General features: G+C 43.2%; 1 protein-coding gene across 5 annotated transcripts; it reads right to left on the bottom strand.

Moving 5' to 3' along the window:
- Positions 1 to 134,003: 134,003 nt before the first annotated feature.
- On the bottom strand, positions 134,004 to 287,055 carry QKI (QKI, KH domain containing RNA binding). 5 transcript variants are annotated; one of them, XM_052645509.1, is made up of 8 exons: positions 286,804 to 287,055; positions 239,698 to 239,840; positions 218,840 to 218,956; positions 174,061 to 174,204; positions 144,759 to 144,846; positions 143,160 to 143,459; positions 140,284 to 140,358; positions 134,004 to 136,313 (listed from the first exon to the last, which is right to left on the bottom strand). In XM_052645509.1, exons 1-8 carry the CDS (start codon positions 286,943 to 286,945, stop codon positions 136,297 to 136,299), a joined length of 1,026 nt encoding a protein of 341 aa, XP_052501469.1. In that variant the 5' UTR covers positions 286,946 to 287,055; the 3' UTR covers positions 134,004 to 136,296. The 5 variants fall into 5 exon arrangements, with proteins under 5 accessions (XP_052501469.1, XP_052501470.1, XP_052501473.1 ...); XM_052645510.1 differs by having other exon boundaries at positions 143,160 to 143,435; XM_052645513.1 differs by lacking the exon at positions 134,004 to 136,313 and having other exon boundaries at positions 136,889 to 141,145.
- Between the last annotated feature and the right edge of the window lie 1,303 nt (positions 287,056 to 288,358).

Genomic DNA, 288,358 nt, shown 5'->3' with positions numbered 1-288,358 from the left:
AGTCCTTGGGGTCATAATGAGTCGGACACAACTGAGCACATGCGCGTGCGTGCACGCACACACACACACACACACAGGTATTTATTAAGTGATTATGGTGTGCCCAGCAGAACTAGACACCATGAGGGGGACATAATTGTGAGAAGTATAAAAATATTACTTATGTAATTTTACCATGGGTTAATCTGTGTGACTATCAGAGTCCAGATACAAAACATGTCATCACGAGGATCCCTTGTGATGCACTTTTATGGACCTAAATACACATATGCACATGCACACACACATCTGTGTGCTTGTAAAACTGAAAAATCTGAATAAGGTCAACTGATCACAGCAATCAGTTTTGTAGGTGGAATACAGTCATGCAAGACATAATAGCTATATAACACTGGGGGAAATGATTAAGGGGCATATGTACCTCTTAGTATTATATCTTACAATTGCATGAGAATCTACAATCATCTCAAAATGAAAGTTTTAGCATGGCCAAAATATAGGTCACTGACAACACCAGGTGTTGACAAGGATGCAAAGCAACAGGCACCCTCATTCATTGCTGGTGGGCACGCCAAGCAGTGTGGCCACTTGGGAGGCATCACACAAAACTAAACCCACTCTTCCCATATGACCCAGCAATCACGCTCCTTGATATTTACTCAAATGAGTTGAAAATTTATGTCACACAAAGCCCTGTACATGAATGTTTATAGCAGCTTCATTCATAATTGCCACAACTTGGAAGCAATAGAGATGTCCTTCAGCAGGTGAGTGAATAAAACAACTGTGTGCATGCAGAAACTGGAATCTTCTGTTCAGTTCAGTCGCTCAGTCGTGTCCGACTCTTTGTGACCCCATGGACTGCAGCATGCCAGGCTTCCCTGGAGTTCCATCACCAACTTCTGGAGCTTACTCAAACTCATGTCCATCAAGCTGGTGATGCCATCCAACCATCTTATCCTCTGTCGCCTCCTGCCTTCAATCTTTCCTAGCACCAAGGTCTTTTCCAATGAGTCAGTTCTTCACATCAGGTGGCCAAAGTTCTGGAGCTTCAGCTTCAGCATCAGTCCTTCCAATGGATATTCAGGACTGATTTCCTTTAGGATGGACTGGTTTGATCTCCTTGCAGTCCAGGGGACTCTCAAGAGTCTTCTCCAACACCACAGTTCAAGAGTATCAATTCTTTAGCACTCAGCTTTCTTTATAGTCCAACTCTCACATCCATACATGACTAATGGAAAAACCATACCTTTGATGCAGCTAGAAAAAGAGATGAGTTATCAAGCCATGAAAAGACATGAAGGAATCTAAAACGCATATCATTAAGGCTGCCCAGATAGCATTAGTGGTAAAGAATCCTCCTTCCAGTGCAAGAGATACAGATTCAATCCCTGGGTGGGAAAAATCTCCTGGAGGTGGGCTTAGCAATCCATTCCTGTATTCTTGCCTGGAGAATCCCATGGACAGAGGATCCTGGTGGGATCACAAAGAGTCGGACACGACTTAAGTGAATGTGAAAAGGTTACATATTACATGATTCCAATGACACGATATTCTGGAAAAGGCAAAACTATGGAGACAGTGATATAAACAGTGGTTTCCAGGGGCTTGGAGAGAGGGAAAGGGATGAACAGGTGGATCACAGAGGATTTTCAGAGCAGTGAAGCTACTCTGTGTGAAAACATGATGGTAAATACAGGTCACTGGACATGTATCAAAACCCACAGAATGTGCACCACCATGAGTGAACCCTAACGTCAACCGTGGGTGATGACGGGTCAGCGTGGGTTCAATACCTGTAATAAATGTTCCCTGCAGTGGAGGGTGTTGATGATGGGGGAGGCTGTGCATGTGTGGGGACCAGGGGTCATGCGAAACCTCTGTAGCTGCTTCTCAAATTTGCTGTGAATGCAAATCTGCTCTAAAAAAAATAGTCTTTTAAAGAGCATATGACTGAAGTATCAGGATTGTAGTGATCTGAAGTGATTTCGTATCGACCACCTCAATTTACTAGCTCCCACCATTGATTAGAGGGAGGGTGATTACTGTGAACCTCGGTCTGGGATGCATTCCGTGGACGATGGACAGACGCAGGGCGTGGACAGGTCAGCGGGGCCCTGCGGACAGGGCAGGAGATGCAGGGAGAGCCAGACTCCAAGGACAGGGCGGAAGAGGCCTGAGCGAGCATAGAGCAGAATGGAGCTGGGGGCTGGGCAACGACGGGGAGGCTTTTCCAGCTACAGTTTAGGAGCAGCTGGCAAGAAGCCTGGAGGAGAGATCGGGGAAAGAAGGATGAACACGAGGTTGTGAGTTTTAACTCAATTCTAACAGAAGTTAAAACAAGGAATCACTGAAGTGTGGTGCGATTGTTTTCCAACTGCTAAATGTAGAACCCTTATTTCACAGAAAATCCTCCAAGGAGACTGACTGCATGACACAAATGACAGACGGCTTCCTGGTTTAGCATGGGAGCATCTTCCCAACCCCACGCAGCCTCGAGTGTCCTCTGGCTCAGCATCCCGAGAGCGTGCAGGGCTCAGAGTCGGGTGGGGACGCCTCTGCCCAGTCCCCAGAGAAGTGACAGTGCAGAAGGTATTTAGATCTGCTGAGTCCCATCTCCATCTTTTCTAGAACAAGGGATAATAACCCCGTTCTCACAGGCCAGACTGGCCACGCGGCTAGACACGACTCTGGCTGAACTGGACGCAAGGACCGCAGGACGGAGGTTTCACCAGGGGCTGACGGTCAAGAGTCACCTACACGTACAAGAACATGAGGCCTCGGTCTGCAGCTTTCAAATGGAATGAAATAGAAGACGGTGTGGAGATCATTCCTTTCCACTGCTCCATTTCACAGATGAGAACACCAAGGTCACAACAAGGTCAGTGTAGGTGAAAGAAGGAGGAAAGAAAAGGGTCCATCTGGGTGGTTCTGGCCTTGTCAGTAAACAGGAGCTCAGCTCATTGTGTTCATTTAATAGTCTCTCACTGTAAACACATGCCAAGCAAGAGAAACATTTTCTCTGGGAGTGAAAGGAGAGCACGAGATTCTGCAAACATGCCCACTGGTGTTTCCTTCCTAACATCAGAGAATCTGCTCAACATGCAGGACAGAGAACTGATTCGTCTGTAGTGCTAGTGGTAAAGAACCCTTCTGCCAATGCAGGAGACACAAGAGGCAAGGATTTGATGGATCAGGAAGATCTCTGGAGGAAGAGATGGCTATCCACTCCAGTAATCTTGCCTGGAGAATTCCATGGACAGAGGGGCCTGGAGGGCTGCAGTCCATTGGGTTGCAAAGAGTCAGACATGACTGAGCGACAGCACACACCTACTGAACTCTATTCATATTGGATTCTTTCTATTGCAAAAGGTTTGAGGCAGCAATAAAAACTCAGACACTGAGCTGAAAGGACTGAAAACTAGGCACAGTCAGAAACAAAGGCTAAAAGAAGAGAATGGGTTGGCAGGACAACACACTGCCTGCTGAGGCATACCAACGTCAGCTACAGGACTTATTCCTGAGCTTCCTAGTAGGCCAGGCAAGTCAGGAAGCACAGCAGAATTCTGACTATTCAGTGCTGGTGACGGGAAGCCACCTGTTTTTCTGCCAACATAAATGAAGCCTCCAAAATTAATGCAGCAGGTGCCTGAAGGGAAAAAAGTCACTCAGTCATGTCCGATTCTTTGCAACCGCATGGACTGTACAGTCCATGGAATTCTCCAGGCCAGAATGCTGCAGTGGGTAGCTGTTCCCTTCTCCAGGGGATCTTCCCAACCCAGGGAACCGAACTCACATTGCGGGTGGATTCCTTACCATCTGAGCCACCAGGGAACAACTACCAAACTGAGCACCCACTTTGTGTTGGGCCCTGTATGGTGACACTATCCTCGCACGTCATTTAATTGCCTCATTGACAACAGCAACACCATGATATGAGAACCCTCAGGATGCGCGGCCAGGGGGGACCTCAAACTTGAAACCTGGCCTGTCTGCAGGAGGTATCACGGGATGCCCCACACTCGCTGTCTACTTCATGGGGAAGGGAGGGAACCAATTCACTCGGGCACCCTCATGCATAAACAATTAAATGCATAAATTCATAACACTAAAACCCGTGTTCTCTGGAGCCCACAGCGTTTGGTTTGACTTGGAAGGTGACGAGGGTCCTGGCTGAGAGGCCTGAGCAGAGAGGGACCTCGGGGCTCAGTCTCCCCACGCCCATATCTGACCGATAAGCGAGCCTGCGGATGTGTCTCCTGCATTTATTCACCTCTTCCTCTCCCGGTGCTGTCGGTGTCCTGGCTCAGCGCTTCTCAAGCTCCCGAGTGGCTTACGAGCCCCGGTCCTGCAGCGGCCTCAGGCTGGAGCTGAGCTGGTGGACCCACGCAGCCCTCCGGGGTCAGACTGTCTGCTCCAACCCGGGCCGTGTATGCAGACGTTACTAGCATTGACCTCGGGCCAAGGGCCTGACTCTCTGAGCCTGGGGATGGGGTGACAAGAACACGGGGAGCCCCTCTGGGGGGCTGCAGGCCCCTCCACACAGAGCACTTAGAGGCCCGCATGTGAGACACACTCTGCAAGCCAGCGGGGCTGCCCCAGGCCTCACACCTCCCCTGCTGGGGTCAAATATGAGTCAGGCAGCCTTGCCAGAGGCCCACGCTGCTCCCGAGATGGGGTCACATCCCTGGAGGGTCTTCTGGCCACCCGCACCTGCCTCCCCGGCCCCTCCTGGACCACCCTCCTCCCAGCCTGAGATCCCCCTAGCCAGCTGGCGCCCCCGGCTTCTCAGCCTTCCCCTGCAACCTGCTGGCTGAAACACTCCCATCAGGGACCCCAAACTCGTCCGGGAGATTCAGCCCACACCCTCCCACCCTCTCAGGCATTCCCACTAGCCCGGCCCTTGATCCAGGCTGCAGGGTCCCCCCAGCACTGAAGCTATTTACCCCGCAGCCCCCAGGGCACGTCCCCCTGCACGTCTGTCCACATACCCCCTTGGACAACGACTCCATTCCGGCCGCTCACCTGGCGAGACAGTTACCTGGTGAGACATGCACGCGGAGGACGGCAGCGTGGGGGCTCCCCGTGGCCGCTGTAACAGAACATCACAGTGTGTTCTGGGGGACAGAGGCTGATCACAGGGATCCCACAGCTAAATCCCAGGGGTGGGCAGGGCTGGCTCCTCTGGAGGCCCGCAGACAGTCTGCTTCCCCGCACCCAGCTCCCAGCTGCCCGCAGCTGGCACCCCCCGAAACTGTTCCTGCCCTCCAGTCCGCTTCCTGTCTCAGACCCTCTCCCCTCCCTCTTGCCAGGACCCTCGAGTGCACTGGGCGCCCGCATCACCTGGGACCACCACACTGTCTTTGACCCCTGCTCCGTCACACCCACCACATCCCCTGACCACATGAGGGGCTGCGGTCACAGGTTCCGGGGTCAGGATGAGCACAGTTCCCACCCTCCCCAAGCAGGGATGACGGAGTGGGAGGGGAAGTCACCGTGTCACTCTCCTCGTTGAGAAGGTGCCCCTTGAGGACGGCTCCACAGTGCAGGGGAGGGTGCCAGGCAGAACAGGGCAGGGTGGCACAGGCAACTGGGGAGCAGGTGGTCTGCAGTGAGGCCAGAGATGGCCCCACCAGAAGCGGGTGCAGGAGGCGGGACAGGCAGAGTGCTGGGCCTGGGGTTCCAGGGGGCCTGAAGGAGTGGGGAGCCCTGGAGGAACGGAACCCCAACCTGCATGTCCCGGGTCAGCCCTGACAATGGACCCGCAGGACCAGGGGTGACAGGAGCAGTGGTGTCAGGCAGGATGCCGCTGGGTCCCCAGGAACAAGCAGTTCACCTCCAGGCACAGCACCCCCACACCCCAGCCTGCACCTCAGGCGGTAACACACCCCCCGCCAGAATCCGGGCAGCCGACCCTGATCTGTAACAGGAGGACCCCACAGGTCTGCTGGACCCCCAGCCCCTGCAACCCCCCAGGGATCCCCCGCCGGCCACCAAGGCCCTGAGGATAATTAGTCCCGAACCCGGGAGCAGATTGATCTTACACTGGGGATACTCCATCACAGGCTTCTTCCAATAGAACTCATTTAAGAGAGGGCAGGAACACTCCCAAAGGACAATTAATAGGCTCTCCAACTTGGAGTAATTTCCAGCAGGTAGCAGGGTGGGGGGTGGGGGGCGCAGGTCACCCTTAGTGACTTGGTCTGAACAGGAAGGCTGCATCCTACAGCTTCCATGGGTTCAGAAAAACATGTTTCATCTTTCTAGCTCCGCTGAATTCTTCCTGTCCAAAGCCCGCATATGTCCTGGCATCTTCTCAGATACACCGCAATTATGCAAAAGAAGAGCTTATTGCAGGCATTGTAAACAGCAGGAGACAGGCGCCCAGGGATCCAGTCTGGCTCGCAGGAAAGGGACCGATGCCAACTGACCCACCACAGGCCTGTAACCCCAGTGGTCTGACGGGGTCCCCAATGCCCCTGTAAAAAAAAAAAAAATGGGCCAAAGAACTAAACAGACATTTCTCCAAAGAAGATATATAGATGGCTAACAAACACATGAAAAGATGCTCAACATCACTCATTATCAGTGACGATAATCAAAACCATAATGAGGTACCATCTCACACCAGTCAGAATGACTGTCTCAAAAAGTCTACGAACAATAAATTTTGGAGAGGGTGTAGAGAAAAGGGAACCCTGTTACACTGTTGGTGGGAATGCGAACTGGTACAGCCACTATGGAGAACAGCGTGGCGATTCCTTGAATAAGTGGGAACAGAACTGCCATACGACCCAGCAATCCCACAGCTGGGCATACACACCAAGGAAACCAGAATTGAAGAGACACATGTACCCCAGTGTTCATCGCAGCACTGTTTACAATAGCCAGGACTTGGAAGCAACCTACATGTCCACTGGCAGACAAATGGATAAGCAAGTTGAGGTATACATATACCCAATGGAATATTACTCAGCTATAAAAAAGAACACATTTGAGTCAGTTCTAATGAGGTGGATGAAACTGGAGCCTATTATACAGAGTGAAGTAAGTCAGAAAGAGAGACAACAATACAGTATATTAACACATATTTACGGAATTTAGAAGGTCAGTAATGACGACTCTATATGCAAAAGGCAGCAAAAGAGACACAGATGCAAAAACAGACTTCCGGACTCTGTGGGAGAAGGCGAGGGTGGGATGGTTTGAGTGAACAGCATTGAAACGTGTATAGTACCATATGTAAAACAGATGACCAGTGCAAGCTCAATGCAGGAAGCAGGGCACTCAAAGCTGGTGCTCTGGGACAACCCAGAGGGGTGGGGAGGGAGGTGGGAGTGGGGTTCGGAATGGGGACTCATGTGCACCCATGGGTGATTCATGTCGATTTATGGCAATAACCAGCACAATATTATAGAAAATTATCCTCCATTAAAATGAATTAATTAATTAAAAAAACCCTCTGATAGGCGAAATGAAAGGGGCAGGAAGACAGAGTTGGTAAAAAATAAAATAAAATAAAAAAGAACAATCTTTTTATTTATTTAGATGCTTCAGGAGCATTAGAAGCCCAAGCCCAGTCTCAGTCCAACCCCGACACTCAGCGGGGCCTGGCTTGGGTCCAGCATATCCTCCAGGCCTCCTGGAGGAGGCGTAGAGCAGAGTTCCTCCACGGCAGCTCTGCCAACACCTCGGGCCAGGTCATTCTCTGGTGGGGGCTGTCCTGGGCACGTGGAGGGCATTCAGAGGCCCCTTGGTGACCACACTCTGGAGACCAGCAGCACCCCCACCCCCAGTACGTGTGTGTGCTCAGCCGCTCAGTCATGTCTGACTCTTGTGAACCCACAGACTGTAGCCCACTAGGCTCCTCTGTCCGTGGGACTCTCCAGGCAAGAATACTGGAGTGGGTTGGCATTCTCCAGGGGATCTTCCTGACCCAGGGACCAAACACAGGTCTCCCACACTGTGGGCAGATTCTTTACCCTCTGAGCCACCTGAGAAGCAGTGGCAACCAAAACTGTCTCCAGGCATGGCCCATGTCTTCTGGGGGCAGAGCATCCCAGTTCAGAACCACTGATTTGGGGGAAAGAGCAGGGACACGGTGTCTGGTGGGACTGCAGACCCAGATGATGTGTCTAGAGCTCAAGGATGTCAGGGTGGGGATGTCCTTGGCCAGCATTCCTGATCTGGCTGCTTCTACAGATGCTGCGAGTCGTGAGGGAGGAGGGGGTAAGGGTGCCCCGGGAGAAGGACCCACGTGGAAGGGCTGGGTGATCCAGGAAGGCACCATCGGATCCCCACTTTCCAGCCCGCCATCTTGTCATCAGTGCACTCCCTGCAGAGACAAGGCCTTATCAGGACCAGAGACCAGGTCAATAGACACCCAGAGATACGTGCTGCTGCAGCCTTGTAGGTATCAGCAGACTGAGGACCAGGCAGTTGCCCGTCAACAGGGCACCAGCTGAAGAATCTACCCACAGTGACGTCCTGTGAAGACATTCCCAAATGCACCAGATCTGTAGATGCTGATGGGGGGTGGACCCTGAGACAGACTTGAGAAGAGCAAGACGCAGTCTTGACCACAGCCCGCCTCCACCCCTGAGACATGAAAACGTGAGTCAGAGTCCATGAATGAGCAGAGCCTCTCTCCTTTCACTGGAGTCACTTCTGGAAAGCTTTGAGAGTCTTCAGCAGGAAGGAAATGATTGCCAGTGTGTGTATCTGTTCCCACTCTGAATATTTTACAACGTACATGCAGAATTTTCAATAAAATATGTGTGATTCAAAAATACAGATTTTTTACATTGTTGTTGTTCAGTTACTCAGTTGTGTCCAACTCTTTGTAACCTCATGGACTGCAGCTCACCAGGCCTCCCTGTCCCTCACCATCTCCCAGAGTTTGCCCAAGTTCATGTCTATTGAATCAGTGATGCCATCCAACCATCTCATCCTCTGCTGCCCTCATCTCCTCCTGTCTTCAATCTTTCCAGGCATCAAGGTCTTTTGAGTCAGCTCTTCCCATTATGTGGTCAAAGTATTGGAGCTTCAGCTTCAGCATCAGTCCTTCAAATGAGTATTCAAGGTTGATTTCCTTTAGGACTGACTGGTTTGATCGCCTTTTTTTAACCTACAGATATGCAAACCACACTGGACATTACATATCTAAAAATAAATGTAATCTTGGTTGAAGAATAAAATGTTAAGGACCCTCTTACAATTTTTCTTCATTCTTATACCAATTTGAATCCTTCTGAGCAAAGAAGTTCACCCACAAGACAGGAAAGTGATTCAGATCTTTAAAAAGAAGGCACTTCAAGGTGACCCAGAAAAAGGCAATTTAGCTGAAAGTAGTTGGCAACTGAGCTCAGCTGGCAGAGCCCTGAGGTCTCTTGCCTTTAAATTTAATGTACTTTTTAAGTCCTTGGTGCATGCTAATTCTTGATAAACAAAGTTGAAACAGTTGGTGAGTTTTTATGTGACTATTATATTATCATGAATGCTTATTCAGGATTAATACACAATGACACAATAAACAGAAATCTGCTAACATTCTTTGACTAGAAGGGGAATTTCTACCAACGCCATGAACGTTCTTTGCTGGAGGTGAGTCTGACAAAGAAGGGGCAGGATCAGATGAGCATGCTGTGAAATTGATAAGTCCAAAGATTACAACTATCTATTTATTAGTTTTTATTTCAGGGAGTAATGTAACTGTGTAGTGTAATGTAACTAGTTGCCTGATTCAATCTCAATTTCTTCCAAAGTACTAAAATGGCAATCTCTCAATATATCAACTGTCATATTTTCTGAGCCTAAACACCATCCTTCAGGTGCTGCTAAATCACTTTAGTTGTGTCTGACTCTAAGACCATATGTCCTGTAGCCCACCAGGCTCCTCTGTCCATGGGATTCTCCAGGCACAAACACTGGAGTGCGTTGCCATTTCCTCCTCCAGGGGATCTTCCTGACCCAGGGATTGAACCCAGGGATCTTTTACGTCTCCTGCATTGGCAGGTGGATTCTTTACCACTAGCACCACCTGGGCAAACACCATCCTTCAGGCTGATGCCAAATCGATGGGTCAGAAGCTAAGCAGGTAAAGACTCATTCACAACAAAGAGTGAAAGGTGCAGGTTCAAGTACAGCTCTGTGACCATAGTGCTGTCTGCTCTCTCGAAGGTTTGGGTAACTTAAAATGTCACCAAACTTTCACAAGATGATTGACCCTGAACACTCAACTGTGTATTTTAAAGTGTGCTTGGAGGGCTGCATCCTAGAACATTGCTGTTTATTTTGAAATGGGGATCCCACTCTGGAGTTTTCTGCTAATTTAGGGCTTATGCCCCATGACCGCTGGATAATATGAGATGACGGTATCCGCTCTTAATACTCAGTTTCTCTGAGAAGCCCAGAATCCTGGTGGTGCAACTTAGCAGCTGATTAAAAAAAAAAAAAAAAGTGTCTGTTTCTACTTCTGTGCGTGGACATTTAATCGCATGACCTATTTACCAGGATGCAGTTCTAAGATGATTCTTCTATGTCAGCCTTTCGGCTCAGACCCAGAAAAGCACGAGCCCCGCTCCTCAAGCTCACCTCGCAGTCTGTTTCTTCCCCTACAGGTCAGGGCGGATCGTTCCTGGTTTTTCAGATGAGGAAACCGAGGTTCCAGATGGCTCACCTAAGACCACACCGAGTCAAGTGGCTGAGCTGGGCCTCCCGCTGGGAGAGGGGGTCCATGTGTGCCCCTCACCGAGTCCAGCTGACTCGGTATCCAGAGCAGATACCATCATCCCACATTATCCAACGGCCGTGGGGCATGAGCCTCTAAAGAAGCTGAAAACTCCAGAGCAGGATCCCATTTCAAAATAAGCAGCAGGGTTCTGGGATGAAGCCCTCCAAGCACACTCTAATGCTGTTCGTGAGGCCCCTTTGGAGAGACGGGGTGTCCCATCCTGTCCCGACAGCCTGGGGCTGAGGACCCTGGAGGCAAGGTGTCTAACCGTCCATTTGCTGGCGTTTCCCCACCCACCTCGCTGGCCACCCCTGGCAGCATCTGTTTTGCCAGAAAGAGGAAGAATGCTGAGGTCACTAGCCTGACTGCTGGCTTGATGCTCCATGGTCCCTTTAGAGCTTGGGGAGCAGATGTGAGGGCCGCCACCCTTCACGTCCTGGGGGTGAGAAGCCTCTGACTCTGCAGAGACACCGTCCTGTTTTCTCCCACTTTTACAGCCCACGTCATGGGAAGGGTGGCCCAGCACCGCACCCGGGGCCCTGCTTCTCCAGGCAGACCTGTGGGACGCTTGGGCCCTGTCAGACGATGACCCTGTTGCCTCCTTTCCTGTGTTGGGGGAAAATGAGGCCATTTAAAGAGTCCGTGTGGCATCAGCCCCACTGATGAACCCAATGAGCTGGAACCCCAAAACAGATCACAAGTTGGTTTTAAGTCTTCCCAGAGGAAAAGGCAGAAGAAATATGTTGAATGTGGGTTCTCTTGGTTTGGTCTGGAAGAAACTTTTATAAGGAAAAAGGAACTAAAGCTGGCCTCATCCCTTTTGCTTCCTGCTAGCCAGCGAGCCCCAGGCAGGACCCATCCATGAACTCGAGCACATCTGGAATCCTTCCAAGATGCCCAGCCCCATCTGCTCACAAAGTGCCGACCAGCCACTCTGCAGTGCTGCCCGTGGGCACAGGGGCTGAGGCATGGCACACTGCACTGCAGGCCCACATGTGTGTGCATGCTGAGTTGCTCAGTCGTGTCTGACTCTTTGCATCCCTATGGACTGTAGGCCACCGGCTCCTCTGTCCATGGGATTCTCCAGGCAAGAATACTAGAGCGGGTTGCCATGCCCTCCTCCAGGGGGATCTTCCCAACCCAGGGAAGATTTATAATGTATAATTAACATCTCCTACATTTGCAGGTGGGTTCTTTACCACAGTGCCCCCTGGGAAGCCCATTTCCCCAACTTGTGACTCAAGTTTGAGAAAGCTTCTTACCTGCTGTCTGGCCCTGCTCTTACAGGGGTTGCCGGGGCTCGCTGCCCACCCTGAATAACTGGTTTCCGTGGCTGCCACCTGGCCAGACTTCCACCCGTCACATCCATGCGGTTCAGGCTGTCACAGCAAGAAGCCAAACATCTCAGCCAGGACCCTTCCTGGGCCTGAGTGCCCTCCATTCTTGAACCGAGCCAAGGGGGTGCAGGAATTCTGAGGAGGCCACGAGCTGGTGAGGCCACCGTTACCAGGGTGTGGCCTGTGTCCTTCCTCTCCTCTCCGCTGGGCACACATGCACGCATGTGTGCACACGTACACATGTGCACATACGCATGTGCTTGAACGCAATACACACCACATAGACACATGCACATATGCACACATGTGTGAGAATACAACCACACAGCACACACTTGCAAACAGCACACACGCCACCGGCACCGCTTGCACACACGCACCTGTGTGGCAGATGCAAAAACACACATGCACACACGTGTCCATACATGTGCACACAATACACACCACACACACAGGCCCACACACACACGTTTGCTGCTCTCCATTCTAAGTCAGGCGTGGCAAGTCTACACAGTGTTCCAATTTGAAACCAACCCTGCACAAAGGCCCCCGAGCTGGCTGACATTGTCCAGGTAAGCCACTCTTCCCACAGGGACAGAAAAGTCTAGTATTTATTGTCCAGACATGACTGGGCTATTTTCCAAGCACTGAAGTTACTTGATTTTTTTCCCATGGGGTTTAGAATGTGTTGAATAAATGAATTGATCTAGTTGCACAAACTCTGGCAAGTCATTTAACCTCTCTGTACTTCTATTTCTTCCCTGTAAATAGGAGAGTGACACCCACTTCCCGGGATGCCTGTGGGCGACAGAAACAGGGCTGGCACTGCTCATCCACGTGTGAGGCTGAGCTCCCAGTGGCCTGCCGACACCTCACAATGGAGAAGTTCTCTTCGACAGCTCTGCATCAGGTGCTGGGGTCAGGGCGCCTTCACCTACGAAGCACCGGCCCTTGTACCGATGCGAAAGTGTGTGCAGCAAGCGGGCAACAGGGGCCCAGCTCCCCTTCGACCATAAATCCTAAAGGTCAAGGTGCCAGCGCCTCCCCTGGCACAGGCTTGTCCAGCCCCCGGGTCACTGCCTTTCCTATACTTACCGCCCAGTCCTGCCCTTAGGGACCTCATCTCTCCTGCAAAGTTGTGATCACGAGAGTGGGTGGGATGAACAAAGGGAAAAAAGCTGGTGAGTACAAGGAACTCAGTCCAGAGACACCAGCCGCCAACCACAGCAGAACTTCTAAGTTGGGGACAAGTCCAGCTCTGGTGGGGTCTGAATCTTACACCCTTTGGGAGATGCTCTTTAAGGAAACGGGCATAAATAATAAATATAAAATTAGGAGTCAATATGAAGATCTGCTGGAAAAGGGATAGGCTACCCACTCCAGTATTCTTGGGCTTCCCTTGTGGCTCAGCTGGTAAAGAATCTGCCTGCAATGCGGGAGACCTGGGTTCAATCCCTGGGTTGGGAAGATCCCCTGGAGAAGGGAAAGGCTACCCACTTCAGTATTCTGGCTTGGAGAATTCCATGGACAGAGGAGCCTGGCAGGCTACAGTCCATGGGGTCACAGAGTCGGTCACGACTGAGCGACTTTCACTTTCATGAAGATTTAGGAATATTTAGATTTTGAATACAGATTTAGAAAAGGCAGAGGAACCAGAGATCAAATTGCCAACATCCATCAGATCATACAAAAAGCAAGAGAGTTCCAGAAAAACATCTGCTTCATTGACTACGCTAAAACCTTTGGCTGTGTGGATCACAACAAACTGTGGCAAATTCTTCAAGAGATGGGAATACCAGACCACCTTACCTGCCTCTTGAGAAACCTGTATGCAGGACAAGAAGCTTAAGAAAATCTGTGATAAATGTAGATAGTGTATTAAAAAGCAGAGATATCATTTTGCCAACAAAGATGCATACAGTCAAAGCTATGGTTTTTCCAGTAGTCCTGTACAATTGTGAGAGCCTGATCACCGTAAAAAAGGCTGAGCACCGAAGAACTGATGCTTTCGAACTGTGGTGTTGGAGAAGACTCTTGAGATTCCCTTGGACTGCAAGGAGATCCACCCAGTCCATCCTAAAGGAAATCAATCCTGAATTTTCATTGGAAGGACTGATGCTGAAGCTGAAACTCCAATACTTTGGCCACCTGATGGAAAGAGATGACTCACTGGAAAAGACCCGGATGCTGGAAAAGATTGAAGGCAGGAGGCGACAGAGGATGAGATAGTTGGATGACATCACTGACTCAATGGACATGAGTTTGAGCAAACTCTGGGAGACACTGGAGGAGAGCCAAGTCTGGTGTGCTGCAGTTCATGGGGTCTCAATGAGTCAGACATGAAGATTAAAGTGTAGTTAAAAGAGAAACAACAAATCACTGGAGCGTGGAGTCCCTTTCTTCTGGGACATCCTGAACCAAGTGGTCCCTAAGGCTCACGGAAATGCCCCCTGACTGAGGCCAGACTTTACTCCATGCCTGTGACCTCAACTTGGCTCAGCTAGCGCTTACACGGCCACTCGGTGGTGTCTTCACAGTAAATCCCACTCTGCATGTCTTTCAGGGACTAGGCTGCCGCCCTGCCTGCATAGGTAAAGAATGATGTCAACTTAGGCAACAGCTGGGGTTATCCACGATTTTAAGGGTCCACCTGCTGGTTTGAGGGGAGGAAGTGAAGTCAAAAAAAAAACACCTACATTTTTATCAAGTGAACCAAATCAAAAATTTGAGTTCTAAGTTCTGAAAAGCAGGTGAAATCATAGCTGGATTAGTGCTTGATATTTATCCCAACTAGCCTGTGGGTCTTCGATAGCCTTTCGTTGCAGGGCAGTGGACTGGCCCCAGGGTGGACCCAGCTCACCTCTGCTCTGATGGCTCAGGCCCCTCCGCCAGCACCTTCCTCTCCCAGGCTGCCCGACGGTCCACGAGGACCACTCCCCTGTCCTGACTCTCCACCCACCTGCACTTATGATACTCATAGTGCCACTTGGATGGTCTGTCCACACGCGTCACTGCAGAATGCTCCAGGAATCTATGCCAGAGCGCTCATCTGCTCCCCCTAGACTACACCATAGTAGGTGAAATGCCCCCGCCCTCCCCACAGCCTCGCCGCCTGCAGCCCCTGGGACACACACCCCCCCTCCTCCTCACCTCTGACCCCTGCACCTGGGCAGACTCAGCGGGATGAGGGTCCCTCCTCTGCTGAGTCATGTGACGCTTACTTCCACCACCTCCTGGCGACTTAGACCACAACTACACAGATGCAGAGTTCACCGGACCTCCCGAGATGGCCAGTTTTCCAAACTCAAGTTTCCTGGAATACCTAGGATTCTGGCGTGGGGTAGGGGATGAGTGTAAAGAAGATAAACATGCTTTTGATACGAAAGAGCTATTGAAAACAGCAAATTCTGAAAATCATCTATGAAAACATGTGTTCTTTTGAAGAGTGGCATTGGGCATCTGGAGGTGCCCATGTGAAGGTTCTCCGGCAACGTGTTCATGCTTCTGGTATCGAGGTTCCCACAGCAGGAAAGCAAGGGGGATAGCAGCACAGCCCCTAAGCTTCGTCCAGAACTCACGGGAGTTCGGTCAGTTCAGTCGCTCAGTGGTGCTCAAACTCATGTCCATCAAGTCGATGATGCCATCCCCCCATCTCATCCTCTGTCATCCCCCTCTCCTCCTGCCTTCAATCTTTCCTAGCATCGGGGTCTTTTCCAAAGAGTCAGTTCTTTGCATCAGGTGGCCAAAGTATTGGAGTGACAGGGGTTAGGTGAGTTTAAACGGGCACATGGAGGCACTTGTAAAAAAATAATAAAAGTAAGTTAATTTGGGATTTTCCTGGCAGTCCAGGGGTTAAGACTTCTCACTTCCACTGCAGGGTTGGTGGATTTGATCCCTGGTCAGGGAACTAAGATCCTGCATGCTAAATGGCCAAAAATATAATTTAAATAAATAAGCAAAGTATTCTGGCCTGGATTACAGGGAATAAACACTCTCTATCTGCCCCCTCTTACCTACAGCAGTCGAGTCATATTTACCTTGGGGAATAAGGCCTGCTGAGAAGCCAAGCTTCTGGAAGGGGCAGCTCTCAGACACCCAGACACATCAGCTCTCCTCCACGTGGCTTCCACCTGGGGAGTCACGCTGCAGCTTCTTGGCTGTGAAAGGCCATCTTCACATGAATGCCCTCCTGCTTCCAGCTGTCTCCATTCCAGATTTGTCTGAGTAAGAACCGCTTGTGCTGGTGGCTCTTTGCGTTTTATCAGCACTCACTCTCAGGAGGTGCTTCTCTTCCTCTCCCTCCTCCCCCAGCCCACCAACTTCAAGTCCTGTCCATTTGCTTGAAATTTCCAACACTCGAATCTCCTCTAAATTAACAAACGTACTTGATCATGTAAGGGTGGGGCTTTATCCGGTCTTCACATACGCTCTAATCAAAACTGTCCACAGGGCAGCATCCTTTGTTCCTGCAACCTGAAAGGTTCCACCCGGGTGACTTGATCGAATGTATTTTTAAAGGTAGAACAAGAGATTCTTGGCTGGAAGGACCAGAGCAATAACTTGCTCACCTTGAAGCTACACAGAACAGGCCTATGGTGCCTTCAGTCTGCCTCGCACAGACGCACAGCACGTGGGAAGCACCCTGTGCTAGTCTCCGTTGGCATGCGTCACAGCCCCTTCACCCACCTCCCAACCTCCTGCAGGCACCATCTACCTGGCCTCCCAGCCCAATCTTGCCTCCTCTCCCCCATATCCATCCTTTCTATGTGTAGTTGTTTTTAAAACTCTTAGCTAATGTAGCTCAAACGATAAAGAATCTGTCTACAATGCAGGAGACCAGGGTTCGATCCCGGGGTTGGGAAGTTCCTCTGGAGAAGGGAATGGCAATCCACTTCAGTATTCTTGCCTAGAGAATTCATGGACAGAAAAGTCTGGTGGGCTGCAGTCTGTGGAGTCACAAAGAGTCGGATAAGACTGAGCCACTAACACACACACACACACACACACAGACACACACACACACACACGAGTTTAGAGAGAAAACAGTAGAGGTGACCTTCAATATCAAATGTCTTGGGACTTCCTTGGTGGCCCAATGGTTGAGAATCTGCCCTCTGATGCAGGGTTCAGTCCCTGGTCTGGGAATTATTATAAGGCTCCACACGCTATGGGGCAATTCAGCCCATGTGCCTAAACTAGAGAAGTCCAGTCACTGCAACAAAAAGCCCATGTATGCCGTGAAGACCCATTGCAGCCAAATATATATATACGGACTTTCCAGGTATGCAGCAGTAAAGAATCTGCCTGCCAATGCAGGAGACGCGAGTTTGATCCCTGGGTTGGGAAGATCCCCTGGAGTAGGAAATGGCAACACACTCCCATGGACAGGGGAGCCTGGATCAAATGCCTCACAGCTGAGAATGCCTACTTACTCATGTCATTCGGTTTGGTCATTAGTTTAAGGGTCTCCGGTCGTCTAAAGTGACTTAGAACCCCCAACCTGACAGTTCTGTGAAAAGAGTATCGATAAGTGAATGACAATTTGGAGCAAGCAAAGGATACCACATCTCACAGCTCTGAAGAGATTTCAGATCGTCTACACCGTTGTTGGTTTAAAACCTTCTGAGTCAGAGTGTTTCAAAATGAAGTATATGTATCAGTCTTGGAGGTGAGACTGTTAATCTGAGAATATTCTCCTATTTGCGGTCTTCCTTTTAAAAGTCTTCAGAAGCAACATATTGTCTGGGTCAGACTCTGCAGAGGGATGTCCCTTCTTGTTCCTTCTGTGCAGTTTCAAAGCTCAAGTTTGCGTCTGAGCTTATAAGCCCAGTGATCACTTAAAGGCACATAACCTGTTGTACCTTTGATACGCTGCCTTTAGGTTGTCCTGCCCTCAGGCCAAAACCCTGCAATCTTCCAGGTAAACTTATGTTGAGGGTCTTTGAACCAGTTTTAAAAACAAAATTCCTGTTCAGAAATAACAATTTACAATCAAGAAGCATTTTTTTCAAATCCTAAAGTTTTGATTTCTCAAATTATTTAACAGATTTAATTTAACATCATAAAATCCACCAGCACAATGGAGTGATGTGTAACATCTCAGCAAGAGACAAAGGGATAGTGGTTAAGAGTGACGCCGGCTGGCTTCAAATACCAACACTGCCGCATTTTAACTGTAGGGTCCTGGGTAAGGCACTTAACCTGTCTGGGCCTAAGTTTTCTTGACTGTTAAATGGGTATAATATACATGTCCCAAACATGACTTTCAACAAGATTTCTAATTCTCCTCTACCCCCGGTACATGTCCTCTTGAAGTTGACGCAGTCTGTGAAGTTTTGGTCAATGAAATATTAGTGAAAGTGATATGAGTGATTTGGGGGGAGAAATTAAGAGCTGATGGTCCAAGTTTTCCTCCCCCTAGAGAAATGATCATGCATGTTCAAACTGATTTGGAGGTGACATAAGATGGAAACTGAGTCTTCATAAATGACTTGTGCACAACAAAGAGATATCTGCTGAGCTAAGCCATGAGATCTTGGTGTTGCTTATTACCATAGCACAAGCCTGCCTGTTGATTAATACATTTCCCCATAGGGTGTTGTGAGATAAATGAAGTGTACAGAAACACTTTAAAAATGCCTAGCATGTAAAAGCTATATAAACATTTGCAAAATTACTCAATTGTACTTATTTTGACACATATAGTTTTTCACCTTTTTAAAATGATGGTATCTCCTATTTTAATTGGCAGCAGCATTTCTTTCTAAATGGTCCACAAGACACGGGTGCATTTTAGATCCAATGAGATAACGTGGTGTGATGACGGTGATGATGGTTTTAGAGACTAGGAAGGAAAGAACAGAGGCCAAATCTTAATATGTAAGCACCGCGTTCCCAACTCAAGGTACAGAAAGGGTTTTGCAATAGTTTGAGTAGAGACACCAGGGGCACATGCTGACTTTAGCACAATGATTGCATTTATATTTGGAGTAGATGCAATATTTGGATTTGATCTTTGTACAGACCAATAGCTCATTGAGTGAAATGTGTTCAGTTGTGTCCATCTCTTTGTGACCCCATGGACTAGGAGGTCATTAGTAGTGAGTATAACAGTAAATATGCAAGAAAGGACTTTGGTAACTGCTTTCTAAAAATTGCTCAGTACTATATTAATATTTAGGGCTTTCCTGGTGGCTCAGATGGTAAAGTGTCTGCTTGCAATATGGGAGACCCGGGTTCGATCCCTGGGTTGGGAAGATCTCCTGCAGAAAGAAATGGCAACCCACTCTAGTATTCTTGCCTGGAAAATGTAATCCAGTGAAGATGAGGGCATTAAGGTGAGTCCTGGTCCCGCATGACTGGTGTCTACAAGAGAAGAGGAGAACAGACTCCGAGACAGACACACAGAGGGAAGAGAATGTGGAGAGACACGTGTGAGAACAGAGGAGAAGCCAGGCAATGTGCCCACGAGCCCAGCAACACTGAGGATCGCTGACAACCACAGAAGCTGGAAGGGGCGGGAAGAACCTTCCCTGCAGATTTCAGAGGGAGCCACGGCCCTGCTGACACCTTGACCTTGGCTTTGGCCTCCAGAACTCTGAGGCAGTACGTGTCAGCCACACCACCGTGTTCCTTTCTTACAGCAGCCCTGGCAAACTAACAGAGGCGGTAAACAGCTTTCTTCACCAGCACAGTGCTCACTTGTGTAGTGGCGATTTTAAACTTTTGAACTCTTCAAGGGCACCGCCAAAAATTTCTGGTATTTGACAGTATCCTGCAAACATGAAATAATAGAGAACAGCCGCCCAGACGTTCTCTTTGCCCTCAGATGCCCGCATTCCTTCTTTTTTTTTAATTTTCATTTTGTGTTGGAGGACAGCCGATCAACAATGTCGTGACAGTTTCAGGTGAACAGTGAAGAGACTCAGCCACACACACACATGCATCCGTGCTAAGTGTGCTAAGTCACTGCAGCTGTGTCCAAATCTTTGCGACGCTATGGACTGTAGCCCCACCAGGCTCCTCTGTCCACGGGCTTCTCCAGGAAAGAACACTGGAGGGGTTGTCATTTCCTTCTCCAGGGGCTCTTCCCGACCCAGGCATAGCACTCAGGTCTCCTCTGTCTGCGGCACTGGCAGGCGGGTTCTTCACAACTAGCACCACCAGGGGAGCCCACACGTATCCCTTCTCCCCGCAAATGCCCTCCCGCTCAGGCTGCCACATAACACTGAGCAGAGTTCCCTGCACGATACAGTAGGTCCTTGTTGGTGGTCCATTTTAAATGCAGCAACACGAACACCACGTTCCTTCTCGTCACTAGCTGCACGCTCTCCCGACCCCTGCTCCTCCTCCAGTCTGGCTCCCTGCCCGCTTAGGAACAGGCAGAGGCAGGTGACAGCAACAGCCGACCGTGGCCTGATTCCACTGCCTGTTTATGCTCAGCCACACACACGTCACTCACTCAGCGATAATTCCTGAACACCTGCCACGTGGCAGGTGAGGCTAGAACATGCGGACACTGCAGTGAACCACGGAGCAAGCTTCTCCCGGGGAGCTTGAATCAAGAGAGTAGACTGATGGAGAAAGAGGCGAGAGGCAGCAAGACGAGACGGACGAACAGCTAGCTAGATAGACAGACGGTGATAGAGATTGCAAATGAGGAAAACGTCAGGGAGTGATAAGTGTCGGGCACAAATGAAATGACATCCACAACAAGGGCCTATTTCTAGCACAAGGGATTATCAATAGATTCAATACCACGTGATAACCTGGGCTTCCCTGCTGACTCAGTGTGTAAAGAATCAGCCTGCAATGCAGGAGGTGCAGGAGACGTAGATTTGATCCCTGGGTCGGGAAGATCCCCTGGAGAAGGAAATGGCGACCGACTCCAGCAGTCTTGCCTGAAAAAATCCCACAGTCAGAGGAGCCTAGTAGGCTACAATCCAAAGGGTCGGTGACGCCATCCAACCACCTCATCCCTTCCTTTGTGGAAACCTATAAGAATCTGAAAAATGTATATGTGTGTAACTGAATCACTCTACTGTATACCTGAAACTAACACAACATCGTAAATCAACTATACTTTGATTTTAAAAATTAAAAATAAAATGAAGTGATATGATGTGATATGGTCTTCCGGGTGCTTATTTTACTCTGTAGGGTCAGGAAGGTCACTGGGCCGGGCGGGGGGCAGGTGACTAGAGCTGAGGTCCAGATGAAAGAAACAGTCAGCTGTAGCCACGTGAAGGGTGGGGCCCTCACCCATGGCAGAGGGCCAAAGGTCACCATGTTCTTATTATTGAAGATTAGCTGTCCAGGGCCCTGTCAAAGCCAGAGCTGACCTCGAGGGGCTCATCATCAACGTCTGAGCTCTGCTCAACACATCTCAGAGGGCAGGAGCAGGAACGTGGAACAGACGTTTTGAAAAACCAGCGGTCAATTAGGAGAGACTGGGAAGCTGCTGGAGCTGCTGAGCAGGGGCTCAGTTCTGGGCATGATGGACGTGATGATGGGGACAGGCAGAGAGGACAGAGAAAAGCTTCAGTGAATTAGTTCAATGGGCCCTGGACCACGGTTTCTCACTCATCAGCTTTGATGAATGCAGACCTACAGTGGACAAAGTATAATTAGGAAGTTCATTAAACTGTGACTAAAAGAGATTAAAAAAATGAAGAGATGCCACCCCATAAAGGCTTTGGACATCATGCTCTCCTGAAGCACCAATGACCCAATTACTGCTGGGTCCACCTCTCCCAGGGGGACTTTAATTCCCAGAGGCTACAACCTGCACAGAAGGGACCCAGTTATGCGACCATGCAGAGGGTGCGGGAGAGGGTCAGCAAAAACAGTGATTTCCACATTAAAAAAAAGTTGATAAAGCACAGCTAGATGCCCCCATGTAAATATCACAGCATTTTTGGCTCTGGTCCCCTCCCCAAGCCCAGAGTGGCTGCCTGTGGTCAAGACACAGCAGCTCACAGATCAGAAAATGCTGCATTTTTATCTTTTCAAAACCCCGATGTTTAAGACTAAACAGCTGTAGGCCATCAAAGAAAGAGCACCCAGGAGGTCTGCCAGAGAAAACCACCCACTCAAGCTTCTGCCTCTGTCTTCCTAAATGAAGGCCAGAAGATCTTCTGTCTCCAGCCCAGTTCCTTCCACCCTGCTTGGTCCATTTCTCACAACCACTCTGATCCGCAGGTATCTTGGTGTGGGTGGGTGTCCTCCACGGAAGGGCAAGTCCCTGCACACAGAGTTTGGCCCGTTTTTGTCTGCTCCACAATGTTTGAACCCTTGCACCCGGTGGGTGCTCAAAGAGCTACTGAATTGCATCCAACAAACTGAATTGAATGTCCAGCCCCTTGGTCTGGCTTTCCTGCAGCTGGAAGGAGCAGTTGTTTGGCCCCTGCCAGCCTCCGTTTCCTTCAGGGAAAAACTCCCTCCATCCTTCCCCAAAACCCACCCCCAGGAGTGACCATCGCGCCCGAGGCCTTGACACTGAACCGGGAATCTCCCTATCTACCCAGGCGGGTCGCTCAGGGGTCTGAGCTCTCGGGTTTGATAACACCCTCCGAACAGCTGAACCGCGCAAAGGAGGCAGGGGCCCTGCTCCTTGGCTGGAGGTCGGCCGGAGCTGCCGAGGAGGACGTGGACATGCACCCAGCAGCTGTTTTGGCAGCTTCGCAACAACGCAGAGGTTTCCCAGCAGCCCTGCTGGAGTCCCTTTCGTTGCAAAACCGGCGATGCACGTTCACGGCTGGCTCATGAGAAATCCGCCCCTCAATGCGCGCTTACGCCAGTTCTACCAAGTACTTTTTAGTGACTTCTAAGTATCACTTCCCTTGCCAGATAAAGGGTGTTTGTTTCAAAATCTACTACAAAACTGAGAACTGGCCGGTGCAAATGGCTCTAAATTTAGCAAATATTGTTCACCCAGCCCACGCTGCAATATTTCTCTGCCCACCCTTCTCGAGCCTGCCGGCGGCCGGAAGCCACAGCTGAGCTGGATCGCAGTCCCCCACACCCAGGCAGGCCTGGCAGGTGTGGCTCCGAGCCCCCGCCCCCAGCGCAGCAGCATTGAGCTGTGGTCCCCATCCCGCCGACCTCGCCAAAGACCTCCACGCCATGGGTGGAGTTGCGGAGAACATTCGCGCATCTGCCGTTCACGTTTCAGCCTTCTCTGAACCCCTCCGGGGAGGACAGGGCGTCCTAACTGGCTGGAAACCCCGGCGGGTGCGGGCGGTGTAGACAGCTCATTCGTCTGGGGATGAGGGGTGTGGAGGACCCTGACAATTGGCCGCCAGTCCAGACCTTGCTCCTGACCTCTCCCTCGCATGCTGTTGTGACTGCGGATTGCTTTTACTCTTGGTATCATTTTGCTACAGCAAAATGCTGCCAAGTGCACCTGTTTTGTGCCCAACAGGTTGACTGTGTCTCAAAGTACACACAAGAGCACTTGATCAGGCTCAAGTAACGCCAAGAAGAAAAGAGTCAGGGGGGTCTTAGGCCTTACGGGCCTCTGGTCATCAGTGAAGGCTTTGAAGCTGGAGGGACTCTTGTTTCCTCCACCCCACGCTGCCCCTTTCAGATGACAGCTCCTCTCCTTTCTGTTCGTCCGATCATCACTTATTTTGGATGTCTTCCCAGATGCTCCAAGGGCAGCCCACGATAGCACACATCCCAAAGGGGCTGGGGCTCTGATCTCTAGGCCGCTGGACACAGGCAGAAAATTCCGTGTGAAGTTAGCCAAGGTCGGCAATTAGCCAAGAGCGGGGGCGTCTATTAGAACAAGCCAGGTCCTCCTAACTAGACGCCCCTTTGTTCAGATTCACACTCCAGCCATTTCTTTCAAGGAAGAAGAGAGAGGGCTTGCTTTTCTTGAGCTGATTGAAGTTTTAATTTTAGAAAACGTTCAAGTTAGGTTTTTATGGAAGCAGGAAACGACACAGGAAGTCCCTGAAGTAACCAGAGGAAGCGGGGTTGAGAGAGGAGGAAGGAAGTGAACGCCAGGAGCACCTGATTGGCCACATCCAGGGCCCAGGACTCCTCCCACGTCCGTCTCTCCCCTCCCTGAGCCTGAGCGGCCTCCCGTGAATTCTTTGCAGTGTTGTTAGACACAGATTTTGCTCATCTTTCTTGCTTGCGTGTGTTTGTTCATTTCCAGGTAATCTGGTTGCACAGCTCGGTTTAGACCCATCTTGTTGATTTTCCTTCCCTATTTATGAAATGTCGATGTTATTATTTTCTTAAGGGCTGGAAAACAATTATGTAATTCAAGGAGAAAAGGTCTGAGCTATTTAAATATATGGTTTACTTTGAGTATGACTTTGACGTTCGTTTTATGTGCCGTATCAATTTATGAACAGTCTATAAGGTTTTTCTGGTAGAGGAAATGTCAACCCACTCCAGTATTCCTGCCTGGAGAATTCCATGGACAGAGGAACCTGGTGGGCTACAGTGCAAGGGGTTACAAAGAGTTGGACACAACTGAGTGACTGACACATACTAAAGGTTTTTATATACATAGAGCATTTTATATTCACAATCCAGTCTCAAAAAGAGAGGGGCCCTATAGCTAATCTGTGTCAAAATCATTTCTATTAGTGGAAAAGGATGCTTAGGAGCCATTGGTTTAGACGAGCCTCCAAAGTGCTGCTAAATTTCAACCGCCTGTTGAAAGAATCTGTCTTTCTCTAACCCCCATATGTGTTTGTTTGTGTGGGGTGTTGAAGAGCCATAAAACACTGCTCTGGAGTCAGGAGGGCATTCAGGATGAGAGATCATGGGCAGCCCACTGTGCCTACACTTCGTGCACAATGTAAAGAATTCCCATACAGCTCTGCTGTTTCAGCAGGACAGGGCCCTGAGGACCAGGTGGCCCTGGACTCTGAGTTCCACCTTCAGCTGCTCCAACCGAGCCAAGGAAGAGCCCACGGTTGGCAGGGGAAGGGGAGGTTTGGAAGTGCTTTTGGCCGAGTCGATTATGTATTATCCCTCCTGCCTTTCGACCTGCCCAGGCACTGTCAGAGCCAGACCCGCCTGACCTTCCCTTAGGGGAGGGAGCCACCGCCCACTGGAGGCTGCAGCTCAGACTCCCTCTCCTACAGGCAGGCAGGCGCAGCAGGTAGACCGCAGCGGCTTGTGAACCTGTCTGTAACGAGACCTCCCCCTCTATTCCGGTGATGATGTGCCCCTGGGGTAGGTTTCCTGTGGCCCGAATCATCTAGACCATAGGTTTTCATTATTTCTGCACCTTATGCCAGCCTACATTTGCTCTTCGGTGGCCATCGGCAGTGATGCTGCCGCTGCCGGGGGAAGTTAGTATCTCAGACCATACTGCAGGGCCTTGTTCACACGAGTCCAGAGGCACCAACACCGCTGTTTCAGTTTCCCTACCAGAAGCCCTCTTGTTTGGAAAAGTGAGAACCTCCTAGAAATGAAAGAGGAAAAACTAAGGATAAGCACTGGGCCAGGGAAATTCTCACAAATGAAAATCATAGAGCGGAAGAGTTTTGCTTTGTTTCAAAATAGAATCACTTGATGCCTAGTTGACATCACAGCCCGGTGTTTGGCAAATACATGCAAACCTAACCATAACCAGCTCGTAAGCTGTGCTAACCTAAGCATAACCAGCCCTGACGCCAGGCTTGGTCCCAAGCTCTCTCCATGTCTCCCACCGATATGAGGATTTGGTTTCTCCCTCCCCGTCGTTGTGTGTGTCCGGAAGGGCTTGGAAGGAGATGCCACGTGCTCTTCTGTCTTTCCTGTCCTGTTGACAGAGAAGCCGTCCTGTTAGTCCCTCCCAGATGAGCCTCCACCGTCTGCATTCTGTCCTTCCTGAGACGTCTGTGCCTTTTGGCAGCAACAGGTGTGTTGACTTCAGCTCAAACACAAAAACCCACTTTGCCTGGAGACCACATTCGTCCCTGGTTGAGCCCACTATGTGGCCCTCGCCCAGAGATACCTGCCCTCTCTTGGCTCGCTCTGTCCTTCCCGGTCTCTGCAAATGCCTTCTACAATTTGCCTCCCGCATCACAAAAGGCTGCTTTCACTTCCCTCTCTGCGCACCCACCGCACCCCCCCACCCCTGAAGGGCTCCAGCTTAAATCCATCTCGTGGCCTCCCTGCGGGCTCGGGTGTATAACTCAGTCTCCGGTGATGCGGTTTACAGATGGCATCTTGAACTCTGAAGGGACGGGAGAGAGGAGCAAGTGAAGTAAAGGGTATGCCGAAACCAGCTGATGGGGGCGGGGGGGGGGGGGGTCATGCAACCCAGGCGGAAGAAGACAGCATCTCTTCCCGTTGAAAGTCAAGTGAATGTGAACCTCCTGCAAGCATTTCAGAATTTATATCTGTAACCACACATTTATATCCCAGTTACTCATCACCAGGGGAACCAGGATTCTTGACTGACATGTTTAATATAATAAAGACAACAAAGAAAAAGAATTGCCAAGATACAGATCTCCTCTGGGGGTAGGTTATTTTCTAGGTGATGATGTAATGAGGTGACGTTTTCCAGGGATGGTTGATATTCGCTGTATCCCCCGCCCGACCACCCGACCTTAGTTTGGCGGTCCTTCAATGGATGGGCTTCAGAAGGACCTGGAGGCCTGTGAGAACACAGATCCCTTGGACCTCCCCCAGCATTTCCATTTCAGTGGGTTTGGGGAGGGTCCAGGAACCTGCATTTCTCACAGAGCTACAGATGCAGCTGCCAGCGACCACACTTTGAGAACGGCTGCTTCACTCGCAAGGAGCAGGGCGCCGGGGAACTGAGATTCCCCACTTTGCCACCGCACTAAACTCCCTCTACAGCCTCTCCTGGGGAAGCCCTTACTTGGTTTCCTCTTCATGTGAGTGTTCGAAACTCTAGGACTTAACAAAATGACATTTCAGCCAAGGAAAACGTTGCTCTGACAACATTCTAAATGATCTCAAATAGACCCACCACGTATTTAATTTAGGTTTAACAGGGAAGTTTCACATGTTAATTAAATACCATCTGATTATGCAAGGCATACCCACTGAGGATTAACTATGTCACAGACACAGACTTCTGACATAACTGCTAAATCTAGGACTTAACGGGTAATAACAAGCTGTCTCGTTAGAAAGAAATCAAATGGCTATGGAAGAAACCATTCTTATGGGTATTTTTCACTGTTTGACTTGTTGATGCATAGCAACAAACAGACTTGATTTGGGATCAATTTTTTCCAAACTACTGTCCTGTTCCTGCCCTGTTGATTACGTTGTTCACACTGCAATGGGATGGCTCTTGCCCTTCCTTGCACTGACTTATACACACAGATCTTAAAATGAGGCATGCTCAAACCTAACCTTGACTTCTAGCCTCAGAGCACTGAAGAGTAACAATTAGAGCAGCACTGAGTCTATTGTCTACTGTGCTTCGTGTGCTACGTGAGATCGAGACTGTAACAGCCTTTTTCCAATTAATGGAATGAGGACTCCGATGGTTTAGGAAGTCGATCGAGACCACACAGGAAACGAAGGTAAACTTGATAGCCTGACTTCAGAGGTCTTCTGCTTAATCACTAAAGCTCTGTTGAACACTGAACGATTCGAATCTTATAAACTCTGTAACATATTTTGTTTCTGATTTTTATATGAAGTATAGCAGAACAACTTTATATGGTATATAACAGAATATGATTTACATTTGCAAATAAAAGAACTGTGGCTCCGTGAAGTGGAGGGATTTGCACAAGTGCACAGAGCAAGTTCACAGAAACCAAAAATCTAACTCTGCTATTAATGCAAAGGCCCCCTCTGTACTCTAGTATTTCCTCTGGGAAACAGATTAATTTGCTTCACTCAGTAATACGTTAAGAATATTTACTAAATGCCCACTATGCCACTACATGCTGATAGAACATATCTGCAGGTGATTTTTATGACTGATCAATTTGATTGGTGAGCTACTGTGAGTGAGTGAAGATGGCCACGTATTTTTGGATATTCCTCCCACTAAGAGAAGGGAACCATTTCTCCTCCCATAGGCTTGAGGCAAGTCTCTGACTGCTTCGACTAATAAGAGTACGGAGAAGATGACATGAGGTCAGGTCTGGGCATAGCTTTGCTTCAAAAGAACTGGCAACTAGCACTTTGGTTTCCTAGAGTCCTGAGCCACCATGTAAGGAGTCTGATAATCCTGCCTTAGAGGGTTTATGGGGAAGCCCTGAGATGCGAGGGGAGGAGGAGGGACCTGGTTGAGTCCAGCCTTCCCTCTATCCTTGCTAGGGTGCCAGAGCCCAAGGAGAGCTAGGGCCCTGGAGTTCTTTGCCAGGAGCTCCAAGCCCCAGGATCTTGTCTTAAACCCTCCCAAGCCAGTCTAACTGCCAGCTGAATAATAACAGGTAATCTCATTTGATGCAACATGGAACAGAAGAACCGTAAGGCTGAGCCCTGCTTAAATCCTTCACTTCCCAAATATGAAGTGTAATTTTAAAAAAATTTAATGTTTTAAGTCACTAACTTTTGGGTTAGTTTGTTATGCAGCCACAGGCTATTAGGTGGCGGAGGGAGGAGGGAAAACTTTTAACCTAGAAGCAGTCTGCTGCTATGACAAAAATTACAACATGCAGTGCAAGATTTGGGACCTGGTGGTGGGAGAAGGTCTGAAAGGCTTCAAAGGGCCTGTCAGTGAAAAGAAAGAACAGTGAGAACTTTTTACTGGAGACTGGGGAGAAGATGATGTCTGTTATGTAGGGGCAAGTTGTTTGACAAAACCATCCCTTGCAGTAACATGTAAAATGAAAGGTATCGTCTATAAATTCCTGGATTTGGCTGAGGAGCTTTGCTGGCAGCATACAGAACTCTTCCTCTGGCAGGCAATGATGACATTCAAGAAGAAAAAGATGAACCAAGGAGGGAACTATTCATTGTTTCAGCAGAAAGTAGAGGAAGTATAAAGGAATCATGGATGGTTAGGTTTGAAAATAAACTCTTATCCTTAGCCTCTCCCAGCAAAAGATTCTCAAAGGGGGAAAAAGATGGCTTCAGGGCAAAGATCAAAGATGTTAGTACAAGATTTTTATTAAGGCCTTAGGAGACCTAAGGTGGCGTTTCATAGATGGTTTCAGACAGACAAATGTCCTGGTAAGGATGTGCAGGGCAGATGTCCTCAAAGATCTCCTCTGTCAAAAAAAAAAGATGACTTCCAAGAGTCTTAGGGTTGTCTTTCCAGAGCTAAAGATAAAAAAAAGGCCGTTGTGACTTCAGGACATCCGTGAATGCTGAGGAGAGGGGCCCAGGAGACTCCACCCTTCCAGCTGACCCTTGCAGGTGTCATGCACAGGAGTCCCGCCATCTCACACCATCCAGAGCAGCCCACTTGCCACTTACAGCCAGTAAAGGAGTATGCGCGAAGCAGAACAACTGCTAAGCCAACATCTACCCAAATTTCTGATTCACAGAATTGTGAGATACAAGAAAACGGTTGCTGTTTTAAGCCACTAATTTTGAAGGTCACTTGTCACGCATCAAGTGATAATTATGATGACATGAACTTTCACAGAAAATGATAAGCCCTCCAAAAGCCAAACTGTCATTTTTATCTTCACCTTCTATGTGCTCATAACCATAGCTGGTTCCACCAAGCTGTGACCTGCTCCTAACCACCTAATAACCAGATTCAAAAGTTTCTTATACTTTCTGTAGTGACAGACACCACTGACTTCATCCTCCATGAAGCTCCTCTCTCCACTTCCACCACACGTGGAACTTATAATTCTCTCAACTCCACTTCTGTAAATAGCAATCTTTTGTCCCTTTCTATTTTCACTTCTACCACCCTAGCTTGAGCTGTCCTCTCTTTTACCTTGCTGGCTCCTCCTGAGGGGTGTAAAGATGGTGCGTGTAATAAGTGGGACCATGAGACTCTGACCACTGTTGGTTGTCCTTTCTCTGAGAGTCAGGGCTCAGAGCCAAAGAAAGCTGGTCATGGAGGGCCCTCCTCTGTTCTCCTGGCCATGCTTTGAGACCTACAGACCGTAGGGTCACCATAGCAGGCCTTCAACCTGCTGGGGCCCATAAACTCAGCCCGTAAGTTCAAATCATGAAAAAAAAGAGTAGGAAACTCATTTTGAACTCACATATAAGACCCAGTGGGCTTCCCTGGTAGCTCAGCTGGTAAAGAACCCGCCTGCAATGCAGGAGACTCCGGTTCAATTCCTGGGTTGGGAAGATCCCCTGGAAAAGGGATAGGTGACCCACCCCAGTATTCATGGGCTTCCCTGGTGGCTCAGACAGTAAAGAATCCACCCACAGTGCAGAAGACCTAAGTTCGATCCCTGGGTGGGGGAGATCCCCTGGAGGAGGGCAGGGCAACCCACTCCAGTATTCTTGCCTGGACAATCCCCATGGACAGAAGAGCCTGGTGGGCTACATTCCATGGGGTCACAAGGAGTTGGACACAACTGAGAGACTAAGCTCAACACAGCACAAGCCCCAGCCCATCCAGTTTTTCCAGCAAAGAACAAATTCAACCCTATCTAAATCCTGTGCATCTTTATTAATTCAGAATTTAGAGGGCAATTCAGAATGTCTGAACATTCCCCAACACTGTCATCCTGAAAGAAAGATCAACAAAAATGCACTTCGTGCAAAATATCAGCCCATTGGTCTCTGAGGACAGAACTTGCAGGGCGTGCCAACAGTCACTCCCGAGCGACCCCTTAACTTCCTGAGACCAGGACTGGGAGTGGAGACCCCCACCCAAAGTATGCAGTGCTCTGGGCTCGAGTTCACTGGATTTCTCCAGGTTCTGGGGACTCAGCTGTGTCCTCCTCCTCCTCCCTTTTCTTCATTCTTCTTTGTGCATGGGGCGAGGTGGGGGTGGGGGGGTGGCCTCCCTGGGGTGCACCTATGGCTGTCAGAGCTGACACCAGCCCCGGGAAGACGCTGACTGCTTCATCCATCGGGGCTTCGGAAACGAGCCACAAAGCCTTTGAGAAGGCACATGGTGGCCATATGTTTCCAAGGCTACCTGTAAAATCAAGAGAACAAAGAAACAGAGCCAAGCCCACAGAGAAGGAAAGAGCAGCCTCTGAGTGACCGCAGCGCACCGAGCTCCATCTGCCCTCTGCCTGAAGGCTGGCCAGCCTCGGGCAGACGGCTCCATCCACAGCCGCTGATCCCCCTCCTCCAGGTGCGCTCCTCAGCCCTGAGCCGGACCCCGAGACCCCTGCCCTCCCCCAGGCCTGGCTCCATGCAGCGTCACTCCGCACATCTGCCCTGTTGACTGGGTCCTCTCTGCAGCCTAGAAACCTGCCCTGGTGTCTCCCACCCAGGAAAAAGGACAGGGAAATGCCTGCCTCCTTCTACCTGCCTCCCCATCAAGCTGCCTCTGCCCCGCCAACGGGCTCAGGGCACTACCCACACCCCCCGATTCCTGCTTCCTGTCCATGCCATGCAATCTGCACTCGCCCACCCCCTCACTGAAATGATTCTGTCTCCAACCGTCTTTGAAAGGTGACCTGTAGTGGGTCGAACAATGTATGCTCAGTCCTGTCCGACTCACAACAACATGGACTGTAGCCTGCCAGGCTCCTCCATCCATAGGCTTTCCCAGGCAAGAATACTGGAGTGGGTTGCCATTTCCTCCTCCAGGGGATCTTCCCAACCCAGGCATGGAACTGGCATTTCCTGTGACTCCTGCATTGGCAGGCAGATTCTCTTACCTCTGAGTCACATGGGAAGCCCTGGGTTGAGCAGTGTTCCCTGAAAAACCTAGGTCCATCTGAAGGGTGTGAATGCGGCTAAATTTGGAAATAAGGTCTTTGCAGATGTCATGAAGTTAAGAGGAGGACATTATGGAAGGTTCTAATCCAGTGTAACTGTTGCTTCTTATAAGAGACAGAGAAACACAGGGAGAAGGTCACATGGCGACGGTGGCAGCGAGTGGACGGACGTGTCTACAAGCCAGGAAACAACACCGAGGACTGAAGGCACCACCAGAAGCTGGAAGAAGCAAGGAGGGGTTCTTCCCTGGGCCTTCAGAAGAAGCATGGCCCTGCTGACACCCTGATCTTGGACTTCTAGCCTCTGAACTGTGAGAGGACAGTCTCTGCTGTCTTCAGCCATCTAGTTTGTGGTGCTTTGTTACAGCAGCTCTGGGAAGGTAATAGATGACCTCTTTCCAGCCCTTATCCTGTTCATCTTTTTTGAAAACTGGCCCTTTTCACAACTTTATCCTTCCTGAAATTCTCTTCATCAGTGACTTTGCAAGGCAGCTCTCTGGTTCTCCTCCCAACTCTCTGATCATCCCTGGATGTTTTCAGTGTTGGCTTTCCCCCGAGCTCTGTCCTGACCCCTCTTTTCTTCTCATTTTCTTCTTTCCAGGCATGCGCATTTGGCTTCTGTGCACAATGACTGGTCTTTATAGCTTTCCTCTCTCCTGAGTTCCAGACCCATATTTCCAAACATTTCCAGGCATTTCTACCACATACACCTTATATACTACCCATCTGGAACTACACTCACTATTTGCAGATAAATTTATTTCTGAATCAAAATAATATGAAAATTCAGGGTTGATTTCCTTTGACTGGAAAATTCAGGGTTGATTGATTTGATCTTCTTGCTGTCCAAGAGACTCTCAAGAGTCTTCTCCAGCACCACAGTTTGAAAGCATCAATTCTTTGGTGCTCAGACTTCTTTATCGGAGATGGAAATAGCAACCCATCCTGGTATCCTTGCCTGGAAAATCTCATGGACAGAGGAGCTTGATGGGCTGCAGTCCATGGAGTCGCAAAGAGTCAGGCATGACTGAGTGACTAACACAGACACTTCTTTATGGCCCAACTCTCACATCCATACGTGACCACTGGAAAAACCATAGTTCCGACTACATGGACCTTAGTCGGCCAAGTGATGTCTCTGCTATTTAATATACTGTCTAGGTTTGTCATAGCTTTTCTTCCAAGGAGCAAGCATCTTTTAATGTCATAGATGCAGTCACCATCCACAGTGATTTTGGAGCCCAAGAAAACAAAATCTGCCACTGTTTCCACCGTTTCCCCATCTACTTGCCATGAAATGATGGGATTAGAGGCCATGATTTTAGTTTCCAAATATTGAGCTTTAAGCCAGCTTTTTCACTCTCCTCTTTCACCTCCAAGAGGCTCTTTAGTTCCTCTTCACTTTCTGCCATTAGGGTGGTGCCGTCTGCATGTCTGAGGTTGATATTTCTCCCAACAGCCTTGATTCCAGCTCGAGCTTCATCCAGCTGGGATTCTGCATGATGTACTCCGCATAGTAGCTGGCGTGCTGCAGTCCATGGGGACGCAGAGCTGGACACAGCTCAATGACTCAACAACAACATTTCTGCACATAATTTAAATAAGCAGGGAAGACTGGCCTGGCACCCTAACTCAAAGCAAGAAGCTACGAATGCAGGGTTTGGGGCTAAATCTGGAAGCCCCTGGAGGCCCAGCCCCCCTGGGATGGTGGTTGGGGCACAGTGGCTGCAAGTGTGTTGAACTGAAATGTATGCGGCCAGGGGGCCCATGAGTGGACACAGGAGTGGCCTTAACTGCTATGTGAGTGCGGGCCCCAAAGCCTTGAAGCCGGCCAGCTTCTTAACAGAGGGCGACCCCAGGTCCTTAGGGATTTTCGTGGACAGAAGGGAATGAAAGGCCTCAAAAGTGAGGTGGTGGAACTCTTGTTTTATAGACAGAAGGCACCTTCAGCAACCACCTGAAAAGTGAAAGAAACATGACTGCATTTTTTGAGTTGGTAAAGTGTGTCACTGGCTACAAATACGTAAATGTGCATCATATGAAATTCTACATCTAATGCGTGCCTCGCTTTGGCATCTCATGTCTACCTTTATGGAGGTTTAGTCTAAGCCTCAATTTTAAAGCTCAGTCATAAGATTTACAATGTTTGGCAAAATCTGAAGCTATTATTTTAGCACCACGTGTGTTTTTACGAGTTAAGCAAAATCTTCCCCTTTTTCCAGTTTTGAAAGTGTTGGCTGCTCAGTTGCGTCCTGCTCTTTGCAACCCCACGGGCTGTAGCCACCAGGCTCCTCTGTCCTTGGACTTCTCCAGGCAAGAATACTGGGGTGGGTAGCCATTTCCTTTCCAGGGGATCTACCCGACCCAGGGATCAAACTCTAGTTTCCTGCATTGCAGGCAGATTCTTTACCATCTGAGCCACCAGGGAAGTTTTACTCAGATAAAATTGACAAGTAAAAATGGTATATATTGAAGTTGTACAACATGATGTCTAGATATACATTATGAAATCATCACCAAAACCAAGCTAATTCACATATCCATCCCTCACATAGTTATATCTGTGTGTGTGTGCGTGGTGCATGAACACTTAAGGTCTATGATCACAGCAAATTCCAGGTATGCAATGTAACATTACTAACTATAGACACTGGTACACTAGACCTCCAGAACTTCTTCATCCTATGTAACTACTCTGTACCCTTGGACAATATCACTCCGTTTTCCCCTCCCCCTGCCCCTGGCAGCCACCATCCTGTTTACTATCTAAAGATTCCACATGTAAGTGATCCTTGCAGTAATTGTCTTTCTGGGTCTAATTCTTAGCATAATGTAGTTCAGGTCCATCCACGTTGTCGCAAATGGCAGAGTGTCTTTTTTTATGACTGGATAACATTTGCTTGTCTACACACACACACACTACTCACACTCACACTTTTCTTTACGCAGTCACTCTTCACCGTTCACTTGGTTCACGTCCATATCATGGCTGTGGTGAGTAATGCCCCAGTGAATGCGGGAGTACAGAGATCTCTTCAAGATGCTGATATTCCCTTCAGCCGTACACCCAGAGGTGGGATTGCTGGATCGTGTTAATTTTTTGAGGAAACTTTATACTGGTTTCCATAATGGCTGTGCCATTTTCATCCTTACATTCAAACGGTACACAAGACTTTCCTTTTCTCCACATCCTCGCCAAGACTTATTCTCTTTTGTCTTTTTGATGACAGCCATCCTAACGGGTGTCAAGTGACACCTCACTGTGGCTTTGATTTACATTTCCCTGATTAGTGATGGTGAACATCTTTTCATACACCTGGCTATTTGTATCTCTTCTTTTGAGAAATGTCTGTCTGGGTCCTTTAGCCATTTTTTAATTGGGTAGGTTTTTTGCTAATGAGTGTTTGAGTTTCTGATATTAATATACTCTGGATATTAGGTACTCAAACGACTCAGATATATGGTTCTTTCTCTCACCCCACAGGCTGTCTCCTCACTCTGCTGATTTTTTGCTCTGCTGTGCAGAGCTTTATAGTTTTACACAACCCCTCTTGTCTATTTTTACTTTAGGATCATCCAGAAATAAATCCACACATTTACAAGTCGACCAATCTTTGGTAACAATGACAAGAAAACACAAAGAAAAGGAGAGGTTCTTCAATAAAGGATCCTTTATTGAATGCTTCCAGTGTGAATAGCTGCATGCAGAAGAATGAAATCCAGCCCTTATCTCACACGATATACATGAATCAACTCAAAATGGATTAAAGACATAAATGGAAGACTGGAAACTATAAAACTGCTAGAAGAAAACATGGGAAAGCTTCTTGACAATCATGGACAATAATTCTGGGGGACATATCTATTTCAATGTATTTTCTATTTAGGTTTTTTATCTTAAAAAAAAAGACCAAAAAAAAAAAAAAATAGCCCAAGCAGAAACTGGTTGGCATGCATTGAGTGAGTCCTGGATGTCACTCTTAGCAGGGATCTTGCCAGTGCACAAAAGACCCGTGGTCTGAGAAATACACATGCATTTAAAAACCAGTGGGGCCCAAGAGAGGACCACAGCTCCATTCCTGAAACTCTAACATGTATGATCACAGCAAATATCATAACCAACCCAATTTATTGTTGGTGGTGGATCAGACACTAAGTCATGTCTGACTCTGCAACCCCATGGACCGTACCCTGCCACGTTTCTCTGTCCATGGGCTTTCCCAGGCAAGAATGCCATTTCCTTCTCCAGTCTACTTTATTAGGGGTCAGCAAACCAACACAGTAGTGGGGATTTGTAGTCTTAGTTTTTTCATTAAGAAACAGGTACCACAATTCATTGTTAGAGGATATATTTATTTAGAAGGGCCTGTGTACAAGATGTTTACACTGGTATAAAATGTTATTTGAGAGCACATGGGTGTATTTTGAATATACAAAACTAACACTATATACTAACACAAATACTATAGCAACACAAATACTAACACTTCAGCTTTTCAGTGAAAGTATCAAATTAAAAGAAAAAAAACTGTCCTAAGTATCAAATCAAACAAGTTAAATTTGTCTTTATTCTGCTTAGAAATATTACCATTACCTCCTGAAGGTTGAAGCTGAGGTCACACCAAACATTGCTTTAAGAGCCTTTGTTAACATTATATGTTTGGTTTTTCAGTAGATTTTCTTTTCTAAAGATTTCTCAATACAGAGAGGAGGGAAAAGAAAAAAGAAAATATAATCTGTGATTTGAAAACTGAAATGGGACCATGAAAGGAAAACTAGATGCTTGCCTCTTAGTGGTGAGAGGTAAGATGCAAAACTGTCTCCAGTTTTCTATTTGGCATGAGTCACTCTGTAAACCTCCGAATATAGCAGCCTGGCGTGCACTCAACCACTGCCTACACGTGAGGTGGGATGGCTCTGATTCCAGGCCGGTCTGGAGCCTGGGGTCACCACAAGTAGACCCTCTACTGGAGAACTGTTGAGAGAAGATCAGGATGAGCTCTTCTCACCCCTTCTCCCCAAGACCCGCCTGGACCTGGCGCCCACCCTCCATGATGCTCCCTGCAGAACCACTACCAGCCCACTGGGCACCTTTGTGAAAATTAGAAGGCATCCTTTCCTTCAAGTGAACACAGCCCAGGGCCCAGGTAGAGAGAGGGCAGACATCAGCCCAACCAGCTAACATAACCACCATCTGCACCCACTAAGAGGAGCCATGATCCCACTGCCCACGTGGGATTCCATCCACCACAGAAGTCCTTCCCACCTCCCTGCTCCACCACCAAATTCTCAGTCCACTTAGTTCAACTAACAATGCAACGCTGCAATTATTTGTTGGTGAGTCTGTTTCCCCGGATAAACTCTGAGCATTTTATGATACATTTAATAGGTAGAATAAATTATTTGATTGACATTTTATGGAACTGAATACAGCTTTTCATTTTAAAGGACAGATTACACCAGGTTCAACTGTTATTTTATTTCCAGGGAAACCCTTCGGGCTTTCTGAGCAATTTAACGTTTTCCCAGCAGACTTACCCAAATATGAAAACAGCCGCTGTCTAGAAGAGAGCACTCACCCCAGCGGTCAGGTATGTGGCCCTCATGTAGATGGGGCTCTAGTTCTCATGACAGATGGTAACATCTATTAAATGCCCGCTGCGTGTCAGGCTACAAAGACAACCAAACACCTGCCCCACACAGTGAGGACGGGAGGTGCGAGCGGCTAAGGCCTGCCCCCAGACCCCCACCCTTCCAGGCAACACAGAGCGGTGAGTGACCCCCCAAACTCTTCCACGACTCACTGAGGAAACCCTCCCTTCTGCTCCCCTCAGGCAAGACTGTAGACATCCTTCCAGAACCCTCTCTGGGTGCATTTTAGGCCTTCCTGTTGGAAATTCCGCTGTCTGGATGGATACCAGATTAACCCCGTTTACGAGCCGAGGACCTCTCGATTATTCCGGTTTGTTCCCTCCTGAGCTTCCATCACACTCAGAAGTGCTGCCCTTCCCGTGGCCTTTCATCTGGAGCGGTCTCAGTGCCTCATGAATTGGTGTGAACTTTCTTTCATAACAAGCCTGTCTGGGGGCAGCCGAGTCCCACCCTGTAACAATGGGATAAAAAAGGTGCATGATCTGTTTCCTCTTGGCTCCTGCCGCCAAGAACGCATTTCCCAGGCCCTGCGCTAGGTTCCCATCCAGAAACCACAGCAGACTTTGTGAAGGCTGGATGTGAGAACTCCACAAGCAACCTGTTGCCACAGGAAGAAAACCAGGCCTTTGATTCATTCATCAGGGCTGCTCCGCCCTCCCTGGGTTGGGGGGTGTGGGGGCGGGGCTGTGCACTTGGATGGGTCTCTTAAGCTCCTGAGGTCTCAGCTTCCCCACTCATGGCCTGGGGCATGTTCTGCCACAAAGAGAGAAGCATGTGGGGTTCCTCCAGCTTTCTTCAGTCCCCCTCTCTGTGCCACCAGTTCTGAAAAGGAAAATAAGGAACTTTCTTTCTCAAACAGTCGCCCTAAGAACACAAGCTTCAGTGCTTCTCGCGAGCCATCCCACCCTCTCCTTTTGCCAGTATGGCCGACTCACACTGCTCTATGACCAAAGCCATCACGATATTGTAATTATCCTTCAACTAAATACATAAATTGAAAAAAAAAAAAACACAAGTTTGATCTATCTCTGAAATACTAGCAGCCCTCAAAACAAATGGAAACATTTTTGTACACAATGATTTGAATAGAAAATTTTAAGAGTGAGCCCAAGTGTACAGAGAGCCTATTTATCAATTCCTTCCTCTGAGATCTCCTCTGCTTTTCAAACTTTTGAGAAAGTCATTTTGGAAGATCATTTCGGGCTTCCTCAGTGGCTCAGCGGGTAAAGAATCTGCCTGCAATCCTGGAGACACGGGTTCGATCTCTAGGTCAGGAAAATCCCCTGGAGGAGGAAATGGCCACCCACTCCAGGATTCTTGCCTGAAAAATCCCATGGACAGAGGAACCTGGCACGCTACAGTGCATGGGGTCACAAAAAGTCAGACCCACTGAGGACTGAGCATACACATCTCTCTAATGACTTTCAAGGCACAGGTTAGCCTTAGGAAAGTTTGAATTAGGCCTTAGAAATCACAAGGACTGAACTAAAAACTCCTCCCTTTGGCTGTTCAACTTATCCTATGTGAACGTATCTATGTGCAGGGTAAACAGAGACTAGGTGAGATTTGATTTCTTGTACTTTGTGAGAAAAGCCCTGAATTCAATTTAAAATAGAAGTTCCCCAACACCATCTTCTCCATCAAACTCCAATTAGTTTGCTTGGAAGTCCTCCCATGGGAGCACTTCCTGCAAGACGGTGGTTTCCAGAAGGACCACACGGGGAAGCCCCACGGTGAACACGCAGGTTGCGGTAAACGGCAGGCATCATGCCGGGACCAGACCCGACCTCCTCTGCTCCGAGGTGGAGGCTTAACACTCAGGTTCACAGCAAAGGCCCCGACAAAGCGGCCAAGTATACAGACACCTCCTCCCACCGCCCTGAGCCCAGGACACAGCCTCGCTCTGGAGCATGATCAAAGTAGAGTGCTCTCAACACTCCTCCTCCCCTGCCCGCCCGCCTTCTGAACACCGTCATGATGCCACCTGCTACTTCCCAGAACAGAACAACCAAGCTTGGTGCACATAAATAGGCTGAGTTTTACCCGAGTCACTTCCCGGAGGTCGCTTTTGCTTGTGTCTTTATTTGACAAAAGGGAAAAAGGAGAGAACCGAGAGAGGGCATTAGAACATTGCCCTGATGATATTTCACTTAACTGGGGGCCTGGGTGGTGTGAAGGAAACTTCCTCTGAGCCAGTTATTCCTGTAAACACACAATAATCCCTGGTAACTGTGGATGTGTATGAGTGCAAGTGTGAATTACTAATAAATGATTGCACCCAGTTAACACACACACATTCACCCATGCTCTCTGAAACTTGTAGATATGCAGCATATTTTAATTCAGGAGGAAACAATTCAACCATTGCACTTAAAGGGGAGAACTCTTTAATCGTTCGTGTGACCATCACCAGCTTGTTACTGTAATCCTAATGACTCGAGCCCTGTTGTCTCCCCTGTTTAAAAGCACTTATCAACACTCCAGGAAGGAAAGCAAATGTTCTGACCACCAAAGCACGAGGGTAATCCCTTTCAACTTGGCCCAAGAAAATGTTAATCCTTTGTATCCACTAATGGGTACTACTGGGCTGGTATCTCTCTCTACCGATGAGAGATATGAGGCTGGCCACTACCCTGCCACTGCTCCCCGCCCGCTGCCAGGAGGGGATGGAATTACCTACGATGCAAAGAAGCGTGTTCCAAGTGCTGGATGCCCTGGGCTGCAGCCCCGAAGAGGGAGCATTTGTTCCACCCTGCGTGGCCTCAGGGCCAGACCCAAGACGGGGGAGGGGGAGGAGTCTCACCACAGCCCCGAGGGAGGGCAGAGAGGATCTATGGGAGCAGGGGCTTCAGAGCGGGGAGCCTGAGGTGGCTGCAGGAGCACCAGGGAGGAGTCCTGGCGTGTCTCCGTCAGGGTCCAGCCAGGCGAGCACAACCAGCGCGAGACGCACACGAGCAGAGGCTAAGGGCAAGAAAGAGAAGACCATGGCAGGACGGGCTTCCTCGGCACAGACGGGCAGAACCTCCGCGCTCTCTCTGGGGAAGCCTCAGCCCTGTTTAGGGGAGGAGGAAATGGCAACCCACTGCAGTGTTCTCACCTGGAGAATCCCAGGGACAGAGGAGCCTGGAGGGCTGCTGTCCATAGGGTAGCACAGAGTCGGACACGACTGAAGCGACTTGGCATGCATGCATGCATTGGAGAAGGAAATGGCCACCCACTCCAGTGTTCTTGCCTGGAGAATTCCAGGGACAGAGGAGCCTGGTGGGCTGCTATCCATAGGGTAGCACAGAGTCGGACACGACTGAAGCAACTTAGCAGAGCAGCAACAGCCCTGTTTGTAAACCAGCTGATGAAGTCAGGCTCACAGATGACCCAAGATCATCTCCCCACTTCAAGCCAACTGAGTAAAGGCCTTAGTGGTGGTTGTTCAGTCTCAGAGTCACGTCCAACTCTTTGCAATCCCAAGGACTGTAGCTGGCCAGGCTGCCCTGTCCTTCACTGTCCTGGATTTCGCTCAGATTCACGTCCACTAGGTTGGTGACAGGACTGAAGCATCTCATGCTCCACCACCCCTTCAGTAACTCCTTCCCAGTCCCGTCACGGCCACACCCAGACGAGGGTTTGAGTGACCACAGCCTCACCAAGCTACCACGGCACCATGTGGGGTTACCACTGGTCATGTCATCCAGAGACCAAGGCAGAGCCTGCCTGGGTCTGAACCCTAGGACTCCATCCCTCACGGCTCCTGCTGTGTCCTCAGGCAGCTCACCCCATGGCTCAGTGCCTCGGTTTCCCCACTATAACATGATGATGGCGTGATTTATAGATGTGTTATAAGGATTAAATTAGTCAACACGTGTCAAGTGCTTAAAACAATTTCGAAACTAACAAGCATTCACTAAGTGCAATCTATTGTTATGATGTTATTACTATTATTTAAGGTGTATCTGTGTGAGAGTGCAGGTGGCTAACCTGCCGAAAGCTACTTTGGCAAGTTGGCTGCAGAACCAGGATTAGAATTTGAAGGTCCAAGGATCCAATCCTTTGGTAGCTATTTATTTAGCATCTGTTGTGCTTGGCAGTGCATGGGTTTAAAGAAATGTGAATAGAATTAATTCCTTGTTGAAATTACACTCTAGCTGAAAATCTGAGGCAGACAGACAGGGGCCAACAATACGTCCGCATGGAGGAGGAAGGGGACGGAAGATGGAACTTGGGAAGTCCGAGTGGAGAGAGAGCGCTTCCCCTCGGGGCAGTCTGGAGAGAGGCCCTGGGCGGGGGGGTTTCTGTCCTGGGGCTTAAAGAATGGGCTGGACCAGAGAGGCAGAGAGGAAAACAAAGGGAGGAAACGATAGCAGGGGCCAAGTGGGCAAAGAAGGCACCAAGGCCAGGGACTCGATGACGGCACTTGGCCAACAAGAAAGGACCCAGAACTCAAGCCTTTGACTCCAAGTGCCAGGTGGCGCTGGTGGTAGAGAACCCACTTGCCAACGCAGGAGACATAAGCGACGTGTGTTTGATTCCTGGGTTGGGACGGTCCCTTGGAGAACGAAATACTGGAGTGGCAACCCGCTCCAATATTCTTGCCTGGAGAATCCCAAGGACAGAAGAACATGGCGGCCTATAGTCCATGGGGTCACAAAGAGTCGGACACAACTGAAGCGACTTGGCACACTTCCACACTAGATAGCCGTTGCTTCACTTAGGAAAGAATTAAGTTACCATCTTCAGCATAGAAACCTCAAGGCATAGTCTCACGAGCTTGATACCACATCCAGAGATTAAAACACCTCTGCTCCTGACTTTTCCTTTCAGAAAGTTAGGTTTCTCCTGGTATTTCTCCAGTTCCAGGCTTTCACTGAAGCAACAGATACAGCAGCCCATGCCCTATATTAAAAAAAAAAAAAAAAAAAGCTTTGCCAGTCTGGCACAGATGAAGGGATCTTATTTTACAAAATCTATAATCAGAAAACACTGGTTTTGTCCTTTGTACTAGAGCTGTGATGGAATTAAAGGATTCAAGATTGCAAAACCTTCATGAATAATTTAGAGCCCTCAATCCTAGCGAACTTTCCATGTGCCAATATCGGGCGCTGACATTTGAAGAAGGTTTAATGGTGCTGAGCACACCTTAACTCAGGATCATTTCACCCACACACAGGCGACCACGCTCCTCCGGGTTGCCCTGTGTCACCTTATGCCTAAAATCTCAGGGTTAACTCATTTCTCAGTGCAATGGCATCCGTCCAATGTATTGTAACAAACACTTATTTGACATTTACTTAGCACACCCCAGATAATAACTCATCAAGGAAATGGCAACCCACTCCAGCACTCTTGCCTGGAAAATCCCGTTGACTCAGGAGCCTGGTGGGCTACAGTCGATGACGTCGCAAAGATCAGACACGATTTAGCGATTAAACAGCAACAGTCCTCATAACAAACCTCGGGCAGGAACAAGAATGATACTCGTGCTGCAAAGGAGGTAACAAAAGCCCTGGGAGGCAGAATCATTTCTCCAACTTACGCTTCCAGGAAAGGAGGAACTGGGGCTCGGATGCTGGCCCCCGAGTCTATACCCTTACCCATCACAGCCCCCGTCACACTGGTCATGAGAAGGGTAACAGAGGCATCCAGGGGTCCCCAAGCTTTTCCGCTACATGATCGGGAAGGGTCAAGACACTGGGTGAATCTCTGCCCAGTTTGGCAAGTCTGTTCGCAGCGTGAATTCCAACAGCAGTTATTCCTCCCATCAACCTGTGAATCAGAGAGTGTTCTCCATCACCCCAGCAAGGCAACAACAAGACAGAGAACACAACAAGCAGACACTCACAATATGCTGGATTAGCTCCGTAGCCCAGTGCAGAGAAAAGAGCATTCCCAAGGCTACAAGGAAGCAGTGGGACAATTTTGGCTTCCCTGGTGGCTCAGACAGTAAAGAATCCACCTGCTAATGCAGGAGACACAGGTTTGATCCCTGGATCTAGAAGATCCCCGGGAGAAGGAAATGGCAACCTACTCCAGCATTCTTGCACAGGAAAGCCCATGGACAGAGAGGAGCCTGGCAAGCTTCAGACCATGGGGTCACAAACAAGTCAGACATGACTTAGCGACTAAACAACAAGTAGAACGATTTACATCCCATCTTTAGAGGAACAACCTCAAGAATGCCAAGGGATGTTTAATACTCTGAATGAATGCTGAATATTTACCAACGCATACCGAAGAATTGATGCTTTTGAACTGTGGTTTTGGAGAAGACTCTTGAGAGTCCCTTGGACTGCAAGGAGATCCAACCAGTCCATTCTGAAGGAGATCAGCCCTGGGATTTCTTTGGAAGGAATGATGCTAAAGCTGAAGCTCCACTACTTTGGCCACCTCATGCGAAGAGTTGACTCATTGGAAAAGACTCTGATGCTGGGAGGGATTGGGGGCAGGAAGAGAAGGGGACGACAGAGGATGAGATGGCTGGATGGCATCACTGACTCGATGGATATGAGTCTGAATGAACTCTGGGAGTTGGTGATGGACAGGGAGGCCTACTGTGCTGCGATTCATGGGGTCACAAAGAGTGGGACATGACTGAACAACTGAACTGAACTGAACCCTGGTTTTTCCCTAAAAGATCATGAAGATTCTTGGATAAAAAGTAGCCAAGTGCAGACCTGCATGGAACACAGAGAAAAGGACCACCTTCATCTGAACCAGACCAGGAAAAGAAGAGGAACCAAGACCAGTGGACACGTCCCACTGTCCAGTCTAGCTATGGGCTTTCACCAGTTCCTTGGAATAAAGGATTTGGGAGTTTACATCAGACTTGCATTATGTATGATTTATTACAGGAAGTCCTGTTATCATTAAGGTGTTAGGAAGAAAATCTGGCACAGTGAATTCACATAAAACAGAAATCAGTATTTCATAGTGATAAAAACCAGTAGACTGGGGTTTATCTTGAATTGAAAACCATAAAAATGAATTTGTTTTATTTTAACATCATTTTAGGTTATTATTGAGCAAACAACACCCCAAGTCTTGACAGGGGGTGAGGTCACAACCTATCTTACATTCTATTGATATATTCAATTCCCTGGTGCAATGAAAAGGGCTCCGTTGTACAGAAAATCAGAGCACTTCATCACTGCTTCCGAGGGTCCCTCCGAATATTTTGAAATGTGTGCACATCACTGTCCTTGTTAACTGTCTACTCTTCACTCATTAGCTGAAATAGCTCTATCAGAGGCTCACTTTTCAAGGGCTATTAAAAGATTGGAACATCCACCAATGTCACTGTCATTGACTTTATATAATCCTGCCTCTATTGCAAGACCCCCAATTTCATTTTGCAGATGTTTTGTATGCAGAACAATGTCCCATGTAATAAAGACCATGATAAAATAAGGAAGGTAGTTTCCATGAGGACTGGTCTCTGGCCTCCAGAATTTCTTTTACAAAAGGCTCACCTGATTGGGTCAGGCCCACACAAAATAATCTCCCTTCTGATCAACTTAAAGTAGACTGATTAGGGATCTAAACTACAGCTGCAAAATCCCTTCACCTTTGCCAAATTCTGTGGCTGAAAACAAGCTAGATTTCCTCAAGAGGAGGGAATTATACAAGGGGGTGGGTCACTGGGCTTTGGATTCTGCCCACCTCACCCTTCATGTGGCAGAATAGCAAGGAAGCCGTCGTACATTTCCCACCCTGGGCCTATGGCTAACGTTGCATTGCAATGTGGAAACGAGCAGTCTGTCTCTCTGAGAATATTGCTTAGCGTTTCATCTTCTGCCCTTTCCAGTTATTCATTCAGAAAACATTTTCCTCCTGCCCACAGCGCCCTGCTGCTGCACTGAGGGCTGGTCTGCAAAAAGGAATAATAGTCCTTGCTCATGAGGACATCACAGCCATGACCCCTTGTCCCGTCAGCTTTATAAGAGCAGAGTGAAGTGGCTCTTTCGTTAGTCAGCCTCTTAGTCAACCACCATGCTACATTACTTGATGCTTTCCTGCTAAAACCTGCCTCTAGCAGGACTACAGAGGTGACTATTAAGCCTCGTTTTATAATGAGCATGAATGTTGGAACCTGAGGCCAATGCCCAAACCAGATGTTTCAGGAAACCACTCTGACCTGCTCTGTGTTTAGTGAGAATAATGATCTGTTTTGAACCAGCTACCCAAGCACAGACGCACAGATTTTCTGTTCTAAAAATCATCCAGGATAAGGGGAAACCTGTTTCAACAGCGAACCATTTGTGAGCACGTCAGGGCAAACACGAGCTTTCCTACCAGGCTGCAAGCAGAGCTGCAGGGCAAGGCTGGTAAGCCTGCACCCTGGGTTAGTTCCCCTACCCCTGGGCATCCCTGGAGCACGTGAAGCATTTCTCAGGTTAGGCGTCTGGGATTCAGAAGCTCAGGCTGATGACCGTTTGAGTAGGAATTCTCAATCAGTTTAAGCGAACCCAAATCTTAAGTCACCACACATATTATCCGGCAGGGCAGCATGAAAATGACCCTTGCGATCAAAAGCAGATCATTGTCCCTGGAGCCGGCTCTCCCATGAGACAGCCACGTCCTGCTTACTCACTCAGTCGTGTCCGACGCTTACGACCCCATGGGCTGTAGCCCGCCAGGCGCCTCTGTCCATGGAATTGTCCAGGCAAAAATACTGGAGTGGGTTGCCATGCCCTTCTGCAGTGGATCTTCCTGACCCAGGGATCAAACCCGGGTCTCCCGCACTCCAGGCAGATTCTTTACCGTCTGAGCCACCAACATGGAGAGGTTATAAGGGGAAGACACGTTCAAGGTATTTTCCAAAAATAACTAATTGCTTTGTTGCTGCTCAACTTTGCATGCATTATGAGTAAATAAAATAAATTGCTTGATAATAATTATTGCCCTAAAGGAAAGAGGCATGTCTATATTTTGTCTAAGTATTCTGATGCCCCAGGGAGGTGGTGAAGGAGCAGAGCTGTCAGCAGCTGCCAGACAGATGAATGGTTCGACGCTGCCATCACCTTCTATACCCAGCCTTATGACTACAATAAATAGTAGATAAGTAATACACTATATGCCATACACAAAGTTCTATATAAAAAGCATACATAATTATATATAAATAATATAAATATGTAATTATATAGATTATGCAATTTATAATGTATAGTGTAGATTCAAAGCTGCTTTAATAACAAATAAACTGGGAGAAGACAGCTAGAAGATAAATCCCTCTAGCCTATTTAAGTACCAAAATGCCTTGGTCTGTGGGTCACAATGCTCCCTTCACTTGCCCCGACTGACCACTCTGGACTCTGACCTGGTGTCTTCTAAGAACAGCATCTGACTGAGTACGGTAACTGATCGATTGAAGCAGCCACAGGGAAACATCTTAAGAAAGAAAGTGGGCTTCCCTGGTGGCTCCGTGGGAAAGACCCCACCTGCCAATGCAGGAGACACGGGTTCGATCCCTGGGCTGGGAAGACCCCACATGCCGCGGAGCCAGTAAGCCCAGGCAGCGCAACTAGCGAGCCTGTGCCCTAGGGCCCAGGGGCCGCAGCCGCTGAAGGCCACACTCTGGAGTCCATGCTCCTCAACGCGAGGAGCCACCACGATGAGAAGCCCGGACGCACCGACGCGAGAGTGGCCCCCGCTCATGGCAACGAGAGAAGAGCCCACACGGCAATGAGGACCCAGCATGGCCAAAGATAAACACATTAATGAAATTACAAAAAAGAAAAGAAACTGCTTGGCAAACACCCACGTCTGGATAATCACAGTTTAAAAAAAAAAAAAAAAAGAAAGAAAGATGGGGGAGGGAGTAGAAGAAAGAAGGAAGGGAAAGGAAGAGAGAAAGAAACAAAGAAAGAGGGAAGGAGGGAGAGAAAGAAAGAACGCTGTCTTAGGTACTCGGAATTACGCTGCCAGGCCGTGGCACTAAACTCATTCAAGGACGTCTCCTATTATTACTCTTCTCCTTTCCTGCAATTGAAGCCCACTTCCATTTTGGATGACATCAACGGAATGAGCCCTCCCCCCACGGAGCACAGAATGTTCTGTCGGTTCGGCATCCACTCCCGCCCCCTTCCACAATACAGTTGGGGCATCGGGATCTCTCACGGTGCCCGCAGCAACAGGCTTGCTCTTCGTGAAGGGGGAGATGCAGACCTTGGAGAGCAGATGCCTCTGCAGAAGCCCAGCCCTCTCCTCTAACTCCTTTCCCCCACTTCCTCTCCTTCACCCTCCCTGTGTAGCAGCCAGTCACACTCATGCACCAACACACACACACACACACTCGTGCGTGCACCCAGGCACACGTGCACGCATGCCACCTGCCTCCCCCGTTTCCAGGAGAACTTAGTGACTGCTGCGGGGGCTTGCTGTGCACACACCTGCCAGGCCCAGCAGCTAGAGGCTTAGCTGGAGATCAGGAGTGAAAATCACTATACTCAAGTGATAACAGGGGATTTTTGCAAGGCTACAGATACAATATTAATTATTTACCAAAAAAAAAAAAAAATGACTTGCACCTGCATTCAAATGTAACTATATCAAATAAAATTTATAACATGCAGGTAATTTTCACTTCTTTATCACACATTTGTTTCTTAAAGCAATTACATTCCAAGAGGCTCCCTCAGGCAATAAATCCTTGTGTTTAACTCAACTCCCACTTTCCATCCTAACCAGGCTCCTCTGTAATAAAACCAAAACTCATCTGACATGTTTGTGGAGCACTTTATTCAAAAAGTCCCAAAGGCTTTACAGATTTCACTCTATCCGAGGGAAGGGAGTAAATTATTCACTTTAGAGAGAGCTGTGAATAATGCTTCCTGGCTTCCTCGGTCAACCACCTCTAACAGTGATAAACTAAATCAGGCTCCTCCAGCCAGTCACGGGCCCACATCCATCTGGATGAAGCCAAAGAGGCCGGATCTGCCTCTCACGCCCTGCCTCCATCCATCTTTCCTGCCTTCAATCAAAAACCAGCTTCCCCTCTTCACTCTGATTTTTACTCCGCACGTCAAAATGTGGAGAAAGAAAATGAGAATATTTCAAACATTTAAGAATCCGTGCACTAAACGGCCCCCAGTTGCTCTGAAATCTTAATGTATTTCCAAGAATAAGGCTCCATTCCATCCTGAAAGCTTCCCCCTGCCATTTATCCCCCAGTGAACTTCAGTCTGCTCGCCTACATACTACCATTAGTCACCAAAACAGGAGCAAAATGGGAAGAAAGGAACAGCGATTGGCTAAAATAAGCTAACATCTAAAGACAGACACTATTTGCATATATAAATTGTAGTCGCCACCAGATTATTGATAAAACACTAAAGAAGACCATGAAGGAAATTTAAGAGGTCTCCATCAAGGAATGAGTAAGTCAGCCCAGAATCAATTCTTACAGGACTCCATGCTTTTTCTCCAAGAGGCAACAAGAATCATCCCATTTTTGCTCAAGGAAAATAAAGGGGGAGGATTTGGCTGTGTCCATTTCTGGAAGATTCAACAATAACCCCCACCCCGCCTTGGAATCACTCAGCCAATAAACAATCAGGTGCTGTTCTAGGCCTGATAAGGGTATAAACACACAGTGTCTGCCCAGAAGGTAATCCACTGGGCAAAGCTTTATGTTTTCTATCACTGACCTAGACTTATCTGAGTAGCATCTTTTTTGAATAAATTTTATTTATTTGACTGCATCAATGCAGTGCAGGCTCTCTAGTTGTGCCAGCAGGCTCAGCTGCCCCGATTTACGTGGGATCTTAGTTCCCTGCCCAGGGATTGAACCCACGCCCCCTGCATTGCAAGGCAGATTCTTAACCACAGGACCACCAGGGAAGGCCCTGGGCAACATCTGGAAAAAGATAACCATAGAATTTTTAATTGATCACTAGGAGTACACACACACACCAATATTCTTTTTAATGTTAACATTACTTACACCATGATAATAAATATATGCAGAACTGCAAATAAACAGCTTTATAGATGAAGAATCAATGCACTAAATGTTTCAGCTTCACTCTAGAATCTAATCAATCCAAGAGCAGCTTACTGCTGTGTATAGGCCAAATCAATAAAAAATACACCTTAAAAATACCTATAAAATAGAATGCTACAGAATAGATACTACGGGACTACAAGAAGCAATTACACCGTACAATTATAGAGCATAATACCAACGGCAAGTAGTTATCTTAGCTGCCCATGAAAAGTTATGGGATGTTTGAAGCTGACTTGCTTTCCCATTATATCTTTCTCAAACAAAATCCAATATCAAGGAGTCTCTTTTATAGGCCTTTATACACATATTCTGGCACTGTCACCAAAATTGAAATTTTTAGTGCTGAATAAGACTAAGGCAACGATTCAAAAATTGTATTCAAAGCCTGAGCTTCTTTTGGTCCCCGAGAGGACACTGCTTGAGGCTGCAGAAGACCATTCCTCAGTCTCACTGAAGTGGCCTGTGCTCCCTTGTCTAACCCTAAACCCTAGCTGAAACCCATTACTCCTCCTCGTCCCTGAGCACATGTGAGGAAGTATCTGGACACATTATCTTCAGGTGATCCTATGCTTTCTTTGTCTCTAGAACTTCTGCTTTTGGAGATTCCCAATGGAGCCTGACCCCCCAGCCCCAGACACATCCCCGAGGTCCCAAAATCAGCTTGTGTGGTCAACAGATTAAAATAGAAAAAGAGGGGAGAGAAGGGGAAGAGAAGAAATGAAAAGGAAGGAAATGGGAAAAAATTAGAGGCACCAAGAGAAATATAATTTTTAAAAATGAAAAGAAATATGACCCAAGAGTTTGAAAATCATTTTAATCTGTATTAGGAGTTCTGAACACCCATTTTTGAAGACACTACTTGACACTGATGAGACTCTAAATGGCATGGGCTCAAGTTCTGAGAGCTGGATCTTTAAAAGGGCAAGAGCCAAGTCACCCTTTGATGGAATGATGGAATGATTTACAAGACTAGGGATTCTATTGTATGAAGAATGAATGAAAAAGTGACTAAGTGTAGCCTGAAGAAAATAACTCATAGAAGAAAAGGAATAGTGTCTTCAATAGTGTCTTCATTATTTTAAAATAGTGCCTTCAAATATTTCAACAGGTGTCACATAGAAAAGGGTTAGATTCATACTCCAAGGACCCATGGTCAGAACAGTGGGAGCTACTGGGAGAAACTGTTTTCAATGTAAAGAAAGATTTCCTAAAAAGTGCACCACCACCACCCCCATACAGAAACTGGACATCTCAGGCCTCAGAGATCTCCTGCTGGTAGACCAGATGTCTACCAGCAGCATAGAAGAGAAGCCTGCCCCTTGGAGAAAGAGCTTGATGACAACCCATGGCTCCTCCACACTCTCTCTTGGGAGAGAACAGGATCATGTGACAGGACCGCTGCAGGCAATACTTCATCAGAGAGGGGAAAATATCCTGGCTGCTCTAGAAAGAGAACATTCCAGAATGCAACAGAGCTAACTGCCCTGAAAACCAAGAAGGAGTCACACAGGATAATCCAAGGAATTGTGCCCTTATTAAATAAAATGCATAACAAAATAACTGTCCACCTGGTGGTGTGGCATGCAACTACTGAAGATAACTGCTGAAAACAGCTGAGAATATTCCAAGAAGGAAATAGCCAAGCCAGAGTCACCATAGCGAAGAGGAAACTTTTTTTTTTTTTTTTAAGAAATCTTTTATATGCATTCTCTCTCTTTTGTTTGGGCTTTTTGTGTTTCATTTTTGCTCTATAAATTATCACAATATATTTGAAGCTAAAGGAGGTGTTTTACATTTTTCCATGACTAAATAACCATTTCATGGTAGTAGAGAGGTAGCATCTCACTGGCTTTGTGTGGGCTTCGTTTTCACAGGCTGGCTAAAGCACTCGCACTGTTGCGCGGCCCCTGAAAGTGGCTCTGGTGACTAGGAGTGAGGGAAGTCTGCAGGTGGAAATGAGAAGTCTCTCCAGATTAAGGCCCCACGCTCCCCTTGATGGGAGCTTTATGAGGGTGGTGGCAGGTGCACAGACCTCCCCGCAATGTCTTCAACGGTTCAGTAGTCTGCACTCACCTATTTCACTTTGCTCCAGCCTCACCATGAAGTCGAGGTCCCCCTCAGGAACCCACCCAGCTCTGCGAAACGTTGATTTAGGAAGGACAGGACGTCGAGGTTATGCTCAGCCCACAGAGGTCAGCTGCGGCCTGGCCACTCAGGAAGCCAGGCTGACGGGGTTAGAGCACCACCAGTTGCAGAGACAAAGCTAAGGAGAATAGGCGAGTCACTGAAGAGGCAAACCTCACTTCCTCTTATATGTCATTGGTCAGAGCAAGTCATGTGACCACATCCTTTGCATGGCATTGGTCAGAGCCAGTCATGTGACCACATCCTTTGCATGGCAAGGGTCAGAGCAAGTCATGTGGCCACAGCTGACTTCAAAGGGAGCCAAGATCCTGTGCTTCCTGCGGCCCTAAGTAAGGGGAAATAGTCTTTGTGAGCAGCCCTAAGGAGCGCCACGGAGAAGGAGTGATTCTAACCTAACTGGCCTGAAGTCTGTGTGAAGCTAAGTGCTTCACTAAGGGGAGACACAGACGGGCGGGAACGACCACCAAGAATGTAGACCCTACTGCTGACTACATTGCAGACCACCTAGATCAGGGCTTTTCAACAGAACCACTTGGAGCCCCTTAAAGAATATATTCGGGGGACCACCACCAAGGTCCCTGGGTGGAATCTTAGGTGGTTGCTTCTGGGGAGACCCACTGAACCCACAGCCTCCTAAGACCCTCTCCCACCTCACTTCCCCCAAATCATCCTTTCTAACTAGGATAGTCTGTTATCTAGATTTAGAAGGGAGTCTGTGGCCAAAATTTCCTTGTGCATTAACCCCCAGGCCTGAGTCCATAAGAGCATTATTACATCAATGCCTCCTGAGTTTTATATTCCACATTTAAACCTTATCTGAGTCAATGGGAGCTTTGAGAGGGTAGAGCTGTAAGAGGAAAGTTAGCATTCCCATTCAGCCTAGGCTTTTCAAGGCCTGCAACTTGTCGGGCGAGTAGCAGCTCATGAGCAAACGTCTTAAAGGTAATCAGCCAAATGAGACCACTTCCTCATCAGGATCTGTCATTAACTGAGAAAAGAAAGAAGCATGGAAAGCATCTTAATGTTTTGTCTCCTGAAGGTGGCTGGAATTTCAATCTTCTCCAACCAAATGTGGATCTATTGGGTTGTTATAGAAATGAATGGTTTGCTTTTACAGTTCTTGTCATGGCCAATTCTCCCCTCGTTTCTAACTCATGTTACTGGCGGACCCCTGGAGAAAGCAGTTTGGGGGAGCCCCATCCTTCTTAGCGGCAGATCAAGCAGGCCCTGCTCACTGGGTTTCAGCTGTTTTTTTCACGGCATCAGGGGCAGGATATTATTTGCAAGCAGCCAAGGTAATTACCATCCAGCAGGGTCCAATTGTTTTCAATTAAAAGCTTTACTGCAGTCTTTAGTTTTTAATACCATTGTGGCCATCTGCTTTCGCTGAAGATCTACCAGCCAAAAGCCCAGGCCACATCTTAATGCCATTAACTCCTAAGAATGACTTTTCTCCAAAATGAAAAAACTCAATAGCCCAGGGAAAAGATGTCAATAACCCTGTGGCTCTTCGGTAGCCTGGGGAATGCTATGGAACAGGATTCTAGAAGGTCACTCTCAGAAAGACAAGTACTTCCTCTTCTTGCCTGAACTGCTGGGTAATTGTCTTAATTCTCCATTTCAATGGGGGATGCTCGACTTCAACTGCTCTGCTTCCTAATCCCCACCCAGCTTCAGTATTCTAAAGCTCTGGCATTCAAAGTCTCTGAACTATAATTGCATCAGATATACTGTTTTAGTAGAGACGTTTTCCACTTTTCATATTCAGTATTACTCTAAGTAATATATTACTTACAGTAACAAGACGCTTGCTCCTTGGAAGAAAAGCTATGACCAACCTAGACAGCATATTAAAAAGCTGAGACATTATTTTGCCGACAAAGATCCATATAGTCAAAGCTATGGTTTTTCCAGTAGTCATGTATGGATGTGAGAGTTGGACTATAAAGAAAGCTGAGCACCGAAGAATTGATGCTTTTGAACTATGGTGTTGGAGAAGACTCTTGATGGTCCCTTGGACTGCAAGAAGATCCAACCGGTCAATCCTAAAGGAAATCAGTCCTGAATATTCATTGGAAGGACTGATGTTGAAGCTGAAACTCCAATACTTTGGCCACCTGATGCAAAGAGCTGATTTACTGTAAAAGACCCTGATGCTGGGAAAGATTGAAGGCAGGAGCAGAGGGGACAACAGAGGATGAGATGGTTGGATGCCACCAACTCAATGGACATGAGTTTGAGTAAGCTCCAGGAGTTGGTGATGGATAGGGAGGCCTGGCGTGCTGTCGTCCATGGGGTGAAAAAAGAGTCGGACATGACTGAGTGACTGAACTGAACTGAACTGATTACTCTAAGTTGGCTGCCCAGGTTTCTCAGTGGTGAAGAACCTGCCTGCCAGCGCAGGGGACTCAAGTTTGATCCCTGAGTGGGGAAGATCCCCTGGAAAAGGAAATGACAACGCGCTCCAGTATTCTTGCCTGGGAAATCCCATGGACAGAGGAGCCTGGCGAACTATATATAGTGCATGGGGTCACAAAAGAGGCCGACATGGCTTAGCAACTAAACGACAGCAACAGTTGCTCTGAGTAGCTCACCATGACCTGACCCAAAATCTAAGTGGAAGTCAGTTGTAAAGAGCCACCCAGGTTACCCAATAAAGGCTCACATTGTGATAGAAGGTATTTTAACTGTTTTTACAGCTTGGAGCCTAGACTCCATTTCTGAGGTCACAAAGTTATCAGAAATTAACTTGGGAGTTTTATGGACTTCTCAGGGGTGACAGCCCAAGGGCTAGACATGGAGATTCCAGCACAAATTTGGCTTACTGCTAGCGGTTTAAATGGCAGGCTGAGTCTGTCTCCTTGCCTTCCTCTATGACATAGGCTCTCGGGCAACTCCAGTTCTGGCCAATTAAGACAGACATAAAAGCCTCAGAGGGGGTCCCTTCCCAAATAAAAAGGCAAAGCCTTGCAAAGAGAAGCCATTGAGCCCTTCGGCGTCCTTTCCCCCGGCCTTTCCTCTGCACGTATCTTGGAGCAGGCGTCTGAAGTGGCAGCTGCCATCTGATAACACTGGGTCGGTAAACATGAAAACAAAGGCATAAATACTAAGGGTGGTTGAGCAAAAACCCAGAAAGAACCTAAGTCCCGAAGGGCTCAGAACCCGCCCTTGACTGCTGACACACAGACTTCTCATACATGAGACATAAAAATCACAGGCTGTTTCAGCCCATCAGGAGGATTTGCCATTATTTGGGGTAAAGATGCAACCCTAATAATAGAGTAATCAAACCAAGAATATAATCATAAAAGGATCTGATAAAAGCAGAGTACCCTCCCTCCTGGGGCCCAGCCAAGGAAGTATTTCCATTTTGAAGCAAATTTAATCTCTTAATTTCTCAAAATCATAAGGGAAAAAAAAGGCTTGACGGAATTAGCCAAACTGAAAGAATTCAGAATCCAAAATCAGAAATGCACGGGTCATAATTGTTGCTATTCTCCAAATATTTCTGGCTTTCCTTCTCTCAGGAACGTGGTATGATCGTGCTTCCTCGCCCCTTTGACAGAAGGCAAACCATACGATTTTCTTCGGCCATTGCAATGAGAATCCAAATAAAGGGTCATTCTCCAGCTGAAGATTTAAGAACTGGTGTGCATTTTGCCATGTTCTCTTCCTCTAATTAAGGTGATAGGGACACGTGGGTCAAAATGAAGCCTCTGGTCATTGGGTCCCCAAAAGTCTACCACAAGCAGCCCTCCTGCAGACCCTTGCCGGCCGTGCAGCCTAAGTGAGGATAAAACCTGCGTTGTTGATGTCAGATGATACTGTTTGTACAGCAACAGAACTTGGCCTATGGGACTGCCACATCATGATAATGAGCAAGCTCTAGAAAATTCAGGAATATCAAGTTGGAGAAAAGGATTTATGAAAAGATGGAAAATTTGCTAAAGGGTTTTTCAAGCCAATATGCTGGTAAATGTCAAGAAGAGTAAAAAGACCAGAGCAGTGCTTCCCAGACTGTGGTGTTCATCACAGTCACTTGGGGAGCTTTGAATAACCCTGACTCTCAGGTCAGCACCCACACAAATTCAATCAGGTGTCTGGGGGTAAAAGCCAAGCATCGGAATGTTATAAAGATCCCCAAGTAATTCTCAAGAGCAAGAAAGTTTGGGAACCGTTCCATCAAAATCTTTTATCTTAATTAAAAAAAGAAAACTTTTCTGATGAACTTCAAAATATTTATTTCAGGGAAGTCAAAGAGCAAAGGTGGCCATGCTGGAAAAGGAAGGTATGAAATCAGAGCTCTAACTGAGAGAGCAGACCACATCCCAGGGTAGAAGAGGAAGGAGCTCCTCCCCCAAGACACTCCTGCGATGCCCGCTCAGGGCACATGTAAGGGACACACTGTCTGCGGCTTCTGGCTTCCCCAGTGGCTCAGTGGTAAAGAATCCGCCTGCCAGTGCAGGAGATGCGAGAGACGAGGGTTCGATCCCTGGGCCGGGAAGATCCCCCGGAGAAGGAAATGGCAACCCCCTCTAGCATTCTTACCTGGAGAAGCCCATGGACAAAGAGGCCTGGTGGGCTACAGTCCAGGGGGTCGCAAAGCGTCAGACACGACTGAGCACAAAGGCACTGTCTGTGGCTTTGAAGTGAAAGAAGTGAAAGAAGCTCAGTCATGTCTGACGCTTTGCAACCCCGTGGACTGTAGTCCACCAGGCTCCCCAGTCCATGGGACTCTCCAGGCAAGAATACTGGAGTGGGTTGCCATTTCCTTCTCCAGGGGATCTTCCCGACCCAGGGATCAAACCCAGGTCTCCTGCAACCTGATATCATCCCCAGGATTCTTTTCAGCAAAATATGACAACATCTTTGGAATCGCTTTTATCAGAGACAGCTTTCCCAAACACGGGTATCCCGGGGTTCTCCGCAGGCCCTTTGGCCTTGGCTCATCAGCTGAGAGTTTTGGTGGCTTCCCCACTTTCAGATCTCAGTCTGGGCTTCAGAAAGGAGGGCAGGCGACACCGTGCACCCAGCAGTCAGGCCGGGAGACAAAGTCCTGCCTCCATCTGCCTTCACGCAGACAGACAGATGGGACATCTCGTCATGCTGAGTTGCTCTTTCTAGAAGTGAGCAAAGAAAAGAACCGGATATGTATAAGTTCATCAGGCACCATTTCCCACCCGTCCCCATATACCCCAAATTAGATTTACAAGGCTTATGACAAAGTTGAGTGAGCCCGGCCCAACCTGGAAACATCCCAGGAGCCCTTCGGCGGCCAGTCTGTGTGGAGCCCCAGTCCCTGGGGCTGATGTCGGGGACCCAACCTGGGGATGCTCATTCCCACACCCACCCAGCAGCCTTTCCTGTGAGGCCTTCGAGTGATTCAAGAAACCAAGCACGGAGCAGAACAATCAGATGCCTCCCCCTCAGATGGCTTGGCTAATGGCCACTTCCTGTGGTTGTCAAATGAAAAGAGAAAAACTAGCGCATCCCCCGATGACTTACTGTATCGCTTCCCGTATCTGACTCTCTGGCAGCCGGCGGAAAGTTCACATCGCTCGTAAATTAAGAGCCTTTCGGCGTGGGTGCCGCAGCTGAGCCCTCCGCCCCGTTTTGCTGATTACAAGGAAACCCTGCCAGGACTTCCATTATGAATAGTCATTTCCTAAAATGTGGCTCCAGCAGCCCTGACATCTAATCGTGCTTTAAATGAATGAGGAGCCGCCGTGTGCAGCCTGCAGACCACCAGCGCGCATCCTCAAGATGAAAAGGACCTCTTCAGGAGTCTTCCAACACACACCATGCTCACGAGGTTTGCTCTTCACCACGACCCCCAGGCCTTCTGCCTCGCAGCCCCCTAGACCTCTGGCCTCCGGGCCAACCCCCTGCACTCCCGCATTTCTGGGCTTGTCCAGTTCTTACCCTGCATCACTGCCTGGCCTGCGAGGAGAGTCAGCTTGAGGTCCAGAGATGCTGAGGCTGGACTGCTTCATCAGGGCCCCGACAGCCTCACCAAGCTTGGGCGCACAGCTGGGTGGGCTCCTCGGTGCCCATGTTCACAGAGATGTCTTTGCTAGCCTGACTGATGCTTGAGGGAAAAAGACTCTCCTAAAGAATCTGCCTGAAATGCAGGAGACCCAGGTTTGATTCCTGTGTTGGGAAGATCCCCTGGAGAAGAGAATGGCAACCCATTCCAGTATTCTTGCCTAGAGAATTCCATGGGCAGAGGAGCCTGGCAGGCTACAGTCCATGGGGTTGCAAAGAGTCAGACACGACTGAGCAACTAAAGAGAGAAAGTGAGAGTGCCTAGATGGTATGGTGTCTGTGTGTGTCTTGGTTTGCTCAGAGGTTTTCTTTCTCCAGTGTGAGACCATGAGTGGCACCAGATTTAAATTCAGATGACCCAGTTTTCAGGCTGGCTTTGCTTCACACTCCCCAGCAGCCCTCCTGGGAGGTGAGCTGAGTTTGGGAGGATCACAGTCCCTCTGATCCTCAAGTTCCACATCTGTAAAATGGGAACAACACCAAAATCTGTACTCTCAGAATTGTTGTGAGCCTCAGTAAGAGAGCACGTGTGAAAATACTTTACGAAATGAAAATACATTAGCTGTCATTATCACTCCAAATAATCAAAATGGGCCAGCCCACTCTGCTTTAATCATGACTCCACTATTTATGACCCATGTATCCTTAAAGCAAGAAACTTAATACTTTGGGGTCTTCACACAACTCATGGCTCATAAGTTTGTTGTGAAGATTAAGATGAGATGAAATGAAATACGCACCACAGTACTTGGCAAGAAGTAAGCGCTCAGTTAATGAAAACTGCTTTTATTTTTATTCTTCTTGTTATTGTTTGACTAGGATGTGCAGATAAAAGACTTGGCCAAGAAAAATAAATAAGGTGCCATTTTTTTTTCTATTTTATGAGTCCCAAAAATAAAAGATCAGGAAAGCAGGCTTTTTACATTTCCAAAATGATTTTGATTCCAAAATAAAGACCAACACTTGAAAGCTCTGGAATATTGTCTAGCAAATTTGGGAACTCTGAAAAAAAAATGAGAACAGCTGACACACTACAGCTTAAATATAATCAGTCACTGAAATTGCTCTCCAATTTGTTTCACTGTTTTTCTGTGGATTTCTTTTTTTAACCGTACATGTGTCCTAAATATATAATTATATGGCAGAATATAATAGCTCATTTAGAGTTATTGAGGTCTATTATATAATCCAATAGTATCATGGGGCGGGGTTTGGAGAGGAGTGATTGTTATTAGCTTGAGTGAATACTGAACACAAGCCCGGATAGATGTTAATAGATGGTCTTAGTACTTTTCTTCTTGTCTTTGCCAAAGTCAGATCATTCTCTTGCCCAAAACCAAATTGTTTTAAATTGATGTTACATGTTCCTTCAAAAGGTCAAGAAGGCGTCTATGTAAAATTTCTTAAGGGCAGAGTGTAAGTGTGGGTCTGTGTGTATATGCATCTATGTATGTGTGTGTTTCTCTGTATGTGTGTCTGAAATTTGCATTTCTGTGCGTCTGTATGGAGCGTGTTTCAAAAGTTAAAACCTGCGTCTCAGACATAACAGACAATTTTTCAAGGAGTAAATAAGTGATGTGAATTCCCCCTCCCCAGACACCTTCCCTTTGCACCAGCCTGAGAAATGTGAGTGACTTTTAGGCCAAACAGGAACACACATTCCTACTACCACACCCACTCAGATTGCAAAAAGAATCAGCTAATTATTTTGCCAATATATCCCTGTTAATTAACCGATGGATTCAACGCAGGCTTTTTGTCAATTTCCATTCCTACTGGACAGTTTCTCTCCCTTCAAGATAAATTAGTCAGGGAGTTGGAGACCATATACTCAAAAATCCACTAATTTATCTTTAATCCCAAGAAAAACCTAGGCTGATGAAAGCTTGGCTATGCTTTAAACAACCGACTCCTAAGGTTCAGGGGACAGAAATGCCTCATCACTTCACTGTGTGTACTAGTGCCCTCGGGGTTCTGGGCCACCTGGAGTCCAATATACTTATTTAAGCCAACTAAAACCTAGTTTGAATTGACCCAGTCAATCTTTTTCTCTTTAACAAAATTTAGATCTCGTTCACTTTTTGAATACTTACTTCACTTGTTTGTTTGGCTGCGTTGGGTCTTGGTTGCCACATGTCGGGTCTTTCCCTGGGGCACAGACTCTCTAGCTGTGGCTCTTGGGATTAGTTGCTCTGCAGCATGTGGGAGCTTAGTTCTCCTACCAGGGATCAAACCCACGTCCCCTGCATTGCAAAGTGGATTCTTAACCACTGAACCCCAAGGGTAGTCCCAACTCAGACAATGTTTACCTTTGTGCATTTAAAGTTTGTGAAGAACCACATTTCATCCCAGAATACCTTCATCTACCTGAGAGAAGATCAAACCAGCCCATCCTAAAGGAAATCAACGCTAAATATTCACTGGAAAGACTGATGCTGAAGTTGAAACTCCAACACTTTGACCACCTGATTCGAAGATCTGACTCATTGGAAAAGACCCTGATGCTGGGAAAGATTGAAGGCAGGAGGCGAAGGGGACGACGATGAGATGGCTGGATGGCATCACTGACTCAATGGACTTGACCTTGAATAAGCTCCGGGAGATGGTGAAGGACAAGGAAGCCTGGTGTGCTGCAGTCCATGGGTGGGGTGGGGGGTGCGGGGGTCACAAAGAGTCAGACATGACTGAGTGGCTGAACAACAACCTGAGAGGCAGTCTTTCAATAGAGAACACTCACCCGCGGGGGCCAACGGAGCATGTGAACGACCCGCGTGTGGGGGCCAGAGCGTTGTACAGGCTGCTGCAGAATGTCTGTGTCGCTGTCCCAGGGAAAGCTTTTTCACCAGGCCTCATTCTCACCTTCCAAAGATTCAGGCATCTCCAAGGATGCTCCATAAAGCGTTTGTCTCCTCCCTGGAACTCACAGCGGTCTTCAGGGCTCCCAGATCTCTGTGACTAATCAACACCTCGAGCCACCACCACGAGCTAACTCCGTGTTGCTTTTAGTCCTCAGTAATTTCAGCTGAAAATCAAACTCCGGGATCGAATTTTCAAGATCCTTGATTCTCAGAGGATCAAGCCAGGACCCCTCCTAGCCCGGCACTCCTGGCCACGATCCCTCAGGAAGCCGGGCAAACTCTACAGGGACTGAATTCTGGGGGTTCTGGCTTGAAAAGGAGGCGTCCTGCTCCTGGGGGGCTGCGGGGCTCGGTCTGTGGGAGGAGCCCAGAGACACTGAGGGCTGTAGGTTTTATGCGGAGGCCAGGCACGTGAGTGGTAACTCACCACCACAGGGATGACGTCTACAGCAGGAGAGAGAGGAGGTGTCTCCATCTGGTGCGGGGGCTCAGGATACCGTGGGGTTAAGATGGACTTGCGTGACAGCCCAGCATACAGGGAAAGCTGAAAGGAGGAATAAGGGACGGCGGAAGGAAGCATTTTGACGAGAGAGAGACCCTTGAGCCTGCAGGTCTTTCCGAGATGTCTCCTGTACCCAGCCTCTGCTTCTCACTCCTCAGGACCAGGAGGGCCAAGATGCTTCCTGGCCCCCCACCCACGTTCTGTCCGGCTGCCTCACTGCCGTCGCTGCGGCCCTGGGACTGCAATGGAGTCAGAGGTAGCCCCCAAGCCACGGCCCAGCCTCCCCTCTGGCCTGTTACTGTCATCATAGGGCATTAGGGATGGCTGGGGTCACCGAAGCCAGGGCTGGGACAGAGCTGGGAAAGCTGTGTGAACTTTCTAAAATAAGAACAAACACACCTAACAAAAATAATAAAGATGCAAGTCTTCATCTTGCTTTTCTCAACGCCAACACAAAGTCCCAACACATGATCAAGAGTGCACTCCTTTCGAATGTTGCAGTCAAAGTGCCTTCATCTTCCAGCTGCTTCCCATCACAGATCCATCTCTGATATCCTCAAAACAGGTCCATGCTGATCTGAGTCCAGTTGGTATTGAGCTCTCGTTCCAACCCAGTGATGGCACTTTAATAAAGTCCTCCTTCCCTTCCACCAGCCATTTCTTGCCTCAGTCTTGCTCTCAGAGTTTCTTGCATTTCTCCAAAATAAACCACCAGCTTCAGCCAGAGCTGGCCACTTCTCCCTGACAGATGACCCCAGCTCATGAGCCCAGGAGTCAGCAGGTTTTGATGATATACTGCTGCAGCCTTTTGTGATTCATTCTCAGGATCCATCCAGACCAGCTTCTCACCCAAGGAGTACTGACCATCAAGGGTGTGTCACGAAATAGGACCGGGTCCCACACCCCTGACCCCAAAGCAAGTCTCCTGGCCTGCGTTCTTGCAGTTTCCCTTGTTTCCTCTGCCAAAATCTTACTGTCTCCCGAGGCTCCACCTACATCCTTCCCCGTCTGGAAAGCCTTGCCTGTTGAACCCCACCAGACAGCACGGTTCATTCCCATGAATCCCTACAAGCTCCACTGATCAGGAAAAAGGCATGATCAACTGGCCCCATAAAACAAGGGCACACACTTCCTATAAGTGAGATGTTTCTCCAAGTGCTTTGGACATAGAACTAATTTAATCCTCCTTGTCTATTCTGCTAATCCATCCACATTAGAGGAAACCCAGGCACAAAGAGGACAGTTAACCTGCCCAGGTAGACACTGGTAACTCACCAAGTGGGATCAAACACAGCACAAGGGCCCACAAGTTTGCCTTCTGTACCCTCAACCCCAAACATCTCCCAAGATCCTGCTCCTGTTGATCTTTTCTGCTGGACACACGGCCTGGCAAAGCTTTGCATCTGCTTTTGACTTTGTGAGTTTATGTGCCGTGTTATCGCTCCAACCAGACTGCCAAGCAGGGGACCGCAAGGCAGACTTCTTAGAATGAAGCTGGCAGATGCAAGGGTCCCCATTCTCCTGCCTCAGAGCATCCAGAGGATCCTGGCTCAGCCAGCTCTCTGTTTTTTGTTTTTGAATCCACAACATAGACAATATTTCTGTTTAGGGGGTCCCTAAAATCTGTCATTCCTAAGGCCAGGAGTAAACAGTGAAACGGCACGAGAATCCAGCTCAAGGTCACGGAATCTGTCCGTCTGCAGCGGGGCTGCTCCTAGCAGTGGATTCCAATCATTTGCACACAAAGATGTGTGCCTTCTTAGCAGACAGGCTTTCCACAGGAGCAGAGGAGACTGCCTCTGGGGTTGGGAGATATTAAATGGCACCCCACTCCAGTATTCATGCCTGGAGACTCCCATGGACGGAGGAGTCTGGTGGGCTACAGTCTGTGGAGTCACGGAGTTGGACACGACTTAGCGACTGAACAACAGAAAAGTTTTGAGTAGAAAGTCAGTCTGCATAAGCATGAAGACCTGGCCAGATCCAAGCTGAAGCCCATCGGTCAGAGTTGAAGCTGGAAGTAAGCAAACAAAAGCACTGTGTTCCCACATCTCCAGAGGCCGCAGCTGCTAGTCATCTGTGCCGAGTCCTGACCCTTGGCAGAAATGAGCTCCGGTGGTCCCAGCCCGACGGCCAGGGACTCACAGGTCATGGGTGCGACAGGACACGAGTCCTAGGGCAGGAGACGCGGCCCCCTCTTTAGCAGGGGAGTTGATTCTGCAGATCCCTGCCATGCAGCCACCTCTGTTGACCGCATTTAATTTGATCCCGTCAGAAAGTTAGTGAGAGATCCTGGTTGCAGATCAAAGATCGTCCCCAGCTCAGGCCTGGCCTCTCCCTTGCCCTCCACTTGACATTTGCTTCATGATTTAATTTACCTTTTCCTGTCCCTCCCCCCCCCCCCCCCCCCGCCCCCACTCTGTTTACCTGGCTCCCAATTGGATTGCGCGGCTGAATTTTCATTACTCAAGTCAGAGGTCTGAGGAAAGTATATGAGCTTGGGGATTCTTGCCAGCAGGGCCATATCTGTTCTAGTTCATTCGCCGTAAAATCCTGAATCAGCCAGACCCACGCTGCCTCGCTCCAGTTACAACAGGCATAGCAACGGGAGGAGATTCAGAGATACGGAAAGAAGCTGATTTTCTGCTAAGCTTCCCTCACCCTCAAGGACAAAAGCAGGTCTGCACCTCGCCTCTCTTGGCCTGAGCCTGAGACCGGCAATCTGACTCTGGGCAGGAGTCAGAGGCTTCAGATTCAGCTGCCTCTCTGGGACTTTTCTTCATTGGATCCCAGTCTCTGGGGCATCAAATGTGATGCCATTAGGAGAGGGGAACCCCATGAGTCTCCTGCAACACTTGCAAATCCCCTCCAGTCAGCACGGCACCAAAACCAAAATACTGTACTCCCCACGTGAGACGGGACTTCCCTGGTGGTTCTGTTGGTAAAGAATCTGCCTGCAGTGCGGGAGACCCGAGGTCCTTCCCTGGGTCAGGAAGAGCCCCTGGAGGAGGGCACAGCAACCCACTCCAGTGTTCTTGCCTGGAGAAGCCCATGGACAGAGGAGCCTGGCGGCTGAGCAGCTGACACATTACTGTATGAGACAGTTTCAAAAAAGTGTCCTTGCTTCTTCCTGTTCCCCCTACCCCCACCCACCAAATGGGAATTTCTGGAGCTGCCGCAGGATGATGCTTCTTCCCTCCAGGCACTGCTGACTGCAGCCCCAGCAACACCCCACCCCACCCCCCCAAAGCAGAGCAGAAATCTGGCCTCAGGATCCCGTGACCCACTGAGATGTGGTGTCGCTCATTGCCCTTTTCAGCACAAGCTTTACAAGACGGAGCACAGGAACCAGGGGTGGGAGGGGAACAGTTCGCTCTGCGCTTGCAATCTTGTCTTTGCTAAGAGTCAGGTCATTTGCACCTTCGCAGGGGTCGGTCAAAGAGGCCAACTCAAGTTGTAAACAAGGATATCATTAAATCAGAACTTGGGGGGGTAGTCAAGTAGCAAAGAAGCAAAGAATAACTTCAACATTTATCTTGGGTTCCAAGTAAACTTCCTGCCTAAGAAGAGTTCATTTTCACAGTGTTGCTCTAGCCTCAAAGGCAATCAGTTCACCTTTTTAAAAATGGAATGAACACAGAAACATATTCAAACACATACTATTGGGAGTTAGTGGAATTTTAAATGCCGAGTGAGTGAATCAGGGAAATTATATCTTGGCCTCATTTCTATTTATTTCAGGGTTCCTTCGGGGGAATAAGAAAGATTTTTTTTTCCTGAAAATGAAAGAAAAGTATGTTACTGGTTAAGGTACTATGATCTTAAATAATACCATTAAATGTTAAAAATAGAATTGAGGAGAAGATTCCTTATTTATATCAGAAGGTGTGTGTGCTCAGCCACTCAGTCCTGTCTGACTCTTTGCGACCCCATGGACTGCAGCCCGCCAGGCTCCTCTGTCCATGGAATTCTCCAGGCAAGAAGAGCGGAGTAGGTTTCCATTTCCATCTGCAGGGGATCTTCCGGACCCAGGGATTGAACCTGCACCTTCTGCATTGGTGGGCAGACTGTCTACCGCTGTCCACCTGCGAAGTCATATTAAAAGGTAAAATTACCATCAATTCTATTCTTCAAAGTAGCATCTGTTTTGTAACAGTTCATTTTTATTTAAGAAACGTTGTGTATTTTTTTAAGTGTGGAAGCTAAGATTTTATTCTATTCTGCTATGGCAGAACCAGACTCTGATATAAGAAAGTCTAAGCTTTGAAGAGATAAACCTAAAATAAATAAGACAAAAGATTTCAGCATAAATTCTTTTCATCATTATGGATTTGTAGAGATGACAGCCAGTAAGTAACTCTTGAAATTATGTGTTTTCTTTTAAGAGTGAATAATTTCTCTTCAACTCTCCAGCACTCATATGTGATGATCACAAAGGGTTGTAACTCACGGCAGGTCAGTGGGGGTGTGTTATACCAGCAGGGGCAGGTGTGAGGACCACCAGGAACAAGGGAAGGGGAGCCAGTGATTGGGTGTCCTGGCTGTCAGTCACCACTGCAGAGAAGCACCAACGATACGAGGGGAAATAAAAAGAGCTTTTCAGTATGATCTATTGTAAGACTGAAGTAGTACATGTGTGTTCCAACACAAGTAGACCCAGAAGGACAAGACAGCTGCATGAGGTCACCCAGGGTCACCCACTACGGTCACACCAGGACCTGTTCCTCCAGCCATGCCTGAGCCCAGAGGAGGAACTTGGTTTACGGTTGAGTCAGCTAGGTGTGTGGATTCGTGACAACAATCGGGGTGTCTTTAAAAGCTATTGTTGAGGGAAAGCTCTCCTGATGGTCAGAGCCTTGGGCAATGCACCTGATTCTTTGGGGTCTCAAGAGAAGTTCTCTGAGATGAGATGATAAATGAATGAAAATGTTGTCGATCAGGCATGTCCAACTCTACGACCCCCTGGACTGTAGCCTGCCAGGCTCCTCTGTCCATGGGATTCTGCAGACAAGAATACTGGAGTGGGTTGCCATGCCCTCCTCCAGGGGATCTTCCCAACCTAGGGATGGAACCTGAGTCTCTTACGTCTCCTGCATTGGCAGGCGAGCCACCTGGGAAATGAAGTTGCAGGCAATTGTGGATGGCCTGGCTGGTTGGCCAGGGACCTGAAAGGGAAAAGATTGGAAGATGAGGGAAAGAAGTCTGAGGCAGAGACATATGGGTGCTCTTTGTCCCCTGAACCTTCTCTTCTCCTGCCTGTGAGGTCTGGGCCCCTTCCCCTCCTGCGCACGAAGCTTAGCCTGCCTCAGGATGACCTGGAGAGCTCATTACAAACCGGAGTGCTGGGCGTCAGGCTGGCGAGTCTGTCTAATTCTGGAGACTGGGGGTGCACTTGCGTTTCTAAGGCCCCCGGGGGACGCTCCTGCTGCAGCAGCTCTTTGCACCATCTTTCCCTTTCCTCGTGGTTTTTATTTTCCAAATTTAGACCACCTTGGTGACCTTCTTCTGACCTCCTGGTGGACTCTTCAATGAAAAGCCCTATTTGCAAAGCATGTTTTCCACAGACTGCCCGGCACAGCGCATAAAAGGAGGATTACTCTGCAGTTTTGCTGGGTCAGCCGCTTTGAGTCCCCCTCAGGGCAGCACCCTTGTGGCTTTGCTGGTGGTGCCTGCTCATCCTCCATCTACCATGACCCCCGGTCACGCAACGTGACCTCCTTTCCCACCCCGCACACGACACCCGAGAAGGACACGCACGAAGGACTCCGGAACGTTTTTCTGTCGCCAGAAGAATTTTTTTTTCATATTTTCCTGCTTAGTGACGTTTTATTCATAACCAGGGGGAATTTATGAAACACAGACTTTTTCCGAACCAGGGAGAACAATAAGTGACTACTGATCTCTTGAATGGAATTGAATTGAAATAAACGGCTTGGAATCCACTCGTCGACTCCCCGTATACCAATGTTTTCATCTTGTTTTCTGTTCGTGCATAGGGAGGGTCTTCATTTTCACAAAAACAAGCCTCTAGCTGTATTCGGAGTGGCAGGGACGGTTCTCCCAAAACCAGGGCCGTTCCACCTCCGCTCTGCTTTAAACATAACTGTTCTCGAGGATCCATTTCTCAAATTTTGTTCTCCTGCCTTTCAGGCTCTTAACTGCTTTGCAAGCTGTTTTCCCCTGTGGGGCCGCTGGAGTCAGTCCCGGATGGTGAGCTCTATGCTAGGGCTATTAACTCTTTCCGGGGAAACCCCTACTTCTAACACCCTTAGGCTGGAGGGTGTTGTGCTGCTTGTACGGCAGTGGTTCTCATGGTGCCCTAGGGATGACGGCACCCCTGCTTTCCAGGTGGCGCTAGTGGTAAAGAACCCTCCTGCCAATACGGGAGACTTAAGAGACGTGGGTTCGATCCCTGGGTCAGGAAGATCCCATGGAGGAGGGCATGGCAACCCACTCCAGTATTCTTGCCTGGAGAATCCCATGGACAGAGGAGCCTGGTGGACTACAGTCCATGGGGTATCACAGTCGGACATGACTGAAACAATTTAGCATGGCTCCACTGACCTCATTAGAAGAGCTGAGAATGTAGGATTTGAGTGTCCTTCCCTAAACATAGCAGGCATTTAGAATGTCAGTGATGACTCCTTGCTCTTTGGCCTAGCAGAAGCTGGAGAAAACCATGGGCCAGAGAGATAGATAGTAACGGGACTTCCAAGTGGGTTTCTCAGCTTTCCTAGGGTTGGGCGAGACAGTATTCTCTCAAAGGAGTTTAAGGCTCATAGGATGAGCTTAGGTCAACCAAGGACCCTGAACCCAAGGATCTAGACCCAGAGGGTGCCAAATAATCGGGGGTCTCCCCTTCAGTCTCCCCTGCAAAGCAGCATCTTTGCCTGTCGTTTTTGGCTGTTGCTGGGAGATGTTCAACTGTGGGTTTGTAATGCATTCTAATTGAGCTCAGTTCACTGAGACAGACACTACAGGTTGTGCTCTTTGTATTTTAACATAGGTTTTACTATATAAATTCTAAGCTACTGTGTTCATTACAAAATTATCCATGGGGGTCGTATGAGAGTTGAAAATTCAGATGCTCTTAGGGCCAGCAAGTAACCTAAATGGAGTGGTCCAGCTGTCAGATAGAGGCCCTGGGGTGGGTCTAAGGGAACCTGTGACCCAGCTCCAGCCAGTCATGGCCATGTGGGGATACTGGCTCACTAGTCCTCTGCCTTTTCTAGAAAAGTGGGAAAATAAAATTTTTGTGTAAAATTTCCTGGCTTTTAAGAGTTAGCAACTAATCCCAAAATGTTTTAAGACTTTGAGCAGCTGAATAACAATGAGCAGATACAATAATGCATCCTGCCCCTGAAAGTTCATGGCTTCTCTTCTTATTGACTCTTTGAACAGTCACTGTTCCATTTTATAAATTCTAAGCTACTGCATTCACAATAAAAGGATCCATATGGGTAATAACAAGAGTTGAAAATTCAGATGCTCGAAGGTCCAGCAAGTTGTCGTTCAGTCGCTCGGTTGTGTCCGAATCTTTGCAACCCCATGGACTGCAGCATGCCAGGCTTCCCTGTCCCTCACTATCTCCTGGAGTTTACTCAAACTCATCTCCATTGAGTCGGCCCTGCCATCCAACCATCTCATCCTCTGTCGTCCCCTTGTCCTCCTGCGCTCAATCTTTCCCAGCATCAGGGTCTTTTCCAGTGAGTCGGCTCTTCTCATCAAGTGGCCAGCAAGTAACCTAAATGAAATGGTCCTAAATGAAGGCAGAGAGCGTGTCTCCCTTCACAAAAGCATAAACATAATTCACAACAGCTAACGACTCACAGGGCCTCTCAGTTAATGGACCAGAGCCAGGACCCAGCCCGAGGAGGGTCCGCTCTTGTCTGGGACATTGCGTGGGCCATGCCTGGCTGCTGGCTCTCTGGAAGAAGCCCACAGCAGGCGGAAGGGCAGGCTTCCCCCAACCCCATCATGGCAAGTGATGCTTTAGTTTTGTTGTGAAAACCTTGTGACTGGCTCGCCCCTGTTGATTGGCGTTAGCTCTGCCATCCAACTCACAGCTTCAAAGTCACCCGGTCTAGCCCGCAGAGGCGGGGGGGATGAGCAAGCCTCTCTTGTGGGGATGTTTCAAGGGCAGGCCTGGAAGTGGCAAGAACTTGGCAGCGTGGCTACAGAGCCCAATCACCAGGGAAGCTGATAGCTGCAGTCCAGCATTGTGCCATGTAGCAAGAGGGGTGGACAGCTCTGGTGACCTCCTGCTCCTGAAAAATTACATGGAAATGATTCATGTTCTCTGATATTGTCCTTGTTGTGGTTGAAAATATATCTCCTGTGCAGTGAAGTTTCAAATTTTTGAAATATTAAGATTAAAACCAGAACATGGACTGACCTGATAAAACACCCGGCTTCTCCCTGACATTCGTTTTATTTCTCATACAGAGCTTTGCATGCAGTTAAGCCTCCAGTCACATTTCCTGAAAAGCATTTAAGTGGCCCTGGAGTTGATTATCGGGCTGAAGGGGTTGGGACCAGTGGCTGCATCCACTCACCAGGCAACTGGCCTCCCAGCCTGACTGTGTCTTCCATCTGGGGGTGATGGGAGGTGGGCAGGAGGAGAAGGGGTAACCCCCACCCCACCCCCACTGTGCTGTGAGCAAGTGACCCTTCTCCGAGGCCTCCGTTTCTCATTAGGAGAATGGAGATTCGTTCCCGTGGTGTTTTGCAGCATTGCTACAGAGTCACATGACTGATCTGCCAGACTGTGATGTCCAATAAACTGATGCTAAATCAAACTAGTTCAGTTCAGTTCAGTCGCTCAGTCGTGTTCGACTCTTTGCTAGCCCATAAATTGCAGCATGCCAGGCCTCCCTGTCCATCACCAACTCCCAGAGTCTACCCAAAGCCATGTTCATTGAGTCAGTGATGCCATCCAACCATCTCATTCTCTGTCATCCCCTTCTCCTCCTGCCTTCAATCTTTCCCAGCATCAGGGTCTTTTCCAGTGAGTCAGTTCTTCTCATCAAGTGGCCAAAGGATTGGAGTTTCAGCTTCAACATCAGTCCTTTCAATAAACACCCAGGTCTGATCTCCTTTAGGGTGGATTGGTTGGATCTCCTTGCAGTCCAAGGGACTCTCAAGAGTCTTCTCCAACACCACAGTTCAAAAGCAACTGAACTGAACTGAACTGAAATCAAACGAGATGCTGGAGAAGCATCTAGAGCATCTGGAGCAACCCAGAGCAATCCAGACCTGGCCACGTTATCAGGGAAATCCCCAAACACGTCTGGGTGAGTGCTAGGTCCTCACAAGCAAAAGACACACAGCTTCCCAGACGAGGAGTCTGTCAGCAGAATCAGAGAGCCCAGGGCTGGCCTCGGCCTGGGGGAGGGGACCACCTTTCCGAGTGGGGCTCGTGATCTCCCCCCGGACACACTGACCCCCGCCTCACAAGCGGCCCCTGCTGGGTGCCCTTGGGTCTCTGAGCAGCCGGTCAGGGGTCCGAGGCCCCCCAGCTGATCCCTCCACGCATCCACAGCTCGTTCTCCATGTGTCAGGGTGTGAGGAAAGCTGGGGAGTTCTCTCCTTTTGGCAGAACGAAACCTTTGTTTCCCCAGAAGCCGGGGCTCTCCTGGTTGAAGGACGAATAGGCACAGACCCCATGCAGAAGTAAGCATGCCAGCCGCAGCCACCCAGGCCCCTGGGGCCTCCCCACCAAGGCGCGGGCTGGGAGCTCTGGGGGTGTGTATATCCACCGTGACCTACCCATGAAATCAGGCTAAATTGAATATCAAGTACAGCTTCCACATGGGGAAAAAAAAAGAAAATCATTTGCAGCCAGAGAAGGAAATGGAGGAAACTGTGACCTTCACGTGAGTGAGGAGTCCAAGGCAATGCTTCTTGAACTTTGAAAGAATGGATGAACCACTCAGGGTCTGGGGGGGGTGTGTGGGGGGTGGGCAGGGAAAGGGCTGTGCGTGTCCAGGTCTGAGGTGGGTCCAGGCCCCTGCATTTTGATGGCACGCCAGGAAATCGGAGTGCGGACCACTGTTTCAGAAACATAGACTCAGGTGTCCTCCGGTGGGGAAGCCTTCAAGGGCTACCCTTTCGTGTGATGAGGTGCAGTGTGTGTGTGTGTGTGTGTGTGTGTGTGTGTCTGTGTGTTGTGAGCTGTACCATTGTTCTCAGACCGCAGCTTGCGTCAGAATCACCTGGAATGTTTGCTAAAACAGATCACTGGGCCCCGACTGGAGCGTCTGACGTGCAGACCCCCAAGTGTGCACGTCTGAGCAGACCTCACATTCCCAGGTGATGCTGCGGCTGTTGGCTTGGGGTCCCACTGAGAACCGCTGCCCTAGACCAGGATTCCAGCCTCAGCACCTCGGAGACTCAGGGGTGGATAATACGGGGCCTGTGCCTTGCTGGATGGTTAATAACGTCCTGCCTGCTACCTGCCAGATGCCAGCAGCGGTTCTTGACACAGTGGGTTAAATCCATTTCACCTGCCTTCACAGGGTTGTTTTAAGGCATGTCCTCCAAGCAGCACGTGGCCTGAACAATAAGCTGTTTGCCCGAGTTGTTTTCCAGGAACTTGAAATCAGCTGCTGAGCTGGTTAAGAGTGGATAGGACCACTGACCCTGGAATGGGTATCTGCGAGTGTCTGCTCTGTGACTTTTTGAGATTGCAGGGCAGAAAACTCCACCGTCAGATCTTACTGAGCACCTCCGTCTTTACACCTGCAGAGGGCTGGAGCCTAGTTACGCCTGCGCAGAACTAGTTACGCCTGCGCAGAACAGCGGGGACCCGCCTTTTTCCAATCACCTTTCCCCATGCATCAGACCACCTGCCTCTTTATTCTTCATCCCGCCAACACCCCAAGCCCCTGGCCTTTGGGGAGATAAATCTGTGACTAGTTACAAAGCCTCCTCACTTGACTTTCTTAGGAATAAACTCTCTTTGCTGCAAAGTGTCTCAGCCCTTTGGGCTGTTACGGGTCGGGGCAAAATGAACTTATTTGCGTAACACCCTGATGTGTGACAACCAAAAACGTCTCTAGACAGTGCTGAACGTCCCTGATGAATCAATAATCCTCTTGGGCCTGATGGACCAAGTCCCCACCCATTTGAGGGCAGTTGGTCTAGAGGAAACCAGAGGCCTTCTGGATATTAGCAGGTCAGTCTGAGGGTTCCTGGCAGCGACATTGCATTTCCCCATCACGTTTGTTATGAGCTCTCCTTGCCTGCTCACTTTTTACCCCTGCCTGCTCCTGTCCCATCCCTACCTCTGTTCACTCCAAGCAAGGACATATCTCTCCCTCATTCCCTTAAGTTGTCCTCCCCTGACTTTCTTCATCATAAGAACGAGCTCACCTTCATGCTGAACGCAGTTTCTCAGGCCTCTCTCTGGACACCCTGACTCAGGGGTGCGTGGGGCTCTGGAATCTGTATGTTAAATGTGTCCCAGGAGGTGCTGACATCATAAACTCGGGGCAGTTCTGCCTTGGGGTTTCTCAAACCTCCACATGCAATCACATGACTTGATGTGTGTGCTGAGTCGCTTCAGTCATGTCTGACTCTTTGCAACACTGTGGACCATAGCCTGCCACGCTCCTCTGTCCCTGGGATTCTCCAGGCAAGAATACAGGAGTGGGTTGCCATTCCCTTCCCAAGGGGATCTTCCTGACCCAGGGATCAAACCCACATCTCCTGTGTCTCCTGACTCGGCAGGTTCTTTCCCACTAGCACCACCTGGGAAGCCCTACATTGCCTGGGGATCTTGTTGAATTCCAGATTTTGATTCTGTCAGTCTGGGGTGGAGCCTGCAAGTCTGCATTGCTTTTTTCTTTGTTTTATTTTTTTGATTGTGCAAGGTCTTAGTTGTGGTACACAGGATCTTCTGTCTTCTTTGCAGGGTCTTTGGGGCATGCAGACTCTTGATTGCAGCATGCGGGATCTGGTTCCCTGACCAGGGATGGAAGCTGGGCCCCCTGGATTGGGAGTGTGGCATTTAAGTGGCTGGACCACCAGGGAAGCCCCCCAGCTGGGCATTTCTAAGCAGCTCTCAGGGACGCTAGCACGCCACAGGTCCACAGGCCACTGCCAACTGAACACCAGACTTCAGAACAGACTCCGGTGTTTCTGAGGATCATTGACCCTTCCCTATCAGGATATTCTTTTTGAGCCTTGTCTCTGCTCAGCCTGCCACCATGCCAGACTCTTTGCAACCCCATGGACTGTAGCCCACCAGACTCCTCTGTCCATGGAATTTTCCAGGCAAGAATACTGGAGTGAGTGGCCTGTCCCTTCTCCAGGGAATCTTACTGACCCAGGAAGCAAACCGGTATCTCCTGCATTGCAGGCAGATTCTTTACCAGCTGAGCTACCAGGGAAGCCACTATGTTACTCTAGACCGAATCCCCATTCTTTCATCCTTTCTCATCATCAGAGCCCTGAGTCTGCTCTCCGGCTGCCATTCACTGAAAAACCTGCTTTACACACACAGCAACTTCATTTTCCCTTTTCTTTACTCCTCTGTGCTAACTCCTTTTGAGTCAGAACTAGCTGAAATTGTCAACCAAACGGCTCCATCAAAGTGATTTCTTAAGGCAAAGTCCAGCTTTCCTTCCACGAGAAACCCTCTGTTTTTCTGGTGCACTGCTTCTAATCTACAGTGTGGTCAGCATCATTGGGACCTTGTCAGAAAGTCAGTGAATCAGGAACTGGGGAGTGGCCGCACCATCCGTGTTTTAATTCCCCAGGTGAGTCTCCTGCACCTTCGGGTCAGGAAACCACTGGTCTAGAGCACAGCTTTTCAGTGGATTCCCTCACCGTGTGCACGGTAAAGCTCGGCCTGTGTCACACCAGCCAACGAAGTCACAGCTTCTAGGTTGGTTGCCGAGCTCCAACAGCTAGTGAGGTTGAAGCCATCTGAATAGCCCTCCAGGTGACGCACCAGCTTACTAAGCTCAACATACATTTGCAAGCACCGGCAAATGTGGAAGCATAATGTGCCCTTTTGATTTATACCTGTGACAACACTCATGCCTCAATTATTTATGTGATAAGGCTCCATCCTCTGTAGGCGCTCTGAGGGGAGCCTGTCTACATAAACTGCTCTTCTTCCTGAAAATAAAATATGTCAAAACAGAATCATGTGGTATTTTCTTAAGAGCAAAACGATGATGTGATTTTCAAATGCCATGCTCTCGGGGCATGAGTAACATTCTCATTATTCATCCTCTACCACCCGACCTGGAATCTGGAAGCTGCTCTAAAGGCAAACCAGGTGAGAGTCTGTGTGTAAACATGCCAGCCACATCGGGTGTTGCTTTCTGAATTATTTAGACTTGATCACCCACACACGCTGATGGTTTCGTGTTGGCATTAATTACCTTGTTGAGTCACCTCCGTGCACAGAACGCTGGCTGCAGAAACACCGCAGAGGTTGATTTTAGTCGTGCTCTGAATGAGCAGAGTGCATCTGAGAACAAAGGAGAGGAGAGGATAACCTCCTTCTGGACACCTCGAGAGAATCTAGCACAATGCAAGCCCACTGACCCTTGGTTTCCCATTGATCATCAAGCTGGTTTCTCCACGAACCTGGGCTGGCATGGAAGATGGGCACGTGTCTGGTGAACACCATCTCTGTGAAAATGCTCCATGGAGGACAGACCTTTCCTGTCACTTAAAATCTGATTTCTAAATATGAGACACTGGTACATTATTTTTCCTGGTTCTCCTGATGTACTCCAGTTCTTCCCTTTCAACTTAATTGAATTAAAATATATTCTGGAAAACCCTGATAGCTCAGTTGGTAAAGAATCCAGCTGCCATGCAGGAGACCCTGGTTCAATTCCTGGGTCGGGAAGATCTGCTGGAGAAAAGATAGGCTACCCACTCCAGGATTCTTGGGCTTCCCTGGTGGCTCAGCTGGTCAAGAATCCACCTGCCATGCAGGAGACCTGGGTTCGATCCCTGGGTTGGGAAGATCCCCTGGAGAAGGGAAAGGCTACCCACTCCAGTATTCTGGCCTGGAGAATTCCAGGGACTGGATAGTCCATGGCGTGGCAAAGAGTCAGACACGACGGAGCGACTTTCACTTTCCCTGGAAAACCAAAGAAGAGAGGAAATCTTTCCTCTTTACCCTCATTTCTGTGGGGGAAGGTAGACGCAGACCCTCAGCCCTGCGGTCAGAGGAACAGAGAAGTTGGCTTTGCTGCATGTGCAAATCCAAGTCAAGTAGGGAGGTCCCCATCCAGGCAGGACAATTTGAGGAGAGGAGCACAGCCTGTGATAGGCCCTCCAGAGGCGGGAGGGAGTTGCTGAAAAACACAGATACTGTGGGGGCAGGGCTCTGAGACAGTCCCGACTCCACCCCCGGTGTGCACATCCTTTTGGTGTGCAGGGGCCTGTGGACGTACAGGGTATCGCTCTGCAGTGAGGTTACCAATCCCTGGTGTTTGGTGATCAAAAGATTGTTCCTTGTGTGCTTTTGAAAGAAGAAGACACCATAGGGACTCACTCCTGCTGCCGGGCCTGCAGAGAAGCAAACGCCCATGCTATCAACCACCCATGGGGGCCTCGGGAAGCTGAGGACAGCCCCCCAGCAGCAGCTGTGAGGAGTAAATTCTGCCAAGGACACGAGAGTTTAGAAGTGCCTTGGAAGAGACCCCAGCCCCAGCGGACACCTTGAGCGCAGCCTCTGGAGACTCTGAGCTAAGGATGCAGATGCCCCCGCCCTGACCTCCCGGGCACGGAAACGCCCGGCTGATGATCTCTTCTGTTGTTAGCTGCTCGAGCTGTGGTCATTTTTTTTTTTTAAATAACCAAAACTAATATAGTTGCATAAAGTTATTCAGAAGAATGTTAGTAAGTGGTTATTTACTTAATTGGAGCACCCTTTAAAAAAAAGTTAACTTGAAAGTACTTTGATCTGCTGAGTCAGCCAGAAAACCACACTGGAAATTCTCTCCCTGGAAGTTAACAGCCCTGCAGAGTCCCGTCTCCCATCCACTCACCATTCAGCTAAACACAGGGATACCCACGGAGAGCCTTCGCGTCCCTGGCTCTCCCGCACAGGCAAGCGTCTGAGCTCCCCGTTCTCACTAAAGCAGAGCTTAGAGCCACAGTCTCACTAGCAGGATGACGATTTTTTCCTGGCTCTTCTCCTTCCTTAAAAGTACAGATGATTTACAGCGTTGTGTTTTCTGGGATTCCCTGGGGGCTCGGAGGTTAAAGCGTCGTCTGCCTGCAATGCGGGAGTTTGATCCCTGGGTCGGGAAGATCCCCTGGAGAAGGAAACAGCAACCCACTCTAGTATTCTTGCCTGGAGAATCCCATGGACGGAGGAGCCTGGTGGGCTACTGTCCACAGGTCCGCAAAGAGTCAGACACGACTGAGCAAATAGTCTTGTCTAGCCTTTGAGGTGACTCATTGGAAAAGACTCTGACGCTGGGAGGGATTGGGGGCAGGAGGAGAAGGGGACGACAGAGGATGAGATGGCTGGATGGCATCACTGACTCAATGGATGTGAGTCTGAGTGAACTCCGGGAGTTGTTGATGGACAGGGAGGCTGGCGTGCTGCAATTCATGGGGTCGCAAAGAGTCAGACACACTGAGTGACTGAACTGAACTGAACTGAACTGAGTCTCTTGTTGGTTTCTGGTGTGTAGCAAAGTCACTCAGTTATATGTATCTATACATATACTTTTCCAGAGACTTTTCCATTATAGGTTATTGCAAGGTACTGAATATAGCTCCTTGGGCTGCACAGGAAGTCCTTGCTGTTTATCTGTTTTGCATATAGTAGTCCGTGTATGTTCATCCCAAACGCCCAGCTTCTCCCACCCCACCCCGCTATCCTCTCTGGTGACCACAAGTTTGTTTTCTGTGTCTGTGGCTCTGTTTTCTAAATAAGCTCATTTGTGTCATTTTTTTGGATTCCATGTACAAATGATGTCACACAATATTTGCCTTTCTCTGTCCAATTTACTCAGTATGATCATCTCTAGGTCCATCCATGTTGCCGCAAATGACATTGTTCCATTCTTTCTACGGCTGAGGACTATTCCGGGATGCGTATATACCACACCTTCTTGAGCCATTCGCCTGTCAGTGGGCGTTTACGTTGCTTTGTCTCGGCTATCATAAACAGTGCCTCTATGCCCACTGGGCTGCATATATCTTCTTGATACCGAGTTTTTGTCTTTTCTGGAAATACGCCCAAAGTGAGATGGCTGCATCATACAGTAGCTCTATTTTTAGGTTTTTAAGGAACCTCCATACTCTACATTGATCTCCGCAGTGGCTATACCAGTTTTCATTCCCACCAACAGTGTGGAAGGGTTCCCTTTCCTCCACACCGTCTGCAGCATTTATTATTTGTAGAGGTTTTAAGGAGGGCCATTCTCACTGGTGTGGGGTGATACCTCATTGTAGTTTTGATTTGCATTTCTCTAATAAGCAGCGACGTTGAGCATCTTTTCATGTTCCTGTTGATCATCTGTGTGTCTTCTTTGGAGAAATATCTGTTTATGTCTTCTGCCCATTTTTTGATTGCATCGTCTGTTTTTTGGTAGTGATCTGTATGAGCTATTCAGATATTTTGGAAATTAAGTTCTTGTTGGTTGTACTATTTGCAAATATTTTCTCCCAGGCCATAGGTTGTCTTTTCATCTTATAGTTTCCTTTCCTGTTCAAAAACTTACAAGTTTGATAAGGTCCCATTTGTTCATTTTTACTTTTATTTATTTCTATTGCCTTGGGAGACGGACCTGAGAAAGCACTTGTACAATTTCAGAGAATGTTTTGCCTACTTTCTCTTCCAGGACTGTTATGGTGCCATGTCTTACAGTCATCTTCAAGACATTTTAAATTTATTTTTTGTGTGTGGTGTGAGGATGTGTTTTAATTTTATTGATTTACCTGCAGCTGTCCGGCTTTCCCAAGACCACTTGCTAAAGAGACTATCTTTTCTCCGTTGTCTATTCTTGCCTCCTTTGTCACAGATTAATTGATCATAGGTGTGCAGGCTTCTTTCTGGGCTGTCTATTCTGTTCCATTCAGCATGTCTGTTTTTGTGTTAATGCCATGCTATTTTGACTACTGTAGCTTTATAGTATTGTCTTCCGTCTGGGAGGGTTATGCTTTCTGGTTTGTTCTTTTTCCTCAGGACTACTTTGGCAATTCTAGGTCTTTTATGGTTGCATATAAATTTTAGGATGATTTGTTCTAGTTCTGTGAAAAGTATCATGGGTAATTTGATAGGGATCACATTAACCCTGTGGATTGCTTTGGATAGCAGGGCCATTTTAACAATATCAGTTCTTCTAATCCAAGAGCATGGGATAGCTTTCATTGTTTTTAATCATCTGTAATTTCCCTCATCAGTGTTTCATAGTTTAAGTCTTTCACCTCCCTGGTCAGGTCCCCTAACCTTTTCTCGATAGCAGATCCCAGTTCCCCAGTGCGGTCCTCACCTCAGGTTAGTCCTGGTTTTCTCCAGATCACACAGGTTTGAACCAAGACACCCACGGGCTCGGAGTCCACCGGTTTCCTGGCTGGCTGCTCGGACCTCTTACTGAGACTGCTTAACATCCCTGGGGTGCCCAGAGAACCCACTTCCCCACCAGTGACCTCACCAACACCTACGGCATGTGAGACTCTCTCAGGTCCTCAGTATACTGAAGCTGCAGATAATCCAGACATCCCTGAGCCTTCAAGTAAAGGCTCCCGTGGGCTCTTGTGTGTAAAGCATGGAAGTGCATTGTCTGCAGCAAATCAACTGATGGCTCCAATCAGAGCCCCTCAGACATTTGTGCAAACACCCCCCACCGAAGTCATGCTCCAATACTTTGGCCACCTCGTGTGAAGAGCTGACTCACTGGAAAAGAGCCTGATTCTTGGAAAGACTGAAGGCGCGAGGAGAAGGGGATGACAGAGGATGAGATGGTTGGATGGCATCACGGACTCACTGGACATGAGTTTGGGTAAACTCTGGGAGATAGTGAAGGACAGGGAAGCCTGGCTGCAGTCCATGGGGTCGCAGAGCTGGACACGACTGAGCACCTGAACAACAGCAAAGCGGTGCTCGGCTCCAGCCTTCCCCACCTTCCCCCGAACCCCCAGGCCCCTGTGTGTGTCTCATGGACAGAAGTTATGTTACCTTCACATCCTGGTTCTCTCTTCCCCAGAGCAGCTCTCGAAGTCTCACCCATCCCCAGCACCACCCTACTTGCAAAGAATATTCTCTTCTTAGGGGAATTCCCTTGCCAGCTGCTAGGATAATAAATCCTTTGAGCACGTCGGAGGCACCTTGTGTTCCCCCAAAGAAGTGGAGGTAGACCCCAAAATATCTTACAGCATTTGTGAAAAGCAGCTTGACTGAGCATCTGCTGCCCAAGGAACGATCCCAGAACTCACGGACTCAAAACAACACTGGCTTATTATTTGTCACGTTTCTGAGAAATCTGACCAGGCTGCTTCCCCGTGCTTATTTGTGCATCTGCGTGGAGGGGACGGTTAGCCTGGGCAGGATGGCCTCGCCAGCACACCTGGAATCATGCAGCTGAGCCGACGCCCAGCCTTCCTGCAGCCCTGTCTCCCCAGGGCAGCTGGGGCGGGGTGCAGCCTCCTGAGAGGGAGCAGAGGCCCTGAGCCCCTGAAAGCCCAGGCAGAAGTCACCCGCCGTTCCCCGTGTCCGCTGCATCACAGCACATCACCATGAGGCTGCAGTGGCAGGGGAGCACCCAGGTCAGGGGAGCATCTGGGACAGGGGAGCACCCTGGAGACAGGGGAGCACCTGGGGGACAGGGGAGCACCCAGAGCAGGGGAGCACCCAGGGCAGGGGAGCACCCGGGTCAGGGGAGCACCTGGGGCAGGGGAGCACCTGGGGGACAGGGGAGCACCCGGGGCAGGGGAGCACCCGGGGCAGGGGAGCACCCGGGGGACAGGGAGTCACAGGTCCTGGAGGGGAGGAATAGGAACTCTCTTCCTGAAGAGGCAGCTCCACCTGGATGGGCTGACTGCCTCTTCCACCTTCTCCCTCCCTCCCCGCAGGCACTTCTGTCTTGATCTCTCCTTCTCCTTGACTCCGTCTCTCTCTCACACACAGAGACACAGACACACACACACACACACAGAGACAAACACAGACTCACACACACACATGCAGACACATACATACAGACACACACGTGACACAGACAGAGACATAGACACAGACACACAGACACACACACAGAGACAGACATGCAGGCACATACACAGAGACACATACACATATACACACACACACAGATACACACACACAGACATAGACACACACACACAGACACACACAGACATAGACACACACACACAGACACACACAGACTCACACACACACATGCAGACACATACATACAGACACACACGTGACACAGAGACAGAGACATAGACACAGACACACACAGGCACACACACAGAGACACACACAGACATGCAGACACATACACAGAGACACATACACATATACACACACAGATACACACACACACACATAGACACACACACACATAGACACATACACATAGACACACACACAGACACACTCACTCCCACACACACAGAGATACACACACACAGATACACATAGACACACACAGACACACCCACACACACACAGAGATACACACACACAGACACACACACACAGAGACACATACACACAGACACACACACAGACACACTCACACACACACACAGAGATACACACACACAGACACACACACAGAGACACATACACATAGACACACACACAGACACACTCACACACACACACATACACAGAGATACATACACAGAGAAACACGTACACCCAGACACACACACAGATACGCAGACACATAGAGAGACACACAGACACACATACTGAAAGACTCAGACCTCAATCCCGGGCCCTGGACTGGAGGCAGACCAGTGTCCGGAGCAGCTCGGCTCCCAAGACTCTGCCCTTGGTTCTCGGCCCACACCCGTCTTAAACACCTCAATTCCAAGGGCTCTCAGCTCCTAAAGCGGCCCTGCTTTCCTGGCACATCTAAATCCAAGAAGTGGGTCTCTTCTGTCTCAAAGTTGGGTCAGCCCTGGCCTTCCACATGGAGCTGCTTTTCAAGAGGTCCTGCCAAAAGGTCAGTGCACACCAAGGCTCTGTGACCCTCTCTGGGTGGAACCGAAGGTCTCCAGGCACTGGACGTGGTGCCCTTTTCTTCCTACACAGGGACATTTGGATTCCAGGGGCCAGCGAGAGTCGGGGACAAGTGGCCGGGTGGGCAGTAAACAGAACCAAGCAAAAAACCAGCCCTGGAGTAAGAGGGTGCACGCACAGGCATGGGGGCAGACGGCACGCCGAGCTATCGGCTAGATTCAAGAGGGGTCGGGGGGCTTCGAGGTGGATCCCAGAGCAAACGCGGAGAAATTGAGTCTGAGGGCACCACCAGGCCAGGGCCAAACCCAGATGGTGTCGTTCACAAAGAGAGGTCGTTCTGTCTACGCAGCCCTGGGAAGCCGCCACATCTTACCTGTGTGATGCAGGCTCCCATGAAGGGGCCAGGTATGAGGAACAAATCACAGCCTCCGGGGAAGCTCCACACACTTAACACTGTCACCCTGATGGAAAGGAGCTGTTAAAAGCGTAGACTGCGAGCCCAATTACTCGGCTGAAATACCTGAGTTCATTAACTTGATAAATTTCAAATTTCCTCCGTGTGGTGTAGACAGAGGCACATGGAGAAAATACCAGGTTACTTTTCCCCAAGGAGAAGCCGAGCCATAAAAAGCCTTCCACCTAGGTCCTTTCAACTCTTCCCCAGTGGCTCAGATGGTAAAGAATCACCTGGAATGCAGGAGACAGGGAGTTCAGTGCCCTGGAGAAGGAAATGGCAATCCACTCCCTTATTCTTGCCGGGAGAATTCCATGGACTGAGGAGCCTGGTGCGCTACAGTCCATGGTGTTGCAAAGAGTCAGACGTGACTGAGCGACTAACACTTTCACTTTCTTTAGGTCCTTTCAAAGTCTAAAACTTCCTGAAAAGGGAATAGCTTCCCTTTTCCATCCATGGGAATATTCTGGATATTCACAAGAGCCCAGCTGGCCCTCAGAACCATCATGGTCAAGAAAGGAAGCAAACAGACACAAAGGACTTCTTTGCCAATTTAAGAGGCAGGGGTGACAAAATTCTTTGCGATGAGGAAAGGAAAAAGACAGGCTCTTTCAAATGGGCAATTTAGCAATTATGCTTTTGGGGAAATTTTTTTACAAGCAGCTTGGTACATTTCTATTTTTAAAATAATGACATATACTTGATCAAAAATGCTAAAATGCTATTTCCAGCAAATTGCACAGATAATTAAGTCTAATTTCCATGATGTTTGAAATAATAGCCATAAATCTTTGCAGGTTCTTGTATTCAATCCGTTCTGAAAGTTCATTTAAATTTTATTGTAATACAAAGTTTTCTCATCTCGGTGACTTTCTGTGAGTTTAGTTAACTAAGGATAGGTCCACATAGGCAAAGTAGGAAAAAAGAAAATTATTTGGCCAACTCAAGTGTTGTAAAAAATAAAAGTATTCTAATTACATACAGTCCTGGTTCAACTCTCCAGTATTTTTCCTTCAATGGCTTCAGAATCTATATTGTAAATTCTCCTTCAGGTTTCAGAGTGAGTGGAGTATAATTTTCTCCCACAGATATAATGTAGGTTGCAAGTTATAATGAATATGTAATTTAACAAACTACTCCCAAAATCTACATGAGGATGGGCCAAGGAAGGGTGTAGCAAGGGGTTGGATTAAAACGACTCCTAGACACACTGTTTTTAAATGAAAACTATCATAGTTCAAGGGCTAAACAAAACTCTGAAACCAAACCTCCCACAAGATAGCACAGGGAAATTCACTTCTGTTATTTCTTCTGACCGTCTCAACTGCTTAGGTATTTTGGAGAGGAAAAGCAGCCTCCTAAAGGCACACATCTATGAGAAGACTCCTACTGGGACCCACTCTGTCTCTGGAACCCAGACTCCTCACTACACTATGCATGAGATGAAGTGGGTTTTAGTAGAAGTCTTTACTAATCCCCACGTCAGCGGTCCCCAACCTTTTCAGCACCAGGCACCAGTTTCATGGAAGATAATTTTTCCACAGACCGGGCAAGGGAGGGATGGTTTCAGGATGATTCAAACACATGACATTTATTATATATTTTATTACTATTATTATCACATCAGCTCCACCTCAAATCATCAGGCATTAGATCTTGGAGGTTGGGGACCCCTGCATGTGGTCACAGCACCCCCCAAAGTGCTCCCCTGTTATCTACATGCTGGTGGTTTAGTTGCTCACTTGCGTCCAACTCTTGCAACCCCAAATCAGGGATTAAGCCCAGGCCTCCTGCATTGCAGGAAGATTCTTTACCATCTGAGCTACCAGAAAAGCCCTACACGGGTCAGCTGAAGTGAAAATTGCTCAGTTGTGTCTGACTCTTGCGACCTCGTGGACTGAATTCTCCAGGCCAGAATACTGGAGTGGGTAGCCTTTCCCTTCTCCAAGGGATCTTCCCAACCCCAGGGATCGAACCCAGGTCTGCCGCATTGCAGGCAGATTCTTTACCAGCTGAGCCAGCAGGGAAGCCCAAGAATCCTGGAGTGGGTAGCCTATCCCTTCTCCAGCAGATCTTCCCAACCCAGGAATCGAACTGGGGTCTCCTGCATTGCAGGCGGATTCTTTACCAACTGAGCTATGAGGGTCAGCTGAAGCTAAACATGAATTTCTATAATATTATGTTATTTTGCATCTTATTTCAGGAGTCAGCAAACTTTTTTTTTTTTTAATAAAGGATCACATTGTAAATGTTTTGGGGATTTGGAGGTTGTCTATAAGGTTTCTGTCACAACTATTCAAATCTGTCATTTTAACACAAAAGCAGCCATAGACCCTAGAGAAACAAGATGTGTGTGGCTGTCTTTCGAGTTAAATTGCATTTATTAAACTATGAAGTGGGCCGGGTTGGGCCCACGTGCGGCGGTTGCCAGCGCCTGCTCTGTCGGATGCCTGTGGACACAGGATGTTGACGCTGCCACCTGGGCTGGCCTCATTACACACGGAGAGTGGGAGGAGGTCTGTGCACAGAGTGAAATATTTATGTGCTCACATTTATATTTCAACACCCACATACTTCCAAGGGGAGATTTGGAAAGGCTTACAGCAAATCCCCATTTGGAAATGAAATGATCTGAAGCGATTCAAAGAAAGTAGGCAATCCACACCCAGCCAGGTGGTTTTCCCACATGCGCAGCGGTTGTGTGTGAGTCAATTCCAAACTGAGGATGAATGAAGCATGGGGGTGGCCCCGAGCCTCCTCGTGGGCCCAGTGCAAACGTCAGGCTCCTCCTGACCCTGCATTTCTGAGAGTTCATCAGACACGTCCTGACATAAACGACATGTTGGACCTAGGCAGTGTCTTTGGTGGAGGGGAGTCATTTCATGGCAGAAGCAAGTTAACTGAGTGCATCGCTCTCTGTTCACGCCCCCAGGTCATGACCTAGATGCCTAGTTCATCCCACAGGCCCAGCTTTCCAGCCCCGTGGGGGAGGAGCTCCTCCCCCAGGAAGGAGGCTGAGTGACAGCGAGTGCGTGTTCCACAGAATTAACATGGAACTTCTCTCTGGAGCACTGGATCATGTCAAGATTTTGAAGTTAGTCAAACACACTTGTACTACTGAAAATGAGCACGTGTACTTCTAACACCAGAACTGTTGTTGTTGTTCACTTGCTAAGTGGCGTCCGACTCTCTGTGACCTCATGGACACACCAGGCTTCCCTGTCCCCCACTGTTTCCCGGAGTGTGCTCACGTAGATATCCGCTGAGTCTGGATGCAAATTCTGGCTTTCTCCTGAGCCTCGAGGAAGTTACCTAACCTCTGAGACTTAGTTCACTAATCTGTAAAATGGGCTGAAGAGTCAGGGGGAGGGTAAAATCGCCTGGGCCTGTGACAGGCCTCCCCACACGAGGTGCCGCCTATATCTCAGGTCTCCGGCCTCCACGAGGATGGCACTGCATCTCCCAAGTGCTCTCTGTTCCTGAGATGCTGAGGCCCCTGCTCTTACTCAATAAACCACTGGCTGGTGTTTCCGATGTCCAGATACTGAGCACAGTAAACTTCTCATCCCACCTCCATTTCATCTCTTAGATTCTCCGCAGAAACATTCCTTAGTTGACTTTGAAGGGGCATTAAGCCCCTGGGCCCGTCTAGAATGGACCGCCCAGGAAGTGATGCCAGGTTCCCACCAGCAGAGACGCTAAGAAAACGGTTCAGTGTCACACTTGACATTTTTAAAAGAGGCGATCAGATCTGAATTATTTTCCATGTTAAAGGAGAAATTAAATAATTCATAACACTAAACCACTCTTGTTGGAACAAACACTGCTTATCAGAAGTACAGTGCTGTCTGTGGTAGGTCATGAATTTACATTCCTAACAACTAAAACTTTTTTTTTTAACAAATATCAGGTTTTTCTAGAACCTATGCTTAAAAAAAAAAAAATCTTTCTGCCCCGACATAAAGCACTTGTTTTTAGACTTCATCACTCACATTACTCAATTCCTATATGTTTAATTATTCAATTTGAAAAAATTATCTATTGATCGTCTGCTGTATTCAGGTCCCTCCCCTCAGAAGTTTATATTCTGGAAAGGAAATATGGTGCGTGTGCAAATGGTCATTATTTAAAGCAGAGGGTCGCAAGAGAAGAGAAGTGGAAGCTCTGGAAGGAAAAAGCCAAGGCTTCAAATCCCAGCTCCCCACCTTCCCCCCAGGGAGGACCCGGCCAGGTTGCTTCCTCTGCCTCAGCTTTGGTTTCCTCATCTGCACACAGCTGATCAGAACACCTGCCACGTGGGGCTGACTGCGCGGGAAGTAGCTGACTACGGGAGATACTCTGACTGCGGAGGAGCGCTGACTGCGGGGGATACGCTGACTACACTGAGGCTGCGCTGACTGCGCTGAGGATACGCTGACTGCGGAGGATGTGCTGATTGCGGGGAATCGGCTGACCGTGCTGAGGATACGCTGACTGAGGAGGATGTGCTGACTGCAGGCGATGCGCTGACTGCGCTGAGGATGCACTCAGACACTGTACACCAGCACCCGACTTGGTCAAAGTCCACAGACGAACCAAATGATGACAACAGACGAAAAGCTGCCCGGTTTAAAGTAGGATAAAAGACCACACAGCAGGAAATCTAGGAACAGACTGAGATTTAGAAAAACAGAAAGGAATTAAGTTTTAGAAAAAGTAAATAGCATACTTTTCTCAGTCACCCGAGTCTAGAACCTAAAATTCAATGGCTCCTCGGTCACTGGCTCTCACGAGAGCCGCAGGAGCAGAACCTGGGCAGTAACTCGGCGCCAGTACCAGGCTCCGCCGGCAGGCGAGGACGGGGCCATGCCCAGGGCCTGGGAAAAGCCAGGGCAGAGGAGACTTGCTCTTTGAGACTCCCTGTTGTAAAGAACGTATTCAGGGTGTGGTCAACCTAAAGCTCAGCCCCGAACCCCAGAATCCCACAAAGACCCCACTCCTCCCTTCTTCGGCTTCCTTAACTAACAAAACATCCTTCTGCCCAAGGTGAGCTCATGGCCTCCAGTGGGCTGACATGGCCTCACTTCACGTACCTCTGCTTCAGCAACGTGAGTGGGCTGCGGTTTGGAGAAAGCTCTTGTGAACAGAAAACAGCAGGTGTGGGATGGCACGTCTGAGCTTAGGCTTTGAGGAGACTGTGACTTCTGTCTTCCAGCCCATGTCTTGCCCTCTCATGCTCTCTCTGAGGGATGCTGGTGGCCTTGTCACGTGCTGCTGTTAGGAGAGGCAGGCGAGGCTGAGGACAAGCTCCGGCCAGCGGCCCGTCAGGGCCTGCACCCTCCCAGCACCTGTGTCCTAGGCCTGGAAGTGGGCCCTCCCATGCCTCCTGAGCCGCCGGATGAGACAGCAGCCCCGGCTGACACCCTGTGGCCACCTCCGGGGCTCAGGGACAAGGCACCAAGCTGCGTTCAATTCCTAACCTTCAGAAGCCCTAAGGTAATAAAGGTTTCTTTAAATCCATTACCTTTGGGGTTGGAAAAGGAAATGGCAACCCACTCCAGTATTTTTGCCTGGAAAATCCCATGGACAGAGAAGCCTGGTGAGCTGCAGTCCATGGGGTCACAAAGAGTCGGACACAACTGAGCAAATTCACTGACTCACTCACCTTTGGGGTAATTTGTTACATAGCAATAGATAACCAAGACCTTGCCTATGTGCTATTTTCTTTAAAAATAATTTCAAATGTCCCCTAAGATGAAGAAGAATTACCTTCTCTTCATTCAGTTTTTCTCAGCAAGATAGTTTATGAGTCACTCATAAAAAAAAAAGCAAAATTTAGCCACTAGGATTTAAATCACCTTTTTCGTTCTCTACCCTGCTTATAACAGGACCTGAAGACACACCCCTACATTTTAAATTTTTATATTTTTAACTCTTAAAAATGAAAGAAAAAAAAGGAAAGCCAGATATTTCCTCCGAAAATAGTATTCATGCTCTTTAAACAGAAAACAACATTCTCCCTCAATCTCAATTTCTAGCCTCCTGCTTTATCAAGTGTTGCAAAATTACATTTTTCCCTACATTACCTGGAAAGATTGCTCCTTTTCGTATCTTATGCTCTCGCTGCTCTGACAGTGCAATCTGTGTGCAAAATATGAAGAACCCATTATTTGGTGAATGCCTGCTTTGGTTACTGTGGGCGTATTATGGGATCGTGGCATTCCGCTCATCCTGCCCCCTGGGGTGGTGGCATCGAACACCACCAGACATCTCAACTCAGTTCAGCCGAGTTAAGACTTCGCTCTAAAGCAGCATCTTTAATATTCGCCATCTGAGGTGGGTGCTTCAGCTAAGTCATCTGAAGCTAAAGTGCTTCAGAAGGTAAGTCATCAACAGTGTTCGTAAGAGAAGACCTGAGTCAGACTTGGTCTCCATCTACAAAATAACCTGGAAACAGAAGCAACTCCAGATAATTCAAGCACCTTCTCCAGCAAAATCTACCTTCGCAGCAAATAAATTGATAATTTATACAAGACTGTGCAGGGGCAGGGGGGATTTTCCATTAGCTGGGCATCGTGTGGTCCTAAGTCCCCTCGCCGGGCAGCCGGACCTTCTCTGTGGGAGCAGGGCATGGGCCCTATTGGGGGTACCCAGTGGCATCACCTTCCTCCCTGCGTGCTGAGTCCCTGCAGGGTCCAACACGCCTCTGCCCACGAAGCTCTCCGTTTGCGCAGAGAGGCCTCCCGACGCCTTATGTCTGCGGCTTCCCCTCCTGGTGCCTAGTGTCTCCATCCCCTTTGTCCTGACACGTTTCCCTCTGGGCACCTCTTCCTCCCTAAAATTACATGTTTGCTGACTCCTTCACACGTGATTTCTCCCCCCTTGGAATGTGAAAATGTCAACCACATAGTCATCAAGTCACAATAATGATTGAATACATGAACGGGTGAATGTAATCTGGTTGCTGAGGGGAAAAAAAATAAGATAGATGTCTGAAAAAAAAAAAAAGAGTGCATATATGGTGCACCAGCAGCCCAATTAACTCAATTCTGAGGCCGTCAAAGAAGGAAGCTTTGGAAAACTTGGAAACACAGGAAAGAAAATGCTTGGTCATCCTTCAACACAAGGCATTAGAGGAAATGTCCACGGATGGTATTCAGGAGCAGCAACGGGGGCAAGTGGGGTCTGTGGCTAAGCCACGGGGAGAGGGGCAGTTCAGTTCAGTTCCATTCAGTCGCTCAGTCATGGACACGACTCTTTACGACCCCATGGACTGCAGCACGCCAGGCCTCCCTGTCCATCAGCAACTCCTGGAGTCCACCCAAACACATGTCCATTGATGCCATCCAACCATCTCATCCTCTGTTGTCCCCTTCTCCTCCTGCCCTCAATCTTTCCCAGCATCAGGATCTTTTCAAATGAGTCAGTTCTTTGCGTCAGGTGGCCAAAGTATTGGAGTTTCAGCTTCAACATCAGTCCCTCCAATGAACATTCAGGACTGATTTCCTTTAGGATGGACTGGTTGAATTTCCCTGCAGTCCAAGGGACTCTCAAGAGTCTTCACCAACACCACAGTTCAAAAGCATCAATTCTTTGACGTTCAGCTTTCTTTATGGTCCAACTCTCACATCCATACATGACTACTGGAAAAACCATAGCCTTGACTAGACAGACCTTTGTTGACAAAGTAGTGTCTCTGCTTTTTAATACACTGTCTAGGTTGGTCATACGGAGAAGACAATGGCACCCCACTCCAGTACTCTTGCCTGGAAAATCCCATTGACAGAGGAGCCTGGTGGGCTGCAGTCCATGCGGTTGTGAAGAGTCAGACACGACTGAGCGACTTCACTTTCACTTTTCACTTTCATGCATTGGAGAAGGAAATGGCAACCCACTCCAGTGTTCTTGCCTGGAGAATCCCAGGGACGGGGGAGCCTGGTGGGCTGCCATCTGTGGGGTCGCACAGAGTTGGACACGACTGAAGTGACTTAGCAGCAGCAGCAGCAGCAGCAGCAGCAGGTTGGTCATAACTTTCCTTCCAAGGAGTAAGCGCCCTCACACACGTTGGAAGTATGAAGCCCTCCGCTGGGATGCACACCCACCAGCCAGCTCTGTGTCTGCCCCTCCCGTCTCGACCCTGAAAGGCACAGCCACAAGGAGCCAAGAAAAAGGCACCCTTTGCTGCGTATTCCTTGTCCTGCAAGGTGGTGACCACCTAATAACTGAGGGGTAATGAGAGCCGAGGCTGTACCTGAGCCCAAATGGCAATTGTGGTGAATTGGCTGGGAACCACGCCTCCTTCCGGGAGCTCAGCTCAGGCTCCAAGGCCCGCACATGGCAGCCAGGGATCCTTGAACAGTGATGTATTGATTTCGCTGTTTCCTGTCCCTGAAGAAGCCACCCGATCCACACAGATGGAGTGAACAGGCAGATGGCTTGACCTCGGGCTTGGCCTGGAAAGTGGCTGCAGCGCAGTAAAGGGAACCCTCGCCCTTCTCGGCCTTCAGGACAAAGTCCTTGCCAGCGGAACGGGAGCGCTCAGCGTCCCCGCTGCCGTCACCTCCACCCAGCGTGGCTCGAATTGGGAGCCAGTGGTTTCTGCCGCTTCTGCTTTGGGTTCTTAAGCAGGGCTTTGCCACTGACCTTCTGCTTGTCTCCTTTCCCCAAAGTCAGCATTTCCCGCTCAGCCTCTTGTCCTGATGCTAAGCTGCGCCTTCTGCCCCTCCTCCCATCAATGCCATGACGACAAAACCAAGGCCGAGCAATTTAGGGCCAGAGCATCCGTAACCGACAAGGAGGGGCTGTCCATCCTCCGACAGGTGACAAGCTCCCCAAGGCCAAGGGCACACCCGCCCTTCTGGAGGCAGTAATGTAATTTGCTGGAGTGGAAGAAGGGAGAATTGGGTGATTCCAAACAACCACTACTCTCATTGAGCTCAGCAGTTTTCCAGCCGCTCCCTCCCCACGGTTGAGGGGCTGTCACCATGTAGACAGGACTGGGCTGAGCAAGAAGATGTGGACCGTGGACCGAAACAGTCACCGCGCCATGGGCCGACCGCCTGCCCCCTCTCACCGGAGTGTGCCTGAGCCCACTGAGGCAGGGCCACATCGCTGCCACTCTTTATGCTCAGGGTCCAGCACGGGGCCCGGATCATGGAAGGTGGTGTATTAGTTCCTTACTGCTGCTGTAACAGATCATCACAAACACACTGGTCCACGGGCAGCTGGGCAGGTTGCAACTTCTTCCGCAAGAAGGAGAGAGCTTGCAGCCTCCCCATGGTTTCAAAGACCCCTCAGTTCTGTTCAGTCTCTCAGTCGTGTCTGACTCTTTGTGACCCCATGGATTGCAGCATGCCAGGCCTCCCTGTCCATCACCAACTCCCAGAGTTCACTCAAACTCATGCCCATTGAGTCAGTGATGCCATCCAACCATCTCATCATCTGTCATCCTCTTCTCCTCCCACCCTCAATCTTTCCCAGCATCAGGGTCTCTTCCAATGAGTCAGTTCTTCTCATCAGGTGGCCAAAGTATTGGAGTTTCAGCTTCAACATCAGTCCTTCCAAGAAAACACTCAGGACTGATCTCCTTTAGGATGGACTGGTTGGATCTCCTTGCAAAGACTCATACAACCTAATTATTTTCAACTTTTTGCATTCGGGCGGTGTAGACAAGCCCACTTATGACCTTCAAATTATAACTTAAAAATGCTTTATGAAGAGAAAGTAATATCAACTTGATAGAGGTACACAAAATATTTTAAGGCAGAAAATACAGATTCATTATTATTACAGTTGACGATGATTTAGCGGGTCTTTGCTATGTGTCAGGAAGTGTACCAGATGCTGTGAAACCACATTATCACATCCAATCATCATCACAACTTAAGAGAAGGATCTCTTGCAAATGAAAATGGTGAAATTCAGAAAAGCAATAAAGCTTTCCAGGTGGTTGCAAACCTGCTTTCAATATTCAGATATGTAGTGCTATTTCTAATTACTTAAATACCTATTTTCTTGTTGGCCTAATATGTTATTTTTAAAATGTGAATCATTTGCATTTTGAGATTTTCAAGAGACTTAGATGTTGCCTTAGAATTTCTGATCCAACCCAGGTGTGCACTTTCCGAAGTGTTACAGCCACGCCCTCCCTGTTAATCTCTCCTAACACAGCTTGATTTTTAGCTTTAATACACCAAATGTGGCCAACCCTCTTTCCTCTTGTTTGTTATCCACTTGCATTTACCCCAGAGCCATCCACTTCTAGAAGTCCTGTTTGAGGTGAGAGGACTGAGAAATGGGAATTTTAAGAAAAACTGGAGAAGAGTGGGACCACTCTGAATCTTTCCAGTTGCCAGTCCTGGAGCTGATCACCCCCATCCCTGGGCCGCTCATCCTCCCCGACTCATCCTCCTGTTCCTTCTTCCATGAGTCAAAATTCCTCCTCTCAGAGCCAGACCCCCCTACCCTGTTGCTGCTGTTGTTCAGCCACTAAGTCGTGTCTGACTCTTTGTGACCCCAAGGACTGCAGCACACCAGGCTTCCCTGTCTTCCACTGACGCCCCGAGTTTGCTCAGATTCATGTCCATTGAGTCGGTGATGCTATCTAACCATCTCATCCTCTGCCGTCCCCTTCTCCTTTTGCCTTCAATCTTTCCCAGCATCAAGGTCTTTTCCCCTTCCTGAGGTTCCATCATTTTTAACAAGACCTGCTGGACACTGAGAGGCTAAGCCAGAAAGAAGACCGTAGTTCTGGACCCTGGCCCAGAATAGAATCTCAGGACCATGTGATGAGGTATTACACAATGCCACATGAAATAAACACCTAAATACGAGTACTCTCAATCCCTCAGAGTTTCCATCACTGACCATCATGAGGTACGGCACCTGCCTCTACAGGGCCTGAGGCTCTGCTCTGGCGCCCCGTGGGACACAGAAAAGCAGTCCCGGGGTCCAGGGCCTGGCCTGGCTCTGTTATCTGCATGCCTGTGCTGCTCCAAGCCGGCTTGGCAGCCTTCAGCGCTCTCCCAGTGAGCACAGACCACTTCACAAAATGTCACATCAGACCGTGATGGACGAAGACAAGGGTAAGACCACTAGCAGTCATGCTTAAACAGAGACAAACCACCCACGGCGTCCAGGCCACACAATCCCAGACACCCCCATCCTGGCTGAATGAATGACTGTTCTTTACCAGAGGTAGCCTGGCCTTGACCTAGCTTTCCCCGTAGATAAATTTATTCCAAGACCCAGTCGTAGAATTACCACCACTTCCTGGCTGTGTCCAAGCCAGAGCAAAGCTTAACTCCTCCCCCAAATCACCCAACTAAAGCCCAAACCCATTACGTGCTCTTTAACACCATCTTACTGAAGCCCCGCGGTTCTCAGTGATGGACATTGCTATTCAGAACAGCAAGTCATCAACCCAACTTGTTCAAGCACAGGTGTGTGTCCCTGATGGCCTTTGGCTGGGGGGGAGTGGGGTGGGCATTGACACCATGAAATACTAGTCAGTAGGTCTAATTGACGGAGAAAGCAATGGCACCCCACTCCAGTACTCTTGCCTGGAGAATCCCATGGGTGGAGGAGCCTGGTAGGCTGTAGTCCATGTGGTCGCCAAGAGTCAGACACAACTGAGCACCTTCACTTTCACTTTTCACTTTCATGCATTGGAGAAGGAAATGGCAACCCACTCCAGTGTTCTTGCCTGGAGAGTCCCAGGGACGGGGGAGCCTGGTGGGCTGCCGTCTGTGGGGTCGCAGAGTTGGCCACGACTGCAACGCAGCAGCAGCAGCAGCAGATCTATTTGACGGTTGTGAACTCCTAGCGTGATGGAAATTTTTTAAAGAAAAATGGTAAGTATGTAAAGATGATGATTCTGTTTTGAAGGCTATGCATGTGCTGGTACTAAGTCGCTTCAGTCGTGTCCAACTCTTTACAGTGCTGTGGACTGCAGCCCACCAGGCTCCTCCATCCATGGGATTCTCCAGGCAAGAACACTGGAGTGGGGTGCCATGCCCTCCTCCAGAGGAACTTCCCGACCCAGGGATCAAACCCACATCTCCTGTGGCTCCTGCACTGCAGGCAGGTTCTTGGCCACTGAGCCACCAGGGAGCCCAAAACAGCGTTCCTCCTTAACAGTGACAGTGTGGAGACTTCCTGGTGGTCCAGTGGTGACGAAGCTGCTTTGCAATGAAGGGATGTGAGTTTGATCTTGGGGAAATAAGATCCCATGTGCCTTAGAGCAACTGAGGCCATGTGCCACAGCTCCTGAACCTGTGTAACAAAAGACCCCACATGATACAACAAAGACCCCATGTGATACAACAAAGACCCCACATGATACAACAAAGACCCCATGTGTTGCAACCAAGACTCGAATTCAGCCAAGTAAATAGAAGTTAATTAAATAAAAAAGAATTTGTAGTCATCTAAAAAAATAACAGCGTGCCCTAACAGAAAAATGGCAAGCGATATGAAAAGTCAGTTCGTTGGAAAGACACACAAATTACGCATTTAGGAAAACATGCTCACCCTTGCTCATAATAAGAGAATTCCTCATTAAAACTATACCGAGATGCCGTTTTCCATCAGTTAAATTAGCAAAAATCCAGAAGTTTACCACACACAGGGGCACTCTTATACGTTGCTGTGGGAATGAATACAATTCAGTCCCAGTAGAAAGAGATTTGGCAGGAGTTGATGAAATTACATATGCATCATCCTTTTGAACCATTAATTCCATATGCAGGTACCTGTACCAAAGGAAAAACTCAAAATGGCATATTCATATGGCTGTTTCCTTAGTGCTGTTCATAATAGCAAAGACGGCTGACAACATAACGGCCCATCGATAGGGAACGGACCTGATTAAACTTGAAGGTAACAGAAAACTGTGCAGCTGCCAAAGGAACAGGGACCCTCTCTTTGCAGTTATGCGGTGACCCTCATATAGGACAAACGGCCGAGGGAAAAAGTCTAGCTGCAACAGAGCACCGCTAGGATGCTGCTTTGTGTAACTAAAAAGGGAGCGAGGGGCCAAGGGGAAAAGGCAGATCTTACTGAACACTCCTGAGCCGATGGTTTAGCTTTTAAGTTGACATGATGTTTTATAAATTTTAGAAAGCAAAGTTAATTAAAAATAAAAATATCTCAAAAACATGAAAATAAGCCAAAAGAATATCCAAAATGGTACCTTATCCACACAGAAGAATTATTATAATAACCTTAAAGGACAACAGTTTGATTAGATCTTTAATAAGGTATATCCTAAGGTCAAAAACATCTGAAAGTCATCCTGAATAGTTATAATATTATTCTTATTCTGTAACACACATACATACTAAGGATAAATTTAATAATTGTTAACAACGTTAGGAACAAGGTTACAGTGTAAAAAGAGATACACATATTGAAAGTGCTACCTAAATCTTGTATTCATCCACAATTATTTCCTTAGAATAACTTCTTAGAAGTAAAATTATTATATAAGTAGCATTTATACTTAAAGAAAAATTGACAAAACAGCCTGTAGAAAGCTGGCAATAAATTTGAAAATCATTTAATATAACACATGCTCTTGAGTAAAACCAGAGACTCAAACCATTGATGACTGCAGAAAAGAAAATATTTCCATTTACTGTAGTAAAGATGGGTAGCCTGAATTATAGAAATTGAGGCTGTAGTTTTCCATTGAACCCAGAGTATATGGACCCTTGAAGCCCAGGCTAAGGGGTTTGGAATTGATTCTGTGTGGCCTACCGATAGACCTCGGATGGCTTTATGTGGAGGGGAAGTGCTACAATCAGAGGCGAAAGTTTTAAAGGACTAATCTAGCAGCCTGGGTAAAGGTTGAAAGGGGGGCATCTAGACGAGGGACACTGTTGTGAGGTTGATGAAATAACCCCACGTAAGAGGTGGTAAGGATTAGAATTGGGGTGCCAGGTCTAAGGAAAGGAAGCAAAGGAGCAAGAAGAGAATTATAGCTCTAGGACATGGCAAAGGCCAAGCTGGCAAAGTGGATTTGCAGAGGAGACGGCCAACGCTTTGATTAATGGTCAGAGTGGAGCCTGGGAGAGAAGAAAAGACCTCTTTTACTGAGGCGTGAAGGACAAGGTGAGTTTGAGAGAAGACGGAAAGAAAACAGAATGAGAAGCTGGGAAAACCCAAATGGCCACGAGTTTTCACAGGTGATTGAGTAAGGTGGAAGGGAAGACATTCTGTTCCCCAAAACGGACACTCAAGTGGGAGTTTGAGAAGGATGGTGGTTTTGTAGTTCGTTCTCTGGGACCTATGGGAAGAAGCCGTTCAAGATGGCCAGAAGCAGCTCCCAGCAGCACTGAGTCCTATCGCATGAATCTGAGTTGACGTTAGTCGTCCAAGATGAACAACTTTCTCTGCAAAGCGCAGCAGCCGACAGAGGGTGTTGTGAGACTGATTAATGGACTGATTGAAAGGAAACAGTGCATTCATCAGCTCCATACCTTCCAAACTTTTGGCCAAGGACGCCTGTGAATGGTAGCACCATCCTACCAGCTCCGGATGCCAGGCCGAGGACCCAGTGGCATATCAAACGCACATTCTCTGGGTGTGGCCCAGGAAAGGACCAGGAGGAAGAGGGATCCAAGGCAGCATGAGAGCTTATTTGGAAGGCTTACCAAGGGGTCTGGTGGTAGACAGACTAGTGAGGACCAGCACAACCTGGGGTGCTGAGAAGGGGGACAGTGAGGCAGCTAGCACTGGGGGTCCACATGACTCTGCCATTTCCTCACTGCACAGAAGTTCACCCAAAGGGGTGTCCACCCAAAGGGGGTGGAAACCCACGCTGGCATCTTGTTGAAGTACTGAGCCTGTGGTCTGTGACCAAGCAGAAGAGAACCATTTTCCAAAGTAGGATACCTTTTTTTTTAAATTTGCACTCCATCAGTTCAGTTCAGTTCAGTCGTGCCTGACTCTTTGCGACACCATGGACTGCAGCACGCCAGGCCTTCCTGTCCATCACCAACTCCTGGAGTTTACTCAAACTCATGTCCATTGAGTCGGTGATGCCACCCAACCATTTCATCCTCTGTCGTCCCTTTCTCCTCCTGCCTTCAGTCTTTCCCAGCATCAGGGTCTTTTCAAATGAGTCAGTTCTTCGTACCAGGGGGCCAAAGTATTGGAGTTTCAGCGTCAGCATCAGTCTTTTCAGTGAATATTCAGGACTGATTTCCTTTAGGATGGACTAGTTGGATCTCCTTGCAGTCCAAGGGGCCCTCAAGAATCTTCTCCAACCCCACAGTTGAAAAGCATCAATTCTTTGGCACTCAGCTCTCTTTATAGTCCAACTCTCACATCCGTACATGACCACTGGAAAAACCATAGCTTTGACTAGACGGACCTTTGTTGGCAAAGTAATGTCTCTGCTTTTTAATATGCTGTCTAGTTTGGTCATAGCTTTTCTTCCAAGGAGCAAGTGTCTTTGAATTTCATGGCTGCAGTCACCATCTGCAGTGATTTTGGAGCCCAGAAAAATAAAGTCTGACACTGTTTCCACCGTTAGCACTCCAGAGTTTGAGTTAAAGATCACAATACAGAGCTAGAGAGAGGAAATAAGGAGCTGTGATCAGAGGAAGCCAGGTTTCCAGTTTTGGGGGGTTAGAGCAAACACTCAGTGGAATTGGGTTGTATTTGAAGATCGAAACAAGGAAGTAAATAAAATTAGGAGCAAAGGAGTCGGAATAGGAACCAGAGGGATGGATTCGCAGATGAGAGAAATGGAAGAAGAGCAGAGTGGAGGCGGATACAGCCAAGGAGGCTGTGCCCTTCCCGACTTGGCGGCCACGGCTGCGTCTTCCGTCTTGTCACTCTGCACAATGACTCCTATTAGGAGAGTCGGTCTCTTCTGTGTGTTCTCCTTTCTGGCAGCCCTGGCTCTGACTGCAAAGGGTAAATCTTATTAAGCATTTGGCTCAGCTCACCCCAAACAGTAAAGCAAATAGCTTTCTTGTGTCGTTTCTTTCTTATTTGTGTGTGTCATTAACATTAAAGACATGATGTTGCAACAACAACGTAATTGATGACTTAATAGGCTGAATTTAAATTCAAGTAATATATCCATTCATCTAAAAGCTACCTCTTAAAAGTCTGTAAAATTAATTTATTGAAAAAATGTAGACATAACTCTACCAGAAAAATCTCCTCTGAATAATAATGCCATAGATTTTGTAGACTTTTTTTCCACTTTTGGACCAGCTCATACCTTCTTCTTATGAATGGGCTGCCAAAGATGCAACCAAAACCCTCAACCCGTCAAGTTTTAGAGTATGTGTCTCCAAAACCTCAAAGGGGCTTCCCAGGTGGTGCTAGCGGTGAAGAACCCGCCTACCAATGCAGGCGACATAAGAGAGGTGGGTTCGATCCCTGGGTCAGGAAGATGCCCTGGAGGAGGAAATGGCAACCCACTCCAGCATTCTTGCCTTGGGAAATCCCATGGACAGAGCAGCCTGGCGCGCTGCCATCCATGGATGGGGTCACGAAGAGTCAGATACGACTGAAGAGATTTGGCAAGCAAAGCCTCAAAATTCCACAGGGTTGTTTAGAGAAAGGCAGAGTATGAGAAGGGCTTCCCCGGGGGCTCAGTGCTAAAGAGTCCCCTGCAATGCAGGAGACCCAGCTTTCATCCCTGGGTCTGGAAGATCCCCTGGAGGAGGGCATGGCAATCCACTCCAGTATTCTTGCCTGGAGAATTCCTTGGACGGAGGAGCCTGGTGGGCTACAGTCCCAAAGAGTCAGACACAACTGAACGACTAACAATTTCACTTTTCACTTTCACTGGGTGTTCACAAAGGGTGTTGTTTCTCCTGACTCTGAATCTGGTCTTCAGACAGATGACAACCTCTCATTTCCTCTGAGGGGAAATAACTCTGAAATTTCCCGTGTGTCAGAGCCCAGATTTTCTATATGGCTCACCTGCCGAGCAGAGATGTTCTTATAGCTGGGGTGACTTTTCTGACTTTGCAGAAGAGGCGCAGTTAGGCATTTCTTCATCAGTTTCAGCTATAATACATACGTGTGAGGAGGCTCCCTGAACACCACTGTTTCCATGCCCCATGTCTATTTCACATGTATTCCATGCTCTCTCAGGCTTCCCTGATAGCTCAGTTGGTAAAGAACCCACCTGCAATGCAGGAGACCCTGGTTCGATTCCTGGGTCAGGAAGATCCCCTGGAGAAGGGAAAGGCTACCCGCCCCAGTATTCTGGCCTGGAGAATTCCATGGAGTGTATAGTCTACGGGGTCACAAAGAGTCAGACATGACTGAGGGACTTTCACTTTCGCTTTCATGTACAGGTCTGCATGGGGGCCAGGCTGGGCCAGACAGTGGAAGGGCGTTCTCCTGGAGGATCAGCTCAACACAAGGCAGGCTAATGCAATGGGTATAAGACTGGTTGCTTCACATCCGCTGAAGTCAAGAGGAGAGGTTGCAGGGCTGAGGTCCACTAAATGGTCAGAATTCTTTCCTGCAGCAGAAAGGGCTGGCAGAGAATATTCCGTGAACAATAGCCTATACCATCAAACTCACGCTGTCCTGTAGTTCCATTTAAAAAAATCAATCAGTTTAAGGGGAAATAAATCAAATTGGTCATTGCATAGTTCTAACTTTCTTAGCAGTCATTTTCTTGCTGCAGAAATCTCACTCGAGGTTGATGAGGTTGCTGAATGTAGGCTGATTTGATGTATTTCCACTCAGTTCACAGCGAGTAGTGAGCAAATTTGCTGAAGGAGACTGCTCTTCATCGATTTCAGTTTTACCATAATTAGGATACATGGGTTCTGGCTATAGGATACTAAAGCTGGGAATTATTTCCTACCAAAACATCTATGGTTTTAAAGAGAAAAACCTCAGCATCAGCTGGAAAGGAGTTAAATGGAATTATTTGTTTTGGATGGTTGGGTTTTTTTTTTTTTTTTCTTTCCATTTTTAACCCCTTTCAGGCTTTGGGTTCAGGATGTGGTCACGTGAACTGACATAGACCATGATTTGTCTGTGTCACGGGGGCAGGTTGGGGCCCAGGAGGGAATGACTGCTCAGCCCAGGCTCCACCCCTTCAGGCCAGAAGACCTCGACCAGACACCAGGAGGAGGCGGGTAGGGGCTGGAGTCTCTCTTGGTTTCGCGTGGCTCTGAGAAGTCTTCTCTGCTGGCTTGTGCCGCACCTGGGTTCTCTGTAGCTCCAGTTACTGAGCTCATGGTCTTCCTTGTTGTCTAAGCTAGGTCTGAGCTGTGATTTCTGTTACTTGCTATTCTGAAATAAATACCATTCAGTTATATCTGTGCAGGAGGTTGGAGGGTGGTCCTCCGAAAGATATGTCTGTTTTCTAATCCCCAGAACCTTTCAGTGTGATTTTATTTGGAAAAAGAGTTTCTGCAGATGTAATTAAGTTAAAGATCTTGAGATTATCCTATACAACTCAATAATAATAAGAAATCTGATTAAAAATGAGTAAAGAAACTGAACAGACATTTTCCCAAAGACATACTGATGGCCAACAGGTACGTGAAAAGGTGCTCAACATCCCCAGTTATTAGGAAAATGCAGATCAAAACCACAGTGAGGTATCACCTCACACCTATTACAGGGGCTATCATCCAAAAGACAAGCGATGACAAGCGTTGGCCAGGATACAGAGAAAAGCAAGTGCTTCTGCACTATTGGTGTGCATGTAAATTGGCACAGCTGCTATGGAAAACAGTATGGACATTTCTCAGAAAACTAAAATTGGAACTACGGGATTCAGCAGTCCTGCTTCTGGGCATGTAGCTGAAGGAAATGAAAACAGGATCTCCTTGAGATATCTGTATCTTCATGTTCACCGTAATATTATTCACAATAGCCAAGATATGGAAGCAACCTAAGTGTCTCTTGAATAGATGAAGATGTGAGAGATATACATGCAATAACGGGGCATCATTCAGTCATGAGAAAGGACAAAATTTTACCATTTGTGACAACACGGATGGGCTTTGAGGGCATTAGGCTGTGGAGTAAGTCAGAGAGACAAGGACAAATAGTGTATGATATCACTTAGATGTGGAATGTAAAAATCCTGAAGTCATCAAAACAGAGAATACAGTGGTGGTTACCAAGGGCTGAAGGGTGGAGGCAAAGAGGAGATGTTGGTCAAAGAGGACAAACTTTCAGCAAAAACATGAATAAGTTCTGGGCATCTAACCTATAGCATGGTGGTTATCGTTAACAATCCAGTATCTTAATACCATACAGTACAACAATTTAAGACAGTAGTATTAAATACTTGGAAGTTCCTAAGAGAGCAGATCTTAAATATTCTCCCCACAAAAAGAGAAACAGTAAGTATACGACATGATGGGGGTATTAGCTACCCCATGGTGGCCACTTTGAAATGCATGAGTGTATGCTATTGACACTTTCTTGTATGTGCCAGGGGTATGTGTCCATTACACCTCAGAAAGGTGGTAGAAGACAGATGAGCAGATCCTGCACTGTCCAGGTGGGGCCTCAGCTCACTTCTGTCATTCAGTCCTGCCCGACTCTTTGCAACCCCACGGACTGCAGCACACCAGGCCTGTCATCACCAACTTGCTCAAACATGTCTATTGAGCCGGTGATGCCATCCAACCATCTCATCCTCTGGCACCCCTTTCTCCTCTTGCCTTCAATCTTTCCCAGCATCAGGGTCTTTTCGAATCAGTCACTTCTTCACATCAGGTGGCCAAAGTATTGGAGCTTCAACTTCAGCATCAGTCCTTCCAATGAATATTCAGGACTGATTTTAGGTGGGGCCTAAAGATGACACCACCCTTATGGCAGAAAGTGAAGAGGAACTAAAAAGCCTCCTGATGAAAGTGAAAGTGGAGAGTGAAAAAGTTGGCTTAAAGCTCAACATTGAGAAAACGAAGATCATGGCATCCGGTCCCATCACTTCATGGGAAATAGATGGGGAAACAGTGGTAACAGTGTCAGACTTTATTTTGGGGGGCTCCAAAATCACTGCAGATGGTGACTGCAGCCATGAAATTAAAAGACACTTACTCCTTGGAAGAAAAGCTATGACCAACCTAGATAGCACAGACATTACTTTGTAAAGTAATGTTACAAAGTAAAGCAGAGACATTACTTTGCTGACTAAGGTCTGTCTAGTCAAGGCTATGGTTTTTCCAGTGGTCATGTATGGATGTGAGAGTTGGACTGTGAAGAAAGCTGAGCGCTGAAGAATTGATGCTTTTGAACTGTGGTGTTGGAGAAGACTCTTGAGAGTCCCTTGGACCGCAAGGAGATCCAACCAGTCCATCCTAAAGGAGATGAGTCCTGGGATTTCTTTGGAGGCAATGATGCTGAAGCTGAAACTCCAGTACTCTGGCCACCTCATGCAAAGAACTGACTCATTGGAAAAGACTCTGATGCTGGGAGGGATTGGGGGCAAGAGGAGAAGGGGACGACAGAGGATGAGATGGTTGGATGGCATCACAGACTCAATGGACGTGAGTCTGAGTGAACTCTGGGAGTTGGTGATGGACAGGGAGGCCTGGTGTGCTGCAATTCATGGGGTTGCAAAGAGTCAGATACGACTGAGCGACTGAACTGAACTGAAAGCCAATGATAAGGGAGACGGAGGTTTGAGTGAGGTGGCTGCCAGCTAAGGAACACTTGGAATCATTGGAAGCTATAAGAGGCAGAGATGATCTGCTTCTAGACTTTGGAGGGAGTGTGCCCTGCTTGCAACTCAATTTCAGACTTTCTGCCTCCAGAACTATGAGAGGATAAATTTCTACTTTGGGAAATAAACTCAACCTGGTGGGAGGTGGCTTCAAGGAGCATTTGAGATCTGTGATTTTGTTGTCCCACCTGGAAAACTCACACCAGCATCAACCCCCAGAGGGACATACCCTGCTTTTCCTTTTTGGCAATTCTTCCAATTAACATCTTGTGTATCGCATGTCTTTCTCATGCTCTGCTGTGGCTGCTTAGTCACTTCAGCCGTGTCCCACTCTGTTCGACCGCATGGACTGTGCCTGAGCCATGGGGAGCCCGTTTATGGGATCAGGGAGGAACTTTTTCATCTGTCTTGAGCGTTTGTTGCGTTTTTGTGACTCCATCGTGGCGTGTGTGTTTTTATGCTCCTCATTCTCACAATCCTTCTAGGGAAGCGCGGGGCCACTGGTCCCAGGAGGTGAGCTGCTGATGGACGCAGAGACCTAGCGGCTCGGCCCCCAGAAAGCATGATGTGGGTTCATCTGCCAGCTCCAGAGTGGACACTAGTCTCGTTCCAGCTCAGACATGGTTTTCCAATCGAGACAAAAAGAACAGCTTGCTGTCACCTCACTTGGCTCCATGTGTGACACTCCGGTCCTCTCCCCCCGCCCCACCTCCTTCCCCGAGGCAGAAGACATTGGACAGAAATTCGATAAAGTCTTCATCCCAGAAGGGAGTCTGACGCTGCAGGAGACACTCTCCCCAGATGGGGGTCAGGGTCCACAAAGTGAGTCTCCCCAGATGGGGGTCAGGGTCCACAAAGTGAGTCTTCAACCCACCCCCCACCCCCGCCATGTGTCTATAAAATGAGGAAAAGCAGCTTCCACTCTGTCCACTTTTTAATTTTATTTTTGTAGGAGTGACCCCTCCTCTGCCCATCCATCACCTCCAGCCCACAGTTGCCCTGGAAAGGCCACTGGGGCCCGCCTGCCCCCCCCTAAGCAGAAGAACCCCTGTAGACAGGCACCTCATGAAGCCCACAGCCACAGGCTCCCCCGAGTGAGCCCCCAGGTTCCCCAGCGCCGTGCAGAGCCGACAGCAAGCCACGGCGTCAGGACGCTGAAGTCCGGTTCTCAGAGGGGCTTTTTTTCTTGTTTTCACTAGTGCGTAACATCCTGATTATTAAAGATTTGCATATCGTGGTGCATGAGATGCAGTGAGAGAGGCCACAGTCCTGCCTGGCTGCCTCCCCCCAGGGAGGACTGGGGTGGATGCTCCTCCAGGGATCCACCCACAACCGCAGCCCTCCGCACCTGTAGGCCACCTGCCCCTCTGCCGCTGGCTCTTGGCTGAACACTGGAAGCAAGGATTCAAGTGGGAAGGACAACACGGGCTTCCTCAGGCAGTCAGTGCAGTAGCTCAGTCGTGTCCACCTCTCTGCAACCCCATGGACTGCAGCACGCCAGGCCTCCCTGTCCATCGCCAGCTCCCAGATCGTACTCAAACTCATGTCCATCGAGTTGGTGATGCCACCCAACCATCTCATCCTCTGGCATCCCCCTCCCCTCCCGCCTTCAATCTGTCCCAGCATCAGGGTCTTTTCTAGTGAGTCAGTTCTTCGCATTAGGTGGCCAAAGTATTGGAGTTTCAGCTTCAACATCAGTCCTTCCAGTGAATATTCAGGACTGATCTACTTTAGGATGGACTGGTTGGATGTCCTTGCAGTCCAAGGGACTCTCAAGAGTCTTCTCCAACACCACAGTTCACAAGCATCAATTCTTGGCACTCAGCTTTCTTTATGGTCCAGCTCTCCCATCCAGACATGACCACTGGAAAAACTATAGCCTTGACTAGACAGACCTTTGTTGGCAAAGTAATGTCTCTGCTTTTTAATATGTTTTCTAGGTTGGTCATAACTTTTCTACCAGGGAGCAAGCGTCTTTTGATTTCATGGCTGCAGTCACCATCTGTAGTGATGTTGGAGCCCAAGAAAATAAAGTCTGTTACTGTTTCCACTGTTTCCCCATCTATTTGCCATGAAGTGATGGGACCGGATGCCGTGCTCTTAGTTTTCTCACTTTAGATGGTGAGAGCACACTCCAGGAGGTGGTTGCAAAGAGCTGGACATGACTTAACGACTGAACAACAACAGCAACATAAGCAGAAACAACAAGAAGCTGTTTATAAAGGTGCAGACCAGCCTCACGCTCTCCTGGCGACTGGAAAGTTCAGAGCGGTCCCAGGAAGGCTGAGTTCCACGCAGGGTCCCAGGCGCATCCTCTCTAGTCACTGACCCTGAAATTCAGCGCCAGGCTGGCTGCCCCAGCAGGACAAAGGGGTCACCGTCCCACAGGGGCTGGGGAACATTCCGTGGCATAGCCCCCAGACAAGCCCCCCCGGGACACACTGCCCAGACTGGGCTAGCCCACCAGGCTTCCCCCAGCCCTCAGGGCACTGCCCTGGGCCTCCAGCTATGCCTGCAGATGTCCTGAGCCTGAGAGAGAGGAGAAAGAGGGAGGGAAGAAGATGGGGGTGAAGGGGTGGGGGGTGGGGGAAGATGGAAGGGACCCTCCTCCTCCTCCTCCTGCCTGCATCTCAGGGCACACCAGTGATGGTGAGAGTGAGGGGTCACGCTGGGGGCCAGGTTCCTGTCCGCCCGTCTCTAACACCAGTCGCCGTCTATGGCAGCCCCGCCCAAAGGGAGGACCAGCTACACTCCGGGAGAGGAGCAGAGACCCTCACAGAATTATGGTTCAGACAGAGGTGACCAGGGTTCCACCACTGTGTTGGCGTGAAAACCGGCCTGGGGAAATCAGCAGAGTCTCTGGGCGCTGAACACAAGCACTGCGGCCCCGGGCGTCACTGTCTCCATGGGGCAGGGAGAGTCTGGCCTCAGAAGCTTGCGGCCTCCCTTGGCCTTTACCCAAGAACCAAAGGGACAGAAGGAAATGAATGCTTAGCGGAGAACAAACAAGTCTGGAATTTAAGACGGTGGAACTTCCCATTTTTCTTTGACTAAACAGGCCTTTAAAAATATAAGTATAGCCCACACACGATATGGATGATTAAAAGGTCTCCGAAGGGTCTTATCTAATGTCAATATCAAGTAGGAAATACAAAGTCTCCCTCCCGCCTCCTGTTAACTAAATTACGGAAGCCTTTATACGAGCCAAGCAATAAAACAGGGAAAGGAGATGGAATCAGAGACAAACCTATAAAAATGATTAAGCTTGTTAAAATGAGAGCCATTAACGGAATCCATGGAGCTAGCACTAAGTGCAAATTGACAGCGTCTCTTTCAGATTCCCATATTTGCTGGAATGATAATCCCACTATTGATTGCGTTTAATTATTAAAGTCTTCTCGGCAAATGAAATGCAAACTAGTTTTCTGGATGGCAGACTGTTATTAACTTATGCAGCTAAATAATCTTAGTGACTATCATGCATGAAGACGGAAAAATTATTTGACTTTTGTAAGAAAACAACACAAATGAGACAAAACGACAAAAAGGTGATTCAAATCAAAACATGTTAAAACAGAAGATGCAGTTTCAAAGGGATGTTATCCCGTGGCTGAAGCTTCAGGGTGAAAGTTCAACAAAGTCTGGATGTGCAGACAAAGGCACGCGAGAGGCAGTCGGATGGGCCTGGCCACAGGCAACTTTGCAGCCACGCAGTTTTGAGCCAGGCTGGATCCCGCCTTGCCTTTCTGCAGCATTTCCCCACCTCAGCAGCCATCTGCCCCCTCTGCTAAAGTCTGTCATAGGAATGATCCACGGATATATGGTGAAGATAAGCCTCAAAACAATGGAAACAGTGACAGTCTTTATTTTCTGGGCTCCAAAATCACTGCAAATGGTGACTGCAGCCATGAAATTAAAAGATGCTTGCTCCTTGGAAGAAAAGCTATGACCAACCTACACAGCATATTAAAAAGCAGAGACATTACTTTGTCAACAAAGGTCCGTCTAGTCAAAGCTACGGTTCTTCTAGTAGTCATGTATGGATGTGAGAGTTGGACCATAAAGAAAGCTGAGCACTGAAGAATTGATGCTTTTGAACTGTGGTGTTGGAGAAGACTCTTGAGAGTCCCTTGGACTGCAAGGACATCCAACCAGTCCATCCTAAAGGAGATCAGTCCTAGATGTTGGAAGAACTGATACTGAAGCTGAAGCCCCAATACTTTAGACCCTGATGTGAAGAACCAACTCATTGGGAAAGACCCTGATGCTGGGAAAGATTGAAGGCAGGAGGAGAAGGGGATGACAGAGGATGAGATGGTTGGATGGCATCACCGACTCAATGGACATGAGTGTGAGCAAGTTCTGAGAGATGGTGAAGGACAGGGAAGCCTGGTGTGCTGCAGTCCATGGGGTCACAAAGAGTCAGACACGACTGAGTGACTGAACAACAGCAACAAATGCTCAAAATGTGTCCCCTCCTGGGGAATTTCCATCTTAATGAAAAACTAAACTTTACTCCCAGGTGGCTCAATGGTAAAGGACCTGCCTGATGAGTCAGGAGAGGAAGTTTCCATCCCTGCGTTGGGAAGAATCCCCTGGAGGAGGGCATGGCACCCCACTCCAGTACTCTTGCCTGGGAAATCCCACGGACAGAGAAGCCTGGTGGGCTACAGTCCCTGGGGTCGCAAAGAGTCAGACACGACTGAGCCGCTAAACAATGACAACAACAAAACTACTCCACAGCAGTGGGTGCTGCAGCAAGAGGATTTTAGGAGCCACAAAACTAAGACGTTAGCCGAGTGGATAGAGGGTTTCAGAGGAGGGGATCAGGCAGAGCCTTGATCCGTATGAACAATCCAGGACCCCTGGTTCCCTGAAGACATCCCAGCATCCACTGCCTCCCCTGCACCGGGGAAGGGAAAAGAGAAGGACAGACATAGATTAATTTTTACTTCAACAACACTTTCATCTGCTGGTTCCACTCACACACAAAATATTGTGCCTGCACTGATGTTAATAAATGTAAATTAATAGTAAAATTATTATGATATAAGCAAATAGGAGGGCAGAGACCTGGATTTAAAACAAACAAAAAAAAAACCTGAGGTTTTATTATTCTGTGATATACCAAAGAAAATGCATTTTTAAAGCATATCAGGGTATATTTTGGTCTGGAACTGCCACAGAACTACCAGACAGGCCCCTAGAACTTTCATTTATGTCTTTAAATGTTGAAGGAAATCCTTATAAATCATTTCCTTCAAAACAATGTCTTAGTGATTCCCGCAGGACCCACTAGTCACTGCAACCTTAGGATAAGATGCCAGTTTCTCAGTGTTTTACTCAATTAACTTTATAAGCTTTCATTTGGCTTCACAGCAGCAGACTTAATGAAATGGGCGCTTGTGCCCAGATAGCAATTGGCCGCTTCCTGCCCAGACACTGTGGTTTCACATCAGCCCTTCACTCTGCTAACACGAAATCCCCATTAATGTGATTGCTTTAAGTGATGCTGCAGGGAGCCAGGAGCCTGGGGTACCCCCAGCCCCCAGCCCCAGCTCACCACGTCCTTGCAGGCATAAGTGGACTGCTGGCCAGGAGATGGTGAATATAGCAACAGACAGTGGTTTTGGAACAAAGCTCTCAGTGTGGTTAGCTCCAGGCTCTGCTCACCGTCCATAAAGCATGTCCAAGCTCACTGCCCCCTGGATGCTGGCAGATTTGCAGTAGGTCATACCGGTCTTCCCACTTCCCCAGCTCTCAGCTCCCAATTTGGAGAATAAAGTCAGCATCCTCCTCGATACAATGCAACCTACTGACACCTGGCCCTCATGTCAGGTGGGGCCAGCCCGTGGCTGTGGCCTTTCCAGCAGCCTGGATAAGATGCCCACTGTGAGGAGCCATGTCCTTCCAGGTAATTCGGGAGGCACCTAAAGAAGAGCCCCATCTCCCACCTGTACACGTCTTCTAACACCTGCTCTGAGCAGTGCATGTCGTGTACAGGTGGGAGGACTCAGGTTCATAGCAGGGAAGCAGCCGTGAATGGAGGACACACAGATCCCAGCAGCTCACCTGCAGTTCCCAGACGGGAGCGCCCCAGGGTGCGGCTGAGCAAGGCCCTGCTCTACCGATGCTGATGTCCCAGTGGGAAGAGACCCAGGGAACGAGCAAGTCAGGAATAAGACAGAGGGGAGTGCCCTAAGGCCTCACTGGGTGGTGAGGCGGGGCTTGCTTCAAAGGCTGCCTTAGACACAGGAAGGAGGGCACAGGAGCTCTGAGGCTGAATGGCGAGGAGGGAGCCCCAAGAGAAGGTTCTGGTCCAAGTTTTGGTGGTGGAAGTCCCAGGGAAGGGGGTGTGGCCCCACAGAGGCACAGGGGAGCCAAGGGGTGTAGAGCTGGCTGGTGGAGAGGGGAGCGGGTCCAGGTGGGCCCAGGTGAGGTTCCAGGTGAGGGTCCAGAGGAGGTTCCAGGTGAGCCCAGGTGGATCCAGGTGAGGTTCCAGGTGGGGGCAGACAGGTCCAGGTGAGGGTGCAGGTGGGCCCAGGTGGGCCCAGGTGAGGTTCCATATGGAGTCTCAGCAAAGGCCTGCCCTTGCTCTTACTCCTGTTTTTCCAAGTGTTAAAAGAAACCACCAGAGAGTTAACAGAAACCTAACGGAAGCAGAAGATACTAAGAAGAGGTGGAAGGACACACAGAAGAGCTGTACAGAAAAGAGCTTCACGCCCCGGATAACCACGACGGGGTGATCACTCACACTCACTTACAGCCAGACATCCTGGAATGGGAAGTCAAGTGGGCCTTCGGAAGCATCACTACAAACAAAGCTAGTGGAAGTGATGGAATTCCAGTAGAGCTATTTCAAATCCTAAAAGATGATGCTGTGAAAGTGCTGCACTCAATGTGCCAACACATTTGGAAAACTCAGCAGTGGCCACAGGACTGGAAAAGGTCCGTTTTCATTCCAATCCCAAAGAAAGGCAATGCCAAAGAATGCTCAAACTACCACACAATTGCACTCATCTCACACACTAGCAAAGTAATGCTCAAAATTCTCCAAGTCAGGCTTTAATAATACGTGAACGGTGAACTTCCAGATGTTCAAGCTGGTTTTAGAAAAGGCAGAGGAACCAGAGATCAAATTGCCAACATCCACTGGATCATCAAACAAGCAAGAGAGTTCCAGAAAAACATCTATTTCTGCTTTATTGCATTGGAGAAGGAAATGGCAACCCACTCCAGTATTCTTGCCTAGAGAATCCGAGGGGCAGAGGAGCCTGGTGGGCTGCTGTCTATGGGATCACACAGGGTCAGACACAACTGAAGCGACTTAGCAGCAGCAGCTGCTGCTTTATTGACTATGCCAAAGCCTTTGACTGTGTGGATTACACAAACTGTGGAAAATTCTGAAAGAGATGAGAATACCAGATTACTTGACCTGCCTCTTGAGAAACCTCTTGAGAAACTCCACCTGCAGAAACGTTGGTGTCCGCGGACCGTCTGACTCGCTGCCCGCGGGCAGAGGCTGGCGCGGCGGGAAGGTGGGCAGCAGCGGGGTGGGGGGAACCTGGTCCTGTGGGGACTCAGGGCTCCTGGCGCTCGGGGGGCAGCGAGTCACCTTTTGTGAGGCTTTTCTGCAGCTCAGAGGTTTCCTGCATGACTCATAGAAAAGAAAAGAGACAACCGTTTGCCAGTGAGCAAGCAGAGCGTCCTTCCCTCTCTGAAGTCCAGGGGGCTCCCCTCAGACCCCCGCCTCCAGGACGCCCACCAGGCCACTGGAGCGAATCTCCCCAAAGGGAGGGCTGTTCCGGGAAGAGGACGTGGGCCTGGGGTGCAGGGGCCTCGAGCTCCAGACAGGATCCCTCAGGCCTCCCCAGTAACACAGGCGCTCTGCCTACGTCTCTCCTCTCCCCCTCTGTCCGTCTGTCTCTCTCTGTCCCTCTGTCCATCTATCTCTCTGTGTCCCTCTCTCTCTCCCTCCCTCTCTCTTGACAACAGGAACTCCCCCCAGGCTGCCCCAGCGAATCGGACCATGAACTGACATTGTCTCAACAGCCTTTGCTCCACCCTTGATTACAAACTATCTTTCACTGAAGCCCCACATCAGAACTATAAACCAGCTTCATCCTGGCTCCTAAGTGCTTCATGCAAAACATGAGCTCTGGAATCTTATTACACATTCGCAACCCCTGTGACCAACAGAAATGGTGGTTCAGCTCTAACACCTTCTGGAGCCAGCCACAGTTCTAAAGGCCTGTGGACAGTAGTCGCCGACGGTGGGGACTGCATCCATGTTGGATTCAGCTGTCTCTTTGCTTTCTGCAGAGTGAGGGCTGCAAGCGTAGTGGACGAAACCGATCATCACTGAGCCGCCCCTGCCAGCCCCAGTCTGGCTTCACCTGCACACCCACGTGGTCCTCCGGACGGACAGCAGGTGGGCGGGCATAGCGCCCGGGTTGAGAAGGAAAGGCAGGGTCTGAGTTGTGTTGCTTACTTGCTCTGGGAGGGTCTGCGTGTCGGGGTGGGATCTGGCCTTCTGGGGCATCACAGACTGGAGCTGTGCTGACATCTTGATCCGCATCTGACTCCCCGCATGCCCCTTGCTGTGCCCACTCCCCGGGCACTGCCCGTGCCCCACCCCTCCTTTTCTGGGATGCCCACGCGCTGCCGTCCGCTCCCTGGTGGCCTCCATGAGGATATATCCAGTATTAAGTGTGAGAGCAAGATAAGGAAGAAAAAGACATGGTTATTCCTAAAACTCCTTAGAAACAAAAGAAAGAAAGCTCACGGTGTAACTCTCACTCTTGGTTCCAAAAAGTGAATTTCAAGAGGATAAAAATAGGTATCACATCTAATTTCAGCTCATTCCTCTCCAAAGGATGCTCTCTCTAACAACTATATTTTAGGTGCTTTTTTCCCCTCAATACCTCTTTAACAGTTACCTGGCTTTCCCAAGGGTCTCCCCAGCATCTACCAACAGACAGGCACTGTATGAAGCCCGGCTTGGCTCTCAGATGGATGGACGGTCCCGTGAACACCAGTCCAGGAGAAAAAGGAAAAGGGATTGTGATTCTATAATGAAGAGAGAGTCGCAGGTTTCTGTCCTTAAAAGGCAGCACCTGGGGGCCGTTTTACAAATGAAAACCTCCATTCACGCCCTCATTTGCTTTTCTGGTCCCAACAAGGGAACGGAAACTCCTACGGCCAGAAGTAAAATCGAATTCTGAAATGATTTCTTAGGAAATACCTTTGCCTGCCCGGAGGCATGAATGGATACACCAGCTTAAACTGCACCTCGAAAACTGGTGTCTCCACTTTCTACTCCTACTCTCCGCCGCCTCTCTCTCTGCCCCTTCCTCCATGATTTTATTTCAAATATTGTTTCCTCTTTAAAGCTTGCTTGTTAAATCAACTGTATGCTAATAAATATTATTTTTAAATATTTTCTTAAAAATAATAAAAGTTGCTTGTTTATGCTCAACAAAACCCATAATTTTGCATAGTATGCCAGTGCTTGGTGCTTTGGCTTCTTTTTTTTGGCTTTTCCTTTCCTTTCTCTCTTTGCCCTCCTTGGTGACAGAATAATATTTCCCCCCCAAAGATGTTAATAATATTAACATAGGTATCACATGAATGATACCCTGAAACTCACGAGTATGTTACCTGACAAGAGGGACTTTACAGATGTTATTAATTAAGGGCCTTGGCATGGATGGGGAGATGCTCGTGGGTTAGCCAAGTGGGCCTAGTGTAATCACAGGGTCTTTATAAGAAAGGGGTGAGAGGGTCAGAGTCAGGGAGAAACATGACTAAGAAAGGAGAGGTCAGGGAGGAGAGTAAAACTGTGCCGACGACTTGTGGATGGGGGCGGCGGCCATGAGCCAGGACACGCGGGCCACCTGCACCCGTGGGGAAGTCAGGACACGGTCCTTTTCCTGGAGCGGCTGGCTGGGCAGGTGTGCGGTCTGCCTTCCCGGTGCTGCAGGGGTGAGGAAAACAAGTGACAGTCACTCAGTCATGTCCGACTCTTTGTGACCCCATGGACGGCAGCAGGCACGGCCTCCCTGTCCATCACCAACTCCCAGAGCTTACTCAAACTCAGGTCCATCACGTCAGTGACGCCATCCAACCATCTCATCCTCTGTCATCCCCTTCTCCTCCTGCCTTCAGTCTTTCCCAGCATCAGGGTCTTTTCAAATGAGTCAGTTCTTTGCACGAGGGGGCCAAAGTATTGGAGTTTTAGCTTCAGCATCAGTCCCTCCAATGAATACCCAGGACTGATCTCCTTTAGGATGGACTGGTTGGACCTCCTTGCAGTCCAAGGGACTCTCAAGAGTCTTCTCCAACACCACAGTTCAAAAGCATCAATTCTTTGGCGCTCAGCTTGCTTTATGGTCCAACTCTCACATCCATACATGACCACTGGAAAAACCATAGCATTGACTAGATGGACCTTTGTTGGCAAAGTAATGTCTCTGCTTTTTAATATGCTATCTAGGTTGGTCATAAGTTTTCTTCCAAGGAGTCTTTTAATTTCATGGCTGCAGTCACCATTTGCAGTGATTTTGGAGCCCAAAAAGATTAAATCTGTCACTGTTTCCATTGTTTCCCCATCTATTTGCCATGAAGTCCCATGATGGGACTGGATCCATGATATTAGTTTTCTGAATGTTGAGTTTTAAGCCAACTTTTTCACTTTCTTCTTTCACTTTCATCAAGAGGCTCTTCACTTTCTGCCATAAGGGTGGTGTCATCTGCATATCAGAGGTTACTGATATTTCTCCTGGAAATTTTGATTCCAGCTTGTGCTTCATCCAGCCTGGCATTTCACATGATGTACTCTGCATATAAGTTGAATAAGCAGGGTGACAATATACAGCCTTGACATACTCCTTTCCCGATTTGGAACAAGTCTGTTGTTCCATGTCCATTTCTAACTGTTGATTCCTGACCTCCATACAGATTTCTCAGAAGACAGGTCATATGGTCTGGTATTCCCATCTCTTTAAGAATTTTCCACAGTTTGTTGTGATCCACAGACTCAAAGGCTTTGGCGTAGTCAGTAAAGCAGAAGTAGATGTTTTTCTGGAACTCTCTTGCTTTTTTGATGATCCAGTGGATCTTGGCAATTTGATCTCTGGTTCCTCTGCCTGTTCTAAATCCAGCCTGAAGTTGGAAGTTCATGGTATACAGTCCATGGAATTCTCCAGGCCAGAATACTGGAGTGGGTAGCCTATCCCTTCTCCAGCGGATCTTCCCGACCCAGAAATCGAACCGGGGTCTCCTACATTGCAGGCAGCTTCTGTACCAACTGAGCTATCAGGGAAAAATCACCCACAGGTGTAGTTTTCCCAAATGTTTTGCTGTAGTATAACAAGTCACCAGCTCTCCAGTGACCTGTTTCCCCAAATTACCTCTTGAAGGAGAGCAATTAGTCAACCTTGAACACTTACCTAGAGCAGGAAATAAACGTCTACCTAATTTGAACTCTTAGATGCCTTGGTTTCTCATTTGTAGCAGCATGTGTTACCCCAGTGAACACAGAAGCTGTTGAGCTGAGATGTGCCAAAAGCTAAGATATGTGGTGTGAGTGTGATGGTCAAGTCACAGGCGGAGGAATATCCACGCAGCAAGCTGGGGGCCACAGAGGTCTCCACCATGATGTCAATGACATCACAGGCTTTTAAATACTTTCCTCAGTGTTCAGGTAATCATACTCACCCATACTTATGATATGCACGTACCTATACAGAGATCACAAAGGGGTCAGGTATTTTTCTAATGAAAGAGAGATCATAATATATAGCTTCTCTTTTCACATGCAATGATGTACGGTACAGTTCCCGCGATTCTGCATCATTCTAGTTATTATTTTGGGGACAGCTGCCTAATACTCTGATTGTGCTGTAGCTTATGTAACCGTTTCCCTGGCTCTGCGTCTACATTCGGTTTTGCCTCTGTGAGCAACATTGTGGTAAATGTCTGCTGAAAATATTCTTAAGGCCCAGTGCATTATTTCTTTTTTTTTTTTTTTAATTTTAAAATCTTTCATTCTTACATGTGTTCCCAAACATGAACCCCCCTTCCACCTCCCTCCCCATATGAGCTGAATTCTCGGGAGTGGGACTGCTGCATTAAAGGGTCAGTGTATTTTCCTGTTAAATATTCCCAGTTTGTTTTCCAAAGCAATTGTGAATTTCTACCTACTCTGCCATGCCCGATGGGCTTCCCTGGTGGCTCAGATGGTAGAAATGGTCTGCAATGCAGGAGACCTGGGTCGGGAAGCTCCCCTGGAGGAGGGCAGGGCAACCCACTCCAGTATTCTTGCCTGGAGAATCCCATGGACAGAGGAGCCTGGCGGGCTACAGTCCCTGGGGTCACAAAGAGTCAGACACGACTGAGTGCCTGACCCTTTCACTTTTCACTTTTACTTTCAACAATGCCTATATTTCTGTTCATTTTTAAGTATGCTTGCCTTTTCTTTTCCCATACAAAACTTTCTGGCTTCTAGATAGTGTCTCAGCCTATCATTATATTGTTTCCAGGTTGCCAAAAAGAATCTCTCACCCCAGACTGTAAATATAATTGTTTATTTTTCTTGAAGTGTTATACTTTTTTTTTAATTTTTAATTGAATATTTAATTAACATAGAGTATATTTTGATCAAACTGTAGTTCTAGAGAAGACTCTTGAGAGGCACTTGGACAGCAAGGAGATCAAACCAGTCAACCCTAAAGGAAGTATCAGTATCAGTTCGGTCACTCAGTCATGTATGACCCTTTGTGACCCCATGGACTGCAGCATGCCAGGCTTCCCTGTCCATCACCAACTCCCAGAGCTTGCTCAAACTCATGTCCATTGAGTTGGCGATGCCATCCAGCCATCTCATTCTCTGTCCATGCCTTTCTCCTTCTGCCTTCAATCTTACCCAGCATCAGGGTCTTTTCTAAGGAGTCAGTTCTTTGCATCAGGTGGCCAAAATATTGGCATTTCAGCTTCAGCATCAGTCCTTCCAATGAATATTCAGGACTGATTTCTTTTAGGATGGACTGCTTGGATGTCCTTGCAGTCCAAGGGACTCTCAAGGGTCTTCTCCAACACCACAGTTCAAAAGCATCAATTCTTCAGCACTCAGCTTTCTTTATAGTCCAACTTTCACATCCACGCATGACTACTGGGAAAACCAAGCTTTGACTAGACAGACCTTTGTTGGCAAAGTAATGTCTCTGCTTTTTAATATGCTTTCTGGGTTGGTCATAACTTTCCTTCCAAGGAGCAAGTGTCTTTTAATTTCATGGCTGCAGTCACCATCTGCTGTGATTTTGGAGCCCCCCAAAATAAAGTCTGTCACTGTTTCCATTGTTTCCCCATCCATTTGCCACGAAGTGATGGGACCAGATGTCATGATGTTAGTTTTTTGAATCCTAAAGGAAATGAACCCTGAATGTTCATTGAAAGAACTGGTGCTGAAGCTAAAGCTCCAATACTTTGGCCACCTGATGTGATGAGCCTACTCACTGGGCAAGATCCTGATGCTGGGAAAGATTGAGGGCAGGAAGAGAAGGGAGTGACAGAGGATGAGCTGGTTGGATGGCATCACCGACTCGATGGACATGAACTTGGGCAAACTCTAGGAGATGGTGAGGGACAGGGAAGCCTGGTGTGCTACAGTCCATGGGGTTGGGAAGAGTCAGACATGACTTGGCTACGAACGACAAGATAAGAGTCTCATGGATTTTTATTTTCTTACAAATTGGTGGCTGTCTATGCCAGAACAATGTGTATTAAGTAATCTATTCTTTGCCCACTGAATTGAAACCCCACCTTGTTGTGAATTAATTTCTCATATAATTGAAAGTTTATTCATGTCCCAGGGCCTGCTGTCCCTTCTGCTGACACACATTCCAAGCGGCTCTAAGACAGATCTGAGTACCCTGACTCCTAAACCCACTAGAAGGCGGCTCGCGTCCTGCCTCCCTATCTCCTTTGTCTTGCCTATTCTCAGGTATAGATCGCTCCTGTAGAAACACTAGGGGCACTTTACACCATGAAAAAAATCAGAGAAGTTTTCTTTAATGATAGTTTAAGAACATCTTTCCTATTTTATTGCTTTACATCCTGCGCATATCAATTGTACAAATACTGCGTCTCTTTGAAACCGAGAGTAATCATCAGATCGATTAGACCTATAACCTGTCTCACGCTCAATGTGGCTTCGATTGTTGATATAAAACACTGGCGAGTCCTCCAAGCATCTAGTAGCCTAAACAATAAGATATTCGCCAGGGCTGTGTTTCAGAAAGTTGAAATCAGCTGTATTCAGCTCTGAACTGACATGTCTGTTCAGAACGGTTGGGACAATCAAGCCTGTAACCAGGCCCGTGTGATTGTCCACTCAGGGACCTTCTGATGTCAGAGGGCCAAAAACGCCACCCTCAGAAAATACTAAGATGTGAGTCTCCTGAAGATCCCTGCAGCTAACAATCACCTCACCTTTCTTTGGTTTCCAATCCCCGTTCCCCATGCTCCCCACGCCTCAGCCTTCTCTGACCGATAGCCCGAGCTGCTGCCTTTAGGACGCGGATCTGGGATTCATTCCTGCCTCTCCTTGCCAGGCGGCCTCATGAGAAAGTCCCTTCTCTGCTGGCCTGTCAGCGTTTGGCCTGTGCTCCTGGCAAAGGAGCCTGGTTCCGTAACAACTTATGCTTGTGTTTAGTCGATTTGTTTTCTAGTTCCTTTAATCAATTTTCTTCCTTTTTCTTTGCTTCCCTTTTCTTATTTTTATTTCCATGATATTCATTCTCCCTTGTGTACCTTGCAATATGAAATGATTTGGCATTTTTTCCAAAATTTCCCCTGAGTCCCATCCATCTCTGAATTTTTAAACAATTGTGATCTGTAATGTTCGTTCAGAGTTGCAGTTGCTTTACAGGGATGTCTTTCAAAATCCATTTTGAAAGACTGTTAATTATCCTCTGCTTTGTGGGTTCTTTGCTTTTGTTGTTAATTTTTTCCTTCTGCTGAGAAGCTTTTGTTTTCTTTTTTTTTTACTGTATCTTTCTATGCATGTAGAAGTTTTTACTTCAGTAATTCATTTTTGTGTGAGTTGAATTTTATTCACTTTATCATTTTTTAAATGTTGAAAGTTTATTTGAGCAGAAGTTGATTTGAGTCAAGCAACACAGATTAGAAGGGGATAGCAGTGCTGCATTGACAGGAGGTAGGGCCAAGACCTCTACAAAGAGGCTTGAAGGCAAGGGAAGGAAATTATCTGGTGAACATTTAAGAAGCTGCCTTCTTTGGGAAAGTCGACGGTGGTGTGCAGCTGGCGTGCCTCAGGCCTCAGTGTTCTTACTTTGAGGCATTACGGGCTTTGGGTTTGCTTACATAGGCTGCCAAGCTACTAGAACCGCCTTGGTCTCATGGCCTTTTTTGTTTTTCTGCAAAGTATAGCAATGTTTTTATTTTATTTTATGTTTTAATTGGCGTATACTTGCTTTAAAATGTTGTGTGTGTTTCCACTGTGGAACAACACAGGTCAGCTCTCCATGTGCATATATCGCGTCTCTGCCGTGCCCTCACCCCACCACTCTGGGTCATCACAGAGCACCGAGCTGAGCTCCCTATTAAACTGTTACAGTCGTGGGAGGACTTTAGCTGGGTTCTGTTCGGAAACCCCAGGTCTGCTTATAAAAGGTGACAGTTATTTGAAACCATGTAGAATATGTGCACACACACGGTGCTCAGCACTCCCAGAGGGCCTGGGTGCCCAACTTTCCAGACTTTCATGCGGTAGGAAATGCCCCTCCCAGTGGCTCCAAATAGTTTAAATACATGTCTGCACATGGCACCAGGAAACACACAAAGCAAAAATGACATGTACTTGCTGAAAATATAGCAGCCCCAGGCCCTGTGCTCAGAAGCTTTGATTCATTAGCTCATTGAATCCTCTGAAGGGCCCCGTGAGGTGGGCACTGCTCGTCCATTTTATAGATAAGAAATCGGAGATGTGAGGTTTCAGTAACCTGTCCAAAATCACCAGATGTGGGAAGTTGCCACAGACCCAGATGGCCCATGTCATGCCAATGAATGGAACTGCTTTGACATAAGAAAGATATTTATATAAAACCTTACAGGCATCAGACTCTAATTGGAGATTCCAAGAGACTGACAAGTACATTCTAACTCCAAAAAAAAAAAAAGAAATCACATCTTTTTAAAAAGTAAGAGCTCAATCCTCTGCTATGGCATGCGAGAATGGGCTGCTCTTCAGCCACAGAAAACCCTCCTCCTTTCTCCACCTGGGCTGCGGTTCACATCACTCTCGGGCATGACTGTGAGTCTGTACAAACTGGGGAGGACGCTGGGGTGACCCTGCAGGTCAGCAAGGCAGGGTTTCCCCAGGTCTGTCCCCAGCCCCCTGGAGGTAGGTTGGTGACACACTCAGACCCTCTTCACCCTAAAATCCCTTTACAGCGATCACAAGGACAACAAGGGCCTCATTCCTTGAAAGAGGGATGGGGAAAGTCACATTACTGCTGCTGCTGGCTGCTGCTAAGTCACTTCAGTTGTGTCCAACTCTGTGTGACCCCAGAGACAGCAGCCCACCAGGCTCCCCCATCCCTGGGATTCTCCAGGCAAGAACACTTCTGTTAACATTTGAGAAAATACAAGTAGCTCAAAAGCACACCATGGGCCAGGGGGAAAAGAGGGGGGACTTTCCTGGTCACAGAGGTAAAGAATCCACCTGCAATGCAGGAGACTCAGGTTCGACCCCTGGGTCAGGAAGATTCCCCTGGAGGAGGAAATGGCAACCCACTCCAGTATCCTTGCCTGGGAAATGCCACGGACAGAGGAGCCTGGCGGGCTACAGTCCATAGGGTCATAAAGAGTCAGACATAACTTGGAGACTAAACAACAAACAGCCCCTATAGGGCAGGCCCCAGGTGAAGAGACTGGATCCGGGACTTGACAGACCCGGGTGCCTTTCCTCCCCGCTCTGTCCCAAGGAGAAATCAAGCATCACGTGGAGAAAGAGGTTTGCAAGTTCCCTCACACGCCTCCCAAAGGGATGCCTAAGAACGAGCCTTTCTCCAAAATCCTAGCTGCGGCCCCCAGGTTTCCTGAGTGCGGCCCCGCCGGTCAAAGAGCAGAGCCGCCCTCAGCCTCCTCTCAGCCTGCCTCGCCCCCTCACCGGGCACCCCGTGCGGACTGGAGCCCCTCAGTCTGCGCCGCGCCCTCCACAATGACTGACAAGTGGTTAACACTGGGTTATTTCCCTTCTCCGAGAGTCCTGATCTAAGTCTACACTTTCCAAGGATTCATCAATGAAAGTAAGTCAAGACCAATTGATTTCTGTGGTGAAAACACCCACAGAACTAACTCCCTTTAGAAGCCCAAGCACTCACATTTTAAGGCAACAATTGTCAGACACGTGTTTGGGTGAGTATTTTTAGTCTTCGGTGTATCATTTCAAATATTAGCAGTAGGTGGTTTTTTGTTTTTTTTTTTTTTTAGGTTTTGTTATAGAGGATGAGGCCTTTGTATTCACTAGTAATTACTGCTATAAATGAGGGATCCCCATTCTCTGGGATCTAACGCCTGATGATCTGAGGTGGAGCTGATGTAATCATAATAGAAATAAAGTACAAATAAATGTGATATGCTGGAAACATCACAAAACCATCTCTACCTCCCTCAAGCCTGGTCTGTGGAAAAATTATCTTCCACAAAACTGGCCCCTGGTTCCAAAAAGACTGGGGACTGCCGCTATCAACGCCTTTTAGGTTAAATAAACATGAGTTTATAGATGCGTGAGCGCTCAGACGTGTCCAACTCCTTGCAACTCCGTGGACGGTAGCCCACCAGGCTCCTATGTCCATGGGATTCTCCAGGCGAGAATACTGGAGTGGGTTACCATTTCCTCCTACAGGGGATCCTCCCAACCCAGGGATCGAACCCGTGTCTCCTGCACTGCAGGCAGATTCTTTACCCTGGGCCACCAGAAGCATCTAAGAGTTTGTAGATAGACTAGGGTTCAATCTAGATGTGGTGTGGTGTTCTAATGGTAGATATTTCAGTGGTGAACTCTACAGTTTGGAGAAACCCACGTCAGGTGTAAGAACTTTACAAATACACACCCCCCACCAGCTGACAGCTTTCTGATGAAGACATTAACGAGAACAGCTCCTTCGGAAGTAAAGCGCCAGCGTCTACAGAACGTTTTCTACAGTTAAGAACCACCCTGCCGGCCATGCTGTAGGATCACAAGATCCACAGGGAACTAAAATCTGTGGGAAACGAATCAAATTGTGCTCACTTCAAGGAAACTGAAATCCCACAAAATTAAATGGTAAATCTGACTCAGGTTACTCTGGGAGAGGAAAAAGGAGAAAAGGAAAAAACAACAACTTGATTTCAGAATCATCGAAACCAAGTGGAAATCTTCCATTAGTGATTCACATGTCTCTTCAAAAGGAGATTAGAAGAAGCTGAGGCTCAAACTGTTAGCAGATCCAGAGAACTCTCAGTTCCTGATAATGTGAACGTGACCGGCCCAGGTCAAGGCGAGGACGAAGCTAGTTTTTATCCCACTCAGCACGTTCCAAGTCTCAAGTCCTCTATGGCTTCTTCATCAGCATGGATGGCGGTGCAAAATAGCTTCCCAGAGGTCACAGCTTGGTACAATATTCTGCTCCGGCTCAGAAATAGGAGACCAGTGATGGAGGAAAAGAATTCAGGAAGACCAAAACCCATGTCTTGTAGATAATAGCTTACTTATGTTTTGATAGGAAAAATAAACAGACTAAAATGATATTTGGTAATAGAAAGTCAAGATAAATTTCAAATAGTGAAAGGTGACACGGCCATGCAGAAGACAACAGGTGAGCTGACAGCCCTAGTTTCCCAGCTGTTAAATTTTGTCTCTCTGAAGCTCATTCATTCGAGTGGGCTGCCACATTTGACATCATACTGCGACTTCCCCCAAAGTGAAAGCTTCTTACCCTATCCCCTACCCTTGGCATAAAGGGAGTGGATTTTATTTTAATTATTTTTAATTGGAGTATATTTGTTTTCCACTGCTGGGTCAGTTTCTGCTGTGCAGCAAAGTGGGATTCGAAATGCATCCAAGATATCATCCGCTCATCTGGGAACTCCCAAACCAGGGTCTGGTTCAGACTGTCAGCAGCTTCATCCATTGCTCCAGTCACCTATTCCATGGTTTTCTAAACGTGTCCTAATGGAAAAATTGTGGGAAGCCCCGTGCTGGGGAGCCAACCTGACCCCCATGGTCTTGGGCCCAAACCAGGCCTCCAGACACATCACTTTCTCTCCCTCCTCTCTCCTCTCCGCAGATGAAGGGGCATGGGGTGTCTCAAACGGGCCAGGGTGGGGACAGAGGGGGTTTCATCAGGTTTGGAAGCTTGGCGGAAAGGGTACTACCATCTGGAGGGCTGCACAGTTGGATGCGACTGAAGCCACTTAGCATGCACACACGTGTACAGTTGCATGGATTCTGGCATAAGCTGGAGGTGGGGATGATGGGAAGAGGCCATCTCAGGACTCCAGACCCTAGGGGCTGGGGGTTCCAAGCTTCAGGACTGCTTGTCCGGACACCACCGTCAAGCCCCTCACCTGCCAAGCCCACTGGGGACCCAGGAGAGCTGGTGGCCAGAATCGTCCACGTATGTATCTCCTCCCCTCTCCCCCTCAGCCCTGGGCCGGGCGCCAGGGTTGCCTGTCATGGTGGGATTCCGTCAGACGCAAGCAAGGAAAATGTTTTTCCTAGGTTATCAGTTTTGTTTTCAGCAAATGCCACCGGAAATGGTGAGAAGATTGAGGCTCTCTCACAGTACAGATGTTTATATCCTGTGAAGACCTGTGAGAAAACTATGCCTTTAGATTTGGATGGTTCTAGCTCTGAAAGCAGAGAAGGCAATGGCACCCACTCCAGTACTCTTGCCTGGAGAATCCCATGGACGGAGGAGCCTGGTGGGCTACAGTCCATGGTGTCGCTAAGAGTCAGACACGACTGAGCGACTTCATTTTCACTTCCACGCATTGGAGAAGGAAATGGCAACCCACCCCAGTGTTCTTGCCTGGAGAATCTCAGGGACAGGGGAGCCTGGTGGGCTGCCATCTATGGGGTCGCACAGAGTTGGACACGACTGAAGTGACTTAGCAGCAGCAGCAGCTCTGAAAGGGGCCACTCCTTCTTGGAATACTGCAGAGGTTCAAACCAACCAAGCGTCCCATTCCCAGTTCCATCACGTCAGTGTATGAGTTTAGGAATATCGTTTCCAGGTCTTTCTCTGGGTGTGTTTTCTCATCTGCAAGCAGTAGGGTGTGAGTCTGTGTGACCACAAAGTGGCTTTTGCTTCTAAGGGGCTTTGGTCCATTGTTTTTCTCTAATTCTTTTTATGTATGATGCTTATAAAAGGATGCTAGGCTATTTCTGAGTTAAAGTTTAGAAAGTTTAGTCGCTTAGTCGTGTCCAACTCTTTGCGACCCCATGGATTGTAGCCTACCAGGCTCCTCCGTCCTTGGGATTTTCCAGGCAAGAGTACTGGAGTGGGGTGCCTTTCCCTTCTCCAGAGGATCTTCCCAACCTGGGGATCGAACTCGGGTCTCCCACATTGTAGGCAGACACTTTACCGTCTGAGCCACCAGGGGAGGCCCTATAGGGAAACTTTAATAAACTGCTCTCCGGATCCTGTCTATGACTTAGGTGTTTGCTTAAAACCATGAGCAAGGGCAGCCCTGAAGACCAGAACGTGAGTGGAGAGCACCGTGTAAGTCCTGCAGATGGAGGAGACGGCACGGGATGGTCCTGGCCCGTTGGCACCACCATCCACGGGCGGGCCCAGCTTACTTTAGAACCAGTGATGGCCCACCTCCATGCCCCTGGCTTGGAGCCATCACGGGGGGTCCACCAGCGCGTCCACTGGCTCCCACACCAGTTTCAAGGCCTCAGCCGTCACCTTTGGAAACGGGGCATATGGTGGCGTTTATCCACTCTGCACATATTTATTAAGCACTTAGGTTCTAATCACAATTAAGTGCAAGGAGATATAAACTGACAGTACACCCTGCGTGGCGCTTCTATCTTCAAGATCACTCTAGGTATATTTCCACCCCTATCTGAGGCTGCTTTCATAAAACAGATTCAGCAAAAGGATCTTAAACAAAACAAAAGACTCTTATTCTGAAAGTCCAGACTGTCTTGAGATTAAAAGCTAGGCTGCCATGGTTACACAAAATGCCTCTTCTTAGACAAGGACCCTAGGAAAGGGATTCGAGGAGAGCTGTTTAATGCTGATGCTGCTGTTCACATATCCCATGGGAACAGGAGGGATTTCTGCGCTTGGTGCTGGAGTGAGGAGTACAGGGCCGTAAGCATCCTGCCTGGGGTGGGGTTACATCACATGAGGGCTTGCCTTCGGATCCAGAGGAGACCCCTGTTCCCTGGGACACGGAGGGTTAGGGCATGAGCTGCTGGGCGCTGGGGTCTAAGAAACGCCTTTCCCATCAAAGAGCCAGAGGAGGAGGACAAATAGCTTATTTCCCAGAAGACTGAACAGCCAAAATGAAGTGGCTTTTGAAGATGTTTTTTATTGAATAATAATTCAATAAGATGGGCTTTGAGGAAATGAGGTTACTTCAGATCTGGCTACACCAGGAAGCAAGACTTGCTACTCAAATCCAACCATCTTTAACCATAAACGTTTGCTTTGCTTCCCTCTTCACGAAAGAGAATCATATCTTTACTAGATGTTCCGCATAGAACTAGGGCTTGGAATGCCCGTGGACCTGTAGGCTGGATAATTAACATACTATTCTCACATTACATGATTTTGTCTTCCCCTGTCCTAGGCTGTGGGCTGCTTTAAAGCAAGGGCTGTGTCTTCTTGCCTTCAAGGAGGACAGGCAGAGTATTCGGCACAGTCGTTACCGCTTGTAAGTACTTTCTGAGTGAATAAAATGGCTTCGGAATTTTGGGAGCTCTTCTTTCACTTAGATTTGTGATTTTAATAAATCTGCATGGATTCCAAATTGGATTTGTCTATTGAAACAAAGTAACTGACCAGTTCACTCTCAAAATTCTTACATATCTATATATCTGTATCTATCTACCTATACGGGCTTCTTCCCTGATTGCTCAGTTGGTCAAGAATCTGCCTGCTATGCAGGAGACCCTGGTTCGGTTCCTGGGTTGGGAAGACCCCCTGGAGAAGAGAAAGGATACACACTCCAGTGTTCTGGCCTGGAGAAATCCATGGACAGTATAGTCCACGTGGTCACAAAGAGTCGGATATGACTGAGCGACTTTCACTTTCAGGCGTCCATATATTAACCTTCTTAATCAGCTTCCTCCAGTTAAATTCAGAATGCAAAAGGATACAGCTACTTTGGAAGACAGTTTGGAGTTTTATTACAAAACTCAGTGTCCTCTTACCACATGACCCAGGAATGGTGCTCTTTGGCAGTTACTCAAAGGAACTGGGGCCACACAAAAACCTGCGCACACATGCTGATAGCAGTGTCTTAATTGCCAAAGCATGGGAGTAACCAAGATGCCCTTCAGTAACGTAATGTATCAGCTATGGCCCATTCAGACAGTGGAATGGTACTCGGAACTAAAAAGAAACGAGCCATCAAGTCATGAGGACACGGAGGAACTAAATGCACGTAACTAAGGGAAAGCAGCCAGTCTGAAAAGACTACGTACTGCACGATTCCAACTACAAGACATTCTGGAAAGGGTAAAACTGTGGAGACATTAAACAATCAGGGGTTGGAGAAGGGATGAATAGATGGAGCACAGAAGTCTTATTAAGGCAGTGAAAACAAACACTCTGGTATTGTTTCGTCACTAAGTCGTGGGCGACCCTTTGTGACCACATGGACTCTGTCCGTGGGATTCTCCAGGCAAGAATAGTGGAGCGGGTTGCCATTTCCTTCTCCAGGGGGTCTTCCTGACCCAGGGATTGAACCCGAGTCTCCTCCAATGGCAGGCGTATTCTTTACCACTGAGCCACCTGGGAAGTCCTATGATACCTTGATGGTGTATACATTTGTCCAAACTCATTGAAAGTACAGTGTTGAGTAAACTGTAGCATCATCCATGGACTTGGGTGATTATGACATGTCATCGCAAGTTCGCCAGTTCTAACAAATGACAGGCAGGGGAATATATGGGAAGCCTCTGTACCATCTGCTCAATTTTGCTGTGAACCTAAAGCTGCTTTAAAAAATAAAGTCTATTGAAAACAAAATAAGACAAAACTATTTGCCACAGTCACCAGGGCATTAAATTGAGATGATAAAATGATGTCTATTTATTTGTGACATTTTCTGTGATGGAAGAAACATGGAAAAATAACTGATGAAGCAGCCTCAATAAAGCGAAGTATCTCTGAAAACACACACGTTCTAAAATAACTTGGCATAGTATACTGTACATGCAGAATCAAAATCCTTAATTTGGATAATGGACATACGGTTTTAAAATTCCTTTTGACAAACCACACGAACTCCCAAGGAGCAGGTTATATGTTTCGAATCTGCTTTGCAATACACCAGGTTTTTAGACAGTTGGATGCTTGTGGCCAAGTTCCACAGTGCACCTGTGGAGAGCTAGCAAATGCACTGACCAACCAAATTAAATGCACAACGACATACAGAGTATACACTTGTCCCTACGGTTTTGAATTTACGGCCTCACACATTTCTTAACAATTTCTTAGACCTGCTTTGTTTGAAGAGCATAACTAATGCGTGGTAGAAAATTTTGATAAATTTTATTGCAGAAAGAGGCTAAAAATAACCTGTGCAATAAACTGATGTTTTCTATTGAAACTTCCTATCTTTGCTGTCTACCCAGACCACATACTTGAGGCTTATGAGTAACAAGAATAATGATAGCAAAATCTCCCAAACTGGTCACCAAGGGGGCATTTTTGAAAGGACATGGGCAGTTGAAATGTGTTTGGTTTTAAACCACTAATCTATCCTATTACACGGCTTTACCATATATGGGCAACACAAGTTTGATGCATAGCTCTTTGGTTTTAATGCATTCCAATATACAGATAAATGGTTATTTTTGTTCACTGCATGTTCCTGAGTTTATTGAATCATGTACTGATTGATTGTTGCATCTGACATACACCATGTGTCCCATCCAGTTAAGGGCTCAGAAGTTGACTGTGGGGCTGATAATTCATCAATATGAGTAACACAGGGTGCCAGACAGACACGATTCCTGCTGGGACACTTCCCAGTGTCTTTTATCTGATAATAAAAGCCACTGGTATACAACTTGGTACTACAACAATCCCTTTCTAACATACAGCCCGATAACTTCTCTCCCCGCTATTTCTGAATTTTAATTTCATTACGGCAGTTCTACAGAGTTCCTACTCTTCAGAAACGTTCATAGGGGAGACAGGGGGTAACTCAGACTGAAAAGGAGTGGGCAGAGAGCCTCCTGGGCATCCAAACCCGAGGCATTCCTTGTCCCCAGGACAGCATTCTCCTAGAGGTGGCTCATTTCGACCCTCTTACTCAAATCCTTGGCTAGGAACTGCGAAGAGACAGAGCTCACAGCCTGCATTGTCTCATCACCACCTTTGGGTCTAGTGGGATCGCAGATGAACAAAAACACTTAAGAAATGGGAGTTGGTGTGGTAACCAGCTCCATCCTTCAAGTCTGCATTATTTTTAAATTTACATTTTGTTTTTCCACCAGCTCTGTCCAGTGGGGTCTTGAAGAAAGGAGAACCTCTCTTTGAATTTGGGGGAGACGGCGGTAAGGAAAAGATTGAGCTTCCCAATATTTCCCTTAATGACATGCTTTCCAGCCACAGCTTGCTGCACGTTTACTCAGATGTGTTCTGTAGATAAAAATATTACACGTGTATTTCACTAATTAAAACAAGCTGCACCTCCCGCCAATGACTTCTCATTAGTTTTAGTTCAGATACTAATCTATACTTTGATTCAACAGCTTTTCTTTGCTATAAATCCTCTAGCATGGTGGAGGTGGACAATCTTTAGCAGAAGAGGATAACAAGCAATTTAGAATTTGGGTTTACACCTCTGAAGGAGTTAAGGTATTTACAAGGCTTTCTTGGTGTTTATTAGTACAGGTAACTGAAAGAGTTCACATCAGTGGTCTTCCCTTTGCACAGAACAGAGTCTTTGTCACACAGACTCATGTAGAATTCAATGAAAATGCAATGTTCTTTGGAAGACACAGACATATAAACGGCATTTTTTTCCCTTTGTGTCTTGCTATGTCAGGTTGCTTTCATGACAAGCTCCAGGAGCTGAGAGAGATTTAATTCATCTTGAAACCAAGTGAGTGATGACAGAGTGCTTTCAGATGTGATAACATATGTTCCCAGTTTCTTAATTTTTTTCCTTTGACTTAAAAACCGATGTTCCTGCTAATAGCCCCACAAACTGGTGCTTAAAAAATATTCGAGTTTAGGGTGGGGCGTTTGACTTGTTGATGCAGTTTCTTCCCTGGCATACTGATTTAGACCTTAGCTTCTCAGAATTCTTAGCACTGGTGTTTTCACATGTACAGTGCTCCACCCACTAATATCAAGTTTTCCATTTTCTCACCATCTAGAAATTTAGAGTAAGTTTAACTTCTGAATAGTTTTTCCAATGTTCTTCCACCTAAGTGAAAAATCACTGGGCAAAAGCATCATTTATGTAATTTACTTGAAAGTGTTCAAGGCACCTTCTCACCTGCACTGTTAGTCTGTTCCAATTTTTAGGCTAAATCACTTAAAACAGTGACAAGAGGTTTTTAAAATTCAGGTTTCGAGCATAGGCAAGGCACTTCATTCCTCCCCTAGCACTGATAGGTGTTTGAAGTTAAATGAGTGATTATGGCATTTTTAGTATCAACTCGAATAGTTCTGTAAAATACTTCTGGATTAATTTGCGAGTATTTTCTTCGAATATTTTACTTGTAATCACTTCCCCTTAGTTCTCCTTGGTATTCAGCTAAGTAACCAGGGTATACACGAAGAAATCAGAACCACAGGAGTTAAAACTTTCCATCCTCACTTTGAGATGCTCCCTGGAACTGGAACCACTGCAGAGACCATAAAAACAGGCCCCCGTGTCGTGGGCTCTCCTCTCTCCCCGCTCCACAAAACAGTACATCACTGCAGACTCGGATTTTAATGTACTTCTGGAAAAACACGAACTTACTAACACTCATGTTTTCTTTTAGGTGTGGTATATTTTTTGAATGTTCGATTAGCTTAACTGCTTTCTAACAAGACCAAAAAGAGCTCCTACTAAGAGGCAGTAGATAATTATATATAAAAAAAGTGACATCCGGAAGGAAACCCAAATTCATCCTGTCCCTTCACGCAACAGGAATTGCTCCCTAACTATTAAGAAATAGATGAAATATGAAAGCCGTCTTTAAATAGAATCTGATCTTTTAGGAGGAAAACTTGAAAACTTGTTCTAAATTATACCCTTTGAGAAGCTAGTTTGGTGTGTGAAGGGTTGGAATTACCATTCTGAATCTGAAGGGGAAGCACTGGTGTCTACAGGCACCAGGGAGGTGAGAAGGCTAAACCAAGATGAAGTGTGGCCGCCAAGAGCCCAGGTGTGACCCTTATATATATATACACTCCGAGCCATACGGAGGCGGCGGCGGGACTAACCAGCAGGACCTGGGTTCAAAAGAGGTAGTGGAACTCTTGTTTCACCTGACAGCTATCTGAAGCACACGCAGGCCAAAGTTTTCTAGGTAATCTGGTCTCTGAAGGGTCGACTTTATGAAGAGGGTTTAAAAAAACGTCTATTACGGCTTTGAAGCTGGCAGGTGACTAAAGCAACAGCAACCCCGCGTCGGCCAGGCTAAACGCCCCCTGTGGGCAGCTGGTGTAGACCCTGGGCTCGGGTCCTACCTCTGACAGCTGCTCTCAGAAGCGTGTGAAGGGAAGCCTGCCCAGGAAGACAAGAGGCTCTAGTGAATGATCAGAAACGGGGAAAAGAATCCCGGTGAACACATTCATGAATAGCGAGGATTGGGAATTTAAGGTGCAGGGAGTCCTAAAACTTAGATGTCAAGGGAAGATCTCTGAGAAAAGGTTTCACGTCACTGATTTTTTTCTTTTTAACCAATTCTTCCGTGCTCAAGAAATTGGTAACGTTAATCCTTGACACATGGCCCACAGATCAAAATTTGGACAGCACTCTTCTCTTCTTACACCTAAAAACGATATATGAGGACGTCCCTGGGCAGTCTAGAGGCTGAGCCTCTGCACTTCCAGTGTGGGGCCCGAGGGTTCCATCCCTGGTCAGGGAAGTAAGGTGCCACAGGGCCACCAGAACAAAAGCAAAACTGCTTACAACCGCACCTGCATTTGAGTTAGAAATAAGCATTTGGATGCACACTGAACTGAGCAACACTGTAGCTAAATCAACTTAGTGACTTCCTTTATTCTAGTCACTGACATCAGGGGTAATGTTGCTCCAGAATGTCAGATTCTTCTATTTTCTCCTCAATAGGGTTAAATGCATCAGTGGAAGCTAAAACTGTAACGTGCACTCTTTACTTTCCTATTTACACACATGTGGGTTTTGGGAAGGGACATTAGCATATTTATACACGTGGGGTTTGGATTTACACACGTGCAGTTTAGGGACATGGGACATGAGCATATTTACACACGTGAGTGGGAAGGGGCATGGGACACGAGCATATTTACACACGTGAGTGGGAAGGGGCATGGGACACGAGCATATTTACACACGTGTGAGTCTGGGGAGGAGCATGGGACACGAACATATTTACACACGTATGAGTCTGGGGAGGGGCATGGGACACGAGCATATTTACACACGTGTGGGTCTGGGGAGGGACATGGGACACGAGCATATTTACACACGTGTGAGTCTGGGGAGGAGCATGGGACATGAGCATATTTACACACGTGTGCATCTGGGGAGGGGCCTGGGCAAGCAGCGTTTCAGCTGCAGTCGGCTTGAGAGGATGAAGCACATGCACTGGTTCCAGTTGGTTTATTGCACGTCATGTACAGTCATACGTGGTTCTCCATTCACATACGATTTGGAAAGACCTATTTCAACTTTTCTCTGTATATACAATTTCCACAAGTTCTAAATGTTTCATACACACCACTACAATTTAAGCCATAAACGATGTATTTGGTAATCAAAATTTCTCAATAATAGCACTTTCAAAAAGACATGTATTTTTTACTCTGGGAGCTGTGCTTTATCTGCAACGCGGTGTCTTTTGCCATGAAGGGACAGCAAAATTGCAAGCAGTGAGAGGTCCACGCTGTGCTCTTTGCTGCGCCTACCGACCACTTCTCCTGTGAACTGATTCCTCCTCCTTCTCTCCCAACCCCCTGCAATTAGTGCAGCAGAAACACAGAAAGGAGAGGACTACACTCAGGTGAACCAGTTTGATTCAGCATTGAGCACCAGGGAGGCATATAATTTTGTTATGTGTCTTCACAGCAAAGGCATTTCAACTTAGGTAATATGTTAAGAGAAACCACAGATAAAATTACATGTGTGTATCATATGAATATTTCTAAAATTATCTATAAAATGAATTATTTTTCCATTTTAAACAAAACAAACTTTTGACAATGTTTAAAAATTATATTTACTTAGAAACTTTATGAGTCTAAAAAGTTCTCTGGATAATTTTTGCTATTAAATAATGGATTATAATCCAGGAATACATTTCATTCTACTAAAAATCACTTGCTGGTAACCCTACAATTGCTAATTGTTACCAAGACATGACAGACATCTTATTTCAAACACACAAACCCCTCCCCCTCAAAATGGAGAAACTTTAGACTGTCATTTATAAAAGTTAGCTGGTAAAGAAGTGTTGATTTGGTAATGAGCAAATCAATGTAATTTAAATTACCCCTACTGTCTGCTTTTGGTATACTAAAAAACTTATAGCCCTTTATATTTATTCAGTATTTATTGAGAAACCTTAACCACCTCTTATCTTGTGTGAACATTCGCATATGTTGGCTTTATAGACAGGGTGCTTTGATCTCCCCTGGGGTGGGCTCTCCTACACAGAGTGTACTAGTGTGTTGGTGAATATCAACTTTCATGCTCTATTTTCCCAAAGAAAAAGAAGCTTGACTGCAAGTACGTAACTTTACCAACTTCTCGACTGAAAGCTTAACTTCCAATTGCTTTGTCAAACACTAGTAGTATAGAACAATAAGCTGACTCTGGCATTTTATCATTCTAACAATTTGGTGATTTCAAGTTTAATACTATTATAGCCTGTATAAAAATGGGTTTTGTCATTTTTGCATTTTAAAACTGGACTTTTCCAACATAAAAGGTGGCAATACAACATAATTATACATAAAAGTACTCTTAACTGAAAATGAGATGAGATTCACAGGCTTCAGAAAATGTAGAATACATAGAAATTCTTTATCAACTTCAGTGACATGGTACCATGATGACTTGTATACTAGCAGCTTGAAAGTTGTCTTCAAATTTTTACAAAATGATATATATTAATTGTATGACAATGTGAACTTTTAAAAGATAGTAGCGTATTAAAGCTGTCTACCTAACAATAATAGATTGCCCCCTCCCCATCAGAGAAACAATATATTTGTTTGATCGAAAGAACCATCTCAGTTGTGATTAAACCTGAGGCCCTCACTATTCTATTTCATGTATGTGTATCTACTATGGGACTGTGTTTTGACAGTCTGGTTAATACCATATTGGCGTGGTTATGTCTTCTGGAACAATGTGACTCATTTCAGACCCAAATTTTAGAACTTTAAAATAAATAAAAAGCAATTTACAAAAATAAGGCATTATTTGCAAATGCAAAAATTCGTCCTGAGGATTTTTATTATCCAGGAGGACCATTTCACAGAAAAGGAAATACCAGTATCTGTGAAACATAAATCCACCTCAAGAGTTAAAAGAAATTGGTAAGTAGAGGTCAGTTCACCTAGGCTGCAGCTAAGAAAAGCATGAAGGTAAGTTAATAAATCTCCTTAAATTACCTCCCATGCAAACCACAATAATATACTACTTTTCAAATGCACTGTTCCTCCCCCTCAGACTTCTTGTACTGAAGTACTCTGACTGTACTGTGGAACAGGGCGAGAGAGAAAGCTCAGCGATGCCGTCTGGCCTTGTGCTGAGGGGCCTGCGTCTGAGGTCGTCATGAACGGCGACGCTGGGCTGGCCTGAGACATGGAGCCACTCTACCTTTGGCTTTCCTTAACGGGAGCAGCTAGCCAAAACAGTTTGTAACTGTATACTGGAAAAACGCCCAATTAAAACACCAATTTGCAGAAAGGTAAAACGTCACCAGATGCTTTGCTTTATAATGTGACCGTCAGATTATCTACTTATAGAAATTTTAAAAATGGTTCAACAAAGAATCAAACTGGTTTCTTGGGTATATCATTATGATAAATCTCTTTACTCTTTACGCTGTGAGCAGACAGTGATTATTTTGGAGAAGGAAAAATAAGAAAGTGTGGAATTAGTAACGCAGAAGTTGAAAGGCAGGTGGCAAGACTAGAAGAACGCCTCAAACCAACACTACTTTGTTCCCGTCTCTACTGGCACCTCCCCCCAAGGTAAAAGGCCAGGATAACCAAAGCCGTTTTAACAGCAGTGTGCGGAATCGTCAGCTGACAAACAACACAAAAACAAGTCACGCCATGTTATCTGTGGTCACTTCCTTCAGGGTTAGTCCAGTAATTCAAGACTTTACATTCTTTTGTCTTTATTTGTTTATTTTAATTAAACATGTAAAGGTTAATAAACAGACATAGTCCAGAGTTAGTAGGTTGATATTATAACATTTATTAAAATAATGCTATGGGTTAATAGAAACAGCAAAGAACCAAAGAATTAAAATGCAAGCTATGTAAAATCCCAACTAAAACCCAAAAGTGTCTAATGTATTCATTCATTAGCTAACTAAAAGCCCAAGAAAGACAAGACACCCAATATAATAAAGTACTGCAAAACAATTGGCAATTTTCAGTTATCAAAATTGTGGATTTTGCATTTTGTATCCTTTTCTCAATCAAGAAAAAAATTTTTTGAATGTTATATAACATACATATAAAACAAGATAGAAAAATACATTATAAACTTGTAACAATGGCTGTAAATACATTATCTTACATGTTTCTCATAGGCAATAGGTTGGTTATGGTACATACATAGCATGAAACTACTGAGATAATAAAGAACAGACAAAAATACATGTCAGCTGTACGGTAACATACAAGCGACACTCCCATCTACCCGCGCTAAAAAATTACATAATACTGTCAGAAAAAAAAGTCTTAAAAACTACATATTTTAATAAGAAAGAAATTCAATAAAGAATGATAATACTGAGAACCAAGGCATTCAGAGATTTCAAAAGTCATGCTTTTTTTCAGTTGATCCAAAATTTTATCAACTAAGTTTTCAAACGTTTGTTCAGAGCCAACATTACTCATAAATGTCACGCATTTATTTCATACATTTACTTTCTTCCCCATAAAAGACCTTTGATAAACATCTAAAATGTCCAGGTATAACACAGTTGAGATGAAACTGGATCAAATACTGGTATCGTTTTTAAACTATCACCTCAAGTGTTTGAGTGTCGCAAATTTATTCAACCAACCAAACAAAATAAAAATCAAAATGGCACAGCACATATGGTAAAATAAATCAGAACAACTGGATGTGTAACAGAAAGACAAGCAGTGGCGCGCTAACCAAAGCTAGCTGGATACAGAACCACCAATGTCTATTGCATAGTAAATAAACTGAAAACGGTTTCCAAGTGAGACAAGCTGATGGAGGTCACCGCGAAGGTGCTTACTGAGCTTACCGCTGACCTCTGACTGTGAAGCTGTGAAGTATGTAGAGGGCAGGAGTTGATGAGCTGGGGACCTACGGCCACTTGCCATTTGCCACATCTGGTACTGGGCATTTAATGATCACTTACAGACCATTTAGATCTGCAAGTCAGAGTTCAGAAGCAGAGCCCTGTGCACAAAGCACTTCAGCTACAAACCTGACTGAGCGTCCGGAGGAGCTGCAAGTTCATGTCGCATGTAGTTGAGTGTAATGCGCACCATGATGCTGGTTTCTCACATTCCTTTAATGTTAGATGGGGGCTGGGGGCGTGTGTGTGTTCATGTGTGTGTGTGTGTGGGTGGGTGGGTGTGGTGGTGGCTTAGGCCACTAAAACCAGCAGAGATGGACTACACAAGTGATCTGGTTTGGTAGAAATGAGTCTGATTTAAATTTAGGTCATTCAGAAACACTGTTATCCAGAATGAAAATCACAGATTCATTTTTGCGAAAAAGACTGCTGTGTATACTATTACCACCGATTAATAAGAAAAAATCCAACAACACGCCCACCAAATAAAGTTCTAATTTTGTCTATGAAATGGTGTTCTGATCACACGTAAATTTTATTTCAGAATCCTCTGGGCTAACATTAAGTATACCAATTACCAAAAGCACTCAATTTTTATTTTAAAAGGAACTTACTTGTTAGGAATTAGAAAAGTTCTCAAATTTTTTCACAGTATCAGATTTGGCAAGTTGATATCAAGCTAATGTGGCAAAAATCATTTAATTCAAACCATCAACTCATGTGTCTCCCCTCACATCTTCTTTCACATACTGGGCGACTGAGTGACAGGCATTGACTTGTATTCTGAGGGAGGAGCTGATCTTACAAGACACTTGACTAAATGACCATGAAGGAAAATAAGGCACTTTCTTTTCTTTAGACTTATTCCAATACTTAAAAAATTAAAAAGAAAGACAAAAAGGCTCTTTTGGTCTTTTGTTTCTTGACAACCACCAGAAAAAATCATTTAATGAAATAAAGGGTTTCTTTGTTCTTTTTCTTTTTTTTATAACACTTGAAAGTATAAAATGCTACATTTCCAAAAATATATATATTTTTTCTGCACCAGCACCCTTGTATAGTAAAAGTATCTACTTTTTTTGTTCATTTGTTTCAATGCACTACACTTTATCTACAATTTCATTACATGTATACAGCAAATAGGCAAGCATGGCTTTTACATCCTTAATGATTTTTTTCTATACAGGGAGATTTAAAAAAAATATTTGAACAGTTTGCCCAGTAATGTGACACATAATGCATGTACCTTGTTCTCATATATTTTTTAAAGGAGGTGTAAAATAAAGGTTCAGTAATTTTAACTCAGATATTTATCTTTTTAAAAATAGTGTTGCAGTTTTGTTCTTTGCATTACTTTCCAAAATTCCTTGTTAAGTTTTCTCTCATGGCACACTTCTAATACTTCAAATTTTGGCAGGCAATATAAAAAAGGCTGCAACTTCTGCCCTTTGAGGGCACTGTAGTGACTAAAGAGCATATCAAATTTTGAATACTTTTTGAAATCGCTTCACCAATGACGTCCCTGACCACAGGTTCATGCATGATGCATCAGCACAGTACATTCAGAGCTTCGACTCGCTATGGAGAGAGGTTCCTAGTGTCTCTCACAGTAACTGCCTCTGTCACTGAGTAGTTAAGGGCCATCTGTCTCCCCTTCTGAAGTGAGGCCTTCTTACCGTTCGCTTGGGGTGGGACATTAAAAGATGATCAGTGCTGTGGGATGAATTGGGCCTTATTGCTTTACTACTATTCAGTGCAGGTTCTAGAACCACTTTCACCCAAACAGAAAAAGAAAAAACAAAACAAACAAAAGCTGAGTTGGAGGACAACGATTTCTTTTGTCTTTTGTTTGGTTAGATGGTAAGACGAACGGACAAGTGCCTCAGCTCGCTGCACTGACGACAGGCAAGCAAAGGCGATTACCAGTTAACTGATCAGCAGGCAGGCATGGTCAGGTCATCATTGGGTGAAGAGTTCAGAGGTCAGAAGGTCATAGGTTAGTTGCCGGTGGCGGCTGGGTGGTTAGAAACAAAAAACAAAAAAAAAAAAAAAAAAAGAAAAGAAAAGATAGAGAAGAGATTAGTTTCAGCTAGTGACGGCTTAATGACAACATGAAAAACTAATCACAACTAATAAAAAAAAAAAGCATGTTTAATTCTGACAAACTGATTGACATCATCTACAGAATACAATAAAAATCATGACAATTCCATATCATGATTTGAACAAATGAAGGAGAGCCCACTCCCACAAAAAAAAAGAAAAAAAAACACTGTTAACAGGAAAAATAGAAATAAAATACAACTAACAACTAATAGTTAGTAGCAGTCAATGAAGGAAACTGGAAAACAACATCAATGAATAGGTTTGGTATACAGATTTCTGAAACAGTCAGTGCAGCTATCAGTATCTGACTGCTATTAAGCATTAGTATTCTCTCAGATGCAAGCATTAAAGCAACTATTAATGATGGATGTGATTATTAATAATCAATGATTAACAGAAATGAATCTAAAGAAATTTAAATTTCTATGAATAATCTGGTTCAACATAAACTCTGGGCCAAACAAAGTTTCTTTTGTTCAATAAATGTTTATTGCTTTTTCAATTATTCTATTTACAAACAACATGGAATTTCTTGGCCTCATGATACAAAGCAACACTAAACTGTAGTCTAGCAGTGTGGGCAACATCATGGGAACCAGAAAAGGGCCAGGCCTTCTGCGCTGGCCAACACTTTCCAGTTGGAAATACTATTTTACACATATAGAACACTTATAAAATGCACTTGCATGTAAACACTGTAAAATCCTGCCATTTAAAATTCTATACTCAAAAAGCTCTAAGTACATCAAAAAATAGAAGAAATTTCTAATTGATACCAATAAGGCATTTTAAAACTACAAACAGCTTTCTTTATTCAATTTCAAAGCTAATACTCTGCAAATACAATAAAATCTGACATTTCATATACATTCCTGCTTTATATTTTATATTTTAAAAGAAGCCACCTGTAAATACTATTTTCTTTTGCAAAATAACAAACAGAACAAAAAAATTTTAAAAAAAATTACAGTAAAACATAAAGTAGTTCTCAAGTGGAAAAGTTATCGTTCCCAATGTCCTTGAGTTGCTCCTTCCTTAATCAACCTCTGTCACATTCTGCTTCACCAAACTTGGTCCACTTAACAGTAGTATGATTTTTAAGACTCATTCAACAGCTTTAATTATTTCTACTATATTCTGAGGTTTGAGAGAATTTTCTGTACTGTTGCCACTGTGACTAAGGCAGAGGAGATGTGAATGAAAAGATATTCAGTGCAAAGGCAGATTCTGTGCCACTTGATAAATCAAAACCTAGAAGGTGTAATGTTCACAGAGTTTAAAGAATCTATATAATGGACTGGTTTACCTTCATATTAAAAAAAATGCTTTCTAAAAGTCTATCACATAGGACAGCTTATAAATACTACAAAAATACTGTTATCTTCAGTGTGACCAAATCTTCCCTGAATTTGTTGAAAAAAATTGGAATTTTATTTAATTAAAATAAAAACTGCTACTCCAAAGTTAAAGAAGAAAATAAATATTTCACATGATGTAGTCATACCACTTCATAGGTACTCCAGAAATATAGAATCTTAAAGCATTTTTTAAATTACTTAAAATTTTGATTAAAATTGTATTAAGCTGTTTATACAAATTATGTAAATGATGGTTTTCACAAAATCATTATTTAGAAACCTTCTGATTATGCTTTTTTGAGTGTGGAATATAAACAAGCCAACTACTGTTTCTATATATACCAGTAAACCTAGAATATGTCCTCTGCCGAGTCCTGGCCTGCAGTACACACAGGCGTGTCAACCGTGCAAAATCACTTACGGTTCATTACAACTAAAAAGTCAGTTGGTCTTTTATAGGCTTCATATTCAGTTTTGAAATACGTGTACGGGGGGTTATTTTTAGTGAAGAACTAGATGTCTGTCAACCATGCGGTACCTAAATGCTCATAAAGAATTACATGGTTATATGTCTAAGGGCTGAGTTTCCATGCATAAATGAATACTTATAATCTTCCCTTCAAAAGATTAAAAAATAATCATTAAAAAAAACCTCAAAAATAGAGAAAACAGTAGTATCATAAAATAATTTAAGTGAAGGACTTCAGAGCTCTCCCTTAGACCCAGTGAGTGCATATACAGTGATAGTAACAGCAGTATACAAGTATCTGTTATTTAAAAAAAGAAAAAAAGAGCATTTCGGTTTGCTGACATTGCATTTTGAATAAAAACAGTGACAGGACTAACAAAAACACATAAACTACAAAAGAGCTTCTCATGGAATGTGCTGTCAATTTCAAATACAGTATAATCTTTCTAGTATTTTCAACTGTCTCAAGGCACTGGAGTGTGGAGCAGACCAGTAATTGTGTTAAAATAAAATTGTGAGAAATCTCTTTAAAAGGGCATGCAGGGAAAGGTTAAAAGAATAAAAACTACTTTAAAACAGTCTTTAAAACTGTTTTTTTAGACATTAACAATGTAAAAAACTTCCAATTCTTTGTGGAATTATTCAATTTCTTTAAATTGAAAAGTTAGTTAAAAGATTTTTTTAAAAAATTTCCTCCTTCACTAGGAGACTTTCTGACACAAAAAGGGTCATTTATTTCCTGTGGTGCATGACGTACTTATATTTATATTATCTTCATAGATAACCACTGACCTTGGCGGGGGGGGGGGGGGGGTCTGTTTATTCAATAATCTCTATGAGTAATATATGTGTTAGTTAAAAGTCTTAAAACTCTTTAATTATGTATGATGCTAAATAAATATCATCCATGTCTTTGGAAAGGTATTTTATTCTGATGTGGACAACATTTGCGTCCATCAGTATTTAAGATAACTCTGTGAAACTGACAGGTTAGGTCTTTCTCAAGTTCATAGAAAATGTAGGATTGGGGTGTAAATACATCACTTTCCACCACTAATATTAGAGACCTTTTGATCAAATTAATTAGTAGGTAAAGATGTGCCATAATAAAAGTTTGCGAAAAAAAAAAATCCTTTTTTAAAATCTTGTTTTGGATTGCTACCTTGTAACGACAAACTCAGAAAACAATGTCAATAAACCAAAATCGTCACTCCTCAATAAACATAAATAATTTTATAGAAGGGTCCAAGGGCATATATAGGACACAATTCATACATGTGGAAAAGGAGAAAAATGAAGACTTATTTTCCAGTCACGGGTTAGTCAAAAAAGGACTTTCAAACAGCTGGATTCACGTCACCACAAAATCTCAAGAGACAGTTTACCTTCAGATAATACCTTTAGCAGCAAATGACAGAAATCAAAGGATCCATTTTGGGACAAGAGTGGAAGAAAAAAAGGGAAACGATTTCCTCATTTATTAAAAAATCCAACTTCATCAAAGTCATCTTCACAGGCCCTTGTTGATTTCAGCTAGGGACCTGACACGTATATCCTTGTGTGTATACAGTGGGGTTCAAGTATCTTATTAAAAAGGAAAATGAAAACTAAATCTTCAGTTTTCTCCAAAAGGACACAGGAGGAATATATTCCTTTACTTCTCTCATTAAAGCACCATCTGCTTAGTTCTTTTTGCAAAACCAACCCAAAATTTCAGAACAACTAAAAGGTAAATTTGGGCAAAAATTATTCCTGAAAAATAAGGCAACATCAGAATTTAATAGCTCCCCAGATGGACTAATTTACATTTTAGTAGAAATAAATCATTGTACATACTAAAATAGAATTTAATAAATTAAAACATGAAGGGAGGAAAAGAAAACATCCAAAAAACCCAACCCTTAAATCTTTTAATTATTATGAATTAATTTAGAAAAGGAAAAGAAACGATGGCAGGCAAGCAGTGATGTTTTTCCATCAGGTGTGGTGTCGCAAACTTTATGAACACCCAACGCATTTCTCATAAACAAGAACTGCAGAACTAAACTAACCTCGGTCTGCGGTCACAATCCTTTGGTAAGGATGGACACGCATATCGTGCCTTCGAACTTTAGTAGCCACCGCACCTAGTTAAATTGCAATTACCAAGACAAAGTTAGAAAACATTCACAAGGGAAAAGAAAACAAACATTAACAGCAGGTTTATCACAATGGATTTCAAATGTTCATTTACTACAAAAGTTTTGTTTTAGGAAACACGTTAAGGCACAGTAGTCTTAAAATTAACCATTATATGTTGCGTATATATGCATCTATTAATATTGCATTCATTTCGATCATCTTGGCCTTAACCTATTTTATCCATTCATTTATAATCCCAAGTTACAGATTTCATGAACTCTACTAGATCCAAACACAGTTAGGCTTTACTAGTCACATATTCACTGAAGTGCCTTTCTTGCAGCAGGACTACTTATAATGCCACGTTTAATACTGACAATTATTTGCTAACCTTAAGACCACACTTCCAGAGTCTATCACTTAAGAAGGTTTAAATGCAATTCTTAAAGCCTACAGATTGTGGTTCTAAACTTCGAGTCAATAAGTATGAACTGCAATGAATTAGGTGATTAGTAAAGCAAACAGTATCGTACACTTAGCAGTCAGTATACTACTATGCACGCCTTTATAAATTACCGTTACTTTGTAAGATTACAGACTAAACCAATTAATAACATACTTTTATTTTCTATCAGTGTGCAAAAAGTGCAAGTAAGTCACTGACTGCTAGGCTAAGCTTCCCTCCCACCCCCCTGGAGGCTGCTGAGACTAAGCATTTGTTAAATTCAGATCTGATGAGGGTTCAGTTAAGACCGTTCTTGAATTCTTAGCCTTTCGTTGGGAAAGCCATACCTAAAGATAAAAGGAAGGGAATTAAAAATTAGTCATCAATGAAGATTTGAGGCTAATACCAATCTCCTCACTACCACCAACACATATGTCTGCATCTGTTTTGAAGGGCACTGCTTATTTTAAAATACTCATGTGAGACTTGATATATAGCATGCATGTTATCTGTGTGCAAGTTGATTATAACATAGCAACTTGAAACTCATTTTCTCAGTTCTCCAAGTGGTCAATATCATGTTTCACTGCTTAGGTGGCAAAGTGAGAAATAAAACTGATAATGGAATCTTGTCATTTAGCGCTCATTATTATTCACCTTATGCATGTCAATTAGGTATCTGTGTATTTTACTTTCAATTTTGTCAGTCTAATAATTAAGTATTATAAATAAAAATTTTCCAACACAACAAAAGCAGATTGCTTTAAAATGGGAAATTTTACTGCAGTGCCTCTTGCTGTTTCTAAGCAGTAAACTGGTCCATCACCCCTTTTTCCTTTTTGGAAAAACTAATCTTATATAAGCGTAATTCGCTGAGGCAAAATCAGTGAGATCTTGCATTGAGAGTGCTGGAACAGCAGCTGGTGGCTCAGAGTGCCAGCCCTGCGGGAAGCAACAGTCAAACTCCTCGAACAGACGCTGTGCGTGCAGCAGAGAGGAGCTCTGGGGAAAGGAGCAGCATGGGGCCACAGGGCAGAGCGTTAACAGAAAGGAAAACGTGAACAGGTTACAGGTTACATGTTATTTAAAAATGCTTCAAGAAATGTGCAACAGAAACAAGCCTCTCAGAAACAGTTCTATTGTATGATTCTGACCTATAATACTTTTTACAATGATTTAGAGATAAACGGAAAACATGTACAATAAAATGTATTTGCTCATGAAACAAAACGCACCTGAGTGCATGCACACACACAGATAACATACAGAGCACTGTGGCTTTTTTTAATTGAACAATGAATTCTCCAGTTTCAATCTTAGTGTCCAGGTTCATTAAAAACTTCCAAATTTTGATAAATCAATATTAATACTGGGGGAAAAAATAACTTTAAAAGATCAAAGTCCTAAAAGTCAACAGCATGCACGCAGCACCAAAGTCGGGTACAATTCCAGAAAAAAGAACTCAGATTCTGTCTGGCAAAACAAAGGGGCAGCGCAGAGACAGTGCGTCCACACTGCCCGGTCGTGTTAGAACAGCTGCTGCTCTAGTCCTTCATCCAGCAGTCAATGGGCTGAAATATCAGGCATGACTGGCATTTCAATCCACTCTATAAAAAAAAGGCGTCAGTAATGTCTTTTTCAAGCACACCACTTTTTGTTTATGTAAAACTGAGTGTTTACAGCATGATCTTAATTTTCGCCTCAATTGGGATTCTAATTCAGTGATTATTGAATCACTTATCAGTGATTATCACTTATAATCACTTATCACTTAAAATCACTTATCAATTCCATACTGTACTACTGAAACTAAGAACGTCTCTTATCTTTAATATTAACTAGGACTTCAAAATAAAAAAACTCAAGAAACCTGAAGAATGCAACTATTTATCTTGTCCCTTTCATATTTTAAGTGACCACAAATATCAGAAAACACACATCAGGTTTAAAATGTCTCAAAAGACTTTCACACAAAAATTGAAAATGTAGCAGACAAATAAATTTCCAACACAAAAGCCATCTATAAACTCTGGGTGGTGGAGTTGATGGAGGGATAGGCCTCTGGGTGGGATCTCACACTCAGAACGACCTTGGTGATGTCAAACGTGAAAAGCATTTTCTGTTTAAAATGTTCATTGCAAATTTACCCAACCAAAGTGACTGTCAGTCACCAGAGTGCATCTGAATAAATTTCAGGTACAATTATTTAAAGGGGGAACCCTTCTAAGAGGCTGAAATAATTCTCAGTCTTTCCAGTGGAAGCTTGTCTTGCCTCTCTAAAATGGATGTATCATTTCAAAGTCTGGGGCAGCAAAAGTGATGAAGAAAAATGCTGTTAACCATACAGGGAAAACAACTTACCTAATACACCACTAGGTTCAATAGGGTACTCAAGGATCGATGTAGCTGGCGCCAATGTGTAGGGGTACTCGTAGGGTGTGTAGATTAGCCCAGCCTCGGGCCCTGGGGGAACTATTGCAGCAGTAGGGTGAGGAGTTCCGTTTGGCATGACAGCGGTCTGTATCTGTCTGATCAAAGGCATTATGGTAGGGCCAGCCGGCGTCGGAGTGCGCAGGGCAGCTGGTGGGAGCACGGGCGCAGGCCCAGTGATAATCCTCGGAGCAGCCTGGGCCGTCGCTGCAAGAGAAAAGGCAAGGGCTGCTACAGTAAGCAAAGAAATTTAGAAGGAAGTACAGAGACAGCAGTGTAAAACACGGAAAATGAGAGGGAAGGAGGAAAAAGGAAAAAGCAGAAAAGAAGAAAAATAAAAGGAAATCATTAGTACATGCGCTGATCACACAAAAATGCCAAAGCACACCAATCAAATGCAAAACAGCTTCCCCTTTCCCAATGTGATTAAGAATAATGTGCAAAATTTAAAAAGCCACTGGGGAAAAAACAGAATGAGACCATTAAAATAGGTTATATTTTCTTCATGTATTTGGTATGTCTATATTTTTAAGATCTCATGAGACTAAAGGTTCATGCAGAAGCACAAGAAAACACTTGCATTAAAAGATGTTAAAAATACTCTGTAATTGGAGTCCACAGAAATACAGTTTTAGTATATTTCTAAAGAGTAAAGAATAATTTTCATTGTATTAACTTAGCCAAAACAACCAACAGTTATTAATTTTCTGTATTTGTAGTGATTAACTTCTTCATAGAAAATACAAAAAAAAAGTCACATTCCTAAACACATGACTATTAATGATATACTCATTTTCATGAGTAAATTAAAGCCAACCATTTATAAAAAGTACACTCTAAACACACTAGGGTGTCTATATTTTGGAAAGCTGGCTATGTCTTTAAAATTCTATACCTGTAATTTAAATATTATGTTCATATGAATGATGAATAAAACTTAAGATTGTTTCAAAATATAAATTTCACACTATTTCCTTTTAAATATAAAAAAGCAATCCTCTTACAGTTTATGAAAGCATGCACAATACACATTAAGGGGAAAATAGGATTAAAAATAGTATTATCTACTGCTCTCTGTGAACTCATGTATGAAATCAATAGAGAAAAAAAATACTGGAGGAAAACCATGCAAGCAAGGTGAAAGAACAGAATTCAACAGAAGAATCACTGCATTCATATATATTCCAAATTAGCTTTTAGTTTTTAGAAAAAACTTCTCCTTTGCATAAATGTAACAAAATAAACTAGAAGTCTTAAATCTGTAGTTAACAAAACTTTTTTTGAAACTCTTGAATTCAGAAGCTGAAATTTCATCGAAAGAATAAAATAAAAGCTTATAAACTAAAAACTTAGGCATGCTAGTGTAAAATAAAATCAAGGGAGTGCCCTCATTCTTGAAAACAGTAAAAATGGAACAGTGAGTCCCATATCAAGTGACAATTCACTTTAACTGTTCGTGTATTGTGCTGCCAAAAGGAGAGGGGGGTCTTCAGACAAAACAGCTAAGACAGCTGTACGCTCTGGTCTTACGTGATTTAATGTTGGCATCTCTGTAGGTGCCGTTGAGAATCGCAAGCTCCATCAGCTGCATCTTCTTCAGGCTGTCTTCTCCCTCTGCCTATACGTGGAGAAGACAAGAGCACTAAGCACCTGAAACGGCCCATACACATTACAGCCGTATCTGCAAAAACCTCAGAATAGGTGTCACATGACTACAGCCACTGGTCTCAACTAGGAAAAAAAGATCCAGGAAACAAAAGGTGAGTGAGTGCGTGCGTGCGTGCTCCGTCACTCAGTCATGTTCGACTCTTTTCGACCCCATGGACTGTAGCCCGCCAGGCTCCTCTGTCCATGGGATTCTGCAGGCAAGAACGCTGGAGTGGGTTGCCATTTCCTTCTCCAGGGGAGACAAAAGGCGCTACATGCTAAAGCCCATTCAGTAATGGGATATTAACACGCGATGCTCTCAACTGCCACCAGCTCCATTTCTATTTGGACACTTCTTACGTAAGGCTTCCCTGGTGGCTCAGAGGTTAAAGCACCTGCCTGCAATGCGGGAGACCAGGGTTCAATCCCTGGGTTGGGCAGATACCCTGGAGAAGGAAATGGCAACCCACTCCAGTACTCTTGCCTGGAGAATCCCATGGACAGAGGAGCCTGGTAGGCTAGAGGCCACGGCGTCACAAAGAGTCAGACACGACCCCACAGACGGCAGCCCACCAGGATCCCCCGTCCATGCGATTTTCCAGGCAAGAGTACTGGAGTGGGGTGCCATCGCCTTCTCCATACATAAGCTACACTGATGTATTAACAATCACTGAAAAAGCTTTACTTTTAAATGGGATCAATGAAAATGTTAGGTAAATTAAATATAGTATAGTCTCTACAGTATCTACCATTTTAGAGAGTCTAAATCTTCATTAAAATACAAAAAATAAAAAATAAACTGGGATTTTAAACATGTAAGATTCAACTGTGGTATTCAGGTAAGGAAATTTTAATTCTCCAAAAGAGGAAAATTTAACAAAATCACAAACCTAAGAATTTCTATAAATCTGGTCTACATACTAGTTTCTTATCACATCCCTTTCTCCCCTCAATTAGCAAACCTATCAATTCTAAAGCAAATCAGTCGTTAAGGTCATCTGATACATTGTCCAAGCCATGTTAACTTCACAGCAAAGAGCAGCACTACTAGTAAGTATGCACCAGGCAAAAACCAGGGATGTCTCTGACATCAAACTGTTAGGCCATTTCCTTAACCTTGGACTTGCCCCCACCCTCCTCATTTACTGCTATCACTCTTGCTCTTGGCATTATTGGTTTATTACCAAAACTACTATAATGTGTTAAGAGTATCTGTTCTCCAATCAATCTCTGCACAATGCCCAGTTAACTGCCCAAATCACAACTTTCATCTTAATGTTTCTTGACAGGTTCATGTCTTAAAACCCTTGTAGTCTCTTACTAGCTAAAAATAATAATACATTTAAGCTACTTATGGTCTGATCCCAAAAATCTTCTCAAGTTCAATCAATGAATCTCCTACCATCTATTATCTTACGGCATAAATCAAACCAAATCACTTCCTGTTATTCATCTCTATGCCTCCTCCTACTGCCTCCATCTTGACTGCTTCTCTGCACTCCACACTACCCCTCACCCCTCTTCTCAAATCCTACTTTACCTTGCAGACTTCAACCTAAATGCTACCTTCTCAGAGGGTCATCCCTAGAGCATACGTTTCTGCTTTGAGTTCAAGTTTGTCGTATACCACAACTACCAAGAAACGAGCACGCTCCCTGAGTGCAAAGCCTAGTTCTCATTTATCACTGCCTATCTTCCTGATCCACCTCATCTCCCCAAGTCATTTGCTAGGAGTTATTTTTAAATGATCTCTATGAGATATCTTTAACTTTATTTCAGTTCAGTTCAGTCGCTCAGTCGTGTCCGACTCTCTGTGACCCCATGAATCGCAGCACACCAGGCCTCCCTGTCCATCACCATCTCACGGAGTTCACTCAGACTCACGTCCATCGAGTCCGTCATGCCATCCAGCCATCTCATCCTCGGTCGTCCCCTTCTCCTGCCCCTAATCCCTCCCAGCATCAGAGTCTTTTCCAATGAGTCAGCTCTTTGTATGAGGTGGCCAAAGTACTGGAGTTTCAGCTTTAGCATCATTCCTTCCAAAGAAATCCCAGGGCTGATCTCCTTCAGAATGAACTGGTTGGATCTCCTTCCAGTCCCAGGGACTCTCAAGAGTCTTCTCCAACACCACAGTTCAAAAGCATCAATTCTTCGGCACTCAGCCTTCTTCACAGTCCAACTCTCACATCCATACATGACCACAGGAAAAACCATAGCCTTGACTAGACGGACCTTAGTCGGAAAAGTAATGTTTCTGCTTTTGAATATACTATCTAGGTTGGTCATAACTTTTCTTCCAAGGAGTAAGCATCTTTTAATTTCATGGCTGCAGTCACCATCTGCTGTGATTTTGGAGCCCCCCAAAATAAAGTCTGACATTGTTTCCACTGTTTCCCTATCTATTTCCCATGAAGTGATGGGACTGGATGCCATGATCTTCGTTTTCTCAATGTTGAGCTTTAAGCCAACTTTTTCACTCTCCTCTTTCACTTTCATCAAGAGGCTTTTTAGCTCCTCTTCACTTTCTGCCATAAGGGTGGTGTCATCTGCATATCCGAGGTTATTGATATTTCTCCCGGCAATCTTGATTCCAGCTTGTGTTTCTTCCAGTCCGGCGTTTCTCATGATGTACTCTGCGTATAAGTTAAACAAGCAGGGTGACAATATACAGCCTTGACGTACTCCTTTTCCTCTTTGCAACCAGTCTGTTGTTCCATGTCCAGTTCTAACTGTTGCTTCCTGACCTGCATACAGATTTCTCAAGAGGCAGGTTAGGTGGTCTGGTATTCCCATCTCTTTCAGAATTTTCTACAGTTTATTGTGATCCACATAGTCAAAGGCTTTAGAAATCTCAAATGTTTAAATCCTACAGAATAAACTTAAGCCACAGAACAATGCGGTTCACCCACGCAGAAGTGGTAGAAATGGAACTACGTGCTGCTCACACATTTCACATATGATACTCCCAGGACTTAACATTTTAAAAGGAAAGAAACCCAATGATACGTTTTTCTGATGTAACACTGGTCCTTCTTGATTCAAGAAACGAGCAGGTAACAAACTTCTCAGCCCTTTCTTATTATACAAAACTGTCCCTGGCACTGTAACAGCAAATTGAGTACCATAATTTGTAATAAAAAGAACTGCTAAGGGGGCTTTTAACAAACTACAAAAAGAGTTTAAGATAAGTGAAAACATCATGAACAATGTTTAGTGTGCCACTGATGACTTTTCAGAAACCTACTTGCAGTCATAGAAGGTGAAGAAGATACTTGCACTCTGTGGAACTACTCTTCCTGATTCCTATGAATGTGAACAGATAAATTTAAAAAAAAGTAGTAATGTGATTTACTTGAAAGCTGTAACAATTACCTGCTAAAGAAAAATAAGTTAGCACTATCACTGGAAGAGAAGAATTATAAATAAACTATGATAAAACTGCTTTAACTTGTCTACTGAAAGCTAACAATACTGAAAATTAAAATGTAAGTTGTTTCCAATTCAAACCTAATTAAAAGACACTCGCTCCTTGGAAGAAACCTATGATAAATCTAGACAGTGTATTCAAAAGCAGAGACTTCACTTTTCCAACAAAGGTCTATACAGCCAAAGCTATGATTTTTCCAGTAGGCATGTACAGATATGAGAGTTGGACCATAAAGAAGGGTGAGTGTCAAAGAATTGATGCTTTCAAACTATGGTGCTGGAGAAGACTGTTGAGAGTCCCCCGGAGAGCAAGGAGACCAAACCAGTCCATCCTAATGGAAATAAACCCTGAATAATCATTGGAAGGAGTGATGCTGAAGCTGAAGCTCCAATACTTTAGACCCTGATGTGAAGAGCCAACTCACTGGAGAAGACCCTGATGCTGGGAAAGATTGAGGGCAGGAGAAGGGGGTGACAGAGGACGAGATGGTTGGAGGGACATGACTCAATGGACATGAGAATGAGCAAGCTCCAGGAGTTGGTGATGGACAGGGAAGCCTGGCGTGCTGCAGTCCATGGGGTCACAAAGAGTGACTGAACAACAGCAACAGAATACTGCAAGTATATAAACTATACCTTATTTAAACAGAAAGACAGTAAGTACACCTTCAGTCGTCTTCCACAGTGAAAAAGTGCTACGTATTTGAAAATGTCTGAAAATTAGGCAGAAATAAAGATGAAAAAAATGAAGAGTCACAACGCCTCACAAGCAGTGCTGTACAAAGAAGAGGTGCTTGAACACATGTTTTCACTGAACAGTTTCTTTTGGGTAACAATTTAACCATACTCATTAGCTGGTGATGCAGTGTCAAACTTGGGAGAAAGACAAAGAAAAAGATGATGGAAGAAATACATGTGTGCATGTGTAGGGCATGTGTATACACGTGTGTGCATGCACGTTTGCAGAGTGTAGGAAACAAAAAAACCCATCTAGAGACATCAGCAGAGAATGAAAACCAGTGCAGCCTCGCGTTCACTAGGTGGTGTCAGCGCCGTGCACCATGGTGACACAGTCACTGGGGGCCGCCGACACAAGTGACGCATTACGGTACACACTGCATCGTGTCACGTGGGGCAGGCTGCCCCAACGTCTCCTGGCAGAACAGTCCAGAACCAGCCTCTCTTGCACCCTCAGCACTCCCACCCACTCTGCACTCACAGAACGTGATGCTCTGTGTCTCTAGACGTGACTATGGACATTTGGGTGCTCTAGTTTTGGGGGTACTGTGAATAAAGCTGCTATGAAAATTCCTGTACAAGGCTTTTGTGGGAAAACTTAAGTTTTCAATTCTCTTGGATAATTACCTAGAAGTGGAATTGCTGGGTCATGGAGTAAATGTATTTTACATGGAAAACATTATATAAAGATTACTTGAACTCAGTGGGATAAAAACAGATTATAGACATGCTTCTCTGAACTTTTTGGGTTCTGCAATTAAGGATGACAAACTATGGGTCTATACAAATATATATAACTTATGCATATATTACTTAACATACAGCTATGTTATCAGCTATATATAACAGCTATGTTAAAGTGCTCAAAATAGTTCATGGTTAACATTTGATCAGAGTAACATTTTAAAGTAGAACAATTTATACAATGTTCTACCTTATTAGAATTAGATATTAAATCCTCATCATCTAAGCATTTATGTTTCATAACAGATCTACAGCACTGGTACTTCATTATCCCCAAAGCTCAGAAAGGTTAGGTAGCTTACCAAATGTCACAATGGAAAACTGGCTTTCAACCAGAGTACCTGATCCAAAGTCCTCATTATACCTTTTGCAACGTAATTTATGGTGACTTCAAGTGGAAGTATCTTTTGAATTCATCAAAGAATTCACATAAGAAAAATGAATATAATGTAATTAATTACAACAGAGAGCTAAAACAAACATGTGAATACTTCCAACTAATTAAAATGTCAACTAGCACAATAATTTGAACTACTGCCTGTAATAAAAGCCCAAACTTTCCAGCTTAGCATTCAAGGTGCTGAGTAACTTCTAAAAGCAGCCCTTTTTCCAAATGTTTTGCACTGGTTGAAATCGTCTGTCCACTGTCTCCTGGAATATACTCCATGCTTTTCTGCCTCTAAGCGAGAGGAGGCCTGGTCCAGAAGCATGCTGTATGTGCCTCTTCTTGCAGCCCAGGCAGATCACTGGCTCTCCAGAGTTCAGCCTTTCCTAAACATATCTAAATTAATGCTACTCCTTTTGAGGTAATCAATCACATACGGCCACGAGGAAGAAGGTATCTCTTCTATTTTTTCATTTTTTTTTTTTAAGGAAATTTCATGATTTGTAGCTATGAATCAACACACAGCCAATAAACCAGTCTTCTAGCCTGCAATGCCTCACAAATATAAACCTTCTCAATACATTTTTAAAGACTGATTCTTACTTTTCTATAAATTTGAAATAATGAGTAGAAAAGGTTTTCCAAGCATTAAATAAAAAGTACATAACTTAATTCACTAGGAGAACAGGGCTGAACAAGTAATAAAGAGAACGAGTGACGAAGTTTATAAAGAATTAATACCAATCATTACCTGCATCTGCTTCTGTCAGCTAAAAAGTCTGACAAAGAACCTGACTAACTTAAATTTAAATAGAGGGCTTTACACAGGGCAGTGACGTCACAGTGCCTGTCTCAAAAGGCTTGCTTCGGTATTTTGTGAATGGACGGTTTGGGGCTCCAGTATGATTGGAGAAACCCAGCCATCAGCTTTAACCCAGTCCAGGAACAGAGGAACTGGGTGGTTGGGCGGGGCTGGGGGCAGGTGCCAACCCTGACAGAGGGTTGAACTGACAGGACTTGACGACTGCATAGAGTGGAGGAGGGAAAAGGGGACACTAAAGAACGATATTTAGCTTTAAAGGCGAAGGGAGATGGAGTCAAAAGTTCTGTTTGCAAATACGAAACTTGAAATGCTTCAACACCCCAGTGGAGACGTCAAGGAGATGGCTAATACAAACCTGAGGTCTACTTCCTAACTTAGTATATAAAGAGCTAGTAGAAAAATTACTTCCCACTTTTCATAGTATTTTTCTCCAAGATGATACAGAAACTATTAAATTTCAAGCTGACCTGTTATACGCTTCCAAAGGCCAGGTCTAGGGCTCTACATAGTTCTGTGTCTTCCAGGCCAGCTGGTGAGTTAGGCGCCCACAACTGAGACACCCCGAGCAGCACTGAAGGGAGGCTAAAGTGCTGGCTGAGGGCGGAAGGGGCGGCCCTCCTGTGCCAGCTGCTCTCAGCCCAGCACCTTGGCGGGGGCAGCTCCGCCCAGGCTCCAGAGTTCTTCCCCAGCACTTCTAGAACCAGCCTCATGGAGCAGCCCCACCCCTCAGGCACAACCAGTGTGCGCACTCTTGTGAGCTGCTGAGCTTCTCCGTCAGCCAAGGGGCGGCTCTGTCAGAAGTCCTGCCTCTGCACAAAATTCTCTCCACTTCTGTGATGGTGATATGGTGACACCACCGCCATTCTCTCTCTTTTATCTCCCAGTCCCGGGACAATAGTAAATTCCTAGAGCTTCTAAAACTGTATTACACTCTGTCTCCTTTCTCCTGTTTTAGTCTTCAACACCCATTTAACAGATTACTTTATTCTCTCTGTTGAAAGATCTAGTGTGGTTTGTTTTCCTGATTGAAGAGGAGGCTCTCCAGCACTACTTCAGAGAATCTGAATTTCCCCATCTGACACTTATGGTCACATCAGCTTCCTTTCCTTTTTATGTCACCAACTTTATTTTGTGTCAAAAATTTAAGCAGATGATCTGCTAACTATTTCTTTAGATTATTTTCAGTTTAGTTCAGTTCAGTCACTCAGTCGTATCCGACTCTCTGCGAGCCCATGAATCGCAGCACGCCAGGCCCCCCTGTCCATCACCATCTCACGGAGTTTATCAAACTCACGTCCATCGAGTCCGTGATGCCATCCAGCCATCTCATTCTCTGTCGTTCCCTTTTCCTCCTGCCCCCAATCCCTCCCAGCATCAGAGTCTTTTCCAATGAGTCAACTCTTCGCATGAGGTGGCCAAAGTACGGGAGCTTCAGCTTTAGCATCATTCCTTCCAAAGAAATCCCAGGGTTGATCTCCTTCAGAATGGACTGGTTGGATCTCCTTGCAGTCCAAGGGACTCTCAAGAGTCTTCTCCAACACCACAGTTCAAAAGCATCAGTTCTTCGGCACTCAGCTTTCTTCACAGTCCAACTCTCACATCCATACATGACCACTGGAAAAACCATAGCCTTGACTAGACGGACCTTTGTTGGCAAAGTAATGTCTCTGCTTTTCAATATGCTATCTAGGTTGGTCATAACTTTTCTTCCAAGGAGTAAGCATCTTTTAATTTCATGGCTGCAGTCACCATCTGCAGTGATTTTGGAGCCCCCAGAAAATAAAGTCTGACACTGTTTCCACTGTTTCCCCATCTATTTCCCATGAAGTGATGGGATCAGATGCCATGATCTTAGTTTTCTGAATGTGGAGTTTTAAGCCAACATTTTCACTCTCCTCTTTCACTTTCATCAAGAGGCTCTTTAGTTCTGCTTCACTTTCTGCCATAAGGGTGGTGTCATCTGCATATCTGAGGTGATTGATATTTCTCCCGGCAATCTACCTAATTCCATGTCCTTCCTTTTCCCAGTGTCCAGTTAACAGAGGCAACTGAGTACCTGCTAGGATGCAGATACTCTGCTAACCAGTCCAACACACCAAAAGAATGATGTTCACAAACTGAAGCACATCAGAGAAATTTCCAGAATCATAACAGAAACTCAATATCAAAAAGAGTTCACCTGGGTAATACAGACTGATTGTCTTTTACAAAGCAAGTCCTTAGTTCAAATAAGGGCAAAAAAGACTGTTCCTCTGAAAAATTTGTGGGTCAAAATGTTAGAGACACAGTTTAGGGGGGAAAAAATCCTACATATATTTTTCTAGTTCCCATTTATTACACATTCTCCCATTTAAGCACAATCCCTGGTTTAGCAGCAACAACTTAACACTGATAAAGCAAAGTAAGATACTGAGAGAGCATGAGGCATTTTATTTCATCAGAAAAGCTTAAAGCACTCAAACACTCACTGACAAAGACATATACACAAAGCTCCATAAACTATTATATAAGACTAACAAATACTTTTGTCTTGGGATAATGCATTGTCTTTTTTTTTTAACAAGCTACAGATTCATCTAAAAGTACTGACAGCCTCAGAAGAGCCATGTCTCATTAGAAAGCATTTATTCCTTTCTATATCAAATATTGTATAATTTGAAATATTACTTTTTATAGTAAGCTTAACATAAATGACAACCTTCTGAAAGATTTCTATGACCTGCAACTCAAGCAGCATACAAGTATCAGTAGAGCCACACCTTTATAGGAAAAAAAAAAAACCCAAACCCTAAGGTTGAATGTATTTTAGGTGGACTTTATCAAACCATATGGTTGGTGCTGTAGGATGGCTATAAACTGTGAACTTAAGAGAGCCGTACTCTATAGCAGAAGGCAAAGAGTGGGAACCTGAAAACAGTGGTCCGAAAATCTGTTTGTTGTGAGAGGTATACAGGAGAAGTAGGAAACACTATTCTGCGACAGAAGCTGACACGAGAGTGTAATGGAGACCAGGTGACCAGTGCGGGGAAGGATCACAAATCTCTGCAAGCACCCGACGATGACTACAGACTGCCTAGAATACACACGACGGTACAGTGACAAAATCTGCCACTCGGTTTTAATCATCTACAGGAATTCTTTCAAGTAACCTATTTTTTACGAGGAGATAGTCATCCTATTTCTGAGTCATCAAGCACAGTCTAATGACCTCAATGAGAGCAGATGCAGAAAGCCACATGGTCCTTAGAGCAACCTGAAGTCAGCACTACCAGTTTTCCTTATATTCAAAATACTGAATACTTCTGGATATAGTCATTACGGTGAGGTCCTTAATTTTGGTTGATTCCCACCTTAATGTTTTTTCTTTGTTGCTTCATAACGTACACCTTCATTACACACAGTTGACTAGAACTCTGAGCAAACTCAAGGCCAGGGGAGAGCAGAGCAGGACAGCAGCGAGACGGTGGGTGTCCTCAGATGCCACGCGGCCACCTGACCTCTTGGAGGCACGGCAGGAGCCAAGGCAGTGACGGCAGATCAGGGTGCCGCTGGCACTGTAGTTCTCTTTCAGATTACGGAGGCACTTAACAGTTTCCCTTGGTCAGAAAAAAATTATCAAGTTCATCAGTTCATTTTTTGAAGATTTGTTTCCCCTGAAATTTGAGTAACCTTTTCTATTTTAAGTGTTTACAGAGAATTTAACCTTTGTTATCTGGCTTAGTCCTCTTAATTACTCCGTGAGGTATATAAGACAGCTGTTATCTCTTTCACTGGCTGCACTTTAGGGTAAAATTAAACAAAAGATAGGAACTACCTAAATAAAGCACTCTTACTCTGAGTGTAAAATACTCTTACACTCAGCCATCCAACAAAAGTGAGGAAGCAGGGTTGGCTTCAGCCACAACTGAAGATTCAAATAATATAAAATAAAAACTTGGAAACAACACATTCCTCTGGGAATGAAAAATATTTCACTTCTGAAGTAATTTGCAAATACTCTACTTCCTAAGTGGAAACTTGTAAAGCAATCTAAAAACCTCATTTTAAAGTAGGCATGAGATAAATCAGGAAAAAGCAAGGGGATTCTAGAAAAACATCTACTTCAGCTTCACTGATTACGTGAAAGCCTTTGTGTGGATCACAACAAACTAAAAAATTCTTAAAGAGATGGTAATAGCAGACCACCTCACCTGTCTCCTGAGAAACCTGTATGCAGGTCAAAAAAGTAACAGTTAGGACAGGACATGGAACAACAAATTGGTTCAAAAGTCAGAAAGGAGCTTGTCAGGGCTGCATACTGTCACCCTGTTTATTCAACTTATATGCACAGTACATCATGTGAAATGCTGGGCTGGATGAAGCAAAAGCTAGAATCAAGATTGCCAGGAGATATCAACCACTTCAGATATGCAGCTGATACCATTCTAGCAGCAGAAAGCAAAGAGGCAAAATAGCCTCCTAATGAAGGTGAAACAGGAGAGTGAAAAAGCTGACTTAAAACTCAACATTCATAAAACTAAGATCATGGCATCTGGTCCCATTGCTTAAGGGCAAACAGATGGGGAAAAAGTGGAAACAGTGACAGATTTTATTCACTTGGGTTCCAAAATCACTGAGGATGGTGACTGAAGCCATGAAATTAAAAGGTGCTTGCTCCTTGGAAGAAAAGCTATGACAAACCTAGATAGCATGTTAAAAAGCACAGACATCACTTTGACAACAGTTCAGTTCAGTTCAGTTGCGTCCGACTCTTTGCGACCCCGTGAATCGCAACACGCCAGGCCTCCCTGTCCATCATCATCTCACGGAGTTCACTCAGACTCACGTCCATCGAGTCCATCATTGCCATCCAGCCATCTCATCCTCTGTCATCCCCTTCTCCTCCTGCCCCCAATCCCTCCCAGCATCAGAGTCTTTTCCAGTGAGTCAACTCTTCGCATGAGGTGGCCAAAGTACTGGAGCTTCAGCTTTAGCATCTTTCCTTCCAAAGAAATCCCAGGGCTGATCTCCTTCAGAATGAACTGGTTGGATCTCCTTGCAGTCCAAGGGACTCTCAAGAGTCTTCTCCAACACCACAGTTCAAAAGCATCAATTCTTCAGCACTCAGCCTTCTTCACAGTCCAACTCTCACATCCATACATGACCACAGGAAAAACCATAGCCTTGACTAGACAGACCTTAGTTGGCAAAGTAATGTTTCTGCTTTTGAATATACTATCTAGATTGAGCATAACTTTTCTTCCAAGGAGTAAGCGTTTTTTAATTTCATAGCTGCAGTCACCATCTGCAATGATTTTGGAGGCCCCCAAAATAAAGTCTGACACTGTTTCCACTGTTTCCCCATCTATTTCCCTTGAAGTGATGGGACCAGATGCCATGATCTTCATTTTCTGAATGTTGAGCTGTAAGCCAACTTTTTTGCTCTCCTCTTTCACTTTCATCAAGAGGCTTTTTAGCTCCTCTTCACTTTCTGCCATAAGGGTGGTGTCATCTGCATATCTGAGGTGATTGATATTTCTCCCAGCAATCTTGATTCCAGCTTGTGGTTCTTTCAGTCCAGTGTTTCTCATGATGTACTCTGCATATAAGTTAAATAAGCAGGGTGACAAAGGTCCATATAATAAAAGCTATGGTTTTGCCAGTAGTCATGTATAGTTCAGTTCAGTTGTGTCCAACTCTTTGTGACCCCATGGACTGCATGCAGCACATCAGGCTTCCCTGTCCATCACCAACTCCTGGAGCTTGCTCAAACTCATGTCCATCGCGTCAGCGATGCCATCCAACCATGTCATCCTCTGTTGTCCCCTTCTCCTCCTGCCTTCAATCTTTCCCAGCATCAGGGTCTTTTCCAATGAGTCAGTTCTTCACATTAGTGGAGCTGCAGTGTCAGCATCTGTCCTTCCAACAAATGTTCAGGACTGATTTCCTTTAAGATGGACTGGTTTTGATCTCCCTGCAGTCCAAGGGACTCTCAAGAGTCTTCCCCAACACCACAGTTCAAAATTAATTTTTCCACGCTCAGCTTTCTTAAGGGGTCCAACTCTCACATCCGTACATACTGGAAAAACCATAGCTTTGACTAGACAGACCTTTGTTGGCAAAGTAATGTCTCTGCTTTTTAATATGCTGTCTAGGTTGGTGATAGCTTTTCTTCCAAGGAGCAAGTGTCTTGATTTCATGGCTACAGTCACTGTCATGTACAGAGCTGGACCATAAATAAGGGCTACTGCTGAAGAACTGCAGTGTTGGAGAAGACTCTTCAGAGTCCCTTGGACAGCATGAGATTAAATCAGTCAACCCTAAAGGAAATGAACCCTTAATATTCATTGGAAAGACTGATGCTGAAGCTGAAGCTCCAACAGTTTGGCCACCTGATGAGAAGAGCCGACTTACTGGAAAAGACTCTGCTGCAAAAGACTGCAGGTAAAGGAGAAGAGGGTGACAGGATGAGATGGTTGGATGGCCATCATCGACACGACGGACATGAGTTGAACAAACTTTAGGAGATGGTGAAGGACAGGGAAGTCTAGCAAGCCGCGGTCCACGGGGCGGCAAACAGCTGGACACGACTTAGTGACTGAACAACAATAAATCCACTCTGCTTAAGCGAGCTGATTATGCAGTCGTTTTGAGTTTGGGCTCTTCCATTTTGGGCTTGGCTGCTATTCTAAGGTGTTTTATGAATAGTAAGAATCACACCATATCCAATAATGAACTGATAAATTAGTAACACAAAATTACTAACAGAAACAAAACTGAAAACTAGTGGAAAAAAATGATAAATGCTGAAAAGCATTGTAAGAACCCAGGAGTTATTTTCTTCAAAGAGCACACAGATTTTACCCTAAGTCGCAGAGGACAGCTGTGTGCTGTGACCTAATGCTGTCAGTCGTTCAGTCCTGTCCGACTCTTTGTGACCCCAGGAACTGTAGCCTGCCTGGCTCCTCTGTCCATGGAATTTTCCGGACTAGAATACTGGGAGTGGGCCAACATCTACTCCAGGGAATCTTCCCACTGCAGAGACTGAACCTGCATCTCCTGCACCTGCTGCACTGGCAGGAGGACTCTCCATCACTATCGGCGCCTGAGAAGCCACAAGGGCTTGGATGAATATTTAAACTGCACATACGGAGAAGACTCTTGAGAGGCCCGTGGACTGCAAGGAGATCAAACCAGTCAATCCTAAAGGAGATCAGTCCTGAATATTCACTGGAAGGACTGATACTGAAGCTGAAACTCTTAATACTTTGGCCACCTGATGCGAAGAACTGACTCATTGGAAAAGACCCTGATGCTGGGAAAGATTAAAGGCAGGAGAAAAAGGGGACGACAGAGGATGAGATGGTTGGATGGCATCAGTGACTCAATGGATGTGAGTTTGAGTAAGCTCCGGGAGTTGGTGATGGACAGGGAAACCTGGCGTGCTGCAGTCCATGGGGTCGCAGAGCGTAGGACATGACTGAGCGACTGAACTGTACTGTAGTATCAACAGGAGCACCTGGATGGGAACAGGTCTGCTCAGGTTGCCAAGGAATTCTCTATGACACCTGATGAGTTTATCAAGGAAGGGAGGCACCAAGTTCCCTCCCAGTCTGGTGGTTAGGACTCTGCTTCCATTACAGGGGGCACAGGTTCCCTTCCTGGTCGGGGCAAGAAGATCCTGCATGCCTCATGGAGCATACAAAAGCAAAATGAAACAAAAACAAAAAGGGAAGAAAGGCATCTGCCTCACCGACTGCTTTGCATACACACTAAACTGATTTATTTTGAAAAAAGTACCAATGATATTCCACCAAGGAAGGCAAAAACAGTAATATCTTAGCAGGATCATTACTCTATTTACTAGGATATGCCCAAGAACTGTATGCAGAAAACACTGAAATGACTGAGACTTACAAACAAATTGACTCGGGTATTATTGTCTCTTCAAATTTGGGCTTCCCTTGTGGCTCTGCAGTAAAGAATCTTCCTGCAATGCAGCAGCCCTGGGTTTGATCCCTGGGTCAGGAAGATCCCCTGGAGAAGGGAACAACAATCCACTCCAGTATTCCTGCCTGGAGAATTCCATGGACAAAGGAGCCTGGCAATGGGGTCGCAAAAAGTCAGACAAAATCTAGGTGCTTCTATATTGCTTTAAAATTGTAATTTAAAATTATCCATCAGTTCAGCTCAGTCATGTCCAACTCTTTGCGACCCCGTGAATCGCAGCACACCAGGCCTCCCTGTCTATCAACAACTCCCAAAGTTCACTCAAACTCACGGCCATCGAGTCAGTGATGCCATCCAGCCATCTCATCCTCTGTGGTCCCCTTCTCCTCCTGCCCCCAATCCCTCCCAGCATCAGAGTCTTTTCCAGTGAGTCAACTCTTCGCATGAGGTGGCCACAGTACTGGAGTTTCAGCTTCAGGATCAGTCCTTCCAAAGAACACCCAGGGCTGATCTCCTTTAGAATGGACTGGTTGGATCTCCTTGCAGTACAAGGGACTCTCAAGAGTCTTCTCCAACACCACAGTTCAAAAGCATTAATTCTTCGGCGCTCAGCTTTCTTCACAGTCCAACTCTCACATCCATACATGACTAATGGGAAAACCATAGCCTTGACTAGACGGACCTTTGTTGGCAAAGTAATGTCTCTGCTTTTCAATATGCTATCTAGGTTGGTCATAACTTTTCTTCCAAGGAGTAAGCGTATTTTCTACTACTATCAGTTCAGTTCAGTTCAGTTCAGTTCAGTCGCTCAGTCGTGTCCGACTCTTTGCAACCCCATGAATCACAGCATGCCAGGCCTCCCTGTCCATCACCATCTCACGGAGTTCACTCAGACTCACATCCATTGAGTCCGTCATGCCATCCAGCCAACTCATCCTCGGCCATTGCCTTCTCCTCTTGCCCCCAATCCCTCCCAGCATCAGAGTCTTTTCCAGTGAGTCAACTCTTCACATGAGGTGGCCAAAGTACTGGAGCTTCAGCTTTAGCATCTTTCCTTCCAAAGAAATCCCAGGGTTGATCTCCTTCAGAATGGACTGGCTGGATCTCCTTCCAGTCCAAGGGACTCTCAAGAGTCTTCTCCAACACCACAGTTCCAAAGCATCAATTCTTCGGCACTCAGCCTTCTTCACAGTCCAACTCTCACATCCATACATGACCACAGGAAAAACCATAGCCTTGACTAGACGGACCTTAGTCAGCAAAGTAATGTCTCTGCTTTTGAATATACTATCTAGGTTGAGCATAACTTTTCTTCCAAGGAGTAAGCATCTTTTAATTTCATGGCTGCAGTCACCATCTCCAGTGATTTTGGAGCCCCCCCAAATAAAGTCTGACACTGTTTCCCCATCTATTTCCCATGAAGTGATGGGACCAGATGCCATGATCTTCGTTTTCAGAATGTTGAGCTTTAAGCCAACTTTTTTGCTCTCCTCTTTCACTTTCATCAAGAGGCTTTTTAGCTCCTCTTCACCTTCTGCCATAAGGGTGGTGTCATCTGCATATCTGAGGTTATTGATACTTCTCCCGGCAATCTTGATTCCAGCTTGTGTTTCTTCCAGTCCGGCGTTTCTCATGATGTACTCTGCGTATAAGTTAAATAAGCAGGGTGACAATGTACATCCTTGACGTACTCCTTTTCCTATGTGGAACCAGTCTGTTGTTCCATGTCCAGTTCTAACTGTTGCTTCCTGAACTGCATACAGATTTCTCAAGAGACAGGTTAGGTGGTCTGGTATTCCCATCTCTTTTAGAATTTTCCACAGTTTATTGTGATCCACACAGTCAAAGGCTTTGGCATAGTCAATAAAGCAGAAACAGATGTTTTTCTGGGACTCTCTTGCTTTTTCCATGATCCACTGGATGTTGGCAATTTGATCTCTGGTTCCTCTGCCTTTTCCAAAACCAGCTTGAACATCAGGGAGTTCACGGTTCACGTATTGCTGAAGCCTGGCTTGGAGAATTTTGAGCATTACTTTACTAGCATGTGAGATGAGTACAATTGTGCGGTAGTCTGAGCATTCTTTGGCATTGCCTTTCTTTGGAATTGGAATGAAAACTGACCTTTTCCAGTCCTGTGGCCACTGCTGAGTTTTCCAAATTTGCTGGCATATTGAGTGCAGCACTTTGACAGCATCATCTCTCAGGATTTGAAAGAGCTCCACTGGAATTCCATCACCTCCACTAGCTTTGTTCCTAGTGATGCTTTCTAAGGCCCACTTGACTTCACATTCCAAGATGTCTGGCTCTAGGTGAGTGATCACACCATCGTGGTTATCTGGGTCGTGAAGATCCTTTTTGTACAGTTTTTCTGTGTATTCTTGTCACCTCTTCTTAATATCTTCTGCTTCTGTTAGGTCCATACCACTTCTGTCCTTTATCGAGCCCATCTTTGCATGGAATGTTCCCTTGGTGTCTCTAATTTTCTTGAAGAGATCTCTAGCGTTTCCTATTCTGTTGTTTTCCTCTATTTCTTTGCACTGATCGCAGAAGGCGGCTTTCTTATCTCTTCTTGCTATTCTTTGGAACTCTGCATTCAGATGCTTATAGCTTTCCTTTTCTCCTTTGCTTTTCGCTTCTCTTCTTTTCACAGCTATTTGTAAGGCCTCCCCAGACAGCCATTTTGCTTTTTTAGGAAAACATTATTATTCCTATGTAGGTTTCACTATGAATGGAATTTTTCCTTTCATATTTGCTATTCAATTTTATATCTTACTATTTTAATGAAATATTCCAGCAAATTTTTTTACATTATGGTTCTTGAAATTCTTAAATAAAATTATATTCATTACATAAATGTTTACTGAAACATTATCTCTTGGATAGTTTTTACCTAACAAATAGTTTGCCCTCGAGACAACTGGTGGTGGGGGTGGGGTTGGAGGAGTGGGGAAAGGAGCCGGAAACATAAAACTAAGCAATTAAAACAAAGTGACGATAAGGACTTTCCAGAAACACAGTGCTAGAGTGCTGAATTAAATCTGGGTTGGTGATGAACAGGGGAGGGTAGGCTTTAGGGTATCAATACACAATTTGAGACTCAAAGGATGAGAAAGAGTTAAAGAGAAGAAAGAATGAAGTTGGTTCTGAAAAAAAGAACATGTTCAAAAATTTAGAATCCAGAGTATGAAATAAATAATGAAGCTGGTAAGGATAATAACAGTTTGCAAGTCATGCTCAAGCAATTGGACCTACTCCTTGGAATAATTAGAAGTCATTCAAGTGTTTTAACCTAAGGAGAGTCATGATTAGGTTTCTATTTTAGAAGCATCACTTTAGCTTCAGTAAGGAGAATATTTGGAAAAATACAGCAAGATCATAAAGATTAAGAGGCAATTATAGGTTCCTAATCCAAGCAACACATAATGATGTCTGAATTGAGATAATTCCAGTGGGAATGGAGAGTTAAGAATAGAAGTGAGAGATGGTTAGAGAATAAAACCAACCGTATGTGTGTCAGGTGGTACTGAACGGTTCCCCACGGCTCAACATTAACCTTCTGTTTTATAAAGAACACTGCTATAAACTGCTCTCCTTATTGGGGATTATTTCTTTTGGATAAATACCATGAAGATGAACTGCATTTATTTACTCCCCACTTCATTCCAGAAGATGCACACATCTTCCTAAACAGTATCCTAAACAGGCTTTTCCAGTGTACACGGTCACACAGAGGTATGGGAAAGGGAAGTCAGCTGCAACTTGAGGGAGTAGCAGAGATCTAGCCCAGGAGAAAAAGCAGAGAAGATAAGAGTCAAGTGCTATTAAGAGGCAGGATCAGAATCTGGTGATAAAGCAGATGGGAAGGAGGGGGTCTGCAGGTAAACAGAGGGGAAATGAAGGACATCTGACTTCCAGGCAACTAATGCCATCCACAGAGAACACGATGGAGCAATCACTGTGTGAGGAGGACACGGAATGATGTGATTTTAGGTCTGGACACGTTATGTTTGAGATGCCAATACGTCATCCACAGGGAGGTGCTGAAAACACTGGTGATCCGGAGTTGAAGATCAAAAGCATAATAAAAAACGATCACCATGGCAGTGGTCCTCAGAGACACGGTTACTGATGAGACTGCCCAAGAAAAGCAAACTGGAGAGATCACTCTGAAAAAGTATTCACTTTTAGTGAGAGCATGACATTTCTGAGAACTATTGAGTGATCAAAAAGGTAATTAGGAAACTAATTAGTTCTGTCCTATTCTTATGAATATTACTAAATCTAAACCTTTCTGGTTTTGAGCCTGGTAAATAGCAGTTTCTCAATAAGTTTGTGAAATGAATTGCTTTTGACAGCCACTAAGTTTTTTAATATAAAAAAAATAACAAGTATGTTGTAATTCCACAGGTGCTAAATTTAATAATCAAGGAATTTCATTTAAACAGAGCATACTGTCATCACTCACAGAATTCATAAAACAGTATCACAATGTAAGTGAATTCATGAACCTGCTAACTTACTTGGAGATACTATGTTCAATAAAGATGTTTAATAAAAAAAAAAACAGATGCCATGTCAGTTTAATGGCATAACTTGTAAAAACAATTCAATTTATATTTGATTTTAATACACTTAAATGATTTTAATGTACACTAAAGATTATTTTTTCCACAAAGGCATTAAAAATTAAGAAAATAAAAAACAAAACACATCAACTTACATAATCCTGCAACATAAATATAGGCTTCAGAGAAATTCCCATAAAGGAGAAAGCTTGTTAAAAAGTATCACTTTTGAAATTAAATTTTCAAAATTCAGTTATCAAAAATATAGAAGGCAATTCAAGCCATGAGCTATAAAGTAAATTTATCTGAAACAATCTTAATACTAAAATGCTCATCTGAATCATTAATATACTTCTTAAATCTCTCAATGGTAGCTACCTGAATTTTACTTAGAAATACTGTAACACTAGAAACATTTGAAATGTTGTCAAGAAAAACTGAGTAGAAGGATCAAAAAAAATAAAGAGTAATTAAATAAAATACAGGGTGTTTGGTTTTCTTAACATTTTTGCCAATTCAATTTCAGTGTACACTGTACAGTGAATGGATTACAAACGCTTCACCTATAAAAGGAACATGATGCTACTTACCAGCCATCAGAAGTGCATGCAAACAAATTAAAGGGATATATGAAAATAACTGAACCAAAGACACACTGAGACATTACTCACCTATTTTTCTATTAAATAATTTAAATTCTTTAATAAAATATATTTTATATTAGTTTTAGAGATCAGTGTAGAATATCATACATTTAATAGGGAAACAGATAAAAAACTAAAATGCATTATCCCAGCCAGTGAGTGGCATATTTAATTATGGAATAAAAACATTAAAATTTAAAAATAAGTGGGTTCAAGCAAGTGTAAAATGTTACATAAGAGATTCAACAGGCAAATTCTGAGGGATGCATGGAACAAGAGATTAAAACGGAAGGACTTCCTATATAAACTGTAAAAATATTTCTTAGAGAGTAAACATACACTGCCCTATTACTCTAAGCCTAGAATCCCTTGTTTTAAAAGTTACAAGCTATCTAAACAGTCAACTCCCACAGAATCTATACTTAGAAAACCTATCCCTCAACAAATCCTTCTAAGAATAAAAAGGAGGGTGTTTCTTCAGTGTTTATTTATGAGACCTTGTACATAAGACACATTTTATTATCATCACCTAGAAGCTTCATTAAAAGTGAAGCTTCAAGTCTGAGGAAAAGCCCCTCTGTTTAAAAAGCCTGACCCCACTGCCAGACAACATTAAGGCTGGATGGGGAGTAAAGAGAGCTCAGTGACAGTGAGTGACAGTGACTGAAGTCTTAAAATCTACACTTTGTCATGCTTTCTTAATCTGTTTGTATAGACTGTATGACCTGCCTCCTGAGGAATCTGTATGCAGGTCAAGAAGCAACAGTTAGAACTGAATACGCAACAACGCATCGGTTCCAAATTGGGAAAGGAGTACGTCAAGGCTGTATCTTGTCACCCTGCTTATTTAACTTATATGCAGAGCACATCATGAGAAATGCTGTACTGGATGAAGCACAAGCTGGAATCAAGACTGCCAGGAAAAATATCAATAAGTTCAGTTACGCAGATGAACACCACACTTATGGCAGAAAGCGAAGAACTACTAAAGAGCCTCTTGATGAAAGTGAAAGAGGAGAGTGAAAAAGCTGGCTTAAAACTCAACATTCAGAAAAGTAACATCATGGCATCTGGTCCCATCACTTCATTCATGGCAAATAGATGTGGAAACAGTGGAAAACAGTGACAGACTTTATTTTCTTGGGCTCCAAAAATCACTGCAGATGGTAACTGCAGCCATGAAATTAAAGGACGCTTACTCCTTGGCAGAAAAGTTATGACCAACCTAGACAGCATATTAAAAAGCAGAGACAGTACTTTGTCAACAAAGGTCTGTCTAGTCCAAGCTATGGTTTCTCCGGCAGTCATGTATGGGTGTGACGGCTGGACTATAAAGAAAGTCAAGCACTCAAGAATTTATGCTTTTAAACTGTGGTGTTGGAGAAGATTTTTGAGAGTCCCTTGGACTGCAAGGAGATCCAACCAGTCAGTCCTAAAGGAAATCAGCCCTGAATATTCTTTGGAAGGACTGATGCTGAAGCTGAAACTCCAATACTTTGGCCACTTGATGAGAAGAAATGACTGCTTGGAAGAGACCAGGATGCTGGGAAAGACTGAAGGCAGGAGGAGAAGGGGACGACAGAGTTTGAGACGGTTGGATGGCATCACGGACTCAATGGACCTGAGTTTGAGCAAGCTCCGTGAGCTGCTGATGGACAGGGAGGCCTGGTGCGCTGCAGTCCATGGGGTTGCAAAGAGTTGGACACAACTGAGCAACTGAAACTGAGAGATTGCTATCTATCCAAAGATACAGTACTTTAATTATTTTTGAAAACTCTAGCTGGAACAATGTTCCTGTAGCTGGTCTAATGCAGAATAAACAAACAGCACAGCTAACAATGTCAGTGGGGCATACAGGGAAACTGATGTAAAATCCTAATTAAAATGTATTCAGTAGTTCCACTCTGCAAAAAAAAAAAAGAAAAAAAATCAGCACATTTCAATTCCTGAAAGAACTTTTCTCTCTCACCATGTTTATCAAGAAGTATACACTGACTCCCATCAGAGAGCCTTACACTCAGCCTGTATTATGTCACGCCATTGTGATTCCAGGATTTCTAGCACTTCCATGATGGTCTTTGTATTTCACATTTAAATGAGATTTTCAGAAAGTCTTACTTATAGTTGGGTCTAGTTTAATTAAGGTTTAACAACAATCCCAGAAACACAAAATCAGATTCAGATGACTACTTTGATATATTAATATATCTTTAGTAAAGATGAAACTATAAAATTCATTTATCATACTTTAAAAATATTTATTTTATACTTTCTCATCTGAATTAAACCATCATCATGTGTAACTTACATCTACAATTTCAGGCCACAAAGGTTATTTAGCAGCAACCAATTTTTCCCTTTCCTTACAAAACTATAATCTTGTGGCTTGAAGATGTTAACAGACTTCCCCCGATCATCCAGAGGATCTTATTCACTGCGTGAATAAGTCTCACATTTAAAAATTTTAAATACCTAAATTTCACTGAATGTTTTTTCTGGAGAGCAGATATAAAGCACCAAATGCAAGAACTATCACTATTACTGATACCTTGAGGACGAATGAGGTTATACAAGCTTAGAGTGATATTCATCACCTGACGTGTTTAAGGCAACATTTCCTCACTAAAAAGTCATTACACTAAAACCCAGATCTGTGGAGAGGCAGGGAAAGACAAAGCTCTCTCTGCAAGTTATTGACATGCAACCTAAATAATCCTATTTACAAGTATGAGTACCTCATCTGTTTTCCAAAAAGCTTTAAATGTTCATCTTTGTGTGACAAATATGAGAAGTGTAAAGATACCTCTTTATAATATGCCCTAAGCAATAATCTTATATTAATCTTATATTAATGTTTATTAAAACAAAACACTTAATAGCATTACTTGAAGATATATTTAACTTAGGAAGACAAACTTATGTTTACAATTTTCACTTTTTTCTCCAGAGATCTGGAACAAAATATCTTTCCTTATATTTGTTTACTGTACTGTACTTAGTGAAAATACAAGCCTTAATAACAGGATCATCCACATGGCAGCAGGGATCAGCTTATTCTCATGAAGAATGTAGCAAGCTCTCAGCCTTCAGTACAGTCTTGCCTATATAAGAGGAAGCAAGGACTGGTTCCTTTCAAACCTGTAATTTATGAGTTTATTCAAACCCGCCAAATTGTTTTATGTAAACGCCTCTCACATTTAAAAATTCCCATGGCAACTCATTTAGTTTGGCAGACAGGAAGACCCAAATTCAATCCTTTTATCCTGCAGCTAAACCATTACAATGGTAATTCTGCTCTGACACTCTGAAGAGACTGCTAATTACTGTACTCTGGGTCCCTAGACAGATTTCCCATTCAGATTAAAATGGTTGTGCAAGGCAGAAAACAGCAGCAACACCCTCCGTACACGAGAGACGGTCTCTCACATTACAGCTCTATCAAGGGGCGAGTGCACTACAGCTGGATCTTTTAATCCTTCTTTCCCAGTAACATGAAAAGGAGGCCAACGGTACCGCAGACCTCAATTACTGATCCTCTGGTCAAGAACTAGACTGACAGTCCAGCTTAGAACTTGCACTCTGAGAGCAGACTGTGCTGTCTCCAAGGCCATCGCCTCCCCAGAGTTGCACTTAAGTCTCATTCATCTTTGAGTGCTACACGCAAGCGTTTGGTTTTGTTGATTTTCTCTATTTGTTCCTTTTCTGTTTCACTGATTTCTGCTTTTTTGTCTTCTTTCTACTTGATTTAATTTTATTTTCACAGCTTCTTAAAGGTGGAGTATTAGTGACTTACTACCTTTCTTTTATACTTTTGAGACCTTTTACTTATGCTGAAAATATTTTCTCTGAATAATGCTTTAACTGCATCCAAAATATAATATTATGTGGTATTTTTACTACCATTCACGTCATAGTATTTCCTATTTTATTTCATGATTTCTTCTTTGACTTATGAGTTATTTCCAAATGTTTCCCAATATTTGGGACTTTTAAATTTATCTTATTGTGACTGACTGATAACTGAATTCTGTTTCCAAAAAATGCTTTCTGTTAAGATTTTATTCTCTTTGAATTAGAGTACATTTTTGTAATATTCCATCATATTGTCTGTTTTGGTGAATATCCCTTTTACACTTAAAAAGCACATGTATTCTGTGGTAGTTGTTCACCTGTTTTATAAACGTCATTTAGATGAAGTGAGTGAAAGTCACTTAGTCATGTCCGACTCTTTGCGACCCCATGGACTGTATAGTCCGTGGAATTCTCCAGGCCAGAATACTGGAGTGGGTAGGGCTCTCCCTCCTCCGGGGGATCTTCCCAACCCAGGGATCGAACCCAAGTCTCCCGCACTGTAGGCAAATTCTTTATCAGCTGAGCCACAAGGGAAGCCCAAGAATACTGGAGTGGGAAGCCTATCCCTTCTCCAGGGGATCTTCCTGACCCAGGAATGGAACTGGGGTCTCCTGCATTGCAGGCGGGTTCTTCACCAACTGAGCTCTCAGGGAAGCCCAAGAATCCTGGAGTGGGTAGCCTATTTCTTCTCCAGGGGATCTTCCTGACCCAGGAATGGAACTGGGGGTCTCCTACATTGCAGGCGGGTTCTTCATCAACTGAGCTCTCAGGGAGCCCCATTTAGATGAAGGTGGTAGATAATGTTCAGGTCTTGTTTTTCCCCTGAATTACTGAAAGACTGTAAAGACCTCCATTCGCTGTAATAATGTGTATGTATCCTAGCGTGTTCTCCTTGAAGGCACTGAAACGGCAGTTTTGACGTGCGCACGTGTGCATGTACAGCTCACGTGACCTACATGAACAGAGTAGACCTTAAAAAGACAGAGCCTTGTGACCAGCTTCATGGTGAGAGATTTACCAGCTCAGATGACAAAGACAGACTCCTTGAGAAATACAATAACAGGGAAATAAACTAAGTTCAATATTTGTTAATATGAATGAAATGGGATTTGTAATGGAAAGTCTTTCCACAAAACCAAAAGAAAAACACAAGTCACAGATTTGAATATTCGTCCAATAAAGGATTCATTTTCAACACATAAAGAATTGCTTTAACACTAAAAAATAAAAAAGACAAGCCAAGAAGAATGATAAAAAGATTTAAAGATACTTCATCAAAGAAAATATATGAATTCTCAAGAAGCATATTAAAAGATGCTCCATATCATTTGTATTCACAGAAATAAAAATTAAAACTACAAGTGAAAGGAGGAACAACCTGTGGCTTATGTATTCAATGGAATGCTAATTATCAATAAAAAGGGACAACCCACTGATACATGCAACAGTATGGATGAAACTCAAAAGAGCCAAGCTGCATGAAAGTACAAAGAAAGGAGATGAAGAAAAAGCAAACTGATTTAAAAGAGGCAAATTCACACAATCAGAGAGTAGAATGTTGGTTGCCAGGGGCTAGGGAAGAGATGATATCCATCAAATGGCACAAACTCTCAGTTATGAGATGAGTGAGTTCTGGGGATTTAAGGCACAGTATAGTGGTTACATTTAATTAACACCCTGTACACCTGAAATTTGCCAAAAGTGGATCATACACAAAAAACAAGGAGTATATGAGATGATGGGTGCTAACTTGACTGTGATGCTAATGTGTTAATCTGAATTGATGGCAAAAGGGCTAAGAGAAAACTTTTTGGGATAATGGAAACCTTGACTGTAATAGTGGTTGTAAATATATACAGTTGTCAAGGGTCAAACTGTACATTTAAAATTAATGAGTTTTTATTTGTGTAAAAAGAGAAAAAGTTCCTGAAGAGCCCTTTTTTCATGTTTTCAAAATGACTATGCTTCAGAGTTAGAAAGACTGCTCTTATGTATTTAAATCAGACTCATGAGTTTATAGATCATTCCTCAAACAAGTATCTCTGTAACACTAGATGGCGAATATACTCTCAGAAAAAAATTTTGATGGTCAATTAAATTTGGAAATGGTTTCTACCAGAGATTCACAATACTTATATTTAAAGCTTTCTTTTATCCAGAATACCTATGAAAAGTATCTTATGAAATACAGATAGGGAATTGCCACCGTCTTAACATTAAACATCTTGCTTTAAATAATTTTCTATACCCCTAATGCTCTAAAATACAGTCAACCTGGAATAAATATTTGTTAATCCAAATAGAATACTAGAAGAGCTACACTTGGATAGCTATTGGAATCTTAAATTTACCAGACTCAAAACTGAGTTCCAAGTAACCTCTTCAGAGTCTATTCCTAACAGACCCTTCATCACAGTAACATCAATTACATCCTTTCGGTTGTTCAGGCTAAAAATCTTGGTATCATGCCTGACGCCTTGCTTTCTAACATCCCATAGATGATCCATTAGCAAATCCTGCCAGTCTCACTTTAAAAACATGCTTAGAAATGAGACCATGACTCACTTCTGTGGCTACACCGACCCAACCCATCATCACCTCTCATCTGAATTAATGCCAAGAATCCAGGAACTGGCAAACTTTTCTGTAATAAACCAGACAGTAAATGGCTTTTCTGGGCATATGGTCTCTGTAGCAGTTACTCAACTCACCACTGGAGCTCAGATGCAGCCACAGACAATATGTAAACGAAGAAGCATAAGCATGGCTGTGCCTCAATAAAACCTGTTAGACAATGCAATTTGAATTTCATATAATTTTCACATTTCATGAAGTATTATTCTTCTTCAAATATTATTCTTCTGATTTTTTCTCCCTGGTCATTAAAAAATGTAGAAACCATGCTAAGCTCACGGGCTATTCAAACCCAGGTAGGGGGCTGGTTTTGGCCCATGGGCCTTAATTTGTGAACTCCTATGACAGCTTCCTCTCTTTCACCCTGTGTGATTTATTCTGTTTTAAACAGAGCAGACCAGTAACCCTTACTAAATATTAATCAGATCATGTCATCCCTTCTCCTTAAGCACTTCAATGGTTTTACCCATTCTAGGGCTTAGAGCGCTCAGTCCTGTCTCTTTGCGACCCCATGGACTGTAGCCCTCCAGGCTCCTCTGTCCATGGGATTCTCTAGGCAAGGAGACTGGAGTGGGTTGCCATGCCCTCCTCTCCAGGGGATCTTCCCAACCCAGGTTTCCCACATTGCAGGCAGATTCTTTACCATCTAAGCCACCAGGGAAGCCCACCCATTCTAGACCAAAAGCCAAAGTTCTTAAAATGGTTAACAAGGCCCTGTACAATTATTAATCAATTGTCATAATATATACATGAGGATACTAAGACCAAATATAATTAAAAGTAGGTTTAGATATTCTCTTTAAAAAGGCAAAAAGAAATGGAAATTTAGTCTACAGCCATACCACCCTAAACGTGCCCAATCTTGTCTGATCTCAGAGGCTAAGCAGGGTTGGGCCTGGTTGGTACTTGAATAGGAGAAATGGAAATTTATAGCACATTACAGTAATCAGTGCAGTGAGAATAAAGGAAATGAAAACATCTGATGATAGAAAATGAGTAAATTAATTTAATACACAAGCTCTCTGTAAGGATCAAATCTATGTTAAAGTGATTTGAACATATAAAGATAAGAGATCATAATTTCCCAAAATACTGTGTATTTGTAAGCACATTAGGTAAATGCTAAGCAAAAACTGTAAGTTCAGCCAAGAAATTTAGCAGCCTCGTTTATTTTGAAAGGCTCACAGAAAGTGTGAGAATTATTATCTGAATAAAAAAGCAAGCACTAAAATGTCATCTGTTTTCTAATTACAATAAACCAGTTCAGCACACATATCTAAAAGCCTAAGGTCTACGCACATAAAATTAGAGATTGATCTATTAAAACACCGTTTGTCTAATTACAAAATAGTATTTCATCGAAGGGTTAGATTAAATCAGGAACTTTCTCACAGACGCTTAAAGAGACAAGACTGTCAAGGAAAGCGTGCAGCAGCACACCGCACAGAGGCCGATCGGCAAACAGAGGTGGCCGGCGCGCCGCAGCCGCAACAGTGGGCTGGGACGAAGCCCGCGCTGGAAAGCTCCGCAAGAAGCATGCCGCCTGTAGTTCTGTTAGCCCAACTAACTTTGTAACTAGCAAGCTACATAAAAAACACAAACCACAAATAAGAATCGCAAGTGCCGAGCAATTTCAAGTTAACTAATTTTCTCACAGGAGCCAGTTAAAATAAAAAGGCTATCATTATATCTTCCTATAAAACCTCTGCTTAATGTTCTATCTATATGCTTAGTGAAATCCTAAAATTAATTATTTCACAAACATTTTCCTTCTCTAACGTTTCAAGTTTTCACAACTACCTATACTTGTTTACAATTAAGAGCCACTTCTTCAGCGCACAACAAGGAGTTTCAGAGAAGGTAACTCACTGGTTACCCTGCTTCCAGAGGAGTGATGTGTCCAATCACTGATTATCTTTATACAGTTTTTTCAAACAAACACAAAAAATCACTCTTACTGATTTCTGAAAATCAATTGAGTGGGTTAAGACTAAAAGTGAAAAGAGAGATTTATTTTAACTGGGTTGGCAAGAATTTGTCTTCAAGAAATACAGTGGAGGCAGATTTACATCAATAGTTCTTTTCTGCTAAGGATGACCTAAGTCCCCAAAGAGGAGCACAATCAGGGCCCTGATCAATAGTCCTTATCTGTCAATGAAGATGATTTGATTTCCACAAAATGTTACACTGTATTTATAAAAGTACATCGAAGATCTCAAGAATCTAAAGGAGGTATATAGTTCAGATTAATGGAAATGAGATTGAACAACTAATTAACTGTACCTATGATAAGAAGAACATCTTTAGTAGAAATTTCGTAGTAACACATTAAGACTTGCCAGGCTGGTTACACTGTATATAACTGAAGAAATGACTTTTCTCTAGTTATGTATGGCTTATTTTGTGATTGAAGAAACAAAACAGACTAAAACAAACTAATTATTCAAATCAAAGAAACATTTGAAATAAAAACAACAGTATTATCCAGGATAAACAGTTTTGTAAGGTAAAGTACTACAACTCTACAGATTAAGTGTGATCATCTCAAAACCCCTATTACAATACTTTTGCAGTGAAATTAAAAAATGCTAAAGCTTGTCTGAGTTCCTGTGCTTCCTGGGAGAAGGGGGTGGGGTGGGGGTGGGTATTGGGTGGTGGGAAGGTAAGGCTGTTTTGAAATCCCAATTTGAATTTAAAAGGTTTGAACTCTGAACAGTAAGTTATGTGTGGTGTTATGTAAACTGACGGAAACATATTCAAATTATCAAAATTAGAAAAATTACAATCAAGTCACAAGGAATATAGGTACAAGGATACTGGAATTTCCCAGGCAAGAACACTGGAGTAGGTTGCCATTCCCTACTCTAGGGGATATTCCTGATCGGACCCAGGGATGGAATCCGGGTCTCTCGTGTCTCCTGCATTGTTAAGTGAGTTCTTTACCACTGTGCCACCTGGGAAGCCCACGGAATCCATAGGCAACACAAACAATGCACTCCTACTAACACAGATCACCCAACAGAAGTATTAACTCGTACAGACTTCGTGTACACTCGCTTCTTGCTTGCAATGAGAAAACTGATCTAAAAGAGAGACAAAGCTTTCATCAGCCCTACCTGATGATGGACCTACATTTTTACCCTGTAACAGAGTGATGCAAAGGTAACCACACTTTTGAAAAACAGGCCACTGATTCGGTTTGCTCCATTCACATTTCCTTCACAAAAAAATTAACAGGGAGCAGACTTTCCCATTTAAGAAATGTAGCAGTGTCTGTCTCTTATTCTATAGCAAATGACTTATAAATTATTTTTATATTTTGTGCTTAAATAAAATTCTGAACAAATAATAACCTACTCTTTATTAACATAAACATTATAATAACTTAAAAATTCACTAAAAAAGATCTTGGGCCTAAATCTAAGATTTGGAAATTATTACTTACTGCAGGTACCAGTAATTTCTTCACTTCCTCAACGGCTCTCTTCAGTTTGATCTCTGCTCTGTTTTGAGCATCTTCCACAGTGATCAGTACATGTAAATCTTCATTGAGATGCTCCCAATTAGGCTTGCCTCGATTTTGCTCCTCCTAAAAAATTTACAAAGCACACGATTACAAAATTTTCTTTTCAAAGAGACAGCACATCTTTCCATCCATAATAATGACCTGCTGCAATCATTAAGCTACGCTTGCATTGTTTTGCTATGAGTAAATGAAAGGTCACTGAGGTAAATTTAGGCAAGTTCACCTGACAAGGCCATGTGGCTAGTAACTTGCCAAATTTAGGAACTGAATCAACATCTTCATTCTCAAATTCAGTGGTTTTCCCATTTTGTTGCAACTGCTTTTAGTAACACTGGCTGAATTTAAGAACAGGAAAAGTATTTTGCCAACAGACATTATTGTGTAGACAAATGCCATTTGTTTTAAGCATTTCAAGTAGTGATTATGGAACCATTTCATTATAAAATAATAACAAGGAATAAATGTGATGATACTTTTAACTGTAGTTCTATCAGACCTTACTTTAAAAACAGTGAGCTGTACAGTCACTCTTTTAACTATACCATCATAAACACTAGTTTTAGCAGAGAACATCTATATTTCATTTCCCCGGTGTCTTCAGATGACCAAGTGATCCCCAGGTGGAAAACACTGTCAAGCTACAGGAAAGATTGGCCATACTTCCCTTTCAGCTAAAATATAATCATTTCAGAATTGCTTCTTGCCTTAAGCTTTAGAGATAATATACAAATATATTTGTAAGTATTTCATAAATATAACTTTATTAATTAAAAACAATAACAATGTGAATATCAAAATGGTATAAATGAATGCATATGGTTCAGTGCAATGTACTACACACAGACAATGAACAATACCTTTTTTGAAGTTTCATCTTTAAGTATTCTATTTACTGAATTGTGAATACTATTAACTGAATTCTTCCAATCAAAGAAAAATAAACTGTTTATTAAAAACAAACAGTTTTCTACCATAACTCACATGTTTGCAGAGGCCATGCCAGGGAAAAGAAATATATGCAACTCAGACAATAAGGATAAAAATGAGTTCTTAAAAGTTTATGCTTCTCTTTGTTTTCTATTACTATTGTTGCGTGTGAAAACGCACCCAAATGTTGTGAGCGGAAATGGGAAACCAAGCAAAGCACACCAGCCTGTGGTCGGCCCCCTGTGTGTCCCCAAGGAGTGAATTCAAGGAGACAGTGCAGCTCGCTCACCAGGCACCGAAAGTACTCAGGGCTTCAAGGGGAATAGCAAGAGTTGATGTCTGTCAGACACCACGCAACCTTTGAGTTTACAATATTTGTCTTTATCAATATTAGACCATGCTACATTCCTTTTGATGATGTCTTGTCTTTGCAATGCTAAGTTTTTAGTGGTTGCTGTAATAAAAAGCCATGTCCATGCAAAATCAGTGTGGAACAGGAAGAGGGTGGTAGTGTCCAGTTTGAGAATCTGAACAGTATCCAAGAGATAAACAAATACAATAATAAATAATGTGGTTGTTTATAAACAGAATTTAAACAAAAATTTCAATTTAAGTTGTTTTGCTAAACTAAGCTATTTGGAAGTAACCATTTAAAAATGGGAAGAAAAACTCTTCAGCATTTCTTTTTGCCAAGGGGACACCATGAAAAACTGAGAGACTCAAGGAGTCAGTGAGTCAAGGAACTGGGCACCTCGCGGCTATCCGTGTGGGACTGGGCACCTCGCGGCTATCCGTGTGGGACTGGGCACCTCGCGGCTATCTGTGTGCCAAATACAAAGTGTGCAGACATACCTCTACTGTAACAATAAAAAGCAATTTTAAAATCCAGAGTTTAATTTTTATGTTGAAAAACACTGACAATATCGTCTCACTGAAACTTATATCTGATCAATTTTTTCTATAAAAAGTTAAATAAAACTTTTTATAGAAGTTTTTATAGAAGTGATCAAGTTCTGTGTGTTTATGTTTTAATGAACCTAAAAGCATCTCCACATCCATACAATAAGGAATGTCTGCTTTGGGCCAAGATAAAGTAACATCAACAAGATTCACTCTCATGTCAAAAAACCACCCAAGAGGAGGAGGATAGTGAGGTTGAGGATGGGAAGCCAAGGCAGGAAGGCCCACGATTGTCCAGGCTTCCTGGCCTGGGAAGCTCAAGGCTGCAGCCCTGGGAAGGGTGCCAGCCTGCCTCTCTGAGTGGAGAAGACTAACCTCCGAGACCCGGGAGGGCACAGCAGCTAGAGCTCACCTAAACCAGTACTGGAAAAAGGAGCTGCACAGAGAGCGGAGGGCCTCCCTAGTGGCACAGACAGTAAAGAGTCTGCCTGCAGTGCAGGAGACCTGGGTTCGATCCCTGGGTTGGGAAGATGCCCTGGAAAAGGGAACGGCTACCCACTCCAGGATTCTGGGCCTGGAAAGTTCCATAAACAGAGGAGCCTGGCAGGCTAAAGTCCATGGGGTCACAAACAGTTGGATCTGACTGAGCGACTTTCACTTCACTTTGAGAGTGGAGATCTGCACAAGTATTCAACTGAACACTGCTCGGCACATATGTGGGAGGAAATACCAGAGACCAGAGAAAGAACCAATCAAGGGATTCAAGGTAGAAAACTTTATGAAACACAAGACACTGGGACAAGTACACAGAGGTCTTGCCTCAGGAGTGGAAAATAATTAGTCAGCTGTCTGAGCAGTACCGTGCCAGCAGTGCCTAAATAAATACTCAAAGCAAGACCTAAAAGGATCCAACTGTCTCCAATTTAACTGTGTCCTAGAACAAAGTCCAAAAACAGGTATAGGAATATGAAATATCCACCCAACAAGGTAAAATCCACACTGTGTGAGCTTAGTCACTCAGTTGTGTCCAATTCTCTTGTGACTTCATTGACTACAGCCCGCCCGGCTCCTCTGTCCATGGGATTCTCCAGGCAAGAACACTGGGGTGGGTTGCTTTCCTTCTCCAGGGGACGTTCTTGACCCAGAGATTGAACCTGCATCTTCTATGGCTCCTGCATTGGCAGGCGAATTCTCCACCAATGAGCCACATGGGAAACCCTAAAATTCACACTATGTGGCATCTTATTGGAAATTAACAGGCAAAGGAAGAGAAAAAGGATACATATAAGAAAAAAAAAAAAACCCCACCTAGGACTGACATAATGTTATAATTAGTAGACAAAGACACTAAAAAAGCATATCTATGTGTGTATTATTAATGTATACAGATATGAATACAAGAACAACTGAGGAACACTTATAATCCAAAATATTTTAGAAAGGTCTAAGAATGAAAACTACATTTGGTAAATGATACTCTTAGTAAATTCAACAATTTAAGTACCAGTTAAAACTATAAAAATAAAAGAAAGTTATACTTATCCTAATGTTTCTTATGGTTTCTAAAACACTAAGAGACAAAAAACGTGAAACTAATGGAGTTGTGTACTTTCACTCCTAAAATTCTTCTGAAACACTGTAGAGTTTTAAATGCATGAACTAACTTATAAGAAAGAAGAAAATGGGAAAGGAAACAATTTGGAAACTATATTAGAAAGCAGATGGCTAAGTAGTCAGGGTCTTAGCGGACCCAGGCCAAGAAGAAATTCACTTAATACTCTTAGCGCCTCCATGAAGCCTCAGGAAATCGGCAGTGGTGGAAGTGGTGTAAGGGTGGAGCTGAGACTGGAAAACTGGCTAACTTCTCATTAAGGAACAGCTCAATCTCCACATCCCCATTCCTTAAATAGCTGGCAATCCAGCACTTCCTAATTTCTAGCTGCAGACTAGAAATGTATCCCTAAAGAGTTCCATATTCTGGAACTGGGTTTTGAGGGGCAGGTAACAGGACCCTTGAGAACACTGAAGGCTCAGGTGTCTAGCCCTCTCTCACTCTACCCCAGCCCGCACACTGAGGGCCAGAGACAGAAGGTTTCTCTGGGAAGCATGGCCAACCCAACTACAGAAGCTGCCTGGAGAAAGCCATCACTGGGCAAGGAGAAAAACTCAAAAGTCCTCGGAGTTAAGGAAAGACACTGCATCCTGGAAACAAGTAAAAAATGCTAATAAAGGAATTCAAAACATAAAAAGGAATTCTTGAAACTTAAATATGACAGTAGAAACTAACAAAAAAAACACATGACAGAGGTGCTTAAAGATAAAAGGTGAATTTTCTTTCCAAGTAAAGAGTAAAGACAGAGGTGGAAAATGGCTGGAAATAACAGAAAGATTAGGGAACTAACACGAGAGGTCACAATAATGAATGGCTGATGTCTCACCATGAAAAAAGAAAAAGGAAGCAGAAGGGAGAAAAATCATCAACATAATACATATTTTAAAACAGAACTGATAACAGTTTCCAAATGTAAAGGGCCCAATAACTTCTCATCACAATGAAAAAGTGAGATCAAAACAAAACAACAACAAAAAATCAACTCGGGGTAAGGTGAGCACAAAATGCAGCAGTAGAGAATGAATGCCGAAAGGATCTCTTTAAACAGCAGGAAGTGCCTGTGAGCAGTGGTGGCTGTTAGAAAGGAGAGAAGGTATTTTCTACATCAGGCTTTATAGAATCGCATACTTTTAATCCATGAACATATTAAACTCATTTTTAAAGAGGTTTTAAGATTATTCTATGCAGAAGCCACCTTTATACAATTGTAATCCATTCTAACTCAGGAAGAGTGAAGTAAATTCTGTCAACAGTGAATTTGAGCCAAGTCATTATTCAATACAAATATAATTTCTCTTTCTGTTTCTCAAACAGATAACAAAGGCAATCTGGGATTGGCAAGTCAATAAAAGATAACCATAAAGGTTCTCTTTCACTATAGCAAACAAGAGAGAAAGTAAAATTACAGTGTCTACTCCTATACCCTAGTGTACCTGTAGTTAAGAATCCACTCCCTAAATCTCTCACTTTCGTAATTTGGGACCAAAAAAAGGGATGCAATGAAGCAGAGAGGACTGATGGCAAAATGGAGATACACCAAAGGTGGTGTATCTCTTAGAAACTGTGGTTGAGGCATTAATTTCTTTTTCCAGTCATATTTTAATCGTATTTCAGGAATAAACAGCTGAGAAACTGATGTGGAAAAAATAGCTCATTGAAAATTATCATAACTGTTTTATACTCACCCAAAGAATTTCATATAACTTGCCACCAAATCTTCAGCAATTTACAACAACATGGCATTTTATGTATCCACATATTCCCAAATTTATACTTCCAGTACATTCCTTACTTCTAGACCTCCAAATTCAACTGCCCGCTGACAAGTGTATGTCAGTGTCTGTAAAGCACTCAACATGTCCAGCTCATTCTCTTCTCCAAACTAGTCCACAGTTACATCTCAGCTATTATTGATCCTGAATGAGCTTTCTGAGTTCAGTGTGAATTTTTACTACTTCAGAACAAAGACCAACTAACTGGTTTTGTGGGAAGTCTGAAACACAGTTACAAGCTTCCTTTGGTCCTGACAGAGAGCTGCTGTGCCTTCACCCGTGCACTCCAATCCACACTAACTTCAGGCACCATTTCCTGATTACATTTTCTCCAGGTTGTCAACAAGCCGGCCTATTCACAAACACGGATTCTCATACCCACAAACTTTATGCCATTGATCACCCATGTCCAGAATGTTTTAATACTCACTTTCATCCTTTTTTATAGTACTACTCTACTTGTGTAGTACTATACCTGATAGTTATCTGTGCACCGTCTTGAGCTATTAGATTTACTAAAGTAAACAACTGAGCTTTTATTGTTGGTGAGCATCACTAAAATCATATTGTTTGCTCACAGTGCTTTGCTGTATTCGTTACTGCTGTGTCTGCCCAAATAAGGCTCCAGTTTCCCTTGACCATTTGTCTGTCTCTGGGCCTGCTTCTATTTGACCTCCTACTTAAGTAGCAAGCTAACATTTGAAAATCCTTACACCCCTAACTTTTATTCTTGGTCTCTTACTTTTCTTCTAGTCAAGTCACTCAGATTTTCTAAGATAATGTTCATGAGGTATGATTTTCATATCCAAGACAGCGCTTTTCCTTTATTCTATCAGTTCAATATTACCTTGTTACAACATATCAGAAGAATACCAAAAAAAAGGTCAGTCTTTTTGAAACTGCAAGACTCAATTTATACATCTTAATATAATACAGCAAAATGACAGCAAAGGCAAGTTATTTATAAACAATTACAATGTGTACAAATAAGAACAAAGCTCAAACCACTGATCCTGGTTTTTTTATTTAAGGTAGTCTGAAATGACAAGACAGCATTCAAGGAAATGGAATGCATCTTAATTTATACTGTAAATTAAAGTTCAGTAATCTATAAAACGATTCTATAATACCATTCGCACCTGACTATGAAGCTGACTGACACAATTATCAATAATACTTTATTATGGTTTATATTCTTGGCAAGTCTACTATCAAAAAATACATTTCAAGTAGCTCTGAGTCTCTCATGTGATGACAAAGAAATTCAGGAATGAAAACGATGATGATACTACCTACCTTCCTGCTTGCCAAGTGCCACACTGAGCAAAACAAACATGTCCCCTCACTCAGTCTTCCCAGCAGTCCTGAGAGTGCGGTCCCAGTCCCCTCCCTCCCTCACAGGTCGGGAGGAAGTTAAGGTGGAAAGGCCTGCCCCAGCCACACACAGACACAGGCTCTACAGGGAGAGCTTCAGAGCCTGCTACACCTCCTAGAGTGTGATAGCACCTACACGAGAGCCCTAAAACTAGGTAAACGGCCTTAAAACAGCACCACAAATTAGGGAAAGAGTCATAAATTAGTGAAAGACACAGAACACTGAAGTCTTGACAGTTAAGAATCTTTCCTACTCTTACCATTTTACCTTTAAACATTTGGGTGGGGGGGCATGTATTTTAAGCACAACTTGTTCTCACAGAATTTTAGAGCTGGTAGAGAATTTGGATGCAGATAAAGAAACAGGTTAACAGAGATGACTTGGTAAATGTATTTCATGTTCTTCCCCCCTAATTCCAAGTCATATGCTCTTTCTCCATCAATGAATTCCTGATTGAGTCACACACAGTATCAATAGCAGAGAATACCTGGTAAAACAGATTTCTTACACCGAAACAAATACGCTTTTCTCCTAGAAGAGAGAAATGCCTACCAAATTTCAACGACACAAATACACAAAAATGATAAACCTGTGGCCACTTACACAGAATTCTTCTAATCATTACAGTTTTCAATAGAGGAAGATGAAAATTTGGTCTTAATATACAATGCACACATATACACCCAATGTCATTCCTAAGTAAGGGCTGATTAAATCACCGTCGTGAAATAAGCTTTAAGCATTTCACTTGCTGTATACAGTGATATAAAAATATTCAGTAAAAAAAATTCCTCCAAACCTGAGAAACTACTTTTGTTTTTGATTAAAAACAAAACCAAAAACAAAAACCTCAGAGTCACTGACCTCTGAAATTTAAAATTATGCTCTAACTACAATATCTGTTTGAACAACAAAGTAATCGTATATCATGAAGCATCAGAACACAATAATTGCCCCAACCCCTGCTGACAGACTCTTTTAATTATACATTCATAGTCAGGCAAATGAGCACAAGACTTCTCTCCCTACTGCGCTCTTAATATGGAAGTTCATACCCAAAATCTCCTAGAAAGGAACTCTGGAAAGTGCTTTGTATTTAAACAAATCAAGGTTTCAATAACCCATTTATGAATAATCCATTTTAAGCCAAGTGATAAAGCCTAACAGATAACTATCTCCAGTCGTACATAAAATCTTAAATCATTTAAGAGATGTACACTGAGGAACATTTATTGACGTATATTATATATAATTGCTCACTGACTCACTCCGGTTATAAAGTTGACTTCAAGAAAATTTTTAACTTGAGTCAAACAGGAATCATGTTCTCAAAGCAAGTTATTTTCTAATAATATATAGAGATTAGAATACTTTTATTCAGTTTGTTGAAATCATTATCTAGGAATGTCTTTATAGGCAGTAGGTATTCTAAAAAGGCTTTATTAAATTTAGCATAGTGAAACAACTTGCTAAATTCAAAAAAGTGTCAGGTTAAGTAAGTCCTCATTCCAATTCTCATATATTAATTCCTCTAATTTAACTGTAATTACCGTGTGTCAAGACCAAACTTAAGTATCACTAGTTATGGCCAAGTAATACCAGTCTGTCCCCATCATGACCAAAATCAGTAAACTTTCACTAGAGCTGAGCTGTTTATAGTATCCATGCCCATTTGGAAAGCTAAATATGATCTTGATGATGCCACAGGTCAGGCTGAAAAGACTGAACTAAACATATACAAACAGTTTCTTACAGAAGGACAAAAATGACCAGGTGATTTTTAATTTCATTTTCCCCAAGTTTAAATATCAGTGGCTGCCTAATGCTTAAAAAAAGAGACTCTGAGGAACTGGCTGGAAATCCTTTTGGAAACTTTGGGCTACGTTTCTGCTGCTAACGATCACTCACATACAAGTAGTTACTGTCCATGGAGGCATGAAATGCTTCCACACAGCATTAATAGAAGCCTTTCACTATTCACATGTGAAACCTTGTACTGGATTTATTCTTTCCCCCATCTAGCAGACATAAAGATTATTAAAGGCATAGAAAAACCACCATTTGTCTTAAAATGTGATGTTTTAAATTGAAGTATTTACTTATTGACAGCAAATCAAGGAAAGAAGATTAAAAGTTAAAGATTACCATTTCTACTCATATCCATTTTATTTCCAAAATCGGCAAAAACTCAATTTCAGAAATTGCCTTTGAATGAAAAATTTTCCAGGTCCTCTCAGACAAAATGGGAGTATAGGAAACATCTTATCATTTGTTCTTTTGACTGAAGTCTTACTATCAGTTCAGTCGCTCAGTCGTGTTTGACTCTTTGCGACCCCATGGACTGCAGCACGCCAGGCCTCCCTGTTCATCACCAACTCCCAGAGTTTACCCAAACGCATGTCCATGGAGTTGGTGATGCCATCCAACCACCTCATCCTCTGCCGTCCCCTTCTCCTCCCGCCTTCAACATGTCAAGTCTTATGTATATTACTATCTAAAAAGCTCCAAGAAATCTGGAATCAGACTCTACTCCTATCTCTGAGCGCTGACCATAATAAGTGCCGCATAACTACTCAATATCAAACCAAGCTCACGGAGCAAGCATGATACAAAAATGCAGTCATAGCTAATATTATTATGATGAAAAATAATATATATAGTGCTTTGTAGTGAGCATTTTATATCCATAAAGTTAAAAAACTTTTTAAACCTTAGTAGAGGTAGTAGATATTATTATAATACCTGTTTCTCACTTGAAAATGACATAAACTAAAGGGCAGAAATCTGACTTACTCAATGTCACTCGGCTAAACTTCTCATTATACACTTCTGCCCTAAAGATTTTACAACTAACAGTATATTAAGAAGACAAGAAAGGTTAACAACTGTAATATTTAAAGAACAATGAAAAAATATTAAAATTATTTCACACAAAACTGTAACAAGAAACAAGATGAACATTTTGATAAAACTACCCACAGGATAACTTGCTGCCCTAAGCAAAGATCATTCCCAGGTCTGTGCTGGACGATCGCTCTAAGGACACAGCGAGTGAGTGGCAACACCTGGTTCCCTATCACAAGGCTTCTGTTTCCTGAGGGAAAATATTCAGAAAGTAAATTCTACAGATATTCAAAACAAAACAATTATTTGTTTAGCAGTGATAGTATCAGTTGCTCAGCCGTGTCTGACTTTGCAACCCCATGAACTGTAGTCCACCAGGTTGCTCTGCCCACGGAACTATCAAGGTAAGAATACTGGAGTGGGTTGCCATTCCCTTTTCCAGGGCATCTTTCCGACCCAGGGATCAAATCCAGGTTTCGTGCATTGCAGGCAGAGTCTTTACCGTCCTAGCCACCAGGGAAGCCTCTTATTTGTTTAGAATATTACTTTAAAATATGATTTTTATATCCATTTGATGATATTCCTAGGAATTCATGATATTACCTTTAATCTTGGGCAAAATATTTGAACCTTGGTCTCCTCATCTATAAAACAGAGGTAAGTTTAACTGTGTTATGTTTGTACAGCACATAGAATAGTTGCCAGCTTTTCCTAAGTGATGTTACCATGGTATGAACAGGTTGCTATTTAAAATCAAAGAGTAAAATAAAAAGTGAAAAAAATAATAAAATCAAAGAGTAATAGAAAATTACAGGAAATGACCTAGGAATATGGAGTAGGGGTGACTGAACAATAGCAAATAAAATAGCATGACTAAAGTTATAATTAAAAAAAAAAAAACTGAAAAAAAACTTTTGGGGATAAAGAGTACTAGCTTAAGAAAATTAATTCTGTCAATAAAAATATATTAAACATATTAAATAAAACATGAGATTGTTTCAAAATACAGTTTTTAGGATAAAAAAGCTTAATAAAGGTCCAGCTGTAATCTCTGGGGTTGCAGACTGGAGAAGAGCTCAGCTGATCACAGGGCTGGACTGCCTTCTGTGTAAGCTTTAGATTTGAAACAACGTCTAAAGGAGGACGACCCAGTTTCCCCAGAAATAGGAATAAGCCATGATTTGTCCACCAGCTCTATACAAAGAGACTAATAGCAGTAAGTTAATTTTTTAACAAAAATTAAATAACTGGAAGAGTAAGTTCAAATACTACTTCTTTAGTAATATTTTCCTAAGTCACTCCCTCTATTAGAATTCATCTCCTGCACTTTGCTTCCTTCCATAGAACTTTATGGGTTTATATAATAATACTTAATGTTGTAATACAGTCCTCTGCATCCAATATAAAGTAATAAGCCTCAAGAGAGCAAGACAGGTGTCTTTTTAAAAAATTTATGCACAATGTATCGGTGATGTTTTCCAGTTGCTAAGTCATGTGCAACTCTTTCTGACCCCGTGGCCAGGCTTCCCTGTCCTTCACTATCTCCAGAGTTCGCTCAAATTCATATCCATTGAGTCAGGAATGCATCCAACCGTCTCATCCTCTGTCGTCCCCTTCTCCTGCCCAGTGCATTTTTAAATGCCTAAATAAGAGTCTGGTATTTAAGCAGTAGCTTAATATTTTTCTGTTCTTACACCTTTGCACAGATATGAATTTGTACCTCTTTTATGATAGTTTTAATCAGGTCTCTCAAATATTCAATGAACATGAATTTGAGCAAACTCTGGGAGATAGTGGAGGACAGAGGAGCCTGACATGCTGTAGTCTATGAGGTCACAAACAGTTGAATATGACTCAGCCACTGAACAGCAACTCCTCCTCAAATATTTATCTGCATTTGTCTTATTTTATATGTATATATATTCTATAAACTAAATGCTGTATCACATACAAACATACTACTAGTTTCTCAACATATATGCATGCTACCATAATAAACACAATACAAAGTCATTTAAAGTACATTATTAAATTCATACTAGGCTTGTTTACCATGATTGTGTCTTTTCTTTACTCAACACATGCTAAACTACTGTTCGTCTGTATTAGTAAGTCACTTCCCTAACATATCAGGCAAAAGGTTTTGTATATAGTAATACGCATTGAAGAAGCTTCCCTGGTGGCTCAGCGGTAAAAAGTCCACCTGCCAACGCAGGAGACATGGGTTCAATCCCTGGGTCGGGATTCCCTGGAGAAGGAAATGGCAATCACTCCAGTATTCTTACCTGGAAAATGGCACGGAGGGCCTGCAGGGCTACAGTCCATGGAGTTGTGTCCAACTAGTTAGACATAACTCGGCAACTAAACAACAACAAGAAGCACTGCAGAAATGTCTGGAATAAAACATTCTCTACCCACAGAAGTGAACAAGGCACATAATACAGTGAGGAGAGAACACAGCTTGAATGCAAGCCTTACTTCAGGACCGTATTTCAGTTATCTCAGTAATAACCTGGACTAACTCACTCATACATCCACTGATTTTTTCAATAAATACTTACTAAGTTTTTCTACTACACAGAAGATACTTTCCTAGTGCACAGGCAACTGGACAAACATGCTCACCCTTGAAAAGCTTAGAAGCTAGCAAAGAAGAAAGGCATGAAATAAGTAGTAACACAGTAACTACTTACCACCGAGACGAGTAACAGGCGTCACAGCGCACCATGCTACAGAAGTGGAAAGAAGCATGACTGAGCTAGGGTGTGCGATAACCATGTCAGGAAACTTTATTTCCTCATTTGTAAAGGTTACAGGGCTGCTAGGACTGAATGAGAAAACGATGGTGAAGGCAGTGACTAGCTCACAGCACCTCATACTTCTGCTGTACAACTCCCACTATCCCTATTCCTTCCCTAAGTCTTCTTAAAGATGGCTTTTCAGATAACAGGGATTTCCCTTAACTCCACTGCAGGACTTCCTTCCTGATATTATGTTAACATAAACAACCTTCAGGGAAGAAACAGTTCCTCAATTACAAAAGACTCTAAATTAAAGTCACAGTAAAAAAAAAAAAAAAGAAAGAAAGAAAGAAAAAAACAAGTAATAAATTAGGAATCAACAAACAATTCCTCCTATATTTTAGACAATTTAAAAAAATAGGTACCCACCCTCAAATACCTGGAATATCATAATTCTTTTCTGGGTAGTTACTGTCACCCTTGAAAAGTTCTGGAATTAAGATCAGAATTAGTAAATAAAACCCATGGTTATGAGTCTGTGTGTTTAACCAAAATGTGTGTAAATTTAACATTATTTAGTATATTTAAGTATCTTAAGGTTATCTTTCTTATTTCAACTAAAATAAACATAGACAGGAACCCACCACACATCTCAGAAATTATTGTAAGGATGTGCTGGAAACATCTACGTTTTTAAAAAGCTCTATAAACACTTCTAATACACAGCCAGGTATAATTACTGTGAAATGCATACTTCTGCACTTCTTGGCTAATAATTTGGATGATATAATGTCTGATGATGATGAAAAAAACAATACTGAATTGTCCAAATAGCTAAAGTATTATGAGCAGAGTTCTTTTTCTTTTCCTTGTATTTTCGAAGTGTATTCTTTCACACACCTATACTTCTCAGTGGATAAAAAGCAAGTTAACTTCACTTAATTGAAAGTGAAAGTTGCTCAGTCCTGTCTGACTCTGCGGCCGCATGGACTATAGCCCACCAGGCTCCTCTGTCCATGGAGGTCTCCAAGTCCAGAATACTGGAGGAGTGGGTAGTCGCTCCCTTCTCCAGGGGATCTTCCTAACCCAGGGATTGAACCCAGGTCTCCCACGTTGCAGGCGGATTCTTTATGTCTGAGTCACTAGAGAAGTCCGGGGTAGTCACTTAACTGAAAGAACCAGGTGAATCCAGGGTTTCATGTTCCTCCCACATTATATTGCCTATCACTCCAAATCTATAAAAATCCAAGACTCTTCTTATAATCTTTATTAAAATTTGGTTAACAAAATATAAGAAGTGACATCTTTCTTATAATCCTTTAGTATAACTTCATTAACAAGATATAACCATAAAAGTCATACAGCTCATTAGTACAGAACAAAATTTTCCTTTTAAAGATACTGAATAACTTTCACTTCCTGTGGGTACTTCTGAAATATAACCAACCCAGAGTAAGACTGTGACATGTCAAAGATGTTTAATAAATTAAAAACATCGTAACTATTCTTCAATGATGTTGTTAGCCTGATTTCAATGGGTTTCAATAGAGTATGAATATAAGTATGAACACAATTAACAGAACAGAACACCACTTCAAACATTTGCATCTAATAGGTGGTGAAAGTCAAAGTGTTAGTCACTCAGTCATGTCCGACTCTTTTGTGACTCAATGGGCTGCAGCCTAACAGGCTCCTCTGTCCATGGGATTCTCCAGGCAAGAATACTGCAGTGAGTAGCCATTGCCTTTTCCAGGGGATCTTCCCAACCCAGGGATCGAACCAGGGTCTCCCACATTGCAGGCAGATTATTTACTATCTGAGCTACAAGGGAAGCCCAAGGTGGTGGTCAAGCTAAAAGAGGGTCAGTTTTAAAACTGTCTCTTACCTTCTTTTTTCATTCAATAGGGATTTTACTAGGCAAAAATAATAACATGAATGCTTTCCTTCAATAATTACAATTATGCAGCCAACATTTTTAATTTCCCTAAAAACGTTCTTAAAAATCTCGAGCTTTTGCCAACTAAAACCTGGCCTGTTACACAGAAGATTTTTCAGCACTGCAAATCACTTTTCATATATTTCACACATTATCCAGTGTTATAATCAGTGCTCAATGATTTTATTGTTATTATTATAATTTGTGCTAATTACCTAATTCAATTTTATCACCCAAAAAAGGAATAATCTCTTAGTAGAACAAAAAATAAAAAAATAAATATAAGTTCAGATGCTTTGTTTTCTTATTTGAAATCATTTCAAACATGCTCAAGTTTCAGAGATATGGAACTAAGTGAAATTCTTATATTCCTCTCCCTGTTATCAATTGACATCTATATAAGTGTATAATCAAATACTATCTTCAAAAATCTTAACAGCTTTAAAATATGTTCCATCAGAATAAAAGCAAAAATAAACAAATGGGACTCAATTAAACCTACAATCTTTTGTTAAGCAAAGGAAACCATAAACAAAATGAAAAGACAACCTATGGAACGGAAGAAAATATTCAAAAATAATGTGACCAACCAGGGCTTAATTTCCAAAATATACAAACAGCTCATACAGCTTAATATAAAAAGAAAAAATCCAAACCAAACAACCGAATCACAAGATGGGCAGGAGCCCTATATTGACATTTCTCCAAAGAAGACAACGAGATGGCCAACAGGCACATGAAAAGACGCTCAGCATCAGTAATTATTAGAGAAACACAAATCAAAACTTTAAGGAGCTATCACCTCACACCGGTCAAAATAGCCATCACCAAAAAGACTACAAGTAATAAATGCTGGAGAGGATAGGATGAGCAGAAAAGACAGGCCTCCTAGTGTTGGTGGGAATGTAAACTGGAGCAGTCACCATGAGAATATGGAGGTTCCTCAAAAATCTAAAAATAGTTATTATGTATCAAGCAACCCCACTTCTGAGCTTGTATCTTGAAAAGATGAAAACTCTAATTTGAAAGGATACATGCACCCCAATGTTCATACCAGCACTATTTATAATACCCAAGACATGGAAGCAACTTAAATGTCCATCAACAGATGAATGGATAAAGATGTGGGATACACACACTCACAAATATTCAGTTTGGTCGCTCAGTCGTGTCCGACTCTTTGCGACCCCACAAATCACAGCACGCCAGGCCTCCCTGTCCATCACCAACTCCCGGAGTTCACCCAAACTCATATGCATTGAGTCGGTGATGCCATCCAGCCATCTCATCCTGTTATCTCCTTCTCCTGCCCTCAATCCCTCCCAGCATCAGAGTCTTCTCCAAAGAGTCAACTCTTCAGATGAGGTGGCCATAGTATTGGAGTTTCAGCCTCAGCATCAGTCCTTCCAGTGAATACCCAGGACTGATCTCCTTTAGGATGGACTGGTTGGATCTCCTTGCAGTCCAAGGGACTCTCAAGAGTCTTCTCCAGCACCACAGTTCAAAAGCAGCAATTCTTCAGCGCTCAGCTTTCTTCACAGTCCAACTCTCACATCCATACATGACCACAGGAAAAACCATACTGTTGACTAGATGGACCTTTGTTGGCAGCCATAGGAAAAGAATGCAGTGTTGCCATTTGCAGCAATATGGATGGATCCAAAAATCTCCATACTAAATGAAGTCAGACTGAGAAAGATAAATATTGTATGATATGACTTATACATGGAATTTTAAAAAAAAAGCTACAAGTGAACTTACTTACAAAACAAAAACAGACTCACAGACATAGAAAACACACTTATAGTTACCAAAGAAGAAAAGGGTGGGGAAGGAAAACATACCAACTACTATAAATAAAATAAGCAAGGACTGACTATGTAGCACAGGAGCTATATTCAACATCTTGCACTAAGCTATACTGGAAAAGAATCCGAAAAACAATCTGCTATAACTGAATCACTTTGCTGTACACCTGAAACTAACACAATATTGTAAATAAACAATACTTCAATTAAAATATACATATACATACATTTTTATATATATATATATGTTTCATTTGTGACCAAGGAAAGTATTTTCACTGAGCAAGGAAGAGTACACTACTTGTCCACTGATAATTAAACACAATAAAATGTGCTTGGACAAGACACCCAAGTCTACTCTCTTTCACAATATCCTTGGCTCCACTTCCTCTTAATTAAGGAATGGAGGTAATGGATGTTATGTATCATCTAAATGAAATATGAATGCAATGGAAAACATCTGCCCAGGCCTAAGACAGACTTTGTAACATCCATATGAAATCACTGCAATGCTTATGAATTAACAATTACTGCGGCTAAGTTTTGGAGAAGGCAACGGCAACCCACTCCAGTGTTCTTACCTGGAGAACCCCAGGGATGGAGGAGCCTGGCGGGCTGCCATCTATGGGGTCACACAGAGTTGGACACAACTGAAGCGACTTAGCAGCCGCAGCAGTGGCCAAGTTTGAGAACAAAGTTCAATTTAAATAATGTTAATAGCAATCATTATAATTGAGAAAACATCTTTTGGAAAGCGGTCACAGACTGAAGTAAAAGATCCAAAACTGTATGCAAACCTGACTCTGTCTCTTGTGTCCTCTCTCCACTAGGCCGCACCGGAAGCATCAAGGAGCCCTTTTTCTCTTCTTAGTGACAGTCGCTCAGTTGTGTCCCTCTGCGACCCCATGGACTGCACAGTCTGCGGATTCTCCAGGCTGGAATACTGGAGTGGGTTGCCATCCCTCCTGCAGGGGATCTTCCCAACACAGGGATCCAACCCAGGTCTCCCACACAGCAGGCAAATTCTTTCCCAGCTGAGCCACCAGGGGTGCCCAAGGTTCCGTCTGTGTGAAGCTGCGTCAGAAGCGCTTTCATTCTGAACCTCTCTCGCAGTCCTAGTCATCAGACTGTTACTACCAGCAGGGTTTGAGAAGGCAACTCTGCATGTCTATGTATTTCATCTTTTCATTTCTACTGTGGGTTAGGTTTCTACTCAGGATTAGGACTCTTGCCCGACAAATCTTAACAGTACGTTTCATACTCAAATGTTTAGCTAGTGAAAAGTCTGGTGGAAAATGGGAGAGAAAATGCTGTGTTCAATAACATCAACTCTATCCAACAAAGGGAGTTCAGTTCAGCTAAGTTTATCTGTAGAGTAGAATACAAACCAAAGTCTGACGACTACTTTCACGCTAAGAGGAAGAATAAGTACTAAATAAATAAATAAATAAATGCACACAGTCATTATAAATGCAAGCTTCTACAAACACCTACTGGGAGAGGGTGCATCTGGGAGAGTTGGAAACAGCTGAATTGTTGCCACCTTCCCAGGCTTACCTCACTGAGTCTTGACAAAATACAAAATTGACGTCCTATGAAAAAAATGTATTTACAAATTGATTTACCTTTACCTTCTCTGAAAAAGTGTTTTTTCCTAACTGTTCCATGCTACAAGAACAACTGATTTTCTTTTCTGCGGTTAATAGAAGCTATGATACAACAAATGGAACCCTAAACCTCAAAGTTAGCAGCTCATGAACTGCAAACAATTGATATTCATGTACAGATCTAACCTTACTGTTAACAGTTAACAACCTGAATTTATATCCCTTGCTCATATCCTTTAAGGGCGAGAGCAACAGTAATAAAGACCTTCCTGCCACTAAAGTATAAGATACTCTATTCAACTAGTTTGCAATCATTTTGAAAAATATACCCAGGAAACCTCACAACTTTATAGGTCTGTAGGTACTCTAGTTAAGCCAACCAGCAAAACATTATTTCTATGCAAAACAGTATTTTCCAACCTTGCTTCTCTGAGCCCCTTCTAAATAAAACCTATACCTGTTCATCCTGCCTATAAAAGGGCAGGCACTGTATCTTTGTATTTGACTGTATCTTTAGCACTTAGCATATAACCCACCACATACACATACACAACTATTAAGTCTGCTGAATAAAGGAATCAGTTCAGTTCAGTCGCTCAGTTGTGTCCGACTCTTTGCGACCCCATGAATCGCAGCACACCAGGCCTCCCTGTCCATCACCATCTCACGGAGTTCACTCAGACTCACGTCCATTGAGTCCATGATGCCATCCAACCATCTCATCCTCTGTCGTCCCCTTCTCCTCCTGCCCCCAATCCCTCCCAGCATCAGAGTCTTTTCCAATGAGTTAACTCTTCGCGTGAGGTGGCCAAAGTACTGGAGCTTCAGAATCAAGAAATGAATTAATTTTCAGTTGATGTGACCTGTTTTCCTGGAAATGGGATTCTCAAGTCAGTTTCTACTTCTTTTTCAATTTGAGGTAAGAATTAGACATCTCTCTAGATTACCTGAATTCTAATAAACTTGCTTAGATAAAAATCTTCTGAATTACCACTTTCCTTCACGTTAAGTGTTAAAAGGGGTTTGTACATTGAACATATAAAATCAATGCCAGGGAGAAAAAGAAAGAAAAAGTTACCAGAGGCAGGTAAACCTATCTATTATTAAGTATAAACTAAATACAGACCACAAATGGACCAGGTGACTCCTGACTGATCCTCAGTTCAGTTCAGCTGCTCAGTCGTGTCCGACTCTTTGCAACCCCATGAACCGCAGCACACCAGGCCTCCCTGTCCATCACCAACTCCCGGAGTCCACCCAAACCCACGTCCATCAAGTCAGTGATGCCATCCAACCATCTCATCCTCTGTCATCTCCTTCTCCCCTTGCCCTCAATCTTTCCCAGCATCAGGGTCTTCTCAAATGATTCAGCTCTTCGCATCAGGTGGCCAGGTATTGGAATTTCAGCTTCAACATCAGTCCTTCCAATGAATATTCAGGACTGATTTCCTTTAGGATAGACTGGTTAGATCTCCTTGCAGTCCAAGGGACTCTCAAGAGTCTTCTCCAAAACCACAGTTCAAAAGCATCAATTCTTCAGCACTCAGCCTTCTTTATAGTCCAACTCTCACATCCATACATGACCACAGGAAAAACTATAGCCTTGACTAGACGGACCTTTGTTGACAAAGTCATGTCTCTGCTTTTCAATATGCTGTCTAACTTGGTAATAACTTTCCTTCCAAGGAGTAAGCATCTTTTAATTTCATGGCTGCAGTCACCATCTCCAGTGATTTTGGAGCCCAGAAAAATAAAGTCAGCCACTGTTTCCCCATCTATTCGCCGTGAGGTGATGGGACCAGGAGCCGTGATCTTAGTTTTCTGACCCCAGCCCCCTAGAAATAGCTGTGTATCTTCTACATTTCTTCTAACATAAATTCATATTCCTTGCTCATCTAGGAAATTAATCTTTAATGTCAATAAAAGCAAAGCTACTATTTAAGAACAGTTAGTTGTCTGGGTTCTAGTGTGTTTCCAGTTAGAGTGAACAAAATACATTCCTTCCCAAGATCTTAGAGAACAAAAGGGAAGCAATGGCCATTTGGTGGCATATATACACCTTCTCTCCGCTATCCAACCAAGCAGGAATCTGTTCTGCCACGAGTCCAGTGTATGTAATTAAAGCCATTACCCAGTCAACTTTATTCAAAAGGGAGATTATCCTAGGCGGGCCTAAATTATTCACATGGAACTTTTGGGGATGAGGCCTTTTCTAAACTTAAGTTACTCCAAACACCAAATGGGTCTACAACTGCTCTCCCTTCCCCATAGACTGTCCTTCCTGACTATGGGCTCTGGACTCTGGACTAGCTAGGACTGCTGCTAAGTTGCTTCAGTCGAGTCCGACTCTGTGAGACCCCGTGGACTGCAGCCTACCCGGCTCCTCCGTCCATGGGATACTCCAGGCAAGAGTACTGGAACTAGGACTGCTCGGGTGTAAACATCAATTTCTCATCATAAGTCTGTGTGTGTCCTGCCACTTCTCTGGTTAACCCTTGACTTATACTGTTATTAAAGTTTCACCTTCACAAAAACTATACAATAAAATTTAAAGTAGCCCACCAAAACCATAATTTTGGTATGAATGTAAAGAGGCTAACCACTGGCAAACATGTGTTTCAAAGTAATCAAAATAGGTTTAAAGAGTATTTTTAAGCCGAAAAATATTAAAGCTTATTCCAGAATTTGGACCAAGCCTAAAATCTTACAGGACTCTAAAGGGTACTCAGAGGTACTAAAGTCTTTTCGTGGCCCCAGGTTTCTTGTTTGTAGGAAATACCAGCCTGTTTTATTCAGCCTCCTCGGCCTTCCCAGAGTTCCAAAGGGCAGGTTCAAACAGTTGCTAATGAGGGAGCAGAGGGGATGCAGAAACTAGGAAGAGCCCTCAGGGAACAACTGCAGTACAGCCTTGGGGCAGGGTCCTGGCTCTTCCTTAAGGGATGCAATACACAGAACAGTATCTGAGTTTCTCTTTGGAAACAGAGGCACCCCCTCCACGTGGGGGATGCAAATCTAAGCTGTCCATTAGATGGCTGGAAGGCCACCTTGTCACCTCACCACCAGCCAATCAGAAGAAAGTCACACACCCCCACACTGTGCCTAGAAGAACCTCTCCCAGAACCATCAGGGAGTACAGGGTTTTAAAGCCACTTATTCTTGCTTGGCTCTGCAATAAGCCTTTCTCTGCTCCAAACACTGACATTTTGGTTCATCTGGCCTCAATGCGATGGGTACATGAACCTGTGCTGGTAACAAACCCACAATGCTAAGAGAGAATTATTTTTGATGTGAAAAAACAATTTCTTTACTAAATCTGCTTGATTAATCTTTACTCAGTAAACATGATGGAAAGGAGTTAGGACAGGGAAAATGAAAAGACTTCTTAAATAAGTCATCAAGGCATTGGTGGTGGTTTAGTCGCTAAGTCGTGTCCGACTCTTTGCGACCCCATGGACTACAGCCTGCCAGGCTCCTCTGTCCATGGGACTCTCCAGGCAAGAATACTGGAGTGGGTTGCCATTTCCTCTCCAGGGGATCTTCCCAACCCAGGAATTGAACCTGGGTCTCCTGCACTGCAGGTAGATTCTTTACCAATTGAGCTATGAGGGAAGCCACATTTTAATCAAGGCATTAAAGTATATCAAAAGGGCCACAAGCCCCCCTCCTTCCCCTTAATTAAATATAACAATGCAAGATGAAATTTTAGAAATCCTCTGCTTTACCCAAAAAAGACCTTCAAGCAACAGAAACAGAGTAGAATGTATGTGTGTTGTGGGTATGCATACATATTTTTAACTTTCTACAAAGAGCCTGTAACATTAATAACCTACTGAAAGATTATTCTCATTTTTACCTTAACTTTCAGGAACATGATGAATTTAGTTTATTGGTATTTAATCCTAAGAGGATAGTCTTAGAAAACAATTTCCTACATAAATAAATAGATTAGGTTGCAGTGAGGTGACAGATTTGAGAAAGACTAAAAAGCAAAGTAAAAAACTTTGGTTACTTACTAAACATCAATTGCTAGACTAATTTTATATCTCAAACAGAAAACAGTACCTAATTACCGATCTCCCCCACTCCCCAAAATATTAAGTATTCAATAGTTAAAGTGTCTCTTAATAGTTTAGTAAGTGAGACAGAAAGCCTCTTGCAATCCCGTCTCACATAAGTGATAATGCCATCGCATCATCATGTGATACGGCTCCATTTTCAAATCGCCCAAAGCATAAAGAATACATCAATATGCTTCTCAACACTAAACCAGAAAAGTACCTAGAATAAGATTAAAAACTCTGCTCTTTTTTAAACATCATAATTTCAAGATTGAGTTTACGTGAAATCAAGCATGTTTGATCCTCTTCATTACCACATAATATTCTATTACATAGAGAAACCAGAACTTCCATCTCCCCATTAATGTTTTCCAATATTTTTATCACTATAAACAATGCTGCATAAACATACATCTTCCAGAATACATGTACTCCTTTCAGCGTTTCTTAAGGAACTGACAAATAACAAAATTTCAAACACAAGATCTTAAAAATAAATACCCACTGCCAGACAGACACTGCCAGACTGCTCTCCAGCGCAGCTGTCTCGATACACACTCCCCACCGCCCTGAGTCAGCCTGTGCTTCTCCACATTACACAGTCAGGCGGTGGTGGTGGTGGTATAGTTGCTAAGTCGTGTCCAGCTCTTGCAACCCTACGAACTGTAGCCTATCAGGCTCCTCTGTCCAAGTGGGTTGCCACTTTCTTCTCCACGAGAGTCATGTAGGAATTTTGATAACTTTCATAACTCAGTGGGCATCAAACGGTATAAATATCACTCTCACTATAACATGCATCCCTCTAAGTGTTAACGTAGCAAAGTATCTTCCCATGGGTTCACTGCTGTAGTTTCCTGCTCTGAGTTGTCATGTCACACATTTTACCCAGTTATCTACTGGATTTGTGGTCTTATTTTTGTTTTTGAATGAATTATTTATATATCCTAAATACAAATACTTTGGTGGCTTGTCCTTTAACAGTTCACTGTGTCTTTGGCATAACAAGATTTTTCCCCCAACGGATTCACATTTATTGGAGTTTTCTTCTCTGTGTTCCTTTCTTACTCTGAAGTCACAAATATATTCTCCTACAGTTTCTTCTGTTAACCGTTTTGCTCTTAATTTTTATGTGTTTAATTCTTCTGAATTTCTTTTTGCATATGCAAACGCAACTTTCCTAACATCACTGTTGAGCAGTTCTATCTCCACCTCTCAAGGGCCGCTCCCCTGTGTCTGCCCCTTCTTTTCACGATGTGCAGTGCTAAGGCGCTGTGTCTCCTGCATTGGCAGGCATGTTCTTCACCACTAGCTCCACCTGGGAAGCCCTCTTTCCAAAATGTACACACACATATTAAACTAAAACAGCTCTTACTCTAATTCCACTAGTCTACAGGCTCAGTAACATACACAATTAGTAAAATGACAGAAATTAAACGTACTCAAGGCACTTCTCCATTTTATTTTCCTTTTCGAACTGTCCCAGGTACCAAAGGTCAGTTTTGCTAGCCTCACAACTTTAAAACCAGTCAATTCAGTTCCACATACATACACACACACACACAACTTTCATTACTTTCTGGTAAGAAAAAAGAATTTATTAGACTTTACTATTAAAACTGTCTTAGAAAAAACTTATGAAATATAGAATTTTAGTTAGTACATTTTCAAATTTTAACTCTAAAGTTGTCCACTGAATTTTCCTCGATTTAAAAAATATCTCCAATATTTCTTATTTGACCCTCACTTCCACTCTTGACATTAATCTATAGTACATCATCCATTCTAACAATCTTTTTAAAAAATATTTTAACATCTTTGAAACCTGCAGTGTCTTACTAACACTGTAAGCTTGTCAGCAGGACACAGCTATCCCTGCGTGACCTCTCTTGGGGGAGAGAGGTTCCAAGCCTGGAATATCCCCACATATTCCCGTGCAAGGGTGCAAATCTCATCTATCTCCTCAAACCGAGCACAGGTAATAAGCAGGACAAGGAGATCCCATCTTGAATCCTGGCATAGAAGACTACTGTCTGCTGCTTGTTCACAAGTGCTGGGACCTTGGCCCCTCTTCAGCAAAGCAGCACTCTAACAGTACAGATGTTAGGCTGGGAACTGAGGCTCAGGGAATCTGTGCAAATATGCTGATAGTCTGCTGCTGCTTTCGCTGTGAATAATAAAGTGTGGCCTCTGATTCAGGAGTCTTGAGTCTTCCACCAGAATCCTCAAAAATATGCTGGCAAGTTAACTTGTCAGATTACAAGTAGGATAAAAACCTCAGACTTTGCTTTCCTTGACGAGAAAGTGTATTAAAACTCTCAGTACCTTGGGGAAAACTATAGGGAAGAATAATGAAGCACTCCTTAAAAATGCTACATCACTGGCATTCCTGGACTAGAGTTCCATACAGTATGACTGAGTGAAAAAGTGAGACAGAACTCTGAGAAGGTCTTAAAAATGCACTTAATAATTTCACTTATATTTCCCTTTTAACATATACCACAGAACAGAGTAAAAAAGACAGAACTAAGTCTACACACAACAACTTCTACATGAACAATAAGTTTTCAGCTTATTTGCTTGCTCTTTCTCCCTTGCTGATACAGAAAATAATAGTGCTACAACTAATGACATCAAATTTAGTTCTGTTTCTTTTTTCTTAATTACTTTTATACAAGTTTATCTACTCCGTGAATTTTCAAAGAAACACATTTTAGTTAAAGTTTTCTGTTCAGTATGTTTTCTATTTATTAAATTTTGCTTTGATAAGGGGCTTCCCTGGTAACTCAGGTGGTAAAGACTCCGCATGCAAGGCAGGAGACCCCGGTTTGATTCCTGGGTTGGGAAGATCCCCTGGAAAAGGGAAAGGCTACCCACTCCAGGATTCTGGGGCTTCCCTGGTGGCTCAGCTAGTAAAGAATCCACGTGCAATGTGGGAGATATGGGTTTGATCCCTGGGTTGGGAAGATCCCCTGGGAAGGGATAGGCTACCTACTCCAGTACTCTGGCCTGGAGAATTCCATGGACTGTATAGTCCATCTGGTGGCAAAGAGTCCAACAGGACTGAGCAACTTTCACTTTCATTTTGATCTATTTCACTGTTATTTTTAAATCCTTACAATATAATGTATTTACAATCAACACTTAGTTTTCAATTTCCAGCTGATTTCCACATCAATTCCATTGTGGTTAAACAGACTGTGAATAATGTCAGACCTCCAAACTTTGCTAAGGCTTTCTTTATTGGCAAAATGTTTCACAAGTACTTTAAAAGAATGAATTATGGCACTGCTGGGTGCAAAGCTCTTTTTTTGTTGTTGATTAGGTCAAGTCTGCTAGTTGTGTTGTTCAGATCCTCTATATTCCTGAGTTTGCATGCTTATTCCATCAGGTATTTAGAGTGATGCTAAAATTATAATTGTGGGTTAGTGTTTTTCTTTTAGTTCTGATCATTTTTACTTCATGTATTTTCAAGCTATGCTATCTGGTATATGCAAATTTAAGATCAAGATCTCATCTTGCTGGACTCAACCTTTAAAAACCTTAGAATTTTCTACATAAGCAATCAGGCAGTCTGGAAAAAGAGTTTCACATCTTTCCAGTCTGTATGCCTTTTAATTCCTTTTTCTTGACTTACTAAACTTGCTAAGACTATCGTTTGGTACAAACTGGAATGGAAATAATGAAAGCAAACATCTCTGACTTGTTCATAATCTTAGGAGAAATGCATTGCGTCTTCATGTTAAATATGATGTTGCTCTATTTTCATATTTGGTCTTTATCAAATTGAGGAAATTCCCTTCTAATTTTAGTTTGCTAGATGGTTTTATCATGGAAGTATACTGAATTTTGTTCAATGCAGCCATGAAATTAAAAGATGCTTACTCCTTGGAAGGAAAGTTATGACCAACCTACACAGCATATTAAAAAGCAGACACATTACTTGTCAACAAAGGTCCATCTAGTCAAGGCTGTGGTTTTTCCAGTGGTCATGTATGGATGTGAGAGTTGGACTATAAAGAAAACTGAGCGTCGAAGAATTGATGCTTTTGAACTGCGATGTTAGAGAAGACTCTTGACAGAGTCTCTTGGGCTGCGAGGAGATTCAACCAGTCCATCCTAAAGAAGATCACGTTGGAAGGACTGATGCTGAAGTTGAAACGCCAATACTCTGGCCACCTGATGTGAAGAGCTGACTCATTTGAGAAGACCCAGATGCTGGGAAAGACTGAAGGCAGGAGGAGCAGGGGACGACAAGAGGATGAGATGGCTGGATGACATCACCGACTCAGTGGACATGGGTTTGGGTAGCATCCAGCAGTTGGTGATGGATAGTGAGGCCTGGTGTGCTGTGGTTCATGGGGAGTCGGACACAACTGAGCAACTGAACTGAACTGACTGCAATAATCATATAACATTTTACCATATTAACACAATGAGTGACACTGATCAATTCACAGATGTTAAAGTTATAAACCTATATTCTTATTTTTTTGTGTGTGGTGGTATCATGCTAAAGCTAGTAATTATCAATTTATGGTAATTAAAGTTAAAATTAAGTATTCCTGTATCTTTTATGAAAAAACTCATATAGGATTCATGCTATTTCTTAAAAGTTTGACAAAAATCCTTTAGTGGAGTACCTGGGCTTTATATTTTCTTTTAGGGATATTTCCAATTATAAATTCAGTCTCTTTAATCAGTATCAGTCTCTTTAATGTATTCAAATTTCTGTTACTTCTTTGTAATAGTTTATGTTTTTCAAAGACTTTTCATCTAGGTTGTCATGTTTAATGGCTTAAAGTTGCCCATAATATTCCTTAAAAGTCTCTTAATATCTGTAGGATCTATAGTGATGTTCCCTATTTTATTATGTGCATGCATGGCACGCTAAGCTGCTTCAGTTGTGTCTGACTCTTTGCGACCCTACTGACCGTAGCCTACCAGGCTCCTATGTCCACGGGATTCTCCAGGCAAGAATACTGGAGTGAGGTGCCATGCCCTTCTCCAGGGGATGTTCCCAACCCAAGGATCAAACCCACATCTCTAGGTCTCCTCTGTTGGCAGGTGGGTTCTTTACCAGTAGCACCACATGGCAAGCCCCCTATTTTATTACAGATATTAGTGTCTTCACTCTTTTGTTTCAAATCCATCTAGCTAGAGCTCTATTTTACTAATCCTTTCTAAAAAGTTTTTTTCTATTGTCCATTTTCTATTTCAGTAATTTATTTTCTTTTATTTTCTTCTTTCTACCTACTGATTTTAGTTTGGTATATTTTTAAATTTTTAATGAGGTAGAAAACCAGGTAACTGAATTTTTAAAAACATAAACTTTTAGAGATATAAACTCCCTGTAAACACTGCTTCAGCTTCATACTTTAAATTTTATGTTGTATTTTCATTATCATTTAATTAAAAATATTTTCTATTTTCTCTTGGGGCATCTCTCTTGACCAATGGATTATACAGATGTGTATTCAATATAAAAATATTTGGGGTTTAATTTCATTTTGGGCAGAGCTCATCCTCTATATAATTTCAATCTTTATCACCTTATGGCCTACCATGTTTTTATCCAGGTGAGTGCACATGTGCACTTGAAAAAAATGTGAATTCCCCAGTTGTCATGTGTAAAGTTTCATAAACACCAATGGGGCCAAGTGAGAAAAAGTAAGGCTAAAGTGAAGCTGCTCAGTCATGTCCGACTCTTTGCGACCCCACGGAACGTAGCCCATCAGGCTCCTCCGTCCATGGGATTTTCCAGGTAAGAGTACTGGAGTGGGTTGCCACTGCCTTCTCCAGGGGATCTTCTCAACCCAGGGATCAAACCCAAGTCTCCCACATTGCAAGCAGACACTTGACCATCTGAGCCACCAGGGAAGCCAATGGGGCCAAGGTGGTTGACAATTCGTAACTGCAAACTTTCTAAGGTGCTCAGTCTGGCCCCAGTTCAGATCTTCAGCTGAGATCCTTTAAGTCTGTTTTGCACATATGTGATTCAGGGGTCAGCCAGAATCTGGGATTCCTTTTCAGAGCAGAGTAAAACCACACATAATGTAGAACATTCAACTGGCTGAGACTACTCTGATAAAATGTTATGCTCAATGAGAAGCATGCTATGTAAGCAAGCATGTGTTCCACTATACTAGCATTCACTGGCTGAAAGTATACAACAGCAGGCCAAGCCCAGGAAAACGTAACACACTGGAAGTTTACTGTGATCCATCTACAGTTTTTTAAATAGACAAAAAACATTAAAAGAAATGACACTGAGTAGAGCAGCCTCAAACCATCACAAAGGGTGTACATATGTGTGTACATCCTTCACACACATTACCTGCAATCTCCCCACAGCCATCCTTAGTAGTAATTCATTATCCAAATTACACTGATTAGAGACCCACGTTAGAAATGTCAATTGATGCCACACAAACTAACAGGGAATTTACTGATTTGACAATAAGGAAACTCTAAAAAAAAAAAGAGCTTTAAACTTGTCCTAGATTTAGAAGTTCAAACAAGTTAAAATATACAGAGAGCTTTAACTGATAATCAGTGGCTACCCCCAAATTACATTTAAGAATATCCCTCTTAATTTAATAATCAGCTTATGAGGCACTAATAAATAATGCTAGTCTATAAATGGATATAGGGTACATCCTGGAGTAAACAGTTTTCTATTCTATTTATTTTCCATTTACAAAAAACAAAGCTGCCAACAAGCAGCTGGGAAAAAGTCAAGTTAATTTTCTTTACCTCATGTCTTCCCAGTAGATAACCTAGGGCATTACAGCTGCTTTAATACCCATTTTAATTGAGTGCTGTCACTGGTAGGAAGAAAAGTGTGAAATCACTACTTTCTATATCAAACAAAGTAGGTAATTAACAACGATTCTGGCACAATCCTTTATCACCAAAATACACAAAGGGTGCTAAGTTCTCTCAAAGCCAAGGATCTGTTACCAAAAAAAAGAGCTCATGTTTCAGGGTCACATTCACTTCTTTATTACACAAGCATACATTTACTGCTCAGTCAGACACCTATAATTAGACACAAGAAGCCTTTAATGCTAATATTCAGGCTAGCCTGCATGTAAGCACCCCCTCCACACAGATGATTGCCTTTCATTTTAGAGTTTCAAGTAGCTACAGTTCACTTAGTTTTGATTACACAGCAATTAGATATGCAAATAAATAAGATCCAGGAAAATACTTTTCCAAACATCAGATTGTGAGCAATCAGGCCTATTCTTTTCTCTTGTATATACAAGCAACTCATTAAACAACTATTGTCTAAAAAAATCTCTGCCTCAAATGCCTTGAGTTTCTTTCTAATGTTAAAAACATTAACATCCTAGGGAATAAATCCCTCTACAATCTAGTTCATGAGCTGAGTGGGAAGGCATGCTAAGTGACCAAAAGAACACCCTACTTCACACTGTCCGTTTAGGGTTATTCAACGCTGGTCAACAAATTGTTTAAATGCACCATTTAAAACTCTGTTAAATGATACCTATTACTCCTCAATATTCCAAACACTTGACTGAGAAAACCACTTTCATTTCACTTAACAGGTTTACATTAAAGCTCTATGTAAGCGTTAGTACGGTAAAGAATCATGTATACTGGGGAGAAGGGAAGCATTTACACCTACAGATCAACAGCCGTTACCTATGTCTGGGTATGATTGGATAAAATGGCCACTTACGTTCTTGCAAACTATACTTACTTACTGTCTCTACCCGGGCAATTAATTTTACTTACAGGTTTTAAATTACAACTTTGCTTCTTAACCTTAAGTCCTATTCAACTAACTTATAAAGTGTTGTTGGCTTTCTCTTTTTTCCTCTTTTTTGTAAATTTAAGTCTTGACAGTTGTTTGTATTTAAGTAAATTTTTAAAGTGTTTCTTCTGCATTTTATATGTGATGCTCCTATGCTATGGCAATTTCAAGAAACTGGCTAACTGAAATTCTATGGTAAGACAACATAATTTTCTCATGGGCACTAATTTGCTCACACTTCACTGAGGAACTCAGACCTAAAACTGCAGGAGTTCACTCTCACATCCCCTGCTTCAACTCTTTCCATCTTCTCTACACATGTCCCTTTACAAACCCACTCTCAAGGCTCCAGGTCACAGCACCCAGCTTAAAGCATTCCATTGCCTTCCCACTGCTCTTGCAATAAAATCCGAATCCCTCCCCCTGCCCACACGGAAGGTGCGCTCCCACTTCCTTTCCCACGCCGCCCTTGCTGTTGCTGACTGTCTCCCAGTATTCTCCTCTGAGTGCCTTCACACTTGCTCTCATTTCACTGTCCCGTCACATGCTACATGTTTCTTCACACAGCCTTTTCTTGGCCACTCAAGTCACAAGCACTCCACACCCGTCACACCATCTCATGCCAGTCTCTTCACAGCGCTTATCACTATCTATGTTAGCTCATTCATTTCTTTACCATTTATTTTCTGTCTTTCTCTCTAGTTTTGTTACATGGGAACAACCCCTCCCCGCCCCCCACAGTTCTGGGTATGGCCCAAAGTAGAAAATCAAAAAATACTGATTAAATGTTAACAAATTTTGAAAAGAAGAAGAAATAATTTTCTAGATTAAAAAAAAGTGAATAAATGTGTGTGGGGCAGTTGGGAATGGTCTGACTTGTTGAGCAGATCAGAAAATGGAACTGAACACACTACTCTATGGAGGAGATAATCGACTTGGCTCTATTCCTTTGCCATTTAAGGCTAAATTTAACATGCCTTGTTGGTGATGGCACTGAGACAAGACTTTCTTTTTGAGCATGCTGATACCATTATCACTGCTTCTCAGACTTTTCATCAAGCCTGGCACTTACGTCACAATGGGTCCTGGTCTTCCTTGACAGCTTAATTAAGTGTTTTTTTCAACCAATCATTCCATCTAAGGAGAACTGCTCAAAAGTGATGTCAGGGACAGTATTCATTATCTTTATTGCCATAAAACTCATCACTTGCTATGTCCAGCCTAGGTTTTGCTTATCACTGGCTGATTCATATACTGTATATTGGCCCAAAATAAATCATGCATCTAGGGGATTATGGATACAAGTTAAGAGCTCAAACATCAGCATATTTCTGAATTATTTTAATACTTCTTATAACAAGTTAAAAGAGATTTTCAGAAAGGGAAAAAGCATGGAAATCAGTGACTCCCGAATGAACCTAATTAAACACAAATTATATCAATGGCAATGGAAAGAAAAACCTAAAAAAACAAAATGAGCATCCTTAGAATCTGGCTTATTTTCCAATAGAAAAATATACAAACTTGCCAAACATTCACAATCATCTCTTAAGTATTTTTAATAATAAAAACTTATTTCCCCAAAATAATCCAGGTCAGGAAAAGAGAAAGAATTATTCCAACTTAAAGGGGAAGGGAGAGAGAAAAAGAGGGAAGGGAAGTGAGGTACATGAACATCGAGGCCTGAGAGAACTGAACTGGTAAACATCAAAAACTGGTGAATGATGAAAAGTATATGGGGCGGGATCTTTGTATTCTTTTTGTAAAACTTAATATTATTTCAAAATACAAAGCTAAAAACAGGAATAATTTGTTCCCAAGTTTTTGTTTCTCTATATTTTGTATACACATTTCTGCCTAAAGCAGCATTAACCAAAAGAACTCCTGTAACAGTGATTTGTATCTGCTGTCCAAAAGGGCAGCCACTTGTCACAGGTCCATACTGAGCACTTCAACGTGACTGTGTGACATTGCAGCTCAGCTGTTCTCTCATTCAGCTTTCATTGTAATAACCATAGATGGCCAATGGCTACCCCCTTGAGAGCACAGGTCTAGGCACTTGACTTAAAAAGAAATACATAGACTAAAATTCTCCAGGCCATAATACTGAACTGGGTAGCCTATCCCTTCTCCAGGCGATCTTCCTGACCCAGGAATTGAACCGGGGTCTCCCGCATTGCAGGCAGATTCTTTACCAACTGAGCTATCAGGAAAGCCCCAAACTAAGACTAGTTTAATGAGAAAAGAAAGCGAAACTGTTAGTCACTCATTCATGTCTTTGTGACCCCATGGACTGCAGCCCACCAGGCTCCTCTGTCCAAGGAATTCTCCAGGCAAGAATACTGGAGTGGGTTGCCATTTTCTTCTCCAGGGGATCTTCCTGACCCAGGGATCAAACCCGACTTTCCTGCACTGCAGGCAGATTCTTTATCATCTGAGCCACCTGGGAAACCCTAATGGAAAATGATGATATGCTTTGGGGTATACCTTAAAGCAAGTTCTAGTTAAATGAGCCTTGAGGCAAGTGAGGGAGGTGAGCACCTTGAACTCAACTGCAGAAGTTCCCAGCAGGTATCCTCTAACCAGTGGTGACAGAGGACACAAAAGATCACTGTGGGGTACTTACGTGCCTCTAGACCCTGTCCACAGGAAAACCCTCCATGTGGAAAAAGCCTCTATGAGAGACACTGTATCAGGGTGATGTTTATTTCCTACCAACTGATTTCTGCCCTCATACCAAATAGATCATAATTATTTTTAATTTAGAATTCTTTCATCAGTTAGTTCTACAAATGTATAATGCTCTAAACAAATTTCATGTACTGGTTTCCATGGTGACTTTGTTGTTTTCTTCCGATCATTATCAACCAGCTGCGTCTCTCAGTCGTGTCTGACTCTGTGGCCCCGTGGAGCACAGCACACCAGGCTGGTGACTACCATAGCCTGCTGTGAAAAGTACATTAAAGCCCTAAGCCCTCGGCCACCACATGTGTGACGCAAGATGCTGCTCAACACTTGTGAGCACCTACTGATGGTTAAGTGAAAGACCTGAGCAAACAGGTAAGACAGCCTGAACACAAAAATCTCACTCTGTTTTGTATCAACAAGTAAAAAGAAAGTGCCCTACACATAATCAGAATTCTAAAAGTTGATAGGTAAAATTATTTTTATTGTATAAATTATCTATACAACTTAAATAATCAAATTTTAAAGTTTATAGTAACTAAAGGTAAATCAGGTAATGGACACAGTACACTGAACTGCTTGGCAGTGGGTAAGAACTTTTACTTTATTTCCTGACATAGAGTACTACAACCTTGCATATACCCAGACAGAAAGACACATACATATATAAGTATACAAGATATTAGCAATAACAGAAAAAGTGACTTCCCTGAAAGATTAGTAGACACTGTGCATATTACTTGAGGGGAGAAAAAACAATTAGCCGGTTACGCCATCTAACCATCTCATCCTCTGGCGTCCCCCTCTCCTCCTATCTTCAATCTTTCCCAGCATCAGGGTCTTTTCCAACCAGTCAGTTCTTCACATCAGGTGGCCAAAATATTGGAGTTTCAGCTTCAGCATCAGTACCTCCAATGAATATTCAGGACTGATTTCCTTTAGGATCGACTAGTTTGATCTCCTTGCAGTCCAAGGGACTCTCAAGAGTCTTCTCCAAAGCCACGGTTCAAAAGCATCAATTATTCAGTGCTCAGCTTTCTTTATGGTCCAACTCTCACATCCATACATGACTAATGGAAAAACCATAGCTTTGATTAGACGGACCTGTGTTGGTAAAGTAATGTCTCTGCTTTTTAATATGCCGTCCAGGTTTGTCACAGCTTTTCTTCCAAGGAGCAAGCATCTTTGAATTTCATGGCTGCAGCCACCATTGGCAATGATTTTGGAGCCCAAGAAAATAAAGTCTGACACTGTTGCCATTGTTTCCCATCTATTTGCCATGAAATGATGGGACCAGATGCTATGATCTTCGTTTTCTGAATGTTGAGTTTTAAGCCAACTTTTTCACTCTCCTCTTTCACTTTCATCAAGAGGCTCTTTAGTTCCTCTTTGCTTTCTGCCATAAGGGTGGTGTCATCTGCATATCTGAGATATTATGCATATCTGAGATATTTCTTCTAGCAATCTTGAATCCAGCTTGTGCTTCATCAAGCCCAGCATTTCCCATGATGTATTCTGCATATAAGTTAAATAAGCAGGATCCTTGATGTACTCCTTTCCCAATTTGGAACCAGTCCTTGTTCCATGTCCGGTTCTAACTGTTGTTTCTTGACCTGCATACAGATTTCTCAGGAGGCAGGTCAGGTGGTCTGGTATTCCCACCTCTTGAAGAATTTTCCAGTTTGTTGTGAGCCACACAGTTGGCACAGAGGCGGCAAAGAGAAAAGCAGCCTGGACAGCAGCAGGACTCATGACCAACCAGGGCATCGTCACCCACAGTGAAGACCTGACTCTCACCAAACACAGAAAAATATACTGCAGAATTACTTCTTAAAAATCACTCTGGTTGCCAGAGGGAGACAGAGAGGAAGAATGGAAATAAGGCGATCAAAAGATGGCAACGTAAGGATTAGACTCCTGCACTCAGCCTGGGTTCAAATTTTGACTAGGCAGCTCACTAGCCAGGTGAAGAGAACCTCTCCCGCACCTCCAGTTCCTCCCTGGTCTTACAAGTAGGACAACAGCAGCTACCTCACAGGGCTGTGTGACAGTTAATGAACAAATTCACAGGAACAATGAGAGCTGCACTCTCACCAGCAGCCCCCCACCAGCTAAGCACTGCTTTCACCAGCCACCCCGCCCATTCACCAAGTTCACATGTTGGGTAAGCTGTCTGGAATTCAGTGGACATCTAAGTCCACACAGGGACTGGGGAAACGTGCACACAGGGACTGGGGAAACGTGCGCACAGAGAAAGAGATCTGAACCTATCAGACATGACAGGCAGGCAGGATCTTTCTTACAATTCAATGTCAGCTAATAAATGTAAAGGGAATGACAGAAAAATAACAGTTTTGCAAACACTGCACTACAGTAATAAGGAATTTGGATAGGTCATTAACCAACACTAAAATGACTGGGCAAAATTTTCTTGGGAGCAGGATATTTACAAAGTATCAAAGTACTCCCCTAAAACCAGTTCATTTAAAAGAGGGAAGAGTATCTCTACAATGAAAAAATATGACTGACACCATTTTAACCAAATTATGAAAATTAATATCATCAATATGGGGTCAACTAATATAATGTGCTAGGGACACAATGGCATCACTGACTCGAAGGACATGAGTCTGAGCAAGCTCTGGGAGTTGATGATGGACAGGGAAGCCTGGCGTGCTGCAGTCCATGCGGTCACAAAGAGTCAGACACAACTGAGCAACTGAACTGAACTGAGGGACACAACATCTTTTTTTTTTAAATACCCTTGCCAAATATGCAAGAATGAAAAGGTAACTAGTCAGAAATTAATCTTATTAGTTACAAAGGTGAAATATTACAAAACTCCCTTCATATCAGAATGAAAATTTTTTTAGTATTTATGTAAAGTGATTAGTAATTTATATTTAGAATACTTTATAGGTATTTGGGGAGAAGGCAATGGCAACCCACTCCAGTGTTCTTGCCTGGAGAATCCTAGGGACAGGGGGAGCCTGGTGGGCTGCCATCTCTGGGGTCACACAGAGTCAGACAAGACGAAAGTAACTTAGCAGCAGCAGCAGCACAGATATTTGAATTAAGCAAAAACTTAAGATAAAAACTTATTAAGACCTTTTAAAAGCAGTCCTAACTACCTGCTGTAGTTTCTATTTTCTCTTTTCTAAGTAATAAATAATTTGCAAGATGAAGAATCATAAGTTTAAAATTTTCTGGACCCAAAAAACTATGATATCATACTGGTCCTATGACAACTTCTGAATTACAACTATACATGCCTTTAAAAGTCAAAGAGTTAACAAGTACACATGATTTAAAAAGAAAAACACTTTACAATTCAAAGAGCAACATTATAATTTATTTAAATTGTTATCTTTCATAACTGAAGAAGAAAAATAAAAGTAGTAGGATAGAGTAAGATAGCTCACTATGCTTATTAAACTGTCTAATAATCTGTCACTAGTATAACCGACAAAATTTTCCATTGAATTTCTTTGTTAAAGGGTTTTTTTGAAAAAGAAAATCAACTGATGTAGCATAATGGTAAGCAACATTCCACTACGAATTCTGTTCACAGAGAACTGAACTTTCTGAGGGAAAAAAAACTTCTTTATACACAATATACTATAAGATACTCAAAGATTCCTTAACTAAATTGACTACAATCCAATCAACACTTAATTTTAAAAGGCTCATTAACAGCATCCAGTGATAAAATAGACTCTCCCATTCACTGAAACTCATGTCTCATTTCATTAGACATGGACAATTAATTCATCGTGGTATTAGATCTATAGCAGAGTAATTAGCTTAAGTTTTACAGGTAACTTCAAGAGTTACTTTAGTAATGAAAACAGGTTTACTTTCACTGGATCCATCTTTTTATCCCTTAAAGAGTCTTACAAATTAAAAAGAAAAAAAAAACTGTACTTTAAAAAACAGTAGCAAAATTTTTATTTCAAATCTTCCTGATCTCTCAGCAATTAGTAAAGGCAAAGGAATGACTCTATTTTATAAAAATGTATTGAAATACTATCCAATCTGAAATAAATATTTAATTTGCATTGTACTGCTTTATACTACCTTAAAGCTAAGTTGCTTAAGTCCAAAATGAACATGTAACCAGAAACAGAACTAAACATTCCATATGAAATTTCATATTCCAAAATGAAATTTGTTTTAAAAAACACTCACAGTAAAAATGAGGGTATGAGAAGAAAGAAGAAAAGCAGAGGAGAGGACAGCAGAGGGCCCCTCCCCGGCCCTGAAGGCCCGCTAGAGCCATGAGCCGGAAAGCAACAGCTAAGCCAGTGCTGCCCCGAGTGCAGCCTCCCAGGGCAGAATCAAGTGTTCAGAAACTTCCATCGCACTCTGACTGGATACTTCTGCCCATCAGGGCTTCCCTGGTGGCTCAGTGGTGAAGAATCTGCCTGCAATGCAGGAGACACATGTGGAAGACTCATGTTCGGTCCTTGGGTCGGGAATATCCCCTGAAGGAAATGGCAACCAACTTCAGTATTCTTGCCTGGAAAATCCCACGGACAGAGGAGCCTTGTGCACTACAGTTCTTGGGGTATTTAGAAACTTTTAACAGCATTCTGACCAGATACTTTTCTCAGCTGACATAAAGTTTTAAACAGGATGAAAACTATCTTTTAAAATTGTTTCTCTGATAATTAATTTCACTGTATAATAATTTCACAAAAGATACGGTCTATGATAAATTACAATTTTGTTGTAATGGCCTTTTGTGACAGATAATTTGAAAAGTACTGATTTAAATTCTTCCAGAAATGCAGGCTTTCCTTTCTCTTTAAAAAGAAACCAATCAATCACTTTTGAGGCTGAATTCAGTGCCCTGTTCCATGACATTAACAAGAAAAAAAAAGTGGAGGAGGACTGAAGTTCCTAGGGTATTAGTTTATATAGCTAGCGTAGGACACCTCTGAGACACGGGACATTAAGTATGTCAAAGGCCCTAAGGTTAAGAGATTATTCTGTTTTGTATTCAGAGTAGAGTTAGGATCAGAGGCTCTTGAGTGTCAAAGCTTTCCCGCACACACAGGACTCTCTACGTCCTGCTGTCTGAGGCCTGGCTCTCTATCCGTGGCCTCTGATCTCTCCTTCCCACACCATCCTGTCTACAGCCACATTCTCTAAAAATCAATGTCTCATATAACTTCTTACTTTAAAAATTTGAGTGCCAATACACTGCTTTCCAAAGAAAAACACTTTAATATAGTATTCAAGGCCCTATATCCTCAGATCCAAGCCTGTCTCCAACACCACTTTTCCCACTAAACCTTGCAGCTTCCACAGCAACATGCCAAGCAGAACACCACCCCACTCATCTGCCCTGTCAATTCCTACTCCAGTCCAATCTTCTCCAGCTTTCCCTGAAGTCCTCAACCTGTAAAAGAACTCATCACTTCCTTGGCTTGCCACTGCACAATGCATAACAACTGTTGTTTACACCACACTGCGCATTAGTCTACCACCAACCTATCAGTCTCTCAGGGTAAAAGATCTTCAAGGACAAAATTCATAGGCATTCAAAACTACTTACTGCCTGAAAAGGTACTGACTATGGTGGGGGGTTGAGAAAACTGAGTGACAACCATGTGTACCACAGGAACTAAAATATCACAGAATTAAATATGCGTAAGTATTAGACTTCACAGCTTTAATAAGGTTCCTTCCAAATAGATACTTAATACTGTAATTTTCATAATTACTCTTAGCTAAATACTACTATTCAGCTGGAAGAGGGAATGGCAGCCCACTCCAGTGTTCTTGCCCTGTCTTGCCCAGTTCTTGCCCAGTGTCCCTTGGACAGAGCAGCCAGGCAGGCTATGGTCCATAGGGTCACAAAGAGTCAGACCTGACTGAACTAACTTAGCACACACACACTATTCAAATCAGATCATGAAAGTTTCTAAGCGTGCAGTTTATAAAAGTAACATTTTTAAGACAGAATCCAAAAAAATTCCTACTCTCAACACATTGAGTTGAAGGTACCAAGAGCAGGTCATAAGGCAGGAATATAAAATAGAGAATAAAAAACATTTCTCACAGGGTACAGTCTTTCTCAACTAAGGACTCCACAAGGTAATCAAGTACCCAGTGCCTGGCCCCAGGCATAAATTATATATAGTTCACTTCTCTCCTATCTAGAATGGTACTCATTATGAACCACTCTTAGTGAAACTGAAGAACTTCTAAGATGAGGAACCCTAGCCGAGAAAGGCTGTGTAAACTAATAGAAAATTATAGCACTTTTCTTCTTGAAAACATTTAAAACAATAATTCGTTTCTTGTGCCCAACCACAAGTTTACTACAATATAAACAATATAATGCAAAACTCAACATTCAAAAAACGAAGATCATGGCATCTGGTCCCATCACTTCATGGCTAGTAGATGGGGAAACAATGGCAACAGTGACAGACTTTATTTTCTTGGGCTCCAAAATCACTGTGGAGAGTGACTGCAGCCATGAGATTAAAAGACGCTTGCTCCCTGGAAGAAAAGCAATGACAAACCTAGACAGCATATTAAAAAGCAGAGACATTACTTTGCCAACAAAAGGTCTGTATAGTCAAAGCTGTGGTTTTTCCAGTAGTCATGTATGGATGTGAGAGCTGGACAATAAAAAAGGCTGAGCGCCGAAGAACTGATGCCTTCAAACCGTGGTGCAATGAACTGAAATAAATCAAAACTGTTTAAATGCATTTATAATGATATTCAAATAAAAACAAAACAAGAAAACAAATTCTACACCTCTGGAGGATTCCTAGGAACCAATTCACTATTTTAAACCTAGTAAATAAGGGACTGAGTCAAAAAAAAAAAAAACCTGAACATTTATCCAGCCTTTCCTATAAAAATTAAATGTAACTAATAATAGCAAAGAAACAGGGTAATAACTGTTTTGCAGTTCCTACCGAAGTGAAAGGTCTGCAAAACAATCAACAATGATTGCTAAAAATCAAAGGAAAACTAGATGTTCGGTACCACAACAACATTTACTTACAAAATTTTCTTTCAAAAGGAAGAAAGGAAATGAGGAAGGGAGGGCAGGAGAACTAACCCTTATTAAACCTTTCTCACTACCAAACTGCCAAAACTACAGGGGACAGAGATAGGTGTTAATAAACATGGCCATGAAAATACAGCCAGCAAAGGCCACGGGAACTCTTCGGTACAAGCAACTCAGACCCTTTACCAATAAACTACACAAGAGCAACGGGGGCCAGGGCGAGAATGGCTTAACAGATCTACCAATCAAATGCAATGTGTAAGGCCCTCACACGGACACCATTTAAGCTTCTCTTAAAAACACATTTATGAGACAAGAGGGGCACTAGGAACACTGACCAGACATTTAACAACACAAAGAAACTGTTCTGGTGATGAAAAAAAAAACACAAATATGATAGCGCTGAAGAGCCCTCCTATTTTATAAACACCTCATACAGTATCTCCAGCTTGGGATGATGTCCAGAACTTGCTCCCCAGACCGTCTGGCAGACAGAGGGGCAAGGAGGACCGGGGACCAGGCACACGTGGGAGGGCACGGGCAGCGTGGCACTAGGGGCTGAGTAAACACTGCGGACAATCTGCCGTGGTCAAAGCTGCTTTTCTGGCTGTTGTTGTTCTAATAAACTACACTTATGCTCCAGGTTGTCAGAAGTCTAGCATTCAACAAGATTAATAAAGTGGGCTGTCTAGACCATGTTTGTACCTGATGTTATGTCACTGGCTATCACAACCACTTTAGTATGTGAAACCAAAAACACTATCAATTTGATCATTTTTAAAGTGTTGAGAAAGCAATAACATCCTTCATAAAAACAAAAGTCTAAGTTTCCCCCATACAAGCAAATTAATTTTTGCATATACTGCAAATATTGCCTTAAGCTATCTTTTAAGTTTTCTTATCACACAGCACAAAGTCTCAGACACTATAAAGCTTAATTAGTTGTCAATTAAACTGACAGAACAGAATACAGAACTGCAGGAAATGCTAATTACAAAGCATCAAGAATAGGAAGACTCACTTTCTACACCATGTGAAAGTGTATATACTAACGCAGGAAGAATGCTCTACTAGACACATCACCAAGAGGAGTCTCTAAAGCAACAGGATCAGGTGCCTCGCTACACTTTTTCTCTGATCATATACACTTTTAAACTTTTCTAACAATATCACATATTAACTAGGTAAACCATCTATGAACCGTAAGAATAGGAGAAAAGTGTGTAAGCATATGAAAAGTGGCAAATAAAAAAGTTATGCAATTCTACCTATGTTTGCAATTGTATAGTATGTCCCTCTAATAATACTTCAGAGATCACGGTCCATGCAACACCGTAGTTCCGCAAGAAGTTAAGACATCTCTCAGAATGGACAGACTGTGGTCAAATATATTTGGGAAATATATTAAAATCTAAATTAAAACTTTATAACAGATTTATCTTATTTTAAATTCAAAGTTCATATTCTGAAGAGAATGAATTATAGAGCTGATCGTCAATGTCCAGCAAGATACATGTTTATACTGAGTGTAATTAACAGTTAGAAATAAGGGACTGGCTAAGTTACTTGACCTTTTTTAAGTCTTCATTCCTGTTAGAAGAGTAAAAATTATCTTTTGAGATTTTTGAAGGTCTGAATATGACACTGAACAGATCGTAAATGTGGTTAATACCATCTGGCCACTGCTATTAGCAGCCCTTGAATGGCCTTCTGATTCCCTGAGTGCACATCCCTTCATTTCAAGCAAAGAGCTCTAACCAGAACTGCTGAGTCCTACTGGACATTTTCAGAAGACCCAACACCCGACTGATCAACTGTAGACATCTCACCCCTTCCATGGATCACAGCTTTGTTGCGTCCAGTAGTCCTGTATGGATGTGACAGTTGGGCCATAAAGAAGGCTGAGCACCAAAGAACTGATGCTTTCGAACTGTGGTGGTGGAGAAAACTCTTGAGAGTCCCTTGGACTGCAAGGAGATCAAACCAGTCAATTCTAAAGGAAATCAATCCTGAATATTCATTGGAAGGATTAATGCTGAAGCTTCAGTACTTTGGCCACCTGATGAGAAGAGTCGACTCACTGGAAAAGACGCTGATGCTGAGAAAGACTGAGGGCAGGAGGAGGAGGCAGCAGAGGATGAGATGGTTGGACAGCATCACTGATGCCATGGACACGGATCTGAGCAAACTCCAGGAGAGAGTGGAGGACAGGAGCCTGGCGTGCTGCAGTCCATGGGGTCGCAGAGAGCTGGACAGGACTGAGCCGCGACAGCAGCAGACGCCTCACACACGAACATTTTCAGGGGGAGTGGGAGGCAGAGAGAGAAGCACAGCTCCCCAGTCAGTTACCAAGTGTGCGTGAAGCTCTGTCCTTAGGCTCCTGCAATTACTCAGTACCATTCCTCTGGGTATTTCTATACAATGACAATGCTGCTGGGCCCATCAATAATTCTGAAGTAACAGCAATCCAGAAAAATGAAAAATATAAACTAGCATTCATTCCCTTGCTTAAAACCAACAGCTTAGGATGATACAGCACTGCCTATCTTTCCCAAAGAACTGAAAACAAAAAGAATTTATCATTTTCTCTGTTCATAAAAACTTTGGGGAGGGTAAAGGAGAAGAGAACATCTATGTCTTTCATTTACTACCTACACATTCATCCCTTCTCAGATGGTTTTTTTCCAGTGTCTACTCTATGCCAAGTACTCATCAAAGAGCAGAGAAACACTCCATGAAACAGACATGGTATGTCATTACTGACAAATCAGCAAACAGCATTCCATCATTAATACCATGGACAGTCAACAAATTAAGATTTTCTAGCTTTGTTAGCTTTTACATAAACTGACAATTCTGCACGAAAAAGTTTAGTTTTCCTTTAAACACATGGAATATGCTTCAATCAGCCTTATTATTTACTTCAGTATTTTTTGGTCTCCATATATTTTTCATGTTTTTTTTTTTTTCAAAATAATAGCCAAGCAACAAGTGATAGCACCTTCCATTTTGACTTAACTTCTATTAACATTTTTAAGAACTCAATGAGCAGAGCAGAGTAAACCAAAATGACATGGTTGACAATTTAGCATGCATAGATTTAAATTAATATTACAGAAGACACCCTTGGCATTATAAATCTACACATAAATTCTTCACCGTAGTATCAAACATACAGTAGCCATTCAAATTAGCTGGATATTCCCAAAGTATATTCATCTACAGCACTTAACAGAGATAGAGAGTGCTATAGCACTCTCCATCTATAGCACTTAATGGACTTCCCTGGCGGCTCAGACGGTAAAGTGTCTGTCTACAATGCAAGAGACCTGGGTTCAATCCCTGGGTTGGGAAGATTCCCTGGAGAAGGAAATGGCAACCCACTTCAGTACTCTTGCCTTGAAAATCCCATGGACAGAGGAGCTTGGTGCAGGCTACTGTCCATGGGATCGCAAAGAGTCGGGCACGACTGAGCGACTTCACTTTTCACTTTCTATAGCACTTAACTAAAAATGCAATCTGCAGTCAAAATGTTGTTGGTGTCTTAATCTATCATTGTTTTCATGCATTATGTATAATCTGTAAACTTTTTTATTTCATTAGGCAACAATACACATTAAAAAAATACAATGTGTTAACCACTTCTGTTTGTGCTTAAGAACAAAGTAGACAAGACAGAATATGGACACACCAACCATCAGAGAACCAAAACAAAAAAGCTGTGAGGATATGGGATATTCAAAGGTCACAAAGCAACAACAAAGTATTGTCATTCCCAAAGCTTAAAAAATTGTAGTACTCCCCCATGATACAATGTAAGAGTTTAAACAGGAAATGTACTAACAATGTAAACAAAATTTATTAAAGAGCAATCATTAATAGTAATTGATTGATTACTGTGTCAAAGCACTATGCAAAGTGCTCACCAACTTCTGTAATCCTCACAGCCATCAGAGTGGCCTTACAACTCCCACTTCACATGGCACCAAGAGATGAAGTCATTTGCTAAAATCACAAAGCTGCTAAGTGATAGATGCAAGAGTCAAATGAAAGCAAGATAGTTATAGAGGTTACACTCTTAGCCACTCTAATGTATGCCAAAACGATGGCAGAAAACTGTTCTTCAGGCTCCAAGTTCAACTTGACTGAAAACAGAGCTCGCGATGTCTCATTACAGGGTTCCAAGCTCGACTCCTCAGTGTCTGTGAGTGAGGGGAGGGCTGGCACTACAGAATCGACAAGAGGCTGAGGAGAGGGCGAAACAGGCTTTGTCAGCTGACACAGCAGCTTGTTGACCTGATGAATCCACTAATGTTTTGGTGAATATTTGTCCTTCCGTTGGTGAGAGCTTGTCTTACTGCACCTAGGCTATTAAATCAGCATTGCTTAATGCAAAGCAACCACAAGCGCAAACATGGGAACCAAAACTGCATGGCAATACAAGACTGCCCCTCAGCTGAGTCACAAAGTGATTAAGTTACTTTAAGATTCTAGTAAAAAAGACAATTTTAAATACAACTGCAAAATATGCTCAGGGAGAACTCACATGCTTGCCTCAAAATATCTTTATACTCATCTGACAAGAATAGCTTAAAATAAAATTTACACATAATTGGTATTATTGAGGGCCTCTCTGCTCAGCTTAACTACTAAGTCATTATTTACCTGTAAGGAGAGAAAATGATTGAGACCCAGTCAGCTAATGGGAAAGTTTAAATGAAATGAGGCGAGAGCTCAGAAAGAAGTCAGCATGAAGTCAGAGCACCTTACAGGTCTGGCATTCACTGTGTAAGCTCCACAGAGGGATTCAATGCTCAACACGCTCTAGCAAAGCTTCCCACAACTCCATCACTTGATGTCTTTTTCAAGGCAATGTATTTAAAAACGAAACACGCAACAAACCCTTCCTAACAATACATTTAATATTTGGCAATCAAAACCTATGCTATTCTTAAAAAATCAAACGTTTTTCACACAGATAGAATTCTAAGTATTCTGCCTCATAGCATCACTGGATAAAAGGAAACCAGCAAATAAAACCTTCTGAAAAAACAGTATTTAAAGCAGGCAACTAGGTGTTCATCAATTAAACTAGAAAAATAAGAAGTGGCAAAAAGAAGAAAAGCAGAAAACAACAACAATAAACTTTAAACAGCTGGAAAACGAACTCAACGTGAAATGCTGGTGAAAATCAAAATGACTCCCATACGGCTAGTTATAAGCCTTCCTCCACGCTTACTCACTCTCCTGATGAGATGACACAAATCCACAGTAATTCATTTGATTCTTCTCATTTAAATCTCATCAAGAGAAACATTTTAGATTTTCCAAAGTTTCAGTTACATTTTTAATACATACAACACTGAATAGTTTAACTTTCAAACTGGCAGCTTCTCAAGTGAAAAAACCAACATGAATATGATGGATTAACTGATATTATGGCTAAATGAAAAGTAATGATAATCAAAAAGAGAAAATTATGACACCACCTTTAAAAAGTTAAAAATTTTCTGACATGAAATAACATATAGTGCTTTAAGATCTAGATATTTCGTTGTTAAAATTCAAAAGTATAAGTACATTATTCACATAAAGGATGGCCCCATTTTCAAGGACTTACCTTCTTTTTATCCCTCATTGAGCCTTTGCCTCGGACCATGATCTTACATCCTGTTTCTGCTTCAAGCTGTTTAGCAGTAAGTCCTCTAGGTCCAAGGATTCTCCCAACAAAATTAAACTGGGGGGAGAAAAAAAACCCAACATTGTGCATTATTCACATAAAGTTATTTTAAAGTATATACTTAACTTTCTCTAATTAAATTTTTAAAAATACTAAGTTGAAATAAAATCTTATCAATTTCTTGCCAAGTTTGGGGGTGTAATGACAGCAGTTTATGGTTTAGCTTGAAATTTTCATGTGCATTAATACAAATCATGGATTAGGAACAGCAGAATCTACTTAAAACAGGTGCTGTATTCAACTGCCCATCGACATGCACACTCTAAACAAGTCACATAAAAAGTTCAGCAAATCCCTCCTATGACAGGGTTCCAGGAGCTATTTACTATGTTAAACAGTGGCTGCCTTTTATACAGAAATCCCTGGGGGAAATTCCTATGTTACTGATCTAAGTTATACTTCAGCGACTGTTCAGAGAGCATTGTATTTTGGGGCTGGCTGCCAGAACACTGATGGCTAAAGCTGGATTTCACACTATACTATTTAAGACATAAGAGTCTACACTTTTTCCCACAATCCTTGCATAATTTTGTATCTGCATCCTTATTTTCCTATTTTCCATCTCTACCTTTAGTTCATACTACTACTTTGACAAAGAACCTTAACTCTTATCACAAAAAGGACAGTGATAAGAAATAACTGTATAAATAACTATCATCCTTCCACAGAAACTTCTAATATTCACACATAGAAGTTAATTTTAAAAGGCCAATGAGAGGAAAAGATTGACTGTGAACACTGGGAAGTAAATTTTCCTCATTAATATGTCATCTACATAAAAGACAAAAAAAATGAATATCATCAGTTCCACAAAACCATCCATGGGTGGTTTTTATCTACTTATTCAAGCAGGTTACTGATACCTACGCTTCCTACTTTCTCCTGCATTTTATCCCCACTGTTAGCTGTCACTCCGTAACACTAGTGTGCCAGCAGTCACTGCTCTCGGGGCTTAAGCAGCGAGGGCACTTCCTCTGTCTTCTGTGCTCCAGAGGCCGCCTGCTTCCTCAGCTGCTCACCAGCACGGCCACATCTTAGAGAAGTGATTCCCAAGTGAAAGATGTGCGTGTACACGTTTGAGGATGGAAGAAAGTCCTATTCCCTAGGGGATGATGACATCAGTTCTTCCACCCCAAGCAAAGACTCTCAGGTCCTTGACCCAGCTATACAAGATTCCAAATTCTGAAACCTGCCTGAACCATGTCTTTACATTCAAATAAAACCCTTCACCCTTGCCTAGTTTTTGGCATATAGGACTTGACCTACCTCTTCACCCAACTAAACTCTTGCAGTCATCCAGTCAAGAGCCCTCCTCCCATATTCCCAATCTAAATAAACTTAAGTACTGTACTGTACTTGAAGTACTGTACTATGATTACACGTTCACACTTGGAAAGCAAACAGACCCCAACTGGTATTCAAGCTCCAATACTAAGCAATAATTAAGAATTGGGAAGTCATATAAAACAAGCCTCAGTCATGTGATGGAGACAACGCTTTCTGGAACTGCTGTGAAGAGGAACTGCATGTGTGTACAGCACAATATATATGAAACGTCCAATACAAAGTCCGCCACACTACAAATTCACTTTAGGAAGCCTCAGGCCCTCAATCAACAAGTAAGCTCAGAATGTCCACGGAAGGGGATATGATCAAATGGCAAATCTGCCCTACAGAACTCCAGAGAGACCAGAAACTCACGCACTGAGTTCTGCAGAAAACCAGAAAGAACAGGTGGAAATGATACACAGAACAACTGACCAAAGCTTGCTCGAAGAGTAGCAACTGCCAGGCATCTTACTTGGAGGTATCAGGCTTGAGTTTTCATCTCTAGAAAAGATGCCCGAAGAAGACTCTCACACTGTAGCATTTGGCTCCGTTCTCAAAGGCTGACACAACTTCAGGTGATCAGCTCCCACTGAACCCTGCAATGAGCTAGCCCAGTCCAAGAATACAAGCTTCTAATTCACATGCTGTGCTTCATACTTACGGATGTATAGACAAAGTTCACCAAAGACTTGAGGAATGCTCCAACTTGAGGAAGGCTCTTGCATGCAAGAGTGTACAAACTAAAGAAGCAGGACCAAGGACTGTCCCATTAGGGAAAAGACTGCTGCTAAAGGAGACTGTCGTTCAGTGGCTTAGTCGTGTCCTACTCTGCCACCCCATGGACTGCAGCATGCCAGGCTTCCCTGTCCTTCACCATCTCCCAGAAAATTCCCCTCAAACTCCTTCAGCAGACAGCGCTAAACTACTTCCTAAATCGGTCACACACAGTTACATTCCAAGAGGAGAGGACTTTGCTCTGATACATTTCGATGCTTAGGCTGTTGGTCATCAGATGTGCATTTTTTGAAGCACATGTGAAGTTTTCAGACTATTCTATTGTGTTGTTTTGCTGTCTTATTGATTTCTACTTTGTGGTCACAGGCGTGGCAAATGACTTTTCCCTTCCTGTGGCTTACCATTTTCATCTTTAATGGTGTCTTAAGATGACTTAATTTAAGCAGACTGAATTGAATTAAATTATATATAATTTTAATGCAGCTCATGTCTTCCCTTAACAATATTTTCTGTGTCCTGCTTAAAGGAAGTCTTTCCCCATCCCAAGGTCATCAAGATATCCTCTGTATTAACTTGCAGAAGCTTTACTGTTATGACTTTATCTATGTCTACAGTGTGCCAGGAAGTGATGTCCATGATGCGAGAACAACCTCCTCTTCTTCTGTTCCCTCCGGTGGCCGCCACATGTTGCTGAAGAGACCGTCCTTTCCCCTGCTCTACAGCGCAGTGTCATTTCTTCTTGTAAGCAACACCTATACATGCTTATACATATGGGTCTACTTCTGGGTTCTCTATTAAGCTACTTGGCTTAGTACCTCACTGTCATTTAATGTAACTTTATTTTCAAAATCTTAATGCGCAAGATAGCATGTTAGTTCACCTTGCTCCTCTTTCAAAGATGTCTCAGTCTTTGTGCCTCTATACAGATTTCGGAAATAGCTGGTCAATTTCTAAAATGATACTAGCAACAGTTTTTACTGGGATGTTATAACAATCTTCAGGATCATGAATATAGTGTAATTTTGTCATTTTGATTTCTCTCAAGAATACAAAGCTTTCCTAGTGTGCCTTCCTTTGTTTTTGTTTGATTTATTCCAAGACATTTGGGGCTTCATTTTTGCTACTGTAAATCATATTTTTATTTCATATTTGTTTCTTTACATGTGAAATCATAATTCATCTTTTTGTATCATACAGTATACCCAGCAACCCTGTTTCTTCTTTCTTCATTCTAATTTTTCTGTGGGTTCTTTTGGATTCTTTTGGTAAAGATTCATATCACTTGCAAATAAGAGAAAAGAAAACATACGTAACTGTCAGTCCTATTTTTAACTTCTTTCTCTGGCCACCCTTACAGCACTGGCCAGCACATCATGGGCTCAAAGTCAAGTCAAGTGTATTGTCCTTGGTTCATTCCAAGGATAAGTTCTCAATGGTTCACTATGGAGTCTGAAGTAGTCTGTGTATGCTTCAGCATATTAAGAAAATTCCATTCTACTCCCTAATTCATTAAGAGTTTTTATTTTTAGTCATGAATGGATGTTTAAATGTATCACATTTTTTCACCATCGAGACAATCATAATATTTCTCCTTTATTCTGGTAATACAATGGATTACAATTCATTAACAAATGTTAAATCACGCTTATAGTTCTACAATAAACTTGACCATGATGCATTATCTTTTATTATAGACCACTAGGTTTAGTTTGTTAGCAATTTGGTGACAATTTTATTTTTTAAATTTACATTCACAAATGGAAGTGGCTTGTAATTTTCCTTTTTCATAATATGTTTCTTAGGGTTTGGGCATCAAGATTATTCTGGACTCAATGTGTTGGGATGTAGTCCCCCTTTTTCAGCTCTTTGGAATGGCTTATAGAAGCTAACTTGTACTATTTCTTCTTTAAATACTGAAGAGAAATCAGTGGTGAAGGCACCTGGGTCTAGAGCATTTTTTTCTCTGTTCAGGTTTTCAATTATGGATTCAGTTACTTTAGATTTCCTATTCCTTCATATGTCAATTTTGGTAGCTTGTATTTATCTAAAAATATGTCAGTATAGTTTAAACTTCCAATTTGTTGATATAAAGCTTTCATAGACTTTTCGTCTTAGTATGTACAGGATCTGTAACAATGGTCCCACTTCAATTCTGATTGGCTATCTATGTTGTCCTTTTTCTTGATTAGTATTCCAGTGTTTACAAAGAATGTACCTTTTCTATTGTTGACAGGGGTAGACTGATGAAAATAAATGTAAATTAAATTTGTAGACAGGTCATTCAAAAATGACCACAATTACCCGTGCATCCTTAACCTATGCCATCTGCAGTGTAACTCTACAGCTCCTCTCACCTCTTGAATCTGGGGTTAGCATGGTGATTGGCTTTCCAATACAATGTATGAAAAGAATAATATGTGTTTTAAAAGCCTAAGTCTCAGTCTTATGTGTACTTCCTCTCTTAGGCCCTATTATTCCCATGTAACAGTCTCAGACTAACCCACTTGAGAATGAGAGACAAGCCATCTAGTCACCATCCATGCCAGCCCACACCCAGGTAACTATTAAGAGCAGAGGGGCCTGTCTAACCCACAGCTGACTGCAGGTGCTGATCAGAAAAACTGCTGTGGTGAGCCCAGCCTAAACGAAAACGACCAGCATGCACAAGAGAAGCAGGAGCTAAATAAGTGGTAGTTGTTTTAACGTAAGTTTCTGGGGCAGTTCATTAAAATGCAGTAGTAGGCAGCCAATACATTGATTTTCTTCATTTTGTGATGGTTTTCTGGGGTCTTAAATTAATTTCTACTCTTACCTTTATTACTTCCTTCCTTCTACTTCTTTTACGTTTAATCTGCTGTACTTTTCCCGATATTATGAAACGAATGCTCAGCTTATTGCACCCTTTCTTCTTTTCTAATAAATATACATTTAAAGCTTTAAGTACTCCTCTAAGCTGAAATATCAATAACCTCAGATATGCAGATGACACCACCCTTACAGCTGAAAGTGAAGAGGAACTAAAAAGGCTCTTGATGACAGTGAAAGAGAAGAATGAAAAAGTTGGCTTCAAGCTCAACATTCAGAAAACGAAGATCATGACATCCGGTCCCATCACTTCATGGGAAATAGATGGGGAAACAGTGGAAACAGTGTCAGACTTTATTTTTTGGGGCTCCAAAATCACTGCAGATGGTGATTGCAGCCATGAAATTAAAAGACACTTACTCCTTGGAAGGAAAGTTATGACCAACCTAGATAGCGTATTAAAAAGCAGAGATATTACTTTGCCAACAAAGGTCTGTCTAGTCAAGGCTATGGTTTTTCCGGTTGTCATGTATGGATGTGAGAGTTGGACTATAAGGAAAGCTGAGCACCAAAGAATTGATGCTTTTGAACTGTGGTGTTGGAGAAGACTCTTGAGAGTCCCTTGGAGTGCAAGGAGATCCAGCCAGTCCATTCTAAAGGAGATCCATCCTGGGTGTTCACTGGAAGGACTGATGCTGAAGCTGAAAGTCCAATACTTTGGACACCTCATGCGAAGAGCTGACTCACTGGAAAAGACCCTGATGCTGGGAAAGATTGAGGGCAGGAGGAGAAGGGGACGACAGAGGATGAGATGGTTGGATGGCATCACTGACTCGCTGCACATGCTGCTGCTGCTAAATCACTTCAGTCATGTCCGACTCTGTGCGACCCCACAGACGGCAGCTCATCAGGCTGCCCCAGCCCTGGGATTCTCCAAGCAAGAACACTGGAGTGGGTTGCCTTTTCCTTCTCCAATGCATCAAAGGGAAAAGTGAAAGTGAAGTCGCTCAGTCGTGTCTGACTCTTCGAGACCCCATGGACTGCAGCGTACCAGGCTCCTCCATCCATGGGATTTTCCAGGCAAGAGTGGTGGAGTGGGGTGCCACTGCATGAGTTTGTGTAAACTCTTGGTGATGGACAGGGAGGCCTGGTTTGCTGCGGTTCATGGGGTTGCAGAGTCGGACACGACTGAGCAACTGAACTGAACTGAATACTTGTTCAGACTTTTAAGCATGGTACATCATCGATTTTTCTAAATAGTCCATGGGTGTTCATGAGACTTCTTGGCAGTCCAGTGGTTGGGACTTTGTCTTCCAATGCAGGGAGTGCAAGTCTGCTCCCTGTCTAGGGAGCTAGGATCCCACATGCCTTGGAGCCAAAAAGCCAGAATATAAAACAGAAGCAATGTTGTAACAAATTCACGAAAGACTTTAAAAATGATCCATATCAAAAAAATCTTAGGAAAAAAAAGCAGGCAAACTCCTCTGTGACTAACTTTTGTCTATTTCTTTCAGTTCTATTTGCTTTACACAATTAGAAACTGTGTTGTTGGTATATACAAAATTATATTCTTCTGTCATTATGAAGTGGTCTTTTCTCCAGCAGTACCTTTTGCCCTTAAGCTTACATATATTAAGATATAAAGATATTTATAAGATATTAAAATTTATTTTCTAAATTTAAATTTATTTTCATACTGAATTTTCAACTGAGGTAATTTTCAGTTCATTAATTTCCTCTTCAAAAGTTTTGAGTCTTCTGTTAAATCTATTAATCCCAGTTAAGGAATTTTTCAGTTTGATTTTTCTTTTATACTTTCTCTTTCTCTGACATATTCAGTTTGACTCTTCTTTCATAGCTCCCATAACTCTGCCATATTTCTCCAACTTGTCTTTTGTCTCCATACACACAATAAGCATAACTTTTATAAAGTCCGGGTCTAATAATTCTAATATCTAGAGTCTTGATGAATGTGCTTCTTTTGTCTTGTTTCTTCAGATTTTTCTGAACATCATCTTGTATTCTTTGTGTTTGCTTGTTTTCTAGTGTGTGCCAGACAATGTATTTACTAAACAGCTTACAGAAATAATATAAAGCCTAAGGTGATGTTATCTCTCTCCAGAGGGAATATATGTCAGCTTCTGCCAGGCACCTATTGTTAACTAGCAACCTAAGATCATCTCAATACAATTTTGCTTATTGAGGTTGACACAATTTTGATGCTGACATGCAAAGTCTGTAAAAGCCTAGGAAATTAGTTCCCTCTTACCCCTGAATGCACACCCATCAGATTCCTACCCAAAGTACAGACTGGAGATGGGAAGGAGCTTACATAGGTTAGACCTATTGTGCCCCAAAGCTTAGCTTCTCCACTGTCCTCTCCAGGTTCAGCAAACACACCTAGAGGAGAAGTAGTTTCACAAAGCCAGGCTTACATCCAACCTTGATTCTCTGTCCTCCCAAGAATCCTGAATTAGCAGTTCTTCACAATCTTGCTAGGTCTCTGATGCAATTCAAGCAGATGCCTGTTTTTTGTTTGTTTTTTTCCCTTCTATGTCCTATTTTACTGAAATTGTTCGGCTGGTCTGAATTACCCTTAGTACTTAACAGAGAAGTCCATGAAATTTTTAAAGAGGCTGCCTTTAAATCTAAGTAGATCTAGAAGTAACTAATTTCAGGCAGTACAGGGTAAAAATATACGTAACTTTTGAATTTGTGCCCTCTGTTAAAGTGGTTGGCTCCATTCCTGATACACAAACCCAAAAGAGGCCATCTTTGGCACATTCTTTCTTTTCATATATTAAATCTCTTTTGCTAAAACCACAGCTTACACAGAAAAGGTTTTCTGCTACAGCTAACTAATACTTCCAATTATTATTTACTAAATAAAAAATGTTTTAAAGCCAGTCAAACATTAAATCCGTAACAAAATTTTCCTAATCTTAAAATGAACCAATCTCTACTGCACCACAACCAGCAAAAAACAGCTCAAATGTGTTCAAGTGCATACCACTGCGACTCAAATATAATCGAAACCATCAAGGTCACCCTTCTCAAAATGGTGTAAGTAGAGAATGAAAAAAATTAATCACAGCAGCTGCTTTGTCTACTGCAACCAATTTCCAAGTTAATATTGTTTGCCTTGCATTAAAATTCATTCTGTGTTGATTTATCATGCTAGTTCTGCAGCTTCATTCAATTAAAACAATGTCACAACACATTCAAAGAAAATCATTTGAAACAGCCTAAGCTAACCACAAAATTTAAAGGCCAAAAGAAGGGAAAGAAAGAAGACAAGAGGGGGAAGAAAAAAGAAAGACATTCATTAACCCTACTGTTTAAGTACAGACTTCTCTGTGGCTTACCAATTATATCGCCCTCAAGTGGCATGTTAATTTCTAAAGAAGAGGTCAACATCATGTCTAATGCTATTTGATGCTGCTGACTTAATTTTAAATAGAAATTATTCTCTCAATGACAGAACATAAAGTATTATAGCAAATCTTTCCACTAACCTTTTAAGAAATATACAATCAAAAATAAAATCTTTTGTGGCACACTATTAAAGCATATTAAAAAATGATTTCCAAAAGCATTCATTTCAGTGAAATGCTTCTAAGACATGCTGAATTTCTGCTTAAATTTTTGGAAAAAGAATTTTAAAAAGAAGATGCACTTCTTTGGATTGCCTTTCGCACAATAAACTGATGCTCTGTTTTTAAATATTTTGTCTAGTATAGCTAAGGTGATTTTAAGTTCAGTTCAGTTGCTTAGTCACATCCTACTCTTTGTGACCCGAAGGACTGCAGCACACCAGGCCTCCCTGTCCCATCACCAACTCCTGGAGCTTGCTCAAACTCATGTCCATCGAGTTGGTGATACCATCCAAGCACCTTATTTTCTGTTGTCCCCTTCTCCTCCGCAGGGTCTTTTCCAATTTTAACTTAGATATTTATAGACGTTACATCGTATCATGTAAGCAACATAGTAAGTATCAAACACATACACACAAACGTGTATTTCTTGATAAAGCCTTCTGTTCTGCAGATAAAAATGGACCACTTCTAATGTAGTCAACACTAGTAAGCCATCTTATGCAAGTATGTAAGATGAGAGAAGAGTTATGACTACTTAGCAATATAACTGTTTTTAATTAAAAATACCAGAATATCTTTTGATTTTATAGTTTCATTGACTCGGCTGATGACGGTAAAGGAGAAAAGGTTAACAATGAGGGTTAAATTTAAAAGTTTGCTGCATCTAAAGTCCACTGTGAATAGCATAGCCTTCTTTCAATATCTGAAGTCATTATCCAATTTAGCAAATAAACTGCCTGGACATTTATGAACAATAAAGTTTCGACATACGTCTCGTGATTTTCACTTTCATCTACTCACTAACGTAAATGAAAACACCAATCAATATTCATGTCAGAACTATACCAACTGAAACCAGTATGGCCAGATAGAGTTTACGGGGAAAAAAAGAAAAAAAAAATCAACGAAAGTCTTCTGTTCAAAAAAAAAAGAATATATCAAAATGTCATGTACTTTTGGAAAGACAGATGTCTTATCCCTTCTCCATCTTCATGTTAATTCCAGATAAACAGCCAAATATATCTTCTTAAGGAACATAATTACTACAGGAACCATTCTGCAAACCATTCGTATCCTTCATACACGTCTTCTGTTGGTGGCACAGGACATATAAGAAGCAGCAATTACACCAACAGATGTAAAAGTGAAGAAAAGTAACCAATAACAACCAGAACATTAAATTTATAGCATATGAATCTGGATAACCTAAATCATGTCAAGTCTTTCTCTTTTGAGTATAAATATAATTTGCAAAAAGGAGGAAACCATTCAAAACAAACTCAGGTTAATAAGATGATGATTATTCAGGAAGCTAAATAACACGTACTTAGAAAAACAAGAAATTGTCAATTAAAATGAAAGATATGAAGGCAATGAAAGCCAACAAGGGCTGATGACACAAACAGAAGACAGTACCTTTGAAAGTGTAAGGCCCAAACACACACGAGGCCTTCTGAAAAATCCCTAGTTACTTTTCAAACCTTTATCTTTAGCCTTCTGTTCAGAAACATGTTGTTTTCTAAAACAGCGGGGACTTTGAATTTTTGTTCCCTGTAATACCTTTCTTTCTCTTTTCTTCTCACCAAACACGTCAAACTCTCATTTCACAGTATTAAGCTCAAGTAGTCCTTCAGTGACTTCCTTGGTTGCTAACTCCTAGAGAGGGCTGTTTTCCCCTAAGTGAGGGCCCACCTCTTAAAGCCCTCCTGTCTCACTGTCTGCAATAATCTGCACGTCTTTTACAGGGCATTCTTTGAAATCAGAAACCAGCACCGCACGTACGTGTGTGTATGTGAATCCACAGTGCCTTACACAACATACAGCACAGAGAAGAAACGAGCACAGGCAGCACAGGAACGCTCACACATCCCAAAACCTTATTAAATGGAAGCCTGACTGTTTTCAGAATAAAATTCAAATGAGAGTTAATGATGTCACAGAAACAACTGTTATTTCCCACCCACAAAAACAGGTGACCAGGCTCCACTGGTCTGACCATGGACTACTCCAGAGCCCATTTCATTCACCAGCTTTGGAGGGGAGAGGGCTAGGATTAAGAAGATTCTGTTACTGACGGCTTCACTCACTCCCAGGAGACACTGCTCTCCCAAAATAGGACAAAAAGCGATCAGCACCTTGACCTTTCCTGTAACATCTAACACCCAATAGCACTGAGAAACAGGTCTCTCTCTAACGATGCTTCAATATGGAAGCATCATAAGCGCAAGGACCATGTCATTCAACATTTCTTAGATGTTGAGTACTATGAAGTATGTTCTACTATGAGTGTTCCTTAAAAGTGAACTTTGATGCTTGGCACTTGAGCCACACTGAAAAGTGAAAGGAAGTGAAGGTGGCTCAGTCGTGCCCGACTCTTTGCGATCCCATGGACTGTATAGTCCACGGAATTCTCCAGGCCAGAATACTGGAATGGGTAGCCATTGGGGATCTTCCCAACCTGGGATCAAACCCAGGTCTCCCACATTGCAGGCAGATTCTTTACCAGCTGAGCCACAAAGGAAGCCCAAGAATACTGGAGTGGGTAGCTTATCCCTTCTCCAGTGGATCTTCCCAACCCAAGAATCAAACCGGGGTCTCCTGCATTGCAGGTGGATCCTTTATCAACTGAGCTATCAGGGAAGACTTACCTGCATTAAGTCACTTAATCCTCACAACAACACTAGAAGGTAGTTACCATTATCATCTCCATTTAATACATCTGAGGTTACAAAAGTAGTCCCCATCCTAGAACATCTAGAGTCCGGACACTTCAGCAGTATAGTGTAAAGCCTCTCTTCTAAAATACCCTGATTCTACGAGGTGTTCATGGGTAGCTCAAAACGTTTAGCACAAAGTCTAGAAAAAAACCTCTTCAGATTTAAGTTTACTTTCACGATGAGCCCAAATGTTAATTTATTTTCCACATACATCACAGAACATACCATTACCATACTCCTTTCAGATGACCATCCCTTTTCAATATCCTCATCTGTCTGTTACTGAATAGGATCAACATCCACATCCCGTGTACCGTAACCAACCTTTCACATGAATGAAAACTTGTACATGATCATTACTTCATCCACATGATTCAATGGCAAATATGCATAAACTTCAGCACAAGACACACACACACATAGCACAGTACACTTATTTGAATCAAGACTGAGCTTACAAGTGTTACCTCAGACCCAGAAGATAAGTCTGGGATATCAAATATTTAGTAATATTGACCATGTATTGATTATGAATACAGCCTAAGGCTCTTTGAAACTGGTTTCTTAAATTTTGCTGCATAAATATCACTCTCATAACTGCTCCAAAAGTACTAATTCAGCTCTTAAAGAAACCTGCTCTTCTGGGGCATAAATTTTAGTTACATTTGACTTACTGGCAACTTACATTACCCTTGCTTCAATGTTCCTAAATTGTTAAGAACAAACTCAGTTTACAGTGATTTTGAATTATTCTAAGTGATTTTCAATTATTAAATTCTATTAATACAGTATGTTTACCATCTCTTACTCTTGGTTTCTCTACAATATTATCCTCCACACGTAACAGACTACGAAATCTAAGATGTTAAATTTAATCTGTTCCCTTGTCTTTGTTCCAACTGTCACTGCCATCCTTCAGGCCCTTGCTACTGAATGATATCAAAATTTTACAGTTTTATACTCATATCTCTTCTGTAGCCTTCATGTTTCTACTCATTTCTCAAATTTTGCTTTTTTATTTTGTTTAATCTGTCCTTAAAACTGCAAATTTGTAATGCTCTTATATAATCTTACAAATAAAAAGGCAAAAAAGTAATAAATCACTGTTCTATAACCCCAAGCAATACAACAGTGATAAATTTTTTAAACTCAATCAATTCCTTACCAAGTAATGAAGAAAAAATTATATCAATATGAAACACGGAGATGGCCAAGTTCATGGTAAGCAGGCTACTTATTGATATTGTTTTTGAATTTAAGAAAAGCTTCCTGGTGGCTCAGACGGTTAAATAATCTGCCTGTAATGCAGCAAACCAGGGTTCGATCCCTGAGTCAGGAAGATCCCCTGGAGAAGGGAATGGTTACCCACTCTAGTATTCTTGCCTGGGAAAACCCATGGACAGAGCAGCCTCGTAGGGTCTCCCCAGCGGCTCAGCGGTAAAGCATCTGCCTGTGATGCAGGAGACCCAGGGTTCCATCCCTGGGTCAGGTAGATCCCCCGGAGGAAGGCATGGGCAAACCACTCCAGTACTCTTGTCCGGAGAATCCCATGGATTGAGGAGCCTGCAGGCTATGGTCCACAGGATCACAGAGAGTCACAAAGAACTGAAGTGACTGAGCAACACACGCATTGCAATCAAAACTTAGATTTCAGGAATTTCCTAATTTATTATAAACTATTTTGTTCTAAAGGGATGAGTTTACTAAGACATATAACATACTTTACCAAAGAAATAATTAGATTTAATTCTATGGCTAATCCTTAAACAAGTTCTATTTCAACGTCCGCAGGGTGAAACTGCAGCACTTAGGTCTCCTGCCGTTGGCAGGCGGGTTCTTTACCACCAGCACCAGCTGGGAAGCCCAAAAGTTAAGCCAAATTCCATCAAAAGCTACAGTAGTTTTCTGCTCAAACTCAAACCAAAAGAAGGTACAAATAATGAGTTCATTCATTCACAAAATAAACTTAGATCACCTATGTTAAGCAGGCACAAAAACGGGTGGCCAGGCTCCACTGGTCTGACCATGGACTACTCCACACCCCATTTCATTTTTACCAACTTTGGAGGGGACAGGGTAAGGATTAAGAATATTCTGTTACTGACTGTTTCACTCACTCCCAGGAGACACTGTTCTCCCAAAATGAGCCAGAAAAGATCAGCACCTTGACCTTTCCTTTAACATCTAACACCCAATAGCCCTGAGGAGCAGGTTTCTCTCTAATTTTTCTATTCCTTTGATTACTTCAGTGAGAATATTAGAGATATGGAGGTTAACGCGTGTGATGAGGTTACCATCTAATTCCTTAAGACCTCTGTCACAGTAATTTTAACCAAGTAGATCCTAACAATCTCTTTTTGGATAAGATAAATCACAGGGAAAATTTTCTATCTCAACTGAGTTTGGAAAACATTTGCTTACAAGTAATTATTCTTCCCTAAAAACTAACTCCATCTTTAAGCTTGTTCTTCTACACACTAGTCCTTTTTAATATCAAAATGTTACTTACAAAAGAAAGCATTCCTATTTTAAGACGAGATTACTTTAAAAAATCATTAAACTTTGAAAAAATTTAAACCAAAAAAAAACTAGTTTTCAGACTGTCTTGAAATCTTTTTTGGAATAATTTCTATTAGCATCCTAAGAAATTCAGTATATCTCAGACCACAAAGAGCCTATTAAATATCTGGTACACAGCAGGCCTTTGAGATATCCTTGCAAAGTAAAGTAAAAATGAAACTTAAAAACCAAATGTCATGAAACTGACCTTCACTGAACTGATCTGTTTGAAGTTCTAAGTCAACAATAATAGTCTCTCTTCCTAAAACTTAAAGACATGCTCTATGTTATCAAATTGTACTGCTAACTTACAAACTCCAATAGGTTAATATGTAATCTGAAACATTTCACACCATTCAATAAAAATATATTATCTAACCTTCTTCAGATCAACAATCTATCCTTAACAGGTTCTTGTATAACATATCAAAGAGAGATGTGCAGATGTTTTTATTTTCACTTGTAATTTAGATCATATCCTGCCAAATATCAAGGTTTAACCTAGGCATTGAAAAGAGAGACTTGGCCGATTGTTAAATTTTTACTTACTGTCCATCAGTTTCTCAGAACAACGAAAGACCAAAGTAGTTTATATCGAGGCTTTCAACACAACAAGAAAGCCACAAGAGTCAAAGAACAAAGGCTTAAGTAAAGATAACCGACTGCATTGATCTCTTTTCTCCTCTCATAATTCCTCCAAAACAAAAGTCAGCTCAGCAGCCATTCTGCAGGTGACAATCTTAGGAAACCGAACTTGACCAATAACTCCATACCAACTCAGAAGCTATGACTAGCCAGATTTTATCTCCAAGCCCAGGAGAAACAAAAGGAATTAAAAAATTATGTTCCACCATTAACACAGATTATTATTAGGAGCTAGACCCCGGGTCGATTCCTGGGTCAGGAAAAGCCGCTGGAGAAGGGCGAGGCTACCACTCCAGTATTCTTGGGCTTCCTTTGTGGCTCAGCTGGTAAAGAATCCACACGCAATGTGGGAGACCTGGGTTCTGTCCCTGGGTTGGGAAGATCCCCTGGAGAAGGGAAAGGCTACCCACTCCAGTATTCTGGCCTGGAGAATTCCATGGACTGTATAGTCCACAGGGTCGCAGAGAGTCAGACACAACTGAACCACTTTCACTTTCCATAGAGAGTACCGTGAAAAACATTATAAAACCCACATTATTAATTAGCGTTGCCATGTTGAAGTCCTACAAACTGGAAAAAATATTTGAAAGGGCATTTACCCATCTTACAATCTGTGTAAACACACTGACAATATATGTCCTCATGACAGCTTAGATCCAAGACAAACCTTTCAAGGCTGTAACTGTTCAAAATTAAGACCCATTTTTAAAACATCACAAAGTCAAATTATCTTCATAAAAAATTTCTGGGAAAAGTCTCACTACAACTTAATCATGCCCGAAGCTAAAACAGTTCTGCAACATACACACTAGGCTAACGAAGGCACCTGACAGCCAGCCCCTGCCAGCACTGGAACTTGCTCTACCACTCTGGCACTCCCTATAAAGCCGTTTCTCAGAGCACAGAAACGATGACCAGGCAACCTTAATGGCACAATTGTCACTGACTCGCTGAAACACCACATCTTTCATCAGCCAGCGTTAACTCCGTTCACCTACTGTTTATAAGATCGTCATGGATTCAAACAAGTCCCTCCTTAATAACTGGCCAAACCAACACTATGATGGCCTATGTATAACTTTAATCTTCATTTCTGTTTGTCCTTTTATGAAAGTATGATAAATAGTCTTAAAGGATTTAATGCAACAGCTTTTCTCTTTCATACAACACTGTGGGCTCCTTCAAGGATGGGGATTTTTTGCTTACTCATGATCACAAGAACCTTACTGAGTGCTCTATCAGATATCACATATTTGTTATCTTCATTACTCTTAAATAATTCTGTGACGATCTTATAAACAAGGAAACATTCTAAAGTTAACATGGGCTCAAAGTCAGTGTGATAGTCTCAATTTCCAGTCCCTTCTCATTCGGATGGAGTGACTTGATGACACAGTTTATCAGCCTCAGCACTGCTGACATGTGGGGCAGGAGAATTCGTCGTTGGGGCTGTCTCGTGCATTGTAGGATGTCTAAGCGAATCTGTGGCACCTACCTACTAGATGCCATTAGTACTCCTTTCAAGTTGTGACAACCAAAAATAACTCCAGAAATTGCCCAATGCCCCCGAAGGGCAAGATCAATCCACAGCTGACAACCATCAAGCTAAGGGAATGTTGGCTGAGGGAGAAAGAGCAGGGGTCCTTTCACATGTTTAAGCAATTTGGCTCGGCTCTGACACTCCAGTGACCTGCCAGGAGAAGAGCTTGCTCCAAGCAGCTGCTGCCCCTTTGGGCGGAGCCTAGCAGGAACATAAAGGTAACATACAGGCCAAGCTGGCTAAACCCAATCAGCAGAACTCCAGCCGACACAGTGTAGACTAAATAAAGAGCACAGAAATCAATACTTGTTATTTTAAGCCACTGAGTTTTAGGACAGCTCACATAGAGCACTGTTGTGGCAATTGTTGACAAATACAGCCACTAAAGGAATGAGCCACGATTCAAAACCTGACTCAAAAACCCACTATTACCTCAACTGTATCCAGCAGTTTTCTTTACTGAATTAATATCCCCACCTCCAGGATATGCTTAATACTAGCAGAGATGCAATACAATCCACTTTATTAATAAGCATAAATACTACAAGTTAAATTTGTGAAAAATTTTCAACAAGCTACTCATATTATCTTCTCATTCCCACACCATTAAGCCACTGATTCAAAAAACACTATGGACATAATACAGCACACTCTCATTTCTCCAACACTGAATCTAAGGCTTCCTTCTCTTATCAGTCCCAGAGTTATGCACAGCCAAACCCAAACAGTATCTCCAAGTTTACCCTTACTTTTATAAATAAGTTGCTATAGGTAAACTTAAAAGGCAACTTTTTTTTAAAGTTCAGCAATATTTAAAAGACTGAAATTTTCAAACAGATACACACAACAAATACTTATCGTACAGCTACCGTTTACTGGACATTATCCCAGGCAGTGAGACTATAGAAAAGGACAACATCACCACCCTGCTGGAGCTTACATCCTGGCAACACAGCATTGCGTAGGTACACAGCATTATGGCACTTTCCAAATGTCTCACATGTACTAATTCACTTATAAGTCCTCACAAGCCTGTGAGAGACTACCTCTATACAGAGACGAAGAAGATAATGACCGGATTTGCCCAAAGCACCACACAAGCATTAGGGCCAGCCAGGAGGCTGAGTTCACACGTCTGGACCACTGTACTACGCTGCCCCTTTGCAGCTTTAATAAAAGCATTTTCGAGTCCAAGAGCGTGAGTTCACTCACAAAATCAATTCCTCATACAAAAGGAGGTAGGACAAACGCATATGTAATGATCTCTAAGATATATTAAGAAAAACGGGAACAAGAAAAACACATACTTGTTTTATTGTGACCAATACCTAATTCATAATTCTGAAATAAAAATATTTTCTATACTGCCAAAATTTGACAGTTTCATTTTAATTATTTTTTTTTAATGATGAGATACAGTTCCTAGTACAGACTACAGCATAGTTAGTTACTATTCATTTGGTATGTATTGATAACCTTAAAGAGAAACTACATGCAAACTCCAACTCTGCGAAATCCTCTTAAAGGAAATTTAAACTCAAGGTATTAAAAAACTGGTCTGGAGGACCAAAATGGCTTGTATCTATTTCTCTCCTATAAACCACTGAATTTCAAATTTAAAAAGCTTTGATAAAACAGATATTTTTGGGTGCCAGTAATTGCCCAGAACTCATACACCACCTGCCTCACTGACACGCCTACATATGGATGTCTGACTTCAAACTCAGCTCTAAGTCAGAAATGTGAAGCCCCACCCCCAAACCTGCTCTTCCCTCAGTCTTTCCTCAGGAATTGGTGACTGTTACTTCAACCAATCAAAACCTGCGAGCTACTCCTCTGAGTTTTCCCTCACCCTCCATATCCAATCTGCCAGCAAATCCTACTAGCTCTTAAGTTATCAATTATGTAGGATCTGAGTATTTAGAAGTCCTCTTCTTCAAGTTCCTCCTCTGCCCCCAGCTGGTCTCCCTGCTGTCAGTATCATCCACAGCCTTTCTCCGCACAGAAGCCAGAAATAAGCTACTAAAACCTAACTGAGCCCACAGCACTCCGCAGCTTTCCATTTCACATTCAGTAGTATCCAAAATCTCTACAGGACAGGCACTCTGCTAACTTTCTAACCTTGAATCTCACACTTCCCAAGCGTGCACTGAACTGCTGATCTCTCTGCCTGCAACGTCCTTTCCCCAGATGATCTGAACGCCCTCCCCCCATCACTCTACTCACGTCTCTGCACTCCCTTCATCTTATAAGAGATTCCTTAACTAAACACATAGCCACTGTGCATCTCCTTTTTCCCACAGCACTGACAGGACCTAAAGAAAACATCCTCTTGTTTCTTGTCTGTCTGTACTACTGCAATGCCTGCTCCTCAAGACTCCACTGCCCCCATCTGCCTCCTGAAACAAAGCCTGGTAAAAGGACCTTACATGACAACCTGTGAGCCTGGCTTAGGATGACAACCTACACAAACCAGAGCAGTGCTCCCCAAGCTTCAGCATACATGGTATCATCCACGTGGCTTGGAAGGCAGACTGCTGAGCTTTGGCCCAGAGCTGCTGATTCAACTAGTCTGGGCTGAGGTTTGAACATTTACAAGTTCCCGGGAGGTGTGGATACTATAGTCCCAGGACCACATTTTGAGAATCAGTGAACTAGACATTGTTTCATTCCAACACACCTGTCAGCAACTGAAGTTGACCATGACAGTGAATCTCAACTAGTGGAAAAGGACAGGAATATAGTAAAAAGGTGCCTCCCTTTGGATCCACAACATAAAACACATCTCTTCTGACTTAGAGTATTATACAGGACTTGTGTCTTTTACTAATGCAATGTAAGCATCACTCCATGCACAGCATTTCTCTAAGAACGGGGATTGGGCGAGTTAAGGTTGCATTCTCTAACATGGTCTCATGCTCTTGCGCAGCCCACGCTAAAGACCACTGCTGGGTCTCCATCCTTTAGACAAGCAGACAAGAAGGTTGCTGTCTTGCACAGTCCACGCTAAAGACCACTGCTGGCTCTTCATCCTTTAGACAAGCAGACGAGAAAAAGTCACTGTCTTTTAAAGAGATCATGAAATACAGAAGTAGTAGACACCAACTGGGATGGACAGCTGCCCAAATCACAACTTACCATCCCTAAAAATAATCCAATACCCAGGGTGGTCTAGGTTATGTCAGTTAATCCCAGGCCTTACTCATGGCAAACTGGCCCAAAATACATTCTCTCTCCAAAGAATATGAAGTTTAAATAAAATCTGAGAGGCATGTTGCCAAATTATGTAGCACATGGAATGCTGCTCAATGTTACCTGGCAGCCTGGATGGAATCGGAGTTTGAAGGAGAATTTATACATGTATATGTATGAACTACCACAAGATTATTAAATGGAAGTTAAAAATAGAAAAAGACCAAGGCTCTCAACAGGGAAGGTCTAAACTTTCACTGCTGAGGTTCTCAAACCTGCCCTGGTTCCTGTCTTATATACAGCTTTGTTCTCCAGCTATTCCTTTAACCCTTAGTACTACACCCAATTATCTTCCAACAAACTCCTTTTTGCCTAAATCATCCAGAATTGTTTATATATTTGTAACAAAAATACCTATTAAAAAAAGAGCAAATATATTAACTTGTAAGAAAAGTGTATTATTAATAGAAATGCACCTTATGTAATATCAACATTTTTTCCCTATCAACTCGACATTTATTTCTAATCTCCAAACTATGATAGTATCCACATAATGCATCTTAGAATGCACATCACATTTCTGACTTTACAATATCAACTCCTTCTTGTACTTCCTTTCAGAAAAGTCCTCTGAAGCTCAGCAAAAAGACATCGATTTGCCTCGATATATTCAGTAGCTACTGTTTGCCTATTACGTGCCAATATTACATGCACTGAGAATACAGAAGTAAATAACAAAGACAAGTTCTTAAGTACCTTATATTCTGCTGGGGTGAGACAAGAAAATTAAAAAAAAAAAAAAACTAGATAATAAATGCTATTGCAGAAAAATAGAGACGTATGTGAAATAATGAGTAACCAGATTGCTTCTATATTAAATGGGCAGAGGAGGCCTCTCTAAAGTGACTTTTAAGCTAAAATCTTAATGACAAGCAGAAGCCAGCCGGTTAAGATCAATGCAGAGAAAACATAAAGGTTCTTGGGCTGGGAATAAACCTATTCTTAACAGCCCATGTGACTACAGGGTGTTGAGGAAGAAGAAAAATCATTTAAGATGAGGTCAGAGGTAGAAGGTACCATATCATGTAGGGCTTTGTAACAAAAGGCAAAGAGTGTTGAGCCTTTTATAAATTAATTGTAGATTATAAGGAGGCTATCCAGGACAGGATACTCAGAATAGCTGAGCAAGGAACGAAGATGAAAAAAATTATAAATAGTGGTTATGATAAAAATTTCAGCACTGCAAGGAACCTCAGCTATCAGAGCCTAGCCCCTCATTTTGCTGAGAGGGTGATGCAGCTTCGGAGGCTAGGCCAAAGGCAAGCACTAAGTTGTACTTGGTGCTTTCTGACATTCAAGCCAAAGCTCTTTCCATAATTCTTGCCTCAATCTGAAATCTAGAACTGAGTCTTTACTATGTGCATTTCCAAAGTGACACAGCAACATCCAAACAAAAATATATTTTTTTTAATAATTTTAAATTATTCACACATCTGGTCCCTCGTGTGAAATTTTTTTAAAGCAGCTGCCAATGCTTACCACCAGATATCTCTCTTTCCAAAGAATGTGAATCAGGAAAAAAGCAAAACAAAACATTGAATATAAACAAAATATACTTACATCTGGGTATTCTTTTACAGGCACATAAAGTTTCTCTTGTAACTGAACAATAGGTCCCACAGCATCAGGCAATTCTGCACTCCTTTTCTCTGTACTGCCATTTAATGTGTCATTGTACATGTCTTTCCGTACTCTGCTAATTTCTGTTAAAAGTAAAAATTTTAAATGTGTTAGACAAAAAAATATTCTTACTAGTCCAGGAAAAAAATAAATAAGAGGGTAAGGGAGGATTTCATTGATTAAGTGTTAAAACTTAAAGAAGTCAAGAGTTGTTGACCTATACTGTCATTCTCTGGATTAAGTCTGTGTATAACCAAACTACAGTCTTAAGTAAACTCTACCAGAAACCGAATTTACACCAAATAATAAATCTTATTAAAAATAACTTCAGAGCCTAAGCTCTTATTCACTATAATACAAACCAGTTATTTTACCTAATTTCTACATGCCTAAACAAATGATAGCTTCAGCCAAATACCTCCCCAAGAATGCCTATCAGACAACACTAATGCCAAAGGCTCCTTTATACTTCAGAAATAATCTATCTGAATGAAATTCAACCTGGACCACTTCCTTAGATATTTTAAGTATCTCTGGAATATCCAAACAGAGATGTCCAATAGATACAGAGATTCAGAAGTCTGAGTGTGACACACAAACGTACTGGTTAAAGCTACAAGAACAGAAAAGATGTCTTAAGAGGGGATTGGGAGAAGAAAGAACTGAATGACCCTAGGAAAAGCAACATTTAAGGAGTAGGAAACGCAGCTCCAAACCAAGGAGTAATAGAGGTAGACAGGAGAACTAGGGAAGAGAGGCATCTAAGAAGCTAAGAAGTGGCAGAGCCAAGGACAGGCTAATCGACAGGACCAAACGCCGCAGAGCATGGTCAGGTGAAGAGCAAAACAAGGGCGCCTTGGATGTGACCACTAAGTCAATGCTGATCCAGAAGTTGAGGAAAAGATGGTACGGTGATCAAACTACACTGAGTTAATGAATGAAATACAAGAAACCAGAGATACCTAAAGTCAGTAATTTTTTAAAACAATTATCATGACAGTTCTCAAGTATAAATATGACTTCTTAAAAAAAATGAGAAATTTATTTTAATGGATCAAGTCCTATACAAGGAAATCAATTCTTTCAAGGGTTCTTTATGTAGCTTTTACAATGTGCTAAAGGACAGGCCCCTACCTACTGCAATACACTAAGAACAGTTGTCATTATTAATTTAGCTGAATGTTTCTGTAACCAGCTCTCAATGACACAGACTATGTCCTCCTTTGGGAAGAGGCTTGGGTCCATTAGTATTGATACTTAAAAATAAGATCCCAAAAGAAGTAATTATTAATAAGAAAATTTAGATAAGATGATTAGGTTAAAGAATACATAAATACACAAAAAATACAACTTCACCTGGAAAGAGAGATACATTTACCACTCTTGTTGTATTTGTATGCCTTCCAAACATTGAATTTCAATTTATTGCTATTAAGGAACTATCAAAAGCAATGCACACTTTAATTTTCTTAACTAGTTATTTAAATTGCTTCCAGTTAAATAAAATCCACTTCAGTAAAAAGGCATGATCAAAGATGTTTTTACCCAGCTATGTTAGTCCAACCAGTGAAAATTTTGCACTACCGTACATTTTCTGCTTCAGTGACGGCAATCTTATCTCTTAACAATTTGCCTGTCAAAGTTTACCAAATGTTTATCTCTTATAGCAAGTGAACTTTTGTAAAAGAAAATCAAAAGAAGGTACCTTGTATTTAACTACATTATAAGGACAACATTTTCTTTAAGTTCTTTTTTATACTTTTGCTTTCATAATGAAATCTTCCCCAAAGATGTCCAGTACCAAATCAGTGTTTATCTTAAAATTAGCATATGACAGCAATTCTCAAATCAAATTTCTAGTGACCAACAATTTAAATATAAATGGCTGTTTAAATAATTATGTAATTATAGCACATAATTAAATGGAGGACATGAGAAAAAATTAATCTATTTAAAACTGCACATCAATCCTTCAGTCCAGGTCTCTATGTAGAAGCACTTCCAACATTAGTTTATCCCATTAAAATTTCCTCTTCAAAAGCTGCCCAATTCTTATTATGAAGCTGCTGCTGCTGCTGCTAAGTCACTTCAATTGTGTCCAACTCTGTGCAACTCCAGAGACAGCAGCCAGCCAGGCTCCCCCATCCCTGGGATTCTCCAGGCAAGAACACTGGAGTGGGTTACCATTTCCTTCTCCAAGGCGTGAAAGTGAAGTCGCTCAGTCGTGTCCGACTCTTCGCAGCCCCATGGACTGTAGCCTACCAGGCTCCTCCGCCCATGGGATTTTCCAGACAAGAGCACTGGAGTGGGTTGCCATTGCCTTCTCCTTATGAAGCTAATAACACTCAAATAAAAAGCTGACAATAGCATAAAAGAAAACCATAGATAAAATCTGCTTACAGACAGAGATGCAAATATCCTAAATGCACAGACATCACTGGCATAATGCACTAAGACAAGGTGGATTTTACACCATGAAAGCAAGAATTCTTCAATATTTTTTTAATCTATTAACATAGTAACACAATTGGCTGAAGAGGAAAAAGTGATTTTCAGCTAAACAAATTTATCTAACTTAGAAAAGTTGAAATAATCAATTATAAATTAAAAAATTCAGATGACTAGATTTAAAAACAATATACAAAAAAAACCCAGTAACATATACCTATCTGACCAGATGATATAATGAAAGAAAAGATACATTTACCACTTAAGCTGTATTTCTAGAAACTCTTTTGTGATTATTTAATACCTTAAAAGTTCCATGCAATTTTGTTACCTATATCCTTGGTTCTTACAATAGTGGCTGGGAATACAGTCGGTCCTCAATACTCACTAAATCAGTATTGATGGATGGGTGAATGGAGAGAGGAATGAGCCAGGTTCTAGGGCATTGACGTTAAACAAGTCATGGTCCCAGCTCTCAAAAAATTTAGTCTAATATGGGAGGCATATGAATACAGAGGTACTCTAAGGTAGAACAACAGTAAGTAAGAGATACGGATTAGACACAAAACAGGCATCATCAACTCTGCTACAGACAGGGCATTAGGATCCAGAAAGAAGTCAAGAGGACAGAACTCCGACATTGTTTTCTAATGACAGGAGTATGCGAAGCAAAATTACAATGAAATTTTATATTTATTTCAGTCTCTAAAATATATCACTTAATTTAATAATAGAAAAGAAATTACATACAAGACAGCACTAACAGAAATGAAAAGATGACTAAGACAGTTTGAGTTCACAAGATATTTAGAATTTTCACTGTGGAGTCCAACCAGCTGAGTACTACACCTTTATCAATAGCACCTTTCTAGCCAGAAAATCATTAGCATTTCTCAGCTCATTACTTAGGATACTCAAGACAGAGCAAGTTCTGATGCCAGTTTTAACAGTAACTATGTCATTTTAGAGTCTCTTACCTCTCGGTGTCTGTGAAAAGTGTAAGTGAAAGGTGCTCAGTCGTGTCCTACTCTTTGCGACCCCATGGACTATTCACTCCATGGAATTCTCCAGGCCACAATACTGGAGTGGGTACCCTTTCCCTTCTCCAAGGGATCTTCCCAACCCAGGGATCGAATCCAGGTCTCCCGCATTGCAGACAGGTTCTTTACCAGCTGAGCCACCAGGGAAGCCCAAGAACACTGGAGTGGGTAGCCCATCTCTTCTCCAGGGGACCTTCCCAACCCAGGAATCAAACCAGGGTCTCTTGCATTGCAGGCGAATTCTTCACCAAAAGTTTATCAGGGAAGCCCAAGAATACTGGAGTGGGTAGCCTGTACTTCATATAATTAAAGGTTGCTTATCAAATGATGGTGACTGAATCCACTGGTTTCCAACCTCACTAGGCAAAAACTCATTTATTATCTTCCCCATAACTCCAATGGTTTTAAAAGCTGCCTCCAAAGCATTTCATTCCTTAAGGCTAGCAAGAAGAGCTTTTGTTAATGCTATTCTATCAAGCTGATATAATCAAAGGTAAAATATTACAGAAACTTGTCATAGGTATGGGCATGGGTAATGCTCTAATTCCTCTGTAATTGGTGGGCTCACAGGTGTTCATTTATGAAACATACAAACGCCTCATCATTAGTATGCTTTATACAGTCTTTTGTTGCATCAAACATTACAAGATATAATTACATTAATGTCCCCATCTCCACACTACCTTCATCAAACTACCACAGTGGTTTAGAGAAGTAAAAGTTCAGAGCCATTTGCTCACTCACCGAGTATACAAATTCCTACTACTTATAATTACCCCAAAACAGCCCCAATATCAAGAAAACTTGTTTTAGACATCTCTAAATTAAGTTCTTAAATGTTATAAATTTACTGAATTTTCTCTTTCCTGAAATTTCTCCCACTCACCCCCGCTCAACACTCCAAAGCTCATAAAAAAGTTCTGAAATCTAAGTGTCCTCTTCTCTAAGCTATATGACATAGTTTCATACTCTTACTCATTGAGATGTAATTAATTTGTCTGTCTCTTTTAAAATGGAAAACCCTGTACCACACAGATCCTTCCGTGACCACCAGTGAGTACGCAGCCTGAGGCTGCCTACCTCCAGTCTCAAACACTCAGCTTCCTTTGCACCTTCAAGAATACCTTAATTGCTTTGGCGAGCACAGTGCACTGCTGACAAGGTCAAAGCTAAGTTTCAACCATTCCATACTTCTAGGGCTGTTTCCTTAGACAGCAGGAGACAAATTAACTTTTTTTCATGGTTGCTTTCTACCAGACTAATACCTTCAGACTGATGATAATCTATCAGTTGACATTCCTAAGGGATAACTATTCTGTGAGGCAAGGATCCAACAAACGGCAATTTCATACCACACGTGTTTCTCTAAACTGGATATTAAAACTTGAGGCACACTTTATCAACTATTTGATGACATGTCAAGCTACACTAGAACTGGAATCTTCCTTTGGATCCACCAGAGCTAAACAGGAAATAATCACTTCTGGAATCTAAAGGCTGTGCTAACAAGTTGAGAATATAATTTTTTCAGCTTTGGGAAGTATTAACCTTTTTAGCAGTCAGACTCCTCTCATTTTCCGTGTTTTCTTGAATTGATATTCAGTCATCACATTTTTTTTCAAATTCCAATACCTTAAAAACTATTTTTTAATCCAGTCCTGAAAATCTGCTTTGGCTGTACTGCTTTGTCTCTTCATATTTCTCTGCTTTAATTTTCCCGATATTTTCCTTTTCCAAACTAAAGCTCAATTATCAGTCAGTGAACTATGCTCCTAAGAGGAAAAGCAGTTATTACACAGTTCTGTTTTATGCAACCTGTATGGATGCGAGAGTTGGACTGTGAAGAAAGCTGAGCACCGAAGAATTGATGCTTTTGAACTGTGATGTTGGAGAAGACCCTTCAGAGTCCCTTGGACTTCAAGGAGATCCAACCAGTCCATTCTGAAGGAGATCAGCCCTGGGTGTTCTTTGGAAGGAATGATGCTAAAGCTGAAACTCCAGCACCTCATGCGAAGAGCTGACTCACTGGAAAAGACTGATGCTGGGAGGGATTGGAGACAGGAGGAAAAGGGGACAACAAAGGATGAGATGGCTGGATGGCATCACCGACTCAATGCACCTGAGTCTGAGTGAACTCTGGGAGTTGGTGATGGACAGGGAGGCCTGGCGTGCTGCGATTCATGGGGTCGCAAAGAGTCGGACACGACTGAGCGACTGAACACCTCACTGGCCTTGAGTCATTTCCCTTTCCCCTAATTCACCTATGGATTTAACTAAAAGCTTTGTTTTAAAATCATTCTTGTTTCATTAAGCCTTAACTAACTTTGGCTTTTCGCTTTTCCATTACCACCACTTTTACTGTATCTGAACCACTGTACGTGCATCCCATCCACTGCCACCTTACAATTCTGCACAGTTTTAAATTTTTTTGAAGTATAGTCACTTTACAATGTGGTGTTAGTTTCTGCTGTACAGCAAAGTAAATCAGTCATAAGTATACATATGCCCACTTTTCTTACAGATTTCCATCCCATTTAGGGGACCACAGAGTGCTCAGCAGAGTTTCCTGTGCTACTGAGCAGACTCCCATCAGTCATCTGTTCTATACATAGTAATGCAGCACATGCTCCTAAAATCTGAATTATCAAACTAACAGCTAACCACTCTGTGGAAGAGTAGAGTGTCAGAAATAAAAACATGGAAAAAAAATACTGGAGAACAGAAAAATACAGGCTGAGAAATCTAAATTACAAAATTAAGTAGTCATTTCCAAAGATCAGTACAAAATGCTGTGTATAAATTCAATGCTGCAAAATTGAAAAACTAGATAAAGAATAAAATATAGCCCTATTTTATTTCTGATTTAGCATTAAGACAAGATTAGGAAATATAAAAAATTTACCACCTCAGTAGTGAAGGAAAAAAAATTCTAATGATATAAATTTTAAAAAGGATTAAAAAATTATTTTAAGAATCTGTAACAATACAGATTAAAAGGTAACTCTTCAGAGGGACATCCCTGGTGGTCCAGTCATTAATAATCTGTCTTACAATGCAGGGGATGCAAGCTTGATCCCTGGTCAGGGAACTAGATCCCACATGCCAAGGGGCAGCTAAGTCCCCAAACCACAGCTAAGACCTACCTGCACAGCCAAAAAGAAATACTTTTATTTTTAAGGATGACTTTTCAAAACATTGAACAAAATCTGATACAAACGACACGTTAAACTTAATGTTATGACAGCTAATTCTAATTGCTCAACTAGCTAAGGAATTCCTACTGAGCTATTCAAATTCTAAAAGATGATGCTGTGAAAGTGCTGCATGCAACATGCCAGCAAATTTGGAAAACTCAGCAGCGGCCACAGGACTGGAAAGGTCAGTTTTCATTGAATACCAAAGAGTAATACCAAAGAATGTTCAAACTACTGTACAATTGCACACATTTCACATGCTAGCAAGGTCATGCTCAAAATCCCCCAAGCTAGGCTTCAACAGTATGATAACTGAGAACTTCCAGATGTACAAGCTGGATTTAGAAAGGGCAGAGAAACCAAAGATCCAACTGCCAACATCACTGGATCACAAAAAAAGCAAGAGAGTTCCAGAAAAACATTTACTTCTGCTTCATTGACTATGCCAAAGCCTTTGACTGTGTGGATCACAAGAAACTGTGGGAAATTCTTCAATGGGAATACCAGACCACCTGACCCGCCTCCTGAGAAATCTCTATGAAGGTCAAGAAGCAACAGTTACAATCAAACATGGAACAGACTGGTTGAAAACTGGGCAAGGAGTATGTGAAGGCTGCATACTGTCACCCTGTTTATTTAACTTATATGCAGAGTTCAGTTCAGTTCAGTCGCTCAGTCGTGTCCGACTCTTTGCGACCCCATGAATCGCAGCATGCCAGGCCTCCCTGTCCATCACCAACTCCTAGAGTTTACCCAAACTCATGTCCATTGAGTTGGTGATGCCATTCAGCCATCTCATCCTCTGTCGTCCCCTTCTCCTGCCTTCAATCTTTCCCAACATCAGGGTCTTTTCAAATGAGCCAGGTGGCCAAAATACTGGAGTTTCAGATTCAACATCAGCCCTTCCAATGAACACCCATGACTGATTTCCTTTAGGATGGACTAGTTGATCTCCTTGCAGTCCAAAGGACTCTCAAGAGTCTTCTCCAACACACAGGAATATGCAGAGTACATCATGTGAAATGCTGAGTTGGCTGAATCACAAGCTGGAATTACAAACTGGGAGAAATATCAATAACCTCAGATATGCAGATGATACTACCCTTATGCCAGAAAGCAAAGAGGAACTGAATAATCTCTTGATGAAGGTGAAAAGAGGAGAGTTAAAAAGCTGGCTTAAAATTCACCATTCAAAAAATGAAGATCATGGCATCCAGTCCCATCACTTCATGGCATATAGATGGGGAAACAATGGAAACAGTGACAGACTATTTTCTTGGGCTCCAAAATCACTGCAGATAGTAACTGCAGCCATGAAATTAAAAGATGCTTGCTCCTTGGAAGAAAGGGTATGACAAACCTAGACAGTGTATTAAAAAACAGAGATATTACTTTGCCGACAAAGGTCAGTCTAGTCAAAGTTATGGTTTTACCAGCAGTCACATATGGATGTGAGAGCTGGACCATAAAGAACGCTGAGCACTGAAGAACTGATGCTTTCGAACTGTGGTTCTGGAGAAGACACTTGAGAGTCCCTTGGACTACAAGGAGATAGAACCAGTCAATCCTAAAGGAAATCAACCCTGAATATTCACTGGAAGGACTGATGTTGAAGCTGCAGATCCAATACTTTGGCCACTCACTGGTAAAGACCCTGATGCTGGGAAAGAGAGAAGGCAGGAGAAGGGGACGACAGAGGATGAGATGATTGGATGGCATCATCAACTCAATGGCCACGAACTTGGGCAAACTCCTGGAGTCGGCGAAGGACAGAGAAGCCTGGCGCGCTGCAGTCCATGGGGTCTTAAAGAGTTCGACGCGACTGCAACTGCCCAGCAACTGGCTACGATGATATGATAGACATAGATACTTTATTTGGACATCTACATGCTTTACTTTGACCTTTACACTTAAACTCATCAAAAATATTATCTATATTATAATATAACTGGAGCTAAAATACAGAAAGAAATGAAAAGGTTACTGTATCATCTGATCATTAAAGCTTTTTAATTTAACATTTTCCCTTAATTTATTCAGTAGTCAATTATTTATAAATATATACATGCTTTGAGGTACACAGTATAAATTTTATAAACAAAGTTAAAATGACAGCTTTGATCATTCCAAATGAAGTTTAAATGGGATCAATGATTTCTTCACTACCTCCATCCATCTCTTGCTGGACACTAAACTGGTACAGTGAGACAAAGGGCAAAGTAAGATTTTAGTTGTTTTAGCTCTTAATTAACAATCAGCAGTCTCTATTCACATGAAATTCATTAAACCTTATAATAATATTAAAAGTCTACTTATAACTAAAGGACACCTGCCAACACACAACAAGGTGGCTGTTATGTGCCCTGTACACTTAGGGGCAACAAACATCTCTTCTAAAAAAACAGACCTCTAATTCAGGGTTTACTAAATACAGGGAGTTTTAAAGATATTTTAAGCACAGCAAAACCCACAGAATAATATAACTTCACTGTTCTAATTTTAAAAAGCCATAGCCACAAGGTAAAGAAAAGAAATGAATTAAGAAGCCAGCTACTAGAAAATAATATGCAGTGTTTAATGGAACACATTTTGCTTATTCAACCAAATATATCTGATTTAAATTTGAGGCAACTACACTGAAACCAGCAGAGTGTGGGGCAGGAATCAAGCTGCTGCCAATGCTATAGATGGGGCCCTTTTTACTCTTTAATCAATCCAGAACTGGAAGTACAAAAAGAAAAATGACAAAATGAAATTCAGCAGCCCTCCTTTAAACTGCCAAAAATTAACTGTTCAAAACTGTTGGTAAATTTCACATAAAAATATGAAACAGTCCGTCCTAGTTCCTTGACTGTTAGCAGCAGCAGTTATGTATAATGAAAGGTGTTTAACAGTAGCTGCATTTCCCTGGAAAGGCCCTTTCAAAGGTTACAGAAAACAAAGTCTATATATGATCACAACTGAAGTATGTGAATTTTCAGACAGACACACAGAAGTCAACAAAAGGATATAACAACGACTAAGAGTAGTCATCTCTGGGAGGTGAGTTTACAGGGACAATTTAGTTTTCATGTTACTTCATGAATTTTTTTTACAATAGTAACACTTAGAAAATAGTAGTTATTTTCATTAGGATGGTAGAAACTAATTTAAATCAAAATGCAGAATAGGATTCCTCATATAAAATTATAATGAGGATTAAGTTATTGACTCTCAAGTCTAAAAATAAACCACAAATACTTACATTATTTTTGTAAAATATGAGCACCTCACCATGCTAAAATTCGGTACATGAATTCTCATGTGATCCTCCCAGAATCTAAGATAGTATTTACTATGATACACATTTTCAAAAAAAAAAAAAAGGGGGGGGGGATGGAAAGCAGGAAGAAAAGGTTCAGAAATTAAAGAATCTGCCCAAGATCACAGATAGCGCAAGCAACTTTTATTTAGGGTTTCATAAAAGTGAAGAGGAACTAAAAAGCCTCTTGATGAAAGTGAAAGAGGAGAGTGAAAAAGTTGGCTTAAAGCTCAACATTCAGAAAACGAAGATCATGGCACCTGGTCGCATCACTTCATGGGAATTAGATGAGGAAACAGTGGAAACAGTGTCAGACTTTACTTTTTTGGGCTCCAAAATCACTGCAGATGGTGACTGCAGCCATGGAATTAAAAGACGCTTACTCCTTGGAAGCAAAGTTATGACCGACCTAGATAGCATATTCAAAAGCAGAGACATTACTTTGCCAACAAAGGTCCGTCTAGTCAAGGCTATGGTTTTCCCAGTGGTCATGTATGGATGTGAGAGTTCGACTGTGAAGAAAGCTGAGCACCGAAGAATTGATGCTTTTGAAGTGTGGTGTTGAAGACTCTTGAGAGTCCCTTGGACTGCAAGGAGATCCAACCAGTCCATCCTAAAGGAGATCAGTCCTGGGTGTTCTTTGGAAGGAATGATGCTGAAGCTGAATACGTTGACCACCTCATGCGAAGAGTTGACTCATTGGAAAAGACTCTGATGCTGGGAGGGATTGGGGGCAGGAGGAGAAGGGGACAACCGAGGATGAGATGGCTGGATGGCATCCCTGACTCAATGGACATGAGTTTGAGTGAACTCCGGGAGTTGGTGATGGACAGGGAGGCCTGGCGTGCTGTGATTCATGGGGTTGCAAACAGTTGGAAACGACTGAGCAACTGAACTGAACTGAACTGAAAGGACTTCTGGAACAAGAAGCCCTTAAAACTCACTTTAAGAGATGGTATTAACAATTAGAAATATAAAATAACAAAGTGGAACACGCCAATTTTTGGTTTACTGCTACAGCCATACTGTAATAGGCATAGTCCAGCATGTTCAGTGTTTACTAGCAACTACCAAGAGTCTTTGCAGCCCTCCTCTTTCACTCCACGTTAAAAGAAAGCAGTTTTATGAATGAAATCTAGGCCTCGGTTCCCAGAAAAGTGACAATTATAAATGAATAAATGGATACATTAACTGAAAAATGGCAACAGGCTATCAGAAAAAAGGGAAAGCATTTTTTAAGTGAATAAAAATCAACTGAAAAAAAACAACCTTATTTAAATTAAATTTTGTTTGGAGGTTACTTTTAAATCTGGTGAGTTTCACCTATTACATATCAAGTATTATTTAATAAAAATATTGCCTTCTGGTCATTTATTTTTTAGAATATGCAGGAGAAACCAGTATTTATATTAATTTTTGTTGTTATTAAAATTTAAATCCAAAAGTTAAGAAATCTAGTTAAGAAACATCTCTCCATGAATATCTGCAGAATATGTAATGGTAAAATGGTAGGTGTTATCAGAATCCAGACAAATAGTAATACTTGCTGCTGCTACTGCTAAGTCGCATCAGTCATGTCCAACTCTGTGCGACCCCACAGACAGCAGCCCACCAAGCTCCCCTGCCCCTGGGATTCTCCAGGCAACAACGCTGGAGTGGGTTGCCATTTTCTTCTCCAATGCATGAAAGTGAAAAGTGAAAGGGAAGTCGCTCAGTCGTGTTCGACCCTCAGTGACCCCTTGGACTGCAGCCTACCAGGCTCCTCCATCCATGGGATTTTCCAGGCAAGAGTACTGGAGTGGGGTGCCATTGCCTTCTCCGAGTAATACTTGAGACTCCAGCAATTTTTTATTAAGAACTCTTTCCCCAACCCTTTTGAGTATTTCTGGAAGAATAAAAATAAACTCATGGCAATGAAAATGGGTAACCATGATACAGGAGCGGAGGAGAGATTTTTTACCATATACTTTCTTAACAGGCCTTTGAATTCTGAATCATCTCTATATATTAACTTTTCAAAACTACATTTCTAAGAAGCTTTTACTTGTAATATAATAATGGATTATAATCCATAATCCATTTATATTGATATAAATAACTGAATAATGTAAGTGGGAGAAAAGACAGGTTTTCCTTGTAGAATTTCAATAATAAATATAGTAGGAAAGACAGATAAGAAAAATCGCCATAGATAACCACCAGAGTAATAATTACTGCAAGCAAGAAAACTATTCAATGGATGCTAAAATGGGTGAACGAACGTATGAGAAACAGGCTATCTGCAGTTTCAGAGTATCTTCCCACAAGACATGTACTAATTACAAAGGAAAAAAGAAAACTGCACAGTGGAGGAACCTGGCAGACACCACCTTAACCGGATGACGGTCAATATCAAGAGAAACACATGCTCTGGTGTGATGTGCTCAGAAGGGTCCGACAGCACTTCAGTGGTTTTCTGGTCCAAACTGCCTGAACTCAGACAAGTCCAAGGTCAAGAATGTTCTTCAATGTTCAGCTGCCTTCCAAAGTGTCAAGAAAAGTATCATGAAGAATGTGACGCTGTCACAGAATGGAGGAAACTAAAGAGACACCACCACCAAATGCAATGTGGGATGTCTGATTGGATCCTGGACCAGGAAAAGCACACCTGTAGACACACTAGTGAAATCTGAGTAAGTATCTGCAAATAAGTAAATCATCTCGAATCAATGTTAATTTCCTAGTCATGTGACTTAACATTAACCTCTGCACTATTTTTTCTGTTTCTCTGTAAGTAAGTCTAAACTCATTTTTTAAGAAAACTGTTTGCTTTAGCCTTCGAAGTTACTTATTCTAACGGAGGAGGATAGCTGCGGGAGAGAATGAAAGCCATACAAACGTCTTACTTTTCTAGTGTCTAAAAAAAAAGAAAAAGAAAACATCTGTTTAGCAATAACACTGAGGATCTCAATATCATCTTTAATTCAAAGTAACTAAAAATTTTAAAATAATCTCTTTAAATTTATCAGATATTGCTTAAAAAACATATGTACTTTAAATGCTCTTTAAGAACAAGGAAAAAGACTACAATCCATAAACGATGACCTTTCTATAGAAATGGGCTTCTCTGGTAGCTCAGATGGTAAAGAATCCGCCTGCAATATGGGAGATCTGGAAGATCCCTTGGAGAAGGGAACCCCACTCCAGTACTGTTGCCTGGAGAATCCATGGACAGAGGAGTCTAGCAGGCTACAGTCCGTGGGGTCACGAAGAGTCAGACACGACTGAGCGACTTTCACTTCTGTAGAAAGAGAGTCTAAGAACTACATGCAATAGGAGAAAAAACACTGACCTTGAGTTTATACAACCTGGATTTTATTTCTGATTTCCTGCAATTTGTAGCTGTGTGGCTTTGACCTTAACCTCTGGGTCTCAGTTTCCTCCTGTGTGAAATGAGGTTAGACCAGATCACATGTATAGTTTTTGCCAGCTCTAAAATTGTTTAGGGGTGCATCCTAGAGAACCCCATTCTGTGCTCTCTCTGTATCAATACATCACAAGAAATGACTAATAATAAATTCAATGACCAACTAAGAAGCACAAACATTCCTACTCTTGTCAGAATTACACATTCCAAAATGTCTTAAACTCCTAGGCACCAAGACTCAGTTTAAATGACATTCCTATAAAGCACCAAACCCTTGGGTGAGCAGGCTCTACCACAGTTGTATTTGAGAAGGTGAGAAGGTGTCCATCTCTGTGTGTTTTAGCCTCTTCAAACTCCAAGTCTCTGAGGGCTTTAAAAGGAATTTGTTAAATCAGAGTGAAAATGAAACAAAACTTCCCCAAATTTCAAAGGAATTATGTCTGTTTAAGGGGGAAAGATGAATTGCTTTTCCTAGGGAACAATTAGATTTTTAATTATCTTTTTAAATTGTATTCTAAACTCCACCTAAGCTCAATGCAGGAAAAGCCTCAGATGTGTAATAATGCAACATGCTTACATTTACCTGTGCATCCCCCTACTCCCACAAACTAAAGCAAATGAACGTCACACGACATCCACACGTGCTACAGCAGCCCATATATGAGAGAAATGCCTCATACGATGAAAAAGCTAAGGAGAGTGTTTTAAGCCTTAATAAAAAATCTACTATATGCAATATTCAAAAAGGTCCTTTTATATCAAGCATCAAAACTGAATTAGAATAAAACTTCCATCTTTGTAACAAGAGCAACATATTCACATGTCAACATAATGGGTATTAAAAACATTAATATGGTAAACAATATGATCCCCTTTCTTTAAACCAAAGTTGTTTAACTTTACAAAGAACTAGACTCAGAGAATCTAAGTAAAGCTATATATGCCACTGACATAATTACTAATACAAGTTTTACTAACTCAAAGTGCACATTCTACTATCATTTAATATTCTTGGAAAACAGTTTTATTTTTTTATTTATTTTTTTGGAAAGCAGTTTTAATGTGAACTTTTAAAATGCAGAATACAGCATGCTTTTTGAGATCACATAGCTTTAACTCATTATAATGGAAGCTTCTCAGGTGGCGGTAGTGGTAAAGAACCTGCCTGCCAATGCAGAAGAGGTAAGAGACATGAGTTTGATCCCTGGGTTGGGAAGATCCCCTGGAGGAGGAAATGGCACCCCACTCCAGTGTCGTTTCCTGGAGAATCCCATGGACAAAGGAGCCTGGTGGGCTACAGTCTATAGGGTTGCAAAGCTGGACACAACTGAAGCGACTCAGCACGCACATGCAATGGAAGCTACAGTGCTATCATATAAAAACATTACTGATACAACCCAACAAAACCTAGCGGAGGTGGAGGACATTCCAGCCGAACTCTCTCCTTGAGCGCCAGACACCCGTCTCTAACCACCTCCTAAACACGTGCCCTGACACATTCAGAATCAGATTCCGTATCTGCCTTCCTCAGACGTTTCCCTCCTGACCTCAGAAAGCGGCAAGTCCGTTCACTCACACGTCATATCCAATTCACCAGCAAGTACTATATGCTCACCTTTTAAAATATATACAGAACACCACTTTTCACCACCTCGTTCCAGCCTCAAGCATTTCCCACTGTGACTACTAAAATAACCTAACTGGTCTCCCAGCTTCCTCCTCTGCCCCTGTCAATCTGTTCTGTTTTCCAGAGCTAGCCTGTACTAATCCAAGGGAATTGTCACTCCTGTGCTCCAAACTCTCTAGTGGAGCTGTTCTCAAAATTTTGGGTCTCAGGACCCCATGCTTAAAATATTACCACAGGAGCCTAGAAAGCTAATGTCCATGAAAATATTGTTTTCCAACAAAATAGTGAGGAGAGGCATTGTTTTATACTTCTTCAAATGGTTTAAATGTCTTTCTTAAAGGAGACAGTGGGATTCTCCTAGCTTCTTCTCAATTACACCGCCTGCAGTATCACGCAGCCTCTGAAAACTCCAATGTACACGCAAGCAAGGAGGACAAGTGAAAAAGTCAGGTAACATTATAAATAATTAGACCTCAGAGACGTCCTAGGCCAGACCAGGTCTACAGGAGCCCTGCTGGGATTTCCTGGCTCAATCACCGTGCCGCCCCCCCACCCCTTCAACCTTTCCGCCCTCCTCTCCTGACCAAGCCACCATCCTGGACTCACAGCCGCAGCTGCGCCCACAGAGAGACGCTCGTTCTGGCCTCGGTTCTGCACGGACTCTTCTCTCCCCTTAGAACACCGTTTTCCTCAGACAGCACTACAGCTCACGCCATTACCTCCTTCAAATCTCCGCTCCAACGTTAATTTCTCAATGAGGCGCACCCCAATCTCTCTTAAGAAACTGCAGTTTGCCAATCCGCCCAGAACACTCTGATTCACTTTATCCTCTTCAATGTATCCCTCTAACTCATACTGTCTAATATACCATAAAAGTATATACTGCCTACTGCCTGTCTCCTACAAAAGAAATGTAAACCCTGGGAGGGCAAATAGCTTTATTTTTGCCATTTGCTATATTCCCAACATCTAAATCCTTGGAAAAAACAAGAGACTGAGCAAACCTCACTAGGGCTCTTGGCATACAAAGCTACAAAACATTCCTGAAACTTCACTAAAGCATCAGTAGGTCATATGCTGACAACTTATTCCTCTTCTTTCTACAGTAACAGGAACGTATTCACTTCTCTAATGAGCTCTCTTTACTCTGGATTTGTGAGAATCTAGCATTAGCTTGGGCATTCCAAGTGGCTCAGTAATAAAGAATCTGCCTGCCAAGCAGGAGAAGCAGGTTCAATCCTTGGATCAGAAGAATTCACTGGAGAAGGGAATGGTTACCCACTCCAGTATTCTTGCTGGAGAATCCCATGGACAGAGGAGCCTGGTGGGCTACAGTCCATGGGGTCACAAAGAGTTAGACACGACTTAACGACTAAACCACCACCGACAGCAGCACTTGCTTAGTAACACGTTTATTACACCAATGTTAAATTCTTCTACTGTATTTTTACATCAAATGAGAAATAAAATGCACAAGAATCTAAATATGATTGGGAGCTCCTACTTCCTCTGTGCTTCACATTCTGCTCGAGACTGGGCTCCCAAGAGTAGACATGCTGACAAAGCCGCCAGGACAAGGGAGCCTACCAGAAACTAGACAAAGAAGCATCACCTCCCTACAGGAGAGAGTTTAAAATAAACTCTCCTCTGTCAACAAATTAGCCAGCTGCTACTCAGTCTCTATTTCCTGTTATCCAGACCTTCTCCAGGGCTGCCTGGAATGCCACAGCACGAAGGCACTGGGGACGAAACCGAGTTCCCTCATGGTGGGAGGAGAGGAGAGTCATGAGATCAGATCCTTTCCGGAGGATGCATCTCCCTACAGAGTCTGCCCTGCCGGACAGCACCTTATGACTCCAGTCTGGGTAGGGGGATTTGCTTACACATACACACTATTCTCATCTCCACTTCATAGTTCAGGGACTGGGATTTGAGGATTAAATACTTTCACCAAATCAAACTCAGGTCTGTCTCCATACCTTACTGCTCCATCTCCCAAAATTAAATCTGGCTGATTTAATAGTCAGCCAAATGGTCTAGAATAATGGGAAAAGCAGTGATGGCAGACAGGAGGAGCCAGACAGAAAAGGGGGAAAAAAAAGATGGTGAAGAGGGTACAAATCAGAGATATGGAGGGAAACACAGAGAAATATAGATGCAATAATAACTAAGGGCAGGAAGAATGGTACAGTCCAAATGAAAGTCAAAGGAAGAGATTCTCGTTTAAGCTCTGCCAGGAACTGGCTGCATATCCTCCAACAAATCGTGCAAGCTTTCCATGGCCTACGGGGACTTTCATCTCTAAGGACATCTAAGATAAAGACATCTAGACCTAAGCTTCTGAGTTAGGAAAAATTATTTCACTTATGTGAACATTTGTAGAGTATCTGACACATAAAAGATGCTCAAGAAGCTATTCCTGACTGACTACAACTCATCATTCTATGGGAAAGGCACCATGTCGGGGACACACTGTAAGCAACATGGTCTGGGCAATACAGCAGTAAGAACTGGTTTCTACAGAAACAGATTACAGAGTGCTAGAACCGACTGACGGATGCGGCTGAGTGTCCTGGGATATAAATACCTGGGCCTCAACAATAGACAAAGCACTTTTTGGAAAGTAAGCCAGAGTTCTATGGTTGCATTTGGTTCTATAGTCAGAAAGATTGAAGGCAAAAGAACAGGGCAGGAGAGGATGAGATGGTTAGAGAGCATCACCAACTCAAAGGACATAAACTTGAACAAACTCTGGGAGACAGTGGAGGACAGGGAAGCCTGGCGTGCTGCAGTTCATGGGGTCGCAGAGAGGCCAACACGACTGAGCGACTGAGTAAGTGGGAAAAGACCAAGCAAGGGAAAACTGGATTCTAGATACATCAACTCTCACCTTAATCATTATGAAGAAAAGGAGAATAAAAGCGAAAAAGCATGGATATGTATATCACTATTACGATAATTATGTTGATGGATGTCATACATGAAAAAAGCTTAAAATATATTCTTCTGTCCCACTTAAGGATTTTTTCCCTCAAATCTTAGTTTTCTGACTTAGTTTTAGTAATATCTATGATTATTCAGGCAAGTGGTTCTGTTTTTCTTGCCCTAGGTACTTCATTTACTCAAAAACTTCCCAAATACAGACGTTGTTTATTTTAGAGTTATTTATTATAGAGTAGCCATGCTAAGGTTTGAAGATATGCAAGTTACCATTCAAATTCGGTATTTGTTCCTTGAAAACTATATGTATTTTTCCCCATGCAAAGTTCATAATGATCAGAATTTCTAAGAATAAAGTTCTGTCTTTGCCAAAGCCTGCTTTGATAGGGACAAGTGGAAAATTACTTATATAAACCAAAATCGAAAAAGCAACTTTATTTCTAATTACACTGTACCACCCTTATCACACTGAAAAATAAGTGAAATTCCGTCATTAAAGAGGAAAACCCCACCTAATAGTGGTTTGAAGCCAAATCCCTTTGAAGACGAATAATTTCATTGACAAGAAAAGGATAAGATGTACACTAAAACCCCTCAATATACCATTTTTAAAGCACCTGATGCAAAGAGCCAATTCACTGGAAAAGATCCTGATGCTGGAAAAGATGAAAGCAAAAGGAGAAGGGGACAGCAGAGGATGAGATGGTTGATAGCATCACCAACTCAATGGACATGAATCTGAGGAAACTCCAGGAGACAATGAAGGACAGGGAAGTCTAGGGTGCTCAGTCCACGGGGTTGCAAAGAGTCAGACACAACTTAGCAACTAAACAACAAGGTGGAAGAGGCCATATGTTCCCAACCCAGGGATCAAACCCAGGTCTCCCGCCTTGCAGGCAGATTCTTTACCAGCTGAGCCATAAGGGAAGCCCAAAAATACTGCAGTGGGTAGCCTATCCCTTCTCCAGCAGATCTTTCCAACCCAGGAATTGATTCGGGGTCTTCTGCATTGCAGACAGATTTGTTACCAACTGAGCTATGAGGGAAGCCCATGTAAGTTCTCAACACCTGGTCAATTCACAGGTGCCTGGGGACACTGGTAGGAACCTTCAGTAAGATATCAGAGTATCAAGACTTAAAAAGTAAACCCACTTTCAAAAGGTCAATATTAAATGGAACACGTTTTGAAAGAAACTTAATATAGTTCCTGCATTCTGAACATGTTGTATAGTGTTCTTTTCTTATGAAAAGAATGACAATTTCAAGCCAAGCAAGCTATTTACACAGTCAACACACCACTATATTCCTTAGAGTTGTAGCTCAAATTACCGCACAATTGCATTCATCTCACACGCTAGTAAAGTGATGCTCAAATTCTCCAAGCCAGGCTTCAGCAATACGTGAACCATGAATGTCCAGATACTCAAGCTGGTTTTAGAAAAGGCAGAGGAACCAGAGATCAAATTGCCAACATCTGCTGGATCATGGAAAAAGCAAGAGAGTTCCAGAAAAACATCTATTTCTGCTTTATTGACTACGCCTTTGACTGTGTGGATCACAATAAACTGTGGAAAATTCTGAAAGAGATGGGAATACCAGACCACCTGACCTGCCTCTTGAGAAATCTGTATGCAGATCAGAAAGCAACAGTTAGAATTGGACATGGAACAACAGACTGGTTCCAAACAGGAAAAGGAGTACATCAAGGCTGTATATTGTCACCCTGCTTATTTAACTTCTATGCAGAGTACCTCATGAGAAACACTGGACTGGAAGAAACACAAGCTGGAATCAAGATTGCCAGGAGAAATACCAATAACCTCAGATATGCAGATGACACCACCCTTATGGCAGAAAGTGAAGAGGAACTAAAACCCCTCTTGATGAAAGTGAAAGTGGAGAGCGAAAAAGTTGGCTTAAAGCTCAACATTGAGAAAACGAAGATCATGGCATCCGGTCCCATCACTTCATGTGGAAATAGATGAGGAAACAGTGGAAACAGTGTCAGATTTTATTTTGGGGGGCTCCAAAATCACTGCAGATGGTGATTGCAGCCATGAAATTAAAAGACGCTTACTCCTTGGAAGAAAAGTTATGACCAACCTAGATAGCATATTCAAAAGCAGAGACATTACTTTGCCGACTAAGGTCCGTCTAGTCAAGGCTATGGTTTTTCCTATCATCATGTATGGATGTGAGAGTTGGACTGTGAAGAAGGCCGAGTGCCGAAGAATTGATGCTTTTGAACTGTGGTGTTGGAGAAGACTCTTGAGAGTCCCTGGGACTGCAAGGAGATCCAACCAGTCCATTCTGAAGGAGATCAGCCCTGGGATTTCTTTGGAAGGAAAGATGCTAAAGCTGAAACTCCAGTACTTTGGCCACCTCTTGCAAAGAGTTGACTCATTGAAAAAGACTGTGATGCTGGGAGGGATTGGAGGCAGAAGGGGACGACCGAGGATAAGATGGCTGGATGGCATCATGGACTCAATGGACCTGAGTCTGAGTGAACTCTGGGAGTTGGTGATGGACAGGGAGGCCTGGCGTGCTGCGATTCATGGGGTCGCAAAGAGTCCGACACGACTGAACTGAACTGAAGATAATGTAATGTGCGTATAAAGTTGTCTCTTAAGGACAACCTAAAGGGAAAAACTTTGCTTCTCTAGGTCTTTATCCAGGATTAACCTAAACAAGTTAGATTAAACTTTACTTTTTAAGAAATTTACAGAATAGCTGACTAAAGACTTGTAAATAAAAATCTATGATGAATAGAAAAATTGTTGAAAGTGCAATCTTGGGGAAGAAAATTATAGTGTCTCAGCCTCCATTTCATCATCTATAAAATGAAGTTATTAGAAGCTCCACAGGATTGCTGGGAAGACTAAAGGAGATAATAGAAAGGGAGAGAGAGAGACAGAGAAGGAGGGAGGGAAGGGAGAGGGGGAGGGGAGAGGTGCCTGATGCTAAGCATGTCCGTATCATCATCACTGTCAAGGATGACTGTGATGCAAAATGATATACTCTGGAAATGCTGTATCCTGACAGGTGGGTCTGAAAGACAGTGTTTGCTGATCTGACGAGTACCTGTTACATAAAATCTGTAATTGATCTCTTTGCAGAAGCTATAGGCATAAAAGATACCTAGAAAAGGCACCTACCAAATACTGTTCCAAATTATTTCTTACCGGTTAATTCACCACAAATGCCAAAAGGAGACAGAGTAATAAAGCGACATCTTAATTTTTCCAATTCATTTTTACTAAGCTCTTCCTCAAACAGTCAATCATATAATCGGAAAATCTTACAAACTACTTGAATACAAACCCCACAGTACACTTGGCTTATAAAAATGACTCTTGAATACTTGGAGTGACCATCCTCTACAGCACCTTTCCCACCATACTCTCTTTAAAAAAGGTTTTGCTCCAGAATCTGACTTGTTTAGGTTTAACCACTTCTCAGGGGCTTTAAGATTATTTTAACAGCAAATGAATAATTTGAGGGAAGGAAGTTGAGGAGACATTCTAGTTTGTAATATATCTTTATATAACTACAACTTAATACCTTAAAATAGTCATATACGCAAAAACAACACAGCATAAAAGGATCATATCTTACACTGTCGTCTTGAAACCACAGTATTACTGTGGACACTCTCCTTACTTCTCGCCACTGACAAACTTGCAATTTTGAGCTAATTCAGTGACATGACTTTTCAAACACATAATTCTAAAATCCACCTGGAACTCATAGTCTTAGATGCTTCAGGTGTTTCAGACTCTGACATAGACAATCTTGAACTAAGTTGTGGCTACCTTTATAATAGGTAATCTATTATATTATAATAATATATATATTTATATATGATATAAATATATATTATAATTATATTATAAATACACTGTAAATATGTATTATATATAATATAAATATAATATAAATATATAAATATAATAATCGAGCTAAACTGCAACTACCTTTATCACAATAATGGATTTATATGTGAATGGAAGCACAGCAGTAAGACAAATAAAAGCTTTTTTAAAAAATAAACCATCAGCAATGTCTATGGAAATTGAATTCAATGTCAGCTGACAACTAATTATACAACCTACCACAGACAAATAGTACAGTTTCAAAGAAGTACTGTAAGTATACAGGTATGTACACACATATATACACATGTGGGCAAATACATACACAATGCTTATATATCACTAAAGTCATATATGTTATATACATACACTATGTTTTTATATACAAATATATGTACAAAATATATTTTTGAACTATATCAACAAACATATTATATATGTACACAAGTTATATATGGTCCATACATCTTATTCTAACTTTATCCTGTAGTTAAGTGCATGAAACTTTATAGTTTTTTCTGAAACTGAAAATACAGTTTTCCATATACTAATTTACGGGACCAGGAGAAGAAGAATTAAAATACTTATACTTCTCTCACAAATGTATAGCACAAATAGTATCTTTAGGGTCTATCACAGTTTACTTCCACCAAATAAACCAAAGATCAAGCATATATCACAGATAAGAGAAGAGAGATTTATTTTAAACTTTGCAAACTTCAGAGATGGTTAAACACTCTACCACCTTCAACATTCATGGAAGCTTACTTCTCATATGGATGTTATTACGATCAATCTACCACTAAAGTAATTTAAATGAAACTACGTCCAGTGGCAAAGATACACTTGATGGTACCTGTTTTAATAAGAAAAAACAACACTCCTATTTCTTGTTTTCTTACCCTCAGTCTCATCTGCACAACTTTAATAAGCTGTTGCCTAAAAACAAAGTTTCTAAGACTTTTTTCTTCCTTCTATTCTTGCTCTATCAAAATACATTAAATTTCCGTATTTACTTTAAGAGTAAACACTTCTATAATTCTATACCTAAAGAAAACACAGTGATAAGACTACAGTGAGGGGGGCGCTCTCCGTCCCCCTTCTGATGTCTATGTCAGAAGCCTCTCTGTCCTTTTGCATACTTTAATAAAACTCTGCTACACACACACACACACACAAAGAGAACACACACTTATTACAGCCATACTCTTACAATATAATGTACCATACTATCCAGAAAATAAAATCTATCAGAACAGGGTTGTATAAACAAGCAAAATTTGATAACCTCCTAGAGGTAATTCTTATTTCCCCCTGGAACCCAGTGATTTCCGTAAGTATATTAAGACATATTTTTATATTTTCCAGTGGCCTTTTACATTCTAAACATTTACCATCCTCTGACAGGCCTCACTCTTCAATAGTACAAATAATTCTCTAAATTTGGACGCATATCTGTTAACCATATGTCTACCATGGGGGGAAAGCACACCTCAAAATACATGCAACAATAAAACCAAGATTCAAGGTTAAACACTCTAAATACTGCATTTGGATCAAGGGTTAAGCTATTCCTAAGAAACGACAATCATTAATTACTTAAAAAATGACAAAGTCCAGATTTCCCATAATAGAAATTCTACCATTCTGTGCTTAAATTTTATAATATAAGCTGTTTAAACATAAAATAGTAAAGACTGACAGTTTATATGCCAGACATTCTATCAATTCAATGTTACTTATGTGCTTAGTTGCTCAGTGATGTCCGACTCTTTGCGACCCCTTGGACTGCAGCCCGCCAGGCTCCCCTGTCCATGGGGATTCTCCAGGCAAGAATACTGGAGTGGCTTCCTATGCCATCCTCCAGGGATCTTCCCAAGCCAGGTCTCCCACATTGCAGGCAAATTCTTTACTGAGCCACCAGAGAGGCCCAATGTAGTCCTTATAAACCCATATTATTCTTCATCCTTTAAGATTGTACTCCACCATATAAATGGCAGAAATATGAATTACATGGCATATGACAGTAAGTGTGGTAAATGTATTTCAATTCATTACACTTAGCAATGTGCGGGCTTTCTCGGTGGCTCAGAATGTAAAGCATCTGCCTGCAACGCAGGAGACCCAGGTTCAATCTCTGGGTTGGGAAGATCCCCTGGAGAAAAAAATGGCAACCTACTCCAGTATTCTTGCCTGGAAAATCCCATCGACAGAGGAGCCTGGTGGGCTACAGTCCACGGGGTCACAAAGAGTCAGACCCAACTGAGCGACTTCACTTTCTTACCAATGTGCTGATATATAAAAAGCCAGCAATATTTTAGAATTTTAACTAAATACAAAAATGCGTTAAAGGCTTTATGTATAAAGCATAAGCAACTTTAAACCAAATCTCTCTGACTCTTAAAGAGAACACTCAAGTGTCATTCATCTGAACTAAACAGACCAAGCAAAATATCCTGCGATTCCTATGTTCTCCTCAATGTCGAAATGGGTGGATAAATTTAAAGCCTGTTCTCTCAAGAGTTGCTTTATAGGCAATTTTCTCCCAGTATCAAGGTCTGCAATTTCCATTTGGCTGCCAGTCTGCGATTAAATTCATCACCTTTATTATAAAAATGTGCTTTACTCCACGGCCTGCTGCACAAGAACTGTAAGGAAAACATTTTTCACTGCTAACAACGAATTCATCCTAAGGCAACCACCACAGCCCCATAGACACTAGCGCCCTCCACCAGGTGCAGTGGCCTGTCACTCACGAAGGACCCGAAACAGCCGTGTAACCCACAAAAACAACGCGATTCTACAGGAATGCCATGGTTTCAGTTTTTAAAATAAAAGGGAACCAATTTCCTAACTTTCACAATCAATGTTATTGCAAATCAATTAACCACAAAAGTCAATATACAGAATATTTTCAAATTCCAATACAGAGACAAAATGGTTTTTCAAGTGTTGGATAATTAAGTATCCATCTTTACCCTATCATTTAAAAGTTCATGGTTTGTACTGTAGTTTAACTTTCACTATCTGGGCAAATAACCAACGGTCAAAGATAATTATAAGATATATCTGTGTATAGAACACTTCCATCTAACTTTACCTTCTTAATAAGTCACAACATAAACTTCAAAGAAAAAAAAGAAATAAAAATCTTTCCAAAATAATGGCATTACAATTACTCACCATGTCGTATTTAGGACAATACTACTCACTTGTGAGATTTAAATTTTTTTAAATATTATCTATAAAATTAACATTTACAAACTTTGCCTATACACCAAAAGCTCAGAAATCTCTTATTTTCAAGTTAATTTGACAGTATTCATTTTAGAATTTACAGGGAAAAAAACAGAACTAAATTTCACATTAAGTGAAGCTTGTAGTAAGAGAAATTATCAGCTCATACATAGTGAACCTGGACTTTCAGGTGGCTCGGTGGTGGAGACATAACTGCACCTGCCAATGCACGAGACTTAAGAGACCCGGGTTCAAACCATCCCTGGGTCAGAAAGATCCCCTGGAGGAGGGCATGGCAACCCACTCCAGTATTCTTGCCTGGAGAATTCCATGGACAGAGGAGCCTGGCGGGCTACAGCCCATGGGGTCACAATGAGTTGGACAGGACTGAGCAAATTAGCAACACGCACGCACAATGTGAACCTAGAAAAAAGTTTCATTTTCCTGCTAGGAAATGTGGTCCCTCTCCATCTTAACCTGTGCGTACCTTTGCCTCAGCAGTTAAAGCACTGTACTGTACTTCTCAGTTCATTTCTATATCCATTCCACTGTATGTCTCCTTAAAAACTGGACTATGCCTTATTCATCTTTGCATCTCCAGCAAAGTACTAGATTTTTTTTAAGGGTACTGAAAACTAAATTACAGCAAGAGTCAACATAAGTTTTCCTAAAATCACACAGATCACAATCCACTAAATTTACAGTATTAGTCAAAACCAATATTTTTTAAATGGAATAGAACACAAAAATACTACATTATACCATAGGTAATAAAAATTATTATTTCATGAAGATTTCATTTATTATATAAATATATATGTATGTGTACATAACAAAGTATGTCTCTTTTTAGGAAACATTTAAAAATTTAAGGTATATGCCTTTTCTGGTTCGTATTTATACCATTTGTTCTGATTCACTTTTATACTATCAGGCTATATATACTTGCTATTCAACAAATAATGTTAACAATCAAAAGAGACCTAATTTACAAAGTGAAAGATTTTAACTTCTCACACTCCCTACCACTCTGTAAAATAAACAAAACTGACCCTTGAATAGAGAGATGAATAACCCAGTGCTGACTTGTGTTGGCCCTCCGCAGCCAGTTTCTCCACAACTGAGGATCCAGTCACCCATGGACTGTGCCATACTGTAGTATCTACTGTTGAAAAATGTCCACGTAAATGTCCCGTGGAATTCACAACTGTTTTGCTCAAGGGACAACTGTACCTTTTCCTATAACCTAAACAGAAGCCTAGGATTTCCTAACTCAGATCTTACTTTCACCTTCCTTCATTACCAGCATTCTCTAACTGATCCATTTATCCATCCCTCTACTCTCTTACTCTTCCGGTTTTTAACCTAGGTAAGTTTCTTACAGACACCTCTTTCAACCTCTACAGAACATCAATGCAAATGCGCCCAAGTATTAGCATAGCAATGACAGTGACTCTGAACCGAGTATTCAGAACATACCACATGGCTTTCCACTTTCCCTTATCTCTATCTTGGACTTTATCACATTGTTCAAAAGACATATGTTCTATAATGAAAGGGGGGGGGGCACAGCAAGGGGGAATAACTTTAACAAATTACTTTAAAAGATTTGTATAAAATACGGACAGTGAAAGTTCTTATGCAAATACACACTAAACTGTTCCCAGACCTAGATTCAGCCTGCAAGAAAATGCTGAAGGAGACTACAACAAACTTAGGAGAACCTTCTGACTTAACATCAGTTTAATGACAACATCACTGTGTGAGATGCTTAGCTTTACTCTTTAGAGGAAAAGCTAAAACACAGTAGGCAGATATTTCAAGTAATAAAATGAAATTTAAAATAATTAAGACTACTCACATCAGAAGGGAGTCACCTTATGCAAATTATCAGTCTGATAATATGATATAATTCTCCACAGAGGGGATCAGGCCCAAAAAGTACCTTCTGGCCAGTAATATAACTTAACATAACTTACTGATATACTTCTGCCACAAGAGCCAAATGAGCTATCACTTCTGAAACCAGTAGCTTCTAGTCTGTCAAATGTCTTCATATCCTTTGTAAATGAAATGTATTTACATACTATACAATGAAAGGATGGAACTGTGATCTCTAATATTCATTTCAGCTTTAAAATCTGAATTATAGTGTTTTTCTTTGAACAAGGACAAAATTTTTTTAATAAAAATCCTTCAGGCCTTCCAAGTGAAATCCAACCCTTGTATTTCCCCCTTTTGAAAGGCTGCTGCAAACTATAAATGTCATCAAAAAGTCATTTTATAAGACTGAGTAACTACTGGAACAACACAGCGAGCTACCATCTTATACGCATAGATTAAAACTGAAATCCCAGAAAACACTCAACAGGTTACTGATTCATAGACCTCAAGAAACTATTACATCACTGCATCTCAATGTTCATTAAACAATCCAAATATTTTTTTTAAAATTTAACACTTCTTCTTCACCTTAAAAATCAGTAGTTCCCAAATTTACAAATTTTACACTTGAGCCAGTCATATATTAGTACACCAACATATTTCTATACGCATATCTATTTCAAAGCATGTTTTACTCTGTTATTTAAATTGTCAAAATTCTGTTTTTACTTTCAGGACTTTAGCTTTTTTAAACAGCAAATCTACACTGTTATTGAAGTAACATACACTGATTCAAATAAAATTCACTATTGAAACCCTCTGTCTCAGTTGTTATATAAAGCCAGAAAGGACACTTTTCTTGCTTCAAAATGGAAACTGAAATAGTCCTAAACTAAATGAAGTTTAACTGTCTTTTCAAAGGGTACTTTGATCTGACTTGAATCAGCATGCTCATTCAAAATCAAGATTCCCAAACAATTATTATGTAAACTTTTCTCTCTCCAGATACACAGGTCTTTATAATCCTCTTTCTAGTATTTCCCATAATATATCCTCAGACCTTTTGTTTCAAGAAGAAAAAAAAATCATTCTTTTACCCAATTTCAGAAAATTCTTGGTTGCAGGTCCTGTATATTTAATGTATCAACACATACTGAATTCACAAAAGAATATGTAGCACTTCTTACTACAGAACCCTTCTATTCTCAGACCACCTGAAGAAGCCAGCATTATAAGAAACAGGCCTCCAAAACACTTTCCTAAAGCCTCTCACAAACCACAATTAAATTAACATATCTTCCACATCTCCCCTCCAACATGAGAGTGCAACCTCTCAAGCCATTACAGCCGAAGCAAATGGGGAGGACAATGAAAACCAGACATGAGGGAAAACCCATACCACACAGGCAGACCAAGACAGGCTGGCAACTCGCCATTCTAGAAGCCGCACATTCACTAATGCAATGTCCTTCTCCTCCCTGCACCTGAACCCAAAACAACAGCCAACAGACACACGCATAGTAACTAAAAAGCATCATAATAAAGGGGTAAGTAAATCCAAAGGAAACAAAACAAAAAGCCAAAGCAGGTATGCACAGTGGCAAAAAACCACAAAAGAACACACAAGAGAAGACTCTACACATGGGCATCAACAGACGGTCAATACTGAAATCAGACTGATTATATTCTTTGTAGCCAAAGATGGAGAAGCTCTACACAGTCAGCAAAAACAAGACCAGGAGCTGACTGTGGCTCAGATCCTTATTGCCTTATTGCCAAATTCAGATTGAAACTGAAGAAAGTAAGGAAAACCACTAAACCATTCAGATATGACCTAAATCAAATCCCTTACAATTAAACAGTGGAAGTGAGAAATAGATTCAAGGGGCTAGATCTGATAGACTATGAGTGCCTGAAGAACTATGGACAGAGGTTCAGGACACTGTACAGGAGGCAGGGATCAAGACCATCCCCAAGAAAAAGAAATGCAAGAAGGCAAAATGGTTGTCTGAGGAGGCCTTACAAAAAAATAATTATGAAAAGAAAAGAAGTGAAAGGCAAAGGAGAAAAGGAAAAATATACCTATTTGAATGCAGAGTTCCAAAGAATAGCAAGGAAAGATAAGAAAGCCTTCCTCGGTGATCAATGCAAAGAAATAGAGGAAAACAATAGAATGGGAAAGACTAGAGATCTCTTCAAGAAAATTAGAGATACCAAGGGAACATTTCATGCAAAATGGGCACACTAAAGGACAGAAATGGTCTGGACCTAACAGAAGCAAGAGATATTAAGAGGTGGCAACAATACACAGAAGAACGATACAAAAAAATCTTCGTGACCCAGATAATGACAAGAGTGTGATCACTCACCTAGAGCCAGATATCCTGGAAAGCGGAGCCAAGTGGGCCGTAGGAAGCATCACTACAAACATAGCTAGCAGAAGTGATGGAATTCCAGGTGAGCTATTTCAAACCTTAAAAGATGATGCTGTGAAAGTGCTGTACTCAATATGCCAGAAAAATTTGGAAAACTCAGCAATGGTCCAGGACTGGAAAAAGTCAGTTTTCATTCCAATCCCAAAGAGTGTTCAAACTACTGCCCAATTGTACTCATCTCACACGCTAGCAAAGTGATGCTCAAAATTCTCCAAGCCAGGCTTCAACAGTACACAAACCATAAACTTCCAGATGTTCAAGCTGGATTTAGAAAAGACAGATGAACCTGAGATGAAATTGCCAACATCCGTTGGATCATCAAAAAAGCAACCAAGTTCCAGAAAAACATCTACTTCTGCTTTATTGATTACGCCAAAGCCTTTGACTATGTGGATCACAATAAACTGTGGAAAATTCTTAAAGAGATGGGAATACCAGACCACCTGACCTGCCTCCTGAGAAATCTGTATGCAGGTCAGGAAGCAACAGTTACAACTGGACACAAACAACAGACTGGTTCCAAACTGGGAAAGGAGTACGTCAAGGCTGTGTATTGTCACCCTGCTTATTTAACTTATATACAGAGTACATCATGCAAAATGCCGGGTTGAATGAAGCACAAGCTGGAATCAAGACTGCCGGGAGAAATTATCAATAAACTCAGATATGCAGATGACAACACCTTTAGGGCAGAAAGTGAAGAGGAACTAAAGAGCCTCTTGATGAAAGTGAAAGAGGACAGTGAAAAGGCTGGCTTAAAACTCAACTTTCAAAAAACGAAGATCATGGCATCCGGTCCCATCACTTCATGGCAAATAGATGAGGAAACAGTGGAAATAGTGGCTGACTTCATTTTGGGGGGCTCCAAAATCACTGCAGATGGTGACTGCAGCCATGAAATTCAAAGACGCTTACTCCTTGGAAGAAAAGCTATGACCAACCTAGACAGCATATTAAAAAGCAGAGACATTACTTTGTCAACAAAGGTACATCTGGTCAAAGCTACGGTTTTTCCAGCAGTCAGGTATGGATGTGAGAGTTGGACTATAAAGAAAGCTGAGCATGGAAGAATTGATGCTTTTGAACTGTGGTGTTGGAGAAAACTCCTGAGAGTCCCTTGGACTGCAAGGAGATCAAACCAGTCAATCCTGAAGGAAATCAGTCCTGAACAGTCATTGGAAGGACTGATGCTGAAGCTGAAACTCCAAAACTTTGGCCACCGGATGGGAAGAACTGACTCATTTGAAAAGACCCTGATGCTGAGAAAGACTGAAGTCAGGAAAAGGAGACGACAGAAGATGAGATGGTCGGATGGCATCACTGACTCCGGGGACGTGAGTCTGAGTAAGCTCCAAGAGTTGGTGATGGTCAGGGAAGCCTGGTGTGCTGCAGTCCATGGGGTTGCAAAGACACGACTGAGTGACTGAACTCAAGTGGCAAAATATTGGAATCGGGGTGGGAAAGGGGTAAATTCAAGAATATGAAAATATGTAGCAAGCATAGCAATCTCTCACATTAACACAGACTGGACATAAATATGGAGACATATAAAAGAGAAGAAAAAATCCTAACAGTAAGATATAAAAGGAAAAAACCTTAAACGGGTCTCTCACTATCAACAGGACAGAAGCTAAACTCCAGGCACTTAAGCTTATCTACAGTAGAGAACTGATCCTACTTGGCATGTCCTAGCCACCTCTTTAACAACAGTCTTTAGTTCTCTCTTGTTTATATCACTTAATATATATTTTTTTAAGCTGGGGGAGATGGGCTGTGAGGCTTATAGGATCTTAGTTCCCTAAGCAAGGATCAATCCCACGCTCCCTGAAATGGAAGCACAAAGTCTTAACCACCAGATGGTCATGGAAGTTCCAATTTTATTACTTTTATTTCATGCCACCTACCCTATAAAGGGGCTTCTCTTGTGGCTCAGCTGGTAAAGAATCCGCCTGCAATGTGGGAGACCTGGGTTCATTCCATGGGTTACGAAGATCCCAGGGAGAAAGGAAAGGCTACCCCATTTCAGTATTCTGGCTTGGAGAATTCCATGGACTCTATAGTCCATGGGGTCACAAAGAATCAGACACAACTGAGCAACTTTCACTTTCTTTCCACCCTACAAACAGATGGGGAAACAAAGGAAACAATGACAGACTTTACTTTCTTGGGCTCCAAAATCACTGCAGACGGTCAGTCCTAAAGGAAATCAATCCTGACTATTCATTGGAAAGACTGATGCTGAAGCTGAAACTCCAATACTTCGGCCAACTGATGCAAAGAACTGACTCCTTAGCAAAGACTCTGATGCTGGGAAAGACTGAAAGCAGGAGAAGGGGACGACAGAGGATGAGATGGTTGGATGGCATCACCAACTCGATGGACGTGAGTTTGAGTAAACTCCAGCAATTGGTGACGTACAGGGAGGCCTGGCGTGCTGCAGTCCATGGGGTCGCAGAGAGTAGGACACGACTGAGCGAATGAACTGACTGACCTACCCTACTACTCAAACAACTTGAAGGTATGGAATGAATCTGAAGCTTTGTTGTATTTTTCCTAAGGTGCCACACATCGTATGCATTCAAATATTTGCAAATAGAACAAAAAACTTCAAATAAATATGTTGTCATTAAAAGCTACTATGTGAAATTTGCAACTGACATTACTCAAAAATTGCATGTCACATAAGAGCAATCACTTCCTACGGGAATGCAACATAAAAACACTGCTTTCCAAGTACACATTACAAAAATAAAAGAATTACAACACTTAGTAACCGAAGGTGGAGAAGGCAATGGCACCCCACTCCAGTATTCTTGCCTGGAAAATCCCATGGACGGAGGAGCCTGGGAGACTGCAGTCCATGGGGTCGCTAAGAGTCAGACATGACTGAGCAACTTCACTTTCACTTTTCACTTTCATGCACTGGAGAAGGAAATGGCAACCCACTCCAGTATTCTTGCCTAGAGAATCCCAGGGATGGGGGAGCCCCGTGGGCTGCCGTCTATGGGGTTGCACAGAGTCAGACACGACTGAAGTGACTTAGCAGCAGCAGCGGTAACCTAAGGCTTCTTAAACAGTAAGTACTAAACTTCTGAAACCACTGATGTATCATCATGCAAGCTTCCTGAAAGCAAAATGATATGTATGATAGTAAAGAGTTGATAAATTATAATATACCTTTATAAGATGAACTGTTACCATAAAAACTGTATTGATAAATGATACAAAATTGGAGGGGAAAATGCTCATGACATAATTTATTTCAAAAAAATAATAATTCACATTAAGGTTCAAAGACAGCATGCTAGGATACTTCTCTGCCTTCACAACACCAACCTTCCAAGGATTCAGAGACCATAGGGCACCTTACTGTGAAAGGTGAATTAAGCTGTGCATTTTCAGGAATTTGCTGGTGGTCCAGTAGTTAGGACTCAGCACATTCAATCTGAGAGCCCAGGTTAAATTCCTGGTCCAGTTCACTTGCTCAGTTGTGTCCGACTCTTTGCGACCCCATGAATTGCAGCACGCCAGGCCTCCCTGTCCATCGCCAACTCCCGGACTTCACTCAAACTCACGTCCATCAAGTCCGTGATGCCATCCAGCCATCTCATCCTCTTGTCGTTCCCTTCTCCTCCTGTCCCCAATCCCTCCCAGCATCAGAGTCTTTTCCAATAAGTCAGCTCCCCGCATAAGGTGGCCAAAGTACTGGAGTTTCACCTTCAGCATCACTCCTTCCAATGAACACCCAGGACTGATCTCCTTTAGGATAGACTGGTTGGATCTCCTTGCAGTCCAAGGGACTCTCAAGAGTCTTCTCCAACAACACACTTCAAAAGCATCAATTCTTCGGCACTCAGCCTTCTTCACAGTCCAACTCTCACATCCATACATGTCTACTGGTAAAACCATAGCCTTGACTAGACAGACCTTTGTTGGCAAAGTAATGTCTCTGCTTTTAATATGCTATCCAGGTTGGTCATAACTTTCCTTCCAAGGAGTAAGCGTCTTTTAATTTCATGGCTGCAGTCACCATCTGCAGTGATTTTGGAGTCCAAAAAAATAAAGTCTGACACTGTTTCCACTGTTTCCCCATCTAATTCCCATGAAGTGATGGGACCAGATGCCATGAACTTCGTTTTCTGAATGTTGAGCTTTAAGCCAACTTCTTCACTCTCCTCTTTCATCAAGAGGCCTTTTTTTAGTTCCTCTTCACTTTCTGCCATAAGGGTGGTGTCATCTGCATATCTGAGATTATTGATATTTCTCCCGGCAATCTTGATTCCAGCTTGTGCTTCTTCCAGCCCAGCGTTTCTCATGATGTACTCTGCATAGAAGTTAAATAAGCAGGGTGACAACATACAGCCTTACGGTAACTAAAATCCTGCAAGCCATGCCACAAGGCCCAAAAAAAAAGTTTGTATCTTCAATTCTCTACATTTCAGGAATAACAAAAAAGAGCAAAAGTTGGCGAGGAGGGTAAATGCAAGCTATTATCCACTCTACAAAGGCACCACAGTAGACCTCTTCTTCTTGGTCCTCCAAATATTAACAAAGAAAACAGATCCATCCTTCTTCTCTCATGGCCAAGTTCAACTTCAAGTAATGGAAGGAAAAACGGTATTTTACAACTGACTTGGCAATTAAAAAAAAAAACGCTCAGTATAAGAACTAGAAACATAATTTAAATGCAGCAACTAATAATCACACATATTTCCACAAATCAAAAAGTTCCTAAGAAGGAACTTAAAATTGCAAGCCATTTCAAAGCAAAATATATAATACTCACCCAACCACAGAAAGCTGATAAGGAATGCCATAAACGATAATAAAGTGAGACAAAATTACCTTGTACTGCTGATAATTTTTTATTACTATAATAAAACTACAATCTCCAAAAGAACTTTCTCTTTATACAACATGTAATAGGAAACTATGGCACACATTTTTTTTAATACCTAGATTAATAAACAGAAATAAATCTCCTGGTAAAGATTTTAGAATTGCGAAGCTAACATACAAACAATATGTTTAAACAGACTTGACACAGTCCCTTTCCAAAACAAACCAAAACTATTCAAACAAAGAAGCTGTAAAGGCAGAGAATATTTCAGAATATTGCTGTAATCAATCCGATGTCCTAAACCATTCATATTTTATATAGTCAACATAGTAACATATGGTCTCTTAAAAAAAACTCTTTAAAGAAATATCACAACTGATTTAAGTACTACCCCAAATTAAATTCAGCAACTAATATTCGTCATATTCCTGAACAACTCTTCTGTTAGAATTTAAGGGAGAAAAATTCCCTATTCTGGCAAGAGAGTTATCTTTCAGCACATTTTAATCACTAAACGCTGTCTTTTGTGTACTAATATCTCCATCTGCTGGAACAGAACTTTCTTACTACCAAAGTTCCTAAGGACAAAAACTCTGCAGGAGAGATTTTGCAACTACTTAAAAATAAAATTTAATACTAATTTCTACCTAGGGATTTTTTTTCCTCTAACTCATAGAACCTTAAAAGCTTAGACCTACCCTTATTCTTTTACCAACATAATTCAGAAAAATTCACTGAATTCAAACACTTGGCCTGCTACGTTCTCTCCTCTCTCTCTCCTTGGGCTTAAGAGACAAAGCAGTAAGCTGAGCAGCACGATCGCTCTCCTTTAGGCTGATCTGTAAGCTCTCTCTCTCTCTGGAACATATCTCCACAAATACACACACTCACTAACCCCGATCATAAAATATATGCTCCCATGATTTCTGCTGGACATGAGGTAAAAACTAATAGAAACAGTCAGTAAAACAGCAAAAGATCTTAGCTAATAACTGACAACATCAAAAGCTCAAAAACAAGATTTGGTAGGAAAAAATACTTACTACAAAATGAATAAAGCCAAAGAAGGAAAGAAGAAAATTATATCAATTGGAAGAATAAGAGATCACTGGTTGTATCTATAATTTGTAACGTCTAAAATATATTTAAAATGTTATAAATATATCAGTAGTTTTACAATTACTAGCAATATTATTTTGAAAGTATGTTCTTTACATTGTAGCATAAAGTAAATAGGAAATTCTGTCACTGTCAGTAACTACATTATTTTGGTGTTGGCAGAAAAAGAAAGATACGATTATAAAATTAAATAAACGTTAAAATTGAATTGAAAATACAAACATGAACTCATTAACTGTTGAGCTCTGTTCACAGAAAATGGCCAATGGCTTGGAAGTAAGCTCACCCTGACAGCAACCAATATGCTCAGGGACTAAATTCGCATCTCTAATACCATTTCCACTTAAAAAAAAAAAAACCTTGCAGAAAGGGTTAATTCTAGCTGTGGGGCAAGGGAGTTTGGGGCATCAAACTGTCCCAGAAAACAAGGAAGATTTTTAAAAGACACAAAAGCCAGTTAAGATTATCACAGGCCAAAATTGTGACAACCTGAACATCAAAAATAATATTAATTGCAGTGAGTTTATTAAGATTCTTGAGCCCTTAATAATTATCATGAAACACAGAAAAAACTCTTTAGTCATCTTCTGAGTTAGCTAGCAAACCAACACTTTACTTTCAAAACCAACCAACACTTAATAAGAATTAATTCTTTAATAAGAATCTATCTAACTCTTCCACTGGGAACACATTCTAGGTTCCCTCACGGCAGAACCAAAACTGGGTCCCCAGGGGGAAGGGACACCCATGGTGTTATACTTGAACCTGTCCATCTTTAGCTCAGAATTCCAAAGTAATAGATAAAGAAGGCATAAAAAAACAAGCTCAGTAACAAAAGAGTTACATCAGTGTCATAAAAAAAAAAGAAAGAGATGGTTCTAGATTTAAGGCTTCAAGCTCTAACAATCAGATTCACTGAGTGCTTCTGAGTCAGATTCTGATTTCCACAAGCCAGTTCAGTTATAAAGAATATTCTGGAGATAAAAGGAAATCTGAGGGGCTTCTCTGGTGGCTCAGCAGTAAAATATGCCTGCAGCGCCCAAGACGTAGCCAATGCAGGAGATGGGGTTCGATCCCTGAGTTGGGAAGTTCCCCTGGAGAAGGAAATGGCAACCCACTACAGTATTCTTGCCTGGGAAATCTCATCAACAGAGCATTTGGCAGGCTACAGAGTCCATAGGGTTGCAAAGAGTCCAACAGGATCAAACCAACTTGGCACACAAGGGGATCTGAAAACAGATTGCTTATTACATGAATTGTAGGATTAATCCATTTTGTTCGGTGTGAATTTACTATGTAGAAAACTTGTTTTTAAAGAGATATATAAATATTTAGAGATAGAATGCCAAAATCTCTAATTTACCTTAAATAAATTAAAGTGTGGGCTTCCCTGGTGGCTCAGACAATAAAGAATCTGTCTGGAGACCTGGGTTCAGTCCCTAGGGTTGGGAAGATCCCCAGAGAAGAAAATGGCAACCCACTCTAACATTCTTCCCTGGGAAATGCCACAGAAGAGAAGCCTGGCAGGCTACAGTCCATGGGGTGGCAAAGAGCTGGATACAAGTAAGCAACACACACACACACACACACACACACACTAAAATGGACATAAGCACACACACACACACACACTAAAATGGACATAAGCACACACACACACACACACACTAAAATGGACATAAGCACACACACACACACACACACTAAAATGGACATAAGCAGTCAAGTTCCCAGAAAGTCTTCACTGTACTTGATGAAACACATATATTTAACAGTATTAGCTAAGTACAGTTGAAACAAAAATTTTAAGTCAAACTATGTCCAAAAGTCCCAAGATTCCCAAACCAAGAGTCTCCTTAATTCTCTTTAACTCACACAGAAATCAAAGTTCAACTCTAAGTAACCAAAAACTGGACTGACGGGTAAAAACATGAGCCCCATGTGTTCTCAATACTTTAATATGAATACGGTAACTTACAAGAAAACAATAATTTGCATTATGTTTATTTTCAGTTAAAACACCATTTTAAAAAACTCTAAAAAGTTAAAACAGAAAAATCAAAAAATATTTTTTCTTAAATATCTGGAGAAAATATAAGATTCTTTCCAAATTCCCTACTGTCTTAATTCTCCAGTGTCCAAAGTCTACTTCCTTAAATCTATTTGTTCTATACACTCTTGCTAGTTTATCCCCAGAGATTTCATCATGTCATCCTGATACAACCCAAGTCATCAATGGTTCCTTACAAGACAGAGTAAAACCTGAACATTCACCCCAGCGTTCAGAGCCCATCACAATACAGCTGTAAGCTGGTTTCCTGGCTCTGCTCGTCTCTTCCTTCTCAACGCTTCTCTTCGTGCATCTGTCATCTCAACATCCTCGAAACACACTTTTATGCAAGTCTTTCAACCTCCCATCACTACCGTTTTGATACTACTTCACTTTTCCCTTCTGCTGGAACATCCTTTACCCTCCCATGCACCTCATTAAAAACCAACTAATAATACCATTCACCTATTAATACCAACTCAAGTTCCACTTCTTAAAAAATCCTTATTAGACACTTCAGCATAAAGCGACTTCTGAACTTCCAGAATGCTAGAAGTGAATGACTCTCCTAAACACAAAAACTAGCTGATACTCATTTGGATAATTTACCCTTCTCCTTTTTGTTGTCTTCTCTCATTCTCTACAAACTGCTTTGCTTATCTGGTTGCCCATCCTATGAAAAACAACCTGAAAATGTTGACAGAAGTTAGATGATGCTGCCTTATAGCCTAAGAAACTCTTTTGCATATAATAGTCTCCCCATCCTCTGAGCATTTTGAAGTTACCAGTGTAGCTGATAATTCCACTTAGAAACTAAGGTTCAGAAAGGTTACAGATCTTGAAGATCACCAAACTAACCACTTAGCTGTAAAGTCATGAACAGATTTCCAAGTCTATTAGCCAAAGAACTGTTACTACTTTGCAATGTAAGTCTCATTAGCATATGGACAGAAACACAAATTCATTTTCATGTTTATGCTGGCACATGTGTGTACACAGGCCTACACACAGTCAACACCTGAATACCTGTTCTAACAATGGGAGCATCACTGCAACAACAGTGACAGCAGCAGCAAAACTCATAAAGGATTCAGTTCAGTTCAGTCGCTCAGTCGTGTCTGACTCTTTTAGGGGCAGTTAATTTCAGAGTAACTTATATATGGTCTTAGTTTAAAATTTTTATTTCTTTTTATCCATTCTATCAGAGTTGACACATTACCGTAATACAGGTAAGTAACGGTGGTTTATACTCAATTCTTTCGCATCTACTGGAAACAGTGAAAATGCCAGATGTGGGCCTCGGGAACAGGATGCAGGGGCTATCTAGGGCAGCTCTATTTCCATGGGATTTATTATCATCCACCTTTTGGCTGCCATTAGAGTTGCCTACCTATGCTTGTAACCACCCTATGCTAATCTGAAACTGATACAAGTTTGTATAGTCCTGATTTGAACTGCCCAACAATAGCTGTTCTTCGGAAGGACTGATGCTAAAGCTGAAACTCCAGTACTTTGGCCACCTCATGCAAAGAGTTGACTCATTGGAAAAGACTCTGATGCTGGGAGGGATTGGGGGCAGGAGGAGAAGGGGACAACAGAGGATGAGATGGCTGGATGGCATCACCGACTCGATGGACGTGAGTCTGAGTGAACTCCGGGAGATGGTGATGGCCAGGGAGGCCTGGCGTGCTGCGATTCATGGGGTCACAAAGAGTCGGACACAACTGAGCGACTGAACTGAACAGAACTGAGTAAACTTTGACACAAGTTTCCTCGAGTAGTTTTCAAAAATAGGAATTTACAGTAATAAAAAGAGTAGAAACAATAGTCAATATTCACTAGATTTATTTGTAGCATGTTACTTTAAGAGCTAAAGCTCTATCCTTCGGCTACTAATCAGTTTAAGTGAATGAGTTGAAATTCTCTAAAAATGTGTTTACTTTCTTATTCGCCCTTCAATTATCATAAAGACCTACCACTGAATAATGTGTGTGTGTCTGTGTGTGTGTGTATTCTAGCTCCAAAACTATGACCAGCATTTTGCTGAAGCCCAACACTTCACAGAATCAGGAAAACCCTCATTTTTTTTCCCCCCCGTCATGTCCACAACCCAAGGCATCAGCAGTTCTCTTCCTCTGTTCCTTGTCGGCAGTAGCACGGTCAACCCGCAGAACCCCCACCCTGCTGTGGGATCTGGACCAGTCACAAGGCTCCCTAACTCAGTCTCTGCACCTGTGAAATGAAGACCTCATCCCCCAACTCACAGTTCCTAGTAGCTCTGAAATTCCATCATCTTCTGGCATCACTTTAGCACACCTTACACTCAACTACATCTAAGAAGAAATGTTTCATATTTCTCCCAGTTTTTTCCACATATAAGCCTCTTCAAACACTCTTTGTAAATGAATTTTCAGATCCTGTACAATATTATGAGATTGAGTTAATGGAAAAGTTTCAAGTAAAAACTGCATAAAGGTTTGCTTTTTACTAGCGCTTTCTTTTTAATGCAATAAATGTATGTATGTAGTGTATTTTTCCTCCAAGAATCTGCAAATGACCAGGTGATCATGCCCCACCTTTACAACAACTTGTCCTGCACTAAAGTCAAAAGCAAGATATTTAATACCCACTCTCTTTTCCACTGTTGATATATAATCATTCCAATCCTGAGGCCAGACAGATTTTTACTTTGAAAAACTTCCTTGCTCTAAACTTCACCATTGCAGCACCCAGGCGCAAGGATTTCAAGGTCAGCTCACATCCACTGCGTGGCTCCCTTTATACACAGGCAGGCTTGGACACACGCAAACACATACATACACCCTTTCCTTACAACCACGGCCACACAGCACAGGACGCCTCGTGGACTTCACTGCACTTTCACGTGTTTCTGAGACTGCAACCTCCTTAAACAGCATCCAAATGGATAAATCCTGCTTTAACAAAAGTAATGTGACAAAAATGCTGAACGTAAATTGAATCATTTCACCAACCTCAAAACTTAGTTTAATAAAATATGTAGGTTAGAATCAATATATGAAACAACAGCATGAACATTAACACAATTCTGTTTATTAGACTTGACAGGATTGCTAGTTTTGAAATGAGTTTCTGCTTCAGGAAACTGAGGAAATGTTGAGAACATTAAGTACAGTCATCACCTTGTTAATTACAAGAATTTTGGATAAATCACTTAACTTCGACAAGCTATTTGTTAAACTCTTGACAGATTTACTTTAAACACTGTTTCAGATAAAGCAAAGAAGTAGACTCCTTTTAAGAGAATTAAATTTCAGTTAACTGAAATTTACAATTTATCAGTCTTCTAAGTAATGACACTTTAACTTAGCTTCAATAAACACCTGTGTCTTAAAAACTGCTATTTGTGTTAAATTACTGTAACGGCCACATATGTTTACACTCAGCTTTCCTCTAAACGAAAACCATTCAAATAGTCCTTATTTATCCTGAGCACATCACAGCAGCACTTAGGGAAAAGATATCTTTCATACGCACTGTGCTTTGCACAGAGTACAAGACATCCACATCTGCTGAATGTTGCCTTTATAGGTAACCACCTAGGGGAAGGTTCACCTATATAATTCCATAAATGCCAAAACATGCACAAGCTGAGCTGAACACTGACAGATCTCTTCTGCCTATGGACTGATACACTTTGTATAAGACTGGCTAGAAACTACTGCTTAAGTAAAGCAATTTTATCTTCCTAATTTTCATTCATACCAATGGTAGTAAAATAAAATTAAGCTCCTTGAGGGCAAGTACTGCAAAAAATATTTTAAGATTTCTAAAAAATACCATTTTTAAGAAAAACGTGTACCTTTTTTTCTAATTACCCAAAACCAACTGCTTAATCCTGTATTTTAAAGAAACTAGAAATGAAAAAAGAATTTAACATGTGAACCTATTTATTAATTCAACAAATATCTGAGATCACACATATGCAGGCTGTGAGGTGGCCAATTTCAAGAAACTATTTCTAACAGACAAAAGAGAGATCTGACGTTACAAACCAGCGACAGGCAAAAAAAGAGATGATACCACCATGTTAAGTATGTTGATAACTATATAGAGAGTAGTACGTAACACAGGCCGGAGGATTATATTTATAGTCAAATTTCGTAAGAGTCACACTAACAAAACAAACTGTACTCACTATGAAAAGATTAATGCTATTTTTGCTTTCTATTAAATGAAAATAAACCTGTAAAAATCTTACTTGGGCATCAAACAACCTAGCTATTTTGAGTCCCAACACTGAAATGCCAATTCAAAAAAAGGATAAGCATTTCCTAAAACTTCTCACTAAAAGAAAAATACATTTTTGCACTTAGAATTCACATTGAACTGTCAATGTCAAAAAAGGGGTCAGAGAAAATGACAAAGTCCTGTCAATCATGTAAATAAAAAATCAGCACATAATTTTAACTATGACTTCTTCACATGGCCCAAGCATTGACCCCTTCCGCTGACCCTAAAATAGATCCTTACATATCTTACAATAGCTTACATGTAAGTAACAGAAAATTGCTCAGTGGGCTCCAACTTTTAAGTAATCAAAAACTAAAACTTAACAATAGCATAGCACTTCCCCCATCTCCAACAGAGTAAGGCCAAGTTTTATTTATAACCGCATCATTATAAATTAAAGTATATTAACAGCATTAAATTCTTAAGTAAAATAAAATGTGGTTCAAGTGAGATTATAAACAGTTGCCCTTATAATCACACTGGTGTAATTATCTTTAATACCCAAAAAAAAAGTCAAAAAACGAAACAAAAACCTTCTACTGGCCTCAAAAAAGGAGCACCTGAATCATGCTCAGGAAAGAGAAGGAGGGTTCACTTCATGTCTTTTGTTGCAGTAATCTATTTCCCTTAAGAAGGAAGCCAAAAACCTTCTGTTCTTATGAAAACCGGATGCATTTCAACGTCAGGATTGTGACTAGTACGGGGATAACAACAGGAATAAGATGTGTACAAAGCTTTAAAAAGATAAAATTAACTTGTTTTCACTTGATATTCTCAAAGCCATTTAAGAAAAGGTGCTCATACCAAACACTAGCAAATGAGACCTATTTCTATTAACTCAAGTACATTACAGCCTTGAGAGTACAGATTTACTACAAAATCATGTAAATTGGATAAAGTTAAGAAAAAGAAGTCACCTGCGTCATAGTACGTACAAGTATTTTATATACACACTCTGTCTACAGAGAAGTTAAGCTTCAAAAGTATTGAACAAATGCTGAATAAATGACCCATGATACAAATTATCATTTCCGTTATTACCTTATTATAGCTGCTGACACCTCCTGGGTGAGAAGAAAAAAGAATAATGGAGAAAACTGATTACGAAAACTAGCTTCCTTCTCATTACTAATAATGCAAAGGTCCGTGCATACAGAAACACAACCTTGGCTCCTAAAGAACAAATTAATTACTTCAACTTAAAATCAGTTTGTCACAGATACTGATTATCGTCAACAATGCTTCCTCGGGGGAAAAACAACCAACTATAATAAACTTATATAACAAAATTCCGCTCAATACAAAAAAGTAAATAAATAACCATGTAGTTTCTAAACTGAGCAAGATTTCTCAAAAAAAATAAAGTGTAGGAAAACTAAAAATATGATACATTCAATAATGAATGCATAACGAATGGAAACAAACATTTAATACTGGAAAATGTTTAACTAGAAAAGCAAGTTTTATGTATTTTTTTGCCCTCATTTTCAAGGGAGAGGAAACAAGTGAGAAAAAATAAATTGAGGTCAAAAAGAAAATTTACATCTCTCCTCACCCCTCAACCTCAAAAAACAACATGAGAAAGTGAACACAAATTTTTCAAATCACTAATGTGGACTCTAACATGTTTGCTTTTTCTGAACCACGCAGTACTTTTTCAGTTATCCACAATAAAAAGATTTAGGCTAGCCTTCCTCAAAAACTATACCATATATTCACATTAATTTTCATATCTGCCTAAAATTGAAAACTCAAAATCTAATTTTAATATCTCTAGATCTCCATTTCCCCCTATTTGGGATTTTTAAGTGGAGTGATTTTATTTTTACTTTTATGCTGTCTCAATTCTAAATTGCAATAATTTATTTAAACAGAATTTGCATTCAAATACTGTTTCTGCTTAAGTCTCACTTTCACAAGGGAAGGCTCCCTCCCCCCAACGAAAAAGAAAAAAACCTATTCTTTCCCATGAATAGTTCCACAGCGGTTCAGTGGAAAACTTCTCTTTAAAGGAAGAGCAGTTTAACACTTTAAAACCTCAAACCTATCTGTGATCGTCTCTATCTCAATGGAAGACTAAGTATCAGAATTATCAACTGATGCTATGTCTTTCATGAGACTGGTCCAACCTAGAATGCATTCAACAACCTAAGAAAGCAACCATGCTAAATTAAATTACTTCAGAGAAAAAATCTGACACCTTGCCCCACAACAACAACAAAAAAAAAACCAACACAGTAAACAAAAAAAGATTGTTCACAGTCCACAGTCAAAATATAAACTAAAGGTTAACTTGGCATAAAATTAAAATGCTCACTCTAAAGCATTCAAGTTTTAATCAACCAAACGAAATCTAGAACACAGAAATCCCCAATGTGTAACTGGCCAAATAAATATTCTCAAACTGACCAGAAAAAAAATTTAATGCTTTTGAAAAATATTTCAAAATAAAATTGCTACTCGTTCAAAACTTCCAATTATCAGAAGATACTACTGTCAGTAAATGCAATATCTTGATTAATCACTGAAATAAAATTTAGTTTTAACTAAATTTAAAAAGAATTCTTCAATCATATGGACAAAGAAAATTATAATTCCTAACCACAAACAAGCAGATTAATTTGTTCTGCACAATGATAGGCCACAAAGGAGTAAAGGACAACTTGCCAAATTTGAGAATCAAATCATCCAGCACAGATAAAAACGTGATGAACTTCAGAAACCAATATTTTTCTTAAGTCAAATTAAGTTCATAAAAAGGCTAACAATTACAGGAAGCAGCTTATTCCACACTAAGGAATAACCCCTTTTCCTCCCTGTTTGTACTGGTCTGATAAAAAACAATCAAACTTCCTAGTCATTATGCTGTCCCTTTTTAAACATCCTAGCCACTATACAGGAGCATTCTTCATGCTGAGGAGTTAAAAAGGCTAAAACTCAACAGAGACTGAGAAAGAGATGAAGCAAACCATAATAAAAATAAAATATACATATTACTCAGACTGTTTCCTCCTCAACCAGTGGTTTACAACATTTAAAACTCAAACGATTACTATTTCCAAACAGAGAGAAACGAACAAACCAACCTTTGTTAGAAATAATGGACATAATTGGAATTCTAGATTTAGAAGATTAAAAATTATCACGCCAAAGGTTAGAACCAACTTCAATTACCATTTAGAGATTTGAGGCCAACATAACACTACAAATGAGAAATCTTTCAAAACTAGTCAGAGAAACTCAAATTATTTACTTCAAGTAGTACAAATGAGGAGAAAACATTTGCAAACTTTTTATAATCTCCTATGCTGTCTTACTGAATCCAACATTTTAATTCAGACTGCAACTTAACTTTAACCCTAATATAATCAAAGCCTGTTTTCATTTTAATGACTATAAAGGATTTCTTCTATACAACTAGGCTTAAAGAAAAAGCTTAACAAAAGCTTTTACGAATACTACTAAAACTTTAAATGCATCAAAATATGCCAAGAAAAAATAGCGTTACTTCCATAGCACATGTGGAATTCATGAAATCACATGAAATGTGATAAAATTGTTCCGAAGTATTTTCAAATATATATATGGACACAGAATGACAAAAGGACCTATGATTTAAGTTTCAACTAAATTTAATGTAGGTCAGGTAACTGACAATGTTACACATTTTGCTCCAAACATCTCTTACGCTTAAAAACAATAACTGGCGCCCCTTAGCGCCCACAATTGGAAATACTCATTTAAAGAGTTCCAGCAATTTTTTTTTTTTTTTTTGACATTCCAGAAAGTTTTCTGCCTCCACAATCTTTCAAATGCCAACACAAATAGGAAAAGCAGAACTCCTTAAAGGCACAGCTCAAGTTTTCCCCGGAACAATTTGATGTGAACAGATTTGCTGTTTCAACTACGGGGTGAAAAAAACTCATCTCAATGAGATCTATCTACTGCTGTATATTTAACATATAAGCACACACACACACACAAAAAAAAAACTACACAGGAATATCCAACAGTTTTCTAGCTTTGGAGTTGATTTTTGAGACTTTCATGGTAACCAAAGCTCCTGGGATGCTTCTTCAACCACCTTTTATCACGCAGATATTTCCGGTCTTTTGTTCTTGCGTGACATTCCAACTCCCCAACCTTCAGATTCCTTTCTCCCAGGTCTGTTGTAAAAATCTCTCAAAATCCTTGCGAAAAACCTACAATCCAATGTTCATCGCTATGCAGCAGTTTTCCGTTTTCTTCAAACAGTCCTCCTGGAGATGCTTCTAAGCAGAAAAAAAAAAAAACAAAACTCCACGCTACTCGATTTTCAAAAATGACCCCCTTCGTGGTGGTCGCCTTTCTCCTGGCGGCCACGGAAACGCCCCCGGACGGGGACGATCCGGCCCGGCCGCGCCGGCGAACCTCGGTCGAGCCCTCTTCGAGTCGGCCAGAACGCACGTCCTCGGAGGTCCTCGCTCCTCGCAGCTCTCCGCCGACGAAGCTCTGCTGCAAACTTTTGCTCGCTCCGTCTTCGCCCTTTCGGGCGCCTCGGCTTCCTGTCCTACACACCGAGGCGGCCGCGGCCCCGGGAAAAAGCTCTCCGCCCAAGTTCTCTCCAAGTCGGACGCCGCCCGCACGCGTCCTCGCGGTATTTCGCGTTCAACCCCCTCGAAAGTGAACTTAAAACTCCCCGACGGGGCTCGCTTCCCCAAACAAAAGGACAGAAAAGTGCTTTCCGCTGTCATTTTGTTCTCGCCTTCGGCTACGGCGGCTGTACTTTCGGTCGGCTCTGGGATGCCTTTCAATTCACCCAGCCCCACGCTCCTCGGTCCCCTCGAGTATTTACAAGCTGCGCAAACTTCCAAAAACAAAAGCACAAGCCCCACTCGGAGAACCGCCAGGACCTCCGTTGGGGGGCGGAGGGGGGACGGCCCCTCCGGCAGCGGGCCCGAGGCCGGTGTCCTTCAGGCGCCCGCGAGGCGAGGGGCGGGCGAGGCCGGGCTGCTCCCCAGGAGGCCCGCGGAGCTCGGGGCCGTCGCGGAGCTCGAGGCCGGGCCGGGAGCCGGCGGCCCCGCAGCCTCCCCGAGCGCACCCGCCGGGGAGCCAGCGGCGCAGGGCCGGGCCGGGTTGAGGGAGCCCGGGGTAGAGGGGGGGGCGTCCCGCCCGCGGGTCCCGCCCGAGCCTCGGCCCCGGCCCGCCCGCCCCGCGCCCCCCGGCCTCGGCGCCGCCTCCCTGCGCCCCGCCCGGGCCTCGCCGGCCCCGGGCGCACGGTCCCCCCGCCAGCGGCCGCGCGACCTTCCCGCCCTCCCCACACTCCAGCGGGCGTCGGGTCCCGGGGAGAGGGGCCGCCGCCCGGGCGCGGGCCGCGAGGGGCCGGGCCGGGCAGGACTCACCTTCGTCCAGCAGCCGCTCGAGGTGGTTGAAGATCCCGCAGAAGTTGGGCAGGCTGCTCATGAGCTTCTTGTCGTTCATCAGCTGCATCAGGTAATCTGGGGTGGGCTTCGGCTTCTCCTTCGTTTCCATTTCCCCCACCATATTCCAGGCTCCGCAGCTCACTCCACCCGCCGCCGCCGCCGCCGCCGCCGGAGAGGGAGGGAGGGGCGGGGAGCCCCGGCCGCCGGCCGCTCGGGACTCGGCGTCCCGCTCCGCTCCGCTCCCGCGCCGGGCGCCCGGGCGGCCGGACCGCGCGCTCGCCGCGCTCTCCCCGCCCCCGCAGGCACTTTCCGCCCGCGGCCCGACGCGCTCCCGGCCCGCCGCCGCCGCTCCTCGGCCGCCGGCTCGGCGCGTCCCTCACGAGGCCGGCGGGCGGGAGGCGGGTCTCCGCGGGCCGAGTGCGGGCGCGGGGCCGCTCGGCGCCGGACGAGGAGGAGCCGGGCCGCCGCCGCCGCCGCTCGCCCGCCCGCTCGCTCGCTCGCTCGGCTGGTCGCGCCCGCTCGGCCGCCGCCGCCGCCTCTGCCGCGGGCTCGGGGTCTCTCTGGGCTGGTCCCCGCCGCGGCCGCCTCTCCGCTGCCGCTGCCGCCGCGCTCTGACTCCGCTCCTCCTCTTCCTCCTCCTCCTCGCCGCCGCCTCCTCCTCACTCACTTGGCGGCGGAGTTCGCCTCAGTTCAGGCGGCGCTGCCAGCGGCGGCGGCGGCGGCGGCGGCGGCGCGGGGGGAGGGGCGGCGGCGCGGGGAGGGCCGGGGGCGGGCGGCGGGCGGGGCCGCGCAGGGCGGCCGTTAGCGGGGCCCGGCCGGCGCGCTCCTCCTCCCGCCGCCCCCCGCGGCCCCCGGCCCAGGCGCCGCCGCCGCCGCCGCGCCGTCTCCCTCCGGCGGCCTGAGGGGAACGGCGGCGGCCGGCGTGACGGAGGCGGCGCACGGAAGCCCGGCCTGGGCGCCGGGCCGGGGGGTCGCCGCTTCGGGCGAGCGGAGAGCGGAGGGAGGGGCCGCTGCGGGGCCGCTGGACAGGAGAGGGCGGCGGCGGTGTTTTGGACTGGGGCGTGTGGGGGCTGAGGGGGCGCCGCCGGGCCGGCTCTTCCTGGCGGGCGCGGTCGGGCTGTGGCGTTAGGGGCAGTGGGACTTCCAGCGGGACGCGCTACGGCGTGTCAGGGCCGCGCTCGCCGCCGCACGGCCCCGTCCCCTTCCCCCGTTACTATCGGTTTTTTAAAAGCCACTCGGCCACCCTCCCCGCCCCCACCCCACCAAAAACAAATTTTTTTTAACGTCCTGTTGCTTCACGCGGGGACTTTCGGGGTGGGCGTCACGTGGCCCGACACGTAGCCGTGAGGCCCGAGAGCGCGTGCGTGCGTGCGTCGAGGCCTGCGGCCACGCCCCTTCCGAGGGTCGCCCCGCCCCCGCCGGGGCCCCGCGAGCCAGGGGGGAAGGGGCGGGACCTGCCGCGCGCCTGCGTGAGGCGGGGCGGGACCGGGGAGGGGGCGCGCCCGGGCAGGGGGAGGGGGAGGGCCGCGTGCGG

The sequence above is a fragment of the Budorcas taxicolor genome, chromosome 9 (assembly GCF_023091745.1).
Source record: "Budorcas taxicolor isolate Tak-1 chromosome 9, Takin1.1, whole genome shotgun sequence".
Taxonomy (NCBI): Eukaryota; Metazoa; Chordata; class Mammalia; order Artiodactyla; family Bovidae; genus Budorcas; species Budorcas taxicolor.
Note: the sequence above shows the minus strand (reverse complement) of the source record. Positions and strands in the feature narration are given on the sequence as shown.

Excerpts from the sequence above, each read along its gene's own strand:
- QKI (XM_052645509.1), bottom strand. The coding sequence starts at position 286,945 with ATGGTGGGGGAAATGGAAACGAAGGAGAAGCCGAAGCCCACCCCAGAT. Across the intron at positions 218,957-239,697 it reads CTGTAAAAGAATACCCAGAT|TTTAATTTTGTTGGGAGAAT; the intron begins GTAAGTATATTT and ends TTCTCCCCCCAG. Across the intron at positions 174,205-218,839 it reads CAATGAGGGATAAAAAGAAG|GAGGAGCAAAATCGAGGCAA; the intron begins GTAAGTCCTTGA and ends TAAATTTTTTAG.